The sequence below is a fragment of the Thunnus albacares genome, chromosome 2 (assembly GCF_914725855.1).
Source record: "Thunnus albacares chromosome 2, fThuAlb1.1, whole genome shotgun sequence".
Classification (NCBI taxonomy): domain Eukaryota; kingdom Metazoa; phylum Chordata; class Actinopteri; order Scombriformes; family Scombridae; genus Thunnus; species Thunnus albacares.
In genome coordinates this window covers 13,203,330-13,440,035 of record NC_058107.1, presented here as the reverse complement: position 1 = coordinate 13,440,035, position 236,706 = coordinate 13,203,330, and the positions used below count along the sequence as shown (strand labels likewise).

General features: G+C 39.9%; 5 protein-coding genes and 1 long non-coding RNA gene across 10 annotated transcripts; 2 read left to right on the top strand and 4 right to left on the bottom strand.

Annotated features, from left to right (window-relative positions):
- Positions 1 to 7,020: 7,020 nt before the first annotated feature.
- On the bottom strand, positions 7,021 to 13,414 carry asb6 (ankyrin repeat and SOCS box containing 6). Of its 4 annotated transcripts, none has more exons than XM_044366491.1 (7): positions 13,312 to 13,414; positions 12,717 to 12,864; positions 12,220 to 12,401; positions 10,143 to 10,249; positions 9,913 to 10,021; positions 9,739 to 9,825; positions 7,021 to 8,289 (listed from the first exon to the last, which is right to left on the bottom strand). In XM_044366491.1, exons 2-7 carry the CDS (start codon positions 12,824 to 12,826, stop codon positions 7,568 to 7,570), a joined length of 1,317 nt encoding a protein of 438 aa, XP_044222426.1. In that variant the 5' UTR covers positions 12,827 to 12,864; positions 13,312 to 13,414; the 3' UTR covers positions 7,021 to 7,567. The 4 variants fall into 4 exon arrangements, with proteins under 4 accessions (XP_044222426.1, XP_044222434.1, XP_044222447.1 ...); XM_044366499.1 differs by having other exon boundaries at positions 13,300 to 13,391; XM_044366512.1 differs by lacking the exon at positions 13,312 to 13,414 and adding an exon at positions 13,231 to 13,286.
- Positions 13,415 to 20,714: 7,300 nt separating this feature from the next.
- si:dkeyp-14d3.1 (transmembrane protein 132C) lies at positions 20,715 to 139,536 on the top strand. The gene is made up of 9 exons (XM_044366481.1): positions 20,715 to 22,107; positions 43,804 to 44,692; positions 82,043 to 82,189; positions 106,150 to 106,336; positions 120,390 to 120,533; positions 128,434 to 128,642; positions 133,010 to 133,283; positions 136,236 to 136,427; positions 137,932 to 139,536. Exons 1-9 carry the CDS (start codon positions 22,062 to 22,064, stop codon positions 139,099 to 139,101), a joined length of 3,258 nt encoding a protein of 1,085 aa, XP_044222416.1. The 5' UTR covers positions 20,715 to 22,061; the 3' UTR covers positions 139,102 to 139,536.
- On the bottom strand, positions 134,812 to 136,328 carry LOC122992657. 2 transcript variants are annotated; one of them, XR_006406097.1, is made up of 3 exons: positions 136,229 to 136,328; positions 135,748 to 135,995; positions 134,812 to 135,631 (listed from the first exon to the last, which is right to left on the bottom strand). It is a non-coding gene; the product is annotated as an uncharacterized LOC122992657 (long non-coding RNA). The 2 variants fall into 2 exon arrangements; XR_006406095.1 differs by having other exon boundaries at positions 134,812 to 135,995.
- Positions 139,537 to 146,835: 7,299 nt separating the features above from the next.
- On the bottom strand, positions 146,836 to 173,820 carry slc15a4 (solute carrier family 15 member 4). Its single transcript, XM_044366459.1, has 9 exons — positions 173,644 to 173,820; positions 172,794 to 173,424; positions 170,318 to 170,610; positions 169,481 to 169,622; positions 169,121 to 169,201; positions 166,002 to 166,182; positions 162,096 to 162,254; positions 157,449 to 157,607; positions 146,836 to 148,870 (listed from the first exon to the last, which is right to left on the bottom strand). Exons 2-9 carry the CDS (start codon positions 173,370 to 173,372, stop codon positions 148,719 to 148,721), a joined length of 1,746 nt encoding a protein of 581 aa, XP_044222394.1. The 5' UTR covers positions 173,373 to 173,424; positions 173,644 to 173,820; the 3' UTR covers positions 146,836 to 148,718.
- Positions 173,821 to 174,174: 354 nt separating this feature from the next.
- glt1d1 (glycosyltransferase 1 domain containing 1) lies at positions 174,175 to 192,236 on the top strand. Its single transcript, XM_044366471.1, has 12 exons — positions 174,175 to 174,421; positions 175,391 to 175,542; positions 175,674 to 175,779; positions 178,676 to 178,727; positions 179,630 to 179,666; positions 180,313 to 180,369; positions 185,713 to 185,811; positions 186,528 to 186,577; positions 188,779 to 188,822; positions 189,329 to 189,449; positions 189,968 to 190,066; positions 191,792 to 192,236. The coding sequence occupies exons 1-12, from the start codon at positions 174,354 to 174,356 to the stop codon at positions 191,936 to 191,938; spliced, it is 1,032 nt and encodes a 343-aa protein (XP_044222406.1). The 5' UTR covers positions 174,175 to 174,353; the 3' UTR covers positions 191,939 to 192,236.
- Positions 192,237 to 195,261: 3,025 nt separating this feature from the next.
- On the bottom strand, positions 195,262 to 235,919 carry LOC122969764 (transmembrane protein 132D). Its single transcript, XM_044335739.1, has 11 exons — positions 235,861 to 235,919; positions 234,794 to 235,046; positions 224,704 to 224,833; positions 217,994 to 218,870; positions 208,402 to 208,539; positions 203,772 to 203,964; positions 201,699 to 201,842; positions 198,035 to 198,240; positions 197,496 to 197,760; positions 197,090 to 197,281; positions 195,262 to 197,001 (listed from the first exon to the last, which is right to left on the bottom strand). Exons 1-11 carry the CDS (start codon positions 235,917 to 235,919, stop codon positions 195,670 to 195,672), a joined length of 3,789 nt encoding a protein of 1,262 aa, XP_044191674.1. The 3' UTR covers positions 195,262 to 195,669.
- Positions 235,920 to 236,706: the final 787 nt, after the last annotated feature.

Genomic DNA, 236,706 nt, shown 5'->3' with positions numbered 1-236,706 from the left:
GAAATACTCACAGAGTTAGGGGAAACCCAGAGCTCATGGCAGTGCTCCAGTTTTTCTGAAGACAGTAAGTAAAGTTTCACTAGTGCACTTTTTTTTCCTTCTTGCTTTAGCACTGCCATCATGCGCTCTACTTTTGCTTGTGCAAAAATGTTTTAGAAATGTTCTGCTGGTTTGAGGACTGTACACACTTTTCAGTACAAGTTGATGGGATCATGCCACATACATACAGTATACTTTTGGAACGCATGTTGTCTTTTTCAAGTAAAAGTTTGACATTTTGGGATGTGTCTGATTATTCCCTTTCTTCTTGAGAGAGAGATGAGAAGATTGATACGACTTTTATGTACGCGTTTATGGTAAATGTGACGCTACAGCTAGCAGCTAGTTAGCTTAGCATAGCATTAAGAATGGAAACAGAGGGAAATAGCTAGCCTGGCTCTGTCCAAAGGTAACAAAATCCACCTGCCAGCTAAAACTCGCTAATTAACACATTATATCTTTCATCATTCATCAAAATTTAACTCTTGGCAAGAAACCGAATAACTGTATTTTTCAAAATGTCTGACTACTCCTTTATGTATTCCATATTTCCCAACTATTCCTAACATACTCTCGTCTATGCATCCTCTTTTCCCTCTAATTTTATCCATAGGTTTTACTTAGCATGTGCTATTGTTACCATGTAGTTCTTGCTATATGTGACATGACATACTGATCAATGGCCCTGTTCTCTGTGGGGTAACACAGTATTCTCCTGTGCATCTGACAGCAATCCCTAGCCCATTTACTGTCAAATGGGCTCCACTCTCTTTGCCTGAGCTCAGATGCAGATTTATGCCAGAGCAATGCCGGTTCTTGCATATTAGATGAAAGCCTTGTTTGCATATACCCGCTCTCTCTCTCCCCCCTCCTCCTCCTCCTCCTCCTCCCCTCCTCCCCTCTTTCTCTCTCTTCCTTTTTTCTGAGGCGTCACTTTAATATGTATGCAAATGGGCTGCGCTCCACGGGCAGATATGTGTGGAGTCCTGTCCTGCAGTCAGGAGGTGTAGGAGAGATTGTGTTTGTATTTATGAGGCATGGGCCCTGCCGCTCTTGGGAGAAAAACGCTGCGAGTAGTGTGGTGGAGGCTCTGCAGTGCAGGCAGAATGCAGATATGCCAATAACAGAGGTCATGGTTGTCACTAATGATAAGAGGAGACAATTAGACAATAGCATAGCTGTAATATAACCCCCCCACACCCTCTTATGCACACACACAAACAAACACACAACAAGCCCTCATATCCCTGCTCTGGCATGAAGAGCAGAACAAGCCAACGAGCTGAGGAGGAGACGCTTCTTCTGGAATGTTCTATTTATTGCAGCGACTCCTCTCCTCAGCTCTCGACTCGGATGGGGAGTCCTGGGTGATTGGTGCGGGTAAAAGACCGATCTATTGATCCCATGCATCCCTCAGGGGTTGAGGATCACTGTCAGGGGCTGAGGCAGAGGAGACAAGGTCAGGTCACTTATGAGAGAGGTACCCTTAACCCATTTCATCAGTCTGATGCTTCCCAGACAGGCCTCAAAAGCCTGAGATCAATAACGTCCCTGTAACAGCAGAAACAGAAATAAATGAACAACATACAGTATCAGTCAAAAGTTTGGACACTCTTTCTCATTGAAGTGAATGGGAAGGTGTGTCCAAACTTTGACAGGTACTGTATGTGGCAAATTTCTCCTGTTCTGTGGCTAGTATTGTCTTTATGTTACCATGTGTGCTGGAAAATTTACTGTTATGTATGTATTACAAAATCACGGGAAAGATCTAGTTTCAAATAAAAGGAATTCATTTCAGATGTGTATTGTAAAATTATAAGAAAAAAGCTCACATCAAAATAACAATGAATGCCCAGTGTTATGTTCAAGACATAATAATATCTTGGCTTGGTGCCAATCAGTGATCTACTAAGGCAACACATGCACGCACACACACACACACACACACACACACACACACACATCCCCTTCCTCCATCATGAATAAACCATACTGTGTCTATGAGTCATATACCACCCCCACATCCCTCTAACCCACTCCCCCTATTCAGCGCTGCTAGAGTAAAAACGCTAATTAACGTGATGGCTAGCTCCAGCTCCTGTCAGCAGCTTGTGGGGGCCTCTCAACCAGCCAGGCTCCACTGGTCTCTGGTTTTAGCAGCTCTCTCCCCAGCCGCCATCTCTGGAGAACCGGGGCCCCTCATTCATATTCAGCCCCAGTCACAGGCACCTGGAAGCAGCCAGCACCACCATCACCACCACCACCACCACAGCCTCACAACCCCCATAGTGTCTATCACCAGCCCCCCAGTCGAGCCCACCTCCTGTCAATGCTGGATCCCCCCACTGCTAGTAAAAAAAAAAAAAAAAAAACCCACAACACCCACCCATTTACCCCACCCACCCACACACACGTATACACAATTATTCCATTTTTTCAAGCTACAACCCAATTGGAATACAAGCCCAAGCTGAAAAACTCCATTTAGAAGATGTGAGAGCTAGAAACTCCATCTAGGAGATGACACAACCCAACTGATGGGTTGAATCACCCAACGGTGGAGAGAGAGGGAGACAGAGAGAGAGAGAGAGAGAGAGAGAGAGAGAGAGAGAGAGTGAGAGAGAGAGAGAGAGAGAGAGAGAGAGAGAGAGAGAGAGAGAGGAGCTGCGTGCCTTGGTGGACTAGCTCGGTAACCATGACAACGCAGCCGGGAGAGCAAGAAACAGGAACATACAGAATCTGTTTCTGCTGAGACTTGCACATGTGGCACAGTGCTGCTTTTCCTCCGAGAAGAAATGAAGGGGAGGTGTGTGAGTGTGTGTGTGTGTGTGTGTGTGTGTGTGTGTGTGTGTGGAGGCCCTTATGAAACATACATGCCTGCTGCCTCTCCAACCAAACTCACTCGCCTGTTCCAGTCACTGAGTGAGTCACAAAAGATATTATGGTGTAACTGAGGCACACAACCCAGTGTTTAGTGGCAGGCCTTTGTCTTTTTTTCTCCAAATGCTGCATATGGTGAGGCGCAGGCGTTCCATACGAAGAGAGAGACTTAAAATATAAAATATGAAGGCAAAGAACAACTATATTTTCCCTCTGCAGCCGTTGTTTTTGCCTATTTTCTTTCCCTGTGCCTCTCTACGCCGCTCCCCTTCTGCCTGTCTTTTCTCTTTCCTCTTGCTCCCTCTTTCTACAGGCTCAGTCTAACCTCCCCCTCCCCTTTCCTCAAGGGAATAAAGGTCGTAACGCAAATGATTACTCAAACCCGAGTTGCCATAGAAACGCAGTCATGTGACTAGAGCAGGCATGCATAGACCACAACAAAGAGGTGGATCAGGAACCAGCGCTGGAAAGAGCTGTAGCTCGCCTTACTGGTGCCTCAGTGCATTTCACTCAAATTCAGGCTTTAAAAATAGGCGAGCAGCATGAAGCGCAGGAGAGAAATGCAGAGAAAACGACACTGAAAAGAGCTAGAAGCTAGGACGAGAGAGTGTAATGAATCTAGGCTATAACACTGCAGTGTGCCATATATTCTACCATTCACTAGCATACCAAGGGTGTGTCCTATTCATCATGTCCTTCTTGGAGGCAGAGCTCAGGCGCCAGTTGTCTGGAATTTCTGTGAAATGGCGTCAGTTGTAGAAGTGTAGAGGGTGGTGGATTTGTGTGCTTCTAAAATAGGAGTTGGAGTATGGAACTGTAACTTTTTGGTGCGCTACACTTTCAAATCATCCCCCTCTCAAAGGGCAAAAACAGATCTGTGTTAATACTTGTACGTAGCAATATGCTTACTTGTTGGAGATATTTTCTTTTCAGAGAGATTTAGAAAAAAAGGCACTTAAATGTAACAAAAAACTACCAGCATGTGGTAAAACACATTCGGGCTTGGTATGTAACCAATATAACATCTAAGAGATATCATTGCTAAGACAGTGATAAAAAACAGGAAAAAAGTAGAAAAATAAAGTGATTAAATCCTTAAATGTCAACATATTTCCCCCTTAGTGAATGAGAGAACACGCATAAATATGATCTTACAGCTTAAAGCTGAATGAAGCTGTACAGGCTATGCACAAGAGTCAGTTTGTATCAATCTAAAGTAGGAACTAACACCTGGAGTAGAGGGTGAAGGTGGCCTGTCCCAACAGGATTCAGTTATCCTGCATCCAATCCACCCCCACTGAGATTAGTCCTATGCCCTGGGTGAACCCGGCGACCTGTGACCATCTCTCAGAGCTCAGAGACCAACCAACACCCCCCACAACACACACACAAACCCCCAGTCAAAGCTCCACATTCAGTAATCAACAATAATCTTATGGGAGATAAAATATGCTGTCTGTAAACCAACATAAGTACAAATTGTATTGATATCCAGCAAAAATGTCCTTTTATTCGTCTTAGCATTAGCAGCCATTAATTTTGGTGCACTCCATCAACACTAGCAGAGCAAAAGGACGGGGTACATTTTTTTCTGATGAAGTCACCACATCTGCGGTTATGAACACTTGGTACTGTGTGTTTCAACGTCTATGCTCCCTTTCCCTCTTGCTTTCCCTCTCTCCCACACACGCTCAATTCCACGCTTGCCTTCACACCAGCGAACACATACTGTAGAGTTCGTAGATGTATACGACACAAGCGCATAAACACAATATCTAAAAGGGGTGTGAGCGGCATGACCCCCTTCACTGACTGCTGGCCATTTCTCTCAAAGTCCACCTCAACTCCCATGAGGTTTCAGGCAGCAGCTGAGTGTTCAGTGATGTCTGCAATTATCCTGTGTCTAGACAATGTCTAGTGAAAGACAAGGAGATAGACATTCTGCACGGGCTGCGCTCTAGAAGAAAAGGCCTGGAATAGACTACAATGTCTCTCAGTTGGTGACGTGGTGGTGAATGAAAAGGTTACGGCCAGGCTAGGAACTCAGCTAACAAGCATCAACATAAACAAACAAAAAACAGTATTCATTTGTAATTCTAGTTCATTTCAAATTAGCATTTATTAACTAAAGAAGAAATAAGAAAAAAAAGATTAAAAAAAAAAAAGAAGATTTATTCTCTGGGTTTATGCTCATGGTACACAGGCAGGAAAAATGCAGTTCAGTATTTCTTGAAAGAAGTTCATTTCTATGTTGCTCATGAGACTGGTACCTCTAACTTTTCTGAGTTTATATCAATAAAATGAATTTCTAGTTAGAATCAATCAAATTAAATGAAAGTTTTGTGGGCGTATCACTCAAAACATTTAATCTACTATGTGCTGTTAAATGCACGTGTACTGCATGTTATTATTAAGTACATGAACCAGGCTTCCATATTCTTTAGTCTGTGGTGCTGAAGATGATCAGATGAAAACAGAGAAGATGGAGCCGGGGTGAAGAAGAATGGTGAATGGAAAATAACATGCACATGGTTTAATGTGGGAAGAGTTTATATAAAACTAATTCAAAGAATTAATCTTAAATAAAGAGGACAACATAGCATGCATGAGGGTTTGTTTCATATCAAATTGCTAGGGGTGAATTTGGGAATGATTGCGATTACTTTGTAGACCATAAAGCATGAAAAAGTGTTTGCTGCACCTCCAAAAAACATTTAGATTTTTAAATATAAAACTTTCAAATTGATGTCACATTATTAGTAGGATCTCATTTTGGAATCAACTCTCCTGTACGAAAAAAAAAGATGATTTGAAGAAACTAAAAGAACTACAAAACAAGCAAAAACACGTCGAAGCTCGAAGCGAAGGTTGAAAGAAACAACGGGTTGCAGTGAAAGAAAAGGCTATGAGAGAATGAGCAGGTGTGGTGGGAAAGACCCATGGGCTTCAGGGAGAGAATAGATCAATAACTAATTTCAGTACCAAGCTTCACTCGCACTGTTTTCCAATAAATGCTGGATGGAGAGTACTGGCTTAGCCCTCCCCCCACTATCTCTATTCTATCAGCTTCTACAAGCAGGGATTGGAGTCTATGGAAGAAGGCTGCTTTTTTTTCTACATCATTGTGTGATTGTTGGTTGGGTGGATTCTGTTCCTACAGCGTGTGTATTGTATAAATGTAATCCAACATTGCCATTTCCATTTCCATGTGTCCTCCATGAGTGCTCCCACAACCAGTCCACATATGTTGTCTCTGTATCTTTAAAGTGGAGGCTTTTTTTCCCTCCACTGTTCTGCCTCCTGCAACCCCCTCCCTCCCTCCCTCCCTCATTCGACCAGGGCCAGTGTTGAGGTTTTGTCAAGAGTATGCAGGGAGATTCAGACAGACAGGAGAGTGAAGCGTGTGTCATGCAGGGCTGCTGCTGCTGCTGAGGCTCTTCTCCTCAGAGGCTGTGACCTAGATAACCAAGAGGAGCTGGAGCGCCTGCAAGCCTTGGAGCCACTCCAGCTTCAGCAATGTCAGGAAGGGGTTAGTTGTATAACACAATGTCCTATTTAGTTTGCTTGTCACACACACATGGACGCAAACACATATGTACCCTATGGTGTTCCCATACGATCACAGTACGTTTCCTGTAAGCATCGTTTGTTTATTAGTGATTATTTGTGAAGACGGGATGCACAGAATGGGGTTTTTGAAAATGTGAGGGAGTGAAAGACGGGGAAGAAAGGGGCCCTAAATTCATCTGAATTTAAACATAAGCATTAAGAATGCTTGGTAAAACTTTCCACGCCAGCAGCCACTGCAGCTACATTATGTCACAGTAAAAAACATGTCAAAACGTCTACAGGCACACTCTTTCTGCAGTGTTGTAGTCTACAAATTTGAACATTTTATTCTTTATTTTAGCATAGACTCCACTGATGTTTGATGTATGAACGCAACCTAGGGGTAAATGTATAGCACCATTTACATTATTCCCCTATAACAGGTAGCCAGTGAGTGTAACAAAGTGATATGAAGCGCTGCACTGCCACTACCTGGTCAGCTATAAAACAGAAATCTGTTGACAAACAGAAAATAATGTCAAGCTATCAGGACACTGTTGGCAACACACGCATGTTTTATTTGTCCACCTTCATGCAAAGCAAGATGATACACAAATTCCACTATATATCACCATCACATCATGTTGAGGAGATAAAATATAAATGGGTTCTACTGCGCTTGAAACAAATTCAATGGGCTGCACTGTGAATAACTAAATCTTTGACCCTGACATCTGAGCTGCTTCTAATATGCAAGAGCAACACTGCCATCTGGTGGCTTTCAGTTTGTACTGCAACTTTCTTTTACACAATATGGTTCAACCAGCTGTGCAGCTGTTTAATCACAACAGTGATGACTCAAAGGCTGATTGCACAGACACAACTTTGAATCTTGTAGTAAACATACACACACGTGTCTGTAAATTTGGCACAGACAACACAGGATAAGGATTATACAAAGGCCTCAGTGGTTTGTTCAGTTGAAGTTGCATTTAAGGATAAGTGCACAGATGTTTTACAAAAATTATTAGAGGCCTGTTCAGTCTTTCATTTCAAATTGAAGGTACAACAGCAACAAAAATGACAGTAGTGTGTATCATCAGCGCTGGCTATGCTGGGGCTTGAAGCAGTCCCAGCCAGGCTTTGGGGTGTATGTGTGTTCAGGAAGAAGAAAGTCTTTCAGTCTGTCTGGTAATGGCAAAGCTTTGACTCTGTCTTCCAATGGCCAGGGCTGTAGGTGGCTCCTTATGAATGCCCTGCAAAGGCATCGCAGAGCAGGAGGGCTTGTGTCACGCTCTACTACCCGGCTGTGTAGGTCTAGCAGAGCCTGAGCATACGGGTGAGGGTCCTGCCCTGCTGCAGGGAGCTCCAGTCTGGAAGGCAAGTTCAATGTGGGGACGTTGACCCTCGCTAAGTCAAGCAACACCTCAGCCTGCTCCAGGAGCTCAGAGGCGTGACTTTGATCAGAGCACTGCGGCAGGGCTGTTTGGAGCCGCTGGAAAAGGAGGCTGTCACCCGACCAACAGGAGTCGCCGTGATAGGTGCAAACCAAAGAGGCTCCACTCTGGATCAAGAGCACAGCCAGAGGGAAGAGAAGGTCAAAGTGCTCCAGGCTCGTCTGGGTCAGGGAAGGTTCGCCATCATCATTCAGACAGCAGCTGGGATCCACACCGTGGGCCAGCAGGAGCTGTGTGGTTTTCAAGCAGAAGTTGCCGATCTCAGCAGCGTCCTCCGCATTGGCCTCAAGAGCCTCCTTAACCAGAAACACCAGTGAGGACTCAACAGTTTCACCATCTACAGTAGCAGCATTCACGTCAGCACCTGTACAGAGGAGGGAATCACTCAGAACCACATCTGTGACCAATAGTCAATAGATCACATTTGTCAATTACTCTTTTGACACTTGAGTAATCATTTCTCATTTATGAAATTAACAAAACTAAGGAGCATTTGCTGGTTACAGTTTTTAAAATTAGCCTCTGCTGCTTTCCTGTGTCTCATGTCATTGTAAATGGAACGCTTTCTGGTTTTTGACTGGTGGTCAGACAAAATAAGCACTTGAGCTAAACATTCAAAGGGCACTCCAGTGATTTAATAGTTCTTTTTAAAAGAAATCTTTTTAAGTCTCTCCCTACTGTCCCCAACTTTATGGAGGTACAATGTCAAATTCAAAGCAGCAGGCAATGAGATATCCTGACTTTTAGTTCCCAGTCCCTATAAAGAAACCTGGGTCCTACATTTCCCATAATGCAACTCCAAAGCATCTTTTATTAGACCCTATGTGCCTTGTAAACGTCCATGTCTTTCAACTACACACCTCTGCTTTATTACCCCGGCTTTTTCTTCAAAATGTGTCTCCAAGTCAAAGCTGTGATACCCTGATGACATCACTATGACATCATCAAGGTCATTTTCTCACTTGACAAACCTCCTCCAGACCAACAGAAGACTACTAATTTGTGTCTTTTTTCAAAGATTTTTCCACAGTCACTACTGACCTACTTAAACTAACATACTCAAAGTTGAGTTAAATAAAGTCTTAGTTTAACTACTGAAAACATTATGACTATGACCTGCTCATCTTTTTATTTACTGTAGTCCATTACTTCTTAAATACTGGGGGGGTACATCTTCCATTGGGTTTCTTATATTTATGGCAGAAAGATGTATGAGTATGGCAATTTGGTTCTTTTGACTGTTTGGAAGCTGCCTTTTAATGTACAGAAATGTGTTGGGATCCTGAAGAAATGGAAAACTGTCTTTCCACCTATTTTGGAAAGACATTTTATTCAACACTTGGCTGAATAAAATATCTCCCTCATTACACCCGGAGAAAGTTCACTATGACAGAACTGGTTCTGGTGGAAAAAAGCAGGAAAAAAAAAAAAAAAAAGTGTCTTTCTTGTAATGAGGAATATTATATATATTTAAATATTTGGACTGAGGAGATTGCTGATACTGTAGTACTGTGCTAGAAGACAGACTTTCTGTCTTTAACATCCTGAAGTTAAAAATTAGTTTCTTCATGCCTCGATCACAGGATTGGTTCTGCTCCATTTCCAGTTGAGTTATAAACTTTACATGCATATTTTATCCTAACAGCCGACAGTTTACTTTGATCTCAAAACGCGTACGGGTGAGCAGGTAGCATAGCAACACTACGTTTCTGAATGTAGCGGGATAGCTGTGATGCTGCTTGAAAAAGTTTTTGAACGACCGAAAGTGGACAAGAAGGCAAAGTGAAGATGACGGCTGTTTCACAGTTGGTACCTCTCTCAAGTAGTAGCTGGATGTTTCCTGTGTTGTGTACAGTGAGTCCATCGCTGCTTGCCAAGGCATGGAGCAAAGGTGTTTTTCCTTTGGAGACAAGACCAAAACAGTCACTTTCCTAAACAAATAAATCAAATCAACATTTTTATATTAGGCTGGCAAACATAAATTTACCATGTTTATCCCTTGCATTTACGTCAGCACCCAGGTCCAGCAGGGTGAGCAGGCAGGGCAGTCTCTCTGACTCCTCACTGGAAAGATCCAAAGGACTGCTCTCATGGATCTACCAAGTAATAGATACAATATATTCATCTCCACAAACTCGTAAGAAAGCAAGAAGGACAAGGTGTGAACAAGTGAGTGCATACATATTTCTTCATTCTGTTTCATTTTCATTGCCTCACCCTGTCCCTCTTTTCAATGTCTGCTCCGTGCCCGACCAGCAGCCTCACCATGTTCGGCCTGTTCCTCAAAACTGCTATATGTAGTGGATTGTAGTAAGACACTGGGTCTGGGGGGTGAAAACAAACATCCACATAGAAATGAAATATTAATGAGATAGATGAGGTTTTCTTGCTAATGCTACATCTTCTTTAAGTGTGTGAGCAAAGGTTTATAACTTTGTAAAAGTGGCATACAGTGTACATAGTGTATTCTGGCATGTTGGCACTGATGACTTGAAAGAGCACAATGCAAAGCAAACAGAGAAAAAACCTTCACCAGCTGCATTTAAGTAGTTTTCACACCTGATGTGAACCGTATCCGTGTACACCTTTTCCAAGTAGACCAGTGTTCACACTAATCAAACGAACTGGACTTTGGGGTCAAGTGTACTCGGATCCGGGCCCGGGTCCCTAATGTGAAAACGTCCTTAGAAATATACTGAAACTACAAATATTACAGAGAGGACACTCAATAACAAAAACACTGCTATTTGCAGACATCAAAAGGATCGAGTTACATCATGACAGACAAACTGATGCAAGTGACAAGTGTGAAGCAATACTTTAGTTTCCTAGCAGGGAGCATCTGAGATAAAGGTGTCTGCACATTAGGGAAGCAAAGAGATGAAAAATGAGCGCTGCTTCACTGGCAGAAAAAAATTATATTCGTGACATTTTTATTAGAGATTGATTGCAGGTATTAGTTTTTTGTATGTTTAAGTAATTTATGTCCCTATAAAATATGTATGTTGTGTTGTAGCTCAGTTTGGATGTGTGTGTGTTTTATAGTGTTTCTGTTCTGTTCTCTATTTGCGGAGTGTATGCGTTGACAGTTAGAGGCCGCAACTAATGATTATCTTCATTATCGATTAATCTGTTGATTATTTTCTCAACTAATTTGTTGTTTGGTCCATAAAATGTCATAAAAATAGTGAAAAATGTTTCTCAAAGCCCAAGATGCATCCTAAACTTGTTTTGTCCCAACCAACAGTTCACAACCCAAACATATTCAGTTTAATAAGCCCAGAAAATAATCACATCTAAGAAGCTGGAACCAGAGAAATTGGGCATGCTTCCTTAAAAAATGAGTGACAATGATTAATTAATTATCAAAATAATTGGCGATTAATTTTCTGTCAATCAACTAATCAATTAATTGTTGCAGCTCTACTGACAATTAAATACATATCTATTGAATTTGCTTGTGTTTTTTAAATTTCTGTGTGTTGAGCTTTCTTAAAAGCAGATATTAAACACTAGTTGATATCTTAGTTTGACATAACGCCTATACCAAACTATGGTTTTCAAGTGGCACACAAACTGATTTTCACTTACAGCTTACATCCATGTATTACTGACACATTCACTCAAAGTTAAAGAATATAAACTGCAAAGACTATTGTGTGCACTGCCCCATTTACAGAATCACAACTATATATTCTCATGCTTCAGCACAGAGCTCGTCTGATCGCTGGCACATCATTTTAAATGTGAAGGCAAAGGATGACAAATTCTTGGGGAATAATGGAGAAACCCGAACATTGCTGCATGCTATGTGGGAGCATTTGTCAGTGTTGACTTTCTGGAAAGAGGCATTTAAGAAATGTGAAAGATTGACAAATCAGTTTCTACCAGGTCCCCAAATTATGTCCCTGGGGAGAGAAATTTTCGCAACCACCAGAGGTCACCACAGCTGGGTTTGGCTGAGCCCTGGCAGGTTTTATCGCAGCAGCAAGACATGCTGCACTTTCCACTGCAGTTCGCTAAAAGGAAGACCTATTCCTTCAAGTGTATATGAATGACAACTTCCTGTGTGTGAGAAAAGCGGTTCAACTCCTGTTTCGTAATGCAATCTGTCATTATGTGCTCTTTATAAATTTAAAATACATTTCCAAGTAATTCACCTGCTGACATAGGAGCAGGTGCTAAATATAGTGGATTTCAGGTTTTCACAAACAATTTCACTAAAAGATTGTGGGGAGGGAAAAAAACAAAACACTTAACTAACAGTATTTGAATCTCCCTTTTTATTTCTCACCTTCAAAGTTTAGATCAGCTCCGAAGCGTAGAAGGATTTCAGCTGCGTACACCAGTCCCCGTTCTGCCACCTTGAACAGAGCGTAGCTGATGCCTTCCAAAAACACTTCTGACTGGGACTCTCGCTCCAGAAGCTCCACCAGAGACCTAGACAGACCGCTCTCATCCTCAGGACTTCTGACTCTGGACACAAGAGCAGAAAGTAGCCATGTTTCATTCAAACTGTACAAAATGACACCAGTGTTTCTATCATTTATCTCATTGTTTCTGCATTCTGCAGTAAAGGTGGTTATAATTCTGTAGTGCAACAAACAACTGACCGTTATAACTGAGCTAAATTTTCCACTTGTGAATTATTAGGAAAAGTTAGTTTTGTCACATTCAATTATAAAATAAAAATTACCTCAGCAAAACTTAATTATTATGCTCCCTGGTACAAAAACTGCTTACTAAAGCGACTCAGTTATATTACACAATTGATTCCGGCTTCAGTATTACCTGTCATCGTGACTACCTTGTCCTTCCTTCAGCCCAATAACAGACATTACAGCATCCACCAGCGGCTGATACTCATAGATGATTCTTCGAAACCCATGGAGGAAAGGCATGGCTCCTCCGATCTTCACAGCACTCTTAAGTTAATACCCTAAAACCCGCAAAACAAATGAACAAAGTAAGAACTGAGGGTGTGTTAATGTCTGAGAGACTGCGGGTCATATCAGGAGTTTCATCTCAGCTCAACTTGTTTAAAACGTAATCTGTAGCGTTCAGCTGACAAATGTCCTCAGAAAAAGGGCGTCACTCCTCGCCAACTTGTTAACATAGACGCTTTGCAACGCTTAAAATAATATCTTATTATCCTAATCAATGTATTTAGCGTTAAATCAGTTCTGCGAGTTCGACTTTGCTCGTTAAGTTTTTTTTAAAAGTTACATTGTTAGCTAGCAGGCAAATGTTCAACGTGTCAGTCCAAGCTAGCATTAGTGGCTAACATTTTCACTCATTTACTTGCTTTTTTTATAATTCGTTAATGAAAGTATTTGGGAAAAGCGACAGGCAAAGCATGTTGGTTAAAATTCACTCAGATACTCACGCCAGTCGTTTTCTTCAAAACAGGAAGTGTCTGTCACGCCGACAGTGTTTTCATTCCCCTTAAGAACACAATGAGCTAACAAAGGTTCCTCTTTACGCGCTGTCCTTCAACAGTTGAAACTTCCTACACTAAGCGAGATGTGTCCAGTTTACAACTTTAAAAAAAGAATCGCTGATAAGTAAGTAGGCAAATAAACATCTGTGGTATTTCTCTAGTTTTTAATGTACTATGACAGACGTTACATATTGGGATGCTGGATGCAGAGGTGTTTTGTTTTTTTCTTTTTTCCAAGTGACCAGCAGTTTTCTATTGAACTTTGGGAACACCAGGGTGTGCCAGTTTTTCTTTTCAAAATGTGTAAATTATTTGTATCTAAAATAAAATATGTAGTGGAAAAATATTGTATTACTTATAATTGTACCCATAAGTCATAATAATGTGAATATTTACTCAGCTGTCTACTACTTCCTGTCGGTAGTTGAACCCTAACCCCTGTGAGGAAGTGACAAAGTGTCTATGGCACATGAAAAATTCAACGCCATCTGGCAGTGCAGCACAAAGTATAGGACTCTAAACTACACAGCTGAAATCGTGATGATGATCTTTGATAATTGCAGGTCACTCACAAACAGGTGAGTAACAGGTGTCCTTTTAAATAGAAATCCCAATTGTAAACTATGAACATGCATCTGACAATGAATGTCAGTAATTAATTTGTATTCTTTTTTTCTCCCAATTTTATAGATTATAATTTCAATAAACTCTTTGTAACTGACATGTTTTGTCATGTATTTGGCAAACTGCACTAACAGACTGACATTTTCATAATGTCCGTTTCTCCCAGATTGGAAGTTATTGATTAGCATTTGGCATTGTGATTTCAGTTAAATGTTCTTACTGGAAAAATGTGGCCAACAAAATATTTCACCACCAACACAGTGTTTAAAAAATTACTTTTGTCCATATGGCGCATTAGTCTGAGACAGCAGCTTTTGACAACTACTCCATTATGCTGACAGCATCTGGCTGCCAACAGTCGCCTTTGTCCTGTTTAGCAAAAAAAAAAAAAAACCCTGCCGTGTCTGGGTGTGGTGACAGATGGCTCACTTTGAGCACCGTTGAGGAGAACACACTTACAAAAGATGTCACTTTAACACATCTGTGTGTCTGATTTTGAACACAACGTAAGACATTGACAGTGCATTTTAACACAGCATATGTTGTGACTGACATACTGTATCATGAAAGTAATGCAAATGTCTTACTAAGAAAGACAAACAAGTTAAAATGACACATCATTTCCAAGAATGCAAGACCACCAGTCAAATACATAAAATTCATCTTGTTTAAATGGTGAATTGTATGAAAATAAAGAGGATGTGTTTAATATGGGATGTTTGGACAGTGAGGTTTGAGGGTGGAGATAAAAGTTGCCAAACCAAGTAGGCATTTGTGAAATTGCTTCAAATAAGTGACATTTAATAACAATAAAATCTGAAACATGCCCATTCTGTTTGCAGCTGTTTTGGTTACTATAGCAATAGCACTTCATATGATGTTCATACTGTAACTACAATGTACCGATAAGACATGCAAACCAGAGATTCTCTTGAGTAAGATGTCTTCAAATTATATAAGTCACTAAATAGTAAATAAGATTGGATGGCTTCATAATTTGAAAACTGAGTATATTATGGAGGAAAATTAAGCTAACATTGTTGTGCCATGTTTACAGTATTATGTATGGATGCTGATTCCAACTCTGTCTTTAGGTGGCAGCAGTGCTGCACAGGCCTACAGACCAGCTCTCTGAGCTTGGAATCAGTAGTACACATCTGTTATTATACAGCACCTGCATGAGTGCAGTTTTACACATGCATGAAAGCATACATAATCCATCATGTAAATGTAGATATGGGCAGAAACACAAACAAACAACACTGAGAGAATACTGAGTTCTCCTCTGCTGAAGTGGAAAACAGAATGCAGTAATTTAATAAAGGTTTGATTGATTCTAATTTTGTGACTTTAGAAACAATTATTGTTTTCACATCCAAGTCACCCGATCAATAAAGCATTCTGCTCAGAATCCCTCTAAAGTAACTGAGGTCTCTTTTGCCATTTTCCAACGACACTCAATTTACCCTCGATTTTCGAGCCATGTGCTCATGAATAATCTAGTTTACTTCTCCTGTTAATAATCTGCCAGTGATTAGTTCTTAAGTCTTTGTGCACACCTGTCAAGGTTCCTTGGTGAAGCAGGCGATCTCTTTTGATTTTAGTTAATTTGTACCTTTTCCACCATGTGGTCACAAGAGCATATTGTTTCTTGTCAGACAACAGTAACAGCAGGTTGCACGACACATCCAATGTTTGGCCATGAAAAAAGAAAAAAAGAAACTGCTCATTTTAGCTGCTGGGTCCCCTCCCAGGCTGAAAGCTCAGCATTAATGCAGGTTCTTGAGGAAGTTTATGAACATCACTGTGGCACAGAGAGTGTCAACGTCGTTCACAAAGCGTTGCAGTTCAAGTGCCTGTGGTCATCAAAACATGTTTGCCTCTGTTTTTGCAAAAATCCTCTAAGCCACTATGATATCTTGTCTCTCTGAAGAAATAGAGGAAAGTTCAAATAACTTGAACTACCAAGCTGGTTTACTGTTTTCTACTCTTCTGTTAAGCTTAAAATTCAACACCACTAACAAAAAACAAACCCACAATGTCACACACATTTCACATTGATACAGTAATTTGTGTGAGGAAACAACTCACTGGGATTATAGCTATCAAAGAGTAATGGTGGTAGGTAAGGACAAAGCTTTGTCAAAAATATCAGCCTTTGCACTGTATGTTCTTTTCTTGCCATCTAATTTTGAGCTGGATTGGAGGATGGAGGCAAAAAGGGGAAAAAAGAGGGAAGATAACTGTAGTTCCATTCCTATACCCCTATACCCCTTACGAGTAAATAGGCTCTTTATTAAATTTAGGCCCCATCTATCAATACAAAGAATGGTATCGAAATTACTTTGTTGGCCACAAATCGTTGGCAATAGATTGAGCCTCTTTTGAAACAAGGCCATCATTTATCTGGTTCGCATTTCCTCTTGAGGTGAAAGAAAGCAGGACACAATAAGACTTTTATTTGTTCCCTGAGTGATAGATGTGACCCTCCGAACCTCTGATTACGAGATTACCACAAGTAAAATAAGAATCTATTAAACATTTAGACCTGTTGGTCCCCTTTGGATTCCCTCTATTTTTATCAAATAGTGCTGTCAGGGGAGCTGGAGGCATGGGAGTCTCCCAACACCAAGGAGATTTACACAGCTGCAAAGCATTCTGGGCTATGCAAAGCTGCGTAATTTGTCCCGGGAGGGTGATGCATAAAGGAGAAGTTAATTACCGTGGATACGAAGTACTTTTAAGATGTGATAAAAAACAGAACACACACACAGAACTCTTCGGCTCTAGAAAAAGCTGCACACTCTGAGGTGAAAGGTGATAGAATACCAATGGTGAGGTGAAGGTGAAGGCAGAGAAATGATAATAGAGTGGCAGAGCATTGTGGTTTGGGTTCCCTCAGTTCCATACCGAGAGCTGGAATTATCAGACCAGCAGGTCTGGGCCTAATATCCTTTTGTGCTGGCAGCGTATTGCTGAGTGAAGATTGTGGGTGGAAATAATCAGCCCCTTTAAAGGTCAGGGGAAGTTAAGCACACCCAAAGTAGACCATGACACATTCCAGCTGATAAGAAATAACTGTCTGTGTAAGGAAGAATGAGGAGAGTTCACCTTGTCCCATTTATTCAACTGTCAGTCTAAAATAATGACACATTTCTAGTCAACCCAACCACAACTATAGGAAACTCTTTGCTTCAGCTAACATACTCTTAAGCAAGTAATGCATTAAAAAACTTGTGTGGTCACTTTATAACTTGGCAGCACTAGGACATTAGCCTTATATAAGCATTTCAGCATGATAATATATCTGTAGCTGTAGTAACAGTCAGCATATCAATGGCTTACTAAATTAAAGCTGCAATAACAGTTTTTTGGCCTCTTGGGGGCAGTTTTAAGTTAATATGGTGAACTTGTTAGCATACAGTTGTTCGCCAATTTACACATCGAACAGACAGGGAGCAACTTTAGCATTCATTTGGAGTCGTGTTGCTGGCCACTTGGCAAATGTAAGTCCAATATTCACTCTTCTTTTAGCTCTATGTTTGGTCTCCACCAACTCCTGAGGGAAATATCTGGCTCTTTAGATGCAAAATTAACTGCTGCAAGCTAGTAACTAATTTTGCTTGTTTGTCGTTTGGAGCTGGACAAGTAGCGAACAGTTGGTTTATAGAGCTTTAGTGCTGGAAACAGCTGCCTGCTGTGACTGAAAACGACACTGTGGGAGTGGTGAGGGTGAACCAAAAGTTTTTTTTTTAAAAAATTTGCGGACCCCTTAAACCAAAACAATGGGCTGAAAGACACTATAACGTTCTGTAGAGCTGAGGGGAAAATTGATAATCGTCTGTGGGCTCATCACTATGAGTGACTCCATTTACATAAAAGTACTCATATGATCCATTGTTAATATAAAGATGTTACTCATAGCTGCTTTAAGGAAATATCCTTTTTTGACATGTTCTATTTACAGAGTTGTTAAACTCTTTATGTCTTGTCATTGAAAGGCACAAACATTGCTTTCAGTAGAGTTTAGGGTGCAAAATAAAAGAGAAATCATGTGGGACCAGTGACTTACTGCACTGTAGGCTATAGGAAGGTCACTCTTTGCCTTCCCTCTGGGCATCAGTCTTAAAAACAGAGTGACGGCCCCAGAGAGGCCGATAAGTAAATACAGTTTTAATGGGCTGTGAATAGCTGGTGGTAATCTGCACAGACCGGGAGTGGGCAAGGCACAGAGGGCGACAGGGCATTCTGCAGCGGTTATTATTAATGCTATCATAGATCAGATAGGCCAGGGGAGGAGAATGAAAGGTGGTGATGAATTTGGGCCTCCTGTCTACCAACTGACTGGAGGACAAGCTACTGAGGCTGGTTAAGGTCATGGATGAAGGATACCACCCAAAAGAAGACACAAGGGACAATTCATTATGTATAATATAGAGGGTAGGATAGTATATACCCAAGAGACTTCCTGAAGGTCATAGGGTGACAAAGGGAAACTTCAAAAAGGCAGCCTCTATTGTGCTTGCACCTATTCATTTGGTATTCTTAATGTCTGAATATCCAACAGATGCTACACACATTGACAAAAATAAAAATCTGCACTCTTGCAGGAAACTAAACTACTGAACGTTCCAAAGTGAGCATGCAAAAATACCTTAATAGTTGCCTGAAAGTGGAAATACAGTTTGTTGTATCTTCATGAGTCTGGCATTTCAGTCTTCGGTCTATTTTCAAGGCATGAAAGCTTCCAGATCTTTTTCAACACATCAAAGACTTGAGACCTTTCTCCAGACATCAAAGTCTCAAGATCTGTCCTTGGAGAGGTCTGCAGATCTAAACGCCACATCTGTCAAGACACAATCACCTGTATTTTTCACCCCTCAATATCTCTTTAAATATCGCCTGGAATTGCTCTGCCTGTTTTGTTTAACTCTGGTATTTTGGAATGTATATATGTGTCTATCATCCATGGGAGGGAGATGGATGGTGTGTGTGTTTTTACAGCAGCCAATGTCTCAGTAATTTGGCCTGGAAAATGGACTTCCCATGTGCAGAACTGAAAGGAGTTCAGCTACTTTTTTTTAATGACTTGCAGCCACAGACGATGTAACCTAAGCCACTTGGACTGTGTCTGGTGCTCTCTCTGATTTCCAGCAGTTGAATGGACTTCAGTGTAGCATGGGCTTCAAGGGATTTGTCTGCCTGTCGGGCTCTAGAGGGGCTACTTTTGGACGGCTACCAGCCTTTGTGTGAGTGATGTTCCAGTCTTCCATTACAGCTCGGGAAGTGACTGCTCTACATCAACACTTTTGTCCCCCCACCTCTAATGCTTTTTCCAGCTGTACAAGAGTGAATTTGTTTCCAGGATCAAATTGCACACATTGGGGAGGAAGCAAAAGCCTTCGCTTCTTGAGGCAAAAAATGGAATTTAAAGTCAACCAGAAAAGACGTGTTAAAATTAGGACAAATGCAGTAGCTGTATGATTTAGTGGTCAAGCCAATTTCAGACTCTTTGCAATCTTCATAACAAGCAACTAAAGTAGCACCTGAACACTCTAGTGTAGGTGATTTCCTTTGTCTTTGCCAGGGCTTTTCAGATGTACCTGCTGCATACACCTCATAAAGAGTAAAAGTACAGGTTGTGATACCATATGTAGTTTACAGCTTCCTGTGCTTAAAGCGATATTTGACATATATTATTAACTCACTGACAGCATGTGGCATGAATTTCATACATAAAACTGCTTTTGCTGTAAGCAGCGTGTAGTGTTCTTGTTGTCAGAAAACACATTTAATCTCCACATAAAGTGTTATTGTATTGTGTACACATACAACTTCAGTTCTACAAAATTAAAACGATTATATTAGTATTTGGCAGCTTACTGTGTAATTCACTTTTCATTAATAAACATTGCCTTCCTTAGAAAAATCTTATCAAGTATTAATTACATTAATTTCATCTCAAAACGGCATGACTATCTCTTCTGTGAACTGAACTACCGGGAGGTCCTTACTTTACACTGATCACAGCACAGGAACACAAGCAGAGCGATGAAGCAGATCATCGGGAAAAGAATGATTAGGCTGTGGGTGACTCATCTGATATTTCTGTATTTAGTGTTCATGGATCCTCCTTTATCTTTCCTTCACAACACCATCTGGACCGCACAGGGGGGAAAAATCAGTTTGGCTCACAGTTTAATCAGTTATCAGATTACAGTAATTATTTCATTTCATTTCCTGTTTCAGTTTTAAATAATTCATCAGCAACAACACTTTTGTTTTTATGAATGATTTCAAGCAAACTGCAAACATAACCAAGGTCACTATATACGGTCAGGTATGAAATAAGCCATAGTTTGTCGATGGCAGTATTAACCATGTAATCTTACAATGTAGTCTGCTAGAACATATTGGAAATGTTGGAAATAGACCTTTGTCCCTCAAGGCCCTGTATAGGAATATGTATGGAGAGTAAGATGAATTGATGAGTGAATGAATGAATGAAGATGTCTCCGTGGAAACTGTGTGAAAATGCAATAAGAGCTCAGTGTTGAGCCCTACAAATACACCTGACCATACTGCATATTGCATCGTCCTCAGGATAACCCGGCACAATCAAGATATCCATTAACATGCTTTCATCAAACTGGTGATATTTCTGAAGTCAGTTCCCTTAATCATCATTTTCTAATGGTGTCCACAGTGTTAAATGTCTATTACCTCTTATCCATCACCTCCACACCTGAGCAGGACAGTTCTTTTCAGTTCAATTGCGATGCCACACGGGGTCGCTAGTGCCTTCCAAGTGGCTCAATCACGCAATCAAATGGACGGATGGATGTCCTAACAACTATATAAACAACTTTTAAAGTTATTCTTTAAAGGGTGATAGAGTCGATAGTAAACTATGGCATTCAGTAAAGATGTGAAGGTATTACTTTGGTAGACGCTCTGACAATCCTATCTGGAGATATAGGCTACAGTATTTAGAAGTATATGTTTCGAATTGAGTGTGAATTCAACTCATAAGTTGTTTGATCAAATGTTTATGTTGTCCGTCTCACCACCTATGTATGTGTTGCTGGAGCGTCACACGCCTCCCGATGTGTGCCAGTGCCAGTTATTGTCACAGCTGTAGGCTTTCTTCTCTCTCTCGACGCGCATTGGACAGGCTGACAATGCGTAAGCTTCACTGAAACTGTAGCCTGTGGTCTACCTACATAAACATGGAAAGATAAAGGGCTGAAATCGGACTTTCGCAGAGTATTTGAACCACCTGGTACCAAAGCCTAATTGGAGGTGGCAGCTGAACATTTGGCTCCGGAGGCAGAGCACTGCGCGTTCCTCGGCTGCCGGGTGTTGCTGGAGTTGCGCTCATCAGGACTTCACAAAACGTCAAGGTTGCCTGGGTGTGGATTTATGCTGACCTATATTGCGACTTGAACTTCTCTACTTTTACGTCTTTTCCATACACGATGCCGGGCGGGAACTGCTCATTCGTCCCGAAGTGCAGGACTTTACGCACTACACAGCAGCCAACTTCAGGAGCTTGGTGATGCGAAGGATACAGAGTTGACAAACTGATCTGAGGAGAAGGGATTAAATACGCTTTTAATTTGGCTGTTATTTGGATAAATTGCTTTTGGAATTCGTTCATGAGCTTAGTGAAAATGTATCACGACAAAAAAATCACCGAGATCTTAAACATTTTACCAGGCGCCTGAATCGTTTTCGCTTCCAAAAATGCTGGAAAGAGTGATAAAGCTGCGCGCAAGTTCCTTCTCTTCAATTCCTGAATTTTCCAGACAAAACACCGACAAGCAAGTAGATGGGACACTAGTTAAAAGGCTTGCAAAACATTTTTCACACACACTATGATTTTTTAGCGTTTGTATATAACTGGATGGGGCTGACATTTTACCAGAAAAGATGCTTTTCCCGTTTGTGTGTGTCTTTTTTTTTTAACTAAAGATGCATCAAGTAGGATTTTTTCTTTGATTTAAGCCATTTCGGCTTCCATACAATTTTTTTTTTGGGAGATTCTTGTTTTCCTGACGGCTCAAAGAAACATGTTGCATATCCTTGCGCTTCAGTCGGTGGTGTTACTTTTGGGAGGTAAGCACAATTTCAGCCTATTTGCTTGTGTGTCTTCTGGTCCACTCTTTCAACTAAGGACATGTTCTTACAAAGAACAGGGGAACAAATCCTACCCGACAAACACTGAGATGAAGGGCAGTAACATCCTGTGAGGGTGCTATAATTCATACAATAGCCTATATGAATACAATGTCATCTGGTAACACTGTCTGACCATAATTAGAGTTCCTGTCTGTTCAGTCATGCGTTATATGTTATGTGGAACTCAGTGCAGTCAGTGCTCTGTGGCTTTGCACCTGTACAACATAACCAGAGCAGCTCTGGCCTTAAAAAACATTTATTTCATGAATATTTCAATATGACAGGGATTCTCGTGTGCAACAGAAGCTTTGGGGTTTTATTACCTCTTGGCTTGTCAAGTTGTTTCATCAAAATTCATTGCAAAGCCCATAATTATTTTATGGGAAAAATTACTGAGACGTGCAGTGGTGAGAGATCTTCATATAGCTCAAATCACTACATGTCAGTAACACAATAATAGCATCACTGCGTGTTATGGGAGAAAACATGATTCTTGCTGAAACAATGACAATGTTCATTTCAGTTTCTGTGTTCATGACTTTGCTTCAGTCATTTGGAGCCACAATGAGGAGAGCAGCATTTAGTCTGGCTGACATACAGTACAGCCGTGCAGCCAGAATGTACAGATCTGAGGGCAGCTGGTGGTCTGGCTAATGATTCCCTTCTTCTGTCTTGTGGGAAAAAGGTTTAAACTAAAGATTTGTCTTGTTCACTATTACCAATATTTTCACCAGACAATATCTGGATTTAGCAGCTTTCGAGGGAACTTTTCATGTTGCATCTATAAATAAAGTGATCAGTTTAGCTGTGCAGTTGCAAATAATCAATTTAATGTCAACTACAGTTGAACGACATCGTTGCTATTCGGTCACTACCGTCACTTCTCTTGCCCTTTTTACTTCAGGAGGAGACCAAGATTCATCTTTTTGTATTCTAATGAAAGCCTTCAGCCAATCATGTATAATTTATGGTCAAAATAAATGAAACACCTGCACTGATTCCCTACGGATCAAAAGGTCATCGGTTTTCCAGATGTTCACTCACAATGCTGAACACTCAGACTGCATCTTACGGGTTGATTGTGCATGTACACCTTGATGACACATCTTTCTTGGAGCTCAGAGGAAGCTTTATTTGACAGCGCCTCTATTACGAGTGCTGACTCACTGGCTTGAAGTGTTCAGTAATGATGTTTGCCATATGCCAAGGCCTTCTCAGTAACCATACACAGTATGATCCTAATTGAGCATTGTGTGCCATAAAGCTGCAGGACACAGATTCTCACTGTGAATAGTGATGAAAATTGATAACACACTCCAGGAAATGAGAGGATCAAATCCATGCTAGAAAAATGCCTGCACAGCATAATGAAGCCGTAATTAGGGAGGGAAAATTTCTGGTGCGATTCTGACTATAACCTTTGTTTTGAAAAGCAAAAATATTATCAGGCCAGTGAGTTTGCAGACATATATATGTCATAAAGTGATAGACTGAAGTTCTTTTTCCCGTTTTCAGAGAACTGGCCTTATTTCCTATATTTTAAAACCTTCTGTCCTCTCTTCTATTAATTGAAGCCCCTAGGTGCGTTCCAGTGAGATGCCTCAGTGGGATTCCTGAGAGGAATATCCAATCTTCCCTCCCTTCATCTTATCCATGAGCTTAACAAGATCCAAAAGGGGATCAAGCAAGGATAGCCCTCAGTCTACATCTTTAAGTACTAAGCACACAGCCCATGCTGTCTCTTGTCTCAGCCATGTGTCTGTCCTTATGTGACTATATCCCCGTCAAGGAATGCAGCTCGTCCTGTTGGATGTTTTATGAGATTCTTAGACTCTCACTTAGTGGAGAGTTTTTATCTGTATTTGTCTTCAGAAAGATCCACTGCTGTGGTCCTGTAGCCTACCCCCTGTGATGTGGCACATATCCAGCTTCTCTTCTTTGTCCCTGGCAGTCCTTTAAGCCTTGCAACTCATGTCCTTGAGTGAGCAAGGACTGAGAAATGAGAGGGAGAGGTGATATACTGCATGTGCAGAAAATGGTGTGTTTTTAAAACTTACTGCACAGGGAAACATGTCTCAAATCAATTAACTAAAAGACAGCTGTATAAGTTGATCTGTATGAGAACAACTGTGCCTTCAGTTCAACATCTCAACTGTGCAAAAACATCCATCTGATATTAGTAGACTGATCATTTTTGTCGTCATGCTTTGCCACATTTATTGTGTAGAATGTGTTTGTATACACCCTGACATACGTCAGTGTCTCATTTATTTAGGGTGTACAATGTCAAATCAAAATTAACAATAGCATTACTCAACCAAAAGGCCTGTGGATATTTCAATTTGGACTCTACTCCTCATCATATTTTTTCATTCCACTGGAAGATTTTTAATCAAGTCTAGGAAGTCTCATTGACAACCCCTATCCTAATTCTTTTTCAAATCATTGACAGCTCATCAATTATGCTTGTATCAGGAGTCTATGGCTGTTAGGATTTAAATTAGTCTCTTAGTCTTAACTGAGCTTAATTGGACAAAGACTTGTAATGTCATTTTGCTTGTTTCTGGGCTTTAACTCAGTTATGGTGTTTATTTACGGATCAGAAAACATGAAAAGAGCAGAAGAAATCCCCGGCTTGGTGGTATTTTTTATCAAGGCTATCTTACAGCTGTGCTTTGAGCACACTGTGGTGCACTTCTGAGATTTGTGACCGCGGACACTGATAAAAAGAGGCAGATTTTTCACTTCTCCTAAATCCAATTTGGCCGGGCTTTTCCATAGTTTCTCCTTGTCGAAAGAGAGAGGAAAAGAGAATTGCTGAAGCTCAGTAGTAGCATGGTATAAGCTGGGGTTTGAACTTCCTCGCTGCTTAATTACTAACCATCACAAATGTTTAATACTATAGGTTTATATGTCAATCTGTGTGTCTTTGTTTGTTTAATGACCATTTTATGAAACACACTGAGTAGGTGGAATCTCATCTAAATCCCTTGTACTGCTCGTTCATGCTCATTATACTTAAAGTGCATGTGGGAGGCATACATTCTAGCTCTCCAATCACTGAGTCAAAAGAGAGTTTTTGCCCTCATAAATTCATATATCATCAGTATAATGTCCTGTAATATTTCCACAAAGCACATCTGCCCTATGTTAATTGGCTCTTTATAAGAGCCGTAATCTTACACTCAATTTAATCAAATTTCATGATCAGGGAAGGTGAATGAATGAAATCTGTGTAAAAGCTTTAAAGGGAGAGCTGGTGAAGGTGTGTGTCAGCCTGGGAAGGGGAGGGTGGGTCATTGTAATAATTGACAAGCATGCTGATGCAGTATTTGTGCACTCTCTCATCAGTTGATAGTTGTGTCTGTACAGAAGACCTCCTCCTCATAAATCTGTCGGGGAGTTCACAGCCAGACCGTATGCTCCAGCCACGCTGCGTCGACTAGGTGTGGTGCAGCAGAGGGAAAGCAGCATCTCGCATCAGGCTGCACAATGTTCAGAATCATATTGTAACGTAAAGAAATCAATTAATCAAAAACACATGGTAGAATAAAGTTTTAAAAAGGTAACTAAACAGATTATATGAAAGTTTTTAGAGAAATATTTTTTTATCAGAATCAAGAGGCACTTCTTTTACTTTGAATACAGAAAAAAATGAACAGCTATGCTATGTGAGATTGTACTTAGAGCTAAATGCTAATGTCAGCATGCTAACATGCTCAAAATTACAATGACAACATGCTTATTTTAGCAGGCATAATGTTTACCATGTTCCTCACTGTAGTTCATCATGTTAGTATGCTAACATTTACTCAATAGCACTAAACATAGGGTACAGCTTAGGCTGATGGGAATGTCATTATTTTTTACAGGTATTTGGTCATAAACCAAAGTATTGGACAAGTTAAAATTTTCACTTGATGATGACGCTAAATGAAAAGTCAGGAGATCAGCAAAATTAACACGTTTCAATAAAAACCCAAAAGTGTTGTGGTATCAGTAGAGTCAGAGTAGAGTCAGTCAGTAGAATCAGTGATTTGAATTTGAGCAACAGTTCTCTGGTTGACATGACTACATCTTGATGTGACCACCTCCTGATGCAGAATCAAGTGCAATCTTTATGCCAAATGATGTAATATTTTTGTGACACAAGAACTGACACTATTAGACTCCTGCTCACTCAGGAGAGAGTGAAAACACTGTGATGCTGTTCATTAGTAACAATTTCAGCTCTTAAACATATGCCTTCATGTTTTCTTCTGTTTTCTCAATTTGCTTAGTGATCTGTAATACACCAGGACTAATGCAACTACATCCCAACGATACAGAACAATTTTAACCAACTTATGATTTTAAGGGTGCAAAGAAACTCATCCCAAGTTCTCCTGTGCACACAGTCCATCTTAACAGTGTTGAGATATGACGCAGTATTTCTTGCAAATAACATGCATTTACTCTCATTATATTGTAACCAATTTCTTTACTGTAAATTTTTGTTTCTCGTTTTATTACAGCGAAACATTTTTACTCGGCGTTAAAGGAGGATGGATAAAAATAGATATGCACTGTTTACTGTGATGTGAAAGCTACTGAATTATGGGATATTAAAAAAAAGCCACCAGACTAAGAAGTGGATTATGTTTTTATTACTTCAATACATTAATAAAATGTCATTAGCCTGGGAGCTTTCTCTGGAAACAAAAACTGCTAAGACTGCATCCCACAATATTAGATATTTATGTAATATAAGCTGCATTAAGGCTTAAACAATATGAATACACTGAAGAACTTTATTTGCCTGTAACTATTGTGACTTCCCTGCAAGTACTAACATGAGGACAAAAATAACAGTACAGTAAACGTAGTTTACACAGTCTATAAAGAATCATTTTGTATTGCAAATGTCTATTTTCTGTTTTCAGCCTGTTACACTATAGCTTTTTATATGCAGTTTCTTAGATATTGCTTCCTTCCTGTCAGTGGAGATGCATCTATAAATCCAATTCGTTATGCATTTTTGATTTGAGTAATCATAGACAGGTGGCTGGACAAAAGGCTGTCACTGCATCTGAGAGAGTGGAGCACTTGGTTGTGTGCGGAGCTGTTTCTGTCTATCAGACACATTAGAGCCTAATGCATTAGAGGCAATGATCTGACAGGTACATATTGTCAAGGCCCATTGACTTCTTTGTGGTGTGGCTGATTGATTGTCGAGATTATGTTAAAATGGGAGTCGTGCGCCTCTTTGTGATTCAGAGTGGTGTGCTCATGCAGTAGAATGCTGAACAGCAGCCTTAAAACTACCATTGAATTTTAATTTTGAAATATATTAGTTCTTTCCCTTGAGCAGTCTGTTCTGTTTGTGAATAATCACTATTGTCTGCTGTAGCCGGAACAAGACCGAAGAGTTTGTTGTGTCCTCTCAGCTGTGACAGCAAACTGATGTACAGTTGCATAAAGAATGAATTATGGCAGATGGAAAGGTGCCTCTGACACAGCACATTTTATCATTTGAAACAAAAAGCGTTACCCTAATATAAAACTTTTGGATATAAAAAGGAAACACTATTAAATCAACATATTTATTGTTAGTGAGGCAGCTCTGGGATTTACATCAGCATGACACAGATTAAAATTTTAGCTCTGTGGGGGCTAACTTTTGACTGAGGTTTGTTTTCTGTTCAAACTAATGGCAGTGTTTTTATTAATATACAGTGTTTTTATTAATATTCATTCTAATAAGGCTTTAATGGGCAGTCGAGAGCAACATTGTAAGTATTGCTTTGATTTTAGAGCCGATACTCAACAGAAATACCTCTGTAGAATAATCATTTGTTCATTCACTATAACTCAGTTAATTATAAATGGCCTGAATTACACTTTGACCATTGGCTAGATGGTATTTGGTGTTATTGGAATGCCAGTGTATGCGTATCAACAATCAGTCTTGACACAATCACCAGCTTCTAATCATCAGCGTGAGAGTAATGGCCACCTCAGAGTACAATCAGGGTACAAGTTAGTCTGGCAGGAGTGCTTCTAACTTAATGAACTCCCTTGAGTGAACTCACTGAGTCGGCGTGTTCATAGACAAAGAGCACAAAAGTATGTGAAAGCACTCTAACACCCTGGATCTAAAAAATATTGTCCTGATATTTATTCAGGTTCGGCGCAGTTCAATGCGCACATACATGTGTGCTTAGCAGTGAGATGTTTTCACGCTGTCATCTTGCCCTTGCTGTCCAGCAGCCTCCAGTCCTCAGCTTTTGGCAGCCTGGAGCGTTCATGCTGCTTTGTTTCTCTTACACTAGGGGACACTGAGCTGATGATGAGGGAGGATTAGATTTGTCCAGTCACAACATAGACAGCGTGGCAATAGTGAGTCATTGGCCATGTGGTGCTCAGTGGTGTCACCCAGGCCAGGAGGGCCAGCCCTGGCAGTTAACACATTCCTACTACAGCTCTCTCTGAACCACTATCTGCTCCTGCAGATTCTCCTCTTAACCCTGAGGCCCTCAATTTCACACAAATTGGAAGGAGCCACACTAAGCTGAGCGGAATGACCCCAATGATAACGAAGGATTATCCTAAAAAAATATTACAGTTTAATTCAAATTGGGAATAAAACTGTATAAGGATGTTAATGCTGTCTGTTAGTGCTGTCTTTTACACCTGCTCAGATTTATAATTTGGATTAGCGAGGCTATATCAGTCATTTTATTCATGTAGCACTTTTTCTAAGAATCAAACAAACAAAAAGAAGGTTATAAAGTGCCATAAAAATGCACCACCATGCAAGATGACATGAGAAAATGATTTAAGAGAAACAAGGAAAAAGTAACAATTAACACAATAAATAAATAAAAAACAGCAATAACTTACAGTATACCAGTTGCCAGACCCAAGGATGCAGGCTAGTATCACCAAAAGGCGTATGAATAACACGCCAATTTTTTATTTAAGTCATTTCACATGTTATGACAATGTATTTTTTGCTTTTCCTGTGGCATTTCACACCATTTAGGTTGTAAATTCAGTTGCTAAAAATGACCTGTAGTTACATTTGATTGACGGGGAAGTGACGCATTTCCAACCAACGGCAGTACATGACATGTGAAAAGCTGAAAATGCGTAGACCTGACATGTGAAATGTCCTTAAATGTAGTGTGCTATTTATATGCCATCCCATTAGATCACGTTAAAGGGTGCTTACTGACATGGGTTAAATGTTATAATTGTTGTCTGGAAGCAGGCGTTTGAATGCATTGAAGGTGATGAGTAAAACTAAGGTTATCTCAGCATTAATTAAAAGCCCAACAGCATTTCTTTTCCTACAGCAGTATAGTATAGATAGTATAGAGCTGTATGTATTTGAATAATGATATATGCATTTTGTCAGCATATAATTCATATGGTACTTTGTATGCGGCACGTACCACGTGTCAAAACCCACACAATATTAAAATTTGATTTGAGTCTTTTTTGGCTCAGAATTATTTTTAGCAGAGTGATACACAGAAGTACTTTACCCCAGTGTGACACAACTACCTCCGCTCCATCGCGTGTTTTTGATTCACAGTAATCCCAGTGATGTGCTGAAATTATTTTTTGTGTTGAAACAGTAGCAAGTAGTTGCCCTCTCACATTTCACTCTAGCCTCCTCCACTTCTGGCACAGATCCACTGACAATGATGGAGGCCTTGATATGATTTGCTCAGAGGACATGCTAACTATTCTCATGCACAAGCCTGAGATAAGTGCAAACAAGCACTTGGCACGTGGTTCTTTGCCCTGCTGGGCTGCATTTTTTACTATTGCTGTCTTGTTTCATGTTGTTTTTGTGCATTCTCAGAGAACCTTGAAGATTGTTGTGTGAAGGCCCTGTAATTAGATGTTCTGGGACTGTGGCAATCGCTGAAATCCAGAGTGATGTAATCTGTCCTCCATCCTTAATTGCACATGCCATGTGTAGGATGGCTAATTTAGCCGGCGAGAGTGAAGAAACAGCAAGCCTTTTTGCCAGTTGGTACTTTCCAAAATCAGCCCATACATTGGATTTCTCTGTTGGGTTGCACTTTTTACAGCCTATCTGGAACTAACACAAGAGTATATTGCTTTGACAGAGGAGTAACAGTGCTACCCGGCATTCTTGAGGTAAGCATGACCGGTTCAACAATATCTGCGCCAAAGGACATGGAAAAGCAGTGAGAAAAAGTACAGTGTGATAAGGATGAGGGACCTATAAAACAACTCAGCATTTCAGGTGTTGTACTTATCTGGTCTTTTCAGAGATGGAAGCCAGTGTGATTCAGCCAAAGAAACGTGCATGGTCTGACCTGCATGTCAAGAAGGTAACTTTTGTCCGAATGAGAAATTTGTCTCGAAATATATTGTGAGCTGACCAGCAGAGAGAGGTGGAGTTGATCTCTGAGACAGCAGGTTCCTGTGAATGATGACAGATGAGAAGTGAGGAAGAATTTTCTGTTCCCACGATATGGTACAGTAAACATGGACTCACCTCTGAGACAAATACTGCAAAACTAAAAACATAAGTACAGATACTCTCTCACACAAAAACATACAAAGTACATAAAACCTGAAAGCATATTATATAGGGGCATTCTATCAATTATTTGATAAGAGATCTGGAGTCGCACACAATTTCACAGAGGGAAAGGGGAAGTGAACTTGTGATTCATTTTTGGTATATCTCTTGTAGAAATAGAGCAATGCTGTAACAACTTGGCATTGGTGATACCATGAAAACCAGGATCCCGGTGATAAAGTGGGGTTTAATCATATTAATGGTATAGTACTATGACTGAGCCAGTGCAGCACATTTTTCCATAAACTCAACATAAGATCTTCTGTCTCCTTTTTACTTCTTCCCAAACACTGGTACAAATGATGCCTTTACCTGAATAAAAGCTGCACAAATCAGAAACAAGACTAACCTTTTTGGTACTGTTTGAACAAAATCATGTGCCTTTTCCAATTTAATCTGGTTCATTTAGGCTAAATGGTGCTAATTTCAACCCTGGTGCTGGCCAAATAACCCACATTAAAACCACCAGAAAAAGTTGGGCTTTATCCATTTTCATATACACCCCGGTGTGGTGTGTTTTTAGAAGGCAGCATTGACCAATGACCAAGGATTTATTGATATTAAATATTAAAGAGGACACATAATGCACATAATGCAGCCCCTCAGTTCAGCCTTTGTCTCAAACAGGCTGTTTAGCTCCTGTCTCTTTAAGGCCTCCCTCCTGTTTAGCCCACTCCGTTCTGATTGGCTTGTTCCCTGAAGCTGCTCCTCGGCAGACTTCCACCAGATCTGGAGGCAACGTAAACAAGAAATAGTAATTGGACTTTGCTTCTTTTTCTCATTCTTTACTTGAAATACAAAACTTCTCAAATACATCTGTACATGATGGAGCCCAAATCTGATCTAAAATATGTGAGTGGACAACGTGAACAATCCGTAGATCAACCTTAGCAACAAAGGCTACAGAACAGACAGCTGTTTGTGGGCATGAGAGAATAATCTGATGTAAATTTGATGGGGCAGTAGAATTAACTTTGTGAATGGAGCGGTTAGAGCAGGCTGAAGCCGTGGCTTTTGACGTAAAGGCGGCATCTTTACATACAATCATGTTTTTGAACTTTGACCATGTTTATATAGACGATCAACATTATAACAGTATATAAATGACAGAAAATTACAAAAAGCAGGATATGTTCCCTTTAATATGTGACATCTTTGAAAGCTAATCCAGACAAATTCACCTGATTTACTCTGATCACAGCAACAATTTCCTTTATCATATCATTCTTTAAATTTATGATGCATGATGTCCAGTTGCTCGTTCAACTAAAGCTCATATCAAACTTTTTCTTCATTAGCTCATTGTTGTTGAAATCCCCAGAGAAAATAAAGCCTTCTAGCACTTTAGTAAAGTGTCGAATGACTTTCTGTCAGTCTCTTGAATAAGGTTTGTTTTGTTTTTTCCCAATGGGTTTTTGTAGCACTGCTTACAAAGAATGACAAGTCACCAGAATCATCCAATAAGCAGGTTACCTGTCAGTCCATGTGATTTCATGCTTGGCTTGTTTATGAAAATGGAAGTGTGAACCCTCAATGCACTTACCTGAAATGCTGCATTCTTTGGTTTGGAGCAAGGGAACCAAATTACAAATTCTGCCGACAGCCCCAAAAGGCCACTAAATGTAAAAAGGAAATATTCTTGGAGGTCAAGTTGATACACCTTTTACTCAAATATTAACAGCTGTCTTCCCTTGTGCACGGTAGGCATACAGTATTTTTTTTTTAATATGATTGTGTTTTATAGTATATTTTCATTGCACAACCTAATTTATGAAGGGAAGCAGCTGTGTCAAAGTTATACAGTCAGACATATTTTACACCTGTAACCTCAGCTGTCTTTTGAAGGCTGAGGCACTCCACTGGAGCAATAAAAAGTTCATCAGCAATAGATGATACCATACTGTCCCAGCTGAGTATTTACTGTCTTCCAGAGTATTGACAGAGCATGTGAAAGATGTGTGGAAGGCCAGAGGTCTTTGCTCTCAGCAGTAACACTGCTACACATCACAAATTGCTATGAAGTTTATTTTTGGACATCTATTTTAGATGTGTAGAAAATATCACTGATTGAGTTTAATCTACGTGGGCGGAGTCAATTAAATTTAAGGATGCAGCCAATGGACAGTGTATTAGCTAATTGATGCCTCCTTTGCTAAGCCCCATCCCCTTCAATTACTGTTGATACACCTGTCAAGTTTTCCAATCTAGCACGGCACACATGCAGTTTAACAGTGGCAGATTTACCACTTGAAACTCATTGTACGTTTTTGAAACAATTGGTCCTTGATGTAGGTAATAAATATTAAGTTTGGGAAATATATACTGTCTCAGGTTATGGGTTTGGCTGGAACTGACAGAGTGTAAAGGTCTCCGAACCAAAGAAAGAGCAGAACAGAGCTGCTGACAGTGCGTTGCTACTAAACTCTATCATAGTAGCATCTTGGCTCCCACACAATGGATGTGTCGGTCATGATTGGGGCTTTTTTGTAAAGTAATCTGTAACCCAACATAATAATGTAGTTAACTGATAATATACTCCTTGGCTTTGTAAGTAATGTTAGTTACTAGTTGCAGGTAATAGTTACGGTTGCTAAAGCTATGATCAGGCAATTACTGTGAGGAGGGGTTTAGCGAATGCTACAATGATAAATATTGCTTAGACAATGACATTATACTGTGCAATGACATTGAAGGATCTCAGGTAAGAAAGAGTGACCTTTCTTTCTTGTGCATAACAACAGCATTTATTATCTTTAAATAATAGCTAGCAACCAGCTGCACATCACAGCTAAGATGACAGTTAAACTAGGTGTACCAGCTAACATAGATAATTTAATATGGCTAGACTGCATTCCCTTTTCTCTTTTTCACAGTAAGAGTATTCATAATAAGGTTTCATAATGTTGGCTGCCCCCTCCCTTCTCTGCTTTTCACTAGGGTTCAGTCTAACATTAGTCAGCCTGTAAAAAATGTGGTTCGTTAGCTTGGCCTATTGAGGATTAACTCAGTGAGAGATTTTTTTTTCTGCCTGCAGAGCAGCTCTGCATCCAAGAAATGTTTGTAGAACTAAAATTATAATTAGCTTCTGTTTTCTTGCCTATTTTTTGAACACATTAAAAAGCTTGTATAGCTGGCCCAAGAGGAATTGTGTAGTCTTCTAGGATTCCTACAGACGAATTTGCCTGAGCATGGAGTGAGATGTTGTCAATCACCGGAAGAAAGTCCATCTTGGAAGCCGGACGGGAGTGCCTTGAAAAAAATGTGCCCTGCGTTGCTAGTTGGAAATATTTCTTTAAAACTAACATATTTTGTCAGTAGTGTGAAAGCAGACCGCCTTCCGCTCTAATCTAGTCTGAAATAACAGCATTTCTCTCCCCCCTGCTTTAATAGCTTTCTTTCCCTGGCTCAAAATAGAGCTACTTGTTCATGGAGTTATTTCCTACTCTCACCAGTTTTAGGTTAAACTGCAAATTTAAAGCCAGTCCATCTGGAGCCACAATAAAATCTCTCCTCAGAAAGGAACAAGGCACTGTGGGGCGAATACACACTTCTTCTACAGAGGGAAAGAAACATTGTATTTTTATAGGCCCAAAGGATTAACAATTTCAAATTATACATTACCAGTGACTATACACTAACACTGACCTTGCCGTATGTATTGATGTAAACAACCCGTTGGGATATTTGTTCTGCATTTAGAAGCTACGGATTACCTACCTCCATATGTCATTGTCAAATTAATTTAGTGTTTCTTTGTACTGTACGTGTTTATTTATTTTGTCCCCCGGTACAGTTTAGTACAGAATGTGCAGCACTGAGTAAGGAAGGACCTTGACCTGTTTTCAAAGATGAGAAGGCAAGTACAGAGTCAACATCATCTGTGCTATCTCTTTCTATTGTTGTACAAAATACTAAAAATAATGAGGATAAGCATAATATTTACCAAAGTATTTTCAAAAGTAATATAATAAAACTGTATTGTTTATTCTACTACTATATACTTCTATATATTGATATGCTCTGGTAGGTTAACTGTCTGTCTTATATTCTAGTTCATGGAATTTATATATATATAGATTTGTTAAGACAGTTGAAAATAGTGTAAAAATAAAAAACCCACTGGAAGCATGACTTAACCTGAGGTGACACCAATCTGATGAATTTCCAACCTGTACCATGCCAATCATGCCAAAAACATATAGACACCAGAGACTACAGTGTTGGTTGCTGGACAGAGAACTTTATGATGCCACTAAATTGACATTTGTACGATGTCTGTGTTTGGTTTAATTGGTTAAATTTTCTGATGACACACAGTAGCTTGTGCCTTCATAGCTGTATCCCACTTTATCTAAGTATACACTACGTACCAACCTTCAGAATATACCATTTTAGCAGAGAACAAACCATTTTATACGGACAGGAAATGATACAAGATGTGCACTGATGTAATTTGATGTCTGACTATTGCAATACCAATTTCTAATTATAAACTTACCAAAGAGAAAGCAAAATGTCATTCGAGATTTAATATTTTATGCTCCTGGAGTCTTCTGACCAACATCTAAAATTAGTTGGGGTTTTTTTTTTTCAGTTATAAGCATCTCCTCCATTTCTGCTGTGCATTGCCTTGTTGGACAATTAAGTCCACAATACCAGTCAAAATTCAAGCAGATTTAGTATGCATACTGTCATCTTGGACTTAATCTTGTTACTCTTTCAGTGTGAATGTACAGTGTGGACTTGAATGTACCAACAAGAAAAATGGTCCAAAGCAATCCATTGTTTTCAAGTGCAACCATTCAGACACAAACACATTTTGTCTGTATTCGTGTGGATTTAACCACTCAAATGCTTTGGCAGTCCATGTTTATTCACCAAAAACAGCCATTTTTCCATTAGCATGACAGTTCAAAAACAGTACAGCCATATCAGTAACAACCTACCAAATCTGTCTGTGTATTTGTTTGACAGACAGCTGAGACAGACTGATTTTATAACTTACAAGGAACTCATCAGTTGTTTCATTTATTCTCCACCAGACCCTTTCCTTTTGGCTGCTGTCTTTGTGCATTAATGAAGTGGTATGGTGTAACCTGGGAAAACGATGAATTTCTTGCTCAACTTGAAACAGTTGCAATTTAAGCAGACGGATCTTTACCTCAGTTTGCACAGCCTAGAGTGAATGTGCACCTGTGTCTCTCCATTCACATATTTCTAATGAGTGAATTCTGAATGCGTTTGTACCGCCTCCAAATTTTGCTTTTCAATTTGTCTGCATCATTAATTTTCAAATGAAGACATCCATATTAAGCATTTATAGTCTACAAGTACTGCAAGGTATTAGCCAGTCAAGGTCAATTATCAGCATAATTATCGTTCACTCATTGCCAATCACCTTATGGTCAGATGCTGTAGAACATAGAAAAGAAAGCTTAGAAAAGAACTATAATAGATTCATAAACATAGCATAGCCATGATTCATTGCATTGTGGCTGCATGTATAGGAATACAGTCTTGTCAGGAGAGCTTCAGGCTGAATTTATCATCCTATATGTGTGTGACCTTGGGGAGAGGTTTACCAGTAGATTTGGGGAGGGTGCAGGGTTGGATAAGGAGGCACTTAAGAATGCACAGACACTGTGCTACAGAAGTCTTTCATTTACTACAGTAGCTCTGTTTTTCACACCTTGCTATAAATAAAGGGATTTGGGGGAAAATCTTCCCTCCGTACCGACTATATAAACTGATTTAATTAACTTAAGGATTTCACTGCTATCATCCCCTGGCTCCTCAGCATCCCTCGAGAAGCCTCGCAATTTTGGCTTAAACATATTCTAGGTAAGAAAAGTTTACTGTGAGACTGTTTTTAGTTGATGCATACTTGAACTGCAAAGTTGCATTTGCTTGGTTTGGGAGAGTTTTTATTAATGCATCCTGACCCCAGGAGGAGAAAAACATGTTATGGCTTGATTCACACCCATTTCCATTATCAGCCTTGTACTCCTCACACTCAGTCAGACAGGGACAACACTTCATTTTTGAGCAGCAAAATCACAGACAGGCGTTACCATTCTTAATCAATCTTCCTTGCTTGTGTTGAACATTTGGTTAATTTGATTTTCTTCGGTTCCTTGATTTGGTGTAGTGTTAACATGATTTCCTGGTGATCAACTATGAACTATGATAGAGTATTAGAACATAGAAATTACAGTAACATGTCACAATAAGAAATTACAGATATGAATGTCCACTTTTTCTGTGATACAATGATTATTATCAATAGTGATGTAATCCTACCCTTAATCCTATTTGCTGTGTAATTGTAATATAGTTTCTAACCAATCTGAGCTCTCTTCTGTAGTGCCAATAAGTCTTGTTGGATTTGTGTCCACTTGTTCCCGTGTCCTAACAGAGCTCACTCACCATTAAATATCCTTGCACTATCACACAGAGGCCAACTGACTCTGCCTTGCGAATGCCTGTGTATTGAGCCTGATTTACGATATCGTTTTGCCATAAAGGCCAGTGTGAGGGGAAGAGATTCGTTAAGAAACCCAGTTTATGTTTTAGCAAAGTCCGGAGGGGCCATGGGAATACTGATTGGCACACAGATATGTGCTTGTCTCATCCCACCCAGCCCAAGCCAAAAGCTCTCAGCCCCTTTCCCCTCCAGCCATGTGCACTGGAAGGCACAAAGGATGTGTTGTTCTCTGCCCGCAGGATACCCAGAATGCCCAGGGTTCTTGCCACTCACTCTGCAGTCCCCTGCTGTGATAACACTGTTCCAGACATATCAGGCCTCCTCACAGCACCTGGAGGCCCTTCTCAGCATCCCTTAATGACTTCCCCACTGACCCGCCCAGCCACTAACAGTGACGCCTATTTGGGTTCGTCTTCTCTATCCGCGGATTTACCAAATAGGCCAGCGGCAAGGCATTGCAGTGTTTACTCTTCATCGGTCGATACTCTTTAATCCCCGAGATGATGCTTTCTCTCATGAACTCAAAATAGCTCTTCCTCCTCCCCAGTGAAGCCACAGGCCCATTACTCTTTATTAGCTCTTAGCGTCTTAAATGTGGCCATCCATTAGAGGCAAAGCAACAAACATCCCCAGCAGGTCCCTCAGTCGCCCGCCAGCACTCACACACACACGCACACACACACAGATTAATTTAAACTGACCCTTAATCAAGAGCAATAATTGCACATTGAATTCAACACATGTCAGAGATAAAGAAGAGTCACCTGCGTAGCATATTCCCCTTTAAAAAGTTTTCATTTATGGCGGCACCCTCCTCCTTCATGACTCTTACTTATCAGCCAGGCGGACTCCACAGACCTCTATCTGCCTGAATGATTCCTTTTCTATGGAGGATGGCATGAAGTAATACCATACTGTGTCATGTATTGATTCTTTTTCCAGTCCCTCTTTCTTGAATTTCTTGGTGACTCAAAAGCATAAATCATCCACAAATGATCCTTGAAGGAAATATTGTATTTATTATTCTTGACGCATGGTCACAAATTCAATAGCCCCTATTAATTGAACATGGTGAGAAATATGATGTGGGTAATTCAATGGGACTAGAGAGCTTTCTCTCATCCCTCATGTTTAAGACTGTCCTGTTTGGCATTCATGGCAAAGCTGAGAATGATTCAGAGTCAGGATGAGGGTCAAAGGGAGTGTAATCGTAGACCTTGACAAAGAGCGTTTCTCTGTCAGCTTTGTAATATGATCTGCATGTTCCTAGAAAAACACATCCAGACTGCTAGTGTTTCATATGTAAACCTTGCATGAGTGATCATTAAAAAAAATCTGAATCCCCAGGAATTACAGAAACACCACGCAACCTTTTCTCTATTACTTCTCTATTGCATTGTTGCTTCTCATTTACTTCTGCTACTTCCTATTGAGCTTTCTGCCCTTGTTCCTTATTTCTTGTCTGTCTTGACGTGTGTGATGAAGCAGAAACACGGGCAACCGACCAGCCAGCCACCTAGACAGCCATTCACTTCTGTGTCCACCCATATTATTACAAGAGTGGACAGCAGGAACGTGGTCGCTCCTTCCCTGGTGTCCTCTATTGTGGCTGTTCATTTACTCGGCCTCTGTGAGTGTGAAGGCTGATCTTCGCTCTGCCAATCCTATTCCAGCTCTACATAACCTTGCGTGGAGCCCCAGTGGTAGGATGAGTGAGCCTGTATGAGGCTTGGTATAGGAGGGGTGTTGCTTGGCTAGTTAGCACTCATCTGGGACATGCCTTTCTCCCTGAACACCTCTGCCTAGCCTTGCCTGACAGAAAACTTCTGAATGGCCACCTCAGAAACTGGGAATCTTAAATTGACTGTATGTACAAGAGTGGCATCAGATATTTTTAAGTGACAACCAAACTAATTGGAACTAAAATATTTTGCAAGGCTATTACATGCTGTATGCTTGCATATTGCTTTAGATTCTAGATTAAATTTACAATAGACCAGTGCTAACAGAGATTACACATTTACTCCAAAAGATTTTAAGATTGTGTGAAATCTTGCTGGGAAAATCTGGTCATAGAAAGTAAATGTGAAGTAGACACCCTGCCCATCCCTCATTTAATACTGCCAGTGTGCCTTTGACCTCAGTGATTAACCTGTAACTTCCTTAGCAGAGCTGTGTTCTGGCCGGCACTAAAGTCTCTGCATGTTAAGTCCTAGTGGGACTATATTTACAGAATGTGTGAAGTCCTTACACGTCATCCAAATACAACTTATCTTAGTGAGGTTTTATAGGTTATAGGTAGGTTTAAGGCACAGTGGTGGTTTGAGCTATGTGTAGAGTGTTAGCATGCTAACATTTGTTAATTAGCAGTAAACACAAAGTACAGCTGAGGCTGATGGGAATATCATTAGTTTTGCAGGTATTTGGTCATAAACCAAAGTATTGTACACATTTTTTAACTAATATTGGCACCAGAGATAAAATTAGGAGATCACCAAAGTGATTACAATTCATGTTGTGGGGAACATGAATATCGGTACTATATTTCAAGGCTATCCATCCAATAATTGTTAAAATACACAGATTACACAGATTGACTGACTGACATTATAATCCCTAGTGCAACCCAGCTAGTGTGGCTAAAACCTTACAATAATCACTTATGTGCCGACATACACTCTCAGTATTTGTGGTGTGCTGCAATCACTGAGGTCTCATCAGCGAGAGGTCCTGACAGCTGTTCCATGAGGAAAACACAGCCTCGGCAGCATTTCCATATAGAGAGGGGAAAAATCCTTTTTATTAAAACTTGGAAATGAAGAGATTTAAACATTTGAATTTATCTGGCTCAGCATAATGCTGGCTATCCTTTTACAATTTAATGCCACACAATAGGGAAATTTAATTATACATGATGTGCATCATGAAGTGTATGCTGAAATAGACATTTTTCTCAGTTGAATTATCATTATTTTTCTTTTGTCTCTGCATTTCTCTGCCAGTTGGAAGTAATGTGTATTCCTTAATCCCTCATCTTCCCCCTTTTGTTAAAGAAATATGATAAGCAAATGTGGTATACTTTAACATTCCTTATTAATACATCAACTACTACAGTACAACTGCAGTTATTAATACACTTATTGTTGCTAAGACAATTGACATTTGATACTATCACACAACTCATTGTGACAGGTTTTTGTAGTTGACAAAGGTTGACTTGAGAGTGGATCTGATATGGTGGTGACTGCTGATAAAAACTAAAGGTATTAAATACTGTAAATTCTAATAGTAGACTACCAATTTTAGGCAGGTTACTTTGAAATTATGATCAATTTCTCAACAGTAAAAGTAATTGCATACATTACTTGTTACTTTACTTTTGTTACTCAGCACAGCTCCATCAAATGTGTCTTTAAACAACTCCAAATCTTCCACACCAAAATATTCACACATCTTATGTATTAACGTTTAGAAATGGAGCTCACACACTCTCCCACTCTGAACCAAACCAAGAGATTCCTGAATGTAGGCTTACCAGTCAATTGGCAATTGCATTGTCGACACAACAGAGTGGTACTGGGATCAGTAACTGTAATGTAATTACTGAATTTCAAATTCTAATCCCTTTTTATGCTAAACCAGCCTCCCGCTGGATATACTGTAGCTTTATATTTACTGCACAGAAATGAGAGCAATATCAATCCTCTCATCTAACTCTCATGGAGGGAAAGCAAACAAGCATATTTCCCAAAATGTTTAACTCCCTTAACAAAGATAATTTTGCTGTACACCATTATTATAGTACGCTGCTTATATACAGTGATAACTGGCCTAAGGGACACTATAACCAGAGGAAATTCTGTATAATTTTGAATAAGGTTTTGTAATATGGATGCTTATACGCCCCACTGAATTTACCTGAAAGGTTGTAATAGTGTCATCCAAATATCTAGTCGCATCATGTCTGGTTTCTGATGCATAGCTGTAAAATTGCTGGTGGTCAGAATGTTGGGGACAGTAATAGGGGTCACAGCTGCAGATAGCCCACACAAATTCCAGAAGAATGATTTTATTAAACAGGAGGGCCTTGCATTGTAATTGCAAACAGTTGGAAACTCATTCATTTTGTCTGTATTCATGTTTTCTTTTTTTAGTTTGTTGTTATAAAATATGATCAGAGCAGCCTTGCAGAGTTTTAACAAAATCATCCAACCTTTAAGAATTTCATTACAGTTGTAATACAATTTTTCGGGGGTCACATCCTGAATAGTGGATATTCTGGTTCACACAGATAAAAGAGTTTTTGCCCTCAAAATGTAATTGTTTTATTTCTTTGTAACCAAAAATATTAAAATTGCCTCTTGTTGCTGCACAATGTAATGCATTTATTTCATTATTTGCTGATAAGGAGTGAGCAGTAGTCTAAGCCTGCAATCTTATTTTCCAGCTTGTGTGTATAAGCACAAATATGAGCACATTTTAATCCTTTATGTCAGCTGTGAAGACAATAAATCACATTACAACACAGAGAGTGAGGTGCTCAAGCCTGTGGAGAGAGCACTTGCTTTGGCTTTACTTGATACATGACAGTGGTAACATTACTACCCAGAGACCAGAGGATGACTTTGTTCCTGTTCTGTCTTGCTTTGCTCTTGCTGGACTATCAAGCTTTTCATTTGTCAGCAGCGTAACACTGCGTACACAACAATGCCTCGTCCCAACAAACAGCACAGAACTCCTGCTTGTTCAGGAAAAATACAAATTGCTCTGTGGTACTCTGTTGCTCACAAGTCTATGTTCCCTGTCGAATAAAGCCAGAGTCTGAATCAGGGTGTTTACTCTGAATCAGCTAACTGATGCTCTGAGTAGCAGTGATGCTGCACCTGTGGGTTGAGGGTTGCAGCTCGCCTGCACCCTTGCATCCTTCAGTGGGACAGCAATGAGGTCAAGAGGGCCACCATGACTCACAAAGCCCTGTATGATTTGTAAACCGTCAGGACATTGATTTACACAGGTGATGAGAGGAAAGAAATCCTCTGGCAGCTAGCATGAAGATGGAAGTGTGGTGTGGGAGTATAATCACACAGCAGACTGCTCTTGAGAAGAAGGTCAAAGCCCACTCTCATTGTGATTAAAATCTTTTTTTGTGTGTGTGTGCTGTGCAGTTCCTCAACCAGTGGGGCCATAGGTGATAACAAAGGAACTGCCAATCTGTTGTATCAGCACATGATTTTTTTTGCTCTTGAACATTGGAGGGCAAAAATGCACAGTGGGCTGTATTGTAATTGGGCTAAATGGGCTAATTTTGGCTAAATTTTTAATTACATATTTAGTTGATTTAATAGTCATACCAGTTGTCTATACATCTAAACATGATTGAAAACTTCTGCTTGCAGCAGAAATATTGTGTTTTGTCCCAGCCTACTTCACTATTCTTAGTCCACTCACTGCTATAATACACATGTTGAAGTGGCTGTAAACCTTCAGTATGCAACAGTGGGATACCAGGGTATCAGAACTTATACAAATATAAATGTGATACAAAAACCAACCAATCACTTTTTTTTAATACCTTATTTTGAGAAATATAGACATGTTTTTCCCCCTCAAAAGCAAAAATTCTCAAATGTTGCACAAGAAGACATGCAAGAACTTTGCCTAAATACAATAAAATTGCCAAAGTTGTGATTAGAATCAGGAATTATTTGATCAAAGAATAACTAAACAGGATTACAAATGCCAAGGATTCAGTGCCAACATTTAATGGTTGACCATTTTTGACACTTGGTGCGGACACATTTCAGTCAGTTCCAAAACAGTATTAATTTGAATACAAATTCTCAGAAACCTTGGGGCTATGTAGTATTATTCCATCATAGAAGTATTGGTTGGTACATAAACAATGCACAGAGTGGGTGGTCAAAAGGGGTCCCACAGCAAATTTTTTCCCCTGTGGCCCCGTAACAAATTGATCCAGCCATGGCTTTTGATACCCAGCCATAACTGATACTATATGATGATATTACACCGCAACACCCTCAAAATTTAATTCATGATGTGGAGCAATTTCTAATTTGAGAAGCTGGAAGCAGTGAACATACTTGGTTCCAGCTTCAACATTTTGGTTTTGGTTTTGGTTAATGTTAATTGTTTCAACTCTAATTAGAATGCAATGTCTTGGAGGACCAGGCAATGGAAAATATATTAGTCACAATCATCATTCCAGATGTGTGGGCCTTCTGTTTGTTGTGTTTTATACTTTTCACAGTTACACTAGGTAAACACTCAGGGAACTAACCTGCAACATTCTCACAACCTAATGTCCATTGCCAACAACAGTACACAGTGTATGGACAAAGTCAGAGATGATTAAGGGCATGAAAACATATGTGACAAATGAATGAATGTAACGCAATACGATCAGTATAGAGCACCAGAGGTCAACATAGAGGGATTTTACTGCTTCAAATGGCTGTCACTGGCTACTAGCTTCTAGTTTCACTGAAAGCTTGTCCTGATTCAACTCTTCTCTTCTCTTTTGCAGTAGCCAACTGTCGAGTCTTAGAGGGATTACCGAGATATTCCTCCATCCCTACATACCTGCCTGTCAACTACCAGGTGCTCAACGCTGACTTGTCGTTCTTCCTGAAGGAAACCAACCAGGACTTCATGAGGAACTCTAGCCTATTGTCGCGGACTGAGCCCTTCTTCATCTACCAGGCCAGAAGTTTGCCCTCACTGAACGCTAGCTATGGGCCTCTGTCTGTGGAGCAGCCTGTCCCTTTGGAGCTCCTACAGAGCCCAGGCACCTTTCCTGCTTCCTCTGTTTTTACCTTCAACTGGAAGGTGCAGACCTTTATCATGAATAACAGGATTCACCTGGCTAAGCCAAAAGTCCAGGTTCTGTTCTATGTTGCAGGCAGAGACTGGGACGATTACAGTGCCATCGACAAGCTGCCCTGCGTGCATATGTTTGCTTTCCATGAGACCCAGGAGGTGCGTGGCACTTGCCAGCTGAAGGGGGAGCTGGGGCTGTGTGTGGCTGAGCTGGAGCCGTTGGCTAGCTGGTTCAGCCCACCCAGCGTAGTGCCAGGACGCCAGAGGAACCTCGAAGTGTCTGAGGGCACCCCAGTGGAGCTCTACTATATGCTACAGTCCATGGAAGCAGGGGAGTGCCATTCAGAGGAGGCCAGGAAGGAAAGCTTCATCCGCTCAAGCCAGGAAGGGCTGTTTGGGTCCTATACCTCCACACCTCTGAAGAGGATCGGCGGTGTGAGGCTCTACCAGAACCCCACTCCTCCCCCCCTCGCTGAACACAGGCTGGATAATAACTTTATGGTCATGGTGCCAGCCACACCCATGAGACAGAGGGAAACCGTCTCTGCTTTTATCACAGTGTCAGCCTACTCTCCTGTGGAGATGTTTACTCTCAGGTAAGAACGCATTACTTTTTATTCTTCCATGTCATGTCTGGCTGTAGACTTTCTCTGCCAGGGTCAGACAGTAGAAGTCTGTAGCCAGTGTCTGACAGCTGTATATTATTTCATATTCTGTATTTGTCCTTAAAGATTTATGTACACACCACGTTTTTTTGTTTGTTTTTTTTTTAAATTTCCGTTAGCACACACTAAACATCTGTTCTATCCCTTCCTGTTCTCCATGGTCACTTATATTCTGTTTCATTATAAACAGACATTTTTTTCTCATTGACGTAATTTTTCTTATTGCAGTCAGATAACTGAGTGGTTATAAAATATTGATTTGCTCAGAAATGCTCTCTGTTAAACAAGGTGAACAGTAATTCTTGCAATGCTGCATTGAGACCATTGATCAAAACATTATCAATTGTGAAGTCTCTTGACTAAAATAAAACACAGGTGAATGATAACACCTTTATTGTTTGATGGACTTTATAGACATTCAAAAAGACTGATCACAAAGAAAGTTGGAAAAGTGATCTTTATCATCAGTTGTATTCAGACAGGTGCGTAGGAGAATAAGTGATGAGTCATTGTCACGAAATCAGCCCTGCAACACTTAAATGTTTTCAATAGCTGCGCAAAGTTCACGGAAGCGTCCTTCGTCAAGCATTTCATATAAAATCATATAAAAAGAAGCCTTCACATACAGTATATGTACTTGTACATTCTCACAGGGAACAACAACCAGTCCTCCACAAATATTCTTAACGTGTATTGTTAACATGTAGCACCATCACATCCTTGACTCTGAGAATATCATGCTTTGTGACTTTATATCAACATATCAACAGAACAACAATACCAAACTTGTGGTGTATATTATATACGAGTTCTTTGTGCTTTGTAAAAATTTAGAGCCATTTCCATAGTAACCTGATTATAAAGTTCTTTGTTTGTTTTTATCTTGCTACCTTAAACATCATAACTTCAGTCATATAACCAAGCACGTCTTCCATGGCGCGATAGAGGGAGAGAAGGGTTATCTCATGGAAATGGCTTGATTCAGTGAAGCTGCTGATAGGTAGTAATTACAGTGAACAGATGAGACAAAATGATTTAGATAATTAACATGCAATGCAAATGAGGATGTCATTAATTAAAATGCATGTCCATTAGTGTAATGACTGAAGCCGATCTTAATCACACTGGTTCAGAACATTTATAAACCTTACGAGATGCTGCAATAAGGGGTCAAACCAATTTGTCAACCCGCGTAAGGGAAAACAAGCTGTATGCTGAATGGGAGTGTTTCCTGCTTGGGCAAGGTGAAAAGCACAGACGCAATTTCAAAATGAGACATATTAACGTTTATGTAAAGCCCATCCACTCTTGTTTCCTTTTTCCAGTTGTGTACTAATGAAGATCATTTTCCTAGCTAACAATAAAGACACACAGTGTGTGTGCTTTAGGCTGAAAATTGGAGGCAAGGTAAACAAGTTCACAAAAGCTGTGAAGTTTTAACAAGCCAAACAAATTTGCCAGATTTCTATCCTCCCTGTGCTTCATTTAATTAGGACTAGTTGTCCTGAAGTGATAAGACATTCAAAACTTTTTCTTTTTCTAAATTGAGCAACTCTGAATGGTTTCTTTCATCAGTCAAATGAGCAGGCCAGGCTGGCCACAGAGGCAATGCCTGTGGTGCTTTTATTTGGCAGCGTAGCACATGGCAGGCGCAGGTTGGCCATCTGAGAGCGACAGATATGGAAAGGCCTCTGTGTGGTCCTAGGTGATAAGGCTGTCCTCATACATGCATTTGTTAGGACGCTTAATCACCAGAGCGAGAAGACTTTGATCTCTATATTCACAACATCATTATCATCTGTGTACTACACACTTCTGTGTCAGCCATTGTTGGCTGTGTAGCCCTGAATGCAGGATGAGCTTATGATCCTGTGAAATCTGTCAAACAGACCTTTCACTACTTTAGTTTTAAATGTTTATTAGATCCCCAGTTTGGTTTAATAATAAAATCCAAGGCCGAAATTCCTCATTTTCCATTCCGTAGTTTTTCACCGTATTCAGCGTGTAAACAACATATCTGTTAAAATCCTCACTTTCTTTATACAAGTGGATGAAAAACAGTACATTTAAAAAGAAATTAAAATGGCCAGTGAGCCTTTCAGTAATTTTTCCCTCTTCTACAAGTCAGTTTTCACCTTCGTCTCATCCATTATACTGAAAGGCTCATGCTGTGATAGATGTTATGCAATGAAAGCTAATTTCACATATTTTTAATAGCCAATCATCCGACCAATTTATTGCTTTGTGGATGCCCAGCGTGGTACGCATTGCTGGGGTATATTCTGTCTTGACATGTTACTTTTAATTTGATGGGCTCTGATTTGATTTGACCTCCTCTGCGTTAATAGGCTGTGTCACTCAGAAACAGAAAAGTTTTTCTTATTTTAGTTTACTTTCCTCATATTTAAGAGGGATTTTGGTGTGGGGCATTAAATAGATGCTGCTTTTAGTCACTATCATGAGTCATCCTAACATATGAGTACATTTCCATTTCCTGTCTCCTCTGCCTTTGATATGCCATCATTCACTGGAGAGACATGATTTAGATGTGAGTTGAAGGAGAAATCTGTATAAATTAAATTATATAACAGAGATTATTAGGTTTGTAGTTAAGAATGTTTATTTTTACATTTTTAAAGATGCATCATCACCACAACCTGCATGACACTAAGGTGAAAATTGGAGGTGGAGGGATCACCAATGTTCAAAAACATGTCCCTGATAGTGTAAGGTACTTTGGAATAAGAGTGACAATGTTTAGCAAATGTTTATAAGTCAAACTTATTTTAATTTGATGATACAAGCTATCTCTTATTTCTCTTTTTTTTCTTTTTAATGAACTGTGACAGCATTTGTTATTATCCTGTTACCTTGCCCTAGCTGCGGTTGCCCATTGGATGACAATCCATTTCAGGAAGTCATATGTCCTTGGACCTTGGTATGATCTAATGTCTGTGTGTTTGTTACCTTTCATCTTATTTCTCTGTGAAGAGCAGTGCCTCAGTGTCACACGGTGATTATGGGAGACAGTAGCAGCAATTCACATAGACAGAGAGGGGCTATCTCTGAATAACAAACACTAATAACATATTTTAAACCAGTTTGGTTGCATTCTAGTGAGTTTTGTTTACTGGTTTTCTACAGCTGCCTGCAGTGAGCACATTCTGAGAGTGCTACTTTATTTGCATACAGCAGACCATATCTATAAAGGCTGGACATCACTTACACCTGTTTTCATCATACAGTGCACATGTGCAACAGCTGATAATGATGTAATAGCGGCTTGATTATAGTCAATTTGGCTAATTAATTATTACCTCAAAAGGAAAGTTGTAGCATTTTCGAGTGATAATGGACAAATCCTGCAGGGCTTAACACTGGATTTTAAAGCAGATGTGGGACACATTGCTTGACATAAAACACACATCCTAAACATCATAAAAAATGTTTTATTAAATAAAAAATGATGTGTCAGGATCTGTGTGTCTGACCCAACCTTGTTTTCTAGAAGTTATGTTTGCGTTCTGAGAGAGATGCTTCATCAACACAGTGAGGAAAGGTTTTTAATGAATATACGATATCTGCCAAGTGTCAAACTATTCATACTGAGCATATCTCTGCAAAATGCTCACTCACTTACACAGTATGTTTAATTTGTTTTCCCTAAAATATCTTCTCTTGCAATAAAATATCCACTCTATCAACTATAGCATTATTAATGTTTTTTTATAGTTGTGTTTAGGAACTCAAAGCACTTGGTTAAGGTTAGAGAAAAATTATTGTCTTAGATATTAAAAAGTCAAGAGGTACTTGAAGCATGACACACAACGTGTTCACTTTATTATCATTTACCTCCAGCTAAAACCTTTCCCAAACCTTTAAATAACATGCTTTTTTTGGGGGGGGGGTTTTGGGTTTTTTTTTTGCCTCAACCTGACCTGACCCCAGTCTATGGTATCAGAGTCCTCCTGAGCTTCGTACATCCAGCATCCACTCTGACCACCTCCATATGACTCATATGACTTGATGCATAAATATAACGCTTTATTTACTCAAAAAAACATCTCATGTGAACATAATGGAGACAGTTTGTCACGTACGTAACTGGGAAAACAAATTGTTACTATATAAATGTAATTTCTAGGAAACAGGGTTGTTACAGATTAGCCTCTGATTCATCTCAACAATGCACACTTCTTTCCCTATTTTCCTCCTTCTTATCTCTGTATGTCCGTTAATTGGAGTCATAATACACATTTTCACTAAAGCTGAAAAACCTTGAACTCATGCCGACATGTCTACGCCTAAATTGGCGCCGCCTACGGTGCATTTGCCTCCACTTGCACTATACTTTATGCAATTTTTATTTGTCTCAAACTGTCATTACATTATCAAGCAGTTTATCACATACATACAACAGATGTTTCATTTTTATATACAATCCTTTAGACATTTAATTACAAGGTGATGTGAATTTTGTAGAGTTTCCGTGGAGCTACTAAAGACACTGGAAATCATAAAATATATAACATCTAGATGATGATTTAGAAATGTGTTTTCAATATCAAACAACATCATCTTGATGTAATTTATTTTGAACAAAACTGGATTAGGCAAGATTAACTCTTTGATTGCAGTGTGTTCTGTGGTGCAATTCTACATGTAGTCCTTTGCTGTACTCCTGCTTTGATATTTCTCTGCTTTGTTGTGCTGGATGAGAAACAGTATCAAATCATAGTCTACTGTAGGGCTGTTTTATCATGAGCAGGAGTTACTCCTTGTAATAGCTTCAAAGAATAAAGACATTTCTGCACACCAGCAGATTTTGCAGTGTTGCAAGGGAGTCGAATGAAGGGGAAGACATCGAAAAGGCACTTAGGACTTTAATGCCATTAAATTTAATATGCAAGTAATGTATATGCTGGAGTCATTATTATAATATGTTTTCTGGTATCACTGTGTGAGCAATTTAGATTGTTATATGTCATTGATAATTCATTATTATCTCTCAGCATTAGATGGTTCATATGCAAATCAAATGCAATGAAGGAAATGATTTTTAAAAGATATTTTCCTCTTGCAGTCTCCAGTGGCATAAAAAATGAAAACCCAGAGCACAAAAGGAAATTGCTCTATTTTCTGTCTTGGTGCAGTGCTGCCATACAGCAGGACTCACTGTACAGTGAGGGTCATTACATGTACATTATCCTCTCTGACTGTGCTCAGCCACACACACATGCACACACACACACACACACACACACACACACACACATACAAAAAAACCCCAAAAAACACTGAAAACCTTTGTTGCACATATAGTGCTGATTTAAAGATTTGCAGAAAGTTAAAATTCCTGCTGTTTTATGCCTTACAGTAAGAGCTTTGCATCTTCATCACAGTATTACATCTGTGCAGCACTTTTATTTTGCAATATCAAGTGTGTCATGATCAATGATCATTTCCAGCTTGAGGCCATATATTTAGTTCTTACAATTGCCCCCTAAGAATTCTTTGTTTGATCTTGCTCCCTTGGGTGTCATTTGCCTTGCCTTTAAAAGGCGCTCAAATGGGAAAGATTGGACTAAAATTGGTTGCAATTACACAAAATTCAGTGTTGTCATCAGTGCAGCTGTTATTGCTGTGGTTGTACTTTCATCTACTTTTTATACATCTGTGTGTAATAAAAGGATGTGGATGGGTTAACATGCTCTTTGTGTGTCCTTGTGTGTGATGCAGATGTGTGGCAGATGCAAGTGTGTTGTGTGTATGCTTCCATGACTGTCCGTGTGTTTCAACACTGCTGGTCCTCTGCATGCAGTTTGTTTAATCGTTTGCCTCCCGTGGAGAACATTCTACCAAACGTTTGTTTGCAAACAGATTTCAGTAAAACTGTCAGCCTTTTGCAATCTCATTGTGTATGCATGTGTGTGTCCGTGTGTGTTTGTTTGTATGTGCGCAGAATAGTTTGTGCACATGTGTTTGCATGTGTGTACAGGAGTGCTGAGCTCACACTGTGAATACCAAAAGCACTGTATGAGCTACTGTGATGGAATCATCTTTAAAAGGCAGTGCATCAGTGAACAAATTATCCACCATTACGCTTCATTATGTGTGCTGATGGACAACAGCGACTAATGTATGCAAGAAGCAAAGGCCTAAAATATCAGCAGGGCTGGGATAGAATAGAAATGTTTTGTCCTCAGAAGGTTCAAATGTGTTTCCACTTTGATCTAACTTTACAGGCATTTCAACACAGACATTTATATCAACAAAGATGCTGTTTTTACAGCTGGGATTTTAAATATTTAAACCAGAGGGATATTTTTATTTACTTTTGGTTGCATGCTGTTTGGAAAGAATTGCACAGAATATCATTCCTCCTACTGTATTACACTAACTGTGGTGACACATATGGGACAAGTGACCATTTTCACACAAACACATTTCTCTGAATTGCTCTTCATTTCTGACCTGGCACAGCAACAGAATGACCAAGCAAACAAGTGTGTTCTCTAAACCAGGGCTTTCCAACCATTTCAGCAGTGCTGACCATTTCAGAGGGTTTGTAATTCCAGAGTTTAAGTCTTCTTGACACCACTTTAGTACGAACACTGGAAGATGACATTAGGACACATATTCTGGTTGCACGAGGCTACATGCTTGTCAGCAAATCGTGTATGTTTTTTTTTTGGCTGAGGTATGATCTTGCTCTGTTTATTCTCCCAAAACACAAGTAAGCTTTGATATGAGAGGATTCTCTGGATTTTATGAGTTTCTAAACAGAAACCAAAACTTAACTTTATGTGCTCTGTATTTCCTTTTAGTTTTTTACTAAATAAAAAATACAAACATTTAGTGGCCTACCTTGATAACCTATTTTTATTAAAAATCTGGTAAGTCATATCCATAAATATTTTGGGGAATTATGAGGTATAATGCAACACAGAATGTGCTTAGTTCAAGATAATTACTGCAGATTAGTCTATGATAACTTATAAAGTTATATAAGTATCATTAAGCCTTTTTTTTGCAGAATCATATTGTTTCCTTGCAGCCAGTAGGAAATGCTCTGTGTCCCAGTACCGGTCTGCAGCAAGGAAGTTTGGGAAACTCTGCTTTTAAACTTACGGGTAGTCAGATAAACAAGTGATGGGGTGAACATGATGTCTCAGCTCCAAGCTTGTAGCTGCTGGCCACTCATGGCTGGAGGCATGTCAACTGTGGTAAAAAGTCCCAATAAACTAATACTTTGTGGAAATTAATGAATAACAACAACCCAGGTTGAGAAACTGACAAGAACATGTGTATTGTGGTCTTCTCATAAGACCACAATACACAGATCAACTCAGTGGTCACACTCGTATCTGATTCATTATAATATTGTATTGTATTATATTGTAATCTCATTTGAGAGCTGCCATCGCTGGCTATAAACAGGCACAGAATCAGCTGCCACTGGGGTGCTTCTGCAGGGGAGAATATGCGATGAAAGACTAAGAAAATGCCTTGTTGTTTCATTGGCATTGAAGCCATAAGCTATTTTCCTAAAACAGCTCCTACATTTGAAAGTGGGAGAAAGAAGCACTCCAGGGAGCAGATATAGATGATTAAGAAACATATCTGAGAAAGCAGATTTGAACATGTATTAAATAAATCTTGTCAGATGTCTCCTAGTCATTATGAATAATGTCTTTGTAGTTTGTTTATATTTATTTATATGTGAGAAGTTTCAGTTTGATTTGGCATCCTGCAGAAGATTACTTGTGAATTTCAAAAGCAAACTGTCTTTCCCTGTTAAAGTGGCTAATAGTGTCAACAGCAAGAGACTTTCTGGAGCCCTCCTGGATGTCATGATACACATTCCTGCAAAAAAAAAAAACACCAACACAGCACTTGTGAATGTTGCAGAGCTATTTTGTTTTTAGGAGTCTCCTCACGTTTTCATTAAGGCAGTGCGGGGGGCGCTACAAGGTGTCAAACCTTGATGTCTCTTATGTTGAGCTTGCTGATTTAAATTTTCCCCATTATGTTTGTTACATTTTTATTAGCTGGTAGATGTGTGGCCCTGCCAGTAGCTGACTGAGGTCCCGTTAACAAACACTGCTGCCAAAAGCTGAGTACACAGAGCTGCAGCAGCGCTGTAATAGAGCAGAGCATGGCTCCCACATCTAGTTCCCACTCAGCTCCATGGGGGGGGGTCCTATCATAAGCCTAGGCTCCTGCTCAGTGAAAATACACTATTGTACACCCAGGAATAGCATTCATATGCAATTAGACTGTAACACAGATATTATACTGCTTGTTTACTCATCAGGAGGGTTTTATTTCTCCCTTGCAGCTCAATGTTTTCATTCAGACATATGAGATTTATATTTGTGTCTCAATTCTGAACAATTGATGAGACGTTTTCAAAGTCTTAGTTTGGTGTTTTTGAATATGCACATAATTCAGTAGTTTTCACATCCCAGTAAACAATGCAAATCTAAATTTCTTTTATGCAGAATAAAATATGTCCATCTGGTATAAAAAAAGAGGGACAAAATTGAACACAGAAGAAATAAGATACAATGTCAAGACAGTAAATGCACGAGAGGCCATTAAATGTAGGAAATACTGAATCATACTGATATAAGATGTCAGTGTTCATGGGAGAGTTGCGAGAACATGCATCAGTTTGAATTTAATGACAAGCTTCAAAACGTCCCTGGCTGCTCTCTAAGAACATTTTTTGTGAAGACTTTTTTTGCAGCCTTACAATCATAAACTGACTGAAATTGTTGCGTGTAGTTGCAGATGTGGTTACATTTCTCCTAATTTAAAGCTCACTGAACAAACTGAGTGAACAGAGGAAAACATTTAGGGATACAGTATGTTTAAGCTACAACCATTACTAATTGATTGTATCCCAGTGTTTGTATGGATTTATATTCGTGCCTCAATCCTGAGCATGCAGTGTGGCATTTTGGGCATTGAAGAAATATTTTTTGCAGGCACATAAATTATATTTAAAGGAGAAAGTATATGCTCAGTAAATTTATTTGCGTGTTTACTGCTAAAATATCTGCTCAAAATATCCCATCGCTCGCTCAGAACTGAAACATGGCTTTTAAAAAGGTAGGTGAATAATCATTGCTCTTTGATTTTAACATCTGTTTGAGCATCTGCGTTCACCAGTTGTATCACATTTACTTTATAGATAGTTTATCTTTCTGTTTCATCCATTCATTAGATTTGCAACCACCGTGGTCTACTGTTACAGGTAAGATTAGCATGCTAATTGAATGTTGACGAATATTAAATACATTGAACCTCACAATCAAATACCCTGTTTGAAGGCTAATAGAGGCCAAGCCCTCACCACTGATGAATATATTGACAAGATCAGTGCCTCGGAGATCACAATACATTTCCCCCTCTCTACATTATACATGCAACAGTAATTATTTCTTTGTAGGATGACTGAATTAAATTACAATAATTCATCTGTTATTCAGTGTTAATTAATGGGTCATCTTATTCAATCCCCAGTCTTTTACTTACACTATCTTTTGCCCCCCACACTATTATTCCCTTCTAAGCATAAACATGATCAAAGAGTTTTTCTTCTAATTAATTACAGTCCCTAAGCTAGACCCTTACTGTTTCATGTTTAATTTAGGGTCAGTATTTTATGGATTCTTCCGGGCTAATAATAATAGTTGTCCATCTCCTTATACATTTGCCCTCTCTTATGAAGGGCTTCTTATTACAGATGAGCATTCTTAAATAAAAAACAAATGATAGTTTGACGTATCTAGATTTTTGTACACTTATCTTTGTTTTTATCAATTATGTACCACAGTAAAGCAGATATAGATCAGAAAGGCAGAAGTAGAGTTTTTTTTAAAATATATTAAAAGAACCATCCATCCATCTTGCTCCTGATTCTCGTAGAAATATAGACGACTCTTAAACATGGACTCTTTGGCTCAGTTTGAATATGTCGTCCATTAGACCTTGAATGATGCTCACTTTATTAGCACTCGGGAAGTACGGAGATATGATTTAATGCTGTTTCTTGGACGGAGCACAATAAGACTAAATTGAATGGTTTCCTTATTCATTTTCATTGACTTTAATGTGCCCTTAAAACTCTGTAACTGGCACTACAACTGGTTGTATTATATCTTCTCTGACACATGTAGCCACTTGTTCACTGACACTGGCTAATTATATCGGTTAGTTGCATTCTTGCTGTTATGGCAAGTGAATAAAAAGTAGTCAGCAGTTAGAAACATGAGTCTGAAGGGCTCTCTCACTCCTCAATTTTTATGACATCCAGATGAGAAGAGACTCAAATAAAAAGATCTTTCCACCACACATAAATTATCACATGATGAGTGGATCTGTTTTTTTTGATTATATTAACAACACAGAAAATAAAACGTAACAACAAAAAACGTAATTGTTGAAGAACAGCTGCTTGTAAAACTGCCTGCTACAGTTTCTCAAATCAAAACAAAACAATTTGTACACTTGTTTATTACCCATCTGCTCATTAAGAATATGAACTACATTTTACATGGTGTTGTCAGTCCTGTCTAGGGAAAAAATCTGCAGGTGGCCTGTAGTTCTTTTTTATGTGTAATGAAATCTGACAGGACAAGATGTTATCTCTAGTGAAGATTGATGCAAGAATGTCTATATTTGTGCATTCTGTCATTGTCCTTTATCTGTGAACCAAAACAAGACTAAAGAGCCATGCTCACTACTCTGTGAGGCTGTAGGCACAGTGGGGTTTTAAGCTAAATGCTAACATGCTGACAATGATAATGCCAACATGCTGGCGCAGGTATAATGTTAACCACATTCACCATTTTAGTTTAGCGTGTTAGCATGCTAACATTTGCTAATTAGCACTTATCACAAAGTGCAGGTCTTGCTGATGGGAATGTCATTAGGTTTGCAGATGTTCAGTCATAAACCAAAGCATAGAACATATTTAAATTTTGACCTAAGGATGGCACTAGATGAAAAGTTAAGGGATCACTTAAGTGATTAACATTCATCCTTAGGGGGACATGAATGTCTGCAAAAAATGTAATGGTAATCCATCCAGTGGACATTTCTGTGAACCCACAAATGTCAGCCTCATGGTGGCGCTGGAGGAAAAGTCAGGGGATCACTAAAGTCATTAGGATACATCGCTTGGGAACCGTTAATGTCTGTACAAAATTTTATGCCAATCTGTGAATCCAAGAGAACATTTTGACTCGCTGGTGGTACTAGAGTAAAGTCAAGGGATCTCTAAAGTCATTAGGATTCATCCTCTGGGCACCATAATGTCCCTACAAAATTCCACAGCAGTCCATCTAATAGTTGAAATATTTCAGTCTGGAAAAAAGTGGTTGACTGACAAACCACCAACTCAGGAGCCTTGTTGCTAGCTTCGCTAAAAACATCATGACACTGTAAACAGATTTATTTACTTTAATCCTTTCTTAAGTCTTTAAGCTACATCCGAGCGATTATGTGCATTTGAATATAGATTATACATATACAGATGAGAGTGCTATACATTTGAAATTCCCTCCTCACAAGTTTTTCAACCTACTAGTTCCCAAATAATGCAAATACTTTTAGAGCTACATTCTCACCACCAGACAGCTTAAAAAGACAAATGTCTGCAATTCCAAGTTCTAATTTTCCTTGCCATGGCTGTCCTGTTATTTAAATTTGACTTAGTGATTTGGCCTTTCAGGATGCATAATGGCGTGCAATGTGTGAAAAGCCCAAGGACACAAGCTCAACTGGGACCAGTGTAATCAGTGTTTCTCTATTAATTTTAAATTCTCAAAAGCACTGGAAGCCTAGCCAAAAGGCAAAGAGGGACATATTACATTTATTTTTGCCTATTTTAACCTCAATATGATAGGTTATATTTTTGTGACTGTAAAATCAGCATAGTTTTGCACAGTTTTGTTCACCATTACATTTTGTTGTATAAGTTTGTATGACTCATCTATTTTTATCTTGCTCAGGCAGGAGCGCTTTAGTATTTAGAGATGATGTGCCTCTCTTACCCTTTCATGATCCTCAGGTTGGATTTCTTTGGCCTACAGGTTGCCTTGCCAATCTAACACTTTACACATAATCTCTGTCCTGATTCTGATGACCTCTGTGAAAAACCCTGTTGGAAACCACTTCAAATGTAGGATTTACTCTGTTTATCCCTACCTTGTGTGTCATCTAGTGCATCTCTGGCTGGCTGCATTCAGGGATCAGGACAGTAAAATGTGTACCTAGCAACAGCTCTGCTCTCCACAGACAGTGCTACTGTTGTACAGCCCCCTGTGATCACAGTCCCCCAGTGCAGCCCAGCCCCCTCAGACCTGCAACAAATCAATGGTTTCAGGCAGAGCGCCATTATACCTCTATACAATAGGCAGAATTTTCCCTCCCTTTAGTCCTCCCTAGCTACTGTGTAGTGGTGGTTACAAGCATATCATGATTTAAGTATTATACTATGCAACAGAAATACATCAATTTCTACTGTATATGTATAGATCTACTGTACAACATCATGTAGTGGCCCTGGAACAATGTGCCCATATCCACATTCATATGTTAATTAGGGTGCAGTAAACCCTTTGTGTTAATTCAAACCTTTTAATTAAAAACAAATGCCAAATACTTGTAAATCCAAACATGCTGGGTATTTTTTTTTCCTGTTTCCATAGCTACCGACTCATCTCCCTGCCACAGGTGAAACGGGTCATTGTTCTGAGAACTATTCTTTCGCCTGTGACTGACCATCAATCATGACCAGTGTTTCTACGCTGTCTGATGATGTTGCACTGGTACTGAAAGCTTAGGCAAGGGAGTGCAACTTTCCAGATTTCAAACTCAACACTGCACAACTCTATGGAATGAATAAATAAGTATTCAAGTAACCACAACATAAACAACACAAAATGTTGAAGAAAAAGAAACTCTCACTATTAATTGTAATAATTCAGATCCTTTACTTACAGTATATGTAAAAGTGGCAATACCACAGTAAAACAAGTGCTCAATTACATGTAAAAGCCAACATTAAAAACATTACTTAAAGCAGCTATAATCACTATTTCAATGGGTCACGTGACTCAACTCTTTGTTTTGAATTTCTAGTTCCCAAAACTGCTCTCATACCAACATTTCCAGTTGCAGCAGGCAGCTGTGTTCTGTGTTACCTTGCAGAAACTACTTGGACTTTATCCTTCACTACTGGGCTCAAAGATCACATAATTTTAAGTCATATTACAGCTGAACATGAAGCTTAAGCACAGAAGAATAGCCTTTCTGAGTTTTCAGAGATGTATAATCAATCTATTTTTAAAATACATCTCTGGATCAGCTTTTGTTCATATTGATATTAACAGTTCTTGTGTATGAAACAATTATGGTTCTTGTTTATAAAATTATATGTGAAATACATGATGACATATTGGCACTGAGCTAAACTCAGCCCTGACCCAGTGGCAACCTCGACCTCCGATCATATATAGACAGCCTGACAATCTTAACCTGACTGCATAAAATGAGAAATGCTCCTTGACCTCCAAACCAGATCAGTGAGGGATAATCCTGCCTGCACTCTAATGCTAACAGAACACAATGAAGGCAAAGGAGGAGAAACACTTAAAACCTCTCTGAGAGAACTTCACATACCAGAGTGCATCTGAGGATTTCTATTAACAGATCCAAGAAAAACTGGGGGGAGTCTCCACCTGAGTTTTACATCAACAATCCTCAAGACACCAACATCATTGCTCGGTTTTACTAAGTCATAACATTAGAAACAGCCACCTGAACAGAGGCTTGTTACACAATTAACAATACAACAACTTCAATAACTGAATGTAACCTTTGCACACATTTGGGTTTGGTAGATAGTGAGATATTTCATTGGATAAGTGAAAAGTTTGACCTGCTGGTGGTGCTAGATGAAAAGTCTCGGGACAGCATGAATATCTGTAGCACATTTTACAGCAATCCATCCATCAATGATTGTTGAGATATTTCAGTCTGGACCTAAATGATTGACTAACATTGCCATCCACAGAGCCACACCTAAAAATAATTCTGTCTGCCTCGTTATTAACGAAGGCAAGCGTTTGGACAAAGTTCAAATTCACACAAGTCAGGTATATAGGAGAATGAAAAATATGTGTAAACCTGCACACTGTGAAATTAATGGATTTTGTGTTTTTCTTTTAGGATTCATACTATATGCAGCTTTTCTATCTTCAGGCTTTTATTACAGAGCTGTGTGCTAACACAATATAGATTTACATTACTCATTACAAACCACTCCAGTGCAGTACATCCTCTCCTCTATTGCTGTATTGATGCAACTTACCCATAAGCCCCTCTCTCTGTTGGGACATGTCGTTCTTGTGATGTTTTTCTTGTGTCAATATCTCTATATTCTGTTGTGTTTACTTCTGTTAAATCACCTATCGTGAAAAAAGAGAGTTCTTTTTGGCTTTCAGACATAGGTCTCCATTATGGAAAGCTCCATGCTGACTCTGTAAAAACATGACAGGGCCGCTGCTGATAGAGCCACAACGCTTGCAAATCTATAACCTTTTTCCTCCTCAAAACAGTGGCAGCCCCGCTGGAGAGCAGCAGTGACTTGAGAAATAATGTCATCAAGGAAGAAGAGCGTTCACACTCGTCTGCCTCTGTGATTAAAATGACAAACTGTTTATTCTCACAGCTTGATTGCTGACCATCTACAGCACTAGGGAAGTCTTTCCCAGGCGTCAGTAACCCCACTAGTAGTTGTTGAAGGACTATATAACCCTCCAAGTAAATTTTCTTGCAAAGTATGTCTTTAATTATATTTGGAGTATAGTTTTCTGCTGCCTGTTTTACATAGTCTGACAGCATCCAAGCCACTACCATTGCAGCAAAGGGCTTTTGATTTCTCATTTTATTCCTCTTTTCCTCACATGCTGTTGAATTAGTAGGTAATGATGGATTTTCATCCTCTCCTTGCATTGCAAGTAAAAACACGGACTGTCTGTTTTAAATATGACTTGCACATTTCCGGAGGGAAGTACTTGTCTGGAAAGGCCTACAGATAGCACCATCCTGGGCATATGTTTGTTTCCAGTAGCAACGTACAGTACTGTGTACTTATGGAATTGATATGGAAAAGTACTGAAACACATTGAATGAGAAAAAAAGCAGGGTATTCCACTTTTAAGGAGCGAAATTGCACATTTTCTTAATGTGTTTGTGTGAAATTTAATCAAGGAGGGTTTACAGTATCTGTATGAATGTGTGGAAAACATATCCGTTTCTTTTTTTGTCAAGTGTACGATTTTGATAAACCCCTTTCACATTCAGCCATGTAGCCCTAGATGGAAATGGAGCAGAGCTCTGCATTATCAAAATGCAGCTCGCTTCTTTACATTTCATCCTCTTCCTCCTGTAATAATCTTAGGAAGAAACTGTTATTAACCTGAGGAGACCCTGTTCTCGTAAAAGGAATATAGAGATAGAACGTGAAAAGACTTAAAGATTAGATTTTATGCCAGGAAGTTGCGGTGGGATAATGTAATATTTGGCTTGCACTTACAGTATGGAGCTTGGGGTTCTTGTTTCAATGACTGATTTGATGGAGATGTTGTACTTCACGACTAAATCATATCTCGATAATGCTAACATACGGTCTGACTGCAAATCAAACAATGTTATGCTTTTAGTTTGTCAGTCTACAGGAGGTATTCTGCTCAACATTTACTGCTCATCTCACTCTCATTCAAACACCTAGGGATTTGACCACTCAGATGCCGTACTCTGGCATTTCACATGCACTTCCAAATTTGGTTATGTTATTCAACTGTCTGGCATTTCCAAAGGTCACAACCTTTACTTGTTCATTTGGTGCCTTCGATGTCAATGTTTCTGTGTTCAACATGAGTTTTTCCTGGGCAGATGTCAGAGGTCTGGGCCTTGTTAGGGCTGCAGAAGGGGCTGATCGGCACAACCAATCAATTCTCTGCAGGTCCTCAGTGATCTTTTCTGCCTGCCTCTCCCTCCTTGATCTCCCAGACCTAATCAATGCACCTACGGTTTACCCAACAGGCTGCAGAATTACAGTTCCAGCAGGACTGTTAAGAGATGTGCTGCTCCGCTGCAAGGACTCTTTGACAAGCCCATTGGCACCAAAGCAAGAGAAAATAACACAGTAAAAGAGCTGACCCCAACTTTCTCACTGTCACATTAAAAATTCAAATCGCTCTCTTGTTTCACTGCGGTTTAGCTCTTTACAGTGCACTCTACAGTATGTGTTCTCCCGCAGAGAGCAGGCATGTCCTCTGCAGTATGTATTTAGCTTAGACAGACATTGAGAATATGACAACTCCTCTTGGAGCATTAGGCACTATCTAACAGTGGGGAAGGGGAAGCGGAGCAAAGAGGTTGGTCTGAGTGGCTAAAGACTGAGAGACATGAACCATGGTGGCCTCTTTCTCTCCTGTGAGAGGAGCTTGCAGGCCCATCCTGCAGCAGGAAGGTTAGGGATTCATCATTGACCAGAAAATTAAAGTGTGTGTGTGATCAGGGTGGCTGGCCCAGCGCTGGGCTAAATGGAAGACTAATGGGTAGTGGGAGCAGGCCTGACGGGCTCTGAGGAGCCCTGTTCTCTCTCCCTCCACCTGTCATCCATCACATTTCCAGCTGATACTGGGAGATAGCTGTGGCACACTGGTGGGAGGGGGGCCAAAGGAACAGGCAGGGAGGGGGGCACCAGCTGGCTTCGGGATGGGGACAGGGATGCGGCGACTGTATGCCATTCGGAGCAGTCAGTGTTTAGCGGCCATTCTTATCCACAGATTGAGGCAAAGAGGAGCCTGTCTGTTCAGGTCACAATGATACCAGAGGCTGCACTCAGACTAAAAGTAGTACCAACAATTCAGAGCATTCTGTGCACATCTTCTGAGCTAATTAGAATTTTCAAAATGTTAATGAAGTATTTTGATTTTATTATGAAACACCAAAGGGATGAAAGAGGGATAAAGTGACTGACAGTACCAGAGAAGGCAAAGAATGGCTTAGTGACCATCGTGATTAGCATTGCAGCTTACGTAAGTACTGTAGATTAGAGCATTTTGTGTCATTGTCAGTATAAAAGACATAATGATATTCATAAAACAGGGTGAAGGTTCAGCTGTGGAGGCTTCAGAGGAACCTTTTCACATAATCATTGGCTCTGCTTTTTTCTCTATGGGACAGAGGACACCAGAGGAAGTTCAACAAAAGCCAGTGAAATGGCTTTTGAAAGTCTTTTTATATCAGCCCAGATTAGGGTTCTTTTAAAACAGATGTCACCTTGAGGGCAAAGAAAAGAGATTATGGATTTTTTTGATCACCTTTCTACTAGTGAGTCCTTCACCGCAGCAAAGCATCGAGACTCCCCATGCAGGCACAATGGTCCTTAGATTGAATAACAATAATCTAAAAAGGTATCCTTTTACTGTACTGAATAGGGAACAAATCATCAAAAAATAAAGAACAGAGCAATATGAGTAGAATATAAAATGATGTTATGTGGATTTAATGGATGGCAAGCCGAAGCATCAGTATCAACACAGAAGAGGCTGGTAACTTGCCAAAATTTTGTTGTGTAATTGTCTTGGCAAAAGTTATTGCTAATTATTTCACAGTACATGTTGGTGCCATTACGGTTGAGGTGCCTTTGTATCAGCATGTCAGAATAACACATAACTATGATGACAGATTATTGTTCCTCCTACTGCTGGGATAAATGTGAATTTAAATGGCACCCTGCTGTGCCAAGTTCACAGCTGTATGTAGCGTAATAGGGGCTCTATTTGTGTTTCTTGTCAGAAGTGATACTCCCCTGTATATTACATTGTAATGCAGGTCTACAGTCCTATAAATGTATAATTTTAGATTGTTGATTGGACTCTATGGTAATCATTGAGGCTGCTTTTTGTGATTTTTTGGATTGTAGTTTTTAAAATGATCACTTTCCCATTTACGGTATGCCAATGTAAAGTAATAGATGCTTAACACAAGCAACTATAGAGGTATTCTCAACAAGAACTGATTATGATTTCATTTATTTGGCTCCGCCAACACAAATAGTTCCGTGACTGGACTGTTGCCAAGCAACACATAAACATTTTCCTGCACACTAGTTTGCTACTTTGTGTAGATCTACCGTGGATGTATAATAAGAACTGGGTAGGGCGCTGCTGCTCAGCCTTGCAGCCAATTTTTCCCAGTGGCCACTCATGCTATTGCAGCGAAAAATCCCCCCTGCGGACCAAAAACCATTTTCCCCATAGACCACTATTGTAAATGAGACGTCTGTAAAACTGTTTGAGGTTTTATAATCATAAAATTTTCCTTGAGCCAAAAAAAGTGATTTAAATATCTGTGACGTCATCACAATGTAAAATCTATGGGCCAAGCGGGAACTCGAGGGCGGGGCCAGCAGGGGGAAACACTTCTGTGCATATTCAGTGGGCCACACAACATGGAAACAAACCCAGAAGCTAGAAACTTTTTTTGTTGTATGCACCAGCTGAGCAATTCTTATAGGACTGAATGGGCACCATTTTTAGTTTGGTATCCAGCTCTTATAATACATCCATGAGGTCTACACATTACTGCAGGCCAGATACTTTGTATTGTGTACATTTATCTGTCTATTTCCATTTATTGTGCAACCAGTGAAATAAGAGTCTGTTGACAGTCGCTTTGGTGGCATGTGTGATTCTGATGAGTTAACAGCTTGATCAGACAGTGCGTCGCTCCATCATCTCCTGCTCTCCATGGATGGTGTCCTGTAACTTTTTAGCAAGCTTTTCAGACCTGCAAGACAAACAAGTTTTTTGTTTATCTGTATATTTTTTATGCTCCGTGACTCATTATATATCACAATTCACATTGTAGTCTCTGTATGTTTATATAAAGCATCTCACCTTCTGTATACCCACTCACTGACATGATCTCCCTTGCCTCAAGTCCCGCATTAGACAGTTTCTGTATGGTAGTGGCTCTCAGGCTGCGGTTGTTGTAAGACGTGTGTGTCCCTACCTCTTTGCACATCCTGGGTAACATCTGTGACAGCAGGTTTACTCCCAGGGGAATGGTGGTATACCAGAAGCTGTCTGTCGGAGCTGTTACCCTCCTGGGCTGCAGATAGAGGGCTTTTGCACCAGGCGGAATTTTTCTCAGGAATTTTTCAAAAGATGCTACCCAGCAGAGGGGATTTCCTCGCCCCTCAAACATAGCGGCCCTCCGATTTTCTCTGTCTCTCTCCAGTAGGTCTTTATGATTTTGGTTTCGTCGTTGAATGTCATGGTGAAATACTTTGCTGCATTCTCGTCACGTTTTATGATGAATAAGTCAGGGTTGAGATCCCGATTCCCCTTTTTACCCCTGCGTCCAAAGTCCAACTGAATATTGTACCAGACCTTGTTCATTAAACTTTTCGGATTGTCTGGACTTAGTGTTGCAGAATAGAGTCTTCAGGTGAAATTGGGGGATGGTGTGTTGTTTCGTCTTTCCCTGCCCTTCTAATCTCTTTTACAACACCTTTGAAAGCATTATTAGCTGATATGAATCCTGAGTCCTGCATTAAATTCCATGAACGGCTAACCGGAGGCTCATTGATATAACGATTTAAACCAGCCCGAAGTCCAAGGTAGCTGCTGATGCTGTAGAACTCCACTTTAGTTGTCCAGATGGATCCATAAAACTGCCTCAAGACTGTATTCAGCTCAGTCTTCTTAACAGACTGAATGTCGATGTTTATATTTTTGAGATTTAGCCAAGTCTGAAAGCAGTTCAAAGCCCATGTTGTTTGCCTTACAGTGTTAGCCTCACTTTTGCTCTTTAACTTATCTATGTCAGCTGATGCCATATGAGCACATCTGGAGGTTTGCATTGAAGCTTCCAGACTTCTTTCCTTTCCTTCGTCCTCTTCTGACAACCATTCATAATTTGACTCAAATGTTATTTGTGGAAATATGTTCATCTGTATAGTACAAAGTTTGTTACAATCTTAGCTAGGTAACAACCGTTAATGTAATTAACAGTCATTAGAAAACCTGTAAAGCAGAGGGATACATGTTTAGTCAGAAGTCCCAGTACTGTTATATTCTACATCAGCTCTCACGGAAAGCCTCTTGTCCAATCAAATTACTTGGCCTGAACTAACTGTTGTATAAAACTGCAATAATAGCTAATGGATAGTTCTGCTCTAGTTCTAGTTCTCAATGAAGGCAAATGTTTCAAGCCCCCCTCCACTCCAAAATATGTTTTTCTCCTTGTTCCTACTGTTGGATGTTTGAGCGTCACTGTGCAGAATGATGTATGTGCAGAGTTTGATGCTAGAGGGCTGTTCTCACATTCGTCTGCTGGAAGTAGAAAGTTTCTCTGTGTTCATCGAAAGTCTGATGTTAAAGGGTGGGCCTACAAACACAATTTGTGACATTATAACTAGTTAGGAGCCAATTGTGATCCAGTATACAACTTGCACAAACGTGATGTGGAAACTTGAAGCCTCCAGTGCACATACACTGAGAATGGACTTTTCAGTGAAATAGGAGACATATTGTGTCCCACAATTAAACTTTTAAAATGAAAAATATTTGCATATTCATGGGATCTGGAATTTTTAATGAGGGAGAAGGAGTAGATGCCATTTTAAGGATTTTAACAGGATAATTATATTTAATTGTGTGAAAATCATATCTAACACACATTATTTTTCCAAGCAAAGCATTTTTATATATCATAATACATGTCTGGAGGGGATCCTTAAGTATATATATGATGGTCACCAAGTCATGTATGTTCTCCACAGCATATTGATGCTTGTGAGGAACACTGTAACGTTTACATCATATTTCCACTGGGTTTTCATAAGTGATGTATTGGTTTTCACAAATGGCACACCCACCAAATTAAAGCAAATGGATCTCAAAGGCTGTTGCAACCATTGCACACCCCTGGGAGGGAACATACAGTTAACTGGCAAAATATTTTCACATTCATTGATTGTACAGCAGCTTTTCTTGCTCTTATATCTCACCCACTGCAGGAGGACGGAAGACAAATGAAATGCCTGCTCCATTCAGTCTCGTTGGTTATTTTACCAGCTGCTCAGCAGGGCAGTAATGAGTAGTAAGGGGCATCCATATACCAGAATTAGTCAGTGTGGGCCCCATTCCTGATTTCATTCACCTGTGCAAACAATTTAGATTATCTTTGGTTATGCCAAAATTTGTCCAGATGTGAACCTAATATCAAACTGTGTGCTAACTTCAAAGAGGAATGTTATGCTAGAGGAAGATATAGAACAGGGCTAACAGCTGCTTCTCCATCCAATCAGATAATCAAAATATTTTTACATTTGACAGTGGCACAGAATGACATGTCTTAACACTAGCACCTAGTGCTAGTGTTAAAAGTTTGTGACTGACAAAGGAAAACAATGGTTGCCTCAGGTTGCCTTTCAATTCCTCGGAGCCCACTACTTCCTTAGTCCACTGAAAATAATTGGATCAAGAGGTTAATTATTCATCTCACCTTTGATGCCTTGAATAGGTGACTCAAGGGGGCTGAATTTTGAATCACCAAAATAAAAACACTTAATGTTGACAGCCTTGAATACGTTAATTGATTAGATCTTGATTAAATTTTCATAACACACCTTTATGTGTATTTGTAATTTTGGTGAAAGGGCATTGAAATTTTCTAGGGACTGGCAAGGGAGGGGAAAAATAACCTCCCGAAGCCAGGCCTAAAACAGTATTGTGATGAGAGGAGCAGAACACACTGCAAATTAACTTAGATGAGATGAGTGAGTAAGATACGATACGATACCTTATTCAAAAAGAAGCTCTAATTTTCTCTGCATTAATTTTTGACTTACTAATGAGTAAAAATTTATTCAAGTACCTGACAATTAATTTCCTCGTATAATTCATGTACATCATGATATGGAGCCTTGTAGGGTCCTATATGACAGATCAACTTCAGTGATTATAGCACCCAGTTGACTTAATGACTGTTATGAGAAGTTAACATGGGACAGTTTGGCGTGTAAAAGTGTAAAATTGCCAACATTGCCATACAGTAAAAAGTTCTTCGATATGTTTCTTTATGTGATTTCTGCTGTCCTCTCCTCACACATTCCCTCCCTCATCTCTTCCTGGTTTTCAGTGTATCATCTTGTACGGCAGTGGCTCTTGACACTTTTGTGTACTGTAGCTGTTAAAATGCAAATTTCACAGGATTCAGCTTTCCCGTTCTGTTGGCAATTTACTGTCTGACGTCCCCATCTCCTTGCTGCTGAGCAGAAGACGCGAGTGTCAGCTACATCCATCCTCCTGAGCCTTGGTAAAATGCCACAATATCTTTTTGCACAAACTGCAGCACTCCACTCCCGCTGCAAAGCGCGGAGACCCGTATGGTTACAAGCAGCTCGTTTCAGGTCTCTTATATGCTGAGGCCTCGACATTGTTTGTCTGTTGTATGTGTTTTAAGCTGATGGCAGCTCAGGGAAAACCTTGAACTGTGCTGTTTCCTCACTGCAGACAGACAGCAGAGAAGGTATCGCGTATAAATATTGTGGGGAGGTGATTTCAAGCTCCTTTTATAACGGGAATGAGGCGAGAATGAAATTCAAACAAAGCAAGTCTCTAAAAGGCAGACGGTTGATAGTGTATTCATGTCACACATGAGCATTACGCAGGGCACCTTGCCATCTTTAGATATCATACAAGAAGGGCAGGTCGGTATCTTGCTGCTAGTTTGTAATGTGAATCTACTGCAGTCATTAGACAAACAGAGGCGTGTTTGCTCATTGCAAATTTTCTGATAGAATCTGATCTGTTCACAAAAAAAAAATCTTTTCTGTGGCCTTTCCTTTAACTGTGGTGTGGTGTGTTATTTGCAGACATGTGTGCGCAGATCCACACACATACAAGCTATAAGCTATAATACCTCTCTTTCATAGTTCAAGGTTGTCACTGTATGGAAGAATTTCAGCACAGACATTTCAGCAGTGACAGCATTGGCACTTTGTAAACAAGTAGTATTAATTGTCACAGTCTCATTAACTCACAGTGTATGCCGAGTAAACAGCCTTAGTTAAGGTGAAATGAAGCATACCACAAATAATGTGCACTTAGCAGTGAGTGGAGAGAGAGTGTGGGTGTGTGTTTGTGGGTGTTCTACCTCAAATGGATTGACTCACAGATGCTTACAGACAACAAGTGGAAATGACAATTGAATGTCAGAGAGCAAGAGAAGGGGATGAACAAAGAAGATGAAAGAGAATGGATAAATAACCTAAAAAAGAAAGAGGCAGAAGGAAGTAGAAACTCAACACTTTGAACACTATCCCTCTTTCATTTCCTTCCCTTTCTCTTTTTCTGCTCAGCCCTATTCTGACATTGAGACAATTGAGACAAATGGTTATAAATCACCTCCTTTACTATCACAATTCATTGTATAGCCATTTTGTGCCCCCTTAATCCACATAGTACATGACATCCACTTACTAACAGACATGTATGGTGCATGGGTGCATCACCAAGCTTCTAGCACAATATATTTAGCTTGGACACATGGATAAACTATGCTGTGCCACTGCCAGGGCTTTAATTTTTAGTTGATTCAACATATTGTTATTTTCTGCCCCTTCAGGACAGTGGAAACATGCTATAAACACAACATTGATATATAATCACCTTTAAAAGTTGATATGTCAACACTGTTAGCAAACAGTTTACACATCCAGCAGATATGAAGCAACATTAGCATTTATTTTGAATCATGTTTCTTGCCTCAGGATGAATGCAAGCCCACTTTTGGCTCTGTTTTGGTCTCCACCAACTCTAGAAGGAAATATTTGGTCCTTTAGCTGCTAAATACTTCAGCTAGTTGCTAACATTGCTAACTTTGAAATACTGATCATAGCAGCTTTAGTAATATGTATGGTACTGTGACATACTATGCCTTAGTCAAGATAATTTGTCTACTGTCACCTCAGTCAGTGTTTTCTACATTTCCCAAAATGCCTTGCAACTACCATCTGATCTTGTAGTGAACGAGAAACCCATGTACCTTCTTGAAAATTCGATGTGTGTCAGGCTGCTGCCGTTGGAGGAGAAATTGGTCGAATGCCTCTTTCATGGTGGAATTCTCTGTGTACGGGCCTACAAAGACGCCCTCATTCTTTGATTCTGCAGAGCTTTTATGCAAGATGTGTAAGATTTTAAATGCTTTAGGGCAGATGTTTCTTTTAAAGATATTCAGAAACCTGGTGGTGGTGATTACCTTTGTTTCAGCTGTGTTTTTTTTTGTATGACCCGCTGTATGTTGTCATACTTCAGTCAATTTTAACAAAGCAAGAGTTGATTCATGTCTGCAACACTGATTATAAAAAATCAAATGCAAGTGAAACACACACACGAACACATGTGAGACCAGATGGAGCTTTCTCCTTTTATGATGGCACTGCAGTATCAATGTGTGTGTGAGGGTGTATGTTAGAGTGAGAAACCTGAAGGACACTTGTCCCTGGTGGGATGGTACAAGAGCCTTGAGCCTTAAGACCTCTAGGGTTGCTGCTCTGACAGCTGAGTCTATCAGCTATCCTCAGCTCTCTGACTACATACACATACACAGACAAGAATACAACTTCCACTGCCCACTTCAATACAGTGTCACCTGGCCTGTCATAGGCTCTGTCACCTGTCATTCACAGCTGAGTAATGTATTGTCAAGTGCACGGGCCAAGGGCACCGGCAGCTGTGGTGATAATTAACTCTGCGGATGACCTTTGAGACATATAATAGGGGTCAGCACACCCCACTGTAATTCTGGCATTAGGAAAGAATTGGAACAATGTGATTAAAATTACATACTATAGGTTTCCAGGCAGTTTAACAAATGTTATTTTTGTGATGTAGAAAAATATCAAAATTACAACTAATACAATTTGAAAGTCAAATTTAAAAAGCTCAGTTTTTGTGGTATCATGTTGGCCCAACAAGTCAATGGTTATCATTACCTACTTGACCAGTGCACGTTGTGACTGTGAATTGCAGTCTTTCATAAGTAGCTGGCATTACTGACATTTTATCACGTTAGAGAACATTACTCATTGTTTACACAACAGGTGTAGGTCAACTGTGTTTTGGCAGCGCTCAGCCTTACGAACATGAAAAGGAAGAAAAAAGACTTGAAGTGTAAAAATACCCTACTGTGTAGACAAGCCTTTAGCCTTTATGACGGACACATTTGATGATAGCCAATCACAGTCTAGTATTGTATGCTGTAGCACTCTCACATCACCACAAGGACTGGGACAAGAGTCTAAAACAGCAATAACATGATACTGGTGCTTCTGATGTAGCAGTGGTGCTGTTAGCAATGCAGTCACAGACATCATCATCACCGAGGAAGGTGACAGAATCAAGACCAATTATTTCACTCATCTCAAGATCACTTTCTTTTGCAACAACTCACAGACCAAATTAGCAACTAACTGGTGAAAATAATGGAGCATTTAGAAGCTGAATATATAGCATATACACTTATACAGTATATTTGTTTCCTTTAGGAGTTGTCAGAGACCAAAACCAGAGCTAGAAGGAGGAGAAATATTGGACAACTGTACAGCTATAAGCTAATGTTGCTTTGTGTCTGCTGGACGTGTAAGTAACAGACACGTGTGCCACAACAATCTTATATGTTGATAACATGTCAGTGTTGTGTTTTCAGCTTGGTCTGCTCCCCCCAAGCATCCAAAAAAATGTTGTTTTTTCAATTGTAAAGAGTGAAGATCATTTATGTGTAGCAGTAACAAGAAGTCTCGTGTTCACATAGTTAATTTCTAGGTGAAGAAAAATGTCCTTAACCCAACTAATTCTCTACTTGAACAAGTACCAGTTGGATGACAGAGTTTCAGCAGTTTAGGTGCCAATTCTGCAGATACGAATTGAGTCTTTAATAGACTGCACTACTACTTTCTCTCTTTGCTATATTTGGGTGTTAGTGGCTCTCTGTGGTTTTGCATGATTTGAAAAGTTGTGTCGTTACATTAGCGGCCCTTGTCTCCTTCTAATCCTATTTGCCTTGTGGTTGCAAACAAGGTGTCAGCATAGCCACTCAGCTGAAAGAGCAGGGAATCCATGCTTTATAAGAAGCAGCCTTAATTCAATTGATGTTACTGGCTGGCTTCAATGGATTTTACCTGGTGAGTGTAAATTAAATATTTTAAGGCATATCAACTGGCTGCAGCCAAAGGAGCAGGTGCAATTTTCATTTTGTGAGCATTTGGTAACGAGATGGTGACCTACAGGAAATTATCATTTATTTCTTGAGTTCGATTTGTCCCTCTTGCCTGTAGTTTGGGCTGTAGTGGTTCTTAACCACTGCTGTTCATTGCAAGAACACAGACTCACACACACTACATACACATAACAGCATCCTTTTCTACGCCTCAGCCCTCTCGGCTCCAGTCTCGTCTTTCTCATAGAGAGGTAGAACTCTTTGCTGTGTCATCTCATTGAGCCTCTGAGGTTGTTATTGTTCTATCTCTCAGTGTGTCGATCTCTGTGCAAGGTGGGTGGGCTGTCCTTCCCCTGCTTTCTCTGCAAAGGTCAGTGAGCCATGAATGAAGTTGTGTCGATCAGATGACTGACAGCTACTTTTCATCAAAGCAGCTGTGGGCGAGTGGGGCGAGTCCTGGGGCACCCGAGAGCCTCCTGTTTCTCTGAGGATTCTCCAATACTTATCAGACTTACTGACTCATTGTGTGGAGATATGACCCTGCAGCCTGCACTGATCTAGACTCTACTAGCCTTGTGATGAGATGCAATATACTTGTAACAGTAGTTTATTAGGCCTTGGAGAGAGGGGAAACAAAAACAAAAAAAAGTTGTCAACACAACAGTGTTCTAGAGCAGCCTCGTCTGATGATCCACACACTCCAGCCTTTGTTCCTCTCTGTTCATTTTTTGCCCTCTCTCCTCTCCTCTTCCCCTTTGCCAGTTTTATAAACATGGTTTGCATTGATTTATTCTCTTCCACCAATTAAAAGCAATTTTGTGAGCATTAGAGTAAGCCATGCCGGGGGCCGTTTACTGCGGCAGGCTGTTCATTACCTCATAGTGTGTGTGTGTGTGTGTGTGTGTGTGTGTGTGTCTGCGTGTGCATCTCTTTGCGGGTGTAAGCGTGCCAGCTTGTCTCTGTGTGAACTCCTGGGTGCCTCTGTTATGCTTATTCCACTCTGTGAATATGTCTGCACAAGCATGCGTGCGTGTGCAAACGTGTGCCTTTCCATTCATGTTTGGGTATCCATAAGCAGATGGATGCGGGTGTGTTTAAGAGATTCCCTGCACGTGCAGGGCATTAGTTCTCTGTTTGCAGGCTAAATCCTCATGTTGTTGAAGCGGTGTCAGTTGCCTCTGCTATGACACAAAGCATATCTTTTACCAACTCCCGTACCCCCTTGGGAAGGGGAGATATGGGGACGGGGCGGGGGATGAGGGGATGTGTGAAAGAAGGCAGGAAGCTACTGGCTGGTGTAAATAACCCTGGGCTCAGGGGGAAGGTTAAGAATCCAATGCCATGCTGAATACTAAGTGCTATCCCTGAAGGACCCAGTGCCCCAGCACCCACCCTGTCCTCCCCACTCTGGCAGAGCTCTGTGCCACCATGCCAGTCATCACATCGACGTGTCAGTGCTTACAGGTCACTATTTGTCAGGCTGTATGACCGCCATCCACCCTGTTGATGGACACTTGCTGTGTTAATATTGCGTTGGTGTACCATAGGTTGCAGACTGAATGTTTTTTGGTTTCAGTTGGAGAACATTTTTAATCTGAAGTAAAAAACCAGGCAAAGCCTGTACATTGAAATCACATTTTTCTGTATTTTTTCCCTTAAGTGTGACATTACATGGAAATAACAAATTACTTTGGTGGTTGGAATCCATCAATTCAGTTTAAAGATTCGTAGTCACTGATTGTGTCATGTGTTCACTTTATTCTAAGCTAGGCATCACAGCTCAAATGCACTTCAATAAGTACAACAGTAAGTGAACACATCGGCTTTCATATCGCTGCGACATTCAGTGCTGATTCTGTTCAGTAATTTGTTCAGTCTGTTGCTGGTTCAAGCTGTTATGTTCAGTTCAGTACAAATCATCATGATTGTTTCTGGGGCTTTTGCAGTCTTTTAATAAGCTTTTAACGAGGGAGTAATGTACTGTGTACCATGGCTGAGCTGACAATGGTTCTCTCAGCCATCGGGAAGTGGAGCTCTTCTGCTAAAAGCTACATTCAGTGACAATGGTGACAGTCAGTTGAGATGGAAGATTTAGTGTTTAAGATCTGTTTGTACATGCACTGTACACCTGTAGTGTGAGAATAAAGACAAAACAGATGTCAAAAACTCAGCACTTTTCAGGCTTCAGTCTATTGTTGAGTTGAGGACGAATAAGGTGTGCCACCAAATTGTGTGTCAGCTATCGGCAGTCACTGTGTAGCCACCCATTCATAATCATATATAATCAGTAAAATATAATAAAAATAACACAACCTTTCACTGCATCAAAGTATATCAAATGATAATATGGAAATGTTTCAAAACCCAATAAATACATTTGAATTTTAAAAAAAGTACATTGAATAATTACACCCTTATTTTTGTCAAATTAATCATTGCAGTGTACTAGTTTGCTGTTGCGGTTATGTGCAAATAGAGTATGCTTGTTTTCAAACTATTTTTTATCACGTGATGTAACTATGGTAACACATTGTAGCTCTGAAAGCATTTAGACAACTTAGATAGATAGATATTCTTTTGAAAATGCCTTTCAAGGCTTCCACCTTTCACTTAACACTGACACGGAGTGTAGTACTACTATGGGAACAGGTCTGTGTGGGGGCATTTGTCCATACAGAGCCATTTTAAAAAGTATGGTCTTTCACTAAATCAGCTGAGGTAACCTTATTATTCAGGATCCTCACCTTGGTCACCTTCATGTACACACCACATGAAGCCAGAGATGAGACATCCATGTGTGAGCAACAGAGACAGAGCCTTCAATATAGCGTCCCGTTTACCATTTCCTCCGGGCTTGCAACTATTTATTCCTCCCATTTTCTCAAAACTGGGAATGAAATGAAAAGGAGCAAAAGAGGGAGAAAAAAGGGAAAACAAGTGCACGGGTAAATCTCTTATGCCAAAGGCAACATTGTGACATTATCTCTTCGTCTCAGCTTAACAAAGGCCTGTTCCTATGAGTACGTGTTTCGATGTTTTTTCGTGTGTGTGTACATACATGTGCGAGCATGCGTGACAACACGTGTGCATGTGGAAGATGGTGTACATGTGTGTGTGCATATTTGCCTGTGCTTGTGTGAATTTTTTGAGAGTGTTTGCTGTTGTGCTCAGAATGAAAGGCGTCGCGTTTACCTATATACATGTGTTCATCTGCAGATTAGCCTGCAGCTGCCTGCCTGCCCCCGGTGCAGGAATCAGTGAAAATACACACTTTCCAGCAGTCTTTGTTGAGCTGCACTACCTGCTCACTCTGAATCAGCTCCTCTCAAATGCAGTTTAATATCCTCCAACAAGGGATAATACTGCAATTCAAGGGTTAGAAGAACAACTTCACAAACCCAGAATTTGAGCCTGGTTTGACTGCAAACCCCATTTAAGTAATGAAACAAGAGAGGAACGGTTGTGCAAATATTTTATAAATCTTAAAATATCTTAGAAAACTCCCATTTTAGTATTACTGACTGCCTCTATTTCTCCCTGCTTCCTTTTTTCATCCTGCATGTTTTCCCTCTCTTGCTGTGCTCTTGAATGTCGTGAAAATCCAATTAGGTGAACACATTCTGTGAGAACACCACAAAACCTCACTCCACGATAGCAATCATATGAATTCTTCATATGGGATTTTCAATGCTTCCTCTCATTGCTCACACCGTGTCTACACAAAAGATAGAGTAATTGGCAAACAGATCTCCATACAAAATGCCTCTCCCCCCTCTTTTATGGCCACTCAGCATAACAATGGGTACTTCTGTAATCTCTGCTGTGTGATTCAGAAATGAAAAGCCAATGAAATGTTCCTCCTGGCATGTAGGGAACACTGTACTGTAGGTAGAGCATGTTACCAGCACTTTAGTGGCTCCCCAATTGACACATGAGCAATAGGTACATTGCAATTTCTTGTATTGTTTTAGACTCCTTTGGCAGGCTGTAGCACTTCCTTGTTGTTGTAATAGCTAAAATAGGCCTGTCTACTGTAATAAATGCTAATATTTACATGGATACAGGTGGGGAATCCTAAATGCTTTCTTATCATTCATGTTGACATTGTGTTGCTTAAAGAAAGTGAGCAAATGAATAATTCATACTGAAAGAAAGGGCTGATGTGAACTGATAGCGAGGATATTATGTTTACCTGACCACGCTGACAGACAGCAGTGAAGGTCTGTCCCAGATGCATACTTCTATCACAGCTTTCATAAAGCTGCACTCAAAAGTGCTCTGTCAGTGCATTACATTTCAATCAATTTAGCTGTTGTAATTCAATTAACATTTTATGATGATTTTAACTGTTCAAAACCTCTGAGCTGAGTTATTTTGGTCTCTTGTAGCATTTAGTATCGCAGCATCTGCTTTCCTTCTCTGCTGGATGGTCGAGATGAGCAGCACAACAGATTGATTTAAGTAAGTGCAGGTTGCACAGTCACGCTCTGTGCCTGCAAGACACCGACTCAGTTACTCAGTCTTTTCCCCGACCTTCTTCTCTTACTCATTTTCTTTGTTACTGTTTTTATGTCTATCTTCTTTCTAACATAACTATGGGCTTACATGCAGTATTTATTTTCTTTCTCTTATCTTTTAAAACAAGACGTCTACTGCCACACAGCCAGCTCTGCGAGCTAAATGCTAACATCAGCATGCTAACATGCTCACAATAACAATGTTTACATGCCAAAACTAAACAGGTCAAATGTTTACCATGTTCTCCATCTTAGTTTAGTGTGTTAACATTTACTAATTAGCATTAAACACACAGCACAGCTGAGGCTGATGGGAATGTCATCAGTTTTGCAGGTATTTAGTCATAAACCAAAGTATTGGACCAACTGAAGTTCTGAACTGATGATGTTGCTAGATGACTAGTCAGTTCAAAGTCATCAGGATTATCTGGGAAATATAAATGTCTCAAAATTCTGTGCCAATTCATGGTAGATATTTCACTGGATAACTAAAACCTTTTGACCAGCTGGTGGCGCTTGATGAAAAGTCAGAAGATCACCAAAGCCATCAGGATTCGCCCTCTGGGGATCATGAATGTTTGTACAAAATTTGATAGCAATCTATTTAAATGTTGTTGAGATATTTCAGGCTGAACCAAAGTGGTGGACCAACTGACTGACCATGCCATCACTTGAGCCTCACCACAAGCATGGTTAAAAATCTCTTTACACACTCATATACACTCATAAGCAAACAAGCACAGACTGCCACTCAATGGTGTAATAGCTAAGAGGGGGGGTTGAAGGGATAAATCCATCAATAATACCACAATGTATTAAAGGAAAAGGTAAATATAAGACATTCAACCCCACTATATATCAGCAAACAACTATTGCTATGTAAAGATATGGTGAAGTAATGGCGTCCTGAGCAGAGAATAAAGTCACACTCCCTCTGTGTGTCGTAATCCCAGCTTCTCTCTTCTTTGTTATGATAGCTGGTTCGGCGGCGCATGCAAGTTAGTGCATGTGAGTCCCTCACTGTCCTCCTCGCATCAACATGGCAACTGGGTCACAAAATTTCTCATATTACAGCTAAACAGTACACTAAAATATGTTCCTGAAAACATTTAAGACAAGAAATAGGCAATGCAGTAACAGAATCTTGATCCATATTTGATCAGCACTGCCTGGTTTGACAGTTTGATCTGAGTTTTCTTTTTTTTTCAACTTTATTGATTAAAGGACGTACGCATTTGTTTAGATCTGAGATGCTGGTGCTAGTGCGACATCTAGTGAGGCTATATGTCATATAGTGCACCTTTAAAGAAACATTACCACCTGCATTCACTTACAGACACGCATACTGACTCACACAGTAAAAAGCAGTAAAAATCCTTTTATCCTTTTTTGGATTTTGTAAGACTTTGCAAAAGTTTTGTGTCCTATTGTACAATGCCGAAATAAAGTAAGTCTGTTTTTATTTGACACTTTGAGATTGGAGTGTAGGCGTTTGGCCTGATTTATTTTTTTGTTTGCCACTCTGTATGTGTGTGTGTTCTTTCCAGTGTCTGCTCTTGCATCAGTTATAATCTACGAAGCAGCAGACTCATAGTTGAGTGCAATGGTTTTTAGACTGTTCCATTAGCCGCCAACCACAAACCATCACAAAGTACTCCTCCCGCTGTCTCTCTGCCATTCTGCCACACTGTAGCTTCTCTTTTTCCCTGTTCCCCACTGAGCTCTTGCATTCCCTGCGCACTGTTTATGTAGGCGGGATGGCACAATAAAATAGGAAACGCATCCACAGGGAGCTTCTGATTGTGGATGCATATGGTCCTCCGAGGAGTCACTGGAGAGAAATGGTCAGAATAGGTCACCAACCCTGTGATGCGTGCGAGGCGGGAGCAGCCCGACAGAGCCAGATGGAAGCAGGTCACTGAGGTAACTGGAGTTATGCCCGGGTCGCGGAACATAGACCACTGGCTGGGGACTCCCATTATCATCCAGCCTCGACCTTATTGGATTTCTCCTGGAAATGTTTATTTCTTTCACTGCCCCGCTGAGAAGTAGCTCTCCTACTTATCTCATCACTATTTATTAAGGGAGCCCCTGAGGAGTCCAAGCAAACAATCAGGTTTGAGGGAGGATGGGTGGTAGAGAGACAGAGTCGAGAGAGAGAGAGAGAGAGAGAAAGAGAGAAAGAATGAGAGGTTAGAATATACACCAGTTGCAGCATGATTTTCCTCCCTTTTTATTCACGAAAAGGGTCGTGATGACATGAAATGGCATTAGAACTGGAAATGGACTGCTCTGTGTTCCCTGATTATCACTGCACTACCTGCACCCCCTTCTCTTTGTTCAGCTCACTTCAGCTCAGACCTACTACAGTGCCGATGAAGACTCGTCAGGCTCTCCTATGACTGCTGACAGTGTTGAGGAGTTGGATCTAGTGTAACTTTAAACTGTCAGCTAAACACTGTTACCTTTTTACACTGTTCCCCTTCTTCCCTCCGTGGGCCGTTGTCTCTTTACTTCCCCTTTAGTTGTGTTTTACTTGGTATTCCGAACATTCAGCCTCGATTGTAGCTGTGTGGCTTTGCAAGAGACTTATTCAGAGACTGAGGAGAGCACAGGTGCATTGGTATAGAGTGTTTGCTTCTCCTCCTTCATTTTCAGCTTGTCAAACTTTAAGAAGAGTTCCACCCAATTTTTGTCTGGCTTGCCCTTGACTTCCCTCCAGTCCTGCACCGCCATACAATAGAGTTTGGCTTTAGTAAATGTGTACATAAGACAGCAAGGTTAAGACACACATATAAAGATACACTTTAAAGCAAAATAAACAGCACTGTGCTGAACAATTAACCCCCGTATACATGGACCTCTTCAACAACTCACTGCAACTCTGCATGGTTCCTGATTATTTCTTGCATGTCACATTTAATTTTTGCACTCACCATTTCTTGGTCCATATCGCAGTCCATATTTCCTTTGTACAGTCAATATTTCATCATCATTTTATATCCCATTTCAAAACTATTATTATTCCATTCTGTAAATAGATTTAAAATTTTTCATTTAATTTTGGTACTTCTTTGTTTATTTCATTATTATTATTATCTTGCTCTTGTTATGTTTTTATTATTCTAGGTTTGTGCGAGCAAACGTTCAAGACACATTTTTTGTACGCTTGCATACTTAACTAATAAACAGATTCTGATTCTGATTCCCCTAAAGCATAAATCACACATTTTTTCACAGTGCACAATGTATTTTAATAAATGGTCTCAGCTAAACATTAGTCTTGATAAATATGAGGATTGCTTAGCTGGCTATATCTTAAAAACTGCACTTTTTGGAGGCATATATTCCCCAGTTGAGGTTACATCATGAATCTAATACATGAATCTTGTCACTTGTATTAGATGACTGCTATTTAACTTGCAGGACACTCCTATGCCGGCTGGTTACAAGGCCAAATTGACCATTAAGTCAATAAAAGACACTTCAACCATACTCCAACAACTGCTCTGTGAGCTTGGATATGGTCAGTGGAGTAATGACTGGTTCCCCTCCGAGACTCAACTGTGTTTAAAAAGCCTGAAGCCTCACTGGAAGCCACTGATAGACATCCTGATCACTGAAGTGTAAAGAAACCAGATACAAGACCCGGGTGCTCCCGTCGGGACCGAGGAGGACTGTGCATGAGCTTTTTTTGTTACAGTTGTATGCTCACTGCCAGTAAGTTCTCCTCAGCACTTCCTTTCACTCTGGCTGGAAGTGTGGATCTACCATTTAGTTGAAAATATCCAACCTTGGACTGATACTGTTAGCTTTTCTTTGTGATGTTCTGTGTATTCCAGGACTAGGTTATGGTGAAGTGTTGTAATTTATTTTTTGGTGTAGCCACTTTTCCTCTGCCTGCCTTGTCTAAAGTAGACAAGTTGAGGTGAGCTGCTGTTCAAATATGTTAAACTTTAGCAAGCAAGGTTCCTGTTGCTTTCAGTCAAAGTAAAATGAATATAAATACAGCATATTAACCAATTAGACTGTGAACACTAGGTATCTTAAAGGTTGCACATATATAATATATTATGGCTGCTTTGTATTATGAGCTTTTGATCCTACTGTTGTAGGGAAAATATTTACATTTTATTCCTCTGTCAAATATCCAATGAATAATAAATGATAAAATAAGAATACTAATAATACACCACTAAATAACAAAGTTGATGCAGTAATTCAATGTGCAATACAGTTTTTTGTTTATTTATTTATTTTCACTTATGTCATAATAACCAATGGAAATAATGGTCAAGACTAAAATACAATACTGTAATACTGTATACTGTATACTGTAAAGCACTCATAATGTAACCAAGAGCATATTTTCATTAGATTGTCCCTCTATGGTAAAACCCCCGCTCCTCTCACCTTCCACATCCTCAGCTGTAACACAGGCTTTCTGTTACATGCTGTAGTTTTTAAGCCTAAACTGAGATAAGCCTGATGACATCATCAGGGTTATTTTCTCACATGTGGGGCGTCAGGAACAAAAATGTGTGTCAGGTGCAACAACAGCTTGTCTGATCCCATGTAGTGTGTCATAGTGGAAGTCAACCACATCTAGGAAGTATCTGGGATTCGCATGTCAGAATTCTTTTGTCTTCTCGCTCCTAGTTTGACAACTTCTACAACATGTTCCGGGACGTTGAGCCATAGTAGCAGATCACTCTTCCGTATACAGTTGCAAACACGGTAAAGGGTCTGGCTTTCACGCTTATAGGTCAGGAGCAGCAAACCAAATCAATCACACCTGTGGATGAAACATCACCCCCCTGCACACATACATATACTGCACACCTACAACCTAGTATTTGTTGATACTGACAGATGGAACAGTAACCTTATTGATCAACTACTGTATGTCACACAAGTCGTGAAAGACGGCATGCAATAATAATTGGTCAGGGTCTAATGTGTAGTCTGCCATGTCTCTCGTGTCATGGCAAGAATTTGTAACTCTGTGATCGCCCAAACCGACACAGGTCTCATCTCAATAGACAAAAATATTTTGTATTCTGATTTCGGCATGAGACTCATTGTGGCAAAATGTATAAATGTCTATAAGGCATCATTTATACACACATGCTAGATAGGGAGGCAGCTGGCAAAAGCACATCAAATCATCCTGGAAGCACTGCAACACAAAAATACAATTACATGGACACATACACACATAGAATACACACATGCACACGTGCATTCGGAGTGACCCTTATGTGTAGTGTTTATCTTCATTCTTATAGAGAGGGAAAGCATACCATCTGTCACATTACCCATTTTCACTCCGAATATAACCCCCTTCACAACACGATAAGACATCACATCAAAGAAAGAGACTTGACTGGAGAGGGCAGATATATTCATTGGCATACAGACAGAAAATCACATAGTGCATGTTTAAGTGCAGCAACAAATTCAAGATGAAAGCAAAGTCCTATCTTTGGTCTCATCTGTCAACCTGGTATGGATTGGATAGGGAAAGTGATTGGCCCTTCTGTTGTAATTTAGTCTTCTCTTCAATCCTGGAACTTTGCTGTCACCTTCAGACAAAATCACACAGGCCTTTGACCATGTTATGTTATGGAACATTAGTCTAAATCTATTTTATGTCAACACTTTCACCCGAGATCAGTCTTTTTACAGTGAATATACTTTACAATATGTTTTACCTTTGAGGGAGTTTTTCTATTTTTTCTTCGACAGACTTTCTCCTCCTTTGTAGTCCACCGAGCCAAGGATATTGATGCTATAATTTTGTCGTAGTCAAAGAAATCCTTTCATAATGTCCTTTTCAGACTGCGAGAAAATGAATCTATTACTGAGGAAGGTAAAGGAGAGTGCCATAATGGGATGGTCACATCCCACTTATACCCTTATTTTATGACAAACAGCACACTCACCGTGAATGACAGGTCCCAAAGTGTCAGAGAAAAGTTATTTTTGAATTTTTTTTATATGACTGTGTACTACTTGGAATAAAAAATAATTCAGTTTCAGCAAAAATTGTACATAAATACTTGTTGTATCAGACTATTTAGGATGCACAAACTGCTTATTAAAATAGCAGCTGGTTTGATTATTTGATTGACCAGTGGAACACATAAGATAACACACATGTTTAAAAAAGTCAGTTGTCCTCTGGAGAAACAAAAACAGTGTGATCAAAACCAAGATAACAGCTGGGACATCTTTTGAAGTCAACACAGTGCAGTGAACCATCTGGATAATGTATTGCTAGACAGAATGAGGGAGGGAAAAAATCACTGTCTTTCTGGACGCAGCTGCCATACATGGATCAGCTGGGTACATCCAATGACTCTCTGAAATGAGGATCTTCTTGATAACAGAAGAGAATCATTCTCCCTTGTACACTCACACGCATGTCTTTCTTTCTCCACAGAGTGAAGTTGAAAGAGGGAGTGACGTTTCTTGGGGCTCGTCCCAGCAACCCCACTCAGTGGATAGTCAGCCAGGATGTGAGGAGCGAAGGCCACCGTGTGGTGACTCTCCACTGCCGCCGGAAGGAGTCCAGCTATGATCAGCAAAGGTCAGCAGATAAATTACTTCACTTTAAAGGAGTACATCAAGTCACCTGGTTACCTTTGTAAAATATACGAAGATATGAATGTGTCTCAAGCAGACCTGTCACGTTTACACTCTGTTCACTGTTTTTTGTAAAAAACAAAACACTTACTAACATCTATATGACCTCCCCTCCCTTCCCTACAAGCTAACTGATGTATTACAGTACCTGCATTAATCACCTTATAAAGTTTATACAGCAAACATGCTATCGACCAGTCATCTATTTATACATTAGGAATTATTTTGAGGCTGTGTTTCTGGCCACCAAATATAAGTCCAATATTCACTGTCTTTTTAGATTGGTTTTGCTCTCCAACAACTCCTGAGGGAAATATCTGGCTCTTTAGCTGCTAGATGCTACCATATACTCACCAGCTATTTGCTAACTTTGTCTAACTAGCTAGCTTTGACTGTCTGCCATTTACTGCTGGGCGGATAGCATACAGTGGGTTTATCAGTACTTTTACACAGAAAATAAGCAAGCAAGGTTGTTGAGAGTGGAAGGGAAAGTCTGTTAAACCAAAAAAAATGAGCTGAAAGATGCTAACATGCTCTGTTTTAGCATCGTTTTAGCATCAAGCAAAACACTAGAGATGAGGAGAACTGCAGAGTTTGATGATAATTATGACTTTCTTCCATTGTTAATATGAAAATAAACTGTTTCAAGTGAATAAAATGAATAATCATATATTGATTGATAATAAATAAAAACATATAAAAACAAACTGTTCAGTGATTTAGGTTGGCTAAAGCCTCCCACTGTCTTCATATTAAGTTTAAGCTGCAAAAGTAGTCCTGTTGTTAAAAACAATCTACTTTTTTAGTGTATTTTTGTTTCAGTTTTATGCAAAACCAACTTTACTAATTTACCTAATTTAATTAAGAGCTGCTACACATTCTTGTTTTGTCACTTTTCAATGCTAAGCCATTGAGTTATGACCATCATTTACTGTCCGATATAGGTTTTGTAATAGCTCAATCTCCTGAAACTTTCTTGTATTTCTTGAGACCATTACCAAGTGCTGCGGCTGTTCGATCACATTTTGCAAGAGATACACAGGCACTGAAACACTATGAATGGTTATCTAAGTGATATCCCCCCTACTGAAATGACACACTTGACTTGACATAAAGGCCATGGGATCTGTCTGTTGAGACCACTGTGTGGAAGGAAAAGTTAATAGACTATTTCTATATCTCCTCCTCTTCCTCCCTTTCCTTCAGCCCCCACCCTATACACACCCCCCCCCCCCCCCCCCCCCCCCCACTCACTCTCTCTTTCTATTTGCATATTTATTTTCTCCACTGCCATAGCCTCAAAGTTGTTTTGGTCATTTCCTATCTGTATTCATGTCCTTTAAACTAATCTGGCAGATAGGGAAGTGATTGCCAGCGCTGGGAAAAAGGTTGCTGTGATAATTATGTGCTGATTGAAGGCCTTTGTGTGTTTTAATGGTTTTTCCTTCTCAGATCAGGAAGTAGTTTTAATAAATCTAACTTTCTAGTGACAGGTGTAATTTAATGGATTAGAGGCAGATTTGGGGTTGGGAAAGCTCTGCTTATTTGCTCTTTAGCTTTCGTTCTACTTAGCAAATTCTAAACCACTGCCTTAAGAAAACAGGACACTTGACATCGTAACTTCAACTTTATAATCAAAGTTGTGCAGGGGTTATATAAGTGTAGAGGAGTGTATGAAACACATGCAGTTTCATTCTGGTTGTCCTGTGATTTGTGTAGACATGCTGCTATTAGTGCATCACTACCAGGAATGATTATAGTGTAACTACAGTGCTACAGCACATAAAACAAAGATAACTGCGCCTGCCATTGAATGGTTGTGGCTGTAAAATCAGAAGCAGCTAATAAAGATTTTCTTTAATAGACATCTCATACAGCAATTTGTTATGTGATACTGCAGTGCTACATACAGACCAGCAGCTGAGATGTGTCATGCCGGTTGCTGATGGTTACACTCAGATGTCAGTGGCAGACTTTTACGTGGGCTCAATATTTTCACTTCTTAGAACATACAGTAAGACTTTATTTGACTTTATGAGCAGTCAGTTTCAAACATGAGCTGCCCTGGGAACTCAAAGTCGCCTCCGCACTGAAACTTCTTTCCAGACCTTTCATTCACTCGTGTAATAACTTTTGACAGCTCAGTCTTATAAATAGAAAGGTTTTGGGAGCCTGCAAATAAACGGCAATGCAAACTCTGCTGCTGATAATCATTACGTCTGTATCTGCCTCATCCAACCTCTTTCATATTGACCACAATATCTGTACTCTCACCTGGGAATGATTTCTGTTATGAGATTCATTGTCAGTAAGGTATATGTATGAAGCCTGAACTCCACATTGCCTCTTTTTGTCAACCGTTTACTGAATTCTCATGGAAATAAGCGTGTTTAAAGGTAGAATAAAATGTTCTAAAATCCAACAAAACTACTTGCCAACCAGAGTTTGTGAGGATGCTGGCCAAGTTCATCCATGTTGAATTCCTGGCCTTCAAAAAGTAATGTTCTCACAGATCGAATATACCATGCTTGTGCGTGGCTCTAAGCAGAGCTGCAGCATCTTGAACAACATAAAAAGGAGCTTTCAGCAAACTGCAGCAGTGAGCAGCAACACTTGGCAGCTGGCTCCTCCCTCCCTCCGGAGCCATTCTCCTCCTTCATGCAGGTATTATTCTCTCTGCTCTGTCACCTCACCTTCTCTCCCACACACACACACACACACACACACACGACTGTAATAAAACCATGTTTTATTGATTTACTAAGTGAAGGAGCCAGAGACAAGAGTGAGCATATTTAGTCTAATCCGTGCTGTTTGGGCCATGTACGATGGACTGCTCCTTAATCCCCACAGCTGTCAAAGTCACTTCAGAGAGAAGACCAAAGACACCCCGTGATGGCTATACAATACACAATGCTCCAATTTTTCTTTCGTCTTGTCCTCCCCGGTCTCAGTCATTTCAATGTAGCTCTTTTAGAAGGGGATTAGACATAGCTATCTCATCTGTTGAGCTGTCATTCAGTCTGCTTTCTTCTGTCTCCTCCTTCCCTGAGGATAGGAGGATGACGAGGTGTGTGAATGCTGTATAGGTCAAACACATGTGGATCCTGTTTGCTGCATTATTTTTATTTTTAACAACAGGGTGAATGTGATTTTCCATTTATGTTAGCTGACACTGGATGTGCTATCTCTGCACTAAAACTCAGACAATGCAGCGTTTGTTGCTTCCCTTTTTGAGCAACTCTTTCTAAAAGTACAATTTATTTAACCCCCTCGATGTTAGAGTCATTTTTACATCTCTTCTTCTTATCTTTAACAGAATTTGCATCTCACCCTACTCTCACGAGCCATTCACTGCCAGTCTGAGCTGAAAAACCTGAAAGTTGATCACTCTACATGGATTTTCTACCTCAGCTCACTCAAAGTTAAGCATTTATATTATATCATTTGGCCTTGTAGTGTTCCCAGCTTTTTATTATTGTAAGTACTCCCTTTATCTTAGCATCTTCAGTCATACCTAGTCAGAAAAAATGGAAAGCTGGAGGAATTATAAAATGAAACATCAAGAACATCAAGTGTTCTGAATGGTTTTCCCACACCAACATGACATGGTTATAACTGCCACTTAGCGTACACCTCTTTGCACTAATGTTTTTTTCTCAGTCCCAATCTTTGCCAATACTAAGAAGTCAGAAACAGGCTCAAGGTTAAGTGCTCTTGAAGGTTTTTGTCTGCCGACTGTTATTGTGGTTTCTTTGCCAGTTGAAATGGAATTCCTAAATATATATATATATATAAAGTTTCCTTTTTAAAATGGCTATCTCGGCTGGTATGTGAATCATTTTCACATCAAAAGCAAACAGTATGTGTCCATCGATGGAAGGGCAGCAGTGGCTCAGCTGCCCAGGGTGCACAGCTGTTAGTAACTGAGTTAATGACACCAGCAAACATATATGTCATCAGTAACAGCTCTCATGATTGCAGCGCGGTTGGATTTTCATCTTGTCACACACACATACACACACTCTAGGACTGAAAATTGGAATCAGAGCTCAGTCTGTCAGCCGTTGTACAAATGGCCCGTTGGCACTGCCACTGGACCTTGGATTGCGGAATGGACGAAAGTGTTATTGAATGTCTCTGGGACTGCTAATAGAAGCCTGTGTATGTGTGCCATGATTGGAGCCCAGCGCCATCGCAAGCATGAAAGCACAGCGTTACTGATGGGTCAGGTGTACTGTATGTGCAGGTTCAGTCAGTCACTTGAAGCTGCTCAGCCTGGCCAGCTGAGTCTCTCCTTTCCTCCAATTCACAGCTGATGTCCCAGCCACACCCTCCTCTCTGTGAGTACGCATTTCAAAAATGAATAAAATAGACATGCTGTTGTGCACTTGCACTCGCACTCACCCTTCAAGCTGACATATCATCTGCTTTACAACTTAAAATAACAATATACAATATTTTCTCCAGTATTGATCAAACACCGCATTGGTTTGCAGCTTTGACATATTTTGAATCTCTCTCTCAGCCCTGCAGACATTGAAATTTTTCTGTGGTATTGCAAACCTGCACACTTTGCCTTTCCCTGACTGGCGGCATTGAGCCTAATACTGAGGTGACAGTTTTTCATCAAGGGGTGCTATACAGTGTAAAGACGGGTTTGGCTTTTGACTGAAAAATACAGAGCTGGATTCACCCTACAGGGAATGCCACCAAACAGCTGATGTCAGTTCTTTTTAATTCAGTGAAAGAAATCTATTGAGCATGCAATAATGAGTTATAGCTGTCCAGGATTTTGTTGTGAGATGTTTTAATGAATAGTGAGATCTGTTCCAGTTGCACTGTATCACAACTTAAAGCTGCAGTCAGTTAAACTAGTTAAGATTTTATCGCCAAATCACACTGAATAATAAAGGACTTTAGACAAAACACTTTGGATTGAGTCTAAAATAATCATAGCAGATCTGTCCTGCTCTGTATTTGATGTGGGGAAGTTTATACTCCAGCAACCTCAGCTAAACTTGCATTAGATATTATAGATCAGAAACGACTGTACTTCTTAAGGAAACTTAAGAAGGCAAAACTCCCATCCCAAGTTCTTGTTAACTTGTTAACAGAGAAGCAATAGAAAGCATCCTGACTGGAAACTTCACAAATTGGTATGAGATGTGCACGGCACAAGACAGGAAGGCTCTGTAGCGGGTGATTAAAACCACCCAGAACATCATCGGTACCCATCTACTGATCATCAGTGATATCAGTGAGGTGAGGAGCCTTCACAGAGCCCAAAGGATACTAAAAAGACAGTACCCAGTCCAACCACAGCCTGCTCACCCTGCTGCCGTCTGGCAAGAGACACAGAAGTATCCACTGTCGAACCACCAGACTGCAGAGCAGCTTTTTTCCTCAGGCTGTGAGACTCCTTAATTCATCCACTGCACTCCAATATAAGAAATAATTTTATTTTTATGACTTATTATTTATTAATCCATTTATATAATTTCTGTTTTGTGAGTAGCATAAAAGGACTACAAACTACATTTTGTTATACAATCTTGTGTTGTAAAATGATAATAAATGAATCTTGAATCTTGAATCTTAAATTAAACTATGCTTTACTTTGAAATGTCAAAGTAAAGCATAGTGTTGGAAATACAACATAAAAGCATACAGTTAACCACTGTGTTACATGTCCAAGTGTTGTTTTCCTATGTTAAGCATCCAAGGGTTATGTTAGAACAAATAGGCCAACATTTTAATTGCATTTACTACAATAGTAGTGATAGACTAACTAGCTTTATCTTGCAATACATGAAAAATGCTGCCAGTTTTATTATTTCTATGTCTACATGGATCATCAGCTGTTGAGGTTGAGGACTTTTTTTTTTCTTTTGCTTGTGAAATATAACTTTATCCTAGCATTACATTACAAATTGCACATTTGCCATGCAAGGAAATCATGACAAACGTAGCAACAGTAATTAAGGGGAAAGGACTTAGTAAACAGACAATTTTTTTGAAATGTATTTTCTTGTCATTATGAAAATAGGCTACTTAACTGAATAACGGATTTACTGTAAATTACTAAGATTTTTTGCCTTATTTATACACCTGACTTCCTGTGATTTATATGAGCCTGCATGAAGATAGATGACAGCATTACGGTAAGCATGCACTTAAAGCCACATATATATGTAGATTATTTTTTAATATCCCATTATATTCAGAGGGGAACATGGCACCCTTTCTTTGACAGCTTCAGATTCTCAGTGACGGTGCTACAGTAAATCAAAAAAATCAAAACGAGTCTCTATAGGAAGGGACAAAATTGCTATGTGCAGTACACATAATATTGGCTGAAGTGCACTCTAGTAGATTGAAAAGTTCACTTTGTCACCATTAATGGCAAGCCCATTCAAAACAAAAGCAGTCCTGCTTCCTCAGCATGTCATAAGCCATAAGTGGAGGCCTCAGTAAAAGTGCCATGTCTGGGCCTTGGTAGTTCATTAAGACTGTCTGGGTGCAGATGGATCTCCCCAGTGAGCCACCACTTCATTAATCCCCCACACCACACCCAGAGGGGGGACAGCCGGCAGTCCACTCATTATAGCCACTCCACAAGAGTGCCAGTCCAAGTGGGAGAAGGTGAGGTGGGAGTGGCATACGCGCTGTATATTTAAATATCTTCTTTAATTTTTTTTTTTTTTCAAACTTCAAACAGCCTCATTTTGACCTGTTTTATATTGTCTAGAACAAATCTGCATAGAATTAGGATTAATGTAATTAATCAGTCCATTCAACATTCATTTCACTCTAAAGACACATGACTTTTCCTTAAAAGCAGGCTTGTAAATCGCATCAGTGTGAATGGTTAGGATCCCAGAGGGGAGGGAAATCATACAGCTATGTAAAAACGAGTGAGATTTGGCAGGGACCCCACAATTCATCTCAATTTCAAAGTCCAGAGAGACTTTAAGAACATAATTATTTATAGTTTGTGACATTCACAGCAAAACTGCAATGAAACACAGGGCCCGAGATTGCTTTGCAGTCCTCAAGGCCCCTGAAAAAATGTTAACCATACATTCTTGTATCATTCTTTGCCTGATATCCCACAGGGTCTGAGTTAAAAATTTGTGTTCACTTTGCTCTGTTAAAGTGAAAATATATACTTACATCAAAAACTAGATCAAGCATTTGAAACAGGGTCACTGTTAAGATAAATGTATGTTTTTACAATCAGTACATTGGCAGAACAGTGCTACTTCTGTGATGTCAAACTTGATTGGAAATTAGGTGCTAGACCATCTTGACTTTTTTTGTTTTTTGAGGTGCAGCAGCCCTGCAAACAGGCCACACACACCGAAGGCTTTAATGCTGTATAATGCTGCATAAATCAAGGCTGAAATGAAATAGCCCAATTACATTAGGGGCAAACAGGAATGTTAACTTGACAGTCTTAATGCTAACACCCTTAATAATGAATCAGCCCTATTCCCTGTGGCCTCCATTTACTGTAAACACTCACCGGAGCCTCATTGGCAGTATTTACCAATGCACAACTGTCTCCACTGCTCTATTTATTTTTTGTTCATCTCTTAATAATAGAAATGATGTGCGTTCAGTGTTCGTGTATGACAGCCTAGACGTGTCACAGCTTTTTCCGACACTCATTTTTTATCAAGATGGAGTGAATGCTAGGAGTGTTATTAGGTGCTATAATGTAAGGTTGATGAGAAAAGAACATTCAAATTGCATTTAATGGAAAAGATGTGGCTTGGTTTCCTTTATCATGACCAGAGCAGAGATGTGGCATATTCTTTGCCTTCCCAGGACAGCCAGCTGATTACAGCAGTCAGCCCCGATTACATCTGACTGTTCAGGCTGCTCCTCTGTTCCATTGCCAAGGAAACAATATGGGGAAATAATGTCCCAATGTGCCTCATTGCACTTTTCCCCCAGTTCACCAATCAGACAGTAATAACACTCTTTGGGGAAGATCTGATATGTACTGTGGGCTATATATGTGCACCAGGTGAGCATGAAGTTGCTAAGATAACCCTTTAAAACATATTCATACATCACATTGCATATACATTGCGCTTTCAATAGCTTGTCAGTGATGATGGATTGCATGGTATCAGGCATTCGCTTCAGTCACGCCATGGCGGATGCTGTCCATCAGAATATTTTTGTGGCCAGCACCATGTGGTTTATGGTGTATGTGTAGAGGAGAGACAGATTGAGGTTTGCATGTGTTCCTGCCAGTTCATGTGTTTCAGATTTGTGAAGGTTTATGAGTGAATATCCTGCTCTTAGAGGTTAATCCTCTGGAGGATTAGACTGTAGCCACCACTGTTTGGACGGTTGCATTACTGGAGTTTTTTTTTTTTTTTTTTTTGTTCTTATAGTAAACCTGTTTTTGTACTTAATAGAACAAATCAGTGCTTTTTTATGGTCATTACATTTACATTATTATTTTTTTTTTTTTCCACTTTTCTTGTGCAACAGTTTTTGAAAAAAACAAAACTGAGTAGTCACACCACACATTTACATTTACATTTATATCTACAATTAGTCTTTTTTTTTTTTTTTTTTTTTAGTGTGATGTTTGTTTTTGGTGTTTGGTGTTCACTAACTTCCAAAATAACAACCTGACATGTGTTTCTGATTAGTTACTGTCACTTTGGGATAATTTTGGCATCAAAATGTATGTAATATGGATATAGATGTATGTACAGAATGATGTTAATAATTAATTGTGGATGTAAATAGTATTCATACTTATATGCAACCATTTTTAAATCATGTTTTTGGTAACACTTTAGATGACAGACTGCAAATTACATAATGTCATTTTGAAAAAAACAGGGTAACAGTAAATTACTCACTGGGTATCTACACCAGACCAAAAGACACAAGGCAAAAAGACAACTTTATGGTCTTGTTTATTTTATAATTATGATATCCTTTTAAAAAACAAAAAGTTGTACAAAAGTATAACGTGTACAGTATTAGGCAACAAAACATAAGGCTAAACCAGGAAGGAGGGTGTATCCAGACTGCTATAGCCATCATTTAAGCAGCATAAGCAGCCAGATACACATACAGTCACTCAGGGAAAAAGACTATTTGAATTTATTGGACAATGTATAGCATAAAAAATATTGGAAAAAGTACATGAGTAATTCCATCTCTGCTACTGGCCTTTACCTTTTGGTGACAGTACAAAAACATCAGGGCAAAAATTTGAAAATGTGGGAAAGCTTTCTTGTCACAGTGTAAGTACAAGGTATACAGACTGTGAAATAAAGCAATCACTCATTCACCCTTTTTCCAGTGTAATTACAAAGTCTGTTCCAGCTCCTAAATGCAAATTTGTTAGCCCTTATTCCTTGTACTTCTTTCTTTACGTGCTGGTAGGTACCCAGTTAGTATTTAATTGATACACCATATGTATATAATATTTACACAGTCATTTGTGAGCTGTAATGTAAAACGCTTCCCTCCCTTTTTTTTTCCTTTAGGCACCTGAAAGAGAAGTAATGACTTTGGCTCTTTTATCAACCATATCTGTGATTTTAAAATTAAGTTTAACCAATGACTAATTAAATAGACTGTTTAGGGTGTTTTCCTCCTTAATATATTGCTCATATTCATTAGAAACAAAGCTCTAGCTAGCTACACAGTTGGATGGGACAAACCAACTCCTCTCAGAGTTTCCATCCTCCCTCTGTGAAGAATCAGGAGCCTTTGGGTTTGTTTTGAAATCCTTCAGTGTGAAACAAAGGCCACCAATAAGCACAGCATGGACGCAGCACAGACAGATGCAGTTTTGGTGAAATTAGACCTGTGGTTGGATCAAAACAGTTGCTGTGCTCGCTGCAGGTAGCACTCAGCCAGGGAGGCAAAGTGGGTTGAGATGTAAACATGCAATTGTCTACAGGCATTCTGACAAACATAGTGGTTGTTTCTCTTCTAATTACATCTGTAGAGTCTATTGAACTCAGTCTGGATTGCATTGCAGTGAGGTTTCCCTCATTCATCACTCTGGCTCTGATAAACAACAACACAGCAGTGAGAATAAGCCCCACTTGTCTTTAATATCGCCATTCAGATTTCACTCAGAAACTCTTTCCCCACAGATTTATCTAACTGGATAGGCTACAGAAACCTTGGCCTGCAGTTGGCTCCAATTAACCTCAGTTTAGCTTGGCCTTCAAAATGATTGGCTTTTATACCAAAGCCTATTCCTCTCAAAGAAATGCCTGGTCTGGCACCCTGGCTGTCTCATTCCTCCAACCTGCATAGGAGAAATATTTAAATGAGCCTATTAAAAGAGACCCTAGGCTGTTGAGAAAGGTGTAGATGCAGTATTTGGAGAAAAAAACCACAAGAATGGGTTGCAAATGATGATAAACTCAGCGCACGGAACACAAATGGACAGTTCTGCTTTAAGTCAAAAGCAGATTCAATCAACCAGAAGACAAACAGAAAAGGTACGATGCACATCCTCCACCTGTGCATGCTAACACTGACAAGCAATCTTTGGCTGTCCTCTGTTATCATTCCTAGACTAACAAGTTGAAAGCAGAACTCTGCCCAGCTGATAACATGCAGCGAAAAGTAGGATGCCACACCTCTGCTGCAGCCCAGCGCCTGTTCAGCAGGACTTACCAGCCCTGACATGTAATCAGGCTGTGTGTAAACCTTGGTGGGCCACAGGGGTATCAGAAGCTAGACCCTGAGCGCTTCAACACAGCGGGACCAGCGGACATGTTCATGCCTCCAGATGAGATGCCACACTTTGTACATGTCACCTCTTCCACCTTGAACCTGCACACATAAACACTCAGCACAGACTCGTGCTCATCCACACACATGTACAATAACCTTAAGTGTTACTGAGGCACCAGAATCTTGTGGAGGTCACACTAAAAATACATCCAGCATCTCCGGAGTTAAACAATGACCTTTCTACCTCCGCTGCTGTTTGTGCCAAGACCATATTCATGATTTATCGTCATTAAAAGACCTTGATGCATAATGTAGCTGCATGTTTTTCTCAGCTGATGTGTTTGTCAGTGACGGCAAAGTCACAATCGCATTTTAGTCATGTTGTGAGAGCGGCTCACGCTGATGCAGTCAGACATTTCACACACTTGTCGTTAGTCTATCACAGTGTGATCTAACTCAACCCTTCACCGCTCCAGGATCAGCCCTCCATCTCTCACAGGCCGTAGTCGGTGAGCAGCATTGAATCACTGCGCTGAATATGTAAATGAAAACCATTAAAGCTCTCTTTCTTTAATTAGTCTTTAGATTTCATGACTGAGTGCTTCCAATTATGGATCAATGTCTCATTTCTGCACACAGACCCCTGGGTGTGTGGAGGCAGTTTTTCCGTTAACAAAATGCTTTATAATTTCTCCTCTGCCAAGACAGCCGCTCACATCACACTCCTTAACTGCTGATCAATGAGAAATTCTGCTGCTGTAAGCCAACCGATATATGTATTATGTGCACTGGTAAGATTTCTTTTAATATTAACATGATCGTATTTTAACCAGTATACAGTTTTATTTATAAAATGCCCCGTCTGAATTAGTGCTGTTGTTGTGTGTATAGTGGATGCAGTATGTCGGGGAGTATGATGTGTGTGTAATTGCTTTGGTAGTAATTTAGCACTGAGCTCATTAAGTAGTGCATGAGAGGGGGCTAAATTCTAGTTAATACCTAAATGCACTCCTGACTGGGAGCCGGGTGTGTACTGGGAGAAGGTGCTGATATAGTGCTTTGAGACTGTAAAATGCTACTCTTGTTTTTTAAAGATGGCTATTCGGGTCCTTGAGTTCAACTCCTAGAGCCCATGATAACTGCTCAGGGGTTTTATGAATCCAAAATGTTAACTAACCTTACTGTTAATTGGCTTGTGACTGTCAATGTGTCCACATGCATAACTGATGTTTGTGCACAGTGGGATTTCAAAGATGTTTACAGATGTGAAAAGCTTCTAAATTTTTGTTTTTTTTTTTAACTTTATTGCTGAGGCAGATTGATTGTGACTCCTGAGATCAGTCAAGTAACTTTCTGAGATTAAGTAAATTGTTTCCCCACAATCTAAAGACTGTAATATAGACTATTATTTATATTCTCAATTTATGTTGTCAAGTCATTCATAATATCGTTTTACGTTCAAGATTAATCCAATAAGTAATGAGAGAATCTGTGATGTAATTACTGTGTTTTCGTAGTAAATGAGCAGTCAAATCCTCACTACATCATTCAAAGTGGATGCAAATTGGCCATTTGTGATTACTAGGCAGCCTTTCAACAGGCTGCTGATGCACTGCACTCTTATTGTTTGATGAGTAGAACATGAAATCGATAATTTTCACAATCACTGATGAATTTGTTGTAACCATTGTAGGAAAGAGAATTTCTTTGAAACTCTCAACACATTTGGAAGCCTTTTGAGATTTCTCTTAATGTGAATCCAGCGTGTGGGTGTCACATACATTTATTATGAGGCTCTGAGATAAAATGGACCTCTTAAGGACAGCTGAGAAGGTAGGAGTTGTACCTCTCACCCTTCTGATCCATGGGACACTGCATTAAGGCAGAGGCACAAGGCAATCATGCCCATGCAGCCTCCGCATCACTTCCTCACGAACACTGTAATTATCACAAACAAAACAGTTCTGTTTACACATATAGTACATTATGGTTGTAAAACACTGGGAGAGAGACTTGTACATTCGTGTTCTCGTGTGTGCATGAGCTTACATGTGAGACTGTGAGGGGTTTGCATTTAGTTTTAAAAGTCTCTGCTGTTGCAATGTAAGGTAAATAGTCTCCCACTTCTTTCATAAGATGCTGGCAAAGATCTCGCTCTCTCTCTCTGCTGTTAAAGCACATTAGACATCTGCTTCCTTATTTACTGTTGACGTGTCTGCAAAACACATGCTGCAATATTGAACTGATCTTTCTGTGACTTTTTCACCCCTTTTGTGTCTCACAGAGCCAGAGTTTAACCTTTCACATCCCACCAGTGAAGGGGGTTAAAACCTAGGTTGCAATAGAGTACCATTGATCTGATAGTCTGGACCCCTTTGGTCAATGACTCTTGTGTGTTCTGCAGGTTCTGTTGCCATGCCAACGGTGGTAGAGCTGAAAGGACCCAGGTTTTGCGGGTCTTAAAGGACTTTTCCGAGGAGGACAGGCGCTTCCAGTGTCACAGCACCTGCAGGTGCAAGGACAGGCCCTGACGGTCACATGATGTCACCCACAGATCAACCAGGGGGAGCTTGTAAAAGGGGGGGGATCACTTTATCTGCACATAAATTTGCATCACTGCCCCAGGGCTCAGTGTCTGCTGCCCCCTAGTGTGTGTGTGTGTGTCTGTGTGTGGATGAGTTATCAGCAGCTTTGCTGGCTGTTCCTAGTGGTTAATGTCTGTTATCCAGGCTTGAGATGAGTGCTTTGATGTGGGGAAAATTGAGTGTAACTGTCGGGACAAGTAGCAATTTATTATATTGCAATTTACTATTTAGATAGCTTTCCTATGAATGAGACAGATATAGAGTGCAACTGACTGGGAAGTGATGTCTGATGCAAAAAGGTCTGAGGTCACCGGTGATGATAACTACCGTCATTAGGGATCCATTACACCATGGAGCCTACTTCAGCTGATGGACTCTAATGATGTTGCGCTGCAGAAAAGCATTTAGTTTTGATTAGACAATTGTTGCTATGGTGCATTTCATTAACTCCAGGATGAGATTTTGTTGTCTGGGAATTGATATGCCACTGTTTGAGCCAGGGCTAACACACCGACTGTGCCCTGTTTCCCTCAAGGCAATCAAGAGCAAGTTAAGAAACAAATGTAATAATGGAATATTCCCCTCTCGACACTCCTCTACCTTTTACATTCCTCCTTTTACCCCCTCAGATAAATTGACTTTTAACTAATTTGACTGTCTGGAGATATAGTGTCTCTACTTTCTTGCCACAGAGTATTTTTGCATGATAAAATGTGTAAAATACTCTCTGTTACTGTGTGTGTAGAAGCTGACTAACCTGTCAACTTAACATTTAAATTATAAAAGTGGTATTACATGCTTGTAGGAAATGACAAAAAACTCCCTGTGTCCAAACCAAAACCATTTTTTTCTTTTTCCATGTACATTTAGTTGTGTGTAACAGTTTGCATGACTTAGGCAGTGAGCCAGAGCAGCCGAGGAGAGAGTGAGAGCAGTGAGTGTGTGTGGGAGTTGAATATTTTAGCTGATGAATGCTGCAGAACACTGTTAAGCTAATCGGAAATTTGATCCCCTTATTGGGTTTGATGCACACAAGCCAGAAGCCCTCGGTTTGTGCCCATGGTTCATTATAATTGTATAATTAATAGTACTCAGCCTTTTTCTCTGTGTGCACGTTAGAAAGAGGGTAAAGAATAAATGATTAAATTAAAGGGAATCTGATGCTTATTAAAAGTGGGTTTTAATTCAGGCACTGTAGGTTATTTGAAATGTACCAGCCTTTATGCACTCCTGAAAAATAAGATAAATGGAAATTACATTTCCAGAGTGTATTTCTTGTCTGTTGGGAAGAGTTTGTTGTAGAACACCTTTTATTAACTATATGTGTCTTACTTAAAGGAGAAGCCTGCTTATTTTCTATATTTTTCTTACCGTCAACAAATCCCATGAAAAGACCAAAACCATTAATGAATTGATCCTAACAACAAGTATTGTCTGTGTAGCCAGAGCCTGATATATCTTATTCCTGTGTGCTGTAGAGCTTCATTGTTGTCCAAAAAACTGTTAAAAACACATCAGTGAGCCACATCATCGCACTTGCTGACATGTACCTTCTTTACACTTCTTACACACTTTGATTGAATCCCACATACGCTGTCTTACTGCCGGAAATACTCACTTGCCCACCAAATCTGTGGCAGAAAATAGTCCCCAACAAATGCTCTGTTTACTCCTGTTTGCTCAAAACTACAGTGCCCAGCTGTTAAATTATTAAAATATATTTTTTTAAAAAGTGACTCAGTAGGAATTAATGGGATTGGGGATTGGGGCTGAGTCTGCATTTTTATAGTATTTGTGGACAAAAAACAACAAAACAAAAAGTATTATATTGCCAGACTAATTATTTTGTGTAGGTAGCAAACAATAATCATCCCCAAAAACACCTGCACAACAAAGCCATTTTTTCTACTGTGTGCTTGTGGTTGGTTATGATTACAAAATATCGATTTGGAAGAAATAATTAAATAATTTCATTAGTGAAGTGGCAGAAACATGCTGGACTTACCTCAAGGTTAACTTCCAGGAGAAAATGCTTTAAAATGAATGTCAAAGCACTTAAATCTAAGTCAACCACTTCACCATAAAAAGACACAAATTCCTCTGTAGAATGTTTCTTTCTGTTTTGTTTTTCTGTTTAACATCAGCGGCTACTGTGCTAACTGTACTTGACATTTTCAGGAAATTATTTTATGGCATGAAATTGCAGAATGTACTTGAGGTGGTTTAGTGTGCCAAAACAGATATGAGTTAAAGGATTTGTGCTTCCTGTAGTCAGTAAAGGAATATGTTTTGTTTCCATCATGCTGCATGCCCAACACAACCTTAAAAACAGAGACCTTCTTTTAACAGCCTGTTTTAGTATCTCTTCTATTTCTGTTCTGCCAGTCTAGAGAGGTGTAAATGAATGTCACTTGACGCACCATAAATCACAGGTATTGGTTTAGTATCTTGGAGGAAATGATAGCAACATGAGGGATGCTCCGGCTCGCTTGATTGTATCAGCAGTGTTTCACTGCAGCCTTCATGTAGGAAACACTTCAACATGTTTGAAATACAGGAATCCTGCACATGGATCCATACACACACACGCACGTGCATGCACACCTATATGCCCAACACAAACCCATACTTTCACAGGCAGTATGGTATTAAAGTTTAATCAAATCTAAAATTGACGTTTTGAATGTCATATCGACAAGTTAATGTTGGTTGCTGGTGGCTCCTGTCTGCAGGAGTTTTGTACAGAAGGATCTTTATAGCTTACATTCTGCATGGAAGGAGGATGGAAACAGCTCTCACAGACTGCAGGGACGTATTGTTGCTGTCAGATAAAAGAGAAAAAAAAAAGATGCTTTAAATTTGGTGTCTTTCTTAATTTCTGTCTTACTTAGAAGGAAGTTTTATGTCGTCACTTTATGACCAAAACACCGTTGAAATCTGTTAGAAACATCGCAGTGTAACTCCAAATTTAGTGATTGTTTTTCCAAATTTGTTGATTTTTCAGCTTTGCACATATCTTTAAAGGTGCAGTGTGTAGAATTTAGTGTTATCTAGTGGAACAGACTTGGCAGAAATGGAATATAATATTCATAAATATGTTTTAATTAGTATTTAATCCAATGAAAATAAGAATTGTGTTTTTGTTACCTTAGAATGAGCCCTTTATATCTACAGAGGGAACAGGTCACCTTCCATGGAGACCACCATGTTGCACCGCCATGTTTCTACAGTGGCCCAGAATGGACAAACCAAACACTGGCTCTAGAGAGGGCCTTTCTTGTTTTTCATGAGTTTCGCGGCTACCACAGGTTCTTCTACATGCCTGCAAGGGGAGGAGGGGGGGAGGGGTGTTCATTGGGTTGCGATATGCAACCTCACCGCTAGATGCCAGTAAATCTTACAGACTGGTCCTTTAAACCATCATGTAAAACAAGTCTCTCTCACTTTTGGATCATTTTAAATTGTATTGTACAAATTCTCTTCTATCCAGCTCCAACCCTCCTGTGGCCACTACATGCACTATATCTCTGCATAACCATGAACCTCCAAAGCCACAGAGGCAGCTACACCGTGCTGACATTTATCACTATTATTCTCATTCCTGTCTTCCCTTTATTTGACAGTGTTTCAGGGGGAGTTTACACCTTTTTTCTCCTCCTGTCACTATCTCTTTCTATTCTGGACAGGCTGAATTGAAAAGGTCCGCTGGGTATCTGGCGTCTGAGGGTGCTTTTCCACCTCCACTCCCACCCACCACCCCCTCAACTCCGCAACCCCCGCTTCCCACCCTTTGGCTTTGCTCCTTCTCATTCCTCCGTTTCCTGTTCTGTACTTTCACAGAAACATACTGTATTTGACTGGAAACTTCTCTTTGGAATATAAAATACTAATCGACTTACCATAAGTGAATTTATGCTTACGTTTTCTCTTGTAGAGATTTGATATTTCAGTACAGCTCTCTACCTCCACACTCATTAGCTTAATAATACATATTAGCGTAATCATAAGTATCCATGGAAAGTCCAGTCCATATGCATTTATCCTTCTCTTTGCTTTTCAAATCAATACCTTATAGTTTTCACTCTTGTCCATGCTGACGTTTTGGCTTTTAAATGTACCCATGACTACAGTACATGGCGGTGCAGAGTGATTTGCTTTGATTGCGAGACGGCTCATCAGAGGGCCCTGAAAATGTGACTTAAGCACTCTGGTCTCTGGTCAGGGCTCCCTCAGCAGAGAGGTTGTGCTTCATGCTGTGACCATTGGGATACTTCCTCAAAAATCAGGCCTAAAAAGAGGTTCTGACCTCTGAGGTGGATGCTTGTTAGAAGTGGCCCAGTGTAATTCGCATCTAATGGGCTCCCCTCAGGCAGCGAAATGAAATTCACCCACAGCTTGGAGAAATTTGAGACGGATTTCACAAGCTATTTCTCCTGATGGCCCAGGCTGTTCTGTATCAAATATCTTATCAATATACAACTTTATTAGCATTGATTCTATCCTATTCATGTGATATTCTATGTTATTGTTGTCACACTTACCAACTATTTATCAGTCTTTCCATCTGTCCATCTTCATGTTTACCTTTCATATTTAATGTAATGGATAAAACAGTGTTGGGTTAGTAATAGTCAGGGCTGTACTTAAAACTGACACCCCTACATCATGTCCCCAGTATTTTCTCAGGAAATAAAGTTTACATTCTACATTTATGTTCCAAACTCTTGACCATTTTAGGCCAAAACCATGCCCTTCATATTTTTCCAGTATTATATTCATGGCATAGTGTGGAAGGCCTTCAAATAGCATTTAGACAATCATGTAGAGAGACAAAAATTTGCAGAACAATTTACTTAATATTTAAAAATGTAGAGAATTTTTTTTGTGGCTTGTCAAAAGTGGGACTCTTGGCCTCAGTATTTCTAAAATCCATGGCTATGGCCATTGTAATAGTGTAGTAGTAGTAACAGTTTTGCTTGCAGTTGTTTTAAAAATAATAGCAGCAGAAGCCTATTTGAAAGTTTTGAAAATATATTCACATACAGCACCACACTTTGGCAAGATGTTATTATTATAAGACCCATATTATCTATCATCTACTATGTTAATAACAATGCTGCATGATAATACAGAAATGTAGTGTCACATTTGCACCATTGATCTCTTGAACACAAAACTAGGGTTGTTTCATTGTAGAAAGTTTTATATAAAATGTTTTTTCAGTTGTTTAAAGAGACCCATTGTTGCACTACTCCATTTTCCAAGAGAGGTTTGTGGTGCATTTATGATTTCTGAAAAGATTTTGTGGAGTTGTAAATACGTAGCGGCCAATATTACTTATACAGTATATAGCAGAACAGGTGACAGTAGTCAAGACTGACTGTTGCATATTGATGTTTGTATTAGATTCAGAAAACCTAATCTGTCATGAATGATTAGGTCCAACGTGTTTGTCAGTGTGTGTGTGCGGGCACAGATTCATGCTTGGATGCGCCGGTGTACAGTATATATGGTGTATGCACATACATGTATGTGTAGCTCTGTGTGTGTGTGTATGTGTGTGTCTTGGCTTCATTGTGCTGACTGGTTTATTGCTGTTCCAGGTGACGGAGCATGAGAACAGCAGAGTTTCAGGGTGCTGTTTTCAAGCACCACTGAAGCCACAAATTTGATTATTTTTTTTCCCTCCACAAGTAGTTTAAAGTTTGCATGAAGCACCCGCCACACATGCACATACTGACACACATACACACACACACACACACCATCGTCTCTGACTGTCGTGGACAGCTTCTCTTCTGGTTCCACCAGCTTGCATTATGCATCTTCATCTGCCATTCTGTTTCCATTCAACATCTCTTGTTATGGTGAATCAGTAGCGTTACGTGCTGCTCTGCTGAGGTTTGTCGTAGCCCTTCGTGGTATGTTCTCCACATCTTACTTTGTGTATCTCATACATAAAACATACTCAGGGGGGAAAAAAAAAGAGCAAGGCTTGAGCTTCAAATGTTTTGCCAGACACGGGACCACATCATTCCATTCTAATTATGACAATAATAGCAGAGGAAGTCTAGAAATACTTGATCTACAAGTTGAGAGATGAAAAAATGGACCTGAAAATGTCACCTTATTTATCCCACAAAGGTTCTCTGTCTGTCTCTCTCTTATTCTCTGGCAAGGCAGTGGACACATGGATCCTATCACATCAGGGGAAGATTAAACAAAGAGTGTCATGATGACACAGTGAGTTTGATAATGGGACAATAGAAGCTCTTTCAATTATAGCTCTTTCTCTAGAGAAATCAGCTAGAAAGGAAACTCTTCCAATAACTCTGTCCAGTGTCTGTTTATTCTTGACATTTAAATCTATTTTTCTTTAACCTTCTTGCAGCCTGAATTCAATAGCTATCTGACATGCTGCAATCAAGGCAAAATGAAGCTGAATCACCTCTAAGAGGAGCTTTTAGATTGTGTAATTAGTGAGGACAGAAGTTGAACATTAGAAGTTTGGACTCGTTGGCAGCACATTTTGAAAGGACATGGAAAACAAAGTGTTGTGTAAACCTGAAAGCCACAGAACCGAGCTCAAAACAAGCACTTTAAAGATGTCACTTTGGGCTTTAGGAATTTGTGATGTTTTTCTGTATTTTAACAATTAAATCGAGAAAATAATCAGACGATTATTTTGAATGCTTAAAGGGGCATTCCGGAGATTTAGTGTTGCTCTTCCGTAAAGCTGGAGAGAGACAGAATGGTGACTATTATGGGTCAGGCTCCAGAAACACTGGATCCTACGTTTCCCATAATGCAACTCAAATTTGTCTTCCATTAATGCCATATGGGAAGGATTGTAGAAATGGGAAAGATTCCTGTGTTGACTTGTGAGCTTTCACCCCATCAGACAACTCAAGATGGTTGTATGATTACAGAGTTGGTCATGTAAGAGTTAAAAACACTGTACAGTGGACTTTAGTTGACATATGACATTCATGTTTGTTCAGTTTTCAGGCACTATTCAGGCGATTTGCCAAGTTATATATATCAGTCTGAGCTTCCCAGTCATAATTATGACTTACATGTTGACATGAACGCCATTTAAAAGTCAGAAAATCGTTATTATGACAACTCAGATATGACATGAATGTGGCATGAGACGCCCTCTGTCTCCTAAATGCCTACTTCTCTCAAACTTCATACCTCCAGCTTTTAACAAAGCTTGTCTGTTATACATTTTATATCTCAAGCCCAAACCGTGGTAACCTTGATGACAGCATCACAGTACACCATTTTTTTTTCAGGCTTTGTAGGCTCCTAATAACGAGTAAACTGAACTTCATGTGTAAAATCAATGTAGTGTATATTGGCAGCCTGTATCTATGTACTGTTGAATTTGGTGGGAAATTGTTTTGCAACTTTCTCTTTGTGACATGTAGCAAACAGGGTTTACAGTATAGCAATGTCATAGCACTAACAAATACTATTGTTGTGAGAGGCTGTTGATGTCAATGATCACAGCTCCCTCAGTTATTTGATTGGTTTTACATCGATATTTTGATGTATATAAATGTTACATAGAGCATCTTAAATAAATGCATGATGACACCAAGCTCCAAAACAAAAACAATAAATCCACACTGAGTGCTTTTTACTTATATTTCATTGTGTCACTGCATGTCCTACAGTTCTGTTGGTGTCATCGTGATTAATGGGCATCCTGAATGTGCCTAAACAGCTTCCTCTCAGCCATCTCCGTGCTATTCTCAGTGAATCAGTAGTCGGCCGTCTCTGGCACCACCTTGTCAAGTCTGATTTCCTCTCCAGTCCAGTCCCTAAAGCAGGAGGGCCAGCTGCTTCCAACTTTAAGGCCTGTTATCTGCAGAGCCCTTCTCTATTGCCTTTGGCTGCCCTCCGGTTGTCCGCCTGGCCTCAGATTTAGTCAAACCGCAGCTAGTTTACAGATAATTATCAGGCTGAGGCCAGCTGTGTGGCATACATCCACAGGCCCTTGGTTGCTAATTGAATTAGACCCCATGCTGGAAGTGACAGAGAAATGAACAGTTTCCCCCAGCGAGCCATGTGATTAGCAGACTTGGAGAGGAGAGGTCGGCTCAGGATGGCATACTGGTGTATATGGTTGATGTCTGTGAGTCACATTCACCCTGACAACGATGTTTCTGTCAGGTTTCATTTTATGACGTGTCAATGGGGGTCAAGTACAGCAGACAACCAAAAACGGACTGCTGCCAGGCTCTGTATGTGAGGTAAAAAGCCCAAAATGTTCCCTCTTTTTTGCCAAACTAGCTAGATATACAACCATCAACAGCTTTGTGTTTTAAGAGTCATCATAAAAAATGCTGTAAATAAACCATTTTCACCGTGCACATTGAATTTATTATAGTCACAGATTTGTGCATGGAAAATCTTAACAAATTTCTTACTTAAATCATGGAGAAAATGGAGAAAAAGACATTCTCTTTACTGCCACGGTTTCCATTCATTCCCTTGCAAGAGTGTCATCCATCTACGTCTTTGTATGTTTTCAGTCTTCTCCTTGATCTCAGCTTTGCATTACCACCAGATTTTATTTCTTTGCCTCCTTTCACTCTGCCTCATTTTTATATTGCTGTCATCCAACACAGGTCTTCTTTTGAAATTGGACATTTCTGTCACAAAAATGCTAAATTATCAGCATGTCCGGATTTTAAAATGAATTAGTAAGCCTTTTGTGACCCTATACTGTACATTCTCATAACCTCAATATTTTGTTGGCACTTTTATTGTTGGAAGAAATATGAAAACCTCATAAAAATCACAGCATTCACAGCTGCTATTAAAGTCTTCCAACTGCAAGGAGGGAAATAATTGACATCTTTGAAGAAAGAAAAAAAAACTAATAACAGTCAACTTTTATGCCTTTTCTGGAGGCCCTTTAACTTTCTGAAGGTTTGAGTTGAGCTCCTGTACTTGTGTACTTAGAGTATAATCAAACCTTTCTGCTGTATTGTCACTTTCATTCTTCTGCCTGTCTGTCTCGCTGCCTTTAGTGTTTGCCAGAGCAACCTTTCTGTGGTAAAAGTCTGCCTGCGCTGTAGAAAGTAGGCCACTTGGGCTGATGGCTGACACGGGTCCTGCGTGACACACAGTGATTGTGGAGCGCTCAAAGGTTTATTTCTGGACATTCAGTGCATCATCTGTTAACTTTGTTTGCTTGATGAACCTCCTGGCTTTTACTGGTCTGCGAGCAGAGATTAGCATCTGTCTCATTCGCAGTATTGTGGAGCAGTTATGTAAGTCTGCGATGTCGCACTATGCCTTCAACGCCTCGGTACTCCGATCGGTATGCTGTTATGATGTAACAGCAATGTGACACAAGTTATTTGGTTGTCATCTTAATTATTTATACACACCTCTGTTGGATGTGAAAATTGGGTTGTTGTGCTCTGCTGCGCAACAAATCTTTCATTCTCTCAGAATAAACCTGAATAATATGAGAATAATGTGAAAATAGTGTCAGACCTATGTGAATATGAGAGAACACAACATTTTCTATTATTTATCATTTTCCTGTTTTTAGTCCCCTATTCATTATTTAGGATGTCACACAGTACACTTGCTCCGTTGTCTTTCCCAGACTTACAGTTACCATGTATGTATTATCTCTCTTCATGGCAATGTTTTGCTTGCTTGACATTGCTTTAAAAGTACTTTTTTTTTTCCTTCTGTGTGCTTTACAGTATTTTCCACATGTTACATGGACAGGCGCCCTCTTATCCCAACAAGTACCATGTGGATTTATTCAGAGTTCATCTCTCTTCCTCTCTCCACCTCACCACGCTCAAATTACAGGATGCTGTTTTGTGCCGGTGTGCCACAGAGACCATGCATGAAATTTATTGGCCTCGAGTCCCTACATTTGACACGCAAGACGTGGCTAACAGATCTTGTGCCATTTCCCAACTCCTCTGGCTGCTGTGTAAAGCTGACCTTTCCTGCCTCCAGGCTATATTTAAACCCTGAGCACCAGAGACTTATGGCGCCATGGGAAATTTTATTATCAACGCTCTCCATTCGTCTGACTTAATTCAGGCCTGCCGTAGATCGTGCCGAAGCATGCTGTATATTTACACTCTACTATGGCAAACAAGGGCAGCAGTGACAAGCCCAACCATCAACACCTTAGCGGGGGGTGACGACTGGTGAAGCATCCCTTTGAACTGCTCTGAGGAGCAGCCACAAGATTATAGGTTCTATTTACAGTGCACATCACCTGCGGTAAAGTGTGAGAGGAATAAAGAAAAGGGGGATGATATTCACCATGAAGCAGAGGATTGACCAGAGAGTCAAACACAAAGGGACTTGACATTTTGGAGAATCTCAGTTGGTAAAATGTCATAGATTTCAGCCACAGACACATTCATCAGCCTTTACCGTTTGTAGTCATTAGAGCAGACAGTAGGTTGAATGAGCTCAGGTTAGCACTCACAGCCACACACACACTTTTCCAACCTCTCACACACACGCTTGCCCAGCCATCTGCTTAACCATTAACTGACACACTCTTTTTTTTTCTGTACTCTGGCAGGTCTGAGATGGGAGTTCAGAGGGTGCTCCAGGTGGATCTGAAAATGGAAAGCTTCCCAGAGCCACTGGGCAGCCGCTGGATGGCCTGGCAGGTGGAATACCCGGAGAGTCGTGCCGCCACACAAGAGGCTGAGACGGAGATCCGACTGGCGCAAGAGGACCTAGTGGGCATCGTGCCCCTGGCTATGGTGAGTGATGCCACGTCCAGCTCGGTGAAACACCCAAATATATACGGTTGCACACTCTTTGTTTTGAATGTGAATTAGCGTTTCCTGATAACGTGGGGCACCATAATTTCTTAATTTTACATTTTAAATCATTGAATCAGCATTAGCATATGTTTTCGTTCACCACATGAATGAATGAAATATTATTTTGCATTGGAAATAATCGAGAACTGCTGCACTTTTAATCATGACTGGTGACAGCCTGAAGGAGGAAAATAAATGTATTCATGCTCTAGTCACATGTTTTGTACAGCTTTATAGTGACGTATTTAGTAAAAAAAAAAAAATCAAGAAACATGGGAATAGCAAGCATTATATTCACTCTTACATCTTTGGAGTAAACGTTGCTGAGTTCCCTGACATTGAAGTACTTCAAATAATAGATTTTTACTGACATGGCCACAAACAGTTGCTGCTTAGATAGAGAAGGCAGAGCTGTAACGCTGGTCTGTGTGCACTGAGTGTGTTTAGGATCAGGGCAGGAAGAGAGCATCTGTAGCTCCCAGCAGGCCTCAGATAGGGTCTGGAGGCTGGCTCTGGCCTGAAGGTAAGCCTGGAGCTATGTGTCTCCCTCAGCGAGGCACAGGTATTTGGTTGTGTAGATTAACCAAAGCTCCCCTATAGAACTTCACATAGAGAGCCTTTCACACATCTCTTGCAGCTTTGTTCAGCGACCCTTAGAGCACCGCTTCTGATTTAGATAAACAACATTCAGGTGAAAAATGAGCGGCATCAATTGTGTCGACTAAAGAGAAAAACATGCCGCCACATCAGCGCTGATTACTAAAACAAAGATTGCGTTCATTTCTATTTCGGTGCTTCTGATCTGCATGATACAGACCTGACTGTTGTGTCAGTGTTATTCTCTAAGTATTGCCTGTAGCTGTGTGGATGATAGATGCCTGTGGGTGGCTGTTTCTGGATTCAGAGGAATGCGGCGCATCCTCACCCACTGATCCATTCTCAGGATAATTGAAGCTATGTGTTTAATGCTGCAGTATTGTTCGAGTTCCTTCTCTCACATCCTTTTCATGTCACTGATGTATCAACAGCTGGCTTGCTGTGCTCTAGGAAAATATAGTTTGCTCCCACACCTTCCTCTGACAAAAACAGCAAAGATGATTTGCATGATTATCTCGCAAAGACTCTGCTTGAGGTCGTAAAGAGAATCAACCAAGGAATTTGCTATTTCCTGCTCAATGACAAAAAAATAGAAATGGGCTACAATAATCTTTATTTGACTGATTTTATTGTATTTCGCTGTTGTGTAAGACCGTATCAGACGCACTGCCTCCACCATTGTTTTTGTAAAATGTGATTGAGTGCACAGCCCCTCCAAAATCTCAAACACGCAGTCATCAATCAATCCTAACTGTCTGCTTTCTCACTCTGATTACTTTGCTAATTTTACATAGAAGAGGTATTTTATGGCCCACTATAAATCATGTAACTTCTTTTTTTCAAAGTGGAGAAAATCCATCTCAATTAACCTGATATTACAATTATTTGCTAAACTTGGCTAAGTCAATTAGGGACAGGATAATTTAGGCAGCAGCCTCACAGGAGATAAAGATGAATAGTGTTTTATGTGTACTGTAACAGATGATATACTTGTACATGTGTGTGCACATGTACAGAAAGGCGTCCTTTCTTACCTTGATTTGCTATTCAGTACAGAGGGCCCGTCAGTGAGTCAGTGAAGCAGGCTCCATCATGTTAGAGAGAGCGTGTATTGAAAAGGATCAGCTTAGACCTTTGATGCGAACATTTCAGACATTTTCATCATCGGAAATTCATTGAAAAGACGTTGATTGGGACGATTTTATCTCATTTTGTTTTGCCCCACCATGCGGCTGCACACATTCTCTTCTCATTTTTCAATCCTATTTTGCTCCAAGTGCTTCTCCCCGCACAGACAGCTTGCCAATGTGCACAGCATCTCCAGCCACCCCACGGTACTTAACACAGAACACAAATACTTATACATGCAGACACATTCAGAACTCATTAACTCTGTCCGTCTCCCTCTGTCCCCTTTTCTCTCCACTGGCATGCACACACACACACACACACACACACACACACACACACACATACACGCACACAAGCACATAAGGCTTTTGCAATCTGCATGCACCAATATGAGAGAAGCACACAAGCGAGAAAGAGGAAGGCTGAATTAGATTACTTGGGATCACTGTGGCATGAAAAGCCCACCGATAAGTTCCTCCCCCTCCCCCTGCTACACTCCTTGCTGATAGAAAAGAGGAAGTAAGGTAATGTAAGAGCAGTGTCGTCAACCCCCCCCACCTCCCCTTCCCACATTACACATACACACACAAACATGCACACCGACACATTACCCATCTCCACCTTCACTCCACCAAATGGAGAACAATCTCAGTGATTCCAATAGAAAACAGGTCTCTGCACACAGAACTGAAGATGTAGTGATGGAGATGTAGCAGAGGCTTGGTATATGAAATCAGGGTGGAAGGAATAAATGATGAATATATGATGAATCAGATGCCCAGTAATGATGAGGTGCATTGATGGTAGGATGTAGTGACTGGAGGGTGGTAACTTTATCCAAGTGCAATCGTTCAGCATGGGAATATCATAAGGGAACCACATGGAGTCAGGCCTAATAGCTCCAAGTTGTCTGTCCACACCAGTGCACATCCAACATCATGTTTTTATCATTACATGCAGACTGTTGGCTGAAATCATCTTGTAGTTTTATCCAGATGTACTTTAAGACAAAGAATAGCATGAATGACAAAATTACATTTTTCCACCAGGTTCAGATTTGGTCTTGGATACAAGCTAGAAGGCAGCCCTCTACAGATTGTCACACAGTTGGTGAGCAAATCATCTCAACTGTGTCTGTCGTTTTTGTCAAACTTTAAACATTGTTTAGACATCGAGCAGAAACAGAGCAACCTTCACATCCCATCAGAGTCTTCTCTTTCACCACTGGTTGAAGTCAAGTCTGATATTCAGTTGTGATTTAGCCTCTTGTTTCATCCCCTGACTCCTGAAAAAAGATCTGGGTCTCTGAAAGCCAAAATAATGAGCTGAACATGACTGAAAGTTGGCCAAAACTGCAGATTGGGGTGTTGATCCTCAGTGAGACCAGCAGTATTAGCGACATTACATCACATGATATTACAGGCAGGCCTTTGATTCAGTGTTTATGTCAAAAAATGTAATCTTTGACAGAAATGTGACTGCATAACTGCCTGTGTAATTAGTCACTATAACCCAACTAAAAGCCATTTTTAATATGATCTATTTGATGTCATTGCCATGGTTATCAAATTATTTTTTGCAACAGTAGAACATTGTTGATGCTGACAGTTAATCAAGGTTACAGATGAATGAAAGGGAAAGTAAAGAGCTTAGAAGAGAATAGGAGACGCAGGGGGTGTTTTCAGAGATAGTGGAGAGGGAGAAACAACAAATTCTCCAATCTTTTTTAATCAAGTTGAGAGGGTAGACTTCACAGAGCATGCTGAAGGCATCTGTTGACACAACAGTTCTGGGGGTTTTTTTGCTCTAGAAGGTCCTTTCATCTTTAATTAGCACTAATTAGCCTAATAAGCTGTATTTTGTCATAACGGAAAAGCCGCTTTAATTGTGTTTTGACCAGAAATCTCATAAACTGAATGAGAATCAATAACTGACCATGTCTCAAAAGGTTGTAATGTAATAAAGCTAATGACTATTAGTAATGGGAAACTTATTTTGGGTTTGATCACATTTATGGCCTATTACTTCAATGGCTCCTCAGACCCGTTTTCCTGCCCATTTATGGAGCGTTCTAAATTACTGCGCCCTTGCTGAAATTGATTATTATAAAAAGGTTTTTTTTTTTATTGCATTTCCCCAGCCAAGTGATGGGCTCTGCCATGGGTGACACCTCTGGGAAAGCAGCGACATGGTTTTGAAAGATGAGCTCTCTTTTTTCCGTTTCCCTTTGAAGAGGGCTCCTCCTGCGTGTTGTCACAGACCTACCTGCATTGGGAGGGCTCAGAGCGCCGCTCACCACTTTGTCACCAATTTCACACCGTGAAGCAGGAGTTCTGCAAATGCAGCAATTATTTCAAAAGCAGAAAATGAAAAGAGTACTCAAAAGTTTTAGTCAGTTTAGAGCGAGGAAATGCCTCAGAACTCTTTCTGTCGACTGTAATACTGCTTGCCTGTCCCTGCTTGTCTTCCTTTCACCTGCTTTTTCAGATCTTTTCCTCTTTTTTCTCCACATTTTTTCTCTCCTCTCCTTTTTCTGCTTGCTCCAGACAAACATACATTAATATATTAACAATGTAGATTAATTGCCTCCCTTGTCACCCTCCGCCTCCTTGTGTTGGCATCTTCCATTTCACTTTAAGTGTGAAAGAACTGTGTGTTTTTTTGGGTCATCTTGAGATGGATCTTAAAGGCAGTAATTGGATGTCTGAGCAGATTCCTCTGCACAGTAGGAGGCTGGTCCATTATCTTTTACCATCGTGAAGTAATACGCTCCTGTCCAGGCTGCCCTCATCATCATTACCCATGCTGTGGAAGCCTGGTGATGGAGAGGGAGCAGGAGGACAGGACATACATCATATCTGGACCCATCCGTCTTCCTGTTCCAGCCAAGACACCAAACTGTGCTCACTCACACAAGCATTCGCGGGCATAGAGATGAGGAGAAATGAAAGCAGCCGTTTGTATTCACGGACCGCTCCAATGTATCGTTAAACAATATATCATCACCCCGGCCTTCTCTGGCCACTTCTGCTCTCACATGATAAAGTCATCTATCAACATCCTCCAATGAATGTTTCATTTTACTCCTTTCGATTCCATTCCCTCTGTTGCAATGCACATCTTCTCTGCCAGGCAAGTGAAATCTGCAGAACCATTCATCAAACGCATAGTTAGACATACAGACAGAAGCACTTATATGCCAGCTAATCCTGCAGCAGAAATGCAGCATGTGCGCAGCTAATATCATGCAAGCTGTTTATCAGAAAAGCTTGGACTGTATGCCTTGCTTGAAAATACCTGATCTCAGTCATCTTATTAACCTCGATCAGCCACTAGTGTTGAGTCTCTTTTGCGTGCACCTGCTGTTTTAGTGGATTGAGATAAAACATTGCTTTTTTTTCATATTGCGTGAGTTGTACAATTTACAATAAGGGGCTGATGAATGGACCCCTAGCAAACAATCCATTAGCATCTACTACAGCTTAGAGATGATGATGAAGTGGAAGCACTAATTGAGGCTGCTACAGTATGCACATGTGTCATACTACATGTAATGCTAATAAGGACAATATATGATGACAAATGGTTGTTCCTTAACTCCTCTCTCATCATAGGATGGTCAAGGTATTTGGAAGGACTGACTCTCGTTTCCACTGTGAGGAAGTGAGGGGGTGAAGTACATGAGACTACTGCACACTGAGTTACTTTCAAAAAGATATACTTTAATGGCAAATTCTTTCAATGTCACTCATATACTCTGACATCCTTTTGTAATCGAAAAGGTAAAAGTGAGTGGGATGGGTTTGTTACCTTTTAAAACACACTCACACAACCTCTCTTTGTGTTTGTGGCATTTGATTAGAGCCTTGGATGAATACAATCTGCTGCTGCAGAACCTATTTTTGCAAAACCTGCTCATTACAGTGGCATCAGAAAATTATCAGTTACCTTCAAGAAAGCTAACCTTTCTGCATTGCTTTTGAAAGCTCCTCCAGCAGTGAGGTCAAATTACTTGTTCGCTGTGCCGTCTCAATTCTCTATAGATGACCTGCAATGCATTGCATGATTCATGCATAAAACACTGTGTTTGTGTAAAATTCTATTTTGCTATGTCTACAGAAAATGGTTAAGACCTGTGCCCTGTGGAACCACTTATATTCTAGTTTCTCTAATTGTCATGGTAACCCTCTCTGTTCTTCTTACCCTGTCAGTTACGATGAAAAAAAGTTTGAACAGCAAGGCAAAAAGCAGGGATGAAGTCAAGGGCAGGATCCAGACTGACAGATCAATCTCAGAGTGACAGGGTCTGCACATGCCCATATCTCACATCTGCCCATAATTGTTAACATCCCACTTCACATTCTGGCCCAGTTCTATTCATTCTGCCTTTAATCCTGGCCCACTGAGGTTTGAGAGGAATGTCTGTATTTTTTTAGCGGTAATGGACTCTACAGTAGAGATGACCTTTATGCCTGCTGAGAGAGGTCTGTGTCCAGAGGGCAGCTAAGCCAAGCTAAGCTGGCAGTATGGATCTCGATCAGAGCCGGGTGAAGAAATCAGACAAAGATCAGGAGGTCATCCCCCACAGGCACGGTTGGCTGTTGGTGAAGAACTCTTCATCGATCGGCTGAATGAGATAGATATTGGACTGAAATTGAGCAGACTGGCACAGGCAGGGTTGTTTCCCTGCTTTCTGGCCTCCAGGCCCCAGCTCAATGGGCAAACAGCAGGGGCACCAGAAAAGCATTGCTTTACCAGAGCCAGCATCAGTCAAAACTCCCAGCAGCTCCCTCCACTGAGCCCCCGCAGCTCTCTCACTCATCAGGTGAACAGAGAGCTGGGTGTGTCCCTGGTGCCTGACCTTGATTCTTCCAGAGCTGTTTCTGACTGTCGTTGAAATTCACCAGGGACTCCCGCTCCTCCCTCCTGACCCATTGATCTAGATGTATTACAGGTATGGTAATACCATGAGAATTGCAGGGGATTTGTCCTATAAACTTAAAATATAGTACTTCCATGTACAGCCATGTTTTATTCATGAGCTCATTTTCACAGCATGAGGTGCAATTCATGGCCACTTGGCTTCAGAGGGTGGCTTCGTCCCTCCAGCACTAACCCTCAATAATTTACTTTATTTTAAAAGTAGACACTAATACTCATTCTGTTAATGTACTTTTATAGCACTTTTATATCGCAAGACAGACATGTTTGCAAGAAATTTCCTGAAGATGAATGGATGCAGCACAGGCTACTATAACTGCATTTGATAAACCTACACTATCTCTGTCACACATACAGTAAGACCCCTTAAATACCCTTAACATGGTAGATTATTTTGTCTACAAGCCATGTACTGCAGATTAAGGAATCAGGCACAATTCATAATGTAATTAAAATTTGTGCGGGGATTTGTTCCGTCAGCAGCGTGTCACTTTGACACTTCACTGCAGTCAAAGTTTCCCCATAAATCATTTGCACTCATAAATTATTTACAGATGGGAGCACTTTAGTGTGACTAAAACATCAATACCATCCATGAACTGTTGTGTGACTCCTCTTCTATATCTGACCACTCACCCAAGAAGCTCTGATGGGAAAGAGTGAGTTCGTGATACGTCATTGGTTGCCCTTATTTCGAAGTTTATGAGGGCAACAATACAACATAAATCATCCCACCACATGAGTCCATTAAGCCTGGGAGTTTCTGTTCAGCATTTTCTCCTCCAGGTAGTGTGAGAAGTTTCAGGAAAGCAAACTGTTTTGTCTGGTGATGGTCTTTTTCTTACCATGTTGCTCTCACACTATAACACTGGCTCGGTCATTTAAAATCAAGTTAAAGTCAGATATCCAGAGGGAAGATGCTTTATTCTTTTATTTCAGTCAGAGACACTTGTGTCAAGGAATGGACCATTCATAGCAAATGGCTTTAAAGTTAGATTTGAATTGGAATTGGCTCTGCTCTTTGAGAGATCTCCCAAAGAATTTGAGCAGCAGTGAGGATTGTGCTGGAGGAACTAATCTCCTTTTAACCAAAAAAAAAAAAACATGTCCTGAATCTTAAATCAACAATGTCACAAATATAGCACATAAGGAGGTGGTGAGCAGCATGCAAGGAGTGTTATGTTATATAAGACCACACTATACACCTGCATAAATATGATTGGACATTACTAGTCAGCTGGTAGCCAAGCATTTGATGAAGGAGCCAGTGATTGTGAAGCATTAAAGAAGCAGCTGATGCCAATTAGCTAATGAAGGAACGACTTCAGTGCGCAGAGTTTCGCCAAAAGTTTCACTAGGAATTCTTCCAAAATGTATGCAAATCCCACAAACCTATTCTCTAATTCAAAAAGAAATGCAGTGTGTTTTAGAAGTTACACCTACAAATGTGCTATGGGCCATGATCTACAGGGCTCTGTAACAGCAGCCAGCCTAACAATTAAGCTCATTCACATATTGCCACTTTTGTGTGCTTGAATTCTACTCTGTACTTTGGCAGGAAATAAAGTGCCCTTTCTATAATATCTCATAATTATTGACTTGTGGCACCTAGTAAAGTGGCCCTCGACATGCCTGTTAATTTGGTCCTGTCCATGTGATCCTCAGCATAATCTCTCATTACCTCTTCTTTTCAAGTGACACTTTGTGGAGTGAATCCACTATAAAGACAGCCATTGAGTCAATCTTCTCCCTACCAGTCATGGTCAACAGTAATGAGCAGATCAGATCTCTGACCGGCGTGTACCTCAGACATCACACAGCTACCGAAAAGCATTTAAAGATGCTTTAGGAGGCAGTGAGGGATGACCGTCCAGTGGACACGGGTCTTTGTGTGCCACGTACCACAGCCACCCTCATCCTGTCAGCCAGGAGGAGACAAGGTAAGGAGAAGAGGAAGACTGGTTGAGGAACTGGTTCATTCTTGGAGGAGCAAGAGTGGGAAGAGAAAAGAAGGGAACAAGAGAGAGACCCTCATTAAAAGGCAGTGTGTTGGCTTCACAACCATCCCACCACTTCAGTGCGCTGTCATGCAGTGATGTATCGCTCTGCATGGTTCTTCCAAGGCCTTTATTCCCACTCTCTTCCATGTTTCTCACTTCTAGCCAATTAAACGCCCACTGGAATAGAGGGGAGGAAGTGCCACATTGAGCATTGCACAATGTGGAGAGAAGAGCTGATGAAAGGACATGTCTCTTTTAGTCCCTTTAATAGCTCCAGGACACTGTCTGATTGGCGTTCAGTGTCTACAGTGTGTAATTCACTATCCCCCTACTCCCATTTCACTTTCTTCACACATAGCTTACTTTAGCACCAAGGGATGAAAATGTTTATCAGAACTATGAATATTTCATTTACTGTAGGTTAGTTGACTATTGGCATGCTTCATGGCCCTTTTTAATGTTTTTGCTCTTGAAATGACATGAAAGATCATAAAGAGGCTCATGTCCAATGACAAGTCATCAATCATGGTAGTAAAAGCAGCAGATTAGGTGTTTTGGCTCACAGGGTTTTTTACTGTCCTGAGAAGTGCTTTCTGGGTTTATCTGCTAGCCTGTTAGCTGTAGGGTGGCCATAACAATGAGAAGTTTACTTAAATAGTTGTGCACACCAGACATATACACTATGTCTACCGACCTCTCTTCTTTCTGCTGTTCCATGAATAATGCAGGCATTAAAATCCTTTGACTACACACTGCACTTGACCTGTTCATTTGTAACCAGGGTGGTTGGGTCAGAATGTGGATGTGTTAGTGCAGGGTAGAAGCAGAGGCTAATCGTAACACCAGGACGGGTAGCTTCACTACTTCTCATGCTGCCTGTGTCACTCAGTCTGACACCATAAATCTCACTTATTTTCAGATCCAACCGAGACACAGGCAGAAATTACGGCCCAGACCACATTACCAGCCACAGCAGCGTGCTGAATGCTAACAGGGAGATCCTTGATAAAGCAGACAGGCAGTTCTCCTACAGATTATTGAACAAAAAGACCTATCTGTGAGACTTGAGGGGGCAGACTAGCTAATAAGTAAAGCACAAACACCAGCATCATATCAACAGTCGAGAATCAAAAGAACTATTGTGCAAAGCATGTTTCATGGATAGAAAATTATTTTATATTTTAATTAGGGTATCTGACAAAAAGGATGTTATTTCATGTAACTCCTCTTATTCATAAGCTAAATATGTGTACAGTCTTATTGAAACTTTGAATATGTCCTCCAGTAATATCATTGAAGGACACAGTATCCATGTGTTGAGTTAGCACAATAAGCTTGACTAAAATACATAAAAAATGATCCATGCTGTTTAAAGCCTCAGCAGTAGTAGGACATAGAATTTATGAGTTTATTTGCAAACATATTTAGTGGAGTGGGAAGTATGAAAAATGATGACACATGGGGAGGCACAGAGAGCTGAGGGACAGCAAGTTGAACCTGATTCACATAAAAGCCTCTATGCTCAATCTTACCTCTGCTTACTACGGATGTCACAGAGAATACCTAATACTGATTGTCTGGAGGTGTACAATATCTTCAGATAACTGCACACTGAGGCATCATCATCGTTCTAAACTAATATTTTTAGATGGTAGGTTAAGACAGTAAATGAATTAGCAATATACTGTATTGTACTAACATTTATACTCATATATAGACCAGTGTGCTTATTAAAATAAATGCACTCTGCATGGTGTGTTATTGTACAATAACCTCACGGTTTGTCACTGCCACATTAATCTTAAGACAATAGGCAACAATTGTAAGCAAATGAGGGCATTGCCAATAGGCTCAGGCTTCATTGTAATTTATACCTTTTGTCATTTTGTCAGATTTGTCAAGAAATGTGTTGCATTATTATTTGAAACAAAAGGAAATGGCTCTGACAGGACACAGAAACATTTACAAGAAATATCTACATCCCTAATTTCCTGTTTAGGCAGTATAATTTCCATTTCACATTAACCTCATCTGAATGTACATATTGGCTGCTATACTACCACTGGCTCTTATCCTTCTGGTTCTTCAAAACAAATGCATATTAAACTGATGTGAAGAGGGTAATATCGGTACGTCCTGCAAGCAATGGAGCTTATTACATCCAAGAAATAGACATTGCTACATGTAGCACATTTCAGTGTTCCAAAATAAAGGGTCAAAGTAGATTTTATTGAAATTCCCCTTTAGGATATCTTGCATCAAATATAAGAAAGCCATACATCTCTGACAATGATAAAAACTCTCATCAGCTAATAGACTTTTTTTCCAGTTCCATAGGCCCATATTTCATTGGGTCTTCATTCAGACTAAGCTAACTGAGAACGCTGCTGATGTGCACCACTGGTCTCCATTTTGTGTTTAATTGCCCTGTCTATGTCTGAGTGTGTGGACCATTGATGCATTACTGTGAGATCCCACTGTGGCTTATTACTGCCAGGCCCTGCTCTCTTGCTCTCAACCTGCTGGGTCATCTCCAGCTGCTGTAATCTAACATTAGCCTCCGCTTTCACCAGGTCTCAACCATTTACCCCATCATGTATTATAGACGACCCTCTGGAAATGGAGGAATCCCAGCAGACACAGAATTAATTTACAGCAATCCTCAATTTTAAGGGGAATTGAATCAAAGTCAGCGGCACAGAGAGAGGGGCATGCATATTTCTGTATAACACAAAATTGTAATGAAAAGCCATTTGAAGATTAAGTGTTTTTTTGTGATTCATTGGTATCTCTTGGCTCAACTAATAATCATTTCACTCCAAAGCTGAATGAACTCAGTAATTGATGCTTACAAACGGCCAGGCTCCTTTCAACCAAACTTAATCCGCCTTTTCTCTTTTTCTGAATGACTCTGATTCACAAGCTCACAAACACTAAGGAGAAGTCTTTAGAAACCGAGTTAACAGAGCAGTGTACAAATCCTGTGTACTTCCCTGGTGACTGTGGAGTGCACATGACTGTGGTGACAGCAAGTAAGACACTGTAGATTGGTCCTGTCTGAGCTTCTCAGTTTTAGCAATATTACTGTAAACGAATGTGACATTTCATTCAACAGGCGTCACTCAGGAGTTAGATTTCTCTGTTAAAAGAAAAATAATAGCTACCTCAGTGGAATAGAACCGAAATGTCTTGAGTGCTGGCACATCCTCAATACAGAGGAGAAAAAATAGAGTGTCTTGGGGTTCTTGCCCCATTGAGATTAAGGAAATCAGTGCAGGGCTTTTGTGTTAGACCATCCCAATAGCAGAATGAAAACAGCTTACAATGAGAGACTTTTGTCATGCTGTACAATTAACTAAAGTCATTTCAGTTCCCCAGTAGGAAAGAGGCTACGTTCACTGTACAGCGCAAGTATTGAGAGGTACACTTTGACCTCAATGGTAGCTATCTAATGTGGTACAGAGTGGTCCATAGCAATCTGTGTAATTGAAGTGCAATTTCTTTCTTTGGGCTGAATAGGCAGAGGAGACAATCCAATGAGCATGGGTGACTTTAGAGAGCAAAAGTTACCTCAAACTTATCTTAATTGGCCCCAATTATCTTCTGTGACAATAGTGGTGTGTGAGTGTGTGTATGTATAATGAAAGGTTAAGATTTATGTTCGGAGTAATGAAGCTATGCCATTGAACTTAAAGAATCAGGGCTGTCTAGACTGTTGAGGTCACTCACTAAGTGTACCTCTACTACAGGGGCAAATTGCAGCATTGGGGTTTTTTACATAAAGCCAAAGCTGATAGGCCAGTAAGAATTAATTTACACTAAGATGTTCCTTAAGTTATAATCCTTTAGATTTTTATGAAACCGAAACTTCATTTTTAAAATCATTTTTCTGGCGTTTTTGCCGTTATTGGATAGTTGAATATTAAGAGGAGACAGGAAATGAGGGAAGTGGGAGAGGGTAAAACACCATCAAAACAATTTTTTGATATTTTCCTGCAACAACTGCTCAGTGTATTTACATTCTGTAATTACTTCTCCATATAGAAGTTTTCCCACCATTATGAAATACATTGAATATATTTTTGTTCTTAGCTTATTTGTACTTTCTTTTGGTGGTACTTCTTATTGTATTGTTCTTGCTTTGCATTTAAATACCATATTTTTCCTGGTACCAGCTGTGTTATTGTTGTTTACTGCACTTTGAATGCCTGTCAAAAACAACCCCTTATCAATAAATTGTATTGTTATTATTATAACTCAGTCAATCTATGAAGTCCCCCTCAGCCCATCCAACCTCCCCTGCAGGGATAAGACAAAGCCATTGTCATGCCCCCTGTGGCTTATAGGAGATAAATGCTTTAGGGCACTGAGTTTGCTGGAAGTGTTTCAATACTGAAAAGGCCAACGAAAAAAGAGGCCAAGCATACAGTAAAGACTGAAGGTAGAAGTTGCATGCACTGTGTATTCTGGACAAGGCAGGGCTTAAGGCGAAGATGGTAATCACAAACACCACAGAGACAGCAAAGAGAGGCCTCAAATTTCTGTGAACCAACATGAATAAAAGCTGGATTAACCCTGGTAACTGAAACATTGAGTGATTTCATGTAATGTAACTGATGATGTGTCTGAGCAGAGAAGTAAATGATTCATAGAAAAATGTTCATGCAATAGGGCACAGATAATTTCCCCACATGAAATATAATTCACTTAATTCACAAATTTAATTTGTCCCCTGTCAATAATCAACTCAAATCTACAGTAAATTTTATCTGCCAATCTGTAATTATGGTGACTAGCCAACCACAATGTTATGCTAATGACTTTCAGCAATTAGCGGGCTGAAGAGCATGGTAGTGAGGGGAATGTTCTCTTATTCAGTCTAATAATTGCATTCACAATAATTAGAATAACACCCAAATAATTATGGTTAATTTCATATCTTACTTCTCAGCTTACAACCTCCACAGTAGCTACTCAAAAAATCTATTAAAATAAAATGCTGCATGTTTCACCTTTTAAAACAAGGAGACCAAATACAACAAAGGAAGTTCAGTGTACTGGACAATGTGCTCACCAGCAGGCATCAGTCATTAGCTGTCCACCCAACTGTGGTTCAGATTTCACAGTGGTTCACCTAATTGAGTGGCTAATTGAGCCACGCCAAGCCTCTTTGGGTCATTTTCAGTAGTACTTGTTACTTGCACTTTTCTTTTTCTTTCTGAGCTAGTAATTACTGCTAGTCTGTTATTGGGTGGATTGTAGACCTGCCAGGCCTTTGACAAGTGTTGTGCTGATCTCTTTTTCTCTCTCACTCTCTGTAGGATGCTGAGATTTTGAACACCGCTGTGCTGACTGGGAAAACAGTGGCTGTCCCAGTAAAGGTGGTAACCATTGGAATAGATGCCTCTGTTACTGATGTCTCTGAAGCAGTCAAGTGTCGCTCCACAGACGAAGACGTGGTTAAGGTCAGTAAGATGAACCGTTGAAAGAGAGATGAGCCCCCGCATCTCTTCTCTTATGAAAACATAACTTGCCTGGCTTCAAATAGATTTTTGTTGACATTTTTCCAGCATAGATTCATGAGGCTTTTATATAACGTACATAAGCATCTAAATATGCAAATATGATCATGTAAATATAGATAGGCACATTGTTACTTTAAATTTATGGGGTACAAAATTGCTGCTCCTTATCTACAGCTGGAAGCCTTTTTATTTGTTCATAATTTAAAGAGATTTTCTCATCAGACCCATGTGGAAGGACCCATAGTGTACACATGTATTTGTCTGCATTCAAATGTAATTAATCAAAATGCGAATAAATTAATTATTTAATATCTGCACAGTCCGTTTAAAGTAACTGACTGTTGACAGTTATCAAGTCCATCCTGGTTATAATTGGGCAACTCAAATGCAATACCTAGTTAATATCAAATCAAACTGAAAATATGTGCATTTGAGGACTGGCACTATCCAAGTATTGTGAAGCATTACAGACAGTACATTAAAGCTTATGTGAAAACAATAAATATTAAAAAATGCTACAGATGAGAAGGTTTTCTATGTTTAGCACATCTATATAAATCCTTCAGAAAGGATAAACAAACAAACACCACCAAACAACATGAAAGTGTATGTTTGATATGCAGCAACTGCTGACAGGTTGCTCGAGTTCTTTTATTTTTAGATCCCCTTTCAAACCTGGGACACAAGGCACAACTGAATAGAAAGTCCCTTAGAGTGATACAAAGTTGAGCCCTGGCATCAGTGGCTTAACATAATACAAAAACTCTCCAGTAGAATCCAAATAACACCATAATCATCTATAGAAAGGCTCAACAAAAAAAAAACCTGATAAATTAAAGACACAGTCTGGTTGTGGTCTGTTTCTGATAAGTGGCTGGGATGTTGCATGGTGTCTAGAAATGGCCCCCTGCTGTACAAAGGGCTCCCTCCAATAGTGTTTCCTTGTTTGAACCTGTCAAGATCAGAGAGGATGGTAAGATGAAGCAAATCAAACTCAAGTAATGTACACTAAAAAGCTCTAATGAAACAAAATCAAAAACTGAAGTCGAGGAGGATATTTTGCCACTTCAGTCCACTTTATCATGTCTGATATGTGAGTTAGAGATGGTTAAGTGAATTCCAGAGGGAAATTAAATTGCAGTCAAAGACATTTGTAAAAAAAAAAAAAAAAAAAAAAAAAAAGCCACAGCTCTGCCTTTGGGATCTCTAGTTCCGAGCATTCATCCTTCTTGCTCAATGCTCAGTCGGAGAAGGCAACTCAGTTCTTTTTCTAAACATAGTCTCCTGCGATCATGTATGTAAACATGACTAATTTATCTAATTCTGACCTGGGGAATTAGCGATAAATAAACACAGAGTGACATTAAACCTGAATAATGAATCACTGTGCACATAAAATGATGCTTCTACTCACTTGTGGCTTTGTAATTGCAGTGAGTTTGAAAAAAAAAAAACCCTAGGTCACATGCTTTTTCTTTCAACCTCTCTGGAGATTTATCTTGCTTAAGCAAATTATGTCTGACGTGTGTAGACAGAAATAAGGCTCTGCCTGCATTATTTTGCATGCACATGTTGCTCTTTCTGGATTTATAGTTTTGACAGTTCAGTTTAGGACTAATGTATATAGCCTGGTTCACTGTATGGAATGAGTTGGCAATAGGAGTTTTACACTTGATCTGGGAGGATGGTACAATCAAGTGCTTCATCTACTGTCATTACACAGCTTCACATGTTGCAGCTGCATGTAGTGATTACATTTTCAAAGACTTAAGGTGGCTATAATCAATATTTGTATATTAACAATGGATCCCATGACTACTTGTATGTGAAGGGGGTCGATCCTAGTGATGAACCTACAAAGAATTGTCACCCAACTCTTCAGTTCCCCTCAGTTCGATGGAGTGTTTTAGTGTCTTTCAGTTCATTGTTTCAGTTTAACAGCCCACATTTTTACTGTTTTGGTTCATTTTCACTGCTCTCAGTAATGTCATTTTCACACACAGCAGGCAGCTGTTTTCAGAGAAGAAGCTTAAACTGTATGGTAACTTTCTAGCACAAAACAAAAGACAGACAAAGTGAACGACTAACTGGTAAACACAGAGGAGTGCTTAGCAACCTACAACAGCTGTTGTACGCTTAAAATATATATCCATATTCTAACATAAAACATATGCTTTTTCAGAATTTACCTTCATTTTTTTAATTAAACAAAAAAAACACATTTCACTCAAAGACGTATAATTGGAATAGCAATATCAGTAGCACAAACATGTTGCACAGCTGTATATTCCTGAGTTTCCACAGCAAGTCTTCTGTCTCCATGTTAGCCATGAACTGTAGCTACTCACAGTCATGCTATGAATGGGCTTTTATAACTGCTGCAACCGTGGAGCAGGGCTATCAGAATATGTACAGACCTTCCCCTTGCACTGAAGTGAGTAGTGTAGCTTAGGCAGATGAGTCTGAGTGGCTTAATTGCTTCTGTCAAGCCAACTCTGTGTACAAGCCAGAGACGGGCTCACCCCACCTTCATGCTCCCTACTCCCATCGCTCATATCTGCCATGGATTGTATCTGTCTGGTGAGTTGTTAATTTCCTGGGCTCGATCCAGAGACAACCTTAATGTCCTCTGTAAGTATTCTCCCGTTAGCTGCCTAATGTGTCTGATGAATGTGGCAGTAGATCCTCCTGGACGTTTATGATACTTTGTGAATCAGACTGACAGAGAGTGTTTAATTCACAGAGACGGTCACATTCTGAGTCTGCCACAACACACATCCTGCTGCGAGGGTGTATGAGGGGTTAAGGGGGCCGCTTATTAAGTAGTTGCATCTTTCTATGTTAAAAAAATTGATTTGGAGCTACGTCAGCCAATGATACACAACAGTAGGAGGGTGTAAGCACGTCAGCGTAATGTATTGGGATGGCTGGATGTCAGCTGCCATGTTTTCCATAATTGTTTCTGCTTAGAATGTTGTAGGGAATAGATCGAAGAAATGCCAGCAGGCAGTTCATTTCTCTGTCATGAGAGATACCGTAGCAGAGCTGTATGCTAATAACCCACACTCATTTACACATTCTTCTCTTCTCAGAAATAAGGGTAAACTATAACTTCATGGAGCTTTGGCAAGAAAAATAATGCTGATAGGATAAACATATGTGTCACCTGCATTTTATTTATCATTCATATCACTATTAGATAGGATCAATGAGCCTCACATGGAGCCCAGTCTAGTGTTATCTAGCCGGCAACCTAATGCTTGTGCGGGCAGGTTGCAGAGCCCCAACTTGTGAGAAAAGTCGAAAACGAAGGGGCTGTCAAAGGCACTTCAGTCTCAGCAGACTGAGTGTAGTGAGAGAGAAAGAGCCGAACAATGAGGGCTGATAAGGAGCAGGGACTCCTCTGACATCTTTATCAGTTTAAACACACTCTCACACTGGGAGCCCTGACAGCACCCAATCTGCTCCATGACTGACTGTAGCCAGGGGAGCGACACCGCCCTTGTAGAAATGTTCAAAAGCTTCATTAAGCAACTCTGTCAGTCCACATTACTTTGCAGTGTTGTGTGGCACTAGTGCGTGAGCAAGGTGCTACCATGTTCTGCACTAATAACATAGAGCAAATATCCATTGATCCTGCACACATCTACTTGAGAATGCAGGGCTTGTGCAGCCCCTAACACAAGTTCTCTGATGGTTGGCTGTAGCCTTAAAGGATGCCCTGCAGCATGTTTTTCAGCTTTCTCACAGGGGTTTTCGAGAGATCCTTGTCTAGGGCTCAGGCCAGTGTAGAAACATAAAGTCCACTGCTTTTGTCAGCTCGATGATAGATGAAAGACCTTTTGTTCCAATGTACCATTTAAAAATGGTCACCTCTACCCAAAAAAGGCTTATTGAAAACATGTTGCTTTTTAAACAGAAAGAGGGCAACAGAAATTATTAATAATGGTGGTATGTACAGAATTGTGGTAGATCCTTCATATTTCAGTTATAGTGAAAGAGGAGCTGAAAGAATTAATGGTTGACCATATTGTCTCAAGGGTCTGTAATTTTTCCACTACTGGTTGGGGAAAAACCATGGTTGTGGCAAATAAACTATGGTTAAGGTATGGTTAGGGTTTGGCAACTAAAACACGTGATTAAGGTTCAAGAAAGGTCATGGTTACAGTTTATAATAAGGTGAACCTTAATAACAGATCTGTGGCAGGGTACAAACTCTATATGGATATAATTCCTGGGGATACTGGACTGAAAAGAGGTGCACCATATGTCCATTTGGACGATAACAAGGGGGATTAACTAAGAGGTGTTTGATGACTGATTTGATGAAAGTTTTCCCTTATGGCAACACCATTGTATTTTCTGCAAGTTAAACACTGGTTTCAAGGAACTCCACTGCAGAGCCAGTGCTAGAAATCTGCAAATATCTGCTTTTATTTATACAAAACCAGCCAAGTTTAATTTCCACAAAAAGTCTCCTGCTGGCTTCACTCTAGAGGTGATGTTGAAGTGGTGGCAGCTTGCACAAAGCTATAGAATCTGTCACACACAAAGTTTTCTTCCTGGTCACAGAGGATATCCTGCCACAGCTCCATGATGAATGGCTGTTTATGGTTTTATCTCGCTGTAGAGAAATAACTTGGGAGTAGAAAAAAAAATATTTCCCCAGACCATCTAATTCCATCTTGTTCCAGCCATGGTAGTCTGCTACATGATGGGATCAATAGGATTGACAAAGTGCCCAAGAAAGAAAAAAACAGGGTATCTCTGTTTAATGCTGCGTTCACATGGATTCAGGCAGATGGTAGATGGCAGACGGACAACATCTTCTGGACGGCATGGGAAAAATAAACAGTCCAACAGCCCAACGCAATGGCAGGACAGCAAAACGATACACGCATGATGATATGGTGATGTCGTGTTGCTTACAAAGAATGGAATAAAATATATTAAATTAAATTATTCCATGTCCGTTATTTTATGTAATTATTCTAGTAATGCATGTAACTATAAAATGCAGCTTTCTCTTAATATACTATTGCAAACTTAAAATTAATTTATGAATTAAATTCCTTACAAAATTCCCCAAAAACCTTGGTAGGATGTCAAGCTCTGATCATATAATTCCGGGTGTTGTTGCAACAAAATTATTAGCTTCTTGTTGTTCAAATCACCCATGTTTTCTCGTTGTGTGAGGGAACTACGTAACATTCAGTTGTAAATTCTGTCACTGAGGATGGCAAAAATTTAAAATATTTTAACTTTTGACAGCAATGCTGTCTACTGCTACTGTTGCTGGTATTCTCTGCCAACCTCACCTAATTTTACCATCCTGCTCTCGTCCACTAAAATGATATTTAGTTTGCTGTCTACCATCTGCCTGAATCCATGTGAATGCAGCGTAAGACATACTGATTAATTACCTCTGTGAGTGGTTCACTAGTTCAAAAACTATTTATCTTATACTGGCCCTTTATGCAGCCCCTCAGTTCAGCCTCTGTCTCTTAACAGGCAGTTTGAGCTCCTGTCTATTTAAGGCCCCCCTCCTGATGAGCCCACTCTGTTCTGATTGGACAGCTTTTTGGAAGCCTGCTGAGGGGCAGCCATATCAGAGTTGTGTTAAGTTACTGCCAATGCAAACCCAACCAAATTTCTGCTTTACCGCTTCATATTAAAAGCTTTTAAATTACTAAATAATGGGAGACTTTTGTGGTGAAGAATTTACAGGAAATGAGGTGTTACCCACCGAATTAGCAGTGCTAAAAACCCGTATTGAGACATTTAGAGCTCTTTGTTCAAGGGATCAGTTAGAAATAATGCTGTGTGTGGAGCAGATGACTATAAAGAAATCTGTCACGACCTGACATCAGCTCAGGCTGAAAGTAGAAAAAACTGTTGGAAACCAAGCGTTAAGTGCAGTCTGATTATACAGTCCCCTTTAAACACTCAATAACTACAGTAAAAGTGGAGGGCTGTTTTTGAAGGTTTACTGAATCAAAGGCACAAACAGCATGCAAAGACTGCAAAAAATAATGAACACAGCCACCGTGACATCACCCATTGGTTCACGGACTTCCATTCTGAAGTCTCAAGTTTGCATTTTGACTGTTACCATGTTGGATTTTTGGCGCCATGAGTGACCATATTTGGATGAGAAGGCCTAGCTGAAGCTAATGTCGCTGCTAGCTTGGTTAGCACCGTGCATTTACAGTCTATGGTTAACTGTGCTAATCCTAATGCTAAGGCTAATTTTTGCCAGCGAAATACAGGCTTAAAACCATTGAAACAAAATGTACTTACCAGGAAAAAATGAACATCTGACTTTTTAGAGGGTCATTTAGTACATCCAAACACTGAACAAGACTTTTTTTAGGCAACCGAAATGTTACAATTAACCGGAAACACACTGACGTAGCGACGGCTATGGCTATGCCTACTGCTCAGCAACTTGTCTGTGACGGCAGCTGTCACTCAAAGTGCCAAAATGCCCTTAAATATGCGGAATTTTAAGCCTTAATAAAATTTAAAAGGGTGAGCTATATAAAAATTCAAACTTGTACAGTTTTAATGAATGGGTAAATTAGCTATAGAGACAAAACCGTTTTTTGTACCAGGCTGTAAACATGTTTATTTCTGCTGTTAAGTTGGGCATTTTTACTTGGGGGTCTATGAGGATTGACTTGCTTTTGGAGCCGGCCTCATGTGGCCATTTGAAAAACTGCAGATTTTGGCACTTCTGCATTGGCTTCATTGTTTAGCCCCGGATTTTGCCGCTTGACAATATGTTTCAGATACAATGTAAATATAACAAAAAGGTAAATATGTCTGTAATACCAAGTAAGTATACAATGAATTGAAAATAGCATTATCGTAGTACTAATATTACCATACAAACAAGAATAAGAGTAATTTGCAAAGATACTACTTTCTGATATAATCAACAAATATTGGGCTCTTATTAATAATATATGCCTAATAAACAAATATATTCACAGAAATTGCGTCTTACAAAACGTGTGAAGAGGATGGCAAAAGATTACAATTCAAACTCAGTTAGATGCACATTAACAGCCATTCATCTCTTGCTGAATAACAAAATCCTGTATAGACAGGAAAGGAGGTAAGTCTAACACTGCTGTATGCAAACTGCCAGTGGGGGGCTCCAAAACAACAAACACAGTCTACACAGTCTAGAACAGATCCTCTTTGGATTTTTGTGTATTTGTGTATGTTATGTGTTTGTAGTGTTTGAAAGGCCATATCATAAGGCTTTTAAAGGGAGAGGGAGGGAGAGGACTCTGGGCATTAATCAAATGCTGGAACAAGTAAAAAAAGAAGCACTCATTCTCTTCTTCAAAGAGAACGAGTCAGAGCTACAAAGAATTGTGTCTTTCGATAGCACAAAATTGGCCCAATCTTTCCTTTTGTAAAGCAATTTATGAAACAGATGACTTTGAGTTTGGTCATTTTATCAAGAGACAACTGCTCTCCTCTTACTAGGTTCCATCTGTTGGTTCTTCTTTTAGCCATAGGCAGGACTATAATAGAAGAGGCAGACCATGACCTGTTTTCCCTCAGGTTCAAAGATGTCCTTGCTGCCCTACTCCCTCTTTTCCTGAGTGTGGAGCTGATAGAGTACCTTTTATCTTGTTCAAAGTTGCTGTATCAGTGGCGAGCTCAGGAGCATAAAGACTTATAATCAACTTGTAGGACCTGGCCTACAGTGTACACTGTACAGTGTATTGCACCGTGTAATTCAGTGTGTAGTCATCTGGTGCAACCGTCTGGGGAGCTCAACCTAAATGCCATCTCTCTTAACCTTCCCTCTCCTCCTATGCAGGTGTCAGACCGGTGCGACTACGTTTTTGTGAACGGCAAGGAGATGAAGGGCAAGGTGAAGATGACGGTGAACTTCACCTACGGATACCTGAGTGCTCAGCTGGAGCTCAACGTGTGGATCCCTCGACTCCCCCTGCAGATTGAGGTGTCAGACACAGAGCTGAGCCAGATCAAAGGGTGGAGGGTGCCCATCATAGCAAGCAGTCAGAGGTACAGTACTGCATGGGTCTGTTAGTTACAGGGCTTTGTGTCTGTGTATCCTGCTCACTCACTTAACGAAAAGTTAAATAAATAAAATAAAGATTTTAATTCATTTGACCACATCAAACATCGCCCCTTTAATAGACTCAGTTATGAGGTGTCCTGTAGATTATTCACTGGTTTCTTGCACATTTCTCGGGATTTGTTAGGATTAGCTATAGAAATTAACTTTCTCACCCTATAAAAAATATTGTGTGCTTCTACATTCTCCTATCATTGCTTCTTATAAATACTCATGGTCAGAGTACTTTATCCACCTTTGCAGCAGCTTGGTAAGAGGGTAATGAATAGCCTTTATTCCAGGTGATGTACTCGATTTGAATCATGGCAGGCATAGATAAGATAATGATGAGACATGTGACTGAACACCACTCCACCTTTCTCTTTCCAGCTTCAGCCCTACTGATAGGTCAAGGCTGATAACAAAATGGCTGACCTGTGCAATACAGCTCGCCATTAAGACTGAGCCTGCCATTGCGCCTCTTAGTCGTCAGCAGGACAGAACATTATTAGAGCTGTCTGGAGGTTAGACCTCTCCCCTGAGGCCTCATCACTAACAGCACCTCTGCCAATGCCGCTGTGCAGTGCTACTCTGCAATTGTTGAAATCCATCAATTGGTGGCGCAGCTATCAGCCTACCTGCAGTAATTACTTCTGGAAAAGTGTTGAGGTTGGACTTGGACTTGGACTCACCCCACGCACCAGTGTGGTTACTCTAATTATCCCTGCTCCCTTCTTATTTTGAGTGACAGAGGTACAGCATCCGACTAATACCATGGCTTGACGAGAATGTTGCTCTCCCAGCTGCGCGCTGGTATGCCTTTATCAGCGGGGACAGCAGAGTTGTGTTGTGATTGTTGATGCCAGCACCACTGCTGATGAGCTGCACAGAGCTTTGTTTTTTTTTCTGTCTTCGGCCCGTCTGTGTTTATCAGGGGATAACAGGCGTGACCTTGCAAAGTAGCACTATGCCTGTTGGTGAGAGCAGGCATTGGTTCACTGTCCATAAGCCAGGACCTTCCTCTATGAGCCAGGCTGGCAAGTCATGGCCACACTGAGGGGTAGAGAGAGAAATAAAGAGACAACAGGCCTGTTAGTGGGATAGTTGCAGAAGTACTTCTCACACAGTGTTTGACTGATACTGCCTGTATGCCTCACCTCTTCCCTCCGTAAGCCCTGTCAAAACAGGGACAAGATAAGCCTTCGCAGACACCAAACTTCAGTGTAGACGTAGCACTCAGGCATGCACCACTCCTTTAACACTTTTTTCAAGCCATGTAGCCTATATTGAGCTTCTTTTTCTGCTTTATTTTATAGTGTTTTATACATTTGCATCGTACAGTTATTTTTTATTTCTTTTCTTTATCCATGGTGCACTTTAAGACAAGCCGCGTGAGTGTTCTCTTTCTACTGTAAAACACACAGCTGTATTTGAATTCCCTGCAAGATTCAAACAGTAAACAACAATCAACCGTTGTCAGATAGAGTTGCTTCTGTATATATAGAAGCAGCACTGCCTATTTCTGTCCAAATGACCTTCGTCATGTTATTGTAGCAGAAAATAAAATGCAAAAATAAAAATAAGCATGACACACACTTAAATATGCAGCATCTCCTCTGAAGTCAGAACTGGGCTTGAAAGTGAATGAAGCGGAAAGAAAAATTGCTTTGTGAAGCAGGTTGTTCTCGGCACTGAGTGTGATTTGTTTATTAGATTAACCTTAGATTAGATTTTGAGATGGCTGCACAAGCACTGGCGGAGCAGATTTATACCGGAGCTAAAAGGGTTGGACTTCACTATCAGCTTGTTTATTCCTGAATCCATTACATCTGACTAATACCTGCATGTATAAGTGTCTCCATAAATATACTGTTTAAACACTGAGTCAGTCAATATGTCAGTAGATACTCCGATAACATCAGTGTCATTTGTCAATTATTGACTGTGAATGTCAAAAAACAAATTCTGTTTACACCCAAAACAATCACAATAAGGAGTTAACCAAAGCAAGCATCGGTGAGGAACTTTCAATTACTGTCACTGGAATAATTAGAAGATGGTGATCAGAATCACTGACAGACGTTTTCTCCTCTGCGTATAATATTTAAATGAGTGGAGAGAAAGTATCGAGAAAATGGAGAAAAGAAATGTATGAAAGGAAAGGAAAATTAATGTTTGATCACAAATTCATGAATCACAAACCTTGTTATTCTGTTTTGGAAAAAGAACAATGTATCTGAGCAAGGGCGATATTTTATGCAGCTGGTAGTTCTTTTGTTTTTTTATGTGAATTCAAAGATTGGCCTTTAATTAGCTGTGGTGGACTAAGGTAACCCAGTGGTGAGGTTTCATGCATTTGAAAAAAACTAATAGAAAGTAATGACTTGAATAAAACTCAAATAACATCCTTGCCTGTAAATTTGGCACAGTATTCTACCTCTGTGTGAAAATGATGTAAAAGTCATAAGTGGGGAAGTTAGCACTCATGAATATGCAATAAATGTGTCATGCAGGGCCTGTTTAGAGACAAGCGTTCTGCTATTTTAAGCTAATGTTTAAGCATTTGTAAACCAGTGTTAAAAAATGTATGTAATCACAAGACTGGAACCGAGACAAGACTAATATTTGATCATTTCTCCTTTCTGTGATCTGCTCCCACTTCTACTACATTTACACTCAATTTAGCCATGCTATGGTTCATAAACTGAATAAGGATTTATTTTTCTTAATAAGAAACCAGACCACATGGATACTTGGTCCCAAATTATATTTTGCAGCATGCAACAAACATGCAAAGTCTGTCATTATCTTGTTTCTCTTGGGGTAATAGTCAGTATTTTGCCGGACTTGGGCAAGCCAGCATTAGTACTAAGATCACAACATACAATAAAAAGTAAAATATATATTTATATTTGGGAAGACACCTCAGTTTAGCTGAAATTCAAAGCCACTTGATGTCAGTGTTCAAAACACATTTACAGTTTGAAATGGGTGTTGTCACTTGGCCTCTTGAACCTTGTTGAATGCTGAATCATTTGTCACAGTGACCCTCCATTTTCCACAGTGGAGTGATTTCTTCTGTGAATGGCTGACATTCAGTTGCATGTGAAATTGGTCCTGCCAGTGAAGGTTTTAAGCCCTTAACTCCAAATCTCACTGTACTCTCGGCTTTTCTCCAGAGCGTGCAACATCTTTATTCCCACGGTTTCGCATGCAGTCGGATTTCTCAGGGGATTCAGACAGGAGACAAGCAGAGCGGATAATCGCAAGAAAAAACAGTTTAAAAGACTAATTCCTCCCCAACCCCCCTTTATCATGATCTCAACTTCTTCTTGCGTGTATGTGTTATTGAGACAGAAAGAGCGACAAAAGAACAAATGACAGTGATTAGACAGAGAGGTGGGTGTACACTACAATATATGATTAGTAATTTTATTGACGATTCACTTTTGTGTTTGCAAGTGTCCCAACTGTGCCGCAGTGTAAGACTGAAGAGCATTTATTCTCCCAGATCAACCGTTCAAACATTGCGTTCTCAACATCTCAGCACACTTTATCTGTTGTTTTTATAAAGTTGTTTGTCGAAGCAAAATACAAAAAACTCTTATGGACAAAATGTAATGATATTGCAGCTATATTGTAACCATTTAAATCTAGTTTGTCATACTCAAAGCAATTTTCCTGGTGAGAAGGAGCTGAGCCTCTGTTGGCTGATTTGTTGCCTAAAGTAATAAAATTAGATTTGCCTGCAACGGAGCAATCAGGGAAGCTATTAAGTAAAGCAGTAAGGAGGTGTATGCACATTCACAATCCAGACCGGGTGCTCCAGCATGGAGAGACACTGAGGAAGAAAAATGATAGCCATACACTGGATTGATCCTCTCTTAGTGGTTTAATAACAACATTGAGTCTTTATGGGTAAACATCCCTGTATGAGTTATGCTGCTGTGTGTGTACATTTGACAGAGATCGGTTAAAGTTAAAATGGTGCTGAAAATACCACAAACCACAAATCAATGCAGAGTGGAACAGATTTTTTTTCTTCTCATCTCTAACTATATTAGCATATACAGTATGTGTCACAATTATTTTAGTTTGCGACTGTCATATTTAGACTATACTGTAGCTATAACCATAAAGCACATGCAATAAGGCCCTTTACTTTCCACAGTAACTTGCTATTTGTGGGTTTGAGTGAACTGTCTCAACAACCATTGATCATGTTAGCATTTGGGTTGTGAACATGTGTGCAAGTACAGTCCCAGAAAGCCGCCATAATGGCTGCAGACTCTCAGTCTTCTTTTGTAATCGCCAGGTCCACACGGGACAGCGAGGATGAGGATGACGAAGACAGACGTGGACGAAGCTGCACTCTGCAGTACCAGCACGCCATGGTCAGAGTCCTGACCCATTTTGTAGCCGAGTCACCTGATCCTCGAGGCCAGACAAGCTTCATGTTGGGCACTGATTGGCAGGTGGACATCACAGAGCTGGTGTGGGATTTCTTGAAGGTAGAAGACCCACAGATTGCACAGCTGCTGGACAGAAAGATACTGGTGGGACTTGACATGGGAATGACCACTATCCAGGTAGGCCATGCGCTACTTAAAGGATCTGGGGCCTTATTCACAAGTATCTTTCTTACCGCTATGAGTCTTCCTAAATGGTGCTAAAAGTTCCTTGCTAAGAGTTTCCTCTTCAGACCTTCTCACAACTTTTACTGAGGAACTGAAGGAACTCCTAAGCTGACAGAAGGGGCAGGGTTGATCCTGTTGCTATGGATGACTTACTTACTCACTATGTCTACAATGACTGGCTGACAGTTGATCAGACTGTGTCAGTGAATGTGGAATAAAAGATTAATCAATGGAGCAAGGAACAAATTAAATTATATTGATGAATCGATAGACTGCAGCAGCTGTCTTAGTGACTTACAGTAGGAGTCCTCTAGACTTCTCACAGACTGAGCAGCTGTTTTTAGTGCTGAAATGTTTTGAAAAATAAAAACGTAGGAGTCTTAAAGTTAGGACTGACTGAGGAGATTTTCCTAACTCAGCCAGTCAGGAGCTACCTTTAGCTTTAAGATGTTTTGTGAATATGGCCCCTGATGTGTAACATTTAAAAATGTGAAAGCATTATTAAAGGATAATTCCATTTGATTATAACTTGGATCTTTCTTTCATACTTTTGACAATCATTTCTATTAGTGAGCCAGGAACTTGGCAAAATCACACATAAGAAGGTAACACAAAGAAAGAGCAGTCAGTCAGTTTGACAGATCTTACAAATAAATGCAGGTTAGCCAAAATTATTTCACAGTGAAAACAAAGGTCAGATGTAAAATTATTACTCAAACTGCACATTGCTCCTTATTCAACTTTGACCCATTGTACTTGTTTTCCTGTGCAATGTGGTACTATTACAGACATCAGTGCTTTAGATTGACTTGTTTGTCTGTTTGTCTGACCTCTTGTATTTTTGCTCCGTCGAACTTCATTGTAGTGATGTTGTTATATTCACAATCTCAGCAACTACTTGATGAGTAAAGTGGTATTACTAACGATGGTAGAAACCACAAAAACCAGTTGCAGTAAACCAGAACTATTCCTTCTTCAATAGGCAGGTGTAAAAAAAAAGACAATAGTTGGTAGCCTTTGTCCAATGCCAGTACATTTGTTAAGTAATCTGAATGTTCAATTGAGTTATAGTGGCTCTTCACATGTGGATGCTACTCGTTCCAGTGCTTCCCAAATTAACTTTATTTCCCATGAATCCTGTTGTTCCCCGTCTCAGTGATGGTCTTAGCTACTTGTCCTTCTTCCTTCCCCCGCCAGTGCTTTGTAAAAACATGGAGAAGGATCTGGAAACAGCTCTTCATAACAATGAATATGCATTCACTCATTCCACCATCTGCCATCATGAGAATCTTTTAATGCTTTAGTCATGTTTGTGCCAGAAGATCAGTGCCTGCTTCCGCTCTGGTGTTGCAAAGTTATCCTGCATATTTCCCCCCAAATCTGATGACACACAATGTAAAATGCAGTGCAGAGGGCAGTGGAGGTTGCCAATGATCTTGGCAAAGGTCTGTTTTGTGTAATTACTCTAGTTACTCAAAACTATTGTGGTAATGATTTTATTACTGTTATAATATCATCAAATTGGAAACATTTCAATTACTTGAATATTGAAAACATATATTGTCTTGCATAAATAAAATCACCATGTAGTACACAATTCTGAACTTCACTGTTGTGCATCTTTTTGTTAACATAAATGCATGCTAGAACAAACCTGTGAAAGGTGAATAATACACGGTAGGAACATGAACATATTATGTATTCCAGGGACAATAACAGATGCCGCTGTCGATGCTACGGTTCGACTAGTACCTCCTTTTGTCTAGTACAGGCAGGTGCTTGCTGGTGTGTCACAGCCTGTATTGTGGGCTCTCAGCAGCTGGCGACAGTGAGTGGGTTCTCCCCCTCTGCCTTTTGTTTGTTGGGCTCTTTAGGCTAACTGGATGAATATCAGTCTCCTAATGACATCTGTGTGAGTGGGATCCGTTCCCTGGCATCTGAGGACTCATCTGTCTGTGTGCAGACGTGTCTTCACATTCGCAAAAAAAACCCAAGCTTTGATGAAACAAGCAAAAACCGGAAAACATGACAAGTGCAAAGGTCTGACGGCTGTGACTACCTGTGCCACGCACGATGCAGACTGATGCATGAGGAGACCTTTATAAGGATATGCATAAAGTCACTCTGTACTTTGGATGGCATTCATCATAAACACAGTATGACTTCCTGCCTCTGTTTTGGGGTTAAAGTGTGCTTCTCCTCTGGATTACCAGTATTAATCAAAGGGAATGGATTCTTACCTACAGGAGATATGGGGGTTGGATGGCAGCCAAGTAGAGCTGTTGTTTGATCTACACAGCCTGAGAAAACGGATAAAATAAAAAGTAGGTTTTGTGTATCGTTTTGCATATTGCGCAGGGGCTTGTGAGCCTTTTATGTTAGATGAAACACTTGCAAAGACATTTTCTTAAATCACCTATAACTTGTGGTAATCTGCTTTTTCAAGTCTGTGACATCTTCACTGCTAAGTGCTCATTGATGTGATGTTTTTGCATTCCACTTCACTTGTCAATCAAGCGGTGTGACCAGTGGTGACTTATTACTGCTTTCAGCTTTTCTGTTGATGAAGTTTGAGTTTCTATAGGTAGTGCTCCTTTCTCTGTTCAGCTTTAGTTGCTTTCGTTGCTGATTTCTCCTGGGAAAGACCTCTCCAACCTGGGGTGTCTAGAGCAGGAAATGAAAAGCTTTTATAAAGGCTATAGAATAGACTGAGACACTTTTATACAGAGTTGCATCTGTAATTTATCTTACCAGAATGTCACAGATTATTGTTCAACAATCATAAAATTTGAAACTAAATTAGTGCAAGCAAATTTAATTCATCATCTTTTCCTTTTAAAATTCCTTTAGTATTGCACTTGTAATCTGAAATGTGTTTCCTTCCCTGTCTTTTGCACCTCCTAGGTGTTGTCTCCTTTGTCAGACTCAATCCTGGCAGAGAAGACTATCACAGTGGTGGATGACAAAGTGACCATCACAGAGTTGGGGGTCCAGCTGGTCACGGGCCTCTCCATGAGTCTCCAGCTCAGTCCAGGAAGCAACAGAGCCATTCTGGCTACCACGACCACACAGGAGGTTCTGCAGAGCCCAAAACAGGTCGGGACACTGTAATATATATAATAGACCTGAAATAAAGTGTGAAGTGAGCCTTATTTTATTGCTCATCTCTCACTATGCCATCACAGTTATATGAAAATAGAATAAAACCACACCACCAATTATTTACAAACACTATTTAGCTAGGTGTGATTAAGACAGAGTGATGTCTATTCATTTAACACCATTAATTATTGCCTCAAAGCATTAGTCTGTTAAATTATTCTTCATTGATTTGATTGCAGTTTGATAAAAGACAGAATTTTATATATCTGCTGAAGCCAAAAATGTGCATTCTGCAGTCTTGATTATTGTGCTTTCCAAAACAAAAGACTTACTTCCAGATTCCATTTCACACTAACAGGGCCCTTGAATGAGCAATTTTACAATCAAAGAGAGCCGTGAGTGTGCATGTGCTCATGTACATGTGTCTATTTGTTTGTTCCACACCATCCCTAACCCTCTTAACTCCGAGGCTTGAAAGCCAGAGTGTGACAGAATGTGTTTCCTTGGGCAGCTAATAGAAACGGGAGCTTAATCTCAGAGCATGTAAAAGCAACACCACAGCTTCTGTACCAAAATTTGACTTACAGCCCAAACTTGGCCCTCCTATCATATTTTGCCTCCCTTTCTCATTTGCTGTAGCTACCCTCGTTGTGGCCTCTTTGATCTGCCTATCAAGCCCTGTCACTCGTTCTCCAAACTGCTCCTTTGCGTTACTCTTCACTCTCCTCCAACTGAGAAAAGAGGGGACGGCCATTTATCTGCCCTATCTCCACACGCAAAGTGTGAAGATAAGCAGGCAGCACTGCACTCTAAGTCCTCTGGAGTCAGTAATTAGGAAAGACCACATGGACAGACCACCGTGGGGATCTACTTGTACGCCTCTGGGGATTTGTCCTTCGGCGACAAAAAAAGGCAAATTGTGAAACTGCAGTAGGAGCAGGCCTTAAGATGCCCATGTATGGCAAATCCTCAGTCACATGAACAATGTTTAATGTTATTGTTTGATCTTTTCTGCCTATCTTTTTAATCTGTATCCTCCTTAGCTTAGAGAGAATAGCTGCTGAGTTAGTGAAACCATGTGACTTAGTGAGCTTGTATTCAACTTACGTCCCACCATTCAAAAGCTCCAATATATTGTAAGTCTCTGTGGTGCATTGACAAAATGGACATTGAATGCAAACAATCAGTATCATTTTTACTAATTCACTATCATCCTGAAAGTAACAGCCAGTGACAACAGGAAAGAGGATTACCTGAGAGCACCTGAACATCTGGTTGATGCTCTAACTACCCAGCAAAGAAGCCTTTCATAATAATCTCAGAGCTAATACACTGAAAACAAAATTATCCGTTACAGTCTGTTTCTGCTAAATGAGGCTAGATGCAGTATTTTTATACTATAAGTTCAATTGCTTGTCTTTGTGTCCCTCACTATTTATTTTCTCTTATTCTTACTCTCTCTTCTTGCATTTTGTTTTGTGTGTGTGTATTTTCGCAGGAGGCTTTGATCAGCGCCTGGCTACAGTTCAGCGACGGCTCTGTAGCTCCTCTAGACCTGTACAATCCCGACTTTTTTGTCCTGACAGCCACCTCCCTGGACGAGGATATAGTGACAGTGCAGCAGGACCCCTCGTGGAAATGGCCTGTCATTGTGACGGAGGCGGAGGGCCAAGGCTTGCTGGTCAGAGTGGAGATGACTGTTTGCGAGATCTGCCAGAAGTTCAAGCGCCGCAGCATCCTGGCAGCAGGGAACTGTAACATCAGGGTGAAGTTTGGTTATAGTGACAGCTCAAGGGGAGGGAGCAGCGATTACGGCCCCGATGGAGAGGATGTGGAGAACAGGGGTAGGCTATCCCCCTCCCAGGACAGGACCAACCTTGACACCCACTACTATGGCAGCTCCATCTCCGACATGGAGGACGGGGTGTTGAGGAGGGCCACCACCACTAGAAGTGCAATAATGCGCAGACCCAATGGGGATAAACTTTCAGACGATGGTAGCCAGAACATACCAATCGACTTTGCCGACTTTCCTGCCCAAGTGGACCTTCCCCGTGGCCGCAACATGGACGATGACCTCATTCAGACTGCTCGTGGACTCACAGACCTGGAGATCGGCATGTACGCCCTGCTGGGGGTCTTCTGCCTCGCTATCCTGGTGTTCCTCATAAACTGCATTTCCTATACCCTCAAATACCGCCACAAGGAGTTCTCCATTGAGGGCCAAGAGAACATGAACCATGCCCACGACTGGGTGTGGCTGGGGAATGAGGCAGAGCTACTAGAGAGCCAAATCAGCTTGTCACCCCAGCAGGAGGAACAAACCTCCATGATGGACTCAAGCAGCGGGCTCGAGGAAGGCAGCCACTTGCTGAACGGAGGCTCAGCCCAGAAGAACGTGCAGGGCCAAGTGCACCGGGCGGCGGACACAAGCTGCATAACCAAGGAAAGCAAAGGAGACTCACCCACCACCAAGAGGAAGCGAGTCAAGTTCACCACATTCACCACCATCCCCTCGGACAATAGCTACCCCACTGTGAACACACTGACTGGAAGCCACAGCCAGGACATTAAGTGGGTGTGCCAAGACGTAGAGATGGGAGACTCCAAGGAGTTGCGCAATTACATGGAAAGATTAAATGACAGTGCTTTAAAAGAGGTGGCATAATATACTGTGTGCACTTGTAACAAACTCACCCTTATGCCTTTCAGAGGAAAGTGGGTCTGGATATAAACTTGACCCTAGGTCGGTGAAAGAGAAAGACATTTACTTCAGAATCACCCCAAACTGCCAAAGGGTCACAAAATTCAAGAGGACTGTCACAATGCCACAAGTGACTGACGGTGAATCACTAATGAAAAATATGTCAATGAATGAGGACATCAGGTGGTTCTTTTCGTTTCATTTGTTTATCAGATGATTACCTTTTTATCATCATTTTATTATTACAGGGTTTAGATAGAATCAAGTAATGATCCCTGAACTGATCAGCAGTAACTATGACCTGTGATATCCAGACAACATGTAAATTTTAAAACCAACAGTAACATGAGTAGATAGATGTTCCAAATGTTTGTGCACATTAAATGGTTTTGGAAGTTTTGTAACATTTTGGATATTAATTTCTTATGCCACATCCTCACTCTTTGGAAGAGTTCTGGAAAGGCCGAAGCAAGCCAAGAGAAACTCCTGCATGTAGTTGGGGAAAAAAAGGCACAACTTCCCGGTTCATTCTCATCCTCCTTAACACGGCAGAGGACCTGTTATGTATATACTGAACAGTCTCCTACATATTGTATTGCTCTGTATATTGTATTTTCATAACATTTAAGGAATACACAACAATGTCAAGAGCGTGTATCAGCTTTTATTGACCGCAGCATCATAAGGCCATTCATTTCTCATATCCTAAGGGAGAATTGTGCCGCTTTGTTAAAGTTAACTGAGGAATGAGCAAGGTGAGCTAATTAAACACATGACAATACCCCTTTAATGATGACCAGTGGAAGAAACCAGTGGCCATTAATACTCTCATCTCATTTATTAGAATACGGTCCTTACATGGCAACTACTGTAGTGTATGGAAGGGCTTTTAAACTAAATGCCTGAACAACATGGTAATGTGACATTTCCTCTGCCACCCCCCAGTTTACAGTTTTGTGAGCTTTGAAGAAAATGCCAATTAAGGTCTCATTAACCTCTGTCCCATAGCCTCCAGGAGAGCATACTGATGGACTAACTGGGATGTAATGTGCTCGCCATCTCTCTGGGAGCATGTGGATACAAAGGGGGATAATTACAGGCAAGGTGGGAAATGTTTTCTTTTTGGAAATGGATCTTTTATTATTCAGATAATTGCACAAATAATAATCATCTCTGAAAACTTCCTAAACAAAGGCAGTCGGCTGAAAAATTGCATTTTGCTCGGTGAACATTATTATCATCACAGTGGTGTTGGCTGATTGTGTTTTTGTGTTATTATTTTCCATCAAGCAGAGAAATGTTCACATTATGTTAACTGTTGCTGCAGTGTGGATCAGATTGTTAATCAGCAACGCTCACAATATTAGCTTGGAAGAGGGGAGATGAAAGATACTTCAGCAAATGGTAGCACTACCTTGGGTGTAATTAGGAATGCCGTTTAGATCGGCTTGGTCATGTCAGCATTGAACGTCTAGACACCTGTATTAAAGTTTAGTGGCTTTTCTACTTTTATTTAATTAGTTCAAGCAGCTTGTTGACTGACTCCTTTTTATGCTTCTATGGTGCTGCTATTGATCCACTACATGCTGAGCCAGAACATTGAATTAACAACAAAAAAATCAATAAATGAGGTACTAATAGAGAGATGACAAGCCATATGAGGGTTAAAGATAAGTAAAGGAATGGTTCAAGATTTTGGGGAATACACGTATTTGCTGAGAGTTAGAGGAAGATTGATACCACTCTCATGTTTGTTAGCTTAGCTTAGCACACAGACTAGAAATAGAGGGTAACAGCTAGCCTAGCTCTGTCCAAAGGTGACAAAATCCACTTGCGAGCACCTCTAAAGCTTACATGAACACTTGCTATCTCATTTGTCTAAACTGTACAAAAAACAAAGTGTCAAAATGTCACATTGTGGTTTTACTGTTGGTTACATGCTATTTCTTAGCTGGGCTCAAAAACTTCCTGAAGTCTCAAGATATAATGTGTTAATCAATGAGCAGTTCTGGTAGGTGAATTTTGTTACCTTTATACAGAGACAGGATTTAGCGCCATATTTACTGTACAAACATAAGAGGAACAAATATTTTCTGGTGTTTTATTTTTTTTTATTTTTAAGAAACAGAGTTTCAAAGAATAGCCATTTTACTTTTAAAGTGTCTGTGAAAATGAGCTGTTGGTATTGCTTTCAGATACTTGCATGCACACACACTCACACTCACACTCACATTCACTCTCTCTCTCTCTCACACACACACACACACACACACACACACACACACACACACAGAAAACTCACCTCTTTGTCTCTGTTTCTTGTCTGTCCTGATTTCCTTTTTTTCCTGCGATGCAATACCGTCTCCTATGTGAATTTCCTGGTTCTGTGGCTCTATCGGTGGCTGCAGGGGATTGAAGCGGGATCCATGTGCAGCATGTGCTGTGCACTGGGACCGTGGCTGCTGCTGTGCTCAGCCTGTGGACTGTGAAGGGTGAGGGGAGCCACTGTAGGTCTGGGAGGATTTAACTGTCAGCCACAAGGGGCATGATTGATGGGGGGCCCTGTTCAATTAAAACACCACTGTGACTTTCTTTCCATGACCATCGTTGTTGGCTTCAGCTTCCTCATGTTGGAACAGAACACCAGCCCATTAAAGACCCACTGTCTCTGCCCCCTTGGGCTCTGGTTTTAGACGCGTGTTCACACCTGCTGGGACGTGGCACTGGAGATTTTAATGATTGTATTCACTTCCATTCTTGGAAGATGGAAACTCAACACTTATTTTTGTTGGCCTTGAAGTCTTGACTTCCCTGAAAGAAAAGAAAAAAACCTTCCCCAGGCCTCCATCTTAAATGGATTTTTAATTAAATTGATGATGTGAGACCAACAAACTCTCACTAATGGTTGGCTGTGCTCCCTGTGGTCCTAATGTGCCGGGTCTGTATTTGCAATTTCCAAATGATTATTCGCTGCTTGATTTATGTTGCTTCCTTTGAATTCATTTTTAAATCAGTTCACAGTAGTTTCACAGCTACTAAACACACTGTAGCAGAGGAACGAAGGAGCAGCTGACAAGGTCAGCTTGTCATTCCGGTCTGACCAATTTTTACAGATGGAGCCGCAGGGAACCAATGACAACATTGTTCATAAACAAAACCCTTGTGCCAAATCTGTGTCTTGTAAACAAAGTCTCCCACCTGACCAGTGCGCCACAGTGGGAAGACAAACACTAGAGTACACAAACACACACACAAATGTTCACACACACAATAACTTGTCTCACTATCTTTGTAAGGGCTCTATTTACTACTTTACAGCCTACAGTAGCCCCTTGCCCCAACCTTAACCTCATTTTAACCTTAAAGGAATGGTTCCACATTTTGGGGAGAGCACTTATTAATACATCCATGGCTTATTGACTCTTTTGCCAGTAGTCAGATGAGAAGATCAATACAGCACTTTCATATGTGTCTGTTAAATATGAAGCTACAGCAGCTGGTTAGCTAGCTCAGAAAAAAAGACTGAGAACAGGGGGAAACAGCTAGTCTAGCTCTGCTGAAAATTAGAAAAATATCCACCTACCAGTAGGGCTGCAATTAATGATTAATTTAATTGATTATTTTCTCTCCAAAAAGACTGAAAATGGTGAAAATGGTGATCATTGTCTCCCAGAGCGCAAGATGATTGATTACGGATACGGATTCAACAAACAAGATATAACATCTTAATTAGTAAGCTGTAGAGGTGCTTATAGGCAGATTTAGTTACCTTTGGACAGAGCCTGGCTAGCTGTTTCCAGTCTTTATATTAACCTAAGCTAATCGGCTGCTGGCTGTAGCGCCATATTTAACCGACAGACAGAGACAATAGCACTGACCATGTCAACTAAGTGAATAAGCGTATTTCGCAAAATGTGGAACCACTGCTTTAGATTAAGGCTGGCTTGATTCTGTAGTCAACAAAACCCATGGATAGATTTTGAACAAATAGTCTTTAATAGTGTTTCGTAAAAGATAAGTGTAGTTTCCTTATTCATATCTTAAAACAGCTGGACACTGTAGTTTCTAGCAAATGTTTCTTAACAGTGTATTTGTTGGGGCATTTTCAGCTCTGAGGATTTGAACACATTTGGTGCTTTAGTTAGTATTTATGGCAGCAGCAGGACAGTGTATGTGGGACTGACTCAGTGCCTATGTTCATGGTAATGAAGGAACATGTCACCCAGTGCTACAGTGTGGCTCATTTATGTGTTGTTGTATGGACAACAATGGAGGTCTATGGAAAAGACAAAATGGCTATTAACTGTTTAACTTATATGGGCTATGTGGAGGTGTCCTACAGGTGGATCCTAACAGCTGATATAAACACACACACACACACTACAGTATAAACATATGCACTAAAAAGATATATCAGCCATGACTCAAAACCCAAAGGCAATAAACAACTACAGTAGCTAGTGAAGCCCTTCAGCAGCATGAGGTGAGTACCCAACCATGTCATTTAGATATATCGGCCCAGGAGGACCAGTGGGGCACGGTGCACAGGGAGCAACATATCACCCAGCGCTCTGAGACAAGCTGGGGCATTTTTCTGCTTGTTGAAAACAACAGAAGGTCAGAGGGCTACCAAGATACACCTGGCACAAATGGTATTTCTCAAAGTGGGTGAGAAAGATTTATCTTGATGCATGTACTGTTTTATGGGAGTCAAGCCCCATTCTGCACAAATAAGATGCTTTAAACCACAGGGCCTGCACATAATAACCAAGGTTGATGCCGTAAATCCAAATGGATGTACGCTGTTAAAGCATTTTATGGTTGCTTATTTCACAGATCATCTATCTGAATGAACATCCTTAACCCGCCGTTGTGCTCAACCCCACAGACAGCACTCTTTCAAGCGACAAGACTAGCTCATTTTCCGGAACAGGAGATTGTGTGAGGCTCTACATATGTTTTCTTTTCCATAGCTCACATCCACAGCATGACTTCACTTGGGGGCAGCATGTTTGAAACAGATCAACCCTGAGTTAAACAACTTCTCTCTTGTTCATTGCTGTCCCATTTGGAATCTTGCACAGAAAAGGCTCCAGGATGTCGACCAACAAAGACAGCTCAGATAAGATAATTAGTTCTATGTAAACGCGGATGATTAGTGCTTAGAGATAGGCGGTGTGTCTGCTTGGCCGTTTTCTTAAACATTGTGTCTGCATTAGCTTATCTTAATTAACATGCGATGATACGTCCTAATCCTCCAATTACTGGAAGAACATCTTCGGGAGCATCTGACGGTCTCTCATTACACAGGTAAGAGTGCGTAATACAATTAAAAGCAGCTTAACATCGTGTAGACTATGCCCCACATGACCCCAAAAAGTCATTTAGAGAAGATGTAGACAAAGTTACATAGAGCATGGAAAATGGTATCTCTGTCCAATTAATATGGTGGACAGAGACATCAGCTAAATTCAAAAACAAAATCTTAATTTCACATTACGCATGTTGATACTGTACACGTTCAATCTTGGTATTCTTTCACTTGTACATCCTTTTAGCAACATTTCTGAGACTTCGTGAGCAGTTGTTGGAAAGTGATTGGGAGACAAAAAGGTTAAATCAGAACTTCAGAAGGTACATAAAAGGTATAAATGTATTCAGGAGGGGCTTTCTCTACACCACTGTTGTTTGCTTAAATCCTGGCCAATAAATCATCTTAAAATATTGGGAGGCCAGTGCTAAAACCATATTTTTTAGTGTTATTGCTTTTCAATTCTGCCTCCATAACCACTTCAATGTGTCAGGAATTCCTCTCAACATGAGAAACAAGCCGCCACAGTAGAATTATGACCTGGAGGCATTGTGTTGGTTTCAAACATCAAGCTGTCTGCTCAGTCACAGCTATGTAGGCTCTCGGACCAAATTAAAGAGGAAACGGCCCTCTCCGAGCCTTATGGCTTTGAGGCCTCAGCATTAAAAAATGATCTGTGATGACGTGTTGATTTCAATCTGTGTCTGATGAAACTGAGAAGAAATATGCTGCTGTCCCATTGGGAATGCGAGATGAGGGTTTACACCTCTGCGTTTGCAACCTTTTCCCCAACAGCCCACCACAGGGTGTGCTTTTTGTAATATAAATAATTTAGGCACTCCATTTTAAGTTTGCCTTAGGGCCAACAAACCCTAACCTCGATCATGAAAGCATCGCGGCAGGCTTTAAAGGCATAATCTGTGATTCAGATATAAACAACATGGTCGCCCCATTGCCTAAACTCAAAATACAGGACTAGAACATGCTATCACTCTAAGTTAATAATGCTTTCTGATGCTGTAAAATGTTCGTTTACATCAGTAATATATGTGAACACAGCAGTTAACTTTTAGATATACAGTATATGTGTAGAATAGTAGGCTACTATTTTAACATTTATACATGTAACTCTTAAGTCCAGTCAATACACCTGTGATTATATGGTCAGCAGTTTTGAATTTTAACACCCAGCACCTCTTTTTTTTCTGACAAATGCATCAATCAGTTCAAGAGTGGGTGACTACAAGTCCTGTGACAAAGCAGTGCTGGCCTGAAAGAAAATCTGATAAATAAGCATAATAATCATAATCCTTTTTACAACCACTTTGCTATGTGACAGCAGTTAAAGTGATGTGACAGACATCTGAGCTGGCTTTGAAAGCCATTAATACAATGACTGGAAGTGACCCAAAATCCCAATTCTCATTTTAATATACTTTAATGGCCACAAATATAACCACAAAACATATTCCAGTTCTGTAGCAATATGAAAAGAATATAATAAAAAATATATATGAAGAATATAGTTCCAAAATGAACTTAAAGAGGACATATCTTGTTCATTTCCAACTCTACATTTATATTCTGGGGCTCTATTGGAATATCTTTACATGATTCATCGTTCAAAAAACTCCTTATTTATCTTATACTGGCCCTTTAAGCATCCCCTCAGTTCAGCCTCTGTCTGAAACAGGTTGTTTTATCTCCCGACTCTTTAAGGCCCCTCTCCTGATGAGCCCACTCTGTGCTGACTGGCCAGGTTCAGGAAGCCTAGCGAGGGGCAGCCATGTCTGTCGTGTAAAGTTACTGCTGATGAGAACATTTCCTGCTTTTACTGCTACATATTAAAGCTTTTAAATGAGCGGAGCTTCGTTAGCAGCGCTATTCTTTAATACAAACAGTTCTACGCAACAAGATTTGGAGATACTTGGAGCTCTTTGTTCAGTGGATCAGTTAGAAATAATGCAGGGAAGAATAGTACAAGCAGAAACAGCCACAATGATGATGATGTATGATGAAGAGCTGCAGATGACCAGCACACCTCCAACAGGTAAACAACTTACTTTATAACCGTGCTGTGTAATGGAAAAACACTCACAGCATGCCAGCTCGACTCGAGTCATGGCTCAGCGTGACTACCGCTAAAATAATGGAAAAACACGATAATGTTAGTGGAGCGGAGCAGTGAACTCCAGCACTAACAAACAAGAGCAGCTGACAAACAAACACTGCAGCAGTTGTGGGCACGCTGTGTGTGGAGCATATTAAGAAATCCGTCACCAGTTGACATCAGCTCAGTTTGAAAGTAGAAAAAAAAAAATGTTGGAAACCGAGCGTTCAGTGCAGTCTGAAGCTGGTGCTTTTTGCTCACAGGGATTACAACTACATACGTTTGACACTTTCACCAGTTTAATATGAACATCCAACATTGTAACATTATATACTGTATATGACAGAAAATAAGGAAAGGCATAATAGGTCCCCTTTAACAAATCTTTGTAAGAGGACTGAGATGACACAGCAAGTGTATATAAAATATGCAATAAAACAAGGAATATCCATTTATCCAAACAATTAAACACAAACTAAAATTAACCATCCCATACTGTCAGCAAGATAGCTTCTGGTTTTTATGTATTATGACAACAAATGTACCTTCATTTACACCACAGGGTAAACACTGATCTGAGTTCCCAAAGGCAGTTTTTAACTTTTCCTGGAGAGTTACACTTGACACTATTCCTCGAGCCCTGAGAGTTTTCTTGTTTTAATACCATTTTGTAGCTTGTGCTGTACCTTATTTGGAGGCTTGAAGAATCACACACACAGGAAGTATCTTTCTTCTTAAAAATATAAAGTTAAAACAAATGTATCACAGTCTAATAAATACAACAACAAAACAGATGCTTCTTTTTTTAAGATTTTCTGGCAAAGCCTCAAAACCATAACAACACTGCAAAAAGTTCCTGACAAGAAATACTGTAATTATGGCTAAATTTAAAGCTAAAGATGTAAATGTGAATGAGTTACATTTTTCATTCTTGTCATTTTATCAAGTCAAAAACTATTTTTTATCACGATCCAAGCACTAATGCCACAGATATTTTAAGAGCTACACTCAAGGTTTCCTATTAAGCTTAAGGTTAGGTTCTAATTAGTTGTGTCACACTGACTTGCAGCTTTGCAGCTTGACCAAAAAAAAAAAAAAAAAAAAAAAAAAACTGCTCTGAAGCTTCAAAGGAGTCATGGAGTATTTTTAACATGAGGAGTTATCATTATTCATGTATGGTGCTGTCTGTGGATTTATACTGGATTTACTGGGTGGATTTATGTGGATTTACAATATGCAATCACAGGCAGTGGAAACAAACGTGGGATACTTATTTTTCTCCAAATATTAGATTTGAATATTAGATCTGATTACTTGAATATAAATTGCAGTGTGTTCATTTGGAATCTCCACAAACAAAAAAAGCCCAATTCTGTCTCAACAATAACAGCAATCACCTCTGGGAATCTGCACCAACACATAAACATAAAATTACCCTCTGTATTAATTTCCCATTCAATTTGTTCACAACTTGGATGTTGCTGCATAGGTATTTGAGGCTCTCCTGCAGCCCAAAGAGGATAAACATAAATAAAGAATAACGCTAACATTCAAGTACGCTTAATGCATAGAACACCCCAATTTCAGACTGTGGATGAATGTCCAGAAATACTGTAAATAATTTGACTAAATAGTGATCATTTGTCATACTAAGGTCAGCAAGAAAAGTGGTTAGCATAAAAGTTCCTGCAAAAATAAGACATTGCTAGAAAACAAAAAGTAAAAATCTCACTTTAAAAACAACTAAACAAGACTAGAAATATCTAGATATTGTATTTTTATGGCACCACTCCTCAAGTCAAGTGCAAATGATCAAAGAAAGGTAATAGGAGTAAACACACAGGAGTAACAGAGTACAGTAGAAATGAATTAAAAACATGACTCCTGTATTAATCTCTATATTTTCAGTGGTACCTGTACATCCAGCAGTGATGTGAAACCATTATTGTTATAAAAAAAAAGAGGATAAAGAATCCCTGATTACAAGCTAAAACAAACTTAAATAAGAAACATATATTTAAATGTAAAACGTTTTACAGTGGTGACGTCGTAGGATTTGATTAGTAAGTACCTATTCGACAGGCTCTTTGGGCACTGTGTGATTTGACCGGGAAAGGCAGGTACGGTGAGAGGGATACACTATGGGGCTTGTTGTTGGGGTCAAGAGGAGATGTGTCTCTGCCGTTGGCTTCCTGCTCTGGCCCTCTGTTTGTCATATTTGACAGAAACAATGAGGAAGACCAGCAAGGTGACGCCCTGGATCCCCGCCAGAAGAAAGAAGTAGTAGTGCAGAGAGCAGTCATTGATATTACCTAGGAAGAGAAAACAAAGGCATTATTATATCGAATATTTAGGTGACACTCTAAACAGCTGAGAAGTAAGACTGACCTTCAGATGACACTAATGACAAATATGGAAATTTGAGGAACAAAAGAATCAGTCATGACATATTCAGAGAGGGACATTATTCCATGTTAAAAGAAAACCAAAGGTAAATGGCCACAAGCGTTTGTGACTATGGCAGGTTCCTGTGTTCCTGCTAGACATAAAAGGCAGTCTTGAAGTGAGAATGGCAGGAAAACATGATTCTGTCAGGAATTAGGATTCAGCAGGGGGGCTTGTTACTTCTCATCTCACCACATTGAAGCCCTCTGAAAGTGAAGATGCTTGACCTCACACTTCAGTGTTGATATAGAAAGGCAGTATTGTTGACTGAAGCATCAGAAATAACAGCACAATGTGGGCCCTCAGCTGTGATTCGAGCCAGGGAGTCTTTCATCGGTATTAAAGGGACAGTTTGTTTCCTAGTGGGAATAGGATGCAATAAAAGGTAGCCAAAAAAAATAAATAAATAAAATAAACGGATGCTTCCTTTGTGATTTGCTGGGACTGAAGTATGAGTTGTGTACAGGAGGGAGGGGACGACACACAGAACTAAGGACATAGAGTAAGTTGCAAGCATCTAAAAATGGAATAACGCCACTTCTTGACATTCCACAACCACATTTTTTTTTTCATACTGGGTCTGGGGAATTCAACCGGCAGCCTTTAAACTCAGGCTCTAACTGTCTTAACATTTGCTGCACTGTTGATTGAAGAGCTCGTCCATATTCAGCGATTAACCTCAAGAGGAAAGCTCTAAACAAATCTTGTTTTCGCTTTGCTGGGGTTTTACATGAAGGGCAAAGCTGACAACAATACAATTGTCTCCACTGTTCAAGTACGGAGACAATTGGATTGGCATTAGAGCGGCTTTTTTCCTCTTGACCATGTCAGGCAGACCAATTGACTTTGCAGCCAACTGCGTGAGATGATGCTGTGTACTACTTTGCTAGAAGAGGAGATGTTTTTGGGAGAGCCAGCCTTTGAAGGGTGCCTTTTTCTTCTACAGCATATTGAAGAAAATTCCTGTTTTATGTAACAGGTTCTGTGTGAGGCACCGTTTCAACGGTGGACAGAGATACCTATAGCTTACATCCTACATTATCGTCAAACGAGTAAATGTGAAGCCCCAGAGCAATCTGCTGTCTTCCTCAGAAAGCTCCTATTAGCTTCTCCATGTCGAGCTGTCACACTGAATAAAGAGCCGGAGAAAGAGAAGCAGGCTTGATTTTAATTAGATATGGGGGCAATTCTCAATTCAACTCCTGCCTATTCACATGGTGAGGAGAGTTTGTGTGTGGTGTGTGGGTGAATGTACTCGAGTGCAGTCTAATTACACCTGTCCGTTTAAAGTTAACAGACTGCTGGGTCGAGATGGTGCTTATGAACACAAAAAAAGGACAAAAAGATTTTAACATTTATTTCAGACCGGACTTCATTGGCTATTTTATTGAATTCTTTTGGAATGTGTTCAGTGTGATGCAGGTACATGATCACAGCAGAAACGGTGGATTTTGTATTTTTTAAAGCCTCACTTTTGAAGAGAAGACAACACATTAAGGCAGAACAGTGCGGTTGAGGTCATCGCTTCTTATACTAACTAAACAGCTGAATTTGAACAAATCCTTATAGTAAGAATCCAGAAAGTGCGCTGTAGCAAAATAGGTTGTTTGTACAAATCTTCAATTTAATTCGTACGGAACCCACATAGCGTGATGCAGTCAGACAAGGTTGTACAGTTGACGCTGTTCGTTTGAGGCCTCCGCTTCTCACTTGGGTGGCAAGCTGGCAGGTGTGGTTGGCAAACAGCCTTATCTTCGTTGATAATTTTAGAACCCAAAATATTTCCATACACTACTTCTCAGATGCTTTGTGCTGTGATTTTCAGCACAGCTTTGGTCGCAAGTGTCATCCATTTTAGCAAACAACATAATGTTGCTAGCTTAGTTTACTGATATGTCAATGGGCCTTGCAATAAGTCAGGCTGATTGTGAGTTTTGGCTTGTGGTCCTCTGCTGGACCACAAGCCAAACTACGTCAAGCAGTCTGTTGCACAAATAGACCGTAGTGCAATGTTGAATTTGACAAGGTCATTACAGTTGGAATATTTAATTTTTTTACCACATTTGAATGAAAATTTCAATTTTGAATAAAACGTAACAGCCCTGCTATACAACAGATGTTGCAAGATGTCAAAACTTTATAGAAGTATTACATTAGTGATGTTAAAGGAATATGTCAACATTTTGGGATATAATCTTATTCGCTGTCTAGCTGAGAGTTACACGAGGTGCTGGTTGCTGTATTTTGTTATCTATCTAGCTAGCTGACTCCCTCTTCTTCCTAGTCTTTGTTCCACACTAAGCTAAGTGGCTGCTAGCTTAATATTTACAGTACAGATATGAGAGTGGTAGCTATCCTCTCATCTAACTCTCGACTATGAAACAAATAAGTATATTTCCCAGAATGTTAAACTATCACTTAAACACTTACTACAAATGCTAAAAGTCTATGAATCCGATAAGAAAACCATGTGGCACAGAGCGGCAAAACACTGGTCCTTCAAGAATAATGTAAAGTCAGGTATGTTCTGTTAATATGCACATAAATCTGGCCATATGCCTAAACACAATCTGTAAACTCATTGCAACAGTTGTTTAAAACATGAAACTTCCTCACCCAGGTCAGGTATAGTATCACTGCATTAAAGGCAGTGGTGTATCGTTAGGTATCCTTGGCTAACATAGAAGGCTTCATGCCCTTGTACATGATTTAACAGGGCGTCCTTTGCTGCTGATCAAAGAGCAGGATTAAGTCATTTGAAACAAGTGATCCCAGAGCTTTGCATGATCACTTGTGATCAGTAGAGCAGATCACACTCTGTAATGTCATCGCGTGTATTGTGCTAATAGATAATTCTTTTCCCAGTCTCTCTGTTGTGTGCATGCGCTTGAGGATAATTAGAAATCGAGGGGAATAAAGGAACATCATGATGATAGGATGCACCGCACAGGACTGATTCTTTGTCAATTTTCTGTGCACTGGGCCATCTACACTATATAGCTTGAAACCTTTGATCTAGGAACAGAGAGCTGGCGGACGACTGTGAAGTTCTGCCAGAGCATTAATGAGATGAGTGGCAAATGGAAAACCCTGACAAACACTTTGACCCCCGTCACAGTTTTAACTTATTTTGCTGTCATCTAAATCTGGTCAAAGGTTTAAGTTGTGAGAAATAGATCAAAAACTAAAGTGCTCTTTGAATAATTCATGAAGTGCAAAACAATGTTGTTAACAGGAGAGCACAGGAGGAAAAGGGTAGAGCATCTGGGACGAGGGCGCTTGCATGTTCAATCGATAACTCACTTTAACAGATAGTAAACCAAGAGTCTCCCGCTGCAGTCTTAATTAACAGAGTAGTGGAGCTTACCAAAGCAAGGTGTGCAGAATGTTCTTATTAATACAAATAATGAAGAGAGAGGACATATTTGTACTGGTAAAGGTTTTAGTACAATATGATCAGTGACAGTATGAAAATAAGTGCAGAATTTACTGCAACATATTCAACACTTTCTGAGTTCGCTCATGGGTAGGTACTAGATGTCCCCAGGCACCTAACAAATCCTGATTTTGTGAAGTTTTTATGATGAAAAACTGTTGCTACTGCAGCTTTAAGATTATTCCGACAGATGACTGAATCTCAAACTTTGTTCTAGATTTCAAAACTTCTCTCTTAACAAGGTCCCAAGGAATGAAAAAAGGATTGGCAAAAAAAAAAAAAAACATCCAATTTTTGGAACAGTCCTGAAAATTGTGCAAGGTTTCAATTTTGTAACGGCTCTTGCTCTAATTTCATTATACATTAAGTTAGGTTCTACCTCCTCCTTTTAAGCCTCCACCCCCCAGGGCCCACTTGGCTGCTAAGCACTTTCGAAAATATGGAGGGCTAATTACGGCAGCAAAAGACTAAACAAGGACTGGCTGCGAAAAAAAAAAAAAACATTAACGAAGCCCATAAATATTTGACATTTATTTTAAAGGCAAATTCTGAGCAAGGGAGGGAAATAGTACAAACCAATCAGAGTGGATTATTATGGTACAAGCCTTATTGTTACACCATTTTTCACTTCTTAGAGGTCCTGTTTTTCAGCACTGAGTCTTTAAATGATCGGGTTGTGATTACACCGAATGCCCATACATAAGAGGTCAGCTATCTAATATCTGAGTGGTATAACTTGTGGGACAATTTACCTGCGAATGTGTGAGAGCATATCATGTGGGTCCAGATGAAACGGGTCAATATCAATTTAATGTTTGAAAATGGATCAATTGATCCAGACCTTCAGTGCAATGACCCAATATTTTAGTGCTTCAAGGCATTCAAGGTCTCAGAATGAAATCAGAGAGGGAATCAATGCATGTTTGTTTCGGCAATAAATATAGTCATTTTCTGCAGCTCTCCACTCGCTCATGAAACTTTATGATTCCTTCTAATCTGTGCTGAAACCCACGTTCTTACCTCTGACATGTCTAACATGCCCACCAAAAGTTACATTTTCAAACAGAATAAGAGTCCATGTTAAATTTGCCAGATCTGACATTAAAGGCTTACATTAAAACATTGACATTTCACTGACTGTGATCCAACACTACATGAGCAGGATATGCGAATGTCAGCTCACTCTGAATGTCTTAACACGTTCCAGACGTGTGATATAAGATCAGTCCAGGACTTGAGCACTGGTCAAAGAAAAGGCCATTTCCTGTCACGTGTCTGTGGCAGCTCACAAAAACCATTTAATTTGAGTTAAAGATACTGAACAGATACATAAAAGGGTTGTAAATTGAATGCAGCAAAAGACATTTTCTAGAAACAAAACCCCTCTTCTGTATAAAGGATATGCCTGTGAAAAGAATAAAGGTTGATCTTTGATTGACTTGGCTTATGATAAAACACCACCAGGCTGCCTTTGACAGGAGAGATGGTGTTTGGCCAGGCCTACAGTAGCCTATATGAAATACCAATATTAAAGGGTTGAAGGATCAATAATTTCCACACATAATCATACTACGTTTAAAGTTTGAGAACAGACGTGGCTCTGCTCAGCTCTACAGACTTATGCCATGGGCGGTCAGTTACATACAGTATGTGGTCATTCACTCCCATATGCTAAATGGTAAAGTTATTCACTTGCAGACATTCAAGAATCAAAGAACCAGAGGCTGGCATGAAATGACTTAGAGGAATCTTTTTTCTTCCGAAAAAGTAATGCTATATGTGTTGACTTGAACTTGAAAGGATTTTTTTATAGCATTTATTTTACAGATGGTTTCATATTGTTGGTAAAACACATTTAGAACCTCAATACTGCAAAAAAGAATTCCTGTACAACCGTTTTTTGTCCATGGGGGTGGGTTGAATAATTACAGCAACAATTTCAAATAAAGAATTCTTTTCAGCCACCCACTGGGTTCAGTAAGGTCCCAGAATTGTTGAGCTTACACCAAACACTGTGGGACTAAACAGTTAACTTCTTATTAGGATCATTAGATTCGCTTAGTTGTTCAAAGTAGGGATGTCAATGGTTAACCGTTAATTGGTTAACAAACAAGAATATGTTCGACCGGCTATGCATGACGGTCTGTAAGGTTCATTTGCATACACACACCACTAACGGCTAGACAATTACAAGTTCACAACATCAGATATTCTTTTTGAATGGATAAAGCTCACTAATTAAAACTTTATGTACATTATGTTAACTGGCTGCTGGCTGTAGCCTTATATTTAACAAACACATATGGGAGTGCTATCTATCTTCTCATCTAACTCTCTACAAGACGAATAAGCTTATTTCACAAAATATCAAACTATTCTTTTAAAAGGACAGGTTCACAATTTTTCAAGTCTTAAAACAATGTTCAGGTGCTCATATGAACATTGAAGGACATTTTGCTCGCTGTAATCATCCCTCCTGCTGGTAACGGCTATTAAAGGGTCAACCTTCTAATGCACTTGGCAGACAAAATCCACAATCCTTGTTTTGTGCAAAAATGTATTTAGAAGTTTATCTGAAAATTTTATGAGGCTTCAGCGGTTTGAGTTTTTTCAATGCTTTTCAGTAGACTTCAATACAAAATTCCCTCTGTGTGTTTCCTCAGACTGTTTCCCTGTTGAGCTGAGGTGAGAGGTTAGTAGCAAAACAAGGGAATTTGGTACCAAAAAGACTAACTTTGTAAGATATTGACTATTCTGGATGCTAAAGCCTCATATATACATTTTTGCACAAAACCAGGACAGTGGATTTTGTCCCCCATCACTTACAATGAAAGCACATTGGGAAGTTCTTGATGTCTATTATGAACAAGAGGAACGATTACAGCAGAAAAAATAAGTTTCAGTGTAGGCCTACATATGGGCACCTGACTATTGTTATAAGACAGACTTGAAACTTTCCATTAATATTGGATGAAAGGAATTGCTACATTAAAAACAAGCATGCCACAAAACAACACCCTTAATACATAAAAAACATTTTAAAACACTGGCCTGACTACAACACAACCACACTATTCACAAATTGTGTTAATTGTTAAAATTACAAGCTTTTTAAAACATACAAGTACATTTCATTTGCACGGCTACAGCCAAACACACAATAGTGAGAACTATCCCACGGTTCTCTGACTGCCTTTTACCTCCATTAGTTCCTTCCTACACAATGGGACCCTATGCCTCTCAGCAGAATCCATTATCACATAGTTCACCACATGAGAAGTGTCAGTAAAATCCTAATGGGCTGCCGAATAGTCAACTGCTCACAAATGGCTTGAGTGGTTGGGGTATGGTGTGTGGGCATCATATGACCTTCCCTGCCAACTTTACTAAACTAAGAATTTCAGCTTTGAGCTTGACCACTTTCCAAACCAGCTAGGAACACCATAACGAAGAAAAGACTCTACGGACTCTATGAAACACTCTACCTATGCTGACTAACATTACTTTGTGCAGAATGAGGGGGGGGGGGGGGGGGGGGGTGAAGTGAAAGCATGACAGAAAAGCTGAGCATCCACCAGTATGATGCCAGACTAGCAGTGCCATCTCCATGTCAACGCTACAGGGACAGCTTTACTTAAGAGGAGCAGGGCTACGTAATCAGACCCCCAGTCTGTGATTAATGTTGCTCATCTGTCTTCAGGCCCGTACAGCTCAGTACAACTCAGCACAGCTCACCCAAGATGCTGTTTATTGCACACCATTTTGCCTGCAGCCATGGAAATAAGTTGAAACCATTCCACCTAGAGAGCCATGAGATCTGGAAGACGCTAACATCCAACAAACTGTGAAAAACAGCCACAAAAAAACTAACTGCACAATTCCTTACTGTACTTAATGCCTAAGCTTTGTGCAATGTGTCTTTTATCAGTGGCCAGGAGGATGTTTTGTTCCATTTCTTCAGCACACCTTTTAAATGACTTGTTTTGGAAAGCAAAAGAAGTCTTACAGGCAATCCGACTCCGGTTTAACTGCCCCTCAATTGAAGCAAGGCTGAGCAAAGGATAGATTTATGAAGCGTGCCAAGCGTCTTCCAGTGCTAACATCATCAAAAGTACCTCCCTACCTGTCGGCACACTGTATTAATGAGCTATTAGGTGTTTGTGTGTAAACAATTTACAGTGTTGGCTTATTTACCGCATGCTCAGGGAAAAGTGCATCTGGGTTGGGAGCCTCCTCTCGCTAGGGAACCCATCCATCTGCTGCCACCACCGCGCTATTCATTCCACCACTTGGACAGATTTACACAAACCTTTTGTCGTTAGTCTGACATGTCTATTTATTATGGGAAACACTTTTAAAACAAGAGAACTGCACAGGATGTTGTCCCCACCCTCTCTGCGTCTAATTTACAAAGTCTTTAAGTGGATTTTAAATCAGCACGAGCTATGTATATTCTTACGGTATGTCCCTAGAAAATAAATTTCTGTATCCTGAATCGATACCAACAATTCTATTACCAGTCCACATGTACGGTCGATGTGCAAAGTCAATAATGCACTCTACATGCAATGGACATGTAACAGCAGGTTTGACAACTGTGATGCTCAGTTGAGGTGGTGTTTGGACAGCCCAGAGAGAATTGTATGAGCAAAGATCAGTCATCCCCCTGCTGAAGATGTTTTGACAAGAGCAGCATCATTCTTCAAATTCAACCGCAGACAAAGTAATCTCACGTAGGCATCCCATGACTCTGCATGCATGTCAAATGGCTATGAGGCCAATAACAAGCACAACAGGAGTCTTACACCAATTAGAGCAATTGCTTGTTTCTGAGCAACTCTGTCAGCACTCATATGTACAACTCCATTAACATCCAGCCTTCACAGCTCCTTATTCAAGATTATGTCAGATATTGTTATGGAACTGGTACAGACTAATGACTGACTTATTAGAAAACATGTTAAGCTTTCAGTTGTTAAGTTGAGTGTATAAGTTTTTTCATCTCTTACCAAAGTCTCTGTGTGATGACATCCAGCCAATCTCCTTGATGGACACAATAGCCAACAAACCAGAGCCCACAAAGGAGCCAATCCCAGAGAAAAAGAAGAAGAGCCCCATAATGGCACTCTGCATGGACTTAGGGGCAGCAGAATAGGCAAACTCCAGACCTGCAACAAAGAGAGTCAACAGATATTTGCTCATTTCTTTGTGGAATGTGTCAGGCATGAAACGTGTAACGACAGCTTACGTGTTGTGAACTGTAGCAAATAGAAGAGAAAGCCGGTGTAATGTAGCTCGTTTTATCATGCTTTTTAGACATATACTTTACCTGAACATATACTGTCTGTAATAGTGGAGAAAACACCATTCATCTGTTCAATATATGTATGAAACATGGTGGGTTTTGTTGTCAGCGACTATTTTGCTTTTAATATACTGTATGTGAGACCACAAGGCTTATTCAGCAGCTGCTTGGCAGCAAATTTTCCATGGTGGCACTGTTCTGTTGTGCCATTGTTGGGTATCAAGTCTGCTATGCACTGGTCTCAAAAACAGTTATTTCTGGAAAAGACATCACTTGGTATTTACTGTGTTATGAAAGAAAAGAAAAGAACTGAGAAAATGGGCAAGGGACCTAAAAGAAAGAGATGTGGAGGATGAGGGGAATAAAATACATAAAATCTGTGTCTTTTTTTTGCCTAGTGATCTGTCTGCCTGCAAGCGGACATTGATAATTTCATGGCACCTCAAACGTGATTTTTCAAATGAGGCCCTATAGCTACATCTGTCAGGAGAGATTAGAAGGCTGCGGTTAAATACGTTTGCCTTTTAAGACCTTCCTTAGAGAGGGACATAGAACAAATTAATGTGACGAACAGTTTCCTTACAGATACCTGCGCTACTTCTGCTTAAAAAAAAAAAAGCTTCATAAGAAAAGGCATGAGGTAAGAGCATGGCAAACATAAGGTTATTACTCAGTGGAAAACATGAATGACCTTTCTAGAAGTTCACAGCGATATATTTGTTTATATCCTAAGCTAACCTTTTGATAACAACAAACACTGGTCAATAGCTGTGCATATCACAGGGGATTGCAAAGGTTGCTGAAGCTTCTAAGATACAACTCTGCACAGCACAGGGAACAACACGGACCAACGTTGCAACATTATGTTAAATCAAGCCCTTGTCTATCTGTGAAAACAATAATTCAAGATACAGTCAAAGTGACGTTCATGTCTCCACCACACACAGAACAAACAGCTTGACCTTTCTCGACCAAAAGGCAGAATTATTAAAGAAAAAAAGGAAAATTTAGAATTTTTGAATTTCAAATGTGTATATAATTTTTCATCTCCCAAGGGCGCTGTTGGAGGGGTGATTTTTCTTTCTTAGAAAATAACATTAGCCTTTAACATTTTCAAAAGAGCAATACATAATTAAAAATACTGTAGGGGATAATTTTGCTAAGTTTTTGCAAATTCTTATTGCCTGAGAGCAGACACTGCTGGGTTCTGTGGGAGCAAAAAATTACTCATTGTCCTACAAGACTGGGGATTGCAGCGAAGAAGCTTGATGGCACCAGAGGTTTTAAACAGATTTATTCAAACAGTGGAAGACTAAGGGGAAATATTCCTCTTTACCAGATATATGTCACAATTCTGTCAGCCAGATTTCCTTGACATGAGCCCTGTGGGATAGCATGGAGTACATTTATTTTAGGGATCCCTATAGCTTTGTTATGTCTGGATTTGACTTTCATAGGGACCTGCATAGTTTTGTGCGAATTCCAGTGTTTTATAGGAGTCTTCTGTTAAAATCCTTTATCATACCTGAACTTATTAAACAAATTTCAGTACCCATGGATTTTAAACTTAAAGAAGACAAATGTACATTCATTTCAAAAACCCTGGAGTGACTGGATGGGCTAGACAATTCTTCCACTAAAGCGAGAAAAAAAGTCTTAAATATTAATGGTTCAATCTTCACTCTTGATATAGAAATAAAGCAAGTGCTATATAGAAGAGCCTACCACAACATAACCCGTAGTAATAGGAGAATGACTCAATCATAGCCAGAGGCCTTAACAAACTCAAATCACTAAGATAATTGAGGCTTTAAGCTGTGACCCTGATGCAGAGGAAAAGACATCAAGTAAGACAGAAAAAAATAAGACAGACAGAAAACAGACAGATAAACACAATATAAGGCAGATTTTTTGTTGTGCACAGTTCTAGCATCTCTCACAGACCCCTCTTTTAATAAAAGAGAATATTGTTGCTGTTGTTTCTATTCTTGTCAGATATTTTGCAGCAAGGATTTGATACAACATTAGAGCAATTTCTCATTTTGTCACATTATTGTATTACTAGAGCAATGCGCCCTTATTTCTCATAGCTTTTAATGAAATGGCATTTCCTCTTTAGGTCAGGGCTCACAAGAAATGAGAGCTGGCTTGCTGAGCAGTTTCTGTAAAGTATCAGAGAGGAAGTTTGCAGCTGTCAGTTCCAGCATGAACTATTCTGACCTGCTTCTGCTTTGATTCAATGCTTTTCTTTTAAATCATTTTTCTGGAGAAAAACAAGGAATCTATTTCTCCAGGGAAAGCAAACACTGCTAATTTTCCAGTGAAGGACTACGGGTGGCTTCATATTGATGAGCGTGTGTCTAAGAGTGGTTTGGTATGGTATTTACTGGAGTGAATCATCTGAGCAGCAACAATAAGACCACTCTGAATTTAAATCAGACCTGGAGATATATTCACAAACATTCCTAATGTGAAGAAGTAATCCAAGTGCTGTATTGTGTATTTCTAAGAAGTTTTAATGTTTTCTTCTTCTCTAACTTCTGTTAGTAGTTCGAAGATAAAATCTATTCACAAAAGATCTCAGCAACAGCTTCTAAGGTGACTAATGAATTGGGAGGATGGTTAATATAAAGCTTAGGACTGTCTTAAAGTGCGATATGTTGGTTTTATGTGTTGAGGATTTGAGATATCTGCCTTTGGAACTTTGGCCGTCACCCCAAATACAATGGAGATAAATCAAATTTTGTTTGTGCTGTACAGTGAGAGATTTTTTTTTATACCCTTTATACCAGAGTAGCAACATCTCCAGTTGTATTAGGCCAGTGGGGGCAATGTCTCAAATCAATAAACAGGGCCACTTCATGGCAATATTGGATCCTACAAGATTCTTGCATTCTTAAAAGGTTTTAGATTTTTCAGGTATTCAGTTCACCAGATTAGCCAAAGGTAATATTCTCAACTGTTATTTTACCTATAAACGGTTTCATAATAGGCTCAGTAGTCATCAAACATATTGAAAAAAGCTTGTAAGTGGACCTTGTTTTAAGATTATTTTGTCTTTACTCGTTTTTCAATTTAATTTCCAGAAAAAAAAAACTCTTTGATGATAAATATCACTATTGCAATATGAAAAACATTTCCTATCATCATGCAAAACATCTGACAAGTTCTTCCTGGAGGTTTGCATTCCCTGCAGTGATTAAAGCCCAATGCAAGGCTTTTTTGGTCATTAACTTGTTATATTGTCTGTGAGAATATGACAGTTTCAGTTTGTATTGTAAAACGTTGCAGGCTTTACAGTGAACCAAGGACTGTTCTTTTGTTTCTGCATTCATTAGGCTGTACAGTGCAGCATAAACAAGATGCATAGCATTCTTATAAAGATGTTTAAGAATCATTATCTGCCTCTTTACATGTGACTGTAACTGTAAGCACCCTGATAATTAACTGATGATTAAACATACCGTCACTGTCTGTGTATTCAAGTGTAATATGTCCTAATGAACAGTGCGTCACCTGGGGAAGTATGCTAATTGGATAATTAACAGTAAGACTTGCAATACAGTGTATGTCAGTACAGTTTGTGCATTATCTTTCTTGAGTGTGAGAATGTGTGATGGTGAGGGCAAGACATACATTGTAACTGCCATTTCATATGCTGGGAAATATTTTTCATAGAGTTCATGGTGGTAAATGTCAAAATATCAGGTGATAGAACATTGAGGTGAGAAGTTGAGGTCATGATGGTAATTGTGTTGCCGCGGTTGCTACACCCTCAGGGTTACACGACACAGTATAAAGTATATATCTATGTATTTATCCATCTTATTATCTATTTGGACGACAAGCAGAGGAAGAGCGCTAATGTGATCTCGGTCACTGGCTGGAGCGAGGTCACAGCTTCCATCATCGTTTCAATCCTAAAAGGTTACTTTATCCACACCTTATTTATAAAATGTCCCATTACTGGACTATGTCTTGCAGTGCTGTGAGAAAATCGGGATAATCAATTATCGATCGACGTCTTGGGCTATTTACTTTAGACTACAACCCACAAACAGATTACGCTGGTGCAGTCTGGCAATGAATCAAGTAAACTGTTCAAAAAGGGTTTACACATTAGTCTTCATTGCATTCTGCTGAAAAGAATGAGCACTACAGTTTAAAGCCTGCAATCCATTCAGAGTGGCTCAGTGTGAAGGTAATTGAGACCAGCTCGAACCATGCAACCACTCAGGCTCGTCACTGGAGGATATAGTATTTTAGTCTGAATCATATGAATATTAATGTCTACTTGACTGCAGAGCTTCTAATAGCTCTAAATTCCACAGGAGATGTCAAACAACTGTACCTGCAATGCTGGCAAAGATTTCGCTGATTCCTATCAGCACGTATTGAGGCACTTGCCACCATATGGGTAAATCTGCTGCGTAGTAGACAACGTTGCCAAGCACCTGGTCAATAGTACCATTTGATTTGACAATCTCCAGGCGTTTGGTCTCCAAAATACCTGAGGGAACAGACACAAAAACAGTGTGGAATAGCACAGTTAGCTGAGGGTATTGTAAAAAAATGGAAAAACAACAGAAACACACACATATATAAACTATAATTCTGCAAACAGGGCAAGGGTGAATCTAAAGACTCTTAATACACACTTAAGATGAAGACACTCAAAGTAAATATCACTCTGAAATCCATGTCACCAACAAACAGCCAAACACTGCAAGAGTTATAGGACTCAGTGACAGTCCATTAAGGATTTAGCTAGTTTTAAGGCTACGCTTACACTTCATTAAGATCGCATCTGCACGCTTCTATATTGTGGCAGTTAGTAATGGACCAGTGCAGATGGTTCAATAATAACAGCCAAGCAGTTGTCATCAACTGCTGCCGAGTCCTTAAAGCTTTATTCGATAGCTATTATCATGTAACCAGCGGCTATTTCCAGATAACTCCCAGAGACAGCATCCAACTACACTTAATGCTGTATTTGAGAGGAGTTCTAGCCTTGTAATCCGACTATCCTATAATACCAGCCGTCCATCTCAGGCAGTGTGGCCACTGGGCTGCCCAGAGCAAGTCTCTCACTATAAACAGAGACTCCCCCCCCCCCCCCCGCTTCTCACTAAACATCACACATCAGACAACCCAGTGTGATCCCTGGCAACTCTGCTCCAGTCTTTATGAAAAAGAGACACCTAAAAGCCATTGAGCTTTAACCAAAGGAGATTAGCATATAAAGTTAAGAGAATGTGATAAAACATGCTAAAAAAAAAAACATCACATCAAAAGCAGTGTCAGCACAGCTTTTCAGAGCTGGCCCCAGTGTGTGGTTGAAGTCTGGGATCATTGTACATAAATGAAAAGGGGATCAGAAACAGTGAGAGTGTCCACATGACAGCGTGTCTTCGTCTGTCCCTTTGCACTGCATAGGAGGTCCAGCCGTCCTTGTGCCTTGCGTCAAACCCTGTGAAATATAACTGCACCAATGTCATCATGACAAATTCCTGCACATTGCTTGCACATGGTGATGAAAGTGATTCTAACTCTGAACAGCAGTGGTGCAGCCGATGTTGTGGACACAGAGTGGCAGGTTGACAGCGCGACGTGTTGGATTGACTATTCTCTGGGCAAAAGATGCCACACTTGGTCATTCACAACTATCCATCTGTCAGTCTCTGGACAACATGATTTCAGTTAGTGGACAGATGTAGATAAGCACTAAGGACATGCAGAAAGCCAGCCAAGGGAAATGCAGTTTGAAACATAATAACAGTGTAAGGCAGCTCCCAGGAGTCAGTGAGTATGTAACTGAATGAATGTGAAGCAAGGCAATGCTGCGGATAAACAGCACACAGTCTCAGCAAATCATTCTTGGATGAATAAATGTTGAAATATCTATGATGCATGACAGAAACAGTTCTAATATCATTATTACTCAATAGCACAAAGCACATTATTGTACAGATTTGATCCAGTCGTCCCATTTGTCTTTTAAAATCCAGGTCAGGACTGTGTTGCACACTAGTTGTGTATTCACCTACTGTTCTGTGACCAATGCCCACACCACTGCACCATCGTAAACCCTTTCTCTCCACTCCCAGGACTTCAAATTGCTTTCTGCAATATTCAGAATTTATTTTGCCTGAATTCAAATGCAAGGATTGCACTTTCTTTCAAGTAGCCAAATGGAAAAGTAGATACCTGAGTAGCTTTCCAAAATCAGAAATTAACATGTTAAAGCACCTTTCCGTCTAGAAATGCTCAAGTGCGCTGAAAAGAAAATATTACTTTGGACTGAAAAGTAGACACATTAGATTTGCTTAATAGACCTTTTACTACATCACACTGATTGAAAAGGATGTTTTTGATGGGCTAAGTCAGGCTTTGTTAACTCTCAAAGTAGACCATCAAAATATTCTCCCCCAAACTTTCTCAGCTCCCCGTCAACATGTCAATACCCTGTAAAGTAAGGCATAGAGTCATTCCAGTACCACTTTCTCACTCTCTCATGTATAAAAACACAAACAAAAACTGCAGATATTTAGACGGGTACTATTTCCTTTAACCTTTAGATCATGCATTTAGTCTATGGATTGTACTCACCGCTTACATACAGCTGCTTGAATCACGGAGTGCAGCAGCTCTTCATGAACCACAAATACTATGTTTTGCAATTAATGGCCTGTTGATCATGCAGCCTTTTACACATTGATCTGGTTCTTCTGTCAGACAACTGCAGAGGCAATAATTAGTGGTAGTATAGTATATAAAATACTCTACTTTGCATAATAATTTGTGTCTGACATGTTTTTTCTACAAAAAAGGTTAAATTATCTTGTTAAAATCCTTAAAACTAAATCTACTCTGTGTCCCTCATTAAAAATGCTAGAATCTATAAATATGAAATTTTTTGTTTCTTTAACTAGGATGTTGTTTCACTATGAAGTCCATCTTCAGTGTTTGAGCACTGGAGGCTTCACATTTCCACATCACACTACTACCAAACTATTTGTTTGATGTCACAAATCCTACTCGTAGGCCCACCCCTTAAAATTGGATTTTCAATGAGCACAGAGAAACTTTCCACTTTCAGCAGATGAAAGTGAAAACAGCCTTCTAGTGTCAAACTCTGCACATACATCATTCTACAGAGTGAAGCTCAAACATTTAACTGTAGAAAAAAGAAAAAATATTTAGAGTGGAGGGGGACTTTAAAAATTATTAGGTGAAACTATTCGAAACAATGAACAGGCCTGCCCAGACCTCTAATTGGCATTTTAGAAGTTAATTTAATTATGAAAAAGTAAATCTGTATTTTTCAGGTTTTTCTAATTAGTCTTTGTTTTAATTTTTATGAAAACAATATTAATATACACTCTAAAAATGTAATTATGCCTCACAATTGTTGTCAAATTTGATTCAGTGCATGTTTAACAGTCAATTGGCAAACTGCTTGAAGCCCACCAGTCAATATCTAAAAGGTCATTAATGACAGAAAATGTTCATATTCTGTGTGGCAGATGTATTGTGCAACTGCGAAAGGAGAAAGGGCAGTGGTTTCTGAAAATATAATGTGCAGTGATTCTCAAGAGTGTTAGTGATTTGCTTTATTCTTGCCTCCAGGCTTGTCTCTCTCAAAACATTTTAGCCTGGATGTATCATTGCAGCAGCACCCGCTGACAGGCTGGGCTCAGACTTGATTTCCAAAATAATCCACAGGCTGGAACTGAATAGGACTGAGCAGAGCTGTGGCATGCGGGTGCAGTTATACAGGACCAAAAAGTGAGATGCCACAGCTCCCCCTGTGCTCTACAGGGTGAGGAAAAAAGGCAAAACTCTGGGGCTGTTTTTTTTTTTTCCCTTTGCCAGGTGAAAAGTGATGTTTTGATACAGGGAAAATTAACACATCTGTGACACACCATCTGCTGAGTCCCACAAAATAAATGACACAGTAAAGGCATAGACCATACTGAAAGATGTCTCGATATTCCACATATGTCATATTTATACCACTGATGGTGAGGCACTGACATATTGGTTCCATGTTTCAAAAGTCTGCCAGTGTTGAAAATTAAAATGAAGAAATAATTCAGATGTAGCACTACAGCTGCATCGCCTGTTGCCTTGGAAAAACTGATTTCATGTGGCATTTACCACAGAAAACAAGCACTAACTTTGCTTCCTTGGTGTCTGTCTGGCCTACTTACTGTATGTGACAGCACCGAGAGGACATGTCTGTTAGTGCACTCACCCGCTGCCACGGCCGACCACATAACAAAGAACATCCCCACTGCAATCCTCTTCAGAGAGGAGGGCAGCAGGCCGCGGCGTTTCAGGATGGGGTCCACCACTTTGTCCTTAAGGGGAATCAGCATAAGGATGAGCACTGCGTCAAACATGGTGAGCCAAGCTGCCGGGAAGCGGAACGTCATCTGGGGGGTCCAGAGGAGAAAGATGGGATAAAACTGTGCAAAAAGCGACAAAGCATGAAAACTACGGAGAATGTCAGCGCATTCCAACACAGTCCACCAAGTGTTTGTATGCATATGAGTGTGCATGTGTGTATGAGTGTGTGAACTTTGGGCTTGATATTGCTTTGGCACCCCCAGGTGGTCAAAACCAAACATAATGACATGAAAAATATTAATTCAATTACAGTAAAGAAGGCACATACGCAAACCAATTAATTATTAGAGAATATATAGCAGAATTATACTATTACTATTATTAGTAGTAGTAGTATTAGTAGTAGTGGTAGTAGTAGTAGTAGTATTAGAAGTAGCAACATTGTTTTAAAAATGTTTATCTAAGAAATGTGCATTTAGTATATGAGACAAAATGCACTTATTTGGTTTAGAAATAAGTTTTTAGCATAGATCTAAATCTATTACCATAAAGTGTAATCTATGAAAGGAATAATTACACTGTGCAAATAGACTGGATGACATATCAGTCAGAAAGAAAAATCATTTTGAGCATATAAAGTATCTACAAGTTCAGGCAATATCTCATTGGGTGAGCAATGAAGGACTGCAAACAACTAGAGATGTTTTTTGCAATTCAAATTCAAAGTGCCATCTGAGCTCCTGATGTGTCTCTAGTTTAACACTTCTGATAGCATCATTTATTCTCAAATTGAATTTCCATTTCTTGGAGTAACCGCTGGCAATCTATACACAGCTCCTTAAAGAGCATTTTCCTTCCTTGTTTGCACATTATCATATTCAAAATGATAGAAAGTACTAAGTGAGATTTTTCCTTTGCCAAAGAAAGCCTGGCATGAACAAGAAGTGTTGGTATATGGTCTCTGCGGCAGGGTATGGTGTTCTGCTTTTTCCACTTCCACTTCCTATGTACATATATACTGTATGCATATATGCTCAATGTGATCTCAACTAGGGGTATGTGTACCCAAGGGCATACTTCTGCAATTACCAGGCAGTATGTTGAAGATTGTGGAGTAACTCAACTAAATCTGAAAAAAATAGCAAAATTACATTCACATACTTTTTGCATTTATAAGGAAAATTAACAGAAAAAGGGGATTATAAATTGGTATGAAGCTGATCTTCAGTATATTTATTGTCACAATAACCAATAAACTACCAGCTATGGCAGGCTGACTCCACAGAACACCTGAGCCATATATAAAATCAACACTACATGCCGTGATTGACAGTATATGAAAACTAGTTATGAAGTAAGCAGAGAAGCCAAAGTACACAGCTAAAAATAATGAAGAAATGGTTGAAACTTCCAGGTAGCAGTAGGAATGCAAACTTAACCGAACCCACTTATAAAAGAGACACCAAGGTTGAACACTGTTTTGTATAATGGGTTGGGTTAGCAGATAATTAACAAGTTAGTATAAAATATATTTCTGTCTTTGCTTTGGTTTGGTTTTAAGAAAAAAAAAAAGAAAGTGAATGAATGAAGGCAGTGTGCAGGAGTCAATTTTTTGTTTTGAACCTTTGTTTTCTTTTTGGTGAAATACTGTGAAATACCTCTTCAGGCATCTAAAAATACTCCAATTAAACAACATGAGACGGCAAACACATCACTCTGCTCTAAATGCTCACAAGATTACAGAAATATGTAATCTTTGAAAAGGGGTTGTGAATTGATGTCACTTACAAGCTACTGCACTACGTGTGTCACTTGGTACCATACAGATAAATCAATCAGGTATTTTAATTGCGAAAGAAAACGAACACATTCCTTACAAAATGTAATGTAATGATGTAGTCAAGCATTAAGACATGACATACACGCTACCACTGCATAGAAGTAATCTCAGAGCAAAACGTAATCATAAATAATTACAACACATTCACTCCTGCCTCCCGTTAATATTAGTATGGGCTCCGTTTCCTCGAAGAGACAGTATTCGTTCAGCTTAGCCATTAAAATGTGTCTGGTGAGGTGAGGAAGCAAATCACAGAGGTATCTAATCTCACTTCCCTTTTGATGTTGAGAGGTGTGAGAAAAGGCTTAGTTCCATTTTTGAGACTAGATGTATATGTGAAGAAAGAAAACAACCTGCCAATAAAGTTCTTAAACACAGTTAGACACAGTGAAATATGAGTAAACAAAACTATGTCAGATGGTTTCACAGGGTCATAAGTCTCACTCCATGTTATTGTGAAGTATATATATATATAAATGCTATATATATATAACACTAGATTGGATTGGGTGGTTAAAGGCAAGTGTTTCACTTCACATTTCCATGAAGTCAGTGCACTTCACTAACACCTCAAGCATGCCTGTTCAAAAAGCAGAACACCTGTGCTATATACATTCTGCACTTCCTAGTCTATTCCAATTTCATCACTTTTAAACCTTTGACTTCTAAGGAGTAGCGCTGCCATGCAGAGTAACTGAGGGGGTTTCAGCCATCAAAGCCCTCCAGAACTCAACATACAATCTTTCGAGACACAGCTATGCCAGCAACACTAGTCAGGAAGAATCAGGTGGAGGCGCTGCGGTGGAGAAATACAATCACAGCCAGGTTGCTAATCTGCGAGGTATTAGTCTGTGAAGTTAGCTTCTGACTTAATCCCCAAGGCATTACAAACCTATGCTGCTGCCTCCAGCTGTTGCCTACCATTGTGTGTCAGTGACCTAGTGACTCCTTTAGTTTCAGCTGTGAAAAATCTAGTTCAAACCTAGTTTTATTATACAGAGGCAGGTTAGAGCTCCACACTGGTGGTTTAAAGTCAACACGTTTGTGCTGAAATATACAATATTTGTTTAACATTTTTTGATAATAACAAATAATAATGTCAAGCCACATGTTGCTACACTGATGCTATTTTTTTATTAAACAAGAAACAGGTAATCTGACTGAATTTCTCCACTCAAGTGTACCTGGTGGGAGTCAGCAGTGCTGTTCGAGGCAGTATCAGGAATCTTCAGATGGAGGCTCTGCAGGATGTACGTTGTCTGCATCTGCAATACAATAAGGAGATTAGAGTCCCAGCATGAAGTAATTCTCCACTTTATGATCACCAGGATGTCTGGCACAAAAACCATTCTCCTCCAATATTGAAACGAAAAATAATCTTCTCTCATATTAACACATGGCTATGCATTTCCGCATCCAGAAAGCCGATGTTCCTATATTAAAATTCCTTCATGTTTTTCATCTTGTGTTTTTGTCTGCCCTCGTCTTTGCCTGCTCAGGTGCGGTTGTGTGAAATATGCCTCATAAATTTTGATTTAACTTACCTGGAAGTACACAGTCCAGTATGGGATAAGGGCTAGGAAAACAGGGAGGATTTTCACCAGGGCTTTCAATTCATCTACTTTCTCTTCTGGAAATTTCCCTCCATAGGTCACTTTGGCACCATCTAGTAGTGTTGGTTTGTTGCTTCAAAGGAATAAAAAGGAAACAAATTAAAACACTAAAGCTACAGTGTGATCAACAGCATAAAATAAACAATCAATGAATATTAAATTAACTAGAATTATACTAAACTCTTGAAGTGAGAGCCTTAATCTGCTTTTTTTATGAACATCTTACCCTTAAAGAACAGCACTTCTAGAGAAAGGAAAGAAATTTTATTCTAAAGCCTATAATCCCCATCTCTGGAGAAAATACCTTAATAAGGAATTCTTGAAAGGCTGCGCGACTGGCCAACTTAAAATATTTAATGTCAAGTTTTTGAACTGATTGCGCTACTTTGGTTCAAAGTCAAGTAACAGCTCTTGAGAATAACTTTCCACCACAGGGAAAGGAGATGAATGCCTGGACCAGTGGAGAAAAAAAATTATACAGGGGGATCAAAAGAGGCTTTAATATAAAGGTCTACCAACAACACCTAGCTGTGTTATTCCGCTGGATCAGTCACAATCCCGCTAAACTCAAAAATACTTGCTACACTGTTGGAAAGAGCCTTCCCGTTCAGATTTATGAATGCTTTGCTTCACTGCAGTTATTGTGAGCATGCTGTTAGTCATTCAGTGCATTTTTACCACTTTTTATTGCCTGACAATAGTGTTTTATGATATGGTTTTCCATCACCACATAAAACGCCCTCAACACAGGTGATAAGCTGCTCTTACCGGAGCAGATTAGGCTCCTTGGGTTTTTTGGAACAGCAAGCGAAGCTCAGAATCTTAAACATATCTGTGAAGGCACTGCCATCAGCAGGTTTGGTTATGAAGACAGTTCGGCCCAGGAGAAAGACCAGGAAGGAAACCCCAAGGCACACGGTGGGAATGATGTAGCCAAGCTCAAAGCTGATGTTTTGCTGGATGTAGGCCACGCCTCCCAGTGACAGGATGGCTCCTAAGTTGATGCACCAATAAAACCAGTTGAAGAATCTGCGTGTGGCCTCCGGTCCTCTGTCTTTGACCTGATATGACACAGTACAGACAACAACCAGTCATGTAACTGCCAGTTCGTCCACCGTACAGGGAGAATGTAACATCACTTTGATATGGAAGTTTTCAAAGTAACATGATGCAACTAATTCCAGAAAGACCAAACCATAAGCATTCAAACTGCAGTTGCATCAGGCAACAAAACTACAACATAATTATATATTACATACTGTATTATTATATATTTTAAGGGAACAAGTTTTTAAAAAATCCTGACTAACATAAGCTACAAAAAATAAGTTTCACTGACAAAGAGGAACAACGATCACAAGCTGAAACTCACAGAAACATGACATAACATTTAATTCAACACAGAAAAATAAATGTCTATAGCCATATGAAATTAGTTTAAGTTTAATACAACAAGTATAAAAATTGTGTAAGTGTGTAGAGGGTTTTTGTTTGACTTAAGGGAGGGATTACCAAAATAAACAGCATTTTTTTTTTGTTTATTCTTGATCTGCTTGCCATGACTTTAAGCACTCTTACATGACTTGCTATGATAGCCTACACCATCGGCTTACCAAAACTGCAATAAATTCAGTTAAATGTCCATGCAAGCAAATAATATTATTCTCACAATGGCAGTGAGCCATTCCACATGCAGTTATCCCGGTGGCAGAAAAGATTTTATCGATGTGTGATGAAGTGGATATGTCTTTTATATATATGAGGGAAAAAATGCGGCGGTACAGCCACAATTAACTATTGGCGAGATAATGTCACGACATTACCGAGCTGATGATGAGCATAAATCTTCCTGGAGCTCCTCATTGCAGTTGTTCAGTGTCAGTTACAGAATACATCATAAGGCTCAAGCTGACCACCTGATTGTCATGTGTCTAAAATGATACAAACATCATGAGCAGGGTGTATTTTACACAGGAAATGAGTGGTAGTGCTCCCTTCAGCTGTTATTTATGTGATGACAATATCAGTATTTAATTTACTATGCAGTGTTGACCCTCCATCATATACAAAATAGGGGCACAATTTGTTTTTCCTGGTGTATCACATAAATGACATATTTTCCTCCCTTCTGATTCCTGATTTGATTTCATATCTCAGCTTTACCAGCTGCCTACACAGGTGCATCTATCCTGGTCCGGTGTGCAGCTTGAGTAGATCTGTAACCTGACACGGTTATGCTCAAGTTGCACAATTTATCAGGAAACTGACAACATTGACACAATTTTCACTCTGCAATATTGTGTCATTAATTCTTAGATATCAAGCGGCACGTTTCAGAGTTTTGACCTCTACTTTTACTCAAACAGAGCAATTTTCAAGTTTTAACATCTCCCACTTCCTTTTATTCAGGACTTTCACTGAAACTTCACTATTGCCTTTATACAATAGCTATTGTATATCAAATTCAGCACTCATTGAAAAAATTGCACATCATGTTTTGTAATGTCATAATATGTCATAATAATTTTGCCCTGATTTATTCCTTATATTGCTGTGATTTTAACTTTTCTAGGCTGCTGTAAGATGTATTCCTTTCTGTGTTTCTCTTTTGCTTCCCTCCAATGTATGGATCTTGCTTCATGTTGCGTATGTTGTGTTTGAACATGATCAAAAGACGCATTGATAGAATCGTGAAAAGCATGTAATGAGCGTGGTAGGCTCAAGAACTAATCATATTCGCCCTGCCAGTCTCCATTGAAAGGTTTTACCCACTTCTTGTTTGACTATTTTGAAAAACAATGACCCTATTGATCAATGTTTCAATTTCATTTCATTGGCTGCCTCTTGTTGAGGTGCTTCTGGGTAATTTTACAGTATTTTCTCAGCAAACTGGCAGATGTGTTGTGTTTCACTTCTTCTTCTTATTCACAGCATCATTCTTGGGGTTTTTTTTGTGTGTGTGTATGTCTGTGTGTGTGTGCTAATGTGAACTTTATAAGGGAAAATACATTTCGGTGGCCATGATGGTCATGGGAATGCATGTCTAAGTGAACTGTCATGCTAAAACAGAAATCTCATCACATGTCTGACTCAGTTATGTCACACTGCATACCCAATCTTATATAGGCCTATGTCAGGAGACTGATCTCATTCAAAGACTTTCTAACCTATAATGAACTCCATGTCAGTGTTTACAGTTTAATGCAGAGTTTGAAATGTGAATGTAATAATTTTCATACTCTACCTGATCTGCCCCAAACGGAGTGATGTTGGACTTCACAGTACCCACACCTAATGCGATTAAAAACAGTCCACTGTAGACTACTGGGCCACAATATGGTGCCCGAATGGGGCAAGTGACATTGCTTGGAGGGGTACTGTTGGTACTCAGACACTCAGCAGGTTGCACAGGAAACGCCACCTCTTCACCACATAGTCTGGTCCTGGTGTCATCATTAGAAATGAAAGGGAAAAATAGCATGCCAAGAAAATATAGGATCAAACTTGAAGCAATTGTCCAGAATTTCCCAAGGTATGCATCGGCCAACCAGCCTCCAAATGGTGAGATCAGGTAAGTGACTCCCATGAACATGAGAGGTGCCTGGCTTGCTTGTGTGCCCTCCCAATAAAAGGGGCTACTGTTGAGAAACAGGACAAGATTGGACGTGATGCCATAGAATGCAATCCTTTCCAATGATTCAGCCAGCAGGATGGCAGCACATGCTAGTCTTCTTCCCTGGAAAATTGATGGTGGTGGAGGACTGTCTCCAGAACTTGAGTCCAAAAGAGGGGTGCTCTCACCGGCATCCCTGTTGTTAGCCATCCTCAACCAACACACTGGCTTTGGTTCCTTCTTGATTAGTAAGAGTTCAAACCTGCCAAGAAAAGTAATTGAGGAGGTTAAACAGGTAAGTCAAACGTTGTCATCACTGTTTACGCAGAGAAAACAACTAGCGGTACCGAACTCACAACATTTGAAATGTCAAGGAAGAGCCCCCTTTCTTATCACATGTAATTCAAGCTAGTACAAACCACAAGTAAGTGAGCTAGCTTTAGCTTAACGATAGCTTGATAAGAGTTTGGTTATACATTACCTTTAATTATTTAAACACGTCCCTGTGTTCTTCGATTGATTCCATTAAACTAGATAATGTTTACCGCTCAAATGTTTACTTTGTCTCGCCTTAAATCAATACTTTGTACAAAGGAGAACTAGAAGTCAACATAAAAAAAACAACAGTGTCACAGTACTGTCGCGTGACACATCGCCCAGTCAACAAACTGTTTTTACGCTTGCGCGTTGCTCTGGAAACGATCTGTACACGAAACGTCCACAGCCTGCTATGCATCAGCCCATCCCTGTGATTTGGAAGTTTGTTCCGCCCGCCCTGACGTTGTACCATCGAGAGAGAGAAGCGATTGTGCGGTTGTTTTGTTGTTTTTTTATTTAGCTGTTACCGCTGGTCCTGGCATGGACAAACTGGGTCAGTTTTGGTTTTGTGACTCGGTTTAAAATGAAAGTCTTGACAGAAAATATCGAGTTGGACCTACAGTGTCAGTGCAGTATGTGCCTGCCGTCATGTGTTTCCAGGGGATCAAATAGGAGACGGACTTGTAAACATTTCAAGCGTGGTGCACTGCCAAGAAATCATGAGCTAATCATGTTGAGTTCAGGAAATGTGATAAGACTTGAGTTTAGCAATCCTACAAAGCAGCTCAAAGAGGCTCTGCCTGCTGCTGTCCTATCTGGTTTTCATTGACGTTAATGCGCACACGTTAAGTAGTTAGATCGACAGATGAAGATATGAAATTACTCTTTCTTGCATGTCTCAGTCCCAAAACTGGGAACCTCACCACAGCTGAGAGAATAAGGTAATTTACATTGTTGTTACAAGTGTAGCTAGCTATAACAGCTGCTGCTAATTGTTACTGTGAGACTGAATTAAGCCATAAAGTGGAGTGTAACTGTGTAGTTAACTGTCAGCCAGGGTAATACTTAAAGGTGATAAAAGTAAAACGGCATACCTTACTGCACAATGGCTTTAGTAAATGAGCTAACGTTATAAAACATGTATGTTTTAATAACATAAAGCTCCAGGCAGCAAGTAGTGACTGCAAACTTCACTTAATTGTTCATGAATAAAATATAACGTTAGAGCATTAAAGGACGGGTTCACAGTTTTTCAAGTCAGGCACAACAGTCAGGTGCCCAAAACGAACACTGAAATAGGTTTTTCTTACTGTAATCATTCCTCCTATTAATACAGATCATTAAAAGATGCCTTCGTAATGCACTTACAACGTAGGCCTAAGTGATGGGGGCCAAAATCCACAAGCCTTCTCCTGTGCAAAATATACTTTTATATAATTTTGTAGATTTGTTGAAGCTAATTCAAAGTCTTTCGACATTTTTAGTTTCAAAGTTCTTCTTTTTGTCACTATACTTCAACCACAGCTCAACAGAGAAACACTGTCTGCGGAAACACAAAGAGGAAATTTGATGCTAAAAGCTGTAAACGTGGCAGATATTCACGTGATATGACTAACTCAGAATATATAAGCTGCGTATAAACTTTTAAATGCATTTTTGCACAAAATGTCTGTGTGGTCACACTGTGGATTTTGGTCCCCATCACTAAAAATGCATATGAAGGGGATCTTTTAATAGCCATTATGAAGAGGAGGGATGATTACAGCAAGGAAGACCTCTTTCAGTGTTCATATGGGCACCTGACTGTTGTTTTTCAGACTTGAAAAACTGTGAACCTGTCCTTTAATATTTGTGACAGTCACAGCATCTTTATTTAACCATCTTTCTGTCATGTCCCCATTGTATTCTAGGTCCCACATTGAATCAGCAGGACACAGCTGTGAGCTTAGGGATGCAGCAGAATTTCAGTCTCCTGCTGATGTGGCAAAACTAGTATCCCAAAATCCTCCATTTGATGGTGCACTGGCCATTCATCTGTTCAGAGCAGGCAGACTTCTCTTAGGTAAACCCTCTTGCTGTTTTATGGACTATACTTTCAGTCATGTATCAACATAATGGTAGATTTAATAGTAAACTGTTTCTTGTCGCACAAATGTCAGGACCTTTCTGTTTCATGTCTTACCTTTACAACAGACATCCAAGTACCCTTTGGCGTTATCTTTGGTGGAACAGACATAAATGAGGATGTGAAAGTTGAGCAGAAGCTTGTGGTTATGGAGCAGGTGCTACAGAAAGCCAGGTGATGTTGCTGTGAACTACTATTTTAATCCATTTCGTTCCGAATTGTTCCAAACCGAGTACATGAATTTTACTCCCTGGCTCATCACATCACACAAACTGTACACCTTTTTTTAAATACTCTTTGGAAAAAATTGCATAAATATACAGTACCAGTCAAATGTGTGATCCAAACCTTTGACTGGAACTGTATATCTTGATCACAGTAGTTACAATTTGCATAATAACAACATTCACGGTGAAGAATATGTTTCATGTCTTTTTTTTTTGTGATCAAATTTTTATTGGTATCATATATAGATGTGTTTATTATATATTTTTCATGTCCTGTCAGTTTTTGTTTCTCTCTGCTGGCAGAAAATCTCCAATTATACAATACAGTATATATAATACTAATATATATATATATATAATATACTTTCTTTATGATACCGAAATGTGTTTTTACAGCAGACTTTTAACATGTCATAACAGAAAAGTTACAGGTGTAATGAATAAATTAATTATGGCAGGACCCTGTTAGCCCTGTTAGTGTGAAAATGTATTTAATGCAGAAAATATGTGTGAACGCTGACAACTGAAATAAATCGCAAAGCATTGCTGAAAATCCAGAAAACTTTTAAAATCTTGTAGCACCACCTACAAGTAAAATTGTATCAAATGCTACAGACTAGTTCAGCATCCTCAACTGTGCAACGTTGCTAAATTTGGTTACCACGTAATATTACATTTAAAAGATATGGCGGTTAATAAGCAGTATGGTGGTGTTCCACTAATGGCCACAAGGTGGGGCTATTGGTGTCACGCTTCAATAAGTTGTGCACATTCTCATGGAGAACCTGTGTCCCAAGTTTCATTTTATTAAAGAAAACAGAATTGTAGAAATATCATGTCATAATATTACAGTAGCGCCCCCTGTGGGTAGAATTGCATCAAATGTGACACACTTGTGCAGTGTGGCTGTATGTAAAACATTCCCAAATTTGGTTTAGCATTGAAGAGTTATGGCCCATTAAGTGCATCAGGCCCCGCCCTCAAAGTTTTGGTAACCAATTACAGAAAATGTTAAGTGACAGCCAAAAACAAACTTGGGATTGTTCGGGATCATCTAAATATGGTATATACAAAGTTTGGTGAAGATTATATGAAATATGTGCCAACAGAAGCAAGAAATGTGTTTACCAAAAATTCCAAAATGGCCCAAAAAAATTTTCAGGTGCAAATGGGTGTGGCCTATATCAGTCACATTGGCATCGTCCAAGGAACACACTGTGCAAATATTGTTTTGCTGCACCTCACAGTTCATGAGTTTCTAGCCAAAATGTAAAACACGTAATAACTGACCACATGGCGGCGCTACTGGTACCATGTTTCAATACGTTAAGCTTTTCCACATGGGACACATGTCCATTTAATATGAATACTTTAGCACTTTCAGTTTTTGAGATATCAACTTTCAAACATTCCTCCCATAGACTTTCCATTATAAACTTTACTATTTTAAAAAACATATATAAAATCACTGGAATATACTAGAAAGAAGAAAGGTCATAACATCAATGTCCTTAAGGAGCTGAGCATTTTGATATTTGAATGGTTTCTGTAGCCGAAAGAATGCAGAAGTAGTCAGCGACTGAAAAATGTACAGAAGAAGAATAAATAAAGTTTTGAAAGATGTTTGTCAGCATTCACACTGATGAAACCAGCATTATTGTTATCAGTTACACCTGTGCTTGTCCTGCTGTGACCAGGTTAAACGTCCGCAACGAGACACATCTGTTTGAACTGGTTGTGTGATATAAATGTGCCAGTACTTCTTACAATGTCAATAATAGACATTGTATTGATGTACCAAATATGCTAGAAAGGTCTGTGTCACAAGATGTTTTACTTCCTTTTATAAAGGTTTGAAGCAGACATCCCGAGGTACAAGCAGGAAGTAAATGTGACCATTTTAAACTCTTAATTGAAATCGCTCATATAAAATCAGCACAAACTCCGATTTCATTAATCATGTTACTAATTAAATAATTAATATGCCATAAATCACTGCATGTGTAGCATATTTAAATGTAGGGATAGTATTAATCCTTTTAGTGTTGTCGTCGATGTTACTGTAAGAATTGCATGACAACTCAAAATAATAAAGAATTCAATACATTTTCATCATATTGACTAGTGAATAAATTGTCTGTGGGGAAAAATAACTGGATCCTTACACTGACACGGAAGAATGAGGCTGAACACATGCGAGCTAGCCCCAGCTATGCAGGTCTTGTGTTTTCTCCTCTTCTAGTTTATCATTGAAAAGTCAAATGTGCACACAGGTACCTGTCCTGTGTCCTGAAATCAGATCCCAGTGTCTCTGTTTCCATTATGATGAAAATCGACAGGAGGGCATGTCTAGTAAATCTAAGGGGATAATTGCGTTGTGGGAGAACTGAGGAGATGCAGGTCTCATGACTTCAAACATCTGAATCCATGCACCTCCCGCTGTTAGCGCCTCCTCACTCAAACCTTGATCATGAAATCCAGTCACCACTCTGAGCCCGTTGGCCCATTTCATAATGCACGCTGACACACACACACACACACACGCACAAATTAATATCTCCCTACTGTTTTTTGCTCTACATTCCCTCTGTATTCCCCTCGGTATTCTCGGTGTATCTATCCTTAAGTCCTCCTTCAAACTGCAAGCAGTTTTTCCACTCTAACGTACTAAGTCTCAGCCTAGAGACATTTGTGTTTTACTGCTGCTGCTTTCTCCACTAGTGTTGTTAAAATTGTTATCTCTTGTAAATGGCTAAAACTTACTGTCAGCAATGAAAATTCTTGTCTGAAATGGCTTTTGCAAAGGTGATAATGTAGTGTTTTTTTGTTTTTTTTTTTATCAGGTTCGCAGTTGCATTTACTAACAAACTGAAAGAAGCAGCTGAGTTGTTCTTGGTATGATTTTCCTGTTTTTCTTGTATTAGAACAACTGCAGTAGTTTGTATCTGATAAGCATTGATGGCCTGCATGAACAAGTCTGTGGCTCATGTGGCATGTGGTGTTTTTCTCGCAATTCTACTCATTTAAGTTTAGCCAAAACATTTCTGTATGTTCCTCATTCTTTGTCCACCAGTATGTGTATGACTGAACTAACAAGACTGTCATATGTAATATTTTAACATAAATACAATATTGACCCTCTGCTCAGTCAGATCATTTCCTTTATTGCAAAGCTGCAATAAAGGAAGTGAGAGCAAAAGTTTTTAGTTTGCATTTTATGTCACATCAACAAACAGCAAGAGCCTGACAGCTTCAATAAATACAACATAAAGGCTTTTACTATACAAACACAATATGCTGCCCTGTCCCGTAATAGTTTGGCATTAAAACAATATTACGGTGTTTTATTTTCAGATTAGATTTCAGCCGTGGGCTGCAGATTGAGGCAAGTGGCGTGCTTTATCTCTGCCATTTAGTGCTGACAGCAGGCAGACAGGACAGGCACTGAGAGGCATCGCCACGCTTTTTATTGTGACAGAAAACACACATAGGGGATGAATCTAGTGTGATAACATCCAGTCAATTTCCTTTCCATCGCCTCTGATTTATTTTGTAGCAGCCCCCATTATCTTAGCAACTACCTTGCTGACTATTTTTTTTTAAAGTCTGAATATGTTGGTTGCAACAAGAGCAGTAATTGGCTGTTTTCATTGTTTGATATAAAGATAAAGAAACACAGCAGCTAATAATCAAATCTAGTTAGACAAAAGCTGCCTGTAATTACTTATTGACATTTATGTATTTGAGTTTTTTTTTAGACTTGTTTTAACCAAATTTCTCTTTTTTTTTCTCTGAAGCTGTCCCAGAGCAGTAAAATCTATGTCCAGCCTCAAGGTAAGCTCAACAGGATGAATATCCTTGCCTGATGCTGTGCATCCCTGACCCGCCATGGAAGTGTTGCATTAATCAGCTTTGACATTTTTTTCCTCCATTATCATGCTGTCTGCAGTACAGAGTTGTATTTGCTCTTGCTATTGGCCACCGTGTCATGTAGGACAACCCAAATCACTCTTCCATGTTGTTTCCCGCCAGTAGCCCTGTTTGGCAAATAATGTCCCTTCATAGATTAGAGGAGAGGCCTGAGCCAGCTGCACGGCTGTGCCCCGACCAGTACAAGCTTATATTTTATGCTGATCAGATAGTGATCGCTCTGAAGTGCGTTTTTACATGAACAGCACAAAACAATATTTTGATTACATTAAATTTATTTAAAATTAGAGGTTGAATTACTGTTGCATTTTTATATAGCTTACCTCATATTACTAAACATTATGAAGAATATAGGCTATGATTGATGTTTTTAGTTTGAGATGTCACATAACTACAAAAGGGCCATGATCAGAAAAACAATTCTAGACTAACTTAGTTACCTCTGTACCTAAAAACCACTCTGATGATTTGATGAGTAATGGATGTTAGCACAGATGTTCAGTAAAAGCTGTTCTGGAGCACATTGACTTTCATTTGTCTTATTTTAAAGGTATCCAGACAGACGTGGCAGAGAAATTCTGCTGGACTGAATTCTTGAGGAGCTCAGGTACTGCTCAGTTGTTGTTTTTTCTGTGTTTGGTAAAGAATATTTTCCAATGACAACTACTGTCTGTGGATCATCCAAAGTAAACAGTTTCTCAAAAGCTTAGCGAATAAAACTATGAAAAAAACATTTTTTTGGTGACTTTGGGTTTTGCATTGACCCATTAATAGCAGGACATTAATAGCAGGAGGTATGAAAGTGTCATTTAGTGTAGTATTGGAAAGTAAAGGCACAGTCAGGCTGATATAAGCATTAAACATTAAGTTGACAGATATGTTTCATCTGATTATTAAAGCTAGTATGTCTAAACTATAACAAAGCTAGTTGTGTGCACCTCCCACAAACCTCAGCGGGACAATTGCTGCATACAATGAAGCAATAAAATAAAGAGCTACCTGCACCTTTCTTATAAAGTAGGTTATATTGTTGTCGTTTTGACCAGCTGTATATTGTACGTATTTGTAACTGGCTGCAATATGGTATATAAAAGCACTCTGTCATATTTCAGACCACATCCTTCTCTCCTTACATCCTCCTCGCTCACTGTTATAGATGTTATCACCACCGGGAGTACAATAGGGAATACATTCATGCACCTCCATCTTGGAGAATAGCAATCAGAGAGCGTAAATTAACTCTGTGCTATGTTAGATGCGTCACTGTGGTGATCACGGAGGCCAGAGCGTCCCCCTCTCTCTCTCTTCCACTCTTCCATCTCCCGTTCATATAGCTCAATAAATATGCACTGTTGCTCCAAGCGTCTTCTCCACAAACAACCTGGGCTATAATTTGGACATTGCAAGATGATGTCCATCCCAGAGAGGAACAGTTGATTAATAGCCCTCCAGCGCAGGGCCATTTTTCACCCTGCTCCACAGCCGTTAGTTGTGTGGTAATACTAATTGCCCACAGTCACTTCTCCATTTTTTATACTTGAGATGGGAGTCACCACTATTGCGCTTTTTTCCCCAAATGTGATAAAAAAAAACAACCTTGTAATCTGACTCATAGTTGTCTTTACAGCTGTAAACATTGTTTCAGTTTCAGTAGATGTGCTGTCTGACGGTGTTAATTTGTCTGAGTCCTTTTTTTGAGAATGTGGGTCAGATGCATTCAGTAACATTAAGGTAAAAATTCTATCAATTTTGTATTTTTCTTGCCAGTGTTAGCTGTAACCAGGACAACACACACTCTGGATTTTTACTTGTGTTCATATGTACAGTAGTGAAAGCGACTCCTCAACTAAAGAGCTGAGACTACCAAATAAAATAAAATGATTAAATGATCCTGAGGTCTATATGTAATTATTACAGATTTGCTTTTGGGGGAGATGACTGTGCGTAAATTGTCATAAAACTGAAAAACTCATTAGTTGGTCTCAGCTTACTGCTGTCTACAAGATGAGATGTTCTGTTTTTCTTTCTTTTGATCTTTGATTACCTGAAGGTGCCAAACCCATGATCAGTCTCAATAATTTAAGTCATGTTTTTTTAGTTTTCCTCAAACACAACAATGCAGTCTGACAGAGGCGGCTTCCTGCAGCAACCTGTATTCTTTCCTGTCAAGTCTCATCCTCCTTTTGTCTTCACGCACTCTCCCAGCACAGCAGGGGGCACTATCCCATGTGTGCGTTTATTCCTCCCAGATCGTGCTGCACATTGATTTAGTTTTTCATCCCTTCCTCTGGTGTGATATAAATGAATCATCACTAAATAGGATAATTTAGACTTTATTGTATATAGGCTCCGGTGTGTGTGGTAGTTTGCTGGGAATATATGTATTCTATGTGTTTCAGTGGTTCATTTTAGAAAGACCTCCACCGGGGGAACATAAAAGAGGCAAAGAAACCCTCCTACCTGATTGAAGATACATGACTGTGTGTCTGTGCTATCCTTCGGGTGTCATGTACTCTCTCCAAAGGCACAGATTTCAGTACCGGGATCCAGAAGCTGTCAGGCCATGAAAGCCACTCGGTGTATAATGTTTGTAACCCCCCGCTGTGCGCCTTGTGAGGTGGGGTTAAAGGGATACACAAGCTTCTGGGCTGAGAGGAACAACACTGTAGAGTGAGCAGCGATGCTTTGAATCACTGAAGGGTGTGAGGGAACAAGCAGGGGGGTCTGTTAACTTGTCCAGTTAACTTTGTTTTAGGATGATTGATAATGGAGAAACTATACAGTGAAGTTATATATGAATACTTTTATTAAAAGTGCAATTTTTTTAGCCACAGATATTAGTATGTAGTAAGAGGACAGTTGTCACGTCAGAGGGGAAAATGCATATATCATTACTCAAACTCTGCAGTCAACTGTTCATGTGATCAGTATAAGTTGTTTGTCTCTCCTTTTTGTAGAAAGCAAGCGTCTCACCCTAGCACTTTTCCTGCAAAAACCCAATTTGTTATCTAAGTTTTTGTTCAGACCTCCGTCAGAGCTAAAACAAAACATCTCTCTCTCGCAAAGGGTCATCAATTAACAATCAACACGCCTGAAGAGACAGACACACACACAGACTGCAACACACTCAGGAAAACCAGAGCGTAATATGAAAACATGCCATCCAATAGTAAGCATGAATAACAGAGCAAAATTTCACCCGCAGACATGAAAGAGAGTAGTGTAAAAACTGCACAAATACAAACACAGATATACAGCACCAAAAAAACTGTGGTGATAGAAAGAGAATTCAACAAAAACAGTCAGTTCAAGAATGAAACTATGTGCAGAATTCTCGGCAAGTGCAGCACAAACGTTACCATTCCTGTTTGTCCAGCTTGCTTGTTTACTGTCCTGAGCACAGGTTGTAATAATTACATTAACAATTACCCCGTTCTATTCAAGTGCTGCAGTAAGCTGTGACAGTGCACCATGCCAGAAGAAACCAAAGCAGCTAAATGGAATTCAGCCATCATTATTTGTATTAATTACACAGCTTTTCCTACTGCGACATGTCAAAATGTCCTCCATAAAAAGGCTTATGGTGTTGTCATTATTTTGTCCTTTCCCTGCAGACTCTATGCTCTGATGGAGAGAACAGTGAGTGAGATTAATAGGAGCTGTTCAGATAGATATGTGTTCCCCCCTACATTCATGCATGCACACACACGCACACACACACACACACGCAAGTGCACATACTGATTAAAGCATAAGGGGATTGTTCAGAATGCCCTTCTGAAATCAAAGGCAAACGAACAAAAATGTTTTTTTGCATAGAACTCACTGCAAAGAGAGTGAGGGGAAAGATTGCTGCTGGCACAACAGATGATTTGTACAATTTGTTTTTCTCCCCTGAGGAAAGATGAATTGTGTCTTAGATCCAAAGAGTTTTTTTTTTTTATTTCTTTGAATTTCTCGCTCATTTTGACAGGTCTGCGCGCTGGTATGATTCCGGCTCTCCTCAATTATTTTTCCTGCATCTTGTTCTGAGGTAGTGACATGGGTGTTTACCTTTAGCTGATGTGCTTTCTCATCCTACAAATCAATGCAAGGAAGTTCGATAGATCCAGCAGATGAAGAGCTTTTTTGACATTCGGCTCCTAGGATCAGGGTCAATGCCCAGACTCCACGCTGTCATTTTAAGATGCTCTTTAATAGCATTAAAAGAGCTGCCTCAGCCTCCTGATCTGGACTTATCTGGCAGCAGGGGATTTCACTTGACTGTCAGTGTGCTTTAAGCACGTGCTTGTGTCTGTCTGTGGTATTGTTTTCGAAATGATTTGTTTCTCAGTTTGTCACAGATACAAAGTAGTTTTACTCTGAGCTTCTTTTTTTTTTTTGTACTTCGCTCACATTTTTGATTCAACACTGCTTTGCCAGCATATCCATTACTAACATTCCCATCTCAACATTTTATGATTTATACTTTTGGGTTATTGTCAAGCATAAAAGGTCAGGGTTCTGAAAATTAATTTTCTGACACTGAGGGTAACTCTGTAATGTTACAATATCTGCTTGTGTTGGTATAAATGAATGTTCTTCTTTTGAGCCAGCGGACTTATACCAAACTTGTTTGAAGTCCAAATAAAACTGAGACTGTATTCTCAGGCACTGAGAAGAATTGGACATAATGACTTTTAAATTAATGTAATGTCTAACTGTTCTCTTTAAATTAGGTTATTTATTTAACCTTTCTTTATACAGAGAAGGTTGTACCTCTTGTTTTAAGCTGTGCTGGAGGCTTGGCTCTAGGGATGGCGTTGACGGTCGACTGGTCCATCACTTTGGTCCAGACAGAAATATCTCAACAATTGTTGGATGGAATGCCATGAAATTTTGTACAGACATTCAGAGAATGAATCCCCCAGCTTTTCCTCTAACTCCAAAGTGAAATGAACATTTTTGGTTTTGAGTGAAATATCCCCACAGCTATTGGATGCATTTAATGAAATTCAGACATTTTAGTGAATCCTCAACTTTTCATCTAGTGCAATCATCAGGTCAAAATTTTAATTTGTTCATTACTTTAGTTTCTGACTAAATATGAAAGCTACCAAAAAAAAAGCTGGTATGGCTGTAGACTCTTAGTCTTGTTAATATACATTTTGGTGCAAGTTTACATTTTAGTTACTCCTCTTTGCTGAGGGGCCCATGGGAATAATGGATTGTGTCTGGCACCCTATAAATACAAAGTAGTCTCCCTTATGTATTCCCCTGTACATAAGGCAGCTGTGAAGTTAATTCCAGTCCACCTCTAATATAAATATAGAGGAAGTACAGTGTAATTATCTATATAAGGTTCAGGGTCTGTTTATCAGTGAGAAGCCTGAGGCTGGCAGTCTGCTGTGCGTGTTGCTATCATTATAGTGCAGGGTTGTGTTATTAGGGTTAGGACTTTTATCTGTTGCTTTTTGAAGGTCAGGTGCAGTAGAGTAGTCGTTGGCATCGTGCACAGTTGTATGCCCGCCAGTTTCTAACTAATCTCTGGATTGAACCCGAAAGTTGGATGATCTGGGGAAAAGAGCCGATTTAGTAGCGCTGCCTCTCAATTAATACAAGGTTCTCAAAACGATTGATGTTGTTAGCATGATGTTGGGTTAGCTAATTTCAATCTAGGGCTGTTCAGCGAGCAAATTGTCACCCCAAACGCTCTGGCTCTGTAGTTATGACGCCATATTACACACTGATTAAGCAGCAACCTTCTAATGTTTTCAGCCGACAATTTCCCCGCTGAGCATTACAACTCTGATCAGAGAATTGTGTGAGCACATTAGTCACTGCTGTCTTATTTTCCTCATGACCTTGGGTGATGTATTGCTTTCATTATCTGCTGATGTACTTGGGATGTTCATTATGCAGTGTTTTGATATTGTGGCGCCGTCTCTCTGTTTGTCTGGCTTCTCTCCAGGTGTAAGCAGAGAGCGTGTGGATCAGCTGCATGTCTTCCTGTTGGTCTGTGGCCTCAGAAGAGTCAAGGACCCCCTCTATCTGGTGGAGGTGTTTTCAGGTATACCATGCATTTCCTGATGTAGACCATCCGTTTTACACAAGTAACAAAAAACATAGAACAGGCACTTGCAACAAATTTAGGCCTGCTAAAGGAAGTAGGTGTTTTTGGCATGGTTTCAATCTGTTTTTAAAATGAACTGAATTACAAAGCCTTTTCTGACTGTATTTCTGTCGTAGCATGTGGTAGAAACAATGGCAATGCCCTCATAAATTAGGCACGATGTTAGATCTCTGTGGTTGGGTTTCAGCTAATTGAAAATTTATGTGTAAGTGCAACAAGATTCTTCTGACAGCTCATGTGTGCCCTACAGAGATATTTTATCTTGTTATGAGTGTTTCCTTTGTGGCTTCCCATAGTGATAGTCATATTATATAAATCAGTGAGAATTACCACTGATTAGGCAAGTCAGTGAGGTTTTTATTAAATCCTCTTATTTTATGTGACTCTCTCATTGACAGCACACAGTTATGGTAATAAGACAGCACTAGAGGGTGTCAAATTGTCCATTAAAAAATTACTTGTTTCATTCAGATAGGAGAACAAGACGTGTGGATTTTCATATGACATTTCTTAGTTAGAGCCACATGCTTAAAAACCACATGGTACTTCAAGTAAGTGTAGCAGAATTCTATTGAAAACAGCTTGTGAGAAAGCTGCTGCTGTTGGTCTTTTTCCTTAAACTGTTGTGGTTTTGTTTGCACTGCTGTTTGCAGAGTGGCATAACGAGAATCCCCAGAATGTGTTGGTTATTATTGGGCCAAAGGTAAGCACACAGTCATTATAAGTCAAGGTTGTTTTTTTTTTTCATATGTGATATGTATGTGTCTCCCTGTACACCATGGCTCTCTGTGCTGTTGAAACTACCTAGAAACCTGCCATGGGAATTCAGGCAGCCTCTAATTGGATGTAGCAGAGATACCAGCTTTAGCTGTTTAGCTGGAATTACAGCCAGCACTAAGAGGAAATGGTGATCATCTGCAAACAGGACGAGGGACAGCTGCAGTAGCGGTGGTCCCTATGTCACTTTGTGTCGAACTGAAAGTCTGTTTGATATAGTGATGCATTATCTACTTCAGATTAGCACTTGACTGACCGGTGACCTGTGTAAAGCAGTGTCATTTTTAATGCACATGGATGGCTCTGTATCTGGACATGTGCTGGTTTATATGAAAGCTAAAGCCGTTTGTAGCCCTGTCACACATCATCATGCTTCTGTCCTGTACATCATTCATGAAAACAAAACTACATATATACAGGCTATGTGAACTCATGTCAAGCAAGTCAAATAATTGGGAAAAAAAAACTTTTTAAAAATTGAACTGCCATGATTTATGATATTCATAAATCAACCAGTCAGCCAGACAGACAATCAAATCAGTGGAGGGAGTTCTCATACATTTACTGTTTTTTTTTTTAAACTGATTGCACTTTTATGTGAGGGTTCTGAATTTCTATCTGTGTAGTTCATCCCAGCCAGCAGCAGTCATCTCAGTGCTCTTACAACTGTTCTATTTTTCCCCCCATTTCATTTCCAGTCTCTCACTCATTGATTTCTCTGTGTTTGTCTTCATCGTCCCACTGTCGTGCTTTGATATGACATCAATGTACAGTATAGCGTCTGTTCTTTCTTTCAAACAGTGGTGTCAGGCAAAAGGTATGTTCTGCTTTAGTTTTGCTCAGAAACAACTCAATTAGACGTGGCCAGGGGCTCATACTTACTTACATACTTACTGCTGCTTCTTGTTCGGCTTTGCTTTGTTGTCGTTTGATGAAATGGTTCAGTAGAAGCAGAGACGCGCGAGTCATCACAGCGAAAGTGTGTGTGTGTGTGTGTGTTTGTTTGTTTGTTTGTCTGAGAAATGAAAAGCCATACATTATTATTATTATAATAAACATGTATTTGTTTGACCGTCAGGTTTCCCCTCGATAACTGTAGGATTCCACAGTTAATTGAACACAAACATTGTTGAATACATTTAATTAAGTAAGAGTGAAATCTAAAAATACAAATGAGACATGCCTTGCTCAAGCTGTCATGACGTATTGTAAATCCACAGCTACTTCATTCAAGTAATAAGCGCTCTGGCTGCACAGCATCTGTCATTACAAGGAAAATTCAGGTCAGTTTGTCAGCGATGACACATCTCACTCCTCCGCAACTGGGCTTTAGCAAGCACCACAATGCACAGCCTACTTTGTGTTATTACGGAATGAAATAGATCTAACGATTATTGTGAAAATGTAATGTTAGATATTTTCTTTGCTGTGTAAAAACAAGAAGATATCTGTCAGAAGACAAGATAATAAAACCACTAGCATAAAATAGAAATAGGCATGACACATTCAGTTGGATGATCAAAAGCACTGAAGTTAAAACAGGGTGTTCTTAATGTAGCGCCTGCCTTCATCTTCTCACTGGTCAAGTCCTTCCCGTCCGTTTCTGCGAATTCACCATGATACTGAGCAGAATATGGGCTTAAATAATTTGTGTTTGTTAATACAGCCTTTATCGTGGCGCGTGATCCATCCACCGCTGGTTCTACAATATCTACTAAATCCCAGATTACACCAGGAGACAAAAATGTTTCTCACTTTTGATTCTTTGATTTTAATGCACACGTGCTGTAAAGCAGATTCGATTTAGAAATGCGATGAGCTCTGTTATGAAAGAGAAAAAGTAGCAGCTTGCTTGGCAGCATCTTTGACCTAAATTGCTATGCTTTGACTTTTCTGCGGGCAGGCTAATGCACGCAAATCCCACATTGCAATTAATCAGATTGGCCACCCACCCCACCCTGACCCCAATCTCTGAAAATACAGGATTTTCAGAAAATTATTTGCTCATGATAGAAATTATTAATTGTGTCATTGTTTATTTTATCCTCCCGGCATCCTTGATGAAAACAAAGCTTTTGACAGTCAGAAAAGGGGGTTTTACTTGTCTTTGTAATCTGTCTTTCTCAGATGGATCCTGTGCTTACAGCTGAGGTTGAAGCTGTTGTGAAGAGGTAAGCTCTCTGTTTTGTTTTGTCTAGTTTTCTTTCTGTATCAGTTATACATCTAATAAAAGCAAACTTAAGATTTGACAGTCTAGTTTCCAAGACTTTGCTCCTGTGGGAAATTTGTAGACTGCTTATCCTTCTATTTATCCCATGTGGCACAAAAAGTACCTTAACAAATGTAGCTTACATTTATCATAACATAATGTGAACAGAATGCAATTCTGCAGAGAGCGCCAAGTTCTTTTTTTTATTTATTTTTTTTATTTTTACTGTCCTCCCACTTTGAAGTCTTGGCTGATCTTTCAGTGTTTCACCAAAGGCCTTCACCACAACAAAGATCTTTGCAGCAGGAAGCTGCCCTCTCTGGTTAGGACTTTACCTGGACTCTCAGTGCATGTCACACATAGTGCAGCCATGTTTCCTCTTCTGAGCTTGTCACTGCTGTTTAGCATCATTCACGCCTTTGTGAGCCCTGAGTCACGCAGAACTAAGCTTTGCCACTGCTTTTGCAGAACAGCAGGGGTCTTCTTGGCCCAAGAGAGGAGCCAACAGGAGCTTCATGCTGCCATGAAAAGGTGCTTTGCTCTGGTCAACAGTTCCATCTCAGAGGGCATGTCAGCAGCCATCTTGGAGGTAAACATCTTCAAGGCTCGTGGGTTATTGGACGACAGAGTCTTGACTTCAACAATTCAACTGCCAAACACAACTTTATCTTTTTATAGCTCATGGCTTGTGTTGCAGACTAAGTTTGGTAATGAGAGTTTGATTCATCAAAGAATACGCTCAGAATTTGCCATCCAACCTCTTGAACATTTTTAAACCATGTGAATATTTAAAGGAGTCTTTGTCTTGCTGTTTCTTGCTCAGCTACAATATTATCTAACCACTTCAGGCAATCCACAGTAGGCTTAAGGTCTGATTAGTATGTTAGCATGTTTCATTCAACAACCTGCCGAAGGTATTAGCTGATAGAGATTGTTAATTCTGTAAGTGAACTATGGCACCGAAGAGCAGAAAAGCCGAGCTCTACAGTTTCAAAGGTGCTTAGGTGCCTTTTTTTTTTTAGAATGAATGAGTCTGTGAGTGAGTAACTTTTCTCTGTGACTTTGTGAATCTTAGTCTGTCACTTGAATTCTCTCTGCTCCCAACAGGCCATGGATCTTGGGATACCCGTAGTGGCCAGGGACATTCCAGGAAATGCAGCTGTGGTTCAGCATGAGGTCACTGGTGTGCTATACTCTTCTCCTCAGGTATATAGTGTCAAATACTGACCAGGTCACCACATGCGTTAAGCCCTGTTAAGCTTTTACATTGACTGAGTTGATGGACTACAGAGAGGATATACTGTATAGATGTTGCTGCAGACAGCCAACAGCTACTCCTGTCACCTGAACTGACCGATACTTACTGCTTATAAGTAGCGTGTGAGCCCTGTCTGTGGACAGCTGAAGATGTGTATTTCCCTTCTGTTGCATAGATTTATCTCAGTCAGTCAGCTTTAACTAATGAAAACTCTTCTTTCACCATTTTGTTAAACTTTGTACTTTAAATTCTTATCATTAGTCCAATCTAAGCAGGTAAAATGTAACAAAAGGAGCTGATGTTTCCCTCAAGTGCTTAGATTAGAATCAGAAAGTGCAAGCCTTCAGGGACAAAGCAAAGATCCCACATTACCACATAGTGATGCAACACATAGCAGCAGACAGGAAAGTGCAAAATGGGGAGCCACCACCAAAACTATTCAGTCTGATATTTAATGAGATCTGAAGCAAATGTTAAGGCCGGTTGACAGAGGGCTATAGCATGGCTGAAGACACTGCTATAGCGTGATGTTGTTGAAAAGAAGGGAGATAAGTCCTCTCCAGGGGGGTCACGTGTGCTCAGCTGAGCTGCCAGGAGGAAACTCTCACAGATGGTTGCAGTGACTTGGGCCGGATAAACACCGGCATCAGCCAGTACTGATGGGCAGCGAGTGCTAGTGTTTGAGCCAGAACTTTTGTTGCAGTGGATCGCACTCAACTTTTTTTTTTTTCCATGTTTTAAACTCCTCGTACTTTTGATTGAACTTTACTTTAAGAACCAGAAACACTGTCAAAGTAATTACACAGGGAGTATAGAAATCAAAAAATGTGTCAAAAGAAACAAACATACAAGTACTTTAAAGATTTAAAGAGAAAAATGGCCTTCCCTGTCTGGCTCTGTAATTTGTGGTAACAGTGAAGTGATTATAAGCATGCTGCTCATAAGTTGAGCTTTAATCCTGTTGCTGAGGATTTATAGCTCTCATATGGCCATACAGAAGAGCTGTCTCCCTACCAAGAGCCTCTCCAGACATAATCACATCACTTGAATGAAGTGAAGTAAAGTGAAGTGGCCTGCTGACTGGCAGCGGCTAAAGGTTTGTGTGCCCATTGGCTCCCTGCTGCAATAGATGTTGGCTATCATTTTGCAGGAACACTTGAAGGCACTTTTACTTCATTTTGTTGGAGCCCTTACTGAGTCTGCTGGGCTAGCAGATGAGCCACTAGCATTGAGGATACTGGGTGGATACACCACATCTCAATCACTCAACGATGGCACCATTACTCATTTTTTAATTGTCTAATTTTTATCCTCATCTTCCCCTCCCCTCATCCCTGTGACAGCTGGCGGGGTAGTATTATTTAACTACAGTAGGGTTTTTTTTTTTCCTTTGTTCATAAGCAAATGAGAGGTGGCAGCTATTAGGATAGCCTGAAAAGGTCTATTGGACTGCCGTATTTGGATCTGGAGCCACAAATATCTCCATCCTTTGGCAATGTACAGACACTTTTGAAGTATTTACTAATCAGTGCACAGGCTTTTATCTGAGTTCTGTTCTCATGCCTTGGAATATCTTTTATGCTTTAAAAAACATATCTTCGAGCAACTTCAATGGCAAGCTTTAAGTGGCATTTGGCAGTGAGTAAGACTCGTTTTGCTTTTATCCCTGCCAGGAATTTGTGCATCAGTCTCGGAGGCTGTTGTCAGATCATGAGCTGAGAGAGAGAGTGGTGAGGAATGGAAAACTCTATGTGGAAGAGCATCACAGTCTGAAACAGGAGAGAGAAACCTACCAGAGGCTGGTGGACACTCTGCACTGAGCCTAAGATCACAGCATTCAACTTCACTCTGTATACTTTCTCAGGTATTTCAGCAACCAGGTATTTCAGAGAACTGGGAATTACACCCGTGTATTTAGCTTGCCAGATTGAAATTATGCTTGCAGTGCACTTTGATATAAAGACGAGGGATGATTAGGATGCAATAAAACAGAAAAATGCTTGTCATATTAATATATTTTATGTACTGTATTTGAAATCTATTATGTATTGTTATTTATTGTTCAAATATAGAAAAAACATGGTTTCTTCATTGTGCACAATAAAAAAGGAGAACAACTCCACTGGTTATTTTTGACTGGTTGGTGAACTGAAAATGTATGGCGAGTATAAAATTATCAGACAAAAAATGGCTGTTTGTCATTCTAAAATTCTTAAAGTGCCATTAAATCTTGATTTCCCCCAAATGCATTGCAAGCTCACCTAATCTTCCTTTGTCAAAAACAGCTAAAAATACATCTCCTTTTCCCACTCTGTATGCTACCACATTCATTTTTGATGAAGTGCAACGGTTGAGTTGCACACATTCAAGGGCCGAGCAAAAACTCAATTTATTTAAAGGGTATAGGGTCACAAAAGGTTCTTGTAATTTGCTGTCACAAAGGTTGATTTTGGCAACATGCTGGGGCATGGGCTGGTTAGAAAAACTTGACCGTTCTCTCAAATGTTGTGCATGTGTGCCACATTTTTGACGCAACTGTAAAAATATACAAATACTGTAATATACAAAATGTAGATGTGTAGTTAAGAGCAAATCTGAAATAACTAGTGAATGTGCCAATATTTTATTTCTACTTATTATGTCGAAAACATCCAGTATATGGGGCAACATAAATGGAGTGTAAATAGTAAGGGTTTGGACAATTTTCATTTTTTACAGAAACAAAGTATCTCACATAGGAATTGAAACACTTCCTTAATAATAAATGTTGTCTTTTCATACTTGCATACTTTTATCATCATATGGCTCTTCAAAAAACTGATGGTTAAATATGATAGGAAATCAAGTGAAAGGCAATATTCAAGATGATGGTCTATTTAATGAAAAAGAAATCTAAAGAAAAATATAGACGCAAGCAGCAATTTTCGGGTTTGAGCTTTTTTGCGCTCAATGGTAGGAAGCAGCTTAATCAGCCAAAATTAAAGCCAAGAGCAGCAACAAGCAGGTTTCAGGCTTCACAAAGCCGAGCAAAGTCACTTCAGCTAGTTGGATTCTGTTTAAAGAAGCAGTGAGACCAGTCACACACATGTTTCATCTTTACAATGTATGCAGGAAGAAAATTCTATATTCAACAAATTTAATTTATTTGTAATACCTTTTAGGGATTCAAAATCCATCATAAACAAAGCATATGAGGGTTTGGAGCCTTTCCACTTTGATGTATGAATATAGTATTTGCCCATAATTATTATTGGATTAACCAAATCAGATTAGATAGAGGATTGATTTTAAAAAAATCTAATGAATAAGTACAAAAGGCAGTTTTCGACTTAATATGACCTTCAGAAGAATTTGAAAATATGCCACATGCATAAATTGCCACATAGTTGGCAAGTTTGAATTGGACACCCTGGGACTCAAACCCTTGACCTTTGTATCCCAAGAGAAGATGACTTATTGACTGTGCCACTAGGAAGATGTGATTCCCACACACCTTCTTACAACGTGAGGCAATGACATCACATATGCCAGACTGGGGTATTTTTGTCTGTTTAAACTTAAAATGCTTACTGCAGTCAAAATGTTGGTGAGAAAATTCTGAAAAAAATCACACACCATTCTGCTGGTTTTGGGTGTATTGTCAAATATTTTGGTGACATTTGATCCAACACTGAGCAAAAAAGAAAATGTGCAAACAGTACAAATTACAGAAAGATATTGACTATCACTGTGGACTCACCGTTTAACCGATCTGAACACCATTTGAAACACTTGATATCTACCATCTAGAGAATGTCTGTGTCAGTTTTGGTACCATTTGAATGAAGACTTGTGGAGATATAGATGTTAATTGATTTTGCATATTTTGAATGATATAGAGTGATGGACTTCTGAATTGACCATAGGATGCAGTGAGGCAAACTTTGTCACATATAAGTGGATGTGCTGAAAAATATCAGCTCTGTAGGACATACGAGTGTTTTGTTTTGTTTTTTTGGAATGTTAAATGTTTCAAAATTTAGATTTGTTGTAATAAGCCACGCCCACTTTAATCAATCATTACGAAATTTTATGCATCGACTCATGCATCAAGTCATGACCCAAAATCGTGCAAACTGAATTTCATTTGAACCCATGCAGCCAATTATGAGATACAAACTTTTTGCATTTGTGGTGCCCCCGGTGTGCTCAATGAACACTTATGGCCAATTTCCTGCTAAACCTCGCCCCTTGCAAGTGCAATGGTAGCCTTGTTTTTTGACTGATATTGCTCATTTATAGTGGAATTGTCCATCTCAGTCCCCGAAGGCAGTATGCCAAATTTGGTGACGATTTCTCAAAAATTGTAGGAGGAGTTTTGAAAAAACAGATTTGGACAAATCTATCCAGGCACAAATGTGCGTGGCTTATATGGATAGATTGGCCGCAACCCAAAGAATCCAGGAAAAAAAGAATGTAAACTTTGTTGTTATAGCACCACCATCTGACTGACATAGGTGATTATTGGTGCCTGAGTAGTGGGGGGCCATAGGAACCCACCTACCAAATTTGGTTGGTTTTGAATTTATGATTGCTGAGCCTCAGACACTTTCAGTGGAGAAAACAATAATAATCAGAACAAAAACAATAGGGTTCTACCGCTTTGGGGTTTGAACCCAATAAGACCAACTTGAATTTACAAAGAAAAGGTCTTGGATATTGCATAATAGAAAAACATACATTCTGGTTATTATCATCTTTAATTAAAGCTACATTTTGGTCAAACCCACATCTGTCAAATTTTCTGTATTACAACTGGAAATTGTAATACTGTAATATGTATTTTTGGATACTTAAAAGGACCAGTGTGTAGGATTTAGTGGCATCTAGCAGTGAGGTTGCAGACTGTAACTAACTGTATACCCCTGCCCCTCGCCTTCCAAGCATGTAGAAGAACCTACGGTGGCTGCAAAATTCACCAAAAATGCGAAAGGCCCTCTCTAAAGCCAGTGTTTGGTTTGTCTGTCCTGGGCTACTGTAGAAACATGGTGGTGCAACATGATGGGCTCCGTGGAAGAGGACCCGCTCCCTATGTAGATATAAAAGGCTCATTCTAAAGTAAACACAATGATTCTTATTTTCAGGTGATTATACGCTAATTAAAACATATTTATGAATATTGTATTACATATCTGTCAAGTCCGTTCCGCTAGATGCCTCTAAATTCTACACTCTGCACCTTTAAAAGTGTATCTTATACTGTATATACCAGCATGTGAGTGCAAAAATTTAGAGAAATATCCACATGCAGCATTAGCATTTGGTGGCTTTAAATGTTGTGTAAAGAAGAGTCCATCTGATCAACCATCTGAAACATTTCCACACATGTTCACTCTCCAGTATTAACAATAATATACAGTACATTTACATGTAAAAGGCCTTGATAGGTAATGAAATGTGGAGGAGGGTGATTTTGAAAATCACATATTCTTGACAGTTATTGGAGTTAACAAAGGCATTGAGGTGATCAAAGCCACATTTACTGTAATGTGAGGTCTGATCAGGTTCTGTATTATAACTGGTCCCCAGGCTCTGTGATGGGCACTTGGGGTTCCTCCTCACAACTGTCCTCTTTCCCAACCCAGTGGATGCCATGGCCATTCTCCCTGGAAGGGAGATGTGGTGAATGCTGGCGTTCCAGTGTGGAAAAGGTGGTGAACTGGACTCTCTTTCTCTTACTGGTGGGCGAGTGGAGGGACTCGGTGTGCATAGTTTTGCTCCTAAGGGACCCCACGCAGCTGAGGGGAGAGTCTGTAACAGAGGCCAGGCAACTTGGCCTTCTGGACAGAGAGGCAGTTTTATCAGGCCCAATGTCAATCACAGTGGTTGTAGTCTGGGAGTCTTGCTGGACAGGGCTTCCTGGCACGCTCATCACCAGCTCAGCATCTGTGCCTAGCCACACCCAATCATGCCTGTGCCCTGTGGGCTCCTGGCCATGAGAGGGAGGCTTCTTATGTCTGAACTTAACAACATATGAGATACAGTTTACTAAAAACACGAGGATAGCCAGGCAGAAGACCCCCAACAGAGCATACATGCCAATCTCTAAGTCCGTGAGGGGTCTGTTGGCCAACATTTCCTCACCACCAATCTCTATCTCTGCTGTCTCCTGTCCAGGCACCTCAACCTTGGTGGGGAAGTTGTTGTAGTTTACCAGGTTACCAGGGGCTTTCACAGTACTCGTGAAGCTAACGCTGCTCATATCCTCCACTATCATATTATCAGAGCCGTATACTCTGTTGCTGTCACTCGGGCTGCTCATCATACTGATATTGACCACGCTGGTAGGACTGCTGGGATTTCCAGAATTGCTTGTCTTACCCACTCCCCCGAGGCTGCCGCTGGTTATGAAGGTTCGTTCTGTAGATTTGATTGTGGTTGTGATCTTCTGCATGGCACTGTCCTCTCTCCCTGAGGTTGAGCTACGCGGTGGGGTATCCTGGGATGGCTTCCTCTGGCTATCCACCTCTTCCCCGTCATTCCCGTAGTCACTGCCGTTGTCCTTGTTGCCTCCAGTGCTGCTAACAGTGCTGCTGTCGATACTGCTGGTACTGCTGTCTGAGCGTCGGCTGTTCGTCTGAAACTTGACCTTGAGGCTGCCATTGCCCACAGCCACAGTGCTTTTGCGTTTGGACTTCTGGCAGGCCTCACAGATGGACATCTCTACTCTGACCAAAACTCCCTCTCCCTCTCCCTCTGCCACCACAGTTGGAGGTGTGCCCTGCACTGACACCACCCCCGGATCCAGAGATGTCACTGTCACACGGTAATATGCCGGATCATAAATATCAAGTGGCGTCTGGTTGCCGTCACTGAACTGGACCCAGGCACTGACCAGAGCTTCCTGATGGGACAGGAAATAGAAGAAATTGTAATTAAGTTTTGAACATTAAATTTATATTTGGGACATGTCAGTAGATTAAGATTGTTACCTGTTTGGGGCTCTGCAGAACCTCCTGTGTGGTTGTGGTTGCCAGAATGGCTCTGTTGCTTCCTGTACTAAGCTGCAGGGTCATGGAGAGGCCCGTAACGAGCTGAACCCCCAACTCTGTGATGGTCACTTTGTCATCCACGACTTTGATAGTCGTCTTAGCCAAGATTGTGTCAGACAGTGGAGAAAACACCTGTCACAGAACAATATCAGAAACAATAAATTAACTGGGGTGCCTCAAATTGTATCTCTTGTCAGTTTTAGGTTCTAAATCAAACTACTCAAAGAGGAAACCATCCCTTACAGTCCAGTCTCTAACTAGCTGCTTCTTGCCATCTTAGCAAGGTACTGAATGATCACAACTACTGGGGCAAAGGTTAAACAAAACAGTAATTTAGTTTGGTTACCTGGATGGTGGTGCTCCCAAGGTCTCGTCCTGATAGCACCCTTCCTGCCTGTAGCCTTGCCACCCGGGGGTCTTCCACCTTCATAAAGTATCGAACCAGCCTTGTGACATCCACCTGCCAATCAGAGCCCAGGAAATAGACTTTTGGGTCCCGAGGGTCCGCTTGCTCGGCCACAAAGTGTGTTAGAACCCGCACCAAGGCGTGCTGAAACTGCAGCATGCAGCCCTTCCCCTTCCTGTCATCTTCTTCACTGTTCCAGCCAGGTCTGGGACATGAGCAGAAAAACACACATGCAGGTCACACCTGTCACCCGGTAAATGCTTTGACCTGCTATACTCCAATCACTCAACCCTGTCTCTTTGTTTGATTGGATCACATTGAGATATTGCAGTACATTATGTAATGGCATCAAAACCCTAAACCCTTGGAGAGATATAATTTGGATTTGTACGGGCTAAAGGATGCTTCTCAGAATCCCATCTGTAAACCACATAAGGAGGGTTTTTATTTTAAACAAATGGTTTATTTGGGTGTCCCACCTTTTGGAGGTTAGTATAGGCACCCTCCAGCTTTTGATCTGGCTCAGCTCCGTGTCTGACACTTCAATCTGGAGGGGGAGTTGGGGCATCCACACGTTCAGTTCAAGCTGAGCACTCAGGTAGCTGTAGGTGAAGTTCACCATCATCTTCACTTTGCCTTTTGTCTCCTTGCCATTTAAGAAAACATAGTCGCACCTGTCAGACACCTGGATAGGAGGAAATAAAGAGAATAACAATAAATCAGAATGTGAATGTCTTATCATTTTAATTTCCCTGAAAATATCAAAGAGTTTATGTAAGTGCGCCTGTGTAAACAGTCTATATCAAAGTCAGAATGAGATTATTGTCAGTGAAGGAGATGTTACTCGTCTATGCAATGACAAAAAATGATCAAATATTCTCATAAAAGTCACTATTTTAACAAATAGGCCATTTTTACAACAACAAATGGCCTTGCAGCAGTTTTACACTGCATGTGTTACCATAGTAATGTCAGCTGGCTGTAATAAACTACTGCGATGATCACCGGTCCGAAGCTTTACGAAGAGGCAGCATTGCAATTTTATGTAAATCAAAATATCATGTGGTGCAGAGTTGAACATCAGTCCTTCACAGCCAAGTGCATTCATTACACTGTAATTTCAAAGGTGACCTTGGAAAGTTTAGGCGACTGCTGAAAGATCTCATGGACATTTTGAGACGTGAGTCAGGAGGTTTCATTGTTCCTCTCAACAGCCACTGCTTTAAACAAATTGGATAATTAACACAGCATTGAAATTCAGTCACCAGCCCCTTAAAGTGCACAGGGGACTGGGAAAAAAATGTGACTTTGACAGATAGCCTAAGGAGGAATACAAATGGCAAACAGATTCCCGCTCTTATTTGCGTCAACTCAGCAGTTAACTAGAGGATGTGCTGTCACAGGGACATGCTATTTTTGAGAGGATCTTGTGTCATCATTGCATTTGAGCGTCAGTCATCCTGCACCCGTGACCAGAGCTTAAGCTTTTGATAAACCACATCACAATGTGTCATCCTTGCAGCTAACTGTGATGCACTGACCTCTTCTCTACGAATAATCTTATGCTTCATTTCCAAAAGCAGATTTACAATATGTGGCACTGGAACCCTTGAACAGTTGTTATGGAAAATTTCTAATGCAAGCATGGAACAATAGACAAGAGCAGAGTTCTCAGATTTTAATTCAGTGTGGAGGCAGTCAACCAGTCATCCATGATCTAAGACACTTTGCTCATTTCTTCTTTTTTTAAAGAGAATGTCTTCCAAGAGCTCCATGCTTACATTGAACTTCCATGAGCAATGTTCAAATGATATTTTGAAGCATCAGTTAAAAGGGAATGCCATTTTAATGTGCCATCCACCCACTCTTCTTAGTCACAAATCTCATTCTGTAGCCAAGAATATCCCTGTGTTTTTGGTGTCAAAATAGATATTTATTTAAAATTGGATTTCACTTTGATCAGTGGGTAGAGTATTAAAGACAGACAGAAATTTTAAAATGCTGAAATGCAGACTTCATTGCCAGTTGTGGCTGTATTTTCCTTTGCAAATAAAACAAGTTCCATAAGAATTATAATGAGTATGCAGAAGGAATTTATCTATTGCAAAGGGGCAAATTAAGTTCAAGTGTTACACTGAGTTGAGGCTCGATATAAATCACTTAATCAAGTTATTCAAATTGCTGTGCCACACCAAAACGTCCTGATTAATCAACCAAGTAGACATCTATACGCAATATGTCCCGTTTTTGAAGTATTCAAGTGTCAATCCTTCAATGCTGAACTGACAAACAGCATGCCTGTGCACATTTTAAGTCTCTCCATCATTTATGCACATTGGAAAAACCTTTCCATCACGGCAGATTAGACTTTGTTTTGCTTTGTTTTGTCACATGAGCTGCCCATTCTAGATAAATCCTTCCCATCTATCACAAGCAGATTTGATACTCTTCAGGCACACCAGAAGAGAAAAGATATCTGAGTCAAGCTGTTAGACTAAGAAGATTAAAGGGAATATTTGTGACTGAAGCTGCTATCTGGTCAGCAAATACACTGAGAGCGACAGTAAGCTTAGAACAACAGCAAAGACGGCTACATTACGGGGTGAAAAGAATGATTTAGTCCACATCCGGCCTCTTGACATCTTCACATAATCCTGCTTTTCTTAGAACTGACACCCATCTGCACTTAATACATGTGCACTTACTGTATATACTGTACTGTGAATCCCATCTGAACAAAACACTACATTTATCTATTAACTGAGACATCTGGGGCCAGAAAACTGTGTAGGCTCATGACTAAAACTGTACGGACAAAGACAGAAATATGCACACACATTCTTTTCGTCAGATTTATAAAGCCATGCGTATGCATGATTCTGTTTTATAAATCTCAGTCATGTAGGAACTGGGTGCATGTGCACAAGCCTCATTTCCACTTCCATTAATAGCCATAAATGGATGATGACACGCCCTTAGCCAGCCGTTTTCATATCAATTGGCCGCCTGCTTCAACAGACTGCACACTTGTCAATGAAACAAACAGGGAAGAAGAACTGCAGTTTCACTGACAGTGTTGCACTGGGGAGGTTGTCCAACAGCCAGAACAGACGTCATCGTCGGCAATGGTATCTCAGAAAAGTAATCAATGATTAGTTTGTAGTGCTCATAAATCACACCGTCTCCACCTCATCACATCACCCTCAGATCGCCTTAGAAAAAAAGTGTACGCCTGGTCTGAAGAATGCGTGAGGTGCACACATTCTGCTTTTATAAATACCAGTTTATGTGCGAGAAATGGCATATGAATGGTTTTTGCGCGTACGCATCATTTATGCATGTGGCTCCTGTTGTTTGCTAAACCTGCTTTGGGACATATTTGACCAGCAAAAAACGTATTAAGGGGCTGGAGTTCACTGCATGTCTTTATTCTTTGTTTACATCGCCACTTTACCCTTGAGTAAATACATTCACAGCCCCTGACCTCAGGGGCCAGGGGCCCGACTTTCAATTTCATCAGTAAACAAAGCCGGCTTTTGGCAGTCAGCCGTGCTCAGGTTCACAGGATAAAAGGGACAAGTCACGGGATGGGAGCACAGCGGTAGACTGTGAGGTCATTTGTGGTGAGCGATTTAGCTCAGTGGCTGTTCATTGTCAGCGTGATTGATGGGTAATGTTGTCGAGCCCAACTAATAGTTTGTTTTATCGCGTGGAAAAGAGACAGAGGTGACTTTGGTACAACTTATTTGTCCACTGCCGTCCTTCCCATCACATATGAAACCAACCTTGCCCTCTGGCCAATTATCGTCACAGCAGGCAAACATCTCACATTCTTTTAATTTATTGCTGCTAAAGTTATGTTGTTCTCAGGTAACCACTCGTAATTGAACATTTTTTACACAGTACTTCTGCACTGAATGTGATTAAGGCTGAATAAAGAAAATACTTTGTGAGTATAAAAACAAGTTCAGAGCAATTTCACCTTTTAACTTTTCATTGCCATTGTGTCTTTAATGAAATAGTCTTTAAGATTCCATTAACATCACAGTACAACCTTTGTACTTGGAATGTGTGAAACCAAAGAAACTAGAAGTGATGTTCCCTGTATAGTATGTGAGGAGGGGGATGAGGAGTAAATCCTACCTTTAGGACATCCTCATCAGTGGAGCCACAGTCTGTGTAGTCAGATACATCAGTCACTACCCCATCTTCTTCCACAGCGACTGTCCTCACAGGCATCACCACCTTCTTTCCAGTCAGTACAGCTGTGTTCAGGATCTCCGTGTCCTGCAGAGATGCCGGGAAAATCAGTCATAACATCCAAATAACAAACGGTTTAATTTTACATCTCAGACATTCAGCGGATATTTTCATGTGGGAGAAATGACCAGACAAGTTTTTGGGGGAGGATAGCTATCCCATAGCTAACACTATGGGATGCAAGTAGAGGAGGAAGGTAGGGAAGACGGGGGCGATGAAGTGTGACTCGGTGACTCATGTGACCCACCAGTCCTGATGAGGTAAGAAGGCTGTTCCCCCTTTGGGAAGCCCGGGGCAGGGTGGGAGGGGGGGCTGAGTCACCTGGATGAGACCAGGGCACCACATGGAAGGGAGAGCTAATCTTAGGCTTTCTGCACAGACCTGTCCCTCAGAGCGATTCCCTATCACTTCAAACATGGACAAATAACCAGAACCGTGCATAAAAACTAAGATTAACGTCTACAAATATACATTACAGCCTGTTCTTTAATACTCAGTGTATTATTAGATTGGTTTTCCTGTTTCCATGTACATGTATCAATGTTATGTTGAGGGGTTTTGTTTAAATGAATTAATATTGAATACTATTATTATATTGAAGTACAAGTAGTCGTAAAAAATCTCTTTGTCACTCTGTGCATATGTGTGCATCCATGGATACTTAGAGCATGAAATTGAAGCAGATGGATATGTGTCCCTCTTCTGTGAAAATACACTGTTTTAAATGAAGTTGAAATAATTGAATAATGTGTGTATGTGTGTGCGAATTAGTATGAGAGCAGTGGAGCACAGCCGGGTCAAGTTCTGTGAAGGATCAGTTAAATCAAATTTAAAGAGACACTTGGCCACTCAGAGTATGAAAATGAAGCAGATGGATACGTGTCCCTCGGCTGTAAAACTGGTTTAAATGAGGCAGAAATAACTCAACATAATTTTTTTTCTTTTACTGTCATTACAATGTAGTTAAAAAACACAGATCTGAGGCCTGTGTCAAGGAGGCTTTCAGCATTATATAGAAGTATTGAGCAGCAGCACTAGTAGAAGTTCACAGAGCAAGGCTAAGAGTGATCAGTCAACGCTAATGTCCCTTCGAGCCAACCATCAAATCTCCTCATGTTTGGCCCTCAGCCTGAGGTCAGCTTCTAATCCACAAGAGAGATGAACCATGTCAAATTCACAAATCAGGATAGCATATCCTCATGGCTTCACGCACTCCAGCACCATTATGATGGAAATTCAGGAGACAGCACTGTGAAATATGCCCATAAGTGTAACTAAAGAAGGTATGATATGATATAATTATTGTAAACTTTTCAAATGTATAAATTACATATTACTTCAATAATATGTGGGCAAACAAAAGCTGATAAATTACTCAAAAAGGCTTTTTCTACAAAAAAAAAAAAAAAGTCTGAGTATATTATGTGACAGGATATAAACCAATCATTCCTGCAAACAACGGTATCCTAAGAGGTCATTGGCCCAGGTGACAGATAAATCAGATTCAATATGGTGTAAACGCCTGTGTAATGTTCCGTATTTAGTGGTGGATATTATATCATGGATTAATTATAGCGGTAGCATGATAAAGAGGCGCAGCACCAAAATAGAAGCACATAAAGCAGCTGTTGGGAGGAGAGGATGACCACATTATTACACGGCAGAACAGAGCAGAACAACACAGAAGAGAGACATCAGCTAGCTGACAGTCAACAACACAAGGTCACTCTCTTCTCAAAATAGAACCCATTTACTAAACAATCCAAAGCATATCCAGCCTTCTGTGTATGCAAACCAGACAGGAATGGATCAGAGCAAAGTGCATTTTATGATATTTTCATGCACCAACGCTCCAACGGATGCAGTGTTGTCATTATTGGAAACGGTGCTGTCGGTAACATTGGTGCTGGTTTTAATAATGATTAGGTGTGACGTGTAAGCTGTCAGTTGACTCACCATTACAAGTGGAGCCAAACCAACAAAGTCTCTCTGAGTGGTATAGATCCTCATAGCTCCTTCGGTCTTGGCAACATTTTTGGATCCTGACGGGAGCTCCAGCTTCCATATGATCACCTGGCTGTCAAGAGGACTGCTCAGCTCTTCAACCTCAAAATCCATCTGAAGCACCTCAAGCAGACTGCTTTCAAGCCTGGATGAGAAGCAAAGATCTGAGTTAGGTAGACAGATATGCATACAATAGCTACAGGCATGGAGGTTATTGAAAATACTCAACTGTGTACCAGCATTACAGCAAAATGAGACATACTGTAAAATTAATGTTACAGCAGCTTTCCAATGTCATGTTTTCTTTTTTCTTTCATTCGGTGCTTTTAGTGCGCAGACTATTTTGGAAGGATCTTACTCTTAAACCTTCATTATGTAAATTAGCAGCAGAAATATTTCTACCACAGCCACTGATATAGTTATTTCACAATTGGTGTCTGCAGTTCCCTCTCCACAGGTTATTCTAAATTCCTGTAGAGATAATGATGTCTGAATGAAGGTGCAATGATTGTACAGCAGTGCATCCTGAATTTTCAGTGTGTTGCTCAGTGTTCACAAGTCAATGTAGATCCAAATCGTTATGCACAAAGGAAAGTGCAAAACATGGGCTTTTCTTTTATTGTGTCTTTGTTGGAGTCTGATGTTGAAACACATTGCAGTTGATAAATTGGTGTTTAAAAAAAAAAGTCTACTTTCCCTTGGGCTCATCTTGTCTTTATGTACACAAAATGTATCAAAAATATGCAAAAAAATCTTCATAGTGAGTGACTGATGTGTAAAGAGAACTGTATACAGCATTGGAGGCGGCCCTGTTCATTCCTATCAAGGTTGCTCAGTGGTGCATTAAGCCAAAATCCACTCCCTGCTGTGAAGAAATTACCTGGATGAAAACATACTGCGCACGCTCTATGGGCCGCATGTGTCCATGGCATGGAGCATGCTCACTAGAGACTTCCGCTGGCTGAGACGGCTAACTTCCAGTTTAGCCCTCTGGCTAACTTGAATGGGGATAAAACAATTAAATTGTGTGGCTCTTCTAAACTTTCAAAATTTGATCGGACCAAATGGATCAAATTCTGATAGTGAAACGAACCATTTCGTGGGTGTTGTGACACTCACTGATTTATGTCTCTTTCACAGTGTAAATCTATGGGAAAAAAGTCTTTTTGGGCCAGTGTGCATCACATGACGTTGTAATTACACAGTTTGGCAGCTATGTCAAATTTGCTTCGAAGCCTGGTGCTGTTCCTGTATCCAGCTCTCTTTATACATCCATTGTGTATTGCCGCCATGTATTTACAGTATTTAAAACCCCTTTTACAGGATTATCATTTTAAAATGACTGGAGTTGGAAACATAAAAAAGACAGCCAGTTGCACCAATTTTAACACGCTGATGGAGCAAAAGGTAGTTTAAGTACCTAGCTAGTTACAGCCATAGACTGTATAGTTAGTTGCCACTGAAGTGGACAAAATCGATGCTGGAAAGAAATGTGAGATTTGCTTAAAAAATGTTGAATCACTTTGATTGACTTTGACTAATATCAGACTTTAAAATCTGCATCTTTAATCTCATATTTGAGAAATTGTTGGGGTTATTGAAAGAAAAGTAGAAAGTAGCTTCGGTGAGACTGGATTTCCAGTGAGATTGGATATCCTGCTGATAATTCATTGTGAGATACTATGACATTGGCCCTGTGGATAGAAAGTGTGGAGATGTTGTTGGAGAGGAATATGATCCCAGTAGTTGCGACAAGACCCCAATCCCCCTTTTTTAACTTTGAAGAGGGCTTTGCATCTCCGGGCATTTTCACAAACTAAACCAAAGAAAAGATGAGCTGAATTCCACTGTGCTACCCTGAAGTTGCTGGTACAGTGAAATGTGAACAGAATAAAAGGTGGTCTCAGGACAACAGCATCCTGCATACACAACAAAGTATAAGCCTTTGTAACTTATAATGACCTCAGTGTTGCCAGCTAGAACAGACTGTCCTAGCTATGGATTCAATTTTCTCCCATAGCTGAAGTTTTAGTATCCTGGGTTTTATTTCGTGGTATTGTATTGAACTATAGAAAAGATATATTGGTGAACAAAAACACAATAAGCATGCACACACCCACGTAGACAATCAAACTCATTGCATTGCTGTGTGTACATGTTAAAAATATCTGTGTCAGAGCTGTGCAGACACACACTAAGTCCTGCTTACTGCATGAAAATGACCTCTGAAGAGATGCATACCAGCCGCCCTTCTGCATTAAAGCAACAACAACTGGAGAAACTGCAAATCATATTTAGTTAATCCTCCATTAAGTTCCAAACTCGACAACAAAGCATACAAAAGTCCTGCTCTGTATCCCCCTCTCACTCAATGCACCATTATATTTGCCCTTATCAAGGGGAAGACATGGATTTAGTGTAATTGAATAATCTGAACATATTGCACAGAGACCTGAGATTAAAAGATAATGTCATTCTGGTCAAGTATCAAAACAAGATATGCTTGACTCACATAAGCATGCCTATATCCCCTTAAGTATGCATTAGCACAGATATCCATAAGATAGGGGATGCTGTTGTGCTATTTACACCCTCGGTCATTCTTGAGAAGCTTGCAGTGGAATCATGCTTCAACAACTTGTTTATGGCCGGAAGCCTGTCTGTGAGTAGCAATACTTAAGATCCAAACCAAGCCTTTATCCTGTGACGGAGGATAAAAAAAGCTTTAATGTACAGATACAGCAAATACTTTTAGTGCTCACTAAAAGCAGGGAGACAAAAAGTCAAAGAAATCCCCACTGTGGTGTGACAGTAGACGGTCTCTGCAGGGGTTCTTTTAGTTTCATGACATTTTAGAGAGGATTAGCCAAAATGACTGAGTGAAAAAATGTGTTAACCCATAAAGAAATTGTGATAAACAATGTCATAATCCACGCCAAATGGGGAAAACATCTTAATGAGGTCAAACCAATAATGACAAGCACAGATAAGGTCAGTGTTCTGTCTCTGTTTAAAGCAAGCTGTGCCTATTGTTGTATGACCTCTGAGAGTCAGTGTTAGACCTGCATGTTTAGCTTCAGGGAGTTTAAACTAATTGCTGTTTTAGAGCAAGTTGACCTTTTTAATATCATATTGAATAAAATTACTTCCTTTATTGCGACACGTTATTCTTTTTCTACTTCTAGTAGTATTTTTTCTCCGTTATTCATCCTGCGAAAGTTGGCTGCATACACTTGCTCTTTTCCAGCAATGCCAACCATTCTCACACAGATTAGAGCTTTAGTTTTACAAGCATTTCTTGGAGCTGCTCTAGAGGCAGAATTAATCTTACTGTTTGAGCACTGGCAAGCTTCAATGGCAAAAAGTATTAAAAGAAAGTGCACGAAAACAACAGATATGTCTTCTCCTGAATGTAGGTTGCATTTAAGATGGTTGGATGGCCAGCTAGAACAATAAGCTCACATTTCTAGATTACTCATTGTGCCTATGTTACATTTTTTAGTAAGCTAGACATACAATATGTACTATACAAGAACTGAAACAGAGGCTTAACTTAGCCCAAAGAAATCATTTCTGCCTCCAAGGAACCAACAAACACAATTTTCCATTTACACCTGGTAAGTGCATATTACAGTTTCCCAACCTGTCTGGAGATTCAAAGTAAAGACAGGCCAATGTTTTGACAGCATGATAAAAAGCAAATGTGCAAGAAAGAGAAGGATTTAATAGACATAGCTTGAACTCAGTGCCCTTTTTTTTAAAAAAAAGAAAAGGTGTCCTGTAATCTCAGGGGACATGGGCCACGTGCATGTGGCCAAACATCTAAATGAACTCAACTCATCACAGTTCAATGAAAATAAAGCTGCACTCAACTGAACTTGAAAGGACAACTGAGATAAGCTGCTTGTTGGGGGAAGGGCGTAGCCCCATTTAATGAGGTTATGGGGCAAGTTAAGTACGTCTTAGAAGCCCAAAGGTCTGAGTTTGGACAACCTGTAAACATCTTGTAAATAGTTTACGTCTTAGGTTTTGAAATGGCTATTAGTCTGTATTTTTCAGTTTGGTATAACCCCTTGCATTGATTGAAGCTATGAAGTCATAGGTTAAAATATGTTTACTGCATGCTAGAAATGCATAGACATGCACATCTGGTAAATGTTTACAAATGATTAAAGCACAGAGGAGAAGTGTGCAATAAAGGGGAAAAAGCAATAGCTGTTTACAAGGAGCAGCTTTACAGGTGCACCTGCAGGCAACCCGTGCTCTGAGAGTATAAGAGATGTCCTCCCAGGACACAGCACAGTGTGCTTCTGCAGTAAGCCCTTGTCAGGCAGGCATGGTGCAGGTGGTTTGTCTTCTACTCCACAGGTGCAGAGACAAATACCGATATGCTTTGCAGGATATACATTACAAGAGTACCACTTTTAACAGCTAGAGACACTGGCATCCAACAATACATGAAAAATTCCCTTCAGGCTGTAGCAGTGCTGTTTGTCTATTCAAACAATAGCAATTGAAGCCAATTAAGATCCACATAGATAGTACACAGTGGTATAACATGATGCATAGAGAACAGACTTGCCTTTTTCCAGGTATGGGAGCCTTCCTCTGACAAATAACAGCAATGGCTCCATCTGCACCCATATCCAGAGTGATGTCCCACAGTAAAGAGTTACTGGGTGTCGCCGTTCGAAAGGTCACACCTTTCTTTACTGTCGCTCTGTGAAAAATCAGAAACCGAAAGGTCAAGTATGTACTAAATGTAAAATGAACCATATTAACAAAGCAATGGAATTCGGGGCGACAAATGGTTATTTTTCCAAAGTTTAAATGATATGTAATGTGATCAATAACCAAACACATTTCTATCTATCCCTTTTTCATGTCTTTTTGAATTTGTCTGTGATATACTAAGTTATAGATTTTTAGCATTGTCAGGATATCCAGACCCATTTATTAATTCAAACTTTATTACCATAAATTCAGGATTTCCAAAAAAAGATAGTCTCAAATATTTGATATTATACATAAAACAATAATTAAGTAAACAATATTTTTACACTAGAACTTGTAAATCAAATAAAAACAAAACGGAGGAAACTGTGAAAGAAAATGTAGAAAATCTGTTATCTACTACAATTCCAAACCCCTCTCATTTGAAACAGGAAAGAAAACATCGGTCTTCCTATTTGTCTATTTGTGCGCATTATTTAACCTGCAATAATGAATCATTAGTTTTCTTGGCCTCTAATTTGTAAATGGTGTGCATTATGCAGCTGAACATGGAAACCTTCCCATGGGGTTTCCCATTATAAGCAGCTTGCTGTAGGTCAAATGTTAATGAGATATTCCTCTACAAGAATTGCGATCAAGTAAAGTCAGGAAAAGGATGCATACTCTACTCTTAATGCTAAATACACTCAACAAATATTGCTTTATTCTATATACTCAAAGCTCTGATAAGACTCCCTGAATAGCCAGTAACAGCTCAGACAAGTTGCCTCAAATAGTTCAGAACAACATCCTCATGTAATTCTTTGGTTTTCATCTGCATGCAAAGCTGTGTGGTTTATCTCTGAATCTTTGAGATAAACACAAAGTGTTGAGCGCATTACGAGTCTCTGAGGAGGTGTAATCTATGATAGGAGCAACAGCAATCTGATGCTGAGCACTCCTCCTGCTTTGAGTTGGGGGTTGGACTTGGAAAAGTCAGGCAAAAGGAGAGGAGACATTGCTCCCTGTGCAGCACAAAGAAGCAAAACAGACTAGCAACATGCATTATCTCTTAATTGAAGTATTTAAGATAACCTCTTAATTGTTTTGTGGTATATTTATGTGCACATTCACATGTTTGTGAGTGACTGGGTTGTAAAGCCTTTCTTTACGAAAACATCTGCACATGCAGCTTCTCTATCTGTAAGGGAGATCTCAAGTGGCCACTAATCCTGGCATGGAAGTTTCTGCTGTGTAGCCACACTGTCTGACATGACCTTCTGTCTTAACCGCTGGAGCGCAAGATAGAAAGGTCTCCCTTTTTCTTTCTCAGGATGAATGAACTTGGCTCATTTTGCGGCATTTGTGACACTCTTAAAAGTTCAAGGGCTCACAGGTTAAAGGTGACGATTAAGAAGGAATGAGCAATGTCTTCTTCAATAATGGTTTTAATCTTGCGCCATGATGATCCGGGGGGAGACAGCAGGTTTCCATTCCAGCTGCACACTCCAACAGCTGCTGATTTATCTGATTACATAACAAAAGTTCAACCAGGGAGGGCTAAAAGGTGAACTCATCTGGTGCCATGAGTGGCTGGAAAACAAAAACCTCCAAGTCTTTTTGTCATGACTGCACATGGTTGAATACACAGTTTAATCACACTTCAGTGGAAACTGGGCAGTTGTGTTGAAGCCTCGGCCTGAATACATTGAATTTACAAATGGAAGATTTTCCCCTGCAGCAAACTCCGACTTGAACCAAATGCTGTAGGTGTTTTGTGGGTTCTGTGTTAGTATAGTAAATGAAGGTGACTAGCTTCTCTGTGTACTGTGCATTAGAGTGAGTGACAGTAGAGAGCAGAAAGAGGTAGCTAGTCCATCGTTATCAGTCAGAGGGTTCCCGGGAGGCAGCAGAGTAAACAACACAGGAGACAAACACTCAGTCTGGGCTAAATGAGCAAAGAGAAATCCATGAGGGTTTGATGTAAAGGGGCTACAGCTGTGTGATTTGGATGAAAGTTGAAGTGATAACCAGAAGGAAAGTGGCTGCACCCTGTAACCCCTGTTAACAACAATACAATCAAATGAAATATGGCACACGGTTGTACAACCATTTTGCAAATCAACTGTTTACATTTAAGTTACACAGAAAAAAAATATTCAGAATACTTAATGATTGTGCTTATTGCAACTTCCTAATGCAGACAGTTGTGTTTATTTCATTGGTGCCTTGCAGACTTGCATGTAAGATAACATTTTATTTTAACCAATATTCATAATTCATAATGTTTCTTTTTCTCCGTCTTCTCACATTTTGTTTAAACCCTTTAAGTGCTGAAAATATTTTTTTATAAAACACCATTGATATTTAATACATTACAAATTGCACATGCAATATTTATCAAAAACTATTGCAAAAATGGCAATATTTTTCATTATATTAACATAACTACGTTTTAAAATAATGTTTTAATATTGTGCTGCCTATTTCAACTAACATTTCAGTTCCTATTTTTATGCATAATTGCACTACAGATGCTGACAGTAGAGAATTATAAGTGCAACGTGATAATTTGCTTCCAATGGGGAAAAACTTTAATCCGGCATAATCAATGAAGTAAGCAGGATGGCACGCTCAGTGTATTAATGAGAAAACCTAGGAGGACTGTTAATCTAGTAATGGCTGAACAACATGCCCTGCTGTGATGAAACACCTCTGTGTATTGAGCTGAGAGGAGCAGGGTTTAACTAATAAAAAGTGACAGTAACAAGAAGACTTATCTGAAGCCCTTCTCTTCCTCTTTTCTCTCCCTCTGTGCAAGAAAAAAAAAAAAAGAAGAAGAAGAAGAAAAAAAGCCCTTGAGACTGGAGGAGGTTTTTCTTATGAGTGGTTGGGAGCAGGAACCAGTGTCTATGGCTTTGGTTAGCGGCCCCTGAGGAGGCAGCGGGCAGCGGGAAGCACCAGGGCAGGGAAGATGGATGGCTATGGAGACTGAGGCTGATAGTGTGTGAGAAAAGCAGCTCTCAGGTGCTGCACCTGCCATCCATCTCACTTCTGACCAGGCAAGGCATGAGTGGCACTATTGTTTCACTTTTTACATTCACTTACACACATGAAAATCCTACATATGCACACTAGCGAACTGGCGCACAAATACGTACATACTCACTCTTCCAAATATACTCAAAGCAGCCCATGGCCCTTGGCCTTCCCTTCCTTTATTTATTTGTGGAATGCAGTTTTCTTTATACACATTTAAAAGATCACAGAACCATGGCCAACAAAAGAAAGAAAAACAGTGAGACAATACAAAGCAGCAAATACGCAACAAAATGAAACCGAGACTGAGACTGATCAAAGACCTGCAAGATAGATTGTATTCTCTGTGTGAGCTAGACAGCCTGGCCCAGATGCATTTCATCACCAAGCCTGATATCAAGATGCTACATAGGGTTTGTAATTACTTCCCTGATATAATTTGTGTTCCCATCTTTGGATTTGTGAATGCATCACTGCAGGGCCACATGGACCACTGGTGAACCCCAGTGCAATCGGAAACAGATGCAATCGTTAATTATGCAGGCAAATGTCCACCGTTTAGCCAGTCTGATGGCCAGCCATCAGCAACGTGCTTATCGTACTTATGGAGCAGTTTAGGGAGTTGGGGAGAAGCTCATGCCAACACTCCTGCCAGATGGCAGGCACCACAGCAGTAAAATGGATGTAAAAGTCATATTTGACACACAGATGAATGATTAGGCTCCCTGGTTGAAGAGCTCACTGACACAGTGTCCTGTAGATACAGAAGTTTATTTATTGCGACAATGCTGTCTCTACTGTAACTAAAACCCATAGAACAAGACAAACTATTGCCTGTCATTGCTGACTTTTAATAGCTACTAAGAAGAGAACAAAACAAAAAAATCATACGTCATGCCATTCAACTTACTGAGCAAACACCAAAGGGATCATCTAATTGCCCTTCACGTGGATAGTGTGATAATGGAGGTACAATACTTTAACTATGACCTTTATCAAAGTCTCACTGAGAATGACAGGTTCATTTTGCTGGAATGAACAGGTGTGGCTTGTCTTTTTCTCAATCGACCTCAAATTTGAATGTCCCTTGACTCCAGCCATAGACATCAATAACAGGTTTATCATGCTGATGAGAGAGTATTAAGCAAAGCTTAATGGGACATTCAGACAGTGATAAAGCACACAGACAGCTGTTGAGGACTGGATGCACAGGGCCTGTTAATGTGCTGATAAGTTCGGGGAGGGTAGCACTGTGATACTTACTCTGTAAGTTAGAGGAACAGTGAGTGTATTATGTCATGTTTATGGGATGTAAAAAATGGAATTTTCTTTCAATATATATTGTATTGACATAACTGCACATCATGTGAGTTTAATTACTACGAAGCTTCCCAACAAGATTGCCAATCTTCCACCCAAGCGACAGTAGCTGAGAGGAAAGGAGAGGAGAGGAGAGGAGAGGAGAGGAGAGGAGAGGAGAGGAGAGACATTAAAGCTATCTGCTTTTTGTTCAGAAACATGTGGGACTGAGTAAAGGAATTAAAGCAGCAATGATTAAAAGTGACAGGATGAAGAGGGGAAATCAGGATTTCTCTTTTGGCTTCATTGCTTCAGAAAAAAATCTAAAGATAGAAAGAAAACGAAACCAACTAATTAATTCAAATACATGGTCTTACCCTATAAAATACATGAATGCACAGCTATTGGAATAGCACAATTTAATGTCCAAACCAGACAAGCATGAAGTGTCGGATAAGGCACACTCACCTTCATGTTTCTTCAGGGGGGGTTTCGGCACACCATAAAATAACAGCAAACCTGAGACAAATTTATAAAACCTATTGCTAACTCAAGTCTGAAACCTGAAGAGGAGGACAAGCTCATCCATGCACAGCTGTCCGCTCAATCAATATTTACCTATTCCAGCATTCACAATTGATTTGAGTAAGTGACTGTCTAAGTGAATGAATTCAGGAGCAGGTGGAAGAGGAATAAATAATCCATGACTCCCCTCTTGACTGTCTCCTCACCTGCTCACCTCCACTGGAGCATGCATGGGCACGTCAAGGCGGAAGTAACTCAGAAATGATTTATTTTTCAAGTATTGATTGTGCACCACAGTGTTTCTCAAGCTACCTGGGAGGACTGTAACTACTGTCCAGAAACAAGAACACTTTTGGATTTCTGCCTTCGAGGACTTTGTTGTTGAGCCTGTGTCTTATGTCAGGTCACCTTACCAGACATCACCCAACATTACAACAAACACAGACCCTAGTTTATACACAATATGAAACTAAACCACACATGAAAGAAGGATTTATGACATGCTGTACTCATGATCCAAATCTACACACAAACCAAATAAACAATTGAAATATACAAGGAAAACGCATGTCACACCTCCCAATAGACCATTATTCACCAGCTTGGAGTAAAGCAGATAGTGTCTTGAATAATAATAGAAAAATCAGTCTCTAATCAAGTTAGCATAAATCCCTACTTGTCTGTTCTGACAGATAACCTAAACAACTGTAGCTATGCTGCAAAGTGGTTCACTTTGATCTCTGTCTGGATGATGATAACAAAAGGTATTATGCTGCAAATGACCACGAAAACCATCAGTGAAATGGTGGGAGCAAGATAGAGACATCTAATTCAAAAACAATTTTGAGGTGCCAGTCTCCCATGTGGCATCATTTCAACTTAAAAAAGGACTAAGTCTTGTTTTTCTTTCTTTTGTTCATTTGTATTTTTTTTTTCCTCCAATGGATGACAAGTTAGAGATCAAGCCTAAAGATGAGTTTACTTCACGTGGTTAAGGCACTAATTTTAAGAAAATATTTATGTACATTTCATTAAAGGGGACACCAAGTGCTTTTTGTGATTTTCTGTCATTTATTTGTTGTTATAATGTTGGATGTCTATGTTAAATGTCTATGTTAATGTTGTTCAAGTCAAAAGCCTGCTCTGAACGTTTGCAGTCACCTCTACTTCTCCATCGAACATCAGATTGTTCGCACATGACATGCCCACAAACAGCCATCTGTTCCATAGCCTTTGTTGCTAAGGTTGTTCCATGTACTGTTCGCCTTGTTCATGATTGGACTACTATTGTTAGTTTACGTTGCCTGGAAGTCTGCTGAGAGGTACTGGGAGCTAACTAGTCAGAACAGATTGGATTCATCAGGTGGGGGGGCCTTAAAGAGACAGGAGCTAAAACGGCTGAGGGGCTAAGGGGAGTTTTTTGAACTGTGAATCATGCAAAGATATTCCAGTGGAGTTCCAGAATAAAAACTATAGACCTGGAAATGTGCATGATAAAAATCTCTGTATGAAATTAGCCTCCATTATTAAAGATGTCATGGAGACCTCTAGAAAGATAACTGTATTGGTTTAGGCTGGTACTACCAATGCTCTCATCTCCAATCAAACAGGAACATTATGCATTGAAAAATGAGAACAGAGCCTTACACTAACTTTTGATGCTGGTAATCCCCATGATCATTATACATTTAGTAGCTTTGATGGTGCCGGATTTCTGCAAGAAGAGAACTGATACTTTTAGTCACAACTTTCACAACTTTTCGCAGCTGCAGTCTCTGTCCTTTCAGTGTATGAACTCTGCAAACAAAGTAATCATATCCAAAAATCTGAGTCGACAAAAACAATGTAATTATTGACAGTCTGATACAGGACAATGCCAATGAGTTTTGGTCAGATACTGAACAGAAGGTCAGAGAGTTTTCAAACAACAAACTGAAAATTGATCCAAAGTCTAGTGAAATTGAAAGAGCCCATCACACTGGAAATGTGAAACAAAGCAGAAAAGCAAGACCAATTGTAGTGAAATTCTTAAGGTAAAAAGACAAAGAACTCATACTTGCCAAGGTGAGAGTTCACCTCAAGAACATTAAAACATATGTAAATGAGGACTTCTCTGAATTGCTATGGAAGAAGAGAGCAGACCTCATTCCAGCAATGAAACAGGCCAGGGAATGAGGAAATTATGCTGTCATTAACTACAACAGACTGGTAGTTAAACCACAATAGCCTCAGCAGACGACGGAAACCACACAGCATGAGTGAATCTGTGCCAGCAGGACCCCTATACATATGGTGACTACTTTTTGATATGTTTTTTCTCCCCTACCATCATGACATCATCTCCACCCAAGTAATCTGACACCTTTACCAAAACTTCCCTACATCAGTGTCTGGCTTATTACATGCACTTTTCCAATATTTTAATAGCTTTTTATCAGAAGTTGGTCTCCTCTGTCCTCCAAGATTCCACCTAGCAACCATAGTCCTCTTCAGTTTATGAACTCTCCAATCAATGATAATTTTAATTTCTTACCAGTTACAGAAGATGAGGTTCGGGAGATCTTAATCAATCTAAAAGATTGTTCAGGTTCTGATAACGTTGACAGTAAACTACTGATATCCATACATGAGTACATTGTGAAACCTCTATCTCACATTTTCAATCTCTCACTGGAAAAGGGAATTGTTCCTCCTGAACTAAAAATAGTCAAGATTATTCCTTTTTATAAAGAAGATGACCCAGCTGTCTTCAACTACTAGAGACCCGTATCCATCCTGCCTGCTATATCAAAAGTACTTGAAAGGTTTGTCTATCAAAGATTAATTGAACATCTTAATAAGTACAATATTATATATACACATCAATATGGATTTAGAAAGAGACTTTCAACATATATATATCTAATTAATGAAAAATACAAAGCTAGAGATAGAAGGGAAAACACTATAGGTATTTTTTTTAGACTTATCAAAGACTATCAGCATTTTACACAGTCAATCACCATAGTCTTCTTCAGAAGTTTTCACATCTTGGAGTAAAAAACAATGCACTGCTCTGTTTCACCAGTTACCTTAAAGATAGACAGCAATTTGTATCCTATAATGGAACCAATTCTCCTTTTCTTGCCATACTCTGCGGCGTACCACAAGGCTCAATTCTTGGGCCCTTGTTATTTTTGATATATATTAATGGCCTCTATAATGTCTCAGACAAGCTGTCTAAAATTTTATTTGTAGATGAGACAAGTGTCTTCTATTCACATAAAAATCCTGACACCATCATTAATGTGTTAAATGAAGAACATAGTAAGCTGTCTATTTGGTTTAAGTCCAAGAAACTATCACTTAACATTAAAAAAAACAAGCTTAATCTTTTTTGGTCTTAACTCCTCATTTAAAATTGTAATCGATAACGTCCCCGTAACTAATGTGTGTTCTACCTGATTCCTTGGTGTTCTGCTTGATGAATTCTTATCTTGGAAACCTCATATCATGGCCATAACCATGAAAATGGCCATGATATACTAGGCAAAACCTGTCCCATAATCAAGACTGAGGTAGCCACTATGTTATTATTCTATGGTTTATCTGTATATTAATTATTATAATATAACTTTGGCTAGTACTCATCAGACCAAACTTGAGCCCATATACCATATTCAGAAACAAGCTCTAAGAATAATAAGTTGTATACATCGAAGACAGTCCTTTCAGCCTCTATTTCTTCATTTAGGTGTCCTCAGTGTTTATTAAGTGATACATCTCCAGATTGGTTTATTTGTTCCTTAAAAAAACCCTTCCCCCCTTTTTTATGACATATTTGCATACAATTATTAATTCCATAATTACTCCAGATGTAGCTCTTGTCTCCTTAGACCCACCCATTCCCATACTTCCCTATCTCAGTTCAGAATGTACTACCGAGGGTCCAAATTATGGAATTCTCTGCCATTATATTTTTGAATTCGTCTTCACAGTAGTTCAAAAGAGCCCTGAAATCATTTCTCCTAACCAACTAATATTTTCCATATGTTCCTTGTCATATTGTCATATAAGTCAAAAAGGCCTATTATGAATATATCTTGTTTTTTTCTTGTCATTGTGTGTGTGTGTGTGTGTGTGTGTGTGTCTTATGACTATGACTGATTCATTATACTTGAGTAATAGATGGGTGTTCATGGGATGCATTGCAAGTGCTATGCTAAACTATGTCTCCATTTTTACTATGTCTAAGCTTACTGATAGATAGATTCAGATTGTGTATTCTGTGTATTGCGTATTCATTGCTGTAATTATTTCCTGTAATATGCTGCCTGGAGAATGCCACTTTTCAAGCCACTGGAGGGTTTTCCTGCAATTCTCCTTCACATTCCCTTGCAAATCATATATTGTATCTTTTTTAAAATTTTGATATGTGTAAATAAAGAAACGAAACAAATCAATTCCCTGTTCTGAATTCTTACTGACCACTTAACTTGAACGTCATTGAATTGCAGAGCCCTCTAAAGTGATGACAGAATTTCACTTGCAACTTGGTAATATTGGCACCACCATGTAGCCAGTCACATCAGTGCTGACCACAGAAACCACAGTCTTACCTGAGAGTGAAGTTAGTCAGCTGAGCAGAGCTGGCCATGAGTATGTAGAAGGTGGCGATGTCAGTCTTCTTTAGTGGTTTGGAGGATGTCCGAATTACGATGGCATTGCCAAGCTTGAGTCGAGAAAGAGTCGCCATTCCTTTGGGCACCTGCAGGAGACGCACACTGCCAATCCTCTGCATGGGAGTGACAGGAACATACTCGGCCTGCTGTTGTGAGCTCCCCCAGCGGCTTCCATCCAGAGTATTACACTTCCCATTGACTTTGGGCTGAGCCTGGTAGTACAGCTCCACGGGGTTCCCAGTAGATGGGTCCTGCCTCTCCCTGCTGGTGCCCTCTGAACCAGGAGCAAACCAGCCAGGCGCAGGTGCCAGCTCAGCCATGCAGGTTCCCCTCTCGCCTCCCATGGCACAGGAACCCCTCACCTCCTGGGTTTGCCAGAAAGCATACACTGTCACACACGGTAGCTCATCCACACCTCCTTCCCCTCTGCCCCAGTCTCTCCCCGCTATATAGAAGAGCACCCGCACTTTGGGCTTGGAGGAGAAAACCCGAGGGGTCAGCACAAAGGCCTGGATTTTCCAGTTAAACGTGAAGACCTCCGGAGCACTGAAGAGCCGCACAGACTGGACCAGATCTAGAGGCACGAGCTGCTCTGTGGACATAGTGCCATAGCTGGCGTTGACAGCAGGCTGGCGGCTGGCTCTTAAGATAACAAAGGACTGCGTGTGACTCTGCATGCTGGAGTTCCTCATGAAGTCCTGCCCGGCCTCCTTTAGGAAGAGGTAGTCAGCATCCCGCACCTCATAGGTGACCGGCAAGAAGACGGGGAAAGGCACTGGGCTCTTACTGTCAGTCAGTTCTTTACTGCTCAGGTCTGTAAGAAAACAGAAAATTACACTTGGCTTGTTACAGACCATGAGAACATATCATAGTATAACATATCCTAGCAACTTAAAGCCAACTTAACACAGAAACAGAACTAAGGAATACAGTTCTCTGCTACATCTGAGACTAAAATACTGTGAAAAATACCAGCAGTGTTCCAGGAACTAACACTTGAGCACAAAAGTCAGCCGAGGTCAACTGATCAACTGAATGGGGCATCAAAGTATTACACTAAAAGGCCTCTGAGCTTAATCTTAAAATTCCTGTAAGAGAGCACATAGGTGAAATAATGTAAATTACAACAAGAGAAGCTTGGGAGTGTTTTAGTTTGTGAGCCAGCAGTCAGAAATGAAAAACAGCAAGTACTTGCACGTAGCAGCAGTTTGACTCTGTGGCTTTGCTTAATAATATCCATGTCACAAAAGAGAATACAACTTACTTAAATGATTACTTAATTTCATATAGAATTAACTTTAAATAAAGAAAAACATGTTTACTTGGTTACTAAAATATAGCTGTCAAGAGATTTCAAAATGAGAAATGTCCCTTATAAATAGTGCCTGTCAGTGTGTATTTCCATAGTTCCTCTCTGCTGCCCCAGTTTCATCTCTCACATGGTTGATCTGCTTTCTCTATATAGGGAGAAAAGGTGGGATCTGATACATCTGGCACAAGGTTGAAATCAACCATCAAAAAGTAGGATTAAAATGGCTTTTCAGATTGTCAGCAGGCTGTGAATACCCAGCAGATCCTCCTTTAAAAAAAAAAAACGAGAACAGTGGAGCAGCATCACGTGAAGTAAAAGGCCAGATTTAACTGAGAATATTTAGCTAACTGAAACAGAAACATATCTGATGAACTGTATATTATTCAGTAAGATATGCATTTATTTATTAGTCGATTGTGGTGCAGTATACCACTACAATGATTGCAGGGATTACTGGCTGACTGTTAAATACTGATCACACACAGCAGAGAATGACCTTTTTATATGCGACCAAAGTGAGTAAAAACAAACTGACAGCATAAATATTCCCTGATCTGGTTTAAAAGCTTGATGGTGAGTGTTTGCCTCATTGGAAATGAGAGGCAGAGGTCACCCGGCCATCATGTGTCCTCATTAAACATCTATTTTGATAGAATTATAAAGATTATGGCAGCTGACCTGAGTATGCACTGTTCATCTCGTGGCTAATTGCCCTCCTTGGTGAATTAAGGACAAAAAAACACTGGTGTTTACCCTGGAGATTATAACAAAATGGATGAAGCCGTACTAAACATGGCATTCATAGTGAAAAACAGCATTAGAGCAATTCAAACCTAAAGAAACCATCATCACTCTGCATGGTATATCAAAATGAACATTGTTGTGTAAGATGCATTTGTGAAATTTTGACAAAAGATGCCAGATAGAGTGTCTGTCACTTAATTAATAATTATCATTTATCTAATAAGGACAGCTTAGAGCCTTTCTGTGTCAAAATCAGTCATCATGTCGGTCATGGTTGCTGGCATTTGATCGGTCTATCATGGTCTCCTCTGCTTTTCATCTCCACTCATACACCCCAGCAAAGAGCCTGTCATGATGGTCTGACAGTTCACACAGCAACGACTATACTGTATGTGTCACAGTCATGTCAACCCAGGAGCCCTTAGAGGAAGACAATGGCATTTCTCTCTTTCTCTCTCTCTCTTGAAGAAACAGACATGAGTGTCAGTCATGTTCGCTATGTGGGCGACAAACTGCATGAGGCAGAGACTGGAGCTGGGAATGGGGTTGTCCTGGCTTAGCCAACCAGTGGCCACAGTGACAGATGTGCTGTTTAATACCAGAGCTGGCAGCAGCTCCGGCTGGAGTGAATATAAACTGGCTCACTGTCTCCAGGAGGGAGAGTGCACCGCCAATGTAGCAACAAAGTACTTCACATGCGAGCTCATCCCTTTACAGTTGGGTTTGATGGGTCATCTGTGCTCTTCCCACTATTTTACATGCTTTCTTTTTCATGAAAGCCAAAGAAAACCATTACATTAGTCATACAGAGCACACAGCAGATTTGTGTGTTGTGAATATAGTAGCAGGCCTTGTTTGTTTCTGATACATGACAGGCTAGCAATATAACGTAGAATCCCTCTTTGCCAATATTATGAATATTTAACAAGTAACCAATGTAGGAAAAACTCTACTGTACTTCTGTGGTCCTCTCATCATGATAAGAGTCCTGCCTTCAACTGATAAACATGAGAGCAAATCCGCTGCACCAGCTGTTCCAGCCTCTCAAATCACTTCTTTTGAAGACCCTGAGCTTCTCTTCCTCCTTGGCTGAGTCAGAAAGCATCAGTGTTGCCATGCAGATGTTACAACCGCCTTTAAAAGCCACATCTTCAGGACTGCTCTCCTGTAGACTTAACAAGTTCGATGCCTGGCATTGTTGCTTTATTCTTTTTTTCGTGTGTGCTTTAAAAAAACCTGAATATTCCCTTTACGCCAGGCTTAAAACATGTGTTGTTGATTAAATCTTTGTTGATCCCTCTTTGTTTACAAATTAAAATGCTCTCTGTATGAAATTAGATTCAAGAGTTGCTGGTTTGTTTTTTTTTTAACATACCATTTTAAACTAAAACTGAATTTGAGCAACCACAACAGCAGAAAATTAATTTCAGGTCGGGATCTCCTTTCCAAAATGGATGTGTGACTTTTTGAAATAGAGCTTCTGGTGTGTGCATTATCCCTCAGTCATGCTGTGTTTTTAGTTTGGCCACTTGTATGAAACAAATACAGTCCAGTAATAGCTTTGCTGTCTGGCAGTAAAACGAAAATAGAAAGTCATCGTGGCACTTTGAAGTATAGTTCTGTAACTGAGATCTGCTCTATGGTGTATGTAAGTATGTTTACTTACAGAGCTTAAAGTTGTACTATGCAGGATTTGTCGGTTGGTGTTTGTAAACACACAGCATTTTAAGTTGGGCCCTCCACCCCGAGCAAGAGAGAGAGTGAATAGCGAGTGAATAAAGAGAATGAGCGGCGCTGATGAGAACAAAACTATGAATCAGATAAGTAAAATGTTATTTTCTGATTGTTTCACAGTGGTTACATTCTAAAGCATAAATAAACACACCTACACCTCCGCACAACTCTGCGAGAAGATGCCACATTGCTGGATTTTGTGTGAATGCAGAGCTTCATCCTGTCCACTGTGGCCTCTCTGCTCTGCGTGTGTGTAGCTGAGCCCCGCCCTCAGTCGAGCAGACACACAGACCTCCAGCTCTTTATACATCCAAGACACAGAGACAGAGGGCAGAGCGGAGCAGAGGAGAGAGACAGAGACAGGGATGTAACCTGGTTGCTACGCTACAAGTCTCGACCTCAAACCTGCACACTGTTATTGGCTGAGGGCTACACACCCACTGCCCAAAGGTTGATGCCCAGAAGCACCCTGAACACAGCAAAATAAGAAAATAGATAAACACACTGTCACGTACTTCTAGTGACACATAAGTGATGATTGAGAGGGATTATTTTTGTATGAGTCTATACATTGTTTTTTTAGGAAAATCCTGCATAGTATACCTTTAAATCTTACAGATTAATTTGAAAATAATGTTCTCCATCACCAGTTTTAATACAAATAACATTGCTATATCTAGATATAAAACTATATTTTGCCCTGCAGTTTGTCCTAAAGCCCTGTATTAAATTATTTTCATAGGCATGTAAGATTACTTCTTTTCAGTCTGCTTGTCTTTTAGCAATATTTCAATTGCAATCAATCTTTGTATTATTCTATTAAAATGCACAAAGCTTGAGTAACCACTGTGAATTCTGATGTGCAGTAATGACTTTTACCATATGTGCAAAACAGCTTGCAGAAGTGAGTTGACTCCCAATAGCATCACAGAACACGACAATGAATGTCTGCATTTTAATCAGCAATTGAAAGATTACTGTATCTCAAACAATCTCTTTTATGCTGTCAAATGTTTTTGAACAAATGTATATGGAAACATTTTTGGTCGCACGTGTAGCATATGGGTCACTGCCACAATTAGAAAGTGTTGGCAATTGCCCAGATGCTAATAACGCTAATTAAGCACCTGTGGGAGACATTTTCTGTGTGTTTTTATCTCATGGCTGGCTGACCTTTCCAATCATCTATCTTTAGTAGATGATTGGACAGGAACAGTAACAGTAAAGAGCCCCATTAGATCTGACAGCTTGCTGATGAATAGGTCCTTTAATGCAAAGATTTGAGTCTTTTGTGGGACACTTAGACACTGAACAGTCATCTTGGGAGGTAATCAACAGCTCTCAACAATGGAAAGACAAGATGTTGGTATGCTCAGGATTTTGAAAAAAGTGGCAAAAGGTTGTTTTTTTATATATCTTTGAGTAATTATCAAAGGGCACCTAGAAAATGGGAAAAACTTGGATCCAATATTGTCTGTCACGGGTGCCTAATTGGAATATTGTAGTTCCAATTAAATGAAAACTCACAAAAATGTCTTCCCTTATACCAATTTTAAATGTGTACTTTTTTTAATACTAATTTTAGGCTAATTACCACGAGAACAATGCATGACATTTAACCATAACTGCTAAAACAATAGTTCAAAAACTTTTATCTGGCAGTGTATATATGCTCCGAGATCAAAACAATTTCACTGATTTATTGTTGTGCCATGTACTGTATAGTCATGACAGTGACTTATGTGCTGCCAAACTGCAAAATAGGCCTGGTTATAAACACTTTCCAGGATAAAAAGTTAGACCACAAGAGTTCTTATCAGTAAAATCTCCTTGTGTAGTCAAAGTTTACTTGACAGCATTATACCCCCATCTGCTATAGGAAGTGCTTTATACAAACATACAGAGATGATGTAGTACTGATCATATAGCCTGTAATGCTCTGAGGGTCTGGGTATAGCGAGAGGGTGGAGAAGATAAGGAGAGAGAGTGAGAGGGGGGAGAGACTGAGAGAAGCTTAAGCTTGTGCAGTGATTGGTAGGGATTGCTATGTCCAATGAGACTCTAAAAGCTGCTTTAAAAAAATCTGTTTTATCACAATTTCTCCATTTTTTGTCATCTTCTTATCCGAATATATCAGCCAGATTGCATTCCCTGGAAATAGCCGCCTATGAGGCAATTATAGGCTTTACAATAAATGCCTTTGTGGTGTGATTTTTTTCTTTTTCATTATCAAAGTTGAAAATTTAGATTGCCTGTTTCTTGTTTGCTTTACTGTGTGCGGAAATGGGGTGCCCCAGCTTTCTGGCAGACATCTATAGAGGAAAGTAATACTTCCCAGAGAAAAGCAAAGTGCTAAGCATTAAAGCATGGCTCAAGTTGTAATATAAACCCATCAAGTCTTTCACTCTTCACCAATTTCTTCCTAAATGTTTAATATCCCACTCGTTGCTGTTACACCCCTTTGCCACAAGAAAGACACATATGCTCATGTTAGGCTCACTGGGATGCTGTATCACTGTGGAGCAAGATGTAAGTTTGTGGCACAAATGAGGACATTTATCTATTATTCAGACTTGTAGAGATGGCTGTTTTACTGCTGGCATGGCATTGCTGAGAGAAGACCCACCTTCCTTCAGTAGCATGTGCACGAAATGGACATGCAGTTAATTCTAATTGCTAGTTTGTTTCCAACTGTTATCATTAAATACACTGGAGACACTGTATGTATACTCAAACGCTGACAGTGAGGCTTTAAGTTAATTCATTGCACTTTTGCACGCTGTAAGCTGGTCTCTGACTGGCATTCTTAATTTCAAATACATCAAAACAACCAACCCATTACTCCAAGGCTACTTACCTTGTGTGAGAACTGCTATAATTGTAACAAATATTATCTGTAAGATCCTCCAGCTCTGGCAGTAAAGGCTCATGTTGGCACCCGGTGCGGCTCGTTGTTCCAGGCAAGTTCCCAGTGTCCGTGGTTTGCTCTTGTTTCAGCAGAGTATGGAGCGGATCGTTTCATCCATTTCTGCAGTTCGCACACTTAACATAATCACACCTGTTGGGGTACAAGTTGGAGTGTAGTCCGTGTTGCAGGTGACCAGGACAGCGCATCGATATCTGTTCATCGGCAGGTCCACGGTTGTGCGTAAAAGTTGTGCGTAACAAGCCTGGAGATGTCTCTCCTGAAGACTTTGTGTGCGGTTAGAAGATGTGGGAATCTTGAGCTCAAAAATACGCGACGGAGAGAGTTCAGTTTAGATCAATATTACCCCTCTAAGGGAATTATCTCAACAAGTCCTCCAGATTGAGTGAGTGACCCAGTCTGCCACCGCTGCTGGGAATCTGCGGTGTTAAACGGCTGTTAGCAGATCACTGACTGTCTTGTGCGCAATCCTCAGGGCACTAAACTCATCATCTGTCACTGTTCATCCGCTCAGGAAGCCACGTCCAGTACGCAGCTGGTACTGTAGGATTAACCCTGCGTTGGTTTGATGTCAGAAGAAATTATCAATCACGTTCATATCACGTTTTTAGTGTCTACTGATTTTTGATCACTTAATCTGTTAATGTGGGACTTCACTGTATATTGACATAGAAAAAAGCCACTTCTCAGTTTTATCTTCTCACGTGTCTTTGTGGTGTGGAAATGTTGGAATGGACCATTGAAAGAAGGATCAAACAAATGCAAATATCATGAGGATGATGTCTTGAATTAAAAAGATTCTAAAAGTAGAACACTTTTTTTTTCAAACTGATAATTTTCCTCTTGTGATGGTATTAATTTTCTATTCAGAAATGTATTCCTTATTGATTTTAATAACTTTTTTTATTAGTGTCAGAGAAAATATAAGCAGACAAATACATAATGTATAAGTTTATTATTCCTCACCAAAAATTATGGAATATTTATGGATAATATTCTGCACAAAGAGTCAATGTATTGCAACATTGTCAGACCTTGGATGGTGCAATGCTTGTACTGTAATAATCACAGTTTAAATTCAACCAGGGAAATTCAGACTAATTAGGACATTATTGCATCACACGTACCTCATTAGAACAGTTCATTCAAAATTTAGAGATTGATTAAAGTGGAATTAGTATTACCAAACCTGCGAACATTAAGTGTTTTGCATGTTGCCTGTCAAAACAATAAATCTGTTTTAGTTACAGTGATATTTAGATTCCAGTGGGCTCTGAATAGTTGAGAGCATCAGGTGGATTTTTAGTGCCCTCTGATGGTTAAGAGGAGTTTACATGTCAGTAAAGCAAAGGTGAGTGACTATTGTTGCTTGCAGCCAGTTGCATCAGAAATTTTCAGGTTTTCAACTCATTTTAGCTCATTTTATTAACCTGATGAACAGAAGAGTGGAATTGAAATTCATGCATGATAGTTTTCTGCGCAGGTGCTGCGTGAAAGGGATGCTAACACTTTTGTAAAGTCTGTACTTGCGTGTGTGGGGGGAAAAGGGTAAAAAAAAAAAAGCCTCATATTCTCCAGAAACAGAGTCATGTGTTAATATTCACAACTCAATAGTAGATGGAAGATATTGACTCCTTTCACTCCAACAAAATAACTTGTTGGAAGACTTGTAGTGGTAAATTGGGCTTCATTGACTAATAAAGAGGATTAACCAACATATATCAACACATAGACCAAACCTCACGTAATCACAAGGAACGAGGAAGTTGCCACTAGCTCACACTGTCAGCTTACTTGAGCTCCTCCCTGGCACTGCAGCATTGTGATAAACAGCAGCAGCAACAGCATCTGTGTGTTGTGGTTGCTTCAGTATGCTGTAGTTCTGCCGTAGGATAATTTAGATCCTTTCCTATTTACCTGCTCCTCACACACAGAAGAACTGCCAGCAACGCTACGTATTAAGAAAGGCTGAGAGGATTTACCCCCCAAAACTGGTGCTGAAGTTGTTATAGTAGTGCACATAGAGCCATAAATCAGTCAGTATTCACACACATGCATGCATATTCATACATACTCACAAACATAGAATTTGCGAGTGTATAAGGAGGACATGAATACTTGTAAAACATGCATACAAGCACAAATATTTCATGATATTCATAAGGACGTAATAGCGAAAGTAAACATAACCACATTTTTTCCTCTGCTATGTAAATCAGACAGGTTTGACTCAAGGAATTGACAGCTGAATGGTTGAGTAATCTCTCAAACGAATCTTTATCAAAATATCACAGGTGTGCTCTTGTAAGGAAACAGCCTTTTTAGTCAGCTGATGTAGCACATAAGGTGAATCACTAGTCACCAGTGTCATGCATTCACCCATCATTTAACATGACATTACGCTGTCTAAAAAATAAAAAAAGCCTAAAATTTGTGACCTTCCTCCATCAATTCCTTATAAGAAGCACCCAGAGTAGCTCACAGACGCAGAGCAAACATATGGTGAAACCTGTCAAGAATATGTGATGAACACTTAAAGGACAGAGAAACAACACAGGCCTCCGGATATGCAAGTTGGGATGCTGACATAGATAGATGTCACAGCAGAGATGTGCTAGAGTGGGGAGAGTGGCCATAAACTGGTGATAGATGTGAGTGCCACAAGGAAAGGGAATGTGTTTCCAATGTACATCATCCTTCTGTTTGACAGATAGAGGTAGCTTCTGCTGAGGTGCATTTAGCCACACACAACACTCTAATGTTCCCATTCTCATTTTCATTGCAAACTCAAAAAAGAGAGTGCACTAAAATTTACATATCTTTACAATAGCATTGTTACTAACCATTGAAGGTTGAATGTAATGGAGTTGCAGGTATTTATGTGTGTATAAGTGTTGACTTACCTGCATGTGCATGCTCTTGTATGTCTTTCACTGTCTCTGCTGGTCGTATATGAGTTCCTGTTGTTCTGCAGTGTGTGTTAGTATTCACTATAAAATGTTCCATTTTATTAAGTAATAACATGGGTGCCATGTGTTTCTACTTGGTGACAATGCAGTCAAGTTGGTAGTCTCATGAGTTCCTCATTTTCCACTTTACAATCATGTCTGCAGTCAATGATAAAAAGATTATGATGTTTCCCTTTTAAATAAGCCATCAAGTCTGCAGTTGTAAATGTTGATAAGTTTTTTTTTATGGATGGGTTTTGGTTTCTGATGGTCTGCACCACTTTTCCAGAAAGGAAGTGATCAAACTGATGGAATAAGAACTAAATAAACACAATCCAGTAGTTTATTTAGTAGTTTATTACTAATATATAAAGCATTAGTAAATTATTTATTTACCATAAATAAAGCCATTAGTCACATCTATAAATGCTTTAGAAAGAATGCCTTATTATTATATTATTATTATAATGAATCTTAATGTCTCAGGGAAAGAGTTTAGTACACCTAAAAATAAATATCTCCTATTGAAGACTAACTTGCAATTTAACTCTGAGAGTGTTAAAAGTCAACACTGTGCTAGTGTTTGCTGTGAAGCATGGATTTGGTCTGATCTCGTAAATGAATCATGAAGCTATCTTGGCCCTAACTAGCCTCAAAGTTGTGTTCACAGCAAGTTTCAAGTTTTTTTATTTAACTGATTGTTTAACTGAACTGACAGTTATTTTGAGTTAGCAAGTGTTATCATTTCTCACTGAATAAATAACACAACATCAACACCTCTACAAATATGGCTCAAATATTCAAATCTGCTGAAGGTGTTTAATTAACTCATAAGAACCCTGGCATCACGTTGATTTTTACTATTTATTATTTTTCTGAATGCAGAAAAGTGCTTTTCTACTGTTCTGCAGGTAATTGTCCAGAATAAACAGGACTTAAGAGCAAACTGTGCTCATCGATGGGGACATTTCAGAGAGGAAGTGCTTGATAATAAAGTGCAGATGAGGTGGAAGGCCTTGTGCATTTTGTGCATGGTGGTAGCTATGATCGCACACTGGGACAAACTGCACATAAAACTGCAATGCGAATAAGAATAGGAACGATACTTGACAAGTCAGACTACGCCCACTAAAGCTGCAGATCAAACACAGTCTTCTTAAAACCATGTCAGCTACATGCAATTACAGTTAGGGATGCTCCCACCTGCAGCAGGCTCGATCTGTACTTTCCCACCCGATAAACCTTCAAAGAGTGTACATTGTTCAAACTGCAATGAATAACGAGCCCTCTGCTTATAAGACTGAGGCACAGTTTTCCATTATGTTCTTCAGTGGATAAAACAGTGATAGGCAAATCTTTGATATTTGCTGGAAGCTTCTACCTATTAAATGACAAGAGAAAATGGTTTCTGTGTCCTTAATAGGAGGGAGGCGACTGGAGGCTTTTTCTATTACATGCCTGTACAGCATCCACTGCACTCCCACACAAGCTGCTCTCCAAACATTAATAGCGAGTCTGTAAAACTTGAAAGGTATAAAGCAGAGACCTGAACAAACAAAAACTCAGATGGCTAAAATACACCAAGTCTTATTATTCCCCAGGGTCCTAGAGGCACACAGGTTAGCTCTGCACCAATGTCACCAGGAGCTAGCTGCAAACAGTCATTATGACTGAGTATACAGGTGATTCTGACCATAAGCTGCCTGTGATAGATGATTTACAGGCTGTAGAGGTTCTGAGTGTGCACTGGGATCATTTCAAGAAGTGTTAGCCATGCAACTAGAGATGAAAGTCCTGCTAGCATTCTTACAAGCAAGAGTTTAAATAGTGATGCTTGCAACTGCAAACTTATTTTTTTTAGCTCAATTCTTTATTTGAATAGCATACCAATGGTTGTTTATTCCAATTTCTTGTACAGAGAAATGCTGTCTACAGCTTCCTAATCCAGCCCAAACTGGGCCATGAGAAACAGCTCTCCATGTTTGGGCTGAATACCCCCAGGCAGCCGAAGAAGAGTTTGTTCAGCCTAATCTCCACTGTGTGATGTGTGACTTCTTCCCCTGCTGTTGTACTCATGTAATCTGCTGTTTGTGCCGCTTTAAGACCGGAGAGTAGTGAGGGGTTGAAGCGGGAGACTACATGATGGGAACTGTCATCTCTGTCCCATCGATGGGTGCTGCCAGTATCCTGCTAATCCCCAGAGTAATCCCACCACCACAACAGAGAAATCAGACACACCAAGGCAGGCAGGCCTGGGCTCTGCAGCCCTCTGCATAGCCAATGCACACTGTAGTGTATGCTTGCACACAACTGTTAACACAGCAACAACAGCCACTTTACATGAAAATTGGAGCACATACTTGATTGAGGATTGAATTGATGTTTACATGTCTTGACAAATGACAAAAATGCATGGGGCAACTGAGGATCGTTTGCATTTTGAGTGAAACTGAGTAATCTCTTGAGTAAAAAAATTACACTATCCAATCTGAGATGCGTGTGACTGAGAGTTTTGGCATATGCCTACGTTGCCTCTCTTGAAATCCTTAAGCAATCCAAGAAGATATCTCACGTAAATACTATTAATCAAGTTCAAAAACTGTCTCTTGAAGTCAAATGCTCTTCAGAACCACTGCATAGGAGAAATGTTTTCACTCAGAGAAATCATCCAACTTTCTAAGTAAGTTTTCATTCTGTTTCCCCTCCTGTAATGACACTTCTGTGAAAAATGTAAGATCTTGAGGATCATTCAGCCGAGGCAAAACATTTCTGAAGACAAAAAAAAAAATCTGATGTCACCTCTACGTGTCTCCTTGCAGCTGTCTGAAAAAGCACAAACCAGATGGAATCTGACTGGGTGAAAACCACATGTTTGGTTGCCGTATAAAAGATGCAAACATTTCTTCCCTCTCACATTTTCTTTTTTGCCTAATGAGGAAGCTTTGATGTTTCTGTGAGACAAATAATTCTTACTGGAGGCTGCCATCTTGACAATTATCCTAGAAATATGTTACCAATAGTGACAATAAGATCTTGACATCTGGAGATGTGTTTCCTTTTAAAGTCAATAGAAGAAAAGAATACATTTCAGGCAATTATCAAATAGTTTTTCTCCTACAACGTCATTTGTTGCTCCTCATATTTTATTAATATTCTCATTAATCTCCTGTTTAGTTATCTTAAGGAGGTTTAGAGGAAATAAAATCAGTGATGCAGTATCCAGGCCTCAATTAAGTATAGATGCTTCATAGAATACTCATTATTATCCTCCCATTTTTCTCATTCATTTATCATTTATTTCTATATTAACATACAGTAATCCTTCAAAGAGAAGTTTCCCATTTGGGGGGGGGGGGGGGTTAAAGGAATAGCTCCTTCTCCCCTCTATGTTTCCTTTTTTGTTGAAACTGTGTAGAGGTTAAGAGGTAAAATGAATAATAGAGGACTGGGTTTGTTTTTTATGAAAGCATCACTGGCTCTATGACAACTATGGTGGATTAAATCTCCACTACAATGCAGTTTGGGTGACAGCTCTAGAGGTCAGACAAGGAGACTAGACAGACTCTTATTTCAGCTGCTGGCAAGCTGAGAGGCCTTGACCCAATTTAATATGTTTGCCAAAAGGATATGTACATACTCAGTATGAGGAAGTTGTTGGCTGCGCACTTTAATAGTGAAAGAGAACCAAGAATAGATGATAAAGTGATGTCTAGCCTTGTCTGTAATCGGGCGAGTGAACTAAAGGGCAAAGATGACAGGTTATTTAAGTGCAAGGACAGTTAAGTACAATACAGGCAGGCAGCAAAGATATTAATCTACTTTGAGAGTGGCCCATAAATGCTACCCAAAGGACCTATGAGGCTGATGAGGTTGATGGAGGGGTCATTGTGAGTGAATTGCAACACCCCATTGGTTGAACATTAAGGTCATGAGGTGGACCTTGGTGGAATCAGATTGTCAAGGATGAGAGGTGCCGGGGGCAACGTTCAATAAAACATGAGAGCAATCTTCTCACCGGGAGTAAAAGTGCTTGGCAGTCCAACTCCAGGCAGCCCAAAACAGATTTCCCCTGTGAGCCAAAAGCACTGCAGATGCTCATTCACCACGGCTGGCAATCCAAGCTGCCATCAAATCGACAGCCATTGCCGGAAATAGTGCTGGAAATTGGTCAAACTATCACACAGTATCTGACCTCTGACAAAGCTTATCTTGCACAAGAAAACGTATGGAGCTGAAATGATAGCGTCTGCCTGCACCGGCTCCTCTTTCTGCCTCATTAGTTACCGATATTGGATAGGTTATCTCAGCTTACAGCACATTTTAAAGTTGTAGCCAGCTCACCTTATCCTGAAAATGCTGCAGCGGAAAGGTTAAAATTTGAGAATATCACACCTGAAACTCCTTTTGAATATGATGATTAAATATGTGCCTGCCGCTTCCCCTATATGTCTCCTGTGTGGCAATAAAGGTGTGTCAATGGTGGCTACATTCAGAGTTTGTTCCATCGCTGAAGACTGTCTGCTACAGGGCATGAAATGAAGAGACAGATGATAAGCTTCTCTCTCACGCTCTGGGGAACACAGTCAGCCATGATGGAATGAATCATGACAGGCAGGCATTCCAGATACAGATTAGTATGTATACAACAACACCAGACGATGCATTCACAACCACAATATGGACAACCCATGATCTCTATTTGGATGTGGTCTCTGGATTCTTGGAGTCTTGGATGCAGATAATTCCTTAAGCCTGATTATGTATGCATGATTATGCATGGTATGGGTGCAATTTGTTGTCTGTTGTTACTTACTACTCCTTGATTAAAGCTGAAACTTTTACAGAAAGTATGTGTTTCAGTTGAGGTGAAATTTCTGCACATGAGCAGAAACCGCAGCCTAAGCAGTAAGTAGTGTAGACTGTAAACATCAAACTTCCAAGTCTTCCCCCTCAGCATTCTTAAAGACACTTTGCAAGACCAGAGAGGCTCCACATCTTAAGCCCAATTTCCCTTTCACTGATAGAGTGCCAAGTTCCAGGAATTACCTGGCGAACTGCGATCAGGTCCAGAGGATTAACAGGAATATTCTCTTCCAGAAGTCAGACTTTTTTTTTTCCATCTCCAGAGAGTGGTTTAGGAAAAGGCCAATGAGTGGATGTCAGAGCTCAACTTTAATTTATGTATATTTCTTTCAAGCAAGCTCACAACAGCATGACATGCAGGCTGAGCAGTTAGCCAGCCATGTTATTAGATTTTTTTTTCTTACTGGGGATGATGGTGCGCACATGAGGAGTTTCCAGGCAGGCAACATGTCAATCTAACAGCACAGGTGAACGGACAGATATGACAACGTATGTAATCATATTATGTCATACAAGTGATCAGGGGAAATGTGTGAATGTCTAAATATTCAATCAGGAAGTGGTGCAACAGTGCAGTTGTGCTGCCATCTAGTGCTACGGTGCTGCACCTCACTGCTTGTTGAGTTTGCAGTGGGATGTAAAATGAATTCAGTTCTGGACTGCATTCATTTTCTTTTCATTTATCTCCTGTGAAGCATACGTGTGTGTGTGTGTGCTTGTGTGTGTGTGTATGTGTGTGTGTATGTGTGTGTGTGTGTGTGTGTGTGTGTGTGTGTGTGTGTGTGTGTGTGTGTGTGTGTGTGTGTGTGTGTATGTGTCTCTGGGGATTGTGCCTTAGAGCACATTTTTATTCTGAGCATCTTAAAGTGCCAGGAGTGCACATGTCTCTAGTAATGGTAATCCCAGAGGGAATCAAAGCCACAGTCCTGGCAGTGTTATTGCCACGCTCTATCAATTTAACTTCACAGTGTGTATCTGTGTCCATGGTTCAGTGTCTGTGTCTAGTTGGACATTGATGTTTGGACTCTTGAAGAGTCAGTTCAGCCAAATTTTAAAAAGTGGTATCTAACCATGCAGATAGTTTGGGTTTGATTTGAACAGGTTTTGAGATGTTAGTCTCTGTATTTTTTTGCCAATGTCCCAATACATTTAAAGTGCAATTTTAAAAAAAAATCTACTCTGGAACTACAATTTCTGACAATGAATAGTCCCTATGAAACGTTCCACAGTGTGTTTCACGGAGAGGAGTGAAAGGAGCAGTGAAGATGTTGCTGTTAAAGTAACAGCTTGATATTTTGAGAAACTGTTTTACTTTCTTGCACTTAGCTGAGAAGATAAATACTGCATTTGAGAGTGGTATGAATCTTCTCTTCTTACTCTTGGCAAGACAGTGAATACAAATGTAGAACTATTAGGCTACTTTCATTTTGTTTAATTATATTTCATTGCTTTGAGCACCACAAATAACAACCCATTCACCTCCATTGTATTGAGCTGGTGAAGGAAATCTCAAAACCTCAAAAACTATGTGAATGGCTACATACCACTACAGGTAGGAGAGAAAAAAACAGTATATATTCTTTTCTATTTTGGGTGAAAAAAACTTTTTTGGTCACAAAACATCACAAAACATCTCTCCCCATAGTTTTAACTGATTAATGCTCACATTTTAGCATTAACCATGAGGAATGATGGTATCCTTTGAGTTTTGTCTCAAAAGTGGGAACTAGCAGCTCTGAAGCAAAATCGTAAGAACATTACCTGTGTTTTGCCAAGTCAGTTGCATGAAAACACAGTGGGTTGCAGCAATACATGTGAACTACTACAAACCATCTTCTTGATTGCTTAACATTAATGGTTGCCAGTTTCCATCATTAAACAGTGGGTATTCTTAAGTGCTGAGTTGAAACACCTGAGCAAACATGTCTGATGACATCCTCATAACATTTATCTCTTTCTATGTTCTCATTACTTATCATGCTGTTGAACAGATCTACAAAATGGCAGTAGTCAATTAACAGTTATGGTGGTGGCAGGAGAAGTAGTACAACTAGTCCTTTATTGGACCTACAGTGGAAAATTCCTTTGTCATTTCAGGTGATACAGATGTCACCTCAGGTTTTGTTATTGCTCTGCTGTCCTCCACAGGCTTCTGTTGTACTGTGGCTCTGGCTTGTGATTGACTGTGTATGCAGCAGGATGAGCCACACCAGGACAGAGCCACTTATCACTCTAGGAGCAATGGATGACCCAAGAACAGAGATGCAGCCTGGACCGCACACTGTGTCATCTGTCAGCCGGGCCGCGTAGGTGAACCGGAGGATGAGAGGAGATGAGCAGAGCTGAGATTTAAAGCCAGCCCTCCTCACATTATCTTCCCTCACACCATTGCTCATGTTGTGAAACTTCCCGGAGCCAAGAGCCACTGGGACAGGCTTTACAACCGGGGGAATACGGGGACAGCTGAAGGATGAGGGGAGGCATGCTACACCATCACGAGCATAGTGTTATGGTTATATTTCTAATGAGAATAAGACTCCAAATCGCTGTATTCATCAAGCACAATGAGTGTCAGGGAATTTGTCTTGTCAGCGCTGATGCAGGGACGTATCGACAACTCTGCACCAGTGTCAGCAAGACAAATGTAAGTATATTCATTTTCATTCAAGGAGAGGAAGTAACACTTTTACCACAAAACTTTCACTTCACCTCTGTCCTTAACCTCCTCTGTCCAGCTGTAGAAGGCTATCACAGCTGTGAACAAGCCAATGCTAATCCTAAAGGACTGGAGAATGCATTATAACATTAAAATGAGTAACTCCTTTATCCTTTATCTGTATAAAAATCAATAGAAAGCTGACCCAGGCGAAGACCATCATACATGGAAAACAAGCTCTTCTCATAATTGTCCTCATGTGCGGTGCAGTCATCTGTTCAATCTGCTGTGTGTGAGGCAGTGAGCCACGCAGACAAACACATCTTTCCATCTGGGGCAAGCAGAGGGAGGGATGGTGCATTCAGTGGAGCTGACAGGTACCCACTTCTGATTCAATGTGATTTATTTCCACACTGAGCTTGGACGTGGCCAGTGCATCAGCAGGTCAATTTGGATTGGGTAGAAGGAGAGGTGTCTGATTGATAGAGTAGGGCCAGCCATGTTCTCTATACGCTCCGCTCCCCCTCCATCAGGGCCCCTATATGGCTGATTAATCCTCAGTACACAGAGCAGAGGCGCTGGCAGTGATTTTGTGTGTTTGTGTGAGCTTCCATCTCTGACCTGAGGCTGCCTCCTTTTGGAAGCAAGCTGCCATCTGGGTCATTTTGGCATGGGTGCATCTTGTTAGTTTGGACATTTGGAAATATTTCCATAAGATGAAGCGAAGAAAATTATCTGAAGTCCGGCACAAATTATGATTGACCAAATGCATTAGTGTCACCACTAGATGGCAATATCAGCTAAAATAAATGTGCTAGTTCTTTTTTTTTTTTTTTTTTTTTTTTTTGATCATTTAAGAACAGATTAAAGAACGCTCTGTCTACATAAATTTAATGTTGTTTGTACTTGTTGTGGACTTGTGTACTACATTTTGAGGACAACATTTTAGTAAAAACCTCACTTATATTAAGTTGTACCCCCAACCTTTGTTTCTGTTTTCTCAGAGGGATCAAAATATACTTCTCTCCATCTAAACCAGTGGTTCCCAACCTTTGTTGTCAGCCGTCAATATGATAATGGATGTTTCAACATTTTTACATACAATTGAACTGTGGATATTTAGGTTGGTTTGGTTAAGTTTGCATTCATACTACTACCACTTGTAGTGGCTGAACCTGGATGTTTCAACCATTTATGCATTACTTTTACAAGTTTGAGCCATTATTCATTACTTTAAGCTAACTTTTCAATTCAATTCAAAATACTTCATTTGTCCCTCGAGGTGCAATTTAGGACAAGCACGTTTGCAAACAACTACACATGTACAATTCATTTACACACATTAAGAACAATCTAAAACATTAAAATATGACAGTATTATTTATTACAATCAGCTATTACAATCATTTATCCACCACTTCTAGCAATCTATTTTAACCATTTATCAATTTCTTTTAGCTATCTGTT

What these genes read in the sequence shown, in the direction of transcription:
- slc15a4 (XM_044366459.1), bottom strand. Translation starts at nt 173,372, where the DNA reads ATGGCTAACAACAGGGATGCCGGTGAGAGCACCCCTCTTTTGGACTCA. An exon ending in CTCCGTTTGGGGCAGATCAG is followed by an intron (nt 170,611 to 172,793) that starts GTAGAGTATGAA and finishes GTGTCATATCAG; the next exon opens with GTCAAAGACAGAGGACCGGA. An exon ending in GCACTGCTGACTCCCACCAG is followed by an intron (nt 166,183 to 169,120) that starts GTACACTTGAGT and finishes TGGACCCCCCAG; the next exon opens with ATGACGTTCCGCTTCCCGGC.
- asb6 (XM_044366491.1), bottom strand. Translation starts at nt 12,826, where the DNA reads ATGCCTTTCCTCCATGGGTTTCGAAGAATCATCTATGAGTATCAGCCG. An exon ending in CAAGGTAGTCACGATGACAG is followed by an intron (nt 12,402 to 12,716) that starts GTAATACTGAAG and finishes TCTTGTGTCCAG; the next exon opens with AGTCAGAAGTCCTGAGGATG. An exon ending in CCAGCTACTACTTGAGAGAG is followed by an intron (nt 8,290 to 9,738) that starts GTACCAACTGTG and finishes TCCTCTGTACAG; the next exon opens with GTGCTGACGTGAATGCTGCT.
- LOC122969764 (XM_044335739.1), bottom strand. Translation starts at nt 235,919, where the DNA reads ATGCACCCATGCCAAAATGACCCAGATGGCAGCTTGCTTCCAAAAGGA. An exon ending in TATAGCAGTTCTCACACAAG is followed by an intron (nt 218,871 to 224,703) that starts GTAAGTAGCCTT and finishes GTTTTCTTACAG; the next exon opens with ACCTGAGCAGTAAAGAACTG. An exon ending in GTTTGGCTCCACTTGTAATG is followed by an intron (nt 201,843 to 203,771) that starts GTGAGTCAACTG and finishes GCATCTCTGCAG; the next exon opens with GACACGGAGATCCTGAACAC.
- si:dkeyp-14d3.1 (XM_044366481.1), top strand. Translation starts at nt 22,062, where the DNA reads ATGTTGCATATCCTTGCGCTTCAGTCGGTGGTGTTACTTTTGGGAG. An exon ending in GTGGAGATGTTTACTCTCAG is followed by an intron (nt 44,693 to 82,042) that starts GTAAGAACGCAT and finishes CTTTCTCCACAG; the next exon opens with AGTGAAGTTGAAAGAGGGAG. An exon ending in CAGACGAAGACGTGGTTAAG is followed by an intron (nt 120,534 to 128,433) that starts GTCAGTAAGATG and finishes CCTCCTATGCAG; the next exon opens with GTGTCAGACCGGTGCGACTA.
- glt1d1 (XM_044366471.1), top strand. Translation starts at nt 174,354, where the DNA reads ATGAAATTACTCTTTCTTGCATGTCTCAGTCCCAAAACTGGGAACCTC. An exon ending in ACCACAGCTGAGAGAATAAG is followed by an intron (nt 174,422 to 175,390) that starts GTAATTTACATT and finishes ATTGTATTCTAG; the next exon opens with GTCCCACATTGAATCAGCAG. An exon ending in TGCTATACTCTTCTCCTCAG is followed by an intron (nt 190,067 to 191,791) that starts GTATATAGTGTC and finishes TATCCCTGCCAG; the next exon opens with GAATTTGTGCATCAGTCTCG.